At 38.1% G+C, this 288,358-nt stretch overlaps 2 protein-coding genes across 2 annotated transcripts in view; one reads left to right on the top strand and one right to left on the bottom strand.

Annotated features, from left to right (window-relative positions):
* Positions 1–83,697: 83,697 nt before the first annotated feature.
* Positions 83,698–273,017, bottom strand: NBAS (NBAS subunit of NRZ tethering complex). Its single transcript, XM_065631127.1, is given in 53 exon segments — positions 83,698–84,761; positions 92,941–93,069; positions 99,448–99,592; positions 106,305–106,444; positions 122,546–122,741; positions 125,009–125,098; positions 133,821–134,023; positions 134,272–134,490; positions 142,691–143,025; positions 144,798–145,048; positions 148,363–148,473; positions 154,557–154,786; positions 174,251–174,388; positions 174,925–175,001; positions 180,303–180,426; positions 180,676–180,789; positions 181,377–181,544; positions 188,640–188,738; positions 190,869–191,026; positions 192,811–192,924; positions 205,254–205,367; positions 209,153–209,265; positions 213,981–214,204; positions 216,482–216,584; positions 218,101–218,223; positions 218,765–218,827; positions 219,517–219,650; positions 220,670–220,843; positions 221,939–222,124; positions 223,578–223,731; positions 224,345–224,428; positions 239,085–239,221; positions 239,509–239,613; positions 240,729–240,807; positions 241,056–241,190; positions 242,076–242,227; positions 244,583–244,708; positions 245,433–245,690; positions 246,786–246,979; positions 248,416–248,479; positions 249,025–249,153; positions 252,543–252,608; positions 253,512–253,650; positions 262,140–262,238; positions 262,353–262,486; positions 263,258–263,391; positions 263,748–263,791; positions 264,662–264,709; positions 265,789–265,866; positions 267,504–267,546; positions 268,166–268,220; positions 272,650–272,817; positions 272,820–273,017. Coding segments are annotated over 53 exon segments (7,359 nt in total). The 5' UTR covers positions 273,003–273,017; the 3' UTR covers positions 83,698–84,485.
* A 3,668-nt stretch (positions 273,018–276,685) lies between these two features.
* The window catches only part of DDX1 (DEAD-box helicase 1), a 22,077-nt gene continuing 10,404 nt past the window's right edge, over positions 276,686–288,358 (top strand). The window contains exons 1-11 of the mRNA XM_065632442.1: positions 276,686–276,750; positions 278,677–278,728; positions 279,683–279,746; positions 280,393–280,422; positions 280,676–280,772; positions 282,271–282,318; positions 282,453–282,536; positions 283,449–283,532; positions 283,965–284,041; positions 287,940–288,012; positions 288,128–288,204. Of these exons, the coding sequence (XP_065488514.1) occupies positions 276,735–276,750; positions 278,677–278,728; positions 279,683–279,746; positions 280,393–280,422; positions 280,676–280,772; positions 282,271–282,318; positions 282,453–282,536; positions 283,449–283,532; positions 283,965–284,041; positions 287,940–288,012; positions 288,128–288,204 (702 nt within the window). The 5' untranslated portion in view covers positions 276,686–276,734. The remainder of the gene's footprint in view (positions 276,751–278,676; positions 278,729–279,682; positions 279,747–280,392; positions 280,423–280,675; positions 280,773–282,270; positions 282,319–282,452; positions 282,537–283,448; positions 283,533–283,964; positions 284,042–287,939; positions 288,013–288,127; positions 288,205–288,358) is intronic.

The raw sequence follows: 288,358 nt of genomic DNA, 5'->3' as shown, positions 1-288,358 counted from the left end.
ATTGATCTGGTTTTCCTTGGAGTGGTGGGTTTGCAGTTGAAGACTCTCCTCCTTAGCTCTAGGATGTCATCTAAAGAAATTTCCTCAAGGACTAAGACGTCTTGCCTTATTGGTAAGTGATGGTATCTTCTGGGTGCCCTTGAGAATCCTCTTTATTTTTATTAATGAGTAGATGTGCATTTTGACTTATCATTCTGAAGTTTTGGGATCCCCTGAGTCTGAATTGGTTGTGTAGTGTTTGAATTTTCAACCAGTATCTGAACTTGTGTTTTATAATGTTGCCAGAGTAGTGAATGACTTTGGATAAACCCTGTTTCTGGTTGGTTCTCTGCTAAAAAATTCTGGTTAGAACAAAGTATATTTTGAGCTTATCACCTGCCTAAATTGATTTTCGAGGTGCTTCCAGTAGTCATATAACTCACATCCAGGTCTTTTGAGAGGTATATGTAGCTTGGGTAAATGACACAGCTGATTTTCAAGTCATATTGCCAGGCTCCTAAGTCCTTCCATGAAGGAGGTGGTTTGCAGATATTATCTATAGATGTAGGCTGCCAAATTTTACCTCAAATTAGTGGAAAATAAGGCTCCATATTCAGAAATCAGTTCATTTCTTATAGTTGTTATTTTGAATGTATTCTAGCCAGTGCCATATAACAGTCAAGTTATATTTATTAGCTCAATAAATAAATAAGTTACCCAAATTACATCGATTACTATTTAGTGTAAAAAGTTGACAAAGCTAAACGTGATCCTCAGGGTATTCCCCTTTACCCCACTTTGCTAAAAACCCACAGGGACAAGTTTTGTATGAGGGGATTTTTTTCAGTCTGGAGGATTACTTGTCTTACTTGCACGAGAAAAGTGACAAGCTGGTTATATGTATCAGTCGTAGAGGAAAAAAAAAAACAACCCAAAACCAAACCTTTGCCTTGTAACCTCTTCAGCCATCAGTTGTTGCCAGAAACCACTCTCTTTAAAGAGGTTCACTGTTCTGAGACAGTCCTTGAGAATTTGAAGAATCCAAGAGTCTTCTTAACTATCTTCCTCTTCACGGTAAAACATGCACAGGAAGAAGGGGTGGAGGACACTGCTGTTGGTGTTTCACGCAGGACATGCTACTTTCCTGTTCCTGCTACAGTCTGCTAGACAATAATGCTCTGACTGCCATCTGGCCTCTTGATATATACCTGAACTACGCCACAGAACCAAGGAAAAACAGGCAGCATGACATCAGTTCCCTCTCTTCTCTCCTGGAACATTACCCCCAGTAACCTAGATAGCAACGTACGTTTTCCTATGTTGTTCATAACATCTTCCAGTGACAGGGATCCTACAATTTGCCCCAGCAGTCTGTTCCACTGCTCACCTATTTCTGCAACTACAAAAGTTTTTTAAACTAATTCATGTTGAAATAGCCTCTCATTACTTCTTGTACTACGCTGGGTAATTATGAAGACCATTTTGTCCTCTTTCTGACTGCAGCCACCTTTCCTGCACTTGAAGTCCATTGCCATCACTCATTCATGCCTGTCTTCTCTAGGTAACACAGATGTGATAGGTCACGTCTCCTAGAGCTTTGAATATTCCTATTTTTCTCTGGTTTCTCTCCAAGTGTTCTGCAGTCTTCAAAATGGATGCTCCTAAGTTTCAAGTTGTCTTCTAAATTTTACTCTCATGAGACATCAAACAACAACACTCAGAAGCCTGAACCGTTATTGCCAGGGCCTGATCAGCATAGCTGTGTTTAATCTATGATAAAACATATTTTTTATATATAGACAGAACTTTCACTCACACCATGACATGCAAACAATAAGGTTTGAGGATACTGATCCCTAAAAAAAATTCCTAATGGCATTACTCTGTGGACAGCAGTGTCTGAAATTTTTAAGTGCCTTATGCTAATGGATGTAAATTATTGTAATGGATGTGACAAAGTAAATATTCTCTTGTTCTCAAGAAAAGTAAAACGGCCATGCTGTCCTCACACAGCCATCTGGCTGAAGCTCTCTAGATTATTTTATTCTGTGTTAATTCAAATACTTACACCTGATGTGTTTTTGTAAATAATATTTTTTATATAGTTCTTCAACAGCCACAGTCTTTTCTTCATTCTTAGAATTTCAGAGACTACTTCCAAAAGAACTGTGCATGATGTAAGGCTTATCAATCAATCAGTCATGATTATAAACATTAAAGGATATACTTACAGCATCCCAATCAGCTGAAGATCATTCTGCATCTAGCAACATAATGCTTCGTATAATTAATTTATTATTAAAACAAACCATGACTAAATTATTTTTTAAATAATTTATGACAATTTGCAGTTAGATTGGAAGTTACAATAAGAGACTGATTGGTAATGATTTAAACAAACCGTGTAACATTTTAATTAAGTTATGATAAAGATACTATTGTTCAATAATTAAATAATAGTTTTAAGAATAGTAATTGAACTATGTGTGCAGATAAAGGGTTTTCTGTATGATTTAGCCATAATTATACACAAAATAGGGAATTAAAATCTAATTTATGGAAGTATTCATAAAAAGTTTGGACTGTGCAACTGCTAATCTGCAGAAGCTGTACTAGTGTTTATAAACTCATTATGCATAACCTATTAGGATAAAACTGCTTCAACCTCAAGGTTATACTTCTATGTGGCAGGATTTTTTAAGATCAGAGGCAAAGTCAGTAGCACAGGCTTTTTTTCATCACAATGAAAACAAAGACCAAAGGTTTGGCAGTTGAAAAATACATCTGGTTTTATCTTTTTTTAAAGAGCTCTACCAGTGCTCCAGGACTAATAAAATTCCATGCATTTAAAAAGAATCTGAATTAGTAAAATTTTGTTCAGATCACATAAACTAAGCCTATTTCTATGGTGCTGAAATTATTCCTTTGCCACTGGCTACAGGACCTTTTGATACAAGATTATCAACAGGAATGTACTGTAGGCTGAGAACTTGTTATCATTTATACAATTAATGTAGAATTACTTCAAAACATTTTTATGGGGACTCTCCTGTAAGTCCAAAACTAGGGAATTAGTGGAGTTATGCTTTTTCTTTCCCAAAAAAATACAAGAAATGAGGCTGATAATTATACACGGACAAGAAAATTTAAATACAGCCAACACAGATACTTTTAATATCTTTCTTGCATAAGTTGATGTAAATTTTATTTTCTTGAACACTTTTTTTTTTTTTTTTGGTAGCCTGGACTATATATGAAAAAAGTTGCTTTAATTAAAGCAAGACTTCGTTCATTATTTTCTGCTATATTTGTATTATTTCTTGCTGTCAAAGTTCTGGTTTACTATAGACATTAATATAATGTAAAACAGGAAGAGAGACTAAATGCTCTCACTTTTGTTCAGGTGGATTCGTGTGGAAGATGCCTGGCAGTGGAATGTTTCACTAAAGTTACACTATGCAAGAGAGTAATAAAGTTTGTTATTATCTTCCTACAATTTAACTGTATAGACTATAATTTTCTGAGGATGACCTACAGATAGGCAGGCTTTTCTTTTTCATTTTTTTAGCTTACAAAACTTATGGGGGCTTGCATAAATGCAGCCATAAGATAGCAAAAAGGACTTTTTATTAGAATTACAACATTTAAAGAATTCTGCAGAGAGTTGAAATTTGTGAAAAATGTGCAGTGTGTTATGGAACTGGTGCTCTCTATGTTATATTAAGCTGCCTCCCAATTTTGCAAGGTCACTGAGGGATGGCTTAGCACAGCACAGGATGAGGATATTTTCCAGCTTCATCCATGGAGAATCAGGCTAGTATGGGAGTAAGGAAAGTAAGTCTTGAGAATCATAGAAGTCCACCACCCTTCAGTTTGTGACACGCAATGTGGTTTTTCAGTGCATCTGTTACGAGACAATTATATTCCTCACTTATCAGAAGGGGGCAATTTTCCTGTCTAACCACAATAACAAATAGCTGTACCTGGTGACACCTACTCCATTGTCCCCTCTGGTAAGATCCAAGCATGGATGGTGAGAGGATGTGTGTACCCAGCAAGAAAACAACAGTATTTCTTCAGAATATGTTTACAGGCACTGGGGAAATGGGAAACAATAGCCTCTTCAATTGGAAGCAGACACTCCATATCTAATTGCATCTGATGGATTTTTCTTTTTTTGTACTCCTTTGGGCATTAAAAAGTGTTAAAAATGCTAGGCACTTTGAAAAACTTAAATAATTTAAATCTTTTGAAAGAGTTTTGTTTTTTTTTTTTAACATGGATAACGCTTTGGCTTGCAGCTGCTTTTATATCTCCAGGAGGAAATTTCTCTAATGTATTCTTTCTTCTTAATTAATTTAAAAGTCTTCCAGTGTTGGTTACTTGCGCCTTTTCCCTGGAGGCTTTTCCCGAAAGGAAAATCTTCCGGTTGAAGAATTGGAAAAGGAAAATAGAAAAAGAAAAACCTTTAAGCCTTTTGGTCTTATTCAGGAGTAGCTGTCATTAAACTTAATAGGGAGTTATCTTCCCCATCCCAAAATCTGTCTGTCTATAAACTTTTACTGTGCAAATCGTACTCATTGTCATCAGTCAAACACATCGCAGAGCACAGGAAAAGCATGCAGATATTTTACCCAGGACAAATCAGTCAAACTAAGGCAGTCAGACTTCATTAGCATCATTTACAACCCAAATCCACGCAACACTTGTAAAATGGAGGCTTTATGAATGCTAAGTCTGACCAAAGCATGAACATGATGCTGCCAAGATGGGCCCTGTGCCTTTTGGAGCAGCACTCCTGTATCACAGTGCACTGCACATTTTTAACTCTTTTTCCTAACCAAATAGAGTCAGAACAATATAATGAACCATAACCTTTACTACTCCACCATCAGGTGTAGTAGGAGCAGTGCTGGCTGGTACTGCTCCATATTAAATGTGTTTTCACTTTTCAGTCCCCGTGTCTAAGTAAAAGCTTTATATTTTAAAGGTAGGTCTGCCATAGAATCCGAGGGACTGACTCTAGTGAAGTTAGCTATATCTAGCTGTCGTTCATTTAGCTAGCTGTGGTACTGATCAGAGTGCAACAGCAGCAATACAGAGGTTAGATTTTACAGCCCTTTGTGATTCAATAGCCGGACTGTTATTGACATGTGGGATTCTTAGTGTAGATACGTCTATGCAGACTGAAGTCACCGAGTTGCACTGCAGAGGACAAATGTGAGAGGGATCAATTAAGATTAATCAGTTTAACCTATCCATATTTTTGAAAGCTGAAATTTTTCCAGAACGTGATATTATGATCTCTGCCACTTTATTTTAAGCTCTTAGGTTTGTTTTTACTGAGTCTAGCAATCAGGCTGTTTTAAAGATCAGGGTGCCCCAATCCGCAAGACTATCATGTTGATACTAGATGAATGCACTCAGAACTGAGCACAAACTGAAACACAGGAGGCTCCCTCTAACCATCAAGAAACCCTTTTTCACTGTGAGGGTCACTGAGCACTGGCACAGGTTGCCTAGGGAGGTGGTGGAGCCTCCTTCCATGGAGATATTCAAAAACCATCTGGACATAGTCCTGGGCAAGTGGCTGTAAGTCGCCCTGCTTGGGCAAGATGACATCAGGAGGTCCCTTCCAACCTCAACCATTCTGTCATCGTGTTACTGAAAAATCCTTCATCTTCCACCACAAATAATTTTTTGAACATTCTGATCCCTACATCAGCCAGCTCTAACTGCGTTTCCTCAGAAACTGAGCTATACTTCAGCTGCCATTCAGTGATCAGAAACATAACAAGTGCCACAAAATCGGAACTGTTAAGGAAGCCTCGTGTGTAAACTAGCCCTAGTACCGCCCCTCATGAGGATCTTCAAAGTGGTGTCTTTGCCCTGGGAAAGGCACAAGCAGAAAGACCACTTGTCCTATCACTATTAGCACATTCCATTTAGGAGACAACAGTTTGGTCTTCATCTTCGCATAAGAACTGGGGCTTTACAAACTGTTGATAGGAAATCGGACTTGCCCAGTTTGACACAGAGAAAAATGACATAATCTGTCCAAGATTCAGTAGCCTCTCTAGTTATCTTTCTGCTGTGAAATGCAACTTATGTCATTGAGGATCACAAGAACACTGTGTAGCATATTATTCACTTAGACGCACAACCAAAGACTGAATTAATAACTGTACTCTTATTTTCTTTTTTTTTTCCTCCTCAGGCTTACTTTGTTGCCAGATAGAATAAGGATTATTAGAGAATACTGGTTATCCAATGCCAGCTTTCCCTTTGCCACAAAAAGGCCGTTATAAGTCAAGTTTTCTGTTGTTAAAAGAAAGAGGTGTTCCACAAGTAGGTACTCTTTTAGATAATAGTACATTTCATCTTATTAAAAACATTTCTGAAGCAAATTTCATAGGGATATGTATTTTCTTTAACCTAGTAGAACATTTCTATATCCATGTGTATTGGAACTGTGTCACATATATGTACTGATTCCCTGTAATTTATTCAGGTTCATTAAGTTTAAAAGGAAAGAGAGATACAAATATTCTAAATCTCTATAAACAGCCTAAATAATAGTCAATTGATGTGTGCTATGCAGTATCTCCTTTCCTAAGGTGCATTAATGCTTTAAAGCTCTCTGAAATTATAAAATGGGATGGAAAGAACAAACTAGTTAATAAAAAGCAGGCAAAGTGGTACTAGATGGAATTTATTCCTCTGCCCCAGCCCTCAGAAGTTTTTACCATTGCTAAGCAATTACATGAGCCTTAATGGTGAGCAAATTAAATGATAGTTTAAATCCTATATGTGTGGGCGTGCATGGGGTGATATTGACGATTTCTATTCACAGCAGTGACTCATCTCACCTGCTTCTTGAAATACAACTGTGGAAAGTGGACCAGTATTGTGCTTCTCAACTGCAGCACTATTTATTTTCATTCCTTGCATACCAGGGAGATCCTTTAGACTGTTCTCAGGCACTGAGCATAATCAGCCTTGTGGCTAATCAGGATCTACCCCATAACTCTGAATGAAAGCCATAATCTTTTTCTTCATATTTTTCCTGTAGCATCTTTGCAGAAACCTGCTGTCATGATAACCAACTCCAGTCAAAACATTAATAAAATCACGAGATTTCTCTCAGGTTAAAAATAACAAACTTATCACTAACAGAAGACTCTGTGTGTTTACTAGCATTAACCTGAGAGAAATCTCATGATTTTATGTGTGTCTACTAGCATAAATAAAATTCACATCTCAAACATACTGCTTAAATGCAGCCGCCAGAAATTTCTGAAGCCAATAAGGATCTCTCCCACTTAAAGGATCCTTAGTAGAAATCCCAAATCTTCATCTGCAACATTTGGAAAAATGATCGAACAGTATCAGCACAGATACGTTCAATTCCTTTTCACCCTCTTTTGCTGCTCAGGGTACTGACAACTGTAGGACTGCAAGCAATAAAATCAATTAAAGTCTCTAGGACTTATTAACATGCCTGAAAGGGTTTATTGCTATAAAAGGTAGCAAAATTGTACTATCTATTAAAAATAAAAGCATAAATAAGAAACATTAGTGAAGGGATTCAGTAAAGGTCAACAACCGTAGGGTGAATGCAGTCCCTCACAAGATACTTTTCAGCCATGCAGCAACAGATCATCAGAGTTTGGCATGGTTTGTGCAGTCTTTCCTAGAAAAAGAGGAACAGGGAGTACAGAATCTCTGAAGCAATATTTGGTTATGTTATTATGGCTACAGTAGGCTTCTGCAATGTTGTAGTGCGCTTTTTTTTCCTTCTGTCTTGATTAGGGAAGCCACAAAAAATCTCTTAAGAGACTGGCTAACTATTTTGGGTCCCAGAAAGGACCAAGTGAGGTGGCCCAAGCCATGCAGGGAGTGGCAGAATCAAGACCCAATCCAAAGTGATGAGACTTAAAGTGACAGTTGCCCACAGTAACCTTTTCTGATACCTTTCTCTAAAGAAAGTTAATCACAGAATAACTGCCCTGCTTTTCAGAGATGCTAACTAACTGCACTATTTATCAGCTATGTGGGAGATGAGCCTTGCATAACAACAAGAATGTTTGATCTTTTATGTTCAAAACAAAAATAGGAAAAGTCTATTAACCAACCTCACTTGACAACAGGTTTTAAGACTCCCAAAAATATGGAAACTGTGGATCTTCTTTGTAAAAGTGGAAGCTTCCACTGCAACACAAGAAAAAAATATTCTCCGACACTAATGTAAATTTTAAACAGATTTCAAATAACTAAAAAAAATCTGACCTTTTCAGAGTGCTTCAGTGCCAAAGTACATCTAGCTTTATCTGCTCAACATCTTGGTTCTCATTCAGGCTATTTTCTTTCATGGTTCAGAGGGAGCAATATTCTAGTCTCATTTAGGTTTCTCAGATTCTTTCAAAGCATACATTATAGATGTATTAAGTCAGAAATGTGGTCAAAAGCCACTTTCCAAATCTAGTTACTCTTAAAATAATCCAAGAAAGTAAAATAATAATGTTTCATCTGTCATTAATTAAAGAAATGCCTTTCAAAAGATAATCAATGAGAATTTCTACTAAATCTATTCTTAAATATCCTTAAAAGTGTAAACACCAATTTTTGTAATAATTTTTTCTCCTCATTCCTGAAGAAATTATGCCTTGCTACAATGAAAATAAGCATGATATATAATACAGAATCACCAGCATTATCTTTTCTGCATTGTTTTTGAAGATCAAATTTTAATTTTTGTTCTGATTTCAGTCTGAATTAATTGCCATGTAGAAGAAAGTAATAAGAACTGTCAGGTATGAAAATGGTATCTTAGTTATTAAATCTTATCTAATCCAAATACCAAAGAAGAAAGAAGAGAAAATGTTTCAGTGTGATGTGTCTGTCATGATCACGGGTGTGTAATTATTGCGCTTCAGTACTGAAACAACGGCAAGTCATTTTGCTGTACGTGTCTTGCTTTGTGACATTTCACAAGTGCATATGTTTTATTCCTGTACATAATGTTCATATTGAGGCTTCTGTTTAAAAGCTGTGTGTTGACATGCTACATGTGGGAACCGTAGTTCTGCAGTTAGATTGCTCTAGCTTGGATCTCAGAAGACTTTACTTCAATTTGTTGTCTAAAACAGACTTGGTCTGTGCTCTCCAATTTGCCATATACCTATTTTCCTCCACCTCTAGCTAACTCTCAGCATGCCAGTCTGGCTTTCAAGTACAGCTGATATCAGCTGAGATTCAACTCATCTGTGCTCAGAATCTAAAATTGAAGTGAGTACACTCCAGAGAAAAATAAAGTGCAAAGTAGCATTGTAATTGGGTTTTGAATATCATCAAGGATGGAGACTCCAGAGCCTCTCTGTGCAATCTGTGCCAGGGTTTGATCACCCTAACAGTAACAAAGCTTATTTGTCCTCCTGTCTTACCAGCCTCTGAAATGAGTCACAAAGTCACTCTTCAGATCCCTAAGCAGGAGAAATACAACAAAATTTGCTTAGACTTTTTGTCTAGATGTTAAATGTCTAAAGCTATATTAAGTGAAACCTGCCCAAAGTTGCCAACTGCAATCAAATAGATTGGTAGTCAGAAGAATAACCTCCTGGGGTGTATGTGATATACAGGGTGTTTCAAAAAGATGGACCCAATTTCAAAGCAGTCACATCCTTACTCTCAATGAGGAATCTGAAGTCACATTTCCACATCTGAATCATGTAGCCACTAGAATATGAGGCTGTTTTGAAGTAGTGAAGTAGTAGCTCTCAATCTTTTTTTTCTTTAACAAATGAGAATTAGCTGATTAACATTACAAGCAGACTAATGTTTTGGATATAGAAAAGAAGAGAAAATAGTAACTGTTCTGAGTTAGGCCACTATTTAGGCAACACACCAAAATCTTCCCACATTGTTCTTTTTCTGCATGGTTAGGGTAGCTCTCCTCAAAGCTATCTACGGAAAATATGCATCCGTCATGACCTGTTCTTTCTCTTGAGTATTACAGGGGCTGATAACTTCCTGAAGAAGTACATAAGAAGTAAGCACAGCATTTTGGACCTTAGTTCTAAATCTACATGTGAACTGCACAAAATGTTGTGACATTAAATACACTAAAGGCTAGTTTCAGCTGTGCTAGGTGATCTCCATTACTGTGTATATCCACATCCATCACTTACATTCTTTTATGCAAAGTGGAACATCTTCAGCTCTGTCATTTATTACTGCATGAGGGCAATGTGTCTTAACACCTGGTATGCATGGCTCACTTCTCCTCATACCATCCTTGCAGGGGAAAAAAAGGCTGCGTAACATTTCATTTGGTTTGTTTCTTGTTTTCTTTTTTTAATAACGTCTATGTGCATATTCCTGTACTGTTGTATTATAAATGATAAGGTCAAAGAAATGTGCCACAACCTGCAAGCAGTAAGCAATGAGGTTTGAGGCTACCCTCAGTTCCTAGGGGAATTCTTTCTATAGTTTTGGGCTGGAGTCCCCCCAGCTCAGTTCCCCACCTCCTTTTCCCTTTTGTCTCGCTCAGTGACATGATGCCCAAAGGCAGTTGCGTAGTTAGAAGACTTTGCTGTAGCTGCTTGTGTCCATGAGGCACCAGCCATTTTCTGACACAAGTAGCAAAGTCACTGTTCAATTAGTTGGAGTGAAAGAGCCTTAGAGGACTACATAGCTGCTTTGTATATGCAGTGGTGTAAACATAGAATCCCCCTTAGAGTTATTAGAATGGACACGTTGTTTCTGCTCTGGGAATTATTAGAGATGCTGTGAGCACAAGTAATTAATGTGCTCAATTTATACAACACAGGGAACCTTTTTCATTACTGTTGAGACCTCTTTTGAATCCTCTTTTAATTACGCTATACAGTGGTCAGTATTAAGAAGCCAACATGGGCTAAAATTTATTATGGAGAAATATTTGAATATAATACTGCTGTTCCCTCTGTCAAACACAGCTCCAATTTAAGCAATATTTATTCATGTTCTTAACTTGAGAGCACCTGATTAAATCAACAACTTCTGGACGTTACTGGGATTACTGATGTAAGGACACTTAGACTCTTTGTTAGACCGGTACAGTTCTCAAATAATGGAAGGCTGTTTAATGGAAACACCTGTCCTTCTATGGGTATGTTTATAGGCCATTTTCTTATTTAACTTTCACTTGATATGGTGCTGTAACTTGTACCATAAATAATAAATAAATTCATTACATTGGACATTACACAGGAACAACAGCAAAAAAAAAAGACTGTAAATTTAGTAAAATGCTTACTCATTTTCAATGCATAAAAAGAAATGTGGCAGATCAAGGAAAGTGATTCTTCCCCTCTACTGCACCCCAGTTCTGGGGTCCCCAGTACAAAAAGACATGGACCTGTTGGAGAGGGTCCAGAGGAGGGCAATGAAAATGCTCAGAGGGTTGAAGCACCTCTCCTGTGAGGATGGGCTGAGAGAGTTGGGGTTGTTCTTCCTGGAGAAGCGAAGACTCCAGAGCGACCCTATTGCAGCCTTTCAATATCTAAAGTGAGGTTATAAGAAAGATGGAATATGATTTTTTACCAGGGCCTGTAGAGACAGGACAAAGGGTAATGGTTTTAAACTAAAGAAAGAAGGTAGACTTAGATTAGACATAAGGAGGAATTTTTTTTTATGATGAGGGTGATGAGACACTGGAACAGGCTGCCCAGAGGAGTTGTGGATACCCCATCATTGGAAGTATGATTTAGGATTATAATGATTTAGAGTGTCCATATGCCCCTTCAGAAATATGAGAATTCATCACCTTTGTGAAATTGCCAATGTTCATGGTTCAGTTTTTAAAGTTAGCTTTCCCACTTTGGTTAAAAGGATGTAGAAGATCACTTGTATTGAGAGCAAAACATGTACAACCAGCACTGGAGGAATCAAGTAAGTCAACGCTCTGTTAAACTATAAAGGTCAACAGCATATATAATCTGTCCCCCACCTGGGCATGCTTACACTTAACCACTCAGAACAGGGTTAAGCCATAAGTGCAAGCTCGTCAGTCTGTTTTTCCTTATCTCAGATTCATTACAAGCCCTACCTTTTAAAATCCTTTTCAAAACACAAAGCTTACAGAAGGATAACCTAATCTAACTAGTCAGTGTCTTCTATATTGTTTCCCTACAGACATATGTGACAATAAATAAGAAAAAAAAGAATGATGAGACAATATACAACTCCACCGTCTCCACCCTATTGGTTAAAAGCACAGGAAAACAGCTGAACCATACTGAATGTCCATACAACTGAGCTACTGCAGATAGAGGGGAGTCTGCCACAAATTCAAGGACTATGCAGTAAGAAACCTAAACTCCACTAGGGATTCTCATTAAAGCAATAGGAAATGAAACAAAAAATCAAGGCTGCTGAATGAAAGATAACAGCCCACTTCAATACTGCTTCTTAGTTTTCTAAGATTCTGCCCCCCTTATTACGGGGAAAAAAAAGTCACTGTTCTAGGGCACGAAAAATCACAGAAAGAACTCTAGAAAAATAACAAGATTAAGTAGCAACAAGTCTCAATAGTCTTTGATCATATCAATAGCTTTGGGTAGGCAATTTATTGTCCTATACATAGAATTATTCTAGAAACATTTCTCAGCCTCTTATCACATACTATCTTTTTTTTTCAGAAACACTCCATGTAAGAAGACGTTTTATGTAAGTGCTCAAAGGCTTGAAGAACTCTAAGTGGAACAGAGAGGGTGTGTGAAAACGAGCTAAAAATTTTTCTAAGTAATTTTATCCCCAGATTGCTTGGTTTGGCCCAAGTTCTCAGCCATCTATTTTCATCCTGAAAGCACCTCATCTTCGATGCTGGTGGCAAAATTGTTACAAAGAGGGATCTGCTTAGTGCACCTAGTGTTGAGAGCACCTAATGTTCTGAAAAATGAATTTGGAAAACTTCCCAGATTGCACATCTGCCCCTAAAACGTGCAAATAATGGACTGAATAGGAGAAGAGAGGATTAAGTGAACACTCACTCCCTGCCTTCCGTCGCCTAAACCTGTGTAGTACCTCCAGGCGACCTTTACCCTAAACACCCCCTCACAGAATCCTAGCCACCAGCTTACAGAAGCAAAACACCTGTTTGACATGCAGATCTATGGATGTGATACTGCAAATCAGCTGGTTATATGAGCACCATATGTCAGTGGTTGGAAAGAAGGTGCCATTGGAAGAAAACTCACACCTTGATTAATTAGTAACATAAGAATTTTTTTCTTCCTGCCGTTCTTTCTTAATGCTGTTCTTTCTTTTGTGTTAGTGCCTCTCACCTTGCCTTGATAATGCAGAAACTTCTCCATGACACACTAAATGTTCTTTAAATTAAACGAAAGTAATTCACAGAATCACAGCATTTACAGAGTAACTGGATTCTCAGACCATCACCTCCTATTCCTGCTTTACACGGCTATTTACTTAGCAGTATGACCTGAGAAGTTAGGCCTCAGCTATTTACCTTCCGGGACAATCCCAAAGCATAATATATTTCACTGTCAGAAAGCGTTTTCCTGATAATCAACCTAACCATTCTAGGGTTTATATTTCTCTCATTAACCTTTACAGATGACATGATATGAAATTACTTATTTCATCTTTCGTGTTTAAATCTAGGCATAGAAAAATAAATAGTGAATTTAGAACAGATGTCTAGAGGACAAGCACATCCAGTACCTGTTCTAGCTCTACCTAATTATCAAAGCTATGGAAATTATAGCTGCTTACCCCTCACTTCCAATTGCTAATTGATGTTTCCACTTGCTCATCTCCTTTGCTATCACTGCTTACAACCAGTGAGGGTGAAAGCCTGCATTCTGGATGTCTGCCTCAAGCAGGTATTTACTAATGATTTTACATTTCAGTTAGAACAACTAGACTGGGGCTTGAAGGAGAAATACTAGTTTTTAAAGATATTTTAGTACCTCTGGTGTGAATTGGAGAACAGAAAATTTGCAAGTGAATTGAGCCTGGTGTCCAAAATAATTATTTTTAACTACAAAAAAACTGACCAAATTTTGGATCAAAATAAAACCTTATTGGAAATTTCACAGCATCCACTTTGCAAAAAACAGTATCCATCAAAGATGGTATCCTCCTCCAGCTATGTTACCACTTTATTGGGTTACCATTCTGGTGGAAAAAACAGTGTATGTACAGCCTAATCCACTTCACACAAAATCAGCCAAGCAAAGCACAAACAGACAGCGTGGCAAATTTTGAGAGTTCAGACAGTCCTTCCATCGGCAGATGGAAACAGCCAGTCATCTCCAGCCAGCAAGCAATGCCCCAGGGCTAAAACCTCTTCAGCTATTACACTTAGATCTAGAACGGGATGTCTGAATTTGACCTTGATGTCTACGTGCTTTGTAGATGCTTCCTGGAGCTTAGGTACTATGGTTTCAAATGTTTTGTCCGTTCTGTGCATTACCCAGTTCAGAGTTTTGTGCTCTGAACTGGGCTTTCACTATAGCTGTAGGAGCTCTATTGAGTGTGACAGTGAGTGACTTGAAAAGTTGAGACATGGTGCATTGTAACGGAGTGCAGGCATGGGATGATAAGATGGGACCAGGCTCATGAACGACTATAAACAGCTTCCCCATGGTCAGTTAAGGAAATACAGAGCTTGGCAAAATTGTTTTTGAAGTAATATGCAGAGCAAAAGGCAAGTGTCTAGACTGCACAAAACACACAGTACATGGCAAATTGGGGCATGACATGGACTTGTATGGGAGGCATTAGAATTGGTTGGTTGAGTTTTGCTGGAAACATGAGCATATAGAAGAGAGAGACCTGAAGCATGGACACACTGGAGCGACTATGGTGGAACAGGTAGACTTTGTGTGAATGGAGGCAGAAAGAACTGCACCTGCTAGAAACATTTTCCACTGAAATCTGCAAAGGAAATCAAAATATCTGGGCAGATCTATGCAGCTTAACATAGCCTTAATCTGTTCATACATTATGGTACAGTCTTTACTGTAATAAAGCAACAGTGATAACAGAAGTTTGGTGCCATACATGAAGAAAATTGATGATTTTGATTTCTATCCTGGACAAAGGTGAATGCAGTCTACAAAAAACATCATAATCTGATCAGAGAGTCTGATTCCTAAATGAATGTTGATCTTACTCTCTCTTATGCAACCCAATTTAAGAACATGCCCACATCTTTAAGTATCTTCATCATTAATGCAACAGAATTAAGTGTTCAAATATTTAAGTAAAATAAAAACTTTCAAAGGAAATGGGTCCCTAACGAACATTTACAGTTTGTATAAACTCTCCCTGAACAGTTTATAGCCTGAACACATCCTCCCACCTACCTACTGCATCCAGTACAATGCAAGTAGCAGATGGGCACATTTTTATCTGTATAGGCTAAAATGGATGACCTAGTCCCAGAAAAAAAAAAAAAAAAGTGAAAATATTTTACCAGACCATGAATTTCAGTTAATGGCATGTCTTACCTTTTTTTACATGGAAGGTAAATACAGCAGAAATACATAGTGCACTGAAGGCAGGAGTAAAATGGATTCTGTCTGCTAGTATGACCTCATTTAAACTGCAATAACTGACAGTTTCTAGCCTACACCCATTCCCTTTTGAAAGTAAGAAATACATATCTGTTATCTGATATAAATTTTGGTTGGTTCTTTTTTTGTTTCTTTGTTTTTTTAATGGGATCACTATACACAGCCCTAGTACATTGAACCTTAACAGACAACAATTATTAGAAAGTGCTAGTACATTTTCCTTTTAGCAGAAAATATTGAAAAAACACAGGACAAAATGATTTTTAAAGTAAGCACTAAGCAGAATTCACTTCTGAAGTATTTCACTGCAAGCAAACCTAGTGGCAGAAAAAGTCAGGATGAGATGAATAAATAAAGATGTTTTTCTCTTACCTTCTAATTTTCTCCCAGGCCAATTTGCTCTTATGGGATTTTTGATGGTGCTGTTCTTAGCAAAATCTATCATACCTGAAGGACAAAAACATAGCCAGATGTTTGCCTGTAGACTTTGCAGATACCTGCAACCAGTTTTTAGCTTGAGCTTGTTCTACTAGTTCGACTGAGTAATTTAATTCAGTGCCTGGCACGGAATTCTTCCTCTTCATGTAACAGCCATGAAACTGCTCTCTTTTCTCTGTTTAAAACAGAGAAGATGTTGATTACTCTCAGATAAGATGTTAAAGCAGAACTCCGTTTATATTGGGTAAACACGGTGTTGTTACAAGTGGATGGTATGCACAATTGTACTTATAAAACAAAACACCAATTATAATAATTATAATAATTGCTACTACTTTGAATTTAGAGATATACATTAGCTAATGTAAGACACGAGCTGTTTTGACTAACTACTCAGACAGTCATTATTGTGCACACAGTAATTTTTCTGCAGTATAACCTCTAGATTTGTAAATAAACTTTTTTTTTTCATGCAGCATCTAGAGACTTAGGAAAGTAAGTGAAGATATCTGGACAGAGAAGCTTCTACTTAAATGGGATCTATCTATATGTGTATATATATATATGCACAAAAATATAAACAAATAAAGCATTTCATAGCTGTATTAGGATGTGGAATATTTTAGAAGCATTTCCTAGGAATCAGGCACTTTCACAAGTCACACTAAGATATGAGTCAAAATAATTATTACAGCTGTAACCATAGCCCTGTACACTGAACGACCCTGTGCAATCGGACGAATGTCTGTTGCGATACACAAAAAGGCACATGCCTGAATTATAGAGATTTATACACACTCGTGCATGAAGTCTAAGTGTCAAAAAAATTAGGGCAGCATTTGCAGTGAATTTTCACATCAGCCATTTTGTGAGCCACAGGTAGCTCACCAGCTACAGTTTGACAGTCTCTCAAATGTGTTATAAGGCTTACTTACATATAGAAAGTTTACCTGTAAGTTTCCTCATAAGTTTTAAAATGGAAGGATTTTTAAGGCCAGATTTAAAGAAAGTGACTACGGTGAAATGAGCATTAAAATTTAGGATATTGTCCAGCTTTATTGTACAGTCCCAGTTTGTAAAAAGTGGTGCCTGTGTGGTTGGCTGAGCCTGTGGAGGATGCTGTGATAGGAAAGAAGAGGCAAACCCATGGAGTTTGTCTCATCTGCTGGAAGGTATTTAGGGAAACCTCTGTAGACTCTTTGAGACACCCTAATATTCTCTTTTTCTCCTATCACTGTTATAGCTATCAATAATACTCTTACCTTCACAAACTTTCTTAATAGTCCTTCCCACTCATTTTTACATAGTGTTGGAAATGGCATCCAGCCTAGTTATATCCTTTAACTACTAAAATACTATAAACACTACAACCTAAATAAATAAAAATAATTCATCCTCAAAAATCAGAATAAATAAGCAGAAGAAAAATACAGAAAGTATACAGTTTCTACCACTGTTCTACCAAGTTCTGTGCCAAGGCAGTTGTGATAAAAGTATTTGAAGGCTCAGTTCTTTTGTAAAACCATTTTTGTTTTTATTTGGCTTTACCAAAATAACTCATCCACTGAGAAATTTTGGCAGCATTATCCAGACTTTTCATAAAGGTTTCCATGAAACCATTATTTGAATTGCTCCTTCTGGTTCACTCTTCATTTTTGCTCTTCCTTCCCCTCAAAATGTCATTTTGATCCATTATTAAAAAAAAAAAAATCCTAAAGTGTTCTACAGAAAAGCATAAAGTACTTCCATTTAAATATAAAACTTTAAAGAAGCTTCTCTAACTGGAGGAATTTAACTTTTAAATTTGCTCACAATTTGCTACTCTTTATCTTTTCTAGACTTCTTTTTCATGATGTATTGGCATGCTCAGATTGCTCTTTGTCACATGTACTGTTTTCACTCTTGCATGTTTCCAATCTCAGACATGCTGATGGCACTTAACTACTAGTTAATAAGATTGTCTCCTAAAACTAGCTGATATTCAGCACAGCAGTGAAGCAAGCCTATCATTCTGTCCCATCGATAACAGACTTTTAATCAAACAGAAATAGTACAGGCTTAGGTCAATCACTACTTCCTAGAATCAGCACTTTCCTGTTCCAGAGCACTTTTGTTTGACAGGAGTTTCAAATACGTCGTACACCTGGTATTGACACAAATTCACTTAAGAAAGAGCATTTGTTTTCATATTGAGTCCATCACTGGCTCTAGCAGATTGCATTATTTGCTGTGTATCATCAAAATCACTATTCATTCCGCTACGTGTCTTAAAGGCTCCACTGCACTTAGATCTTATAACAAAAATATGTTAATGTAGACACTTGTAGTGTGAGATGATAGCACTATAATGAACCTAGCCCAAAGTCACTCCAAAGACTTAAATATGTCTTCAAGCTAATTGTATGAGTGTAGAATAGAGATTTCCTATTGCTGGCAGAGTATACAATATATCCTCTAGATACAACTAGTTTTGGAACAAAGGAAGAGTCATTCTGTCCTATAGCTTTCCTTGGTAAATAGAACTTAATGATAACAAAGTTCCTAATGGCAAATATAGCCTGTTGGTCAAAAACAATAACAAAAAAAGAGTAAGTTAATGCACTATTAGTCAATGACAATAAATGTGTTAGGGTGCTTGAGTATTTATACAATACTTGAAAAAAACTGATTTGTAGTAGTCATAATGTTTCTTGTTCAGCAGCCAACACACCCAGAGCATTTTATGTGCAATTATCATGAAATAATGCACCAAAATTGACCAACTGTGAAATATTCTTAGACACAGATTTACAATTGATGCTAATTCATTAAAAATATCTTTAATAAGTTGATTTCTAAACCACAGCCTTGTGATTAGTTTATAATTATTAATAGAGAATGCATTAGGACAAAATGTGTTTCTCAATTATTTTTTTTTAATTTACATTTCCACTCTCTGGAAATATTTATGTCCAATTTCCACTTCTGGAACCAATCCTGCTGTGAAATTGAAGCCTTCTGAAGCATTTGGCAAGTGTGAAACCTAGCTGTGAAATTTTGTTCATCATTACATTTTTCTCTTTTCCAATTTTACACTTAATTATAAACCATTAAATCAGTCTCAAGTAAATGTATAAGATTGTCAGTCTTTTGTGGAGCGCTTCTTTATTTACCATCAATGACAGAATATTGGAACACTCAGAAAGAATTCCTTTATACATTTATTTGTCATACTATCTACTGTAGAAAATTCAGAAATCTCTTAAATATCTTTACAGATACAATGCTTGGGATTGATACTTAATCCAAATTTGCCAAGTCACCTGTATTTGATGCAGATTTTCTTCAGCCCTATATAAAGCACTTTTCTAACCCCTTTCTTCACTCCTCTACCCTCCAACTTCTCAACATAAAAAGATCTCCGGATTCATTTTAATACGTTTCTTTTTTTTTTTTTTTTTTCTTTTCAGAAATCTCTCAGATCACTGACCTTGGGATGCTAGAACTACAACCCTTACTGTGGTTTCAGTCAAGGTGAAAAAGAAATGGATGAAAAAAGAAACTTAAGAACGAGATAGTGGAAAAAAAAAATGCTATGTCTATGCAGGACATCTCCTCTATGCAGGAGACTTTAAAACTGCTATTTTGTCTAATGTTCTAATAGTTCTAAAGTAAACATTTCACACACATTCTTCTCCTCTAAACTTTATTGTAACCCAGAGACAATGCAGAAAGCCTTAGCCTGGCAAGCATACTGAGAGCATAATAAATAACACAAACAGCACTAAATCCATTGAGAAGCACAACACCTTGCCCATTACCATTCAGACACAATACAGAGAGGTATCTATTTCTGTGGGTAATCCATTCATCAGCTTGAGGGAATTCAAATCTACATCCCCTCTTTCCCAGGGGAAAGCGGGTCTATGTCAGAGAGCTAGGCAGGACTCTGAACAAAAGTGTCTTTCCTCATCCTATTTAAGCAGGACACCAATAACACATAAACTATTTTATCAGCATAATCTTTTAAATTTAGTGATTAGGATATTCAACAACAGACCAGGGCAAGATGTTTGGACTGTACTCCCAGCTACCACATTTTATGCTTTTGAAATGATACATTGATTGGATAAAACACAGAAATAAGTACAAAGGGACAGAAATCTAGTTCTGCAATAATGAACCGTCTCTATGCTTTTTAATTTTTTTTTTTTTAATGAGACGAGCTTATCCTATGTCACTATCTCAACCAAAATCCATTTATTTCTACAGGAACATATTGTCGTGATCAAAGATTTGAACCCAAGTTCAAGAATGTTTCCGAATACATGTTTAATTTTGAGCGGAGTAGTACCACTGAAGATTATGGTGGCTAAAGTTAACACATACTAACATGTGGTAAACACGACATATACCTTATTTACTGATTTTAAGGGAGAAAACAAACCCGCCCAGTGTAGTACTCAACAGGGACACTGAAGTGGACTTTCTCCCAACTTGACTGTCATTGGTGGGACAGGTGCTCTGCCTAGATCACCACTGTAGACCCAGTATGTGCAACACACTTACAGCACAGGGGGTATATACAGTAAGACAATATGCGAAGATGATGGGATGGCATAAGATTCACCAGAAGTGTTGTCGTAGTTACAGAGATTTGTTATGTGCTAATATGCAAGGACAAAAGACCAGCTTAAACTTCCAGCTCCAACTTCCAATCATATTAAATGCACAGGACAGAGGGAAAAGAGATTTTTTTAATGCATTGAGCATAGTAGAGGCTGTTGAGAGAGTGTACATCTAAAGCTCACAGAAGACCTATTCCCAAGACTTTTATGTAAGAGTAGTGCTTCAGTTAATGATGCAGAATACATGAAGATAAAAGTGACACATTGCAATGGGACAGTAATAGCCTTGCTGCATAATGTGAAGATATCCCTTCGGTACAGGATGGGTGGAATCAGTCACTTGAATCACAGTCTCACCTCCACGGTGCTGAGAAAGCACAATAACACTAAGCTCCTTGTAGCTGAGGAGCATGACTGGTAGAGTCAAGGGGGAAGGAAAAAAAAAAAAAAAGGAACAGGAAATACAGTGGCTGAGGTTTTTTGTATTTCACAGTTAGCAGACCACTGAACGAGAAAGCCAACCCTACAATAGTGATGGTCACGCTTCAGTTTAGGAAATGGTGCTGCTGATAGTGACTCAGAGCCAGAATTCCCACAAAGTACATACCAACTGAGACTGCTAGAGGTTCAGTAACCTGGAGAATGGCAATACTGGATGATACGGGACAGTGCTGGATCATCATTTTCACTAAGTGCTGAGAATGGAGATACTTTATTTAACCAATGATGCCAAAAGACAACTTGTTTTCATTGTCTTGTATTTTGCACATCCATTCTTTTTTTGTCCTTTTCTTCATTTAAATCTATTGTCTTGACATACAGGAAAAAAATTTTTCTCTATATTTTAAATAATTTCTCAACAGGACATTTGAGAGGAGATTACTTAACTGGTGTTTTCTTGCTGTTGTTTCTTTTCTTCTAGTTATGACATTATCTGACTCCTGCTTCCCACAACTGTAGGCTTTAGCTAAATTAACCACTCCATATTTATGATTAGTTGCTCAACAGAAAACCTATATATCTCTGTTCATTAAAACTCTGAGACAATTAACCTGGTTAGTCTTCTTGTGTTTTCTATTTATTTTCATATTACTTTTTTATGAAAAAAATCCTATTTTACATGTTTTCAATTAGAACTAAAATTCTCATAAAATTAAAAAAATTTTCTTCTATAACTACAAAATCTCTTAATGTTACACAATGGAATATAAATCAATAAATTTCAAGGTACATATTGCACATTCTAAGAAAAACAAATCTAAAGATTTCATCCTGATATTTTTCTTCCTATTGTTTCGTTTATTTGAGAGAAAACTTTACTTTCCTGCATTATGACAGTCTTATAATGATTATCAAAGAAACATACAGTACAGCCTTGAAAGTTCAGGCATTGATAGGGGCTTGTAGGCAAGGAATCAGACTGAAAGATTCTGTTCTCAGATATCCATGAAGCATTTCCTGTGATATTGAGCAAGTTTTTGTGCCTTTGTGTTTCATTTGCAAGAAAGGAATTCCTGTCCTACTTTTTTTTTTTTTTCCCCCACATTCCACTTTACCTACACAGCGCTATCCAGTTTGTGGAATAAAAATAACTTCTCCATTCACTTTTTGGTCAAGTTCCTCTCAGGGATCAGAGAGGTAACCTGGCTAATAAGGAGAAGAAATATGTAACTCATTCAACATTTTAATAATCTAAAGTTCCCACCAGAGCATACCCTGTGGATGCAAATTCATAAATATGTATATATAAGTGAAGATACAAATGTCATATTGTAGTGGGACAGTAAAGGCCCACATATATATACACACATACATTCAATAATACCTAATCAATTTTATTCCTACTATCACCATCATCAATGCTGATTACAACAGTAACCTAATAACATTTTCCCGGAATACCTAGTTTTCATGAAAAAGAATTATTGTCACTCAAACAGGAGCGTTTTAGACACAAGCAGACATCCATTGTTGTGGACCCTGATTTTCTAAATTTACAGGGAAGAGAGATATAACTCCAAAAAGTGCTTGTGAAGGTCATGATAGCTCATGACTATCAAAACTAGAGCCAGTGTTTTAACTTAAAGGGAACCAGTCTTAAAGTGAGGGAAGATAACTGATCTGTGAATTACACCTTAATGAGTATCAGGAGCATTGATTAAAATAATCATTTAAAGTAGAAAGATTTCTAAATGAAGACGGTGTAATAGGAACAATCAGGCCAGCCTCTAAAATGAAAAATCCTGCTTCTTTTATAAATCATGATTTTTATAGATACCAAAAAAGGTACAGGAGGAATTGCTTGAACTTTCATTAATTACTACTTCGAACTTTCACTTAATTGTTGGCAATATACCTCATTGTTAAAGAATACGAAAAGGTTAAGAATTCTTGTGTGTAACAAATTGTTTCCAGAACGGAAAGAAAGGACCAGGTCAAATATTAACAGTGAGAGGAAGTAGATAACAAGGTTCTGTCCTTGTTTTTCCTTCCCAATTTTAAGTACTGATAAAATGTTCAACTACTGAATGATATTAAGGTTGGTTGCTTGTCCTTTTTTTGAGGAAGAGCTTTTCCATAGAATTAATATAATAATTTTAAGAAAAAACACAGTTATTGAATCTTTGCATAGTTAATGGTATCTTAGACAAGATAAAGGAAATCCTGTATAGACAATCTAAGATGAATACAAGCAAATGTTACTTTTCGGATTCAGAGAAAAGTTTTACAGATAGTGTCTAACCTTATTTTAGAAATACTGTTTGAAATAAATAACATTTTCTCTAGCATTTTTTATTTTTCCGGGAAAGACTATGTCCCCTCCCTCATAGTCCCCTGTTCCCCACCTTCCCCCAGAAGAAAACATTTAAAGTACTAGAGCACACTTCTCATGTAAGAACAGCTGATCATCAAAGTATAGCACCAGAGCATTTCTAAGAGAAATGTACTGTTTGGTCTAAAAAAAGGGACAATTATTTCAGAAAATAAAAATTGCAAGTATAAGGTTTCTAGGTCTTTTTCTCCCTTGCAAGTAACTTTTTACAAAGGAACTGGTTAGCTAGCTATCAGCATATCACACTGTTTCAAAGTGCTTTTAAGTTAAGTGCCACAGGCATAAGTTTTCTAACTGACCAAATGTAACCTGTGCTATTAAATAAAGGTTCTTTCTATCTTACTTCTATTCAGTGGCTCTGAACGTTTGTTTTTGGTGTTTTTTTTTTTTCTCAGAGATCTCATGAGAAACTGAAGAAGTTTACAGTTTCCTGTGTCCAGAACTGTGATATTAAATAATTCTTACTATTTTTTCTGATATATCAGTCCCACAACACAACCCCAGGGAAGCTGCAGAGTAACATTCAATCCATGTAAGAAGTCACTTGTGATGTGTCTCATGCAGCTAAATAATTTTATGTTAACTTTGGAAAACAAACTAAAAATAAAACCAAAACATTACAGCCACAAAATCTCCAGGTTAAAGAAACCCAAAAAAACCAAACGAAATCCCTCCTTGAAAGTCTGGGAAGAAGAAAGTAATAAATGAAAAACAAGACTGAAATTGTCACACAAATGTTACACAATTGATGGCACATGCAAGTTTGAAGACTTGGTGTCTTCAGAAAAAAATTTCATCAAAACTGAAGTCCCTAAAGTGGAGACTGAGTACATATCACCTGATGTTTCGTTGTCTAGATCTTCTCCTGTACTCACCAGCCAGTCTCCTGCCCACCTTACAGTCCATATACCCAAACTATATCTCACCAGTTTATCAGTAGAGGTGCCATGGGAGGCCACATGAAAAGCACTTCATCAGAAATCAATGACAATGTTCAGACAAATTTGTCCATGGTGAAGATATACTGACCATTCCCAAACATCCTCTTGGGTCACCAGAGATCTCCTCTGATCACTATAGCATTGAATTAAAAAGAAATATAAAAATCAAACACATTAAAATGGTAAAATATATCAATTGGTTCCATTTGGGAGGTATAGAAAATGTCAATTGCAGTGTGTGAGCAGGTGTAAATATTATGTTCAGAATACCTTGGTAGAAACAGCTGGAAACATCTGGAAGGAAACTGAAGAAGTACAAGAAATTAACTGTAAACTGGAAAGCAGAATGAACTTAGTTATCCACGTTTTTCAACAGAGATAACTTGTTACAATTTTCCTAGAAAGCCATTAATGGGGAAGTCACCAACAATAGAACTCCATAATTAATGAAGACAAGAGTGATGTGTAATGACCCTCTTTGTAATGCTTGGCATTCTGGTGACAATTTTTAGCACTGTACTAAAAAGCATGAGAAAGAAACAGCACGTATGCCTATAACTGGATCTCTGGGACTAGGCGGCAGTTAAGAACTGGATAGAAAGAGACCAAACAGACAAACTGAGATTCTGTTCAAGGCCAGAATATCTGCCTGGGGGACACATATAAAGCCAAAGAATCTAAGCACCCATTATAGTTGAAAACTATCTAGTCAATACAGTCAAGGGTACCTAAGAAGCACTCGGCTGATCAGCAACTGGGTACGTACTGGAGGACGAGCTGGTGGCTCTCAGCCCATGGGGTGAGGTGCCGCGAGGTGGCACTGGTGCAGTGCCCAGTGCAGCTGTGTGGCATGGGCTCAGCCTTGCTAAGAAAAAACTGTTGCAAAGGTGTGAGAAAGTATGTGAACTGCAACTCTGCAACATAGGATGAGTGAAAACACAGAGGGTAATTGCTGAGATGATAAAAGCTGTTTTAGAATTTGAGTGGAAAAATACTGATCATAGAATCATAGAATAGTTTGGGTTGGAAGGGACCATCAAAGCTCGTCTAGTCCAACCCCCTGGCAATGAGCAGAGACATCTTCAACTAGATCAGGTTGCTCAGAGCCCCGTTCAGCCTGCCCTTGAATATCTCCAGGAATGGGGCATCTGCCACCTCTCTGGGCAACCTTTTCCAGTATTTTACCATCCTCATTGTAAAAAATTATTCCTCATGTTGAGCCTGAATCTCATAGAATCACAGAATCATTTTGGTTGGAAGAGACCCTCAGGATCATCGAGTCCAACCATAACCTAACTCTAGCACTAAACCATGTTCCTAAGAACCCCGCCTATATGCCTTTTAAACACCTCCAAGGATGGTGACTCCACCACTTCCATGGGCAGCCTGTTCCAATGCCTGACAATGCCTCTTGCCTCTATTAGTTCAAAACCATTACCCCTTGTCTTGTCATAACACGCCCTTCCAAAAAGTCTGTCCCCATCTTTCTTACAGCCCTCTTTTAAGCACTCAAAGGCCACAATAAGGTCTCCCTGGAGCCTTCTCTTCTCCAGGCTGAACAACCCCGACTCTCTCAGCCTGTCCTCCCAGCAGAGCTGTTCCAGCCCTCTGATCATTTTTGTGGCCTCCTCTGGCCCCTCTCCAACAGGTCCATGTCTGTCCTGTGCTGAGGGTCCCAGAGCTGGACACAGGACTCCAGGTGGGGTCTCACCAGAGCAGAGCAGAGGGGCAGAATCACCTCCCTCGGCCTGCGGGCCACGCTCCTTTTGATATGAAGAGGGACACTTTCCTGGGGGAATACAAAAGGCTGAGAAGAGGAAAGCAATCCAGCAGTACCTAATGAACAGAGCCTACCCATCCTTCCCCACTTGGCTGACGACTGCCTGCCCAGCTAAGACCCACCTGGTGCTTTGGGCAGTGAGCACACGACTGCTCAGTCTGGTACAGCACAAGTCCCAGCTACATGTTGCCTCTGCTAGCGAATAAATAACTGCTTTGTATTCTCATGTATGTGCTGCTTCCAAGGTGATTTTGTGCATGCTAAAAGACACCCAGTCACCAGTAACACAGTAAGAAAAGGTTATCAGCCCAATGACTGTAACAGCAGCTTAAATGTTCTGTACATGTCAGCCCCTGAGCAAGATTGAGTTGCCTCAGCATGGTCATCTCTTTCCATGTTAAGAGGTATATGTGACCTGGCCTGGCCTCCAGCTGCCAGACCAGAGGGGCAACTGCATTTGGGTTTTAGTGTGGTAGAACATACCTTTCTCTCCTGATGCCTTCAGTACAACCTTGCTAACTAGCAGTCACAGACTGGGCTGCTCTGGGAGTGAGCTGCTACCATTTGACAAATTAAAAAAATGGTAGAACTGTGAAAACTCTGTTTCGCATCTTCGTATCTTAATTATCTTCTGCCTGTCCTCTCCCTGGCTTCTTTTTCTCAACTTAAACTTTTTCTTAGCTTTGCCAGGTAAGTCAATTACTGTGTTGTCCTTCCTATTGAAAGGGGACTATACAAAGGTATGAACCTCTCTCTATGTGTTTTCTACATTTTTCTATCTGTTGCTCAAATTTAAGAAGTCTGTTTCAAACTGCTAAAATTAGAAACATTAATTGTGAGCAATTATTTTTCTAAAATTATCAAAGTCTTATAGTATATCTTCTGGAATCTCTAGCATTTTCTGTGAAGGATAGGCTGAAACCAGACATTGAGAAATGATTTCTTTGGCTGAAATCCAAGCCAAATAAGTATAGCACTTTCTTAGGTTTGATTAGGTTTCTACTGAATGCAGAAATATTCCTGGCAGCCAAAAATAAAAAAATACATAGTTTCCTTTAAATTGTCTGGCCCCAAAAGAGACCGAATTATTATAATTAAAAGAAAATTAAATGATTGATCCATTAAATAATTTTGGCTCATGAGCAGTCTTGAGCTAAGCAATCCTGAATTGGCATTTGTAGAAATATATCAGTAAATTGATTTGCTTGAGAAGCAAGCAGGAAGAGGGATTGTGAGGATAATGGCATAACTATATAAAATAATTGCTGGCAGCATCTAATGTGAAGAAAGGGGAGAATTAGGAGGAATAAGGTTATCTTATTCATTGCCAACATCTAAGTCCAAGATGACTGCATTTCAGATAAGTACAGGTCAATGAAAAAGCACTCAGAAAAAGAAGAGTTTCTGATTTGATACTGTTTGAAGCAACTTCACCTTAAAAAACAGATGTGGAGGAGCACACTGTTGAAGTCTGAATACTTGCATGAAGAGGAATTTGAATAGGCAGTTGCCAGACATTATTGACTGTATGTTTTGCAGAACCAAATCAGTAGACAAAAAATAAAATCCTAAAAAAAAAAAAATCTGTCCTTGAACACTAGAAACCCAGCACATTGTGTAATGATAGATAATGTCTTAAACAGGCAGCTAGATGAAATACAGCAAGCCTCCTGACAAAATCCTATGTCTGTTCAGCTCACTTTTCTTTGCATGACTAGAAGGGCTGAATCTCATAAGATTCCTGACTGAATCAGTCTTCAAAAGCATCTTTAAACATTTGCTTTACTTCATACACTTCCAGATTTAACTATACTGAGTGACTTAAGCATGTGCTTAAGAGTCTAAATAGGGATTGCTTTAGATATGTGCTGTGTCTGGCTAAAATGGACTGCAAATATATGTGGTGCTTTCCCTGGTGGGACATAGAGAACTTGATAAAATTGTTAATGAAGGTCTAAATTAAACTAGTCATCCATGTTTCCTTGTCAGTGAGGAGATGATTGCTCTTCAGAGGTGATTTTTCTTTCTCTCCACAGAACCATCACGTCCAGATGACAAGTTCAGACAGATACATAACATTTAGATGGCTCCCATGAAGGCAGTGCAGAGCCAAGCCTGCTTTAAATGGGCTACTTCAAGGTCCAGCAGGAGACTGGCAATACCCACACGGCCAATGTCCCTACTTCTCACGTCACGCTGTTCCTGCTTCTTCAAAAAGACTAGGAATGTCTTCCATCTCCTTGAATACACTAAAATCTGAGCATAATATAATCATCACCCCTTCCCGAGTGCATATTCTTAATTGCTTTTTTTTAGTATAGACTTATTCTCTAAAATATTTTTTAAAAAGAAGATGTCAGGCAGCAGCAGTTGATGACTGGAAAGAAGCAAGGACCAAGACATCTAAATGCAAAAAGACCAAGATTTGGGATTCATCTTCATCCTCAGTAGGCTGCCTGCTCAGTCTGCCATTTTTCATGGAACCTGATCCGAAATATAAATTTTCTACCCATCTGTTTTTCAGGAAATGAAACAGTTTGATCCAGGTGTGGAATACAGTGCTGAGAGAAGCAACCTAAAAGTTAGCCACAGCAGTGCCTAAGCAAGGTGTCAGTGTTGCACTCATGAAAAAATTGTGACAGTGGCAGAGCCCAGAACCAGCAAATAGCAGACTGTCTCACAGAAAATACTAAGTTTATATCTTTTGACTGAATCCTGGATTAGAAGAATGTCAAAATCTGCCTTATATTTCTTCAGAATAGAGGGGCAGATAAAGAGATGTCAAGATTAGCAAATTAGCATTTTTCTGAGAGTATATAAACAATTCCGTAGAGATTGGAGCTCACAGCAAGAAAGACAACATGCTTACCTCTCTACTCAGCGCTCGTGACGCCTGACTTGGAATTCTGTGTCCAGTTATGGGCTTCCCAGTAGAAGAGAGACACGGACATACTGGGCAGAGTGCAGTGAAGGGATACTATGGTGATTAAAGGACTGGAGCATCTCTCCTATGAGGAAAGGCTGACAGAGCTGTAAATGTTCAGCCTAGAGAAGGGAAGGCTCAGAGGATCTCATCAATGTATACAAATACCTGAGGGTGCAAAGAGGATGGAGCCAGGCTCTTTTCAGTGGTGGCCAGTGACAGAACAAGAGTCACTGAGGACAAATTGAAATACAGAAGGTTTTGTCTGAACGTCAGGAAACACTTTTTCACTGTGAGGGTGACTGAGCAGTGGGACAGGTGGTGCAGTCTCCCTCCTCAGATATATTCAAAAGCCATCTGGACATGGTCCTGAGCAAATGGCTTTAGGTGGTCCTGCTTGAGCAGAGGGCTTAGCAACGTGAATTCTAGAACATCCAGCCTCAACTATTCTGTGATTTGGTGATTCATGTGGTTTGTATGTTAAAGAGCTCATGGTTGTCTGGGGATGTGACTTTGGCTATATCTGCACTAGTAAATAAAATGCGTGATGGTCTGTTTGCTTGTCGTGAGACCAAGCAGTGTGGTTTAGTTTGTTCTATGCAGCTCAACTCCCTTCTTCCTAAAATAAGGTGACTTCATCTATAGTGTCTTTTAGGAATGGTCCCTGATGTATATTAAGTCCAAAAATGGCATTATTTAGACTATTGGTAATCAGCAAAGAACAACAATGTACCAAGGATTAAACAATATGAGCAATTCCATGCCAATGCTGGGCAAATGTCCTGGCCTTCTGCAGCTTAATAGTACAGATGTAGCTTTTATATTTATAACAAAACAAAGGAATACATAAAATACTGCTTTAATTTGACTGTGTTAATGTTTAGCATCAATTTACTTAACAACACCATTTTCGGCTGTAATGCTTCTAATGATGCCCTGGGTTTGGTATCTAACCAAAATTCCCATTTATGATCTAAGATTGCTGGCTTCCTACACTGTCTTTGGTGTGAGAAGCCTTCAATACAATCAAGGAAAATTAGAAAAAAAATACGGTTCTTGTCATTATAGTCATCAGATTGGCATCTCTAAATGCACATAGGCAGAATTCTCTCAAGTTTTATGTTACTTTTATGGATTTTTTTATACATTAAATTTAAGGATTTAAAAGTTTTCCGTTGTAATTTTGAGGCTCACTATTAAAAATTGAAAATGCTGTTAACAAAGCTATAATATTTTTGGTTTAATTCCATATACATTTGCATAATCAAAGTCTAAGTTGTTTGTTTTATAGGAAAATATTTTCTATGTATTTCAATTAACATGCCTCAAAAGCACATTTCTGACCATGAGAAAACAAATGATGCATCACTGATTAAAGGGAAGTACAGAATATAATTAGGTATGAGTGATATCAGAAATGCTTGGCAAAGAACAAAGATAGAAAGCTTTGTATAGTTTAAGGCAGAGATTTGTAATTTTCACATTTGCCAAAGGAAACTAGTCAGCTCAACTTTATGTTTTAGTCTACAAATGTGTTACAATTCCTTGCTTTCCTTCTGGCTGCACTGCTATGAAGTGTAAATATCCATGTTCTTATGATATTAGTCATGGTTTTGACTAATCTAGTCTCTTGTTTCTCAGTGTCAAGCAATAGTACAAGTTCTTCAAGTACTCTAATACATGGATAATTACAGCTTCCTAAAATTTAATTTTGTATGTGCAGTTCTTGTTTTTTAATATGGACAATGTAGGATATAAAATTATATTCAAAAACATTTTGATTATGCTTTCAATTCAGATAGTCTTTTAGAAAGACTAACACATCATTCTTTGAAGTGCCTCTGTTCTTATACTAACTAATGCATGTAAGCCTTTTCTCAGACATAGCAAATTGTCCTTCAAGACAATAATCATGCTAATGGGAAAGGACATCTTCACTTCAGATGCAGAATAAGAAATCATTTTGTTATTTGTTTTGTTGCATCCTGATTAATTTAAGTTGATGTTGAACAAATGAGCTTAACATGAAGTTACTAATTGTGAACAAGTATCAACAGACCAGAAACATATTACATGCGTGTATCTTAACATAGCAAATAATATTTCATCCTGATAAATATTGAAGTAATTTAAAAATTAGAGTTATCTTTAAATTGAGACTCTTCCACTAACCAGAAAGTTTGAAGTTGTTTAGTCACTAACTGAAACGAAAAAACATTTTCTTTCTAGGTTTTAGGTCACTGTGATGTTTTCATTCTAGCATAGACTTTCTGCTTAAACACCAGACTACTGCAGGCTGGTAGATGTGATGTCATAAGTCACCTTGTTCATCTTATTATGTTCATTACACAAATAATCATTTCAAATGCTGATGTCGAACTTTCTATCTCTTATATTTTAAAACATAGAAAATGAAATGTAGTATGCTTGAAAAATTCACTCCCCAATCTGGGCTCTGTGTACATCAAATGGTCCTTCTAATTCTCCTAGAGATGTTATTGACAGTTGAAGTGACCCTGTCAGAAAGATTCATTAATATCCATTACGAATTATTCATTTAGCCCTGACTTTCATCAGTAACCTTTTACTTCACCACAACATAGATATAATATTGTTTCAATTTGGGTTTGAAGTAATTTGCTGGTGTGGTCCTAAACAAAGTAGACTGGATATTTAGGTATATCACTGGGTAAATGACCACAGATATTTTAAGATACATGCCTTTAACAGTTGACACTCCTTATAAAGACAAATTATACATCACTTTTGAAAGAGATAAAAGCATCAAAGAAAGTATTGATTTCATAGTCATTCAAATTATTTGTGAACAGGTTTTCTTGTACTTCTTGTCCAAAGTTTGTTAGGTACTAAGATGGCATTTGCAAGACATAAAGCTTCCTCTCTGTCATATAATAAAAACTTTACCTTCTCCTAGCTTATAATGGGAAGTCATAGCCTCCTGTTTATAAAATCATAAAGGCAGTTACATGACAAAAATTGCAACCATTAGTAATGATACTGTTTGTTATGAGATTGTAAAACATTCAAGTATATGTGGAATTAACTTTAATTAAATCTTGTCGAGGGAATAAATTTTCAAAGCACAAAGCCCAGAGCATGCAGGACCATGCAGTTGTGCTCTTCTAAACAAAGGCACTTCATGTCAAATTAATTTCCTCTTAAATAGATTAACAACTCTCCCTGCTGTATCTCATTATATTTTCCAAACTAAGCCTAGGAAAAAAAAGGAAAAAAGAACAAAAACAAAAGAAAAACCACTAACTAACAACGACAGGAAAAGAACAAGGCTAACCAACTACTCTCATAAAAATTAATTATTATAAAAGCTGAATGATAAACTCATGCCACAAGATGGATATAATATCACGAGATTAATGGGACACATGAAATCTCTGTTTCAGAGCTGGACCTTCTCAGAAGCAACTAAAAGTCTTTATTAAAAACATCTGATTACTTATGTGAATAGAGTTGGAGCCTCAGTTCACTCCCTAATAGACTTATAATATGTAAAAAATGCATGAAAAAATCAGGTGGAATTCTCTCTCTCATCTGAAAGCATTTCTCATACTTTTCTAAAATTGTGCTTTTTTTTTAGGTGTCGAACCCAAAGCCAGATTGTTTATTAGACACATAAATGTTTATCTTATGATTCACACAAAGTCCCCAATTGCTTCTTTATGCTGTTATTTTACACTGTACATGAGACAGAAGTAAAATCAAGCCCCAGAGCCATGCAATCTAAAGGCAAAGAAAGATCAGACATAAGTATTGTGCAACTTTCTTTATCTCGGGTGCACTATGCAGTTTTCTTTTCTGGGAACAAGGTAAATAAACAAAGAAACAGGAAAGAAAAATATGTTTCACTTTGGGGAACACCTGCACAAGAAGTCCCAGAGAAGTCTACAACAGCTCTCAAAGGTAACACATAAATCTCTTGTACATTAATATGTCCCCTGTACAGACTTCTTACTGTACATAGTTACCTTTTTGCTAATGAGTACATGCTAGTTTATATACCTAAAATTAATGTTAATGAAAATCAATTGTTTGGGTTCTCAAGTGAGTAAAAAGCAAATGTCAGATTTGTGTTAGCCTGCACAACACCAGTATCTCAGTTCTTCCCCTTTACATTTCTGTTCTTTTCATTGAGCGATAAGGCGTACTGTGGGGAAAACAAACAAACAAACAACACACCTTATAACTGTATATTTGGAGTCAATAACACACTGCATACACATGGAGCTTCTGACTTGAAGCTGGTAAATGGCCAAATAGAGACGTTAATTTTCTAATTTTTGACTGATTTTACAACTCACACATCTTCAATCTGTGGGAAGGAGGTTATAAACCTAAACAGAGGATGTGGTTCTGGTTCCAGGTAATAATCAGCAGAATATGATGCAGTTTCCAGGAGTTTCTGCTATGATGAAGAATATTGCTCCCATACAACCTCCAGAAAAAAAGCTGGAGCTGCATAGGAACTTCAAGAACAGATTCAAGAAGGCAGACTGGCCTGCCTGGTTTTCACCTTGTCCCATCCAAACCCATGCTAGTTCTTCTGACAATTCCCGGTGCAGTAATTTTTGTTACTACTGCTTTTGCAGTGGTCTATTTCAGGCCTATACGTCTTCTATTTTCTTCATTATTGTTTCATTGGATTGCTAAAGCTTTCCTAGGAAATGCAACTGAGGACAGAAACATCAATGTCTAAAGATGCATAATTGAAAGTAAAGCAATTAAAATACATATGACAAAAGGTATAGAATAAATCTTGAGAACTTTCTCCCTTACAAATGTCAAAAGTTCAAATAATAACAGATGAAACATTCTAGACAGACACCAAAATATATATAGGAAACATAAATAAAAATTCACAGAAACCTAATGTTAATTGTTAAATAAAAAAGTAGAGGTAAGTATTAAATTTCCTTGTTTCTGCTCTAAAGCTTCAAATTAGATTAAACTTCAAAACACAGTTCAATTTAATTATGAAAATCTGGTTGTTCGTCTTACTTAATGGCTTCACTATACTGCCTGTGGTGAGGTGCTGAGCAGCAATATCTTTCATAGTTACCTGAAAATGAATAAATAATTAAAAAATCTGATCACCATCTAAAAAATCTTTATGGGCATGTAAAGTATATGTAAAGGTACAGAAGAGAACCAGGACTAGAGTGTTCATCCACAGATGGGTCAACATCTTTCTTCATCATGGATCCTTAAAAAAAGAAAACATACTAAAGAAGTCTTGATTTCTCCTTAACAAAAAAACTCAACCATCCTATTGTAACATATATTTAATTCAAATGGGCAGAAAAATAGTCTGTTATTCACAGTTTCGGTTGCAATAGGCAACAGCAGTATCGTATATTGGAACAAAGGTCTGTAGTCATGCTGGGGATCAGTACAAAGGGCTAATGACGATACCTCTGTGAGCAAATGAACATATGATGTCAAATGCTCTACCAAACGTGTCTTAACTCTTTTAACAGATAGATCTTTCCAAACCCATAAAATGTATGCCATTTATTTTTTTTAATTTTGAGATATATTTCTTCCATCCCGCATTCCTCATATTTCATTTTATTTATACTCTGTGCTAGTGAAGCAATAAAAACTTTCTCAAGTCAAAACATTACTGAGTAACAAAATCATTTCCTTTCTCTGAAGATAGTTTTAAACCTGAGGTTATTTCCAGCCTACAAGGAGCTGATAAAAAAAAAAATACTGTATTAGGGAAGATAGTGGGGTATAAGCAATGACCCTGGAATTTAAAGTGAAGGAACAGACTGGTAACAAGTCAACCACCTGCTACCTTGTATGCATAAATGACCATTTTCAAAACCCAGCTTGTTATTCAGCTAATATAAGCCATTGACTTGCACCAAGAAACATATTCCATTAGGAACTATCACATGGGATTTTACCACCACTCTGTAAATTAGTTTTTTTCAGTATTGCTCATCAAAACAATATATTAAAGAAGAAAAAATGAAGAAAGACCATACCCACAGTTATTATTATCTTGCCTTTTCTATAGGCAAATACGAGGAGGAAATTGGCCAGTGCTGAAAGTTATGTTCAGCTAGTAATGAAGCCATGCAATTCATATATGTTCAGCAAATATTCAAGTTATGATTCCCACAGAAAACACAATTCAAAAAATTCACAGATTTCAGCAAAAATAGTGCAAAAATGGATCTCAAAATCTATTCCAAGCTGACAGCTCTCAGATGTTTTCTCTTATTAAAGATACTCAGTGGCAGGGAATCTACAATGTTGCCAGGAGATTTATTCCAGTACTACATTAAACTTACAGTTCAAATATTATTCCAAATGTGTAAACTGAATTTTTCTTGCTGCAATTCAAACAGATTACTTGTTGTCTAATCTGCCCTGAACCTGTAGGAAAGTTCAGTCTTCTTTACAACAAAATTGTGTAACTCTAGGCAGTAACTGTGTCCCTATTAAATATCTCTAAAGTCCAGTAAGCATTACCAGTCTCAATCATGTTTTTATATATAATGTTGTCTCAACCATCTCCTGTTGGTTCACATATTTCCTGAAGTTCACTCAGTGTCCAGAAGATAACACAGCATTCTTGGGAAAAGTTTTCCAGTACTAGACAGTACAGTCATATCACTTTACAGATCCATATCTGCAGTCAGTTGTTCCTGCTAAATTACAATACCTGTGTTGTCTTGAAGAGCTTTCTATTATTTTCATGTCATATCTCCAACCTGTTAAGACCTGCTGAATTCTAATCCTTCCTCCAAAATAATTTGATTCTGTCCTGGTTTCAGGTAGTCTGAAACAGCAATAATTCAAGTGGTTAATAAAAGTTTTTAATAACACAAGATCTCAACGCCTTGCATTTCCATTTTGAAAAAAAAAAAAGAAAAAAAGGGAAAACTACTCTCTCTGTATATTTGTACAACCACTTTTGCACCCATGCTATAGTATTTTTCTCAAGAACATATCTCAATAGCTTGTTTATGAGTTAGCTGTGAGTAACAGTGTCAAAAGCCTTTTTGAAGTTAAGATATATGATATCTACAATTTATTGCTGTAGAAAGACCTCTTACCCACCAGAATTATTGAAGAAATTGAAGATAAGTGTCTGGTTTATAAACCCTTTTTCCTTTTCCTACCTCTTCAAAGATGCATGCCGTATTTGCCTGGTTTTAGCATTCTGGTATTTCACGTAACTTTCAGAAATTAATAATGGGAACTTTTCTGAAATTGCCTCAGCCAGTGCTTTACAAATCCTAAGATGAACGAGTTCTCCAAGGTCCTAATTATTTTGTTATGGTCAACATGAGAAATTATACTTTAAGGATGAAAAAGAAAACAAAAGACAAAAATAAGCCAAACACACAAAACCAATGTAGTATATGCCCCAGTTCTGTATCAGTATTAATACATTCCAGGATAGAAATTTCTATTTTGTTACAGTTAGGTACTGATCATAACAGCATGTCAGGACCACAATGGCTTGTACAGAACTCTCCACTTGCAATTTGGGCTAAGCAAAGAAACATGATGTAAGGCAGGAAATGCTCAAGAAAAAAAATGTGTTAAATGAAATGTTGCATTCATAAAATTGCAATTTGTTCTATTCTAAACCTCATAGCAGAACTGAATAAGCACATTTTAGACCATGGTGTTTGATTTTAAACATTTCATTTTCTGTTCACAGACTTTGCTCTATAAAACGAATAGTTCTGTGATCACAGGAGTTGATGAAGCCTGGTTTGTCTGGATTCATACCTGTTGTTGACTTATGCTGTGATCGTATAATATATTTTCTCAAATTTGGGAATACTTAAAAGAGCTATCTTGCATGTCGATTCTCCACTGCCTACTATCAAAGAAGTCTATGTTGCAGCCTCTGCAGCAGACATTTTTTATGACTTCAGGAATTCTTTCCCTGCAAAAAGTCTAAATCAGATTATCTTGCTCTCAACAACTAAAAAGACAACCCAGAGAGATTGAATCCTGCAATAAAACATCTTAAGTCAGGTGAGATGATCCCACCTTTAGAATATACTTACAATGGACTTACAATAGCTTAATCTTTTTCTGAACCCTCCTTAGTTTTTCTCCCTTAAATCATCAAGTGTAGTTTAATAGGAAAAGTCTTCCTGACACAAAACTTGAAGATGGCTAAAAAGTAAAAATACCATATCCCAGCAGAGATATTTTTCTTGCCCTGGCTTTCACCTTCAGCATCAGGAAACACAGAGAGAGAAAGAAAAGACATGGACACCTGAGGACTTGTCAGCTCAAAGTCTTCAAAGTAAATTCAATCAGTTCCTTCTGTGAGTTAATAACATGAACTGTGGGAAATACCAGGAGCAAAGTTTTGCAGACAGAGGTAACCCTGGGATAACACAGCAGTGAGTTAGCACAGCAAGACAAGATATTCAGCAGTTTTTGTTAGTACTTCAGAAATGCAAGACAGAGGGTTAGAAAATCAGCCAGCAGCTCACAAATGTTTGCAGGATATATTATGTGGAAGGAAAATTCAGATTTGTGTTCATGGGAAATAGGATCTCCACTTGATTATCCTAGAAACTCAGAAGAAATGATAATGAAAACAGGGAACTGACAAGGAATCCACTTTCTGCCGAGTTTAAAAAAAAAAAAAAAAATCACTATTAAGTAGTGAAACACAGAATTTGTGCTGCCTACATGTATAATCTAAAGTGGTTATGGATTATCTCTGCTGAGTGGACCTTCTTATCAAAACATCCCAATTAAAAAGTAAATCATCTCACTCTTTTTAAATGGCTAATAAAACAGCCTTTTTACATTTAGAAAATGATTCTTGGCTTTTACCTGTTAAGGGCTTGCCTTGACCAAACAGTTCTTTTGCAGCAATTTGGAATGAGATTTTTAGAGCACAGTCGCTACACTGCACTACTTGCTCCTGCAAACATGTCCGCTGTCTGAAACTCTTTTTATGAAATACATTAGTTTACTTTAAAAGTGGAGAAGTGAGAAGGTACATGTGCATAAGGAAATTAAAAAAAAAAAAAGTCTCCATTCTTATGGTCTGAGGATGACAGGGTAGAGGTGAACCTGTTTCCACCCAAAATATGGGGGTGCACACAGGCTGTCAATGGGAATCTCCCCCTACCTCTGCAAACTCCTAAATCATGACCACACATTGTTTGGGACGTTTCTGATTGACACTGTCCAAAAACTTCCCAGGGACCACGATGATGGTTTACCAATATGATCACACAGCAGTGGTCAAGGTCTCTCATCATGCCTGTTTTACTGCTACTGAGCCAGTCAGAGCCTGATGGGGAGTTAATGCAGAGTACCTGGATACTGTGATTGCATAGCCTACCTTACTGTACATTAATTTCTTTTTTAAACAAACCTCAGCCAGGGAATGAGGACCAAAATCTGTTTTACAAGAAATAAGTAACACCAGTGAATTTTCTGACTGAGAATCTAATATAAAACTGACTAATGACACAGAACAAAACCTGAGTGCTACATTCAAAACTGACAAAGCTTGAAATCAAAACCTCGCTTTGACATGTCTTTGTTCTGACTTGGTCTGAGTGTTTTAATAATTTACTCGTGTAAAATGGTTTTATTAATATTTAAGCTCAAAGACATGTAGGCATGTAGAAAATAATATCAAAGCCATGGTTTTTTTCTTTATTTCCTTTTTAGTCATGCTTTACAGCTGTAAATGTGGATATAGACATATTACTTTTTATGTTTACATTCTGTTTGGCATAGTGGAGAAAACCTAAATGACATCATTTACATACTATATCACATAAGCAGTTGTTGGTTACTCTTAAAATGTGACTGCTCAAATCCGTGTGCATACACACATGCACAGATACAGGATTGATATTTCCTTATCACACACATATTAATTTTCTCTACATGAAATATGAAGAGAAATTCTACAAATTCCTTAACATTTGAAATGTGTTTATTCTTTAGTTTAATTATAATCCATGGATTATTTTTTTTTTCTTGAGAGGTAATTTAAAACCAAAAGCATTCATGAGTGCTAATCAGTGTTATCTTTCACTTATTTCCGTCTCTTTGTTCAGACACAAATGCAATTCCCAATCACATGCACTCTCTTCGCTTCAGCCTCTGCAGGACTGGATTTCAGTCACACAGACAGCTTAGCAACAGAGATAGGTGGGCTTTTTTCAAAGTCTAATTCGGAAACATACACAGCTGTCCTTCTTCCTGAGAGTCTGAAGGCGGCAGACACACTGAACTTAAATGCCCCTGTTAGTTGAAGTCACTCTGAAGTGGACTAATTGGCAAAGATAACTGTTAAGCAATGTTTTAAATGTATTATTTTTGCAGACTGGTTAGTAACAGGTTGGTTGGGTTTTTGGCAGGGGAAGGACTGTGGGTGTTTGGTGTTCGTTTGGTTTTGGTGGTTTTATTTTCATAAACTACAAGGAAGGAAGACAAATTATGCTGAAAAAAGTAATATTACTGAAACTTTTATGTATTTAATCCTTAATCTAGTACTGAATCAATATGATTTTTATTATGTAACATCTTAAAACAAAAAGGGAGTATTTGGGGTGAGATGGTCTGGTCATCCAAATTGGCCACATCTAGTCCAGGAATTAAAAGGGTGAAGGCACAGGCCCAAGCACCGGCATGCAATTGTCCATACTGTTTGACATTTAGTGAGCTCCATGCCACAACATTAGTGGAGGCTCCCCGCAGTGTCTGGGCATAGTTTGGGGGTAGCTGAGCCCCAACAGACACTTTTTAGGCAGTCATCCTGATTTAGGGGTGTAAGAGAAGCCAGTTGAAAGGATATGACCTCTGTTGTGCCAATTTGCCTCAGGCCAGAGAGAACAGCCCCTGTCACATTTATCAGTCTGTCTATAGCTGTTTATAGAGCAAAACACACGACAAAATGTGATCAATAGGGGGATTCCTCCACGTTTCTTCATAGGGATACAGAAAAGGCTTGATTTCCTCAACAGAGGCAAACAAACCTGGAACTAGACCTAAGATGAACCTCTTTGCTGAAGTCAGGACCACTGAGCCATGTGCTTTATACGTTAGACCTCAACACACAACTAAAATTTTCCTTTTAAATCACTGCATCCCACACACGTTATCACAAGAGCACTTTGTCTTTCTGTTTATTTCACACTCAGGAAATAACCATGAAACTGTATTTCATCTTAAGTCAGTTGAGCATTACCTTGAAAGTTTATTTACTGACATAGTCTGTCAAATCAAAAGAAATTAAAATGTTCATACCACCACAGAAAGCATGGAGAAAATGAAGTCTTTCTTCTGAGCCACTGAACTCACAGGGGTACAAAGGCAATTTGCTGTGTTCTATAAACATGAGAAGACATTACCATAGCAGTTAATATTGTAAAACTACCTTCACCACTTAAAAAACAAAAGACCAACTCATCTACCATGAACAAGGTATTAAGACAACGTTTATAATTACAAAGTAAGATAGCGATTGGCATTTGAAGAAGAAATTGCCACCAAACACAAGAGCTCTGCACCACTCCTAGGCTGGCAGGATCAGGCCCCAGGTCCTGGCAGTCACTGGGCCCATGGACTTGTCCTGCGGCCACTGGGCAATGTCTGCAACTACTGCGAGAGGTATTATATTCAGAGCTCTGCAAAAACATGTGGGAGGTGTATGCACAAGACCAGGACATACTGACATGTGAATGATCCTAGCATTTACTCGGCACAGGAAAAGCACAGGCGATAAAGAGCAGAAACGTCAAGAGCCAGGTTAATCTGGAGATTCATTTTCAGATATGTAAGCTTTTATGTCAAGGTCACTAGCCCAAATCCAGCTAATAGTGGGTCATCAGTCTACAGAGGCTCTTGTAGGTACTTCTGAGACACGAGGCTTCACCCGTTCCAACTGGTGAAATAACTAATACTGATATTCTCAAAGCGAAACACAATTTGCCATCTTCTTACATCTTCTTACATTCAAAAATACCAGACAGAAGTGAAGCTGCTTCTTTACCATCTTCTTCAAAGTGACACAAATTTTTAAAGGTCTTCTCCTAAATACGTGTTCAGCTGCCACTTTGCCGCAGTTATTTATAGTAAAATGTGCTATCTATCTTCATCATCAGTAAAAATAATGTGTTTCTACATGCTACAGCCATCAGTATTTCATACATATCTCTTCATCACCTCTCCTCTCCAGATTAATTCCTCTGGACGGAAAAAAATATGCATCCTATAAACAGAAGAAAGCCTACTGTCTAAAATTTCTTACTTCCTACAGAAGATTTTTGTCAGGATTTAGAGCAATTAAAGTTCCAAACTGATAACAAAAATACAATCGATCTCTTCAGAAGAACTGATGGGTGCTTGTTCTGGTTTATATGTTCATGTGCATATTTTTACATTAAACAGAAAAGATAAATTAAGAGGACTTTTAATGTATCAAGCACTAATAAAAAAATAATAATTCAGTTTCCTTAAATGTTGTTTGCAGTCAGTAAACATTTGGCTAAGTCACTTAGCCTCCAATGATAAATTAAATAATTTTCTGCTAGCATTAGCAAGTATAATGGTTCAAAAATAAATTCATATTGAAAAATATATAATTTCTCAACAGCCTAGCTACTTATTTTAACATTGACACTTTTTAACTTTTGCATGACAGAACAGTTAATGATCCATAATAAAGTTAAAAATAGAGAATCGAGTTTATGGTATTTTATCAGGAAAATGACACCAATAGTGTTTTTTTCCTATTGTTTCCTTTAAAATTGGAATTATACTATTCTAAAGCGAAATCTATCTCTCTTTCTCTTTCCTTCACAATTTACTCATATTCCATTTTCCATTGCTGTATCTGAAAGATAAAACATGAAATGGAGCTTATGGAAAACATTTTTTAAGTCAGAGTATGGAAGGCTTAGTCATCTGTATAATTTTACAGGATTCTCATAAACCTCATTTTGTAACTCTGTTTCCAATATCTTCCTCTGTCTTGTCATCCCTGGCTGACTGCCAAATCCAAATTGTCGTGAACAATATCTGCCTTTTATTTCACTTCCGATTTGCACAGAGGTGCTTAGCTGCACAAATTTCAAGTACCCTCCTTACAGGAACTACAACCTGATGCTGCAGAACTAGTGAAAAACTGTAAGAAACTGGCCAGAAAAAAGTCAAATAGTATCATCTTACGCCTTCAGTGGCACATTTACTTAACACTGCTGCAAGAGGAGGGAGGCACATATCCCATTTTAGTCAAAATATTTGGATTATAATGTGCCATGCTGCATGAAGATTAATATTTCTCAGATTTGGCAGAATCGTAATTTCAAAGTCTCATATTTAAAGAATGTCAATGCTACACTCTTTGTATTTATATTTTAAAATTACCTGACTGCATTTTAAAGCACTTCTCATTTGTTATAGAATGTGCTACAAAAAGTGAAACCATCTGCTTATGAAAGCAAGTATACATCTATTTAATGATTCTCTGTGACAAGAACAAACCACACTCATTTTTCTCCATTTAATCTTCTTTCTAGCATTTTTCCCCAGCTCATTTTCTCCTCGTCACATTCCCCCACCTTCAGCTTTTATAACTTCAGTTTTCATGTGTGTGTACTGCCTGGCTAGCCATTATTTTCTTCACCTTTTACCTCCTCATTTGCTTATAAATCTGGGAACTGATCTCCCTTATATCAAAGCAACAGACAGCCTGAGAACTTTCTTTAGCAAGACGTCTTCATTGCTTACCTCTCTGTTGTGTTCTTTCTTTGGAGGAGAAGATACAGGACCAAATGAGAAGACTTAATTCAGCAGAGAAGATGGCAAAAAAAAGATACATCGGTGGACTGGAAATCTAGAAATAGTCTTTGACAAAGGTAGTTAAAATGTGTATCAGAACAGGCCATAGTCCAGTTATGGGCCCATGTAAACCTCATGAGGTCCAACAAGGCCAAATGCAAGGTCCTGAACCTGGGTCAGGGCAACCCCCGGTATAAATACAGGCCGGGGGATGAAGGGATTGAGAGCAGACCTGCAGAGAAGGACTTGGGGATACTGGGGGATGAAAGATTGGACATGAGCCGGCAACGTCCGATCGTATCCTGGGTTGCATTAGAAGGAGCACTCCCAACAGTTCGAGGGAGGTTATTCTGCCCCTCTGCTCTGCTCTGGTGAGAACCCACCTGGAGTCCTGTGTCCAGCTCTGGGACCCTCAGCGCAGGACAGACATGGACCTGTTGGAGAGGGGCCAGAGGAGGCCACAAAACTGATCAGAGGGCTGGAACAGCTCTGCTGTGAGGACAGGCTGAGAAAGTTCAGGTTGTTCAGCCTGGAGAAGAGAAGGCCCCAGGGAGACTTTATTCCAACCTTTTTGTATTTAAAAGGGGCCTATAAGAAAGACAGGAACAAACTTTTTAGAAGGGTCTGTTGTGATAGGATAAGGGGTAATGGTTTTAAACTAAAAGAGGGGAAATACAGACTAGATACTAGGACAAAATTTTTTGCAATGAGGGTGGTAAAGTACTGGAACAGGTTGCCCAGAGAGGTGGTAGATGCCACATCCCTGGAAACATTCAAGGTCAGGCTGGACAGGGCTCTGAGCAACCTGATCTAGTTGAAGAGGTTGGACCTAGACCTTTAAAGATCCTTTCCAACCCAAACCATTCTATGATCTCTGAGGCATCCTTCAACCTCAACTATAATTCTTGTATACTTGAGCAATGGTTAGGGAAGTGACCACAGGCCGGTCTTTATTCTTCAGCAACAGGGCAAGGAAGATTAAATGAATATTGCAAGGTCATGAATTCTAAGAACCCAGTTTCTAAAATGGACTCAGAACTGCTTTTACTTCATCTGGTAAGAGGCAGGACAATGTGTAACATGAGGCACTGGAGCATGGAAGTGTTTTCCTTCCAGGAAGAGCAGTAAACTAAACCAGAAACTTGATCACTTTTTTTTTTATGAATTGTTTTAGCCACTGAGGACCGTAGGGACTTGGCAGCCTTTTTGTCTGAACTGGAACACACAAACTCTGAAGAGCCCAACCCAAATTATATGCAACACCTCTCACCAAAATATGCAGGTAATTTCATGAAGTCCTAGTTTCATAGCAGATAAAGACCAAGTCAAAAATGGTGTGAAGAACTGAAGCTCTCTGAACAGTAGCTGTATTAGTTTGAGCATTTAGCTCTGGAAGTCAAACTATGGAGCACGGTAGGTGCTTACTTGAAAGTGCATGTAAGATGGTCAATTATAAAAGAGCAAAGTATGTTCTTTTCTGAAGAGTTTTGGTCTTACTCTTGTAAAGTTTGATTTGTAGAAGCCTATATTCAAACATTGCTTGAGAAAAAAGATAGTGAACCCAAGTGTGCACCTTACGAATTAGATTATCAGAGCCTGCTTATTGAGATATCTTTTGTAATTATGGATTATGCTGACAGTTTTAAATTAGAGGGTGCATTTGATTGAAATTAGCTAATTCAATTTAAAAATGCAGACTGCAGAAAAGAAATAGCTTGTTTGAGGTCCAAAATTAATTTTATTCTACCTTAATTAGGAGAATATGTAAAGCATATGTGGGGAAAAGAGCTTCCATTTACCATAAAAAAGTAAAACCAGCAGTTTATAAAATCAGCCATTAAAACAAGAAATGGACAATTTGAGCGTATTGTACATTCTTCAATACATATGTTTCTATATTTATCATGCAAATTCTCTGAAATTACACTCAGAAAGGTCCATTCATTTTCAACTGCTTGAGCAGCAGAAAGAAAATCTAAATTAAGGGCACTGTACACAACATTAGCAGGAATTACTTCTTTACAGTTTAATATTGATCTTCCAGGCAGATATTAATCCTCATGGCAAAAACCAGCTTGGTGGATTATTTCTCAGCAAGTAGCAAAAATCTTGCAAAGAAAAGAAACATTAGATCCCCTTAAGTACTAATAATGACATTGTTTATGGGATGATTTCCTGCTTGGCTGACATAAGAGTCTTTGAAAAGAGAGAACATGAGCAGTTTGAGATAACAAATCAGGTTGTACCTGCAGAATATGTAAAAGATTTATATCCTCTGTGATGGGAAGAAGAAGGACATATTTCACATGTACTAACTTGCAAATTACATCCAGTCATTGCCACGACTGTTATACTAGGTTTAATTTCTATCAACATATCTGTGACCAGATGGAGATCTACATACACTAATAGAAATATAGCCGTCTAGACGATCTTTCGAGGTCCCTTCCAAACCCTAACATTCTGTGATTCTGTGGCTAGAAATAGCAGATTATGTTCTAGAAGTAACATTAAGTTAGACTATATCCTACATTCAATTTCACTGTAGCCCATACAGAGGAATACTATTAAACTGGGCTTAATTCCTTGAAGTCTTATGGGAGTGGAAATTGCACTGTTCTTGAGCTGAATTCTTTGACTGTTGAAGGTTTTTTTAGTAGCAGAGATTTCATTTTATTTCAGTTCAAGTAACATCATCTATACAAAAAAAGGAACTCAACACTGATATCCTAGTTTCAGGAAGAAAATTCTTCACTGAATTTGTAAAGAAACAGAAAGCAATATGGAACAGTCTTGTTCCATGGCAGAGGGTGTTTTTGTTTGGGAAATAATTCCTTTCCCATTCTGTTGTCTGAATTTACTCCTGGATATTTTCAGCCAAGCTGTATTTATTTTTTGTTCTTTTAGTCAAATTGGTTTGCCTTAATATTCTATAGCAAAAGTGTCTTTAAAAGGTGCAAAAGTAATGAAGCCTACTGTTGGTTGCTAAACGTAAAATTTAGCAGCATTTTCCATTCAAAGTTTGCAATTTCCAGGGTTTTTTTCAGAATTTGTCTGACAGACTCCATGTTTAGTTAGTATCTCTGAAAGCTTCTGATGAACAAGAGGGAAGATGATCTAACCAGCTTGTTAGCGTAAGATGAAAATAGAGTTCTGATGTGCATTCAGAAGAAAAACAAACAAACACAAAAAACCACCACACCACTAGACTGTGCTGTAGAGTTCACAGACTAGACAAACTCAGCCAACATAACTTATCAAATGAAAGATCCCTGCATGCACAAAAGGGAGACCCATCTCAACGGCCTTCACAGAGTTTCTCTGTCCTCTAACCACAGAAGACAAATCTCTAAAGTGCAAGCATGAGATGGCAGAGCTATGATTTGAGTTACTGCAAAGTAACCCTTTAAACTGCTTTCTGAGGGAGCTCTTGCCACCCTGATGCAGCATCTATAGAGACCTCACGTTGCATCAGGAGCCTTCCCACCCAGGAAGGAGAGAGCTGCTCCCTTTCATCGGCCTGATGTGGGTGGTACATAGTATTAAACAGTAAAACAGAATTCCCCAAAATAAAAATACCCGTTGTACGAAATTAAGTCTTTGAAGACAATTAAGAAAAGGCAGTGACCCTGAATTGCCGCAGTCAGGTATGGCTATTTCAAGCCATGCCACCTGGAAGCTGGGAGCCCTGCCCCTTCTCCAGTGAGCTGGGTCATCTTTACTGCTTTGGTCCACTTTGCCCCAGTGCTGCTTGAAGTGAGGAGTAGCCAAGCTGAGGCTCGTATGAAAAACTGAATAAATGTGCAAAAACACAGATTCTTGAAATATTCGGCTCTTTCTACCAGAGTTTACACTGAAAACCATACTTTGTGCTGGCATTATCAATGGCTTTGTGACCTCCCTTGAAGTGGTATTTGTGATTTGGTAACTGGAGGCAACTGGAAGGCTATGGCCAAGGAAAGGAAAAAATATAACTGTTCTATTTCACTTCTAAAATGTTTTCATCAGATTTCTTTTTGCATTTAATACTATTTTTTGTTCAAAGCAATAGCAGGAATTCATATCCTGCATACCTCGTTGACAAAGGAAATAGCTTGCTTTCGAAGCCCAAACTTTCTCAATCACATAGAAACTAAGACAGTGAAATGATATTTTAAATAAAATGACAAGAAATGACCACAGCTACTAAAAAATTACGATAGGCAGGTGATACCCATGAGAATAAGGAAGAATTCCAATTATCCTGGCTTGTCGTAGGAAACATAACAATCTCAGAAGTAATATAGAGTACGCTAGATTAAAAATTATGTTGCCTGCCTACCGTAATTATAAAAAAATGCAAGGTGTATAGCATTCCCCAACAGCCAGAGGTTATTAGTAGCCTGTTAAATTATAAAAACCCTCTGGAATTCACACCTACTCCCTCTGCCTGAGAGAAAGCACACAGCATGACAGCAAGACCAGCATTACCTCTTGGTTTCCAGGGCAAGAGGTAAGGCTGGTCTTCTTCCCCCATGGACACTGCGAGGGAAGCTGAAGAGGTGCCAGAGTGAATAGAGCAGGAAAAAGTTGAGAAATTGGGTCATCTACTAAAGGGCCTGGGCTGGATTTGTGGAGCATATTAGGTGAATAACACAATATTGTTTTGTGGCAAGTGCATTTTTTAGCTGCTATGGAGTATAATGCATATAAGTCAGGGTACCTTGCTGGCTTCTGGTCAAATTGGTGTCCACCAGGACTCCCAGGACATATTCTTCCATTGTGCTTTCCAACAGCTTTGCCAAGCTGCTTTGGGTCACAAGTCTGTGTGGATGTGTCCCGGGATGCTTCATGCCTGTACCGGTGCCATCAGCAGTCAGTCCCACCTTCTTTCTGCCAGTTGTCTGGTGTCACTGCCATGAGGAGGAGGAGGGCATGTTTCCTCCAGCCAAAGCAGTGGTGCAGGTGGAAAGGCTCTCTCTTGGTATGGCACAGGGAGAAAGAGGATGCACCCTGGTGACAGTCTAGAGGTGGAGTTTCCATAGAACTCCATCTTTGTCTTTTTTCCCTAACTTTGGCTTTTTTACACCAGCTTTGTTCTTCACATAACATCTGGGTAAAAGGTGGTGGTTCATAGAATCATGGAATCAGAGAATGTCCTCAGTTGGAAGGGACCCACAAGGATCATCGAGTCCAACTCCTGTCCCTGCACAGGACAACCCCACAGTTCACACCATGTGTCTGAGGGCGTTGTCCAGTCTTTTCTTGAACACTGTCAGGCTTGGGGCCGGGACACCTCCCTGGGGAGCCTGTTCCAGTGTCCAGCACCCTCTGGGTGAAGAACCTTTTCCTCATGTCCAACCTAAACCTCCCCTGGCACATCTTCCTGCCATTCCCTTGGGTTCTGTCATTGGTCACTAAAGAGAAGAGTTCAGTGCCTACCCTTCCTCCTCCCCTTGTGAGGAAGCTGTAGACTGCGATGAGGTCTCCCCTCAGTCTCCTCTTCTCCAAGCTGAGCAAAACAAGTGACTTTAGCTGCTCCTCATACGGCTTCCTCTCCAAACCCTTCACCAACTTTGTAGCCCTCTTCTGGACACTCTCTAGCAGCTTGATATCTTTTTTATACTGTGGTGCCCAGCCCTGCACACAGCACTCCAGGTGAGGCCGCACCAGCGCAGAGCAGAGTGGGACAATCACCTCCCTGCCCAGCTGGCAATGCTGTGCTGGATGCACCCAGGACACAGTTGCCCTCTTGGCTGCCAGGGCACACTGTTGGCTCGTGTTCAACTTGCCGTCGACCAGAACCCACAGATTCTTCTTTGCGGAGCTGCTTTCCAGCATCTTGTCCCCCAGTCTGTATGTACAGCCAGGGTTGCCATGTCCCAAGTGCAAATTCTGGCACTTGCCGTTGTTGAACTTCACGTGGTTGGTGACTGTCCAGTTCTCCAGTTTGTTCAGATCCCTCTGCCGGGCCTCTCTGCCCTCGAGAATGTCGACAGCTCCCCCCAATTCTGTGTCATCAGCAAACTTGCTAAGCAATCCCTCAAGTTCTGTGCCCAAGTCATTTATGAAGACATTGAAAAGTGCTGGCCCTAAGATGGATCCCTGCAGAAACCCACTAGTGACTGGTCGCCAGCCTGACATAACCCCATTTACTAGAACCCTTTGAGCCCGGCCCGTCAACCAATCATTCACCCACTGCACTTTGTGTTTACCCAGCTGTATGCTGGACATCTTGTCCAGGAGAATACAGTGAGAGACTGGTTGGTACTCTCTTTTAAACCCCAGCCTCTAAAACACTGAGGAGAAACTCCAAGAAACAGAGCAGATCAGAATAGTGCAACCCAGGGGAATTGCCCACTTCCCACTCTTCCTGGGATGCCTGAGACAGTTGGTAGAGAGAAGAAAGCTGTCCTGCCTCCTTGAGCAAGTCCTGTTGTCTCTTTGGTTCCAAATCTATGAAGCAAAGTCGGGAAAAGCCAAAAACCAAAACCCAAGCAGTTGTATTCTGTTTTGTAGAAGTGGGGGAAGAGAGGGAAAGAAGAAAAGAAGTGTCACAGAGGAGCGATTTAGGGTCCTGCTTGCCACAGAGCAGCATTTCAATGACTTAAAGAAAAGTGCGACTTCACCGAGGTTGATGGTAAGGTTCACTCTATTACTGCATGGAGGTAATGTGCCAAGGAGAACTGGGTGAGTCATTTTAGAATGACTTACACGTGGACAGGAGATGTGAAAGGGTAGAGGGAGGCCCAAGGTTGAGTCAAAAGGTTCAGAATGGACGCCCTTGATGTTTAAACTCCTTCTCAGAGAGGAGTCTAAGTGCAGCTGGATCCAGACTTAGTCCCAGACTTGGTCAACGGTTCATGTCTAAGAGACACAGTGGGTAAGGGAAAAGAGGTAAGGGATTAGATGTGTTTATGGCCAAAGCACTATATGTGCACACCTGATTCTTTATATTGCTAGGCTAGGATGTTGAAGTTTCATCATGCGACATCCCAACCTGCTTACGTCCCCTCTAGGGGTCTAGTGCCAGGTCACTCAAAACTCTGGATCCTAGGTCTCTTGAAGCAAGCTCTCAGGCATCAAAATTCATAGAAATAAATACTTTAATGGAGTAGTACAGCTGCAGGGTCGGCTCAAGCTGAGTAACTTTGAAGAGGGGCCAAACCAAGCACAGAAGCTTCTAAGTAATTAGACACTTAAAGATTATTTACCTGCCCCTCACACAATGAGTCAGTGCAATAGTAATATTTGAGATTGGGGTTTTCTTGCTTTGCATTGGATTCTTTTGCCACCTTCAGACAGGCCCTTATCTTGTTTAGTTGTAGACATTGTTGATAGGGGGAGCATTCTTCACACATTTTTTGGTCACTTGTGCAGTTAGGAGCAAATATACCTGACTAACTAACTCTCTCGCACTATTGGCTGAAAAAACTGTTGTAAATATTTGAAAGTTGAAAACTGGAATCTGAAAAAAATGCATTCAGTGCACAGCAACCTACAGTAGAAACTAACTAACTAACGAACTCTCTCACCTTATTGGCTAAAACACCTATTGTAAATTTATGAAAGTTGCCAACTGGCATGTGAAAACAAATGTGTTAAAAGCTCTCAAGTGCCCTTCCTGCAGCTCTTTCGACTGCTGTAGCATATAACATTCATTAGACTTCTTCATGGGCTGGTGAATGTTCTGCAGAAAGAACGAGTTGTGATCTTGTTTCTCAGAACCTCCACTAGACTGTCCAGCCGAGCCAAAAGGGTGACAACATGAAGGTGATTTCTTCAGTCATCTCTACAACCTGCCTTGAGAAGGATGGGGGGAAAGATAGGCATTAGGCACCAGGCTGAGAGGAGAACAAGCAACTTGTGCTTTGACGTGAAAGGCAATAGCCATCCACAGTTCTCCTCTGCAGGATTCCTTAGAGCTGGGCTTTGGTGTTTTTTCTATTAATTATTTAGATTGCAGAAGTTTGGGGAGGCTTTAGTGAACACAGGGGCTTTTGACTCAAATGCCATACAAATCTATGCTTCAAGGGCCAGGCCTGGGTACAGCTGCAGTAAGAATGGAGAGTAAACCTGAACCTGAGTAAAGCAATAAGGAAGAAAGACCAAGACCAAGACCAAGACCAAGACCAAGAGGAAGAACTTTTTCACAATGAGTATGGTGAAATACTGGAACAGGTTGTGCAGAGAGGTGGTAGATGCCCTGTCCCTGGAAACATTCAAGGCCAAGCTGGACAGGGCTCTGAGCAACCTGATCTAGTCAAAGATGTCCCTGCTCATTGCAGGGGGGTTGGACTAGGTACCTTGTAAGGTCCCTTCCAACCCAAACTATTCTTTGATTCGATGATTCTAAGTGCAAAATGAAAACTGCCAAAGCTGGAGTGCTCTTTACCTCCAGACATCCACCTTCTCCCAAGGACAGGTAAATGCTTCCTCTCTGGGACTGTCTCTGGGCACCACAGAAATATTTCCTGTACTCAGAGCAGCATGAAAATTCACAAGAGGGAGAGCAGGCTCTCTTACACACCTGGGCTCCTTGTTCTTCTTGCCCTGCTTGGGTGGTCTCAGTTGCCTATTCCTGAGCTCTCTGTCTCCAGCTTTCACCTTTGCTTGCTTGGCTGGCCATTGCTCCCCTCTTCACAGCTGAGTTTTCTCTTCCTGGGGGATGGTTTTTCCCCTTCCTGCAAAGAGCTCGGCAACCTTTCCATTCAATAGCATTGTTAGACAGGTAAAGCCATGATAAACATGAATCAATTCTACTCTTAATCACAGCTAGCTCATGTTACCTTCTCTGCCCAGAGGAGCTCTCCTGGAATTCTCTTTCTGGAGCGACTGCAGGCACCCGCAATGGAAACGTAGAAGATGACACCTGTCCACTTTCCACCTCCTCTCTAAAAGGCAGATCCCTTGCATAGGTTTGCTCAGCCCAGCTGTGCCAGTTCTGGTGGGATCACCACACAAAGAGTGATGGCCAACCTGCACCAGCCTCACTCTGCACTTCTGCAAAGCTGCATGTTGGTGGCTGAACTTGCTTGTCCCTATAGCGGCAATCCCACCTTCTGAGGAGGGAGGCACTCTCTCACGCCGTTTGTGGACCTCACATATCTCTGTAGTTTCTGCTTCTGCTCCTGGTGCCGGTGACTCCTCAGCCCGTTCGCTGGCAAGCCCAGCCTCCTCTTCCTCCTCCCCCTCAAATTGTTCCTCATGGTGCTCCTTGAGGAACTGTACCAGCTGTGTCACCTGCACACAGTAAAGCATTGGTTTCCAACCTGCTGGCTGCAAATGGGTCCAACAGCCCTTCCCACTGCTCACCCTTCATTCTGCACAGAAATCTGCAGCTGTGGGGCTGCTCTTCCCAGCAGCTCCCCTGCGAGCATTTGCTGAAGAGAGGAGGGAGCCAGGAACCTCTGAAGAGCAAAGCTCGCGTGGGCCTGGAAGGCTGCAGCAAGCTGAGAAACGCAGCGTACCTTCCCCGTCACTTGCATCAGGACGTCCAGAGGGAGCGTGTCCTCCTTGGGTGGGCTGAGGAGGTTGGGCCCCACGCAGATGGCCAGGTTGCTGGCTGTCATCTTGCTGACAGTGGCATTCCTGCTGATGTTCTGGAGCAGGCTCGGCAAGGTCTTGAGGAGGAGGAGGTTGGCCTCAGGTAACTTGCTGGCCACCCTGAGGGAACAGGAACGCAACGTTAATAGATTAAGTAGGTGTTGTCAAGACAGGTGTCCCATGCTGATATCAGCCAAGCCCACCCTAGGGAAGGCTCCTAGGCCACACCGGCTCTACAGCTGAGAGGCTGCCTTCCCTGAGATATTGCCACCTCCCTCCCTGCCTGCCCTTCTGGTCAGAGTCCCTTTGTGGAGCCACCCCCAATGCCTGCAGGCAGTGCTCCAAGGAAAGAAACGCTTTTCTGTGCCACTTTCCCCCAAAATGCTGAGTCCACAGCAGCAGCAAGAGGTGGGTGACCGAAAACACAGCTTGTTCAGGCAGGCTGTGGCTTTGCAGGCAAGTGATGGGCTGTGCCAGGCCCTGCAGAGCAGCCAGGCTGCTGGCCACACTTACTCTTTCAGCCCTGCCAGCCTCTCCTGCCTGCTGGGATCCAGCTGTTCTGGGGTGTCTCTCAGACATGCATGGGCACTGCCTACCTGGAGCCACAGCAGCAGTTCACCTGGCCCATCCCAATGAGGCCAGGAGAAGCCTCCTGTAAATCACGCTTTTTGGGAACAAGGTAGTGGCCAGACAGCTGGAGAAAGTCTGCCAAGGACGTCCCAGTGCTGAGTTGTGCCGCTGGGCAAGAGCTTGGCTCTCGCCCGTGACACTCCGTGTTGGCACAGAACCATTGCCAGGACAGCACTGGGTCAACACAGCACCCCATTATAACCGCATTGTTTCCCGTGGCACATACCAGCTGAATCCTGGAGATCTAGTCTAGGAACTCTACTAATCATTTTTGACATATGATAGAGTAGTAAATGCTTGTCTTCAAGAGCTAGCTAGAGATGCTGAGGCCACCCACTCAAACATGAGACGCCCAAGATGGGATTCAGCTCTTCCAAATTTACATAGCTATATTGCAGCTTTTTATGTTAAAAAATTGCTAATATCCCATTATACTTAGCAGAGTAAGAAGTTATTCCTGCTGTCCTAAAGCAGACATCTTTAGGACACCTTTAGACTTAACAGAGTGTATTGACTAGGGCCTCGGTTTGAGTTCCTACACATAGGCAACTTCATGCCATTTAAGATGCCGTAAGGAAACCAGCACCTAGAGATCAGCAGATGTGACACAGGACCTATGCGTAGTTTTGCCCTTCCGAGGGGACAGCTGGAGGTCAGAGAACATCACCTGCAGAATCTCAGATCATTCTCAAATGATGCCCAGGGGTAGGCTATGTTGTCAAGCCCTTGCTATCCACTCACTCTAACGGCTTTGTGGAAACTAAGTCCAAACACAGACACCGAATTCAGAGTGAGCCAAATCCCACCCTAGTTGTAGTTCCTTCTTGTGCCAGGGAGGTTTGTGCCCTGTATCCCCACAGCTGATACCTAGTGGGAGCATTCTCGATACTTTTTTTGGTAGCTTGTGCAGTTAAGAGAAAATATTGGGGCTAAGGGACATTTGGGTTTTTTTGGTTGTTGTTGTTGATTTTTTTACTGTTTCTTGTTCTAACCATCTCCATTTGGCAAGCTTCAAGAAACACAATGTACTTATTTCAACAAGTTTTTGGCTTTTGAAGAAAGGATGTGTCTCATGTCTGTTAACTGCAAATAAACGCTTTTTTATTTAAGAAATTTTGTTAATATATAACATATCTAAATAATACAGGACATGCGCCAAAGTGAAGAGACATTTTGAAATTAGTTCTCAAACAGTAAATACACAGCTCCACCTGTTACTCCTGCTTTCCCTTTAATACCTGAATGAGTTTCACAGACAGCGTCTGGTCAATCAACATGCAGAAAGCAACAGGTTGTGCCCACAGCAAAGTGCCTGACTGCAGCTAATTCATTGTGCCCTACCAGTTTCCCACTGAAGTAATGTGAAAAGCACCAAGCAAACGACAGCTCTTTGTGTGCTATCGAGAGCACCAGCACAGCTTAATATGAAGAATCTTACTTTTTCACATCACCTTTTATATGACATATTTTCACTCTATCATAAAGCATGCCTCTCTATATTAAATACATTTTCATACAACAAAACTGCTCATGCAATACAAGGTTTCTCTATGTAACCATCATATTTCTGTAAACTGCATTACAGACAGTTAACAGCCTCCATTTTGCTGTTTCTTGTCTTCCATGAAAATGCGTCTAAGTTTACCTTGGAGGCTCTTCAGGACTTCCACTTTGGTGGCTTTTCTTGGTTTGGTTGGTTTTGGTTTTTATAGGGCTCAAAGCAAGTTGCTTTTAGCAATGTCGGGCTAAGGAATGATATTGTGATACAGTAATAGGTGTATCTTCATTCCAGAACACCTGCCCAGTCAAACAGGGAAAAGCACACTTGCTTGTGTGATGCAGCTCTTTATACACATTCTTTCTAACACAGTAAGAAGGGCACAAAGCCATGAATCATTAGTTTCGTCCTATGATGACATTGGAAAAAAAAAAAAAAAAAAAGAAAAAAATCACGGCTTGGGAAAGTGCATAAATTGGCAATTACAGATTGTACCCAGTCCCAAGGTCATGGCTTCCCGGCTCCTCTTCCAGGGAAATGGTGATGTATTGACAGGGAGAACAGATTCAGTCATCTGAGGAAATTAAACTACATTGCTCTGGACTGTGCTTTTGTAGTAGTTGTAGATTTCTCCTATGGTAACAATCTGTCCCATTTTATTTGTTTTATATCCTTCCATTTAAGATTAAAGTCAGAAATAAACCTACCCAATCTACCTCTGAAACAGGCAAGCCTAAATCATAGCTTCCATTGCCCATGGTTCTTTAACATATGTCCCGGGTCATTGAGGGGGGGCAACAAGAGGAGGTGGTCTGAGTCAGGTGACCATGAATTGACCAATTGGAGTATTCCATCCCATTCACGACTTCCTGGATTTAAAAGGTGGACCTGAAGGACTCTCTCACTCTTCTGCTGGATCTCCTGCTGCTTTGCTTCGTCTCTGCATTTTTCTGCTGTCCCTGCAAGCTGAGGCCTCGTGGCCGTCCCTGCAAGCTGAGGCCTCATGACAAACTGAATCTAGTTCTGGCTGGCTGAAGGATCCTGCCGAAGCAGCTGCGGGAAATTGCAAGACTGGTTCTATAATATTTGTTCTGCTTTATTTTTCTCTATGTTTATTTAGTAGCGTTAGTAAAACGTTTTCAAATTTTCCAGCTTTCTTCTCTCTGGTCTTCTTTTCCTTTCCTCTCAAAATCGCCTGTCCTTAGTGAAAAAGGGGGAGGAGAGGGGGGGCGGAAAACGGGAGGGGGGAAGAGGGTTAAGGAAAATACATCTGCCGCGGTTTTTAATTGTCTCCCCGCGATCAAACCACGACAACATACCCTCACATTATCAGTGAGTTTAGTTTTATTCTTTGATATTATTCTTGCTACAACAAGAATAGAACCAAAATAGAAATAAATATTGCAATAGATACATGAGACAAGAAGATAGCCATTATTCTGTCATCACATTGATTCATTCGGAATGAAATCTTTAATAATATGTGTGTATGAGCTATAATAAAGAACTATTTTAATGCAAGATTACCTAGTACAACACAGGTTTCAGTTTGTACAAGTCTTGCTGTCATAGAGTGATGCCATTATTTGCAGTATAAATAGTTTACTTCTGAAATGCTCAGCATGAAATATTTAAGATTTCTGGCTAGTTAACATTTTAGGAAAACATCTGCTATATTTCGTAGTTTTGCTGGTAACTTTCCTTTATATTAGTAATTGATGACAATATTAGAGATTTAAAATTTATACCTTTTCTTCTCCAGCTGATTCAGATATGAGGAGGTAGCTTTGCTGCATTTCACAGATGAAGTAGAACCCATTTTATTCTAAAAAAGTACAATATACCCACGGGAGGTTCCAGTGGAACATGCTCTGAAAATAAAAACCCACGACAGTATTAAGAGTGTGTGCTTAATAGATCAAAATTCAGTTGAAGTAACCAGGTAAAGGCAAACTGCAATTATAAGACTTTCCTTGAATACTGGCTCCAACTAAAAGGAAAAACAAATTATTGGCTTGATTTGTTATATTCCAGCATCATTGATATTGATTTGGTATGCTAACCTAGCCAGTATCTGTAGCAAGGGCAAGTTTGTAGGAAGAGAACATTTGAGAAAGCAACTTTGTTTCAAAATAAAAGAGAAAATATCCAGTAAGATTCAAAATATTTTTGTCATATTAAGAATAAAAAAACTCACCACTGCCTGCAGAGTCCTTAAACCCAGGGTTTTTTCTGAAATTTGCAGATTAAGAATTATAAACAGAAATTATTGAATACTTATTTGCAAACAAACTGAAATTAACTGCAAAGTGGAATTAATTTGCTACAGTATTTAGTAACTATTTTTTCAGTTCTATCCTAAGGAAAAGTTTAAAGATGAAACATAAATAATTACAATAAAAACACTTAGATCTTACAGTATTTCTCGTCCACATTTCTTGAAAGTATTTGAAAATATGCTTTACAACAGCTTCAATTTACCAAGCAACTTGCTAGAACCAAGACCTTGAATTTAATTTGCTTTAGTCTAAATAATGCCTACACAGATATGCTATCACACATTTGATATAAACTACGTTGATTATTATTGATCCACAAAATTGAGTATATTCATTTTACCAGAGATTCAATATTATTGCTATTAATTAAATGGAACACAACAGTGCTAGACAAGCAAAGGGGAGGAGGACTCCAACTGCTTTTCCTTCCAAACTCTCATGTGCTCTGATGCTGCCTTTTAAACACCAGCTTCTCTGTCATTTTTCAAATACTGCCAAAAATAATTTCTTTAATATGAAAAGACTTTGCTTGAATCCAAATAAAATCATAGTAGTCATATTAACTGGCTTTACTGAAGTGCTTTTCATACAGAAAAAATACATTTTACTTCATTTTCAGGAGGCTTGTACAGATTTGGTTAAGCACATATGCAATGGATAATACAATTTCCTTCCAGCTACAGAATAAGCTTCTAAGAGCAGAATCCTCACGTTTTTATTTCTGTTTTTCTTTAATGCTTCTAAGGTTTTTGAAAGCATAGCACTAGTTTTGTGGGTCCTGTGAAGATGTTTCTTACCTCAAAAATAAACAAGTTACACATACAAGTAACAAAGATCCATCACACAACTAGTTACCCTTAGAGGTTAAAACACAGACCAAGAAGACCAGTCATCTATCCTGCTAGTTCTCTATCCTTCCTCTACTTGAACTCCAATCATTTCCTAGATCTGCTTCAGGTAGAAGGGCACAGCACCATGATCAGGTTAAAATGTCCTGTTAAGAGTCTGATACATTGCCGAAGGTACCGCACCATGCAGAAACAATCAAAGTACTTGCACGCTCAATCTGGAAAGGAGTCTGGACAGCCTGAAGTACAAGATGGTCAATTCAGTGTCCATTTGCACTTGGGTGAGGTGCATGTGTCTGCAGATATGATTGTGATGGCATTGCTCTGCTAGCTGTACAACAGATGAACGGTGTCAGCGAGAGGACAGAAAATTCTTGTGTGTTCCTAGGTCTCACCACCAAATGACAGAATGGTTGAGGTTGGAAGGGACCTCTGGAGGTCATATTGCCCAAGTCCCCTGCAGGGCCACCCACAGCCAGTTGCCCAGGACTGTGTCTAGATGGCTTTTAATATCTCCAAGAAGGGAGGATCCACCACCTCACTGGGCAACCTACGCCAGCACTCAGTCACTCTCACAGTGAAAAAGCGTTTCCTGATGTTCAGATGGATCCTCCTGTGTTTCACTTTGTGCCCCTTGGCTCTTGTTCTATTACTGGTCACCACTGAGAAGAGCCTGGCTCTGTCTTCTTTGTACTCTCACTTCACATGAACAAGATCCCCCCGAGCCTTCTCTTTGTCACCCCTCACCAGACTCTCTACAGTATGTCCATATCTCTCTTGCACTGGGGAGCCCATAACTGGACGCAGTGGCCCAGGTGTATCCTCACCAGTGTTGAGTGGAGGCGAAGGGTCATCTGGCTCAGCCTACTGGCAGCACTCCTCCTAATGCAGCCCGGGATACCTTTTGCCTTTTTTAGCTGCAAGGGCACATTTCTGGCTCATGTTCAACCTGGTGTCCACCAGGACCCTCAAGTTGCTTTCCAGATGGTCAGCTTCCATGCTGGCACACAGCAAGCAGTTCCTACTTTAAAATAAACAAGCAGAAAAAGGAAAGGATTATCTGTACGTGCTGTCTTCTGAATTTTGCAAACAGGTATTTAAATACTTACAGAAGGCAAAGAAGGGAAAATGACAGCACAATACCACAACGAAGTGGAAATCCAAACTAATTCAAGAAGTAAAGATAATTCATGGCTCAGTTTGACCACTTCAGACCACGTCCACCTCCTATTCCTGGTCGTGTTTACTGACATAACGATATGGAATTCATCAGCTCAGTTCGTTACCCTAAAGAACATGTCCCTGTGAAATCTACTCCAGCCTAAATACTCATAATGCTGATCTTTGGTAAGAGGGCCAAACCAGAGGCAGCATGCAAGCCCGCAGACCCTGAGGCAGACAGGTCTGCTGTGCTGTCAGCCATCTTGCTCTGCAGCCATCTCTGTTTCGGTCTGCTGTGCCTCCTCTCACAGAAGCCCAGCAACAGTTTTAATTATTTTAGAGAGCATGAAACCACCTACAAGATTCACACACTGAAAGCCACAAAAAGCAGCTTTCTAGATAGACTCCTCTTTCTCTTGGGACAATCTTTATCTTTCTTGCCTGTGTGCTCTTCCCTCCAATGCTCCTGCCTCGCTGGGCAGGCATGTTTACACAAACTAGCCAGGTTTTAAAAGCTTTTCCCGACATGTTTATAACTATTACAGCTCTCTCACCTTTACAACACAGGTATCTTTGGCAGAAATACAATCAAATATTATAAACTAGACGTGGAAATGAAGTGGTCATGTTTTCTCACTCCCACGTAGATGCCAATATAGTGCTTCTAACCCCTGCAGAGGTCTCAGGAGCAGAGGAAAGGCAGCGCTCCTCCTCTGTCAGGTTTCAGAGCAGGTCAGTCGTTTAATCTCTCCTTGCAATTACACCTTTCTTCTCCTTGCTCTTGTCTACTTAAGCTCTGGATCAATGATTGCTTTTTGTGACTTACAAGACACATGTTACACAATGTGTCTGGACCTCAAGTATATGAAAGCAAAGGAGCCAGGACTTTCATTATTCCTCCCTGCTCACTTTCTCAGGGATGACTTATGATGCTTACAAGTCTTCTCTGCCATTATGGTCACAGCTTTTCCTCCAGGATAGTCTTACTGGGTGACTGCAGCTGTGAAGAACGAAATAGAATTCGGCCTCGAGGGACAGAAAAGCCTTTTCTAAATAGCCCTCCAATATGGAGGGTCTCCACTGCCAGACATAATGGCGTTAGTTTGAAGCTACAGGGTTGCTGCAGTAGTAAAGAGAAGGGATATTTCTACTAAATGTTAACAAACGCATTTCTTGAAGTTATGGTAGTAATAGTATTTTTCTGTGTCTTAGCTCATACCCCAAAGTAAATCTTATACTCTGGACCTCTCATAGTTATAAAACTTCGATAACACAGCCTGATTTTAGTGAGCAGTGAAATCTCTAAATAGAAACAAGTATGTAAATAAATCGCATGAGTACAGGTAATAGGTAACCTGAAAGCGTGATGGGTTTTATTTCGGCTGATAAAATCATAGCAAGTAGACAAAATAGTTCAAAAAGTAGCTTTGAAAACTGTCCATATAAATTAAGATAGGAGAGAGATTGTGCTTGAACACTGAACACCTTCTACCTGACCTTTCATGTCAGTAACGGTGCCTGGTAGTGTTGAATGAAACCTACATGCCTAGATCTACACCTATGCACAGAAAGGCACTGAGTCTAAGATGGCATTAAAGTAGGTTTAGGATCTAGAGGAAATAATTTTTGAAATGAGCTCATCTGACATGAAGTTACTGGTTATTCCTTGCATTTAATGCAGCAATTTGCATCTGAGTTTTACTAAAGGTTTGTCATCTGAGAGAGAGAAGATCAATAAAAAAATATTAAAAGGTTAAGGAAATAACCTTCTTCTAAGTATTTGTTCAAGTTGTTAATTATATATACTGTTGGAAAATAAATCTGCATGACTAAGCCAAATGCTTTGAAGTATTGTTATTTCCACACTTCTCTGCAAAAAGTAAAACCTCTTCGGCACTCCTTGTTCTCTACCTTGAAGAGGCCTATCCCCAACAACCAAATCACCTCATAGTCTTCTTTTACAGAGCCTTCGACTGTTTAAGTCTCTCACCAGAAGATATTTTTATAGGTATGAATCAGTTCTATGTTCTCACAAATTTTACAGTCTTTGTGAAGACCTAAGTGACAAATCCATTGATTTAGCAATGCCAGACAAAAATTACTTTATTATCATACTCACTTACCATCCTTATCCAGCACCCAAGGATCAAGTTCGCCTTGTCTACCACAGCATGTTGCACTGCAACATCCTGCCAATATTCTAACAAATTGCTTTTTAAGAACATCGTATTTTAGTGTCACCTTATAGGTAGGATTTAGCTCTGGGTTATGACACACAGACATTGCTCTCAACATAGAGATTTATATATGTAGGCTAGAATCACGATTCAGTTCCAGATGAAGATATTGACATTTAGATGCCAGTGCACAGATGTGCACAACAGCAGTAGAAAGTTTATTCAGCAAGAATCACATTCACTGAGATATCTAAGTCAGATTCTCAAAAGTCTTTTAAAATTTGAGACAATGTTTTCAAGTACTTTTTGTCAGGAAAGAGAAACGCAGCACTCTACCCAAAAAATCCCTCAAAACAAATGACTGATGGTGGAGATCACTTTGATTTAAAACTTCTTTTAAATATATTATTCAAAGTAGTCTGTGATAAAATATTTTTCACATCCTACAAAGAAAAAGGCATTGATTCCACCAGGTGACTTCACCAGCCAGAGTACTGACACCACTTCACTGTTGGATGAAGGTCAGGGAGAATCTCTGTTTTGTGAATCAAACCCTCCATTTCAATTGTTGCTCTTAGAAGTGCCTGAGGAAAACTGGAAATGCTTCATCTAGCAAAAAAATTGACATTTTATGTGACAAAACATATTATTAGAAACTTGGAAAATGGAAGACTTCTTGACATATTTCAGGTTTGTTATATCCATAGCAAATATATATTCTAACTATGTAGAAGAAAATACTGCTCCCTTGCTTGAGTTTATTGCATGTAATCAAGTCCTTAGCCCTGGAAAGGAGAGCTTCCAGCCAAATGGTTCTTTGTTCAGCTTGTTCATGGAAGACTGAGTTTGTCTAACACTTACTTTGTCTTCTCTCATGCTGCTATTTTAAGACACTTGTGGCTGTCCCAGATAGCTGCTGGCTGATAGAATTAGCGCCCTCAAGGGAAGATGAACAATCCCAATTTTACAACCATTTTTGGCTGAAGCACCAGAACAGGGCACTGGGGTTTTTTTTCAGAAACAAGACTTTGAGTTTTAAATCATTCACGTAACCACTGGCTTGGCTCCAGGGTTTTCTTTTCTTCACTTCCTTTGATCTGTGAGAAAATGGATCACCAAGAGAATCCCCTGGATATTCCTTTTGCAAGATCTCTGAAGTCATGTAATTAGTTCCAGCATAACATTTTTTCTTACTACAGATGGTAACTTGAGCTTACAAAGGTCTGTTGCACAATTTAATTTGCACTACACTTAAGACAAATCTGGAATATAACAGTAAATCAGATACTTCCTGCATACTTTTCCACTCAATTCTCTTTATAGGGAATAGATTTTTCTGCCAAGAGAATTTTTACTTAGATATGTCTATGTCAGGTCCACCTTACAGAAATACCAGGGTTGTTTTTTAGGCAGACTTAACAGTAGTTTGGAATGTTATCAGAGGTTTGGTGTTTTTTATTATTCTGCAGGTACTGTGCATTCAAAATATGAACAGGGCAAAATTTGCTTTCTCATATACCATTTGTGGTAAAGTAATGCTGGCCTTCTATTGAAAAGCAATGTGCTTGGTGGCAACCAAATCAATTTTAAGACTTGAGGCCCGGATTAAATCACTGGATCTTATTATCTTATCTTTAAACGGGCCCATTCCCACCCTGAGTGTGTTTGGGATGTTGTCCCACCCATCTCCTTCTGACTATCAGCCCAGCACACTGGCTGCTATCACTAGTAAATACAAATAAGGAGTAAATGGTACATCTGCCGTGCACATTTCCAACTGCATTTTTTTTTCTCCTGCAAAAGGATCCTTTGGACTGACTTCTCTGTTTATCCTGCCTACCTTGAATTATTTCCTCGTGACACAGACAGCAGCAAATGATGTATTTGTACATAAAGCCAGTAAAATGGACCTTCAGGCTCCACTGGGATCTCCCACCACAGCTACAGTTAGGTAATTAATAACAAGTCCCTGCAAGCCTGTCTTACATGGTAGAACTAAAGGGGAGCTTTTGGGCAGAGTAGCTTCATTTACATGTAGCTTATTCTTCATTTTAAAAGAAATCTGATTCTCCTAAATCTTTGTGAACTGGTAAATTTAAACTGCTGACAGCAAAAGTAATTGCTATATGTAGATTAAACTCAGCTGTTTGTAAAGTTCAAGCCCATTTCCCAGCTCCATTCGCCACAACGTAAGCATTCCTACAGATCTACATTTTGTTGCACAGATGGTCTCTCCAAAAAACACAACAACAAAAACTGCTCATTGTTATACGTTTCTGATGCCAAGACATACAGAAGGTTTATATGCCACTGTGGAAAGGTAAGACTGAAGTAAGGCTGTTTCTCAAGTAATAAAATAATCTTTTATTTCATCTTCTCTTTCACAAGGGTAGCTGTTACCCTGAATCTCACTATGTGTTCAATGGACAATAAAAACAAACTTTCTTTCCAGAAGCATCAGCACTTCTAACTATTTTGTTAAACTAAACATGTTTCTCGTGAGCATTCTTGACTTCCCCAACAACCTGTCCAAATTCATGTAAATCATGGCCACAGCAATCTGACGAGAAATGTAGCTGCTAGCTCTGTATTCAGAGGAGCCGAGACAGGTTATTGCCCTGCAAGGGACATAACCTCGTGCTCAGGGACAAGCAGGCTCCTGTCTCAAATATTAAAAGCTCTGGTTTTAAAAGCATTCCTGTCAAGATAGCACATACTTGTATAAATCTAATCCTCATCCAAGTCTGAAATCAAGATAAGTACCTTCTGCTTAATGCAGCACTCCTATCTATTGGGACAGATGAGTTGTCCCAGTAAGTCTGAAGAGTTTTGGTGAATAAGGATGACCTTGTGTTATAACCAAGGCTGAGGACAGGGTTAAGAGAGCACGTTCTGTGCACTCATAGCTAGGTCATGGAAATCTCTTGTTTCTACCAGGACAGCCTCTGTGACTGTGGACATTCACTACACAGCTATCCTTTTCTTTAATATTTGCACCCCTGCTGGAAGTTTTTGAAAGTGCATACTGTCAAAGAGGCGCGAAGCCAAACTAGCTAGTTTTCTTTAGATTGGATTGACAGTTCTGTCATGGCCTGTTTGTGATGAGACCCATCAGCACATTGGCCACGCGATGTCTCCCTATTGCATGAAGCATGTGCATTGCATAGAAAGTATCATTCCCCGCTTTGCAGATGAGGCCAATGCTCTTTACATACAGCAGGTGGCACTTAAGGTAGCCTCATAAAAACAAAAACAAAGTAGCCACAGAAAGCTTTGTAGTACAAGTGAGTTCAGACTGCAGCAGAGATGCAGTTGATCAGATAATCACGAAGATACCTGAAGATGCCAGTGGCCTTGTTTAGCTGCTTTAACCTCTACCAGCTTTAAGACCAAAGTCCTTCTTGCTACATTTTTCTGTGCTTCCATGGTATTTATAGAGGGTTGATCCACACCAGTCTTCTCTGTCTTCTGTGACTCCTTCCAATCTGATGGCAGATTAAAAAAAAAAAAAAAAATAGCATGTGCCAATGTAATATCTGCTAATATAATGTTTATGGTGTTTGAGGACGGAAAAGGGGATATTCAATACATGTACCATTTTTTCTTGCAAGTGCTGAAGTTTTGAATCCTGTATTTACCACATTGTGTGGAATTGCTTCAGCAGATAAGCCATCACACTTCACATAGGAATACAGACACAAATTGGTACTCTCCATAATTAATAAAGAGGTTCAGCTTGGCTTCAGAAAAGTTCACTAACAATAACTAATGTTTTTCGATACACTCCAGCTATACTGTGCTGTACTGGGGCAGAAATAGAGACAATATCTTTAAGCTTGCAGAGCTTCTCCTGAATTAATTTTAGGGTAATCAATTAATTACTTGTCCAGGTCTTGTGTCCACTCTTCTGGACAATTATTTAAAGAAAAAAAGAAGTTGTTGTTGAACCAGAGGAAGTTCTAGTGGATGCAAGATGACACTGCTTAGCCCTATTGCCAGAGGGGAAGCAAATCACACACCACATCTTTCTGAAAACAAAATTAATTTCCATGAATAAATATTGACTCAAAAAGCAACCAGATAAATCCATCCAGTCAAAATAGCGCACAGCTCTGACTTTCTGCTAAAAATGGAGTTCACAGGAATAGTGAGGGAATCCCAAAAAACACAGATCCAGCAAGGTGTACCTGTGCCTTAAAAATCACACTTTCTCTCCTCCTGTGATCACCCCTCCTTGGGAAACAGCCACCCATCATCAGCTGCAGAGCCCCGTGCACCCTCGGAGTCAGGCTGTGTTCATGTCCTCACCTTGGCTACAGATGTCCAACCTCAGCCATGTCTTCAGCCTTCAGGAAAAACCACATGCTAAACCCACCGACACTCATTTTGCAGCAGAAGCCTCCCATCCAAGATCACTGGCAGGCTTTTGTAGTAGCCTCAGAACACCAAGAAAAGTGTGACTTGCCAAAAATTGTGCTAATGGATGTCTAGTTTTTTTGTAAGTATGTATATATGTATGTATACAAAACACAGAATAAAGATTTCCAATCATTCATGTATCTCAGTTGCGTACCCCAAACCTAGAAAACTCCTACATTGGCCATATTTTGTAGACAGTTTTCATATTTTCCTTTTTAAATTCCTCTCCACAAAAAAGTTCATATGACATCTTTAGTAAGACTTGCTCAGAATATTTTGGTGAGGTGGTTTTTTGTGGGGGGGAGCGGGAGGGGAGTTTGTTGTGTGTTCTTTGGGGATTTTTTTTTTCATGATTTTTGGTTTGGGTTTTTTTGTGGGGGTTTTTTGTTTGTGGGTTTTTTTGTTAGTTTGTTTGGGTGTTTGTTTGTTTTGGTTTTGTGGGGTGTTTGGGTTTGGTTTTTTTGTTTTTTTGGGTTTTTTCTGTTGGGTTACACTGATACACAGATATACCCAAGGATTCATTTGAAGAGGCTGTGACTACAAAGCTGTGTCTGCGGGGCAGGAAACACGCCCAAAACAGTAAAAACAGGCAGTATTGTGTGCTTGAGGTGCTGAATCTTTATACAGTGAGAAGAGAGCAGTAACATTTTTTTCTCTTTGCTTTAGTTAAAACTTCTGAATTGGAAACTGGACATTTGCCCTTGGAGACCTTTACAGCATTTGTAAAAACTGAGTGATGCTGAAGCTGTTACCACCACCTAAATTTCAGCCAGCTCCAGCCTTTTGTTTCAATGTTTGCAGGAATACAGAAGCACACAATACTATAAATAGCAACTACCTACACATTGAGTGTGCAGAAACACCAGAGCTTATCTCTGCAGCAGTCAGTGGATGCAAAGGGTTGTTGTTTTTTTTTTTTTTTTCAACTGAAAGCCCAAGGCATGATGAGTATAAAATGAAATGCATGAGCAATATTAGAGAACAATTTTTAATTATTTTATCTGACCTAATAAAAACCACTTTACTATGTTAAAAGTCATTAAGAATCTCACTAAAAACAAAAAGTGAAAAATCCTTAATCCAAAATCATATCATCATTCCAGCAGGTGGAGAAAAGCAAACCGGAAAATACAACAAGCTTTTTGAAGTCTTACATTCACATTAAGAATTATGGAAATTGATCCTTCAGACTCCCTCACTTTTTTTTTTTTAGAGTACACAGAATATAATTTCTTCACGTAAAAAACAAATTTAATCCATCTATTTTACAGTTTATAAGAAAAAAAAATCTACAAATTCAACTTACTCAAAAACAGGAGACTAGAGTCCTGCCGTATCTCAAATAATTTCATAGAATCATAGAATGTCCTGAGTTGGAAGGACCCACAAGGATCATCGAGTCCAACTCCTGTCCCTGCATGTGACAACCCCACAGTTCACACCATGTGTCTGAGGGCGTTGTCCAGTCTCTTCTTGAACACTGTCAGGCTTGGGGCCGTGACACCTCCCTGGGGAGCCTGTTCCAGTGTCCAGCACCCTCTGGGGGAAGAACCTTTTCCTAATGTCCAACCTAAACCTCCCCTGGTACATCTTCCTGCCATTCCCTCGGGTTCTGTCACTGGTTGCCAGAGAGAAGAATTTTGTGGAGCTGAACAGAAACAAATTTTAACCAAAACAAAACAGTAATTGTAATAAAGTTGGTTGTATCATTGATAATATCTAAATTGGATAATTCTTATAATTTAATGTTATGTAAAAGTAACCAAAACAATTCATTTTGTAAAGTCATTTTGAAATAAAGCTTATATTTATTTTTGAACTATTTTGAAAGATTATTTGAAAGAGCCACCAAAACAACCCTTTTCAATGAGAAGTTTCTATTTCAGTGACTTTGCATTTCATGGTAAGGTAAAAATGTGGTTCAGCTAGCTAGTTTTCTCTGGCATCTGTCTAGATTTCAAAAACCTTCTACCAAGGCATCTTCAAATTCCCAGTTTTCCAGACTGTTCTTCTCTGTTGCTTTCTCTTATAACTTTATTCTTCAAAGTTTGACATGAGGGTTTTTATGATGTGGGATTTTTTTCCTCCTTCTTCTTTGACTGGCAAAAATACTTCTCTTTTAGCTATAAACTAGCTTTCATGTTACTGGTTCTTCAAATTGTGTGTGCATTTGTATGTTTGTTTAGCCACATAATTTTATATATATCATTTCATGAGATTACAAAATTAAGTACAAAGAAAACAGAAGTTATTGATATTCTTAATAGTGTCAGCATTTATTTTGCCTTTGGTTTTGTGGGAATAATAAAACAAATAAGCATAGCCAAATCAAAGCCATTGTCATTACAATACCATAGCTTTTACTGGTAATAATACAATGGGTGTTTATTCACTAGATATTGACCAGTAGAAAGTAGGGAGGGACTAAGTAAAATAAGACTGATTTTCCCCTTGCATCCTCGCTGATCATTTCTATTCATTAGACATTCATATTCCACTGTGATGAGGGGCATAAAACTAAGACAGATTTGCAGACAGAAAGATCACCACGTTATCTCAATACAATCTCTGCTCAAAACCCAATCTCAAAGTAATATGGACTTTACTTTCAAGGACATGATGGAGCTATTTTTTGTGAAAGTACTTCAGAAGTCTGACAGCACAGCTTCTACTTGTCTGCAGTAAGTGGTTTTAAAATTTTATTTAAAGGAATGCTGTTATTTTTTCAGGTTTCCTGAAAGACAGAGGAAGAACCAGAGAAATCTGAATATGCTTAGATCATAAGAAATAATTTGAATGAGTATGAGCTATCAACTTAAGCATGTAATTGCAAAGATAACAAGAAAGCACAGCTAATGAGATGACATTACTAAATAGTCAGAGTTGACTTATGTTCTCATCCCAAGCAAAGGACCTGCACTTGCAAGCAGACAAGCAGTTTCAAAGTACGTAAATGCTTGTGATATCAGCTGCAAGGTTGCCTCTCCAAACCAGCAGCATTTTTACTAGCATCCAGCAAACTGCTAATAAGAATCAGGGATGAAACAGCTGGGGGCTGCAGAATCGTGTTGCCATGGAAACCACTGCAGGTGAGTGGTCCAAGGAATAATAAACACCAGATTTTTAGAGTTTATAAAAAAAAATAAAATAAAGAAGAAAGGAGAAGATGACAGAGTGCAATAAATATCACAAACCAAGGGCATTGCAAACATTTTTGAAAGGAGGACAGAATAGTATTGTTACATGTGATCTGTCAGAAGAAAACATTGCAGGGGACAAAGGGATTTAGCTGAAAGATATCTCAGTGTATAAGGATTCCAGAAAAAGGAAGAAGAAAACAGAACTAAACAAAAGAAAAATACAAACACCAGAGGGCAACGAAACAGAAATAAAATCTATTATGGGTCACTGAGTTCAGAAGAAACAACAGAAGAAAAAGAATAGTTCAGAAACTGATGTGGGAATCGGGACCTCTTGGATTGCCTAACATAGGTCTAGTCCTCTTGTGCCAAAAATCATTTGAACATCAAATCTCCACTCACATAACACATGGACCAGCCTTTCCCAGAATGAAAGCTCATTCATCTATGTACACACACTGTAAGTCTGATGGATTCAACTTTCAAAGATATTTTGAGTCTGAAACTGTAACTGGTAGGATTTGCTCAGCTCCCAAACAGGCTGAGCAATTAATTCACATTCACGTCAGTGGAACTGAGGTACCTCATGCTCATCTTGCTTGTCTAAGGACTACTGACACCCTAAATTTTCTCTGCAGTCAAGTGAGAGGAACGTGTAGCTCTGAGATTGACTGAACCAACCAGGATTTGAATTGATTTCTCTCACTCAAGTGACTCTACAGGACACATTGTCAATGACATTTTTATTAAGACTATATTTATCTATGCAGCTTCCTATTTGTAGAGTTTATGAGTAAAAGGAAGAATGCTGTGCAGAGATGATGTAGAATGGTCTCACTCCAGGCTCACAATACGCGTACAAAAAAGGAGGAGAAGTCTCAGAAGACCATGACATTTGCAAGGAGAGGGAGGTTATAGAGGTGGAAGGTTCAATTATCAAGAACACTGATTACAAGGTTTATGATACCAGAAAGAGCTTTCTGGTGATTTTCTGACTGAGGTGGGGGGCAAAGGGCACTTATATAAAGTATCTTAAGAGGAAATCCAGGGACAAGACAACAGTTATGGTACACTGACATGCCAATGAGCTAAAGAATGGGGTGAGAGAGGTTCTGGAGGCAAAATGCAAGTTGCTACATTGGGCACTGAAGACCAGGAACTCTGTGACAGCATCTCATGATTTTACCTGTTAGTGGATAAGCAGCCAGAAGAAAATCATAATGCAAAGGTGAAAAATTAGATGAAATCATAATACCTTGTGTACATTCAAATAAAGAATAGAACAGAGGAGGAGAAAACTCAAACAAGAAAATATTTGGCCTTTAAACGGCACCTGAAAATGTGGAAAACTGGATGAAGTATACACATATAACTACACAGAGATAAGAAAAAAAAAACCAACCAAAACAAAACAAAACATCAAAACTCAGACCAAAATAACAAAAAAGGCCACCAAAACCACAGCTATATTAGTGAACATTCTTGGTTTTCGTACATGCATTCACCTTATATGCATATTAAAAAATTACAACCTCTTCTTCCCTAAATCTGTTATAAAGTGGTTCATCTCAAAAGGGACACCACATAAAAATAAGAAATATTATTTTCCGATCAGAAATTAAAGCAAAAAGATTAAAATTTTGCAGCTACAGAGATTGCTTGGACACATCATCCTAAAGGCTGAATAGATAAGCAGCTACTCCTCAAACAGAAACTAAGACTAGATGGCTGATAGGGGTGAAGCATAAGGTTAGGGAAGCTGCTAGGAATAAGATGGTGTTTTGAGTCATGTCCAAACAGGGACGTAGAAAAGAACAAACTCTGGAAGAAAAATTGAGGCAAGCAAAAAAAGTGCTGAGGAAAATCTTGCTTAAAGCATGAAAAAAAATAGTAACTACTCTTGAAAACAAAAGGTGGAAAGCCTGACAAGAGCGTCTCTAGGGCTACTAGATGATCGAGATGTAAAAGAAATACCCAGAAAAGACACATTGATAGCAGAAAAGCTAATCAAGGTCTTTGTAACTGTGCTCATCATGAAAGCAATCAGGGAGGAGACTGAGGTTTCAAGAAACATCAGACCAGTAAGGCCAGTGTTTATATCACACAACTCGCACAACCAAAGCTGTTAAAAATAATGTAGTTAATAGACATATAGATAGATATCAAGTATTGGGAGTATTGGGAAAGACTACAGTATCTGATTAAATGCCGGAGTTTTACTTATGCTGTTAAACTGAATTAAACTCCAAGACTGTTTATTTTCCTCTGTGGAAGAACAGGATGATTTCTTCACAGGTAGGTATCTGTGCAATACATGTCTAATGCTGTGTGCCACAAATGTGACACGAAGAGAGGCCGTGCCTCAAAAATCCATTAAAGTTCTTTGCAAGAGTCAAAAAGTGTATGGGCACAGAGATTTGGTTGTTGTGATCAATTCCAATTCCCTAAAAAAAAAAAAAAACTTTAAGAAAACAAATCGTCTGGTTAATTAGCCAGCAAACGGGGAGAGAAATTAAAACAAACAAACACACACAAAACCAAACCAAACCAACAAACAAAAACCCTTCAAGGAAGGAAAACAAAAGGCATGAGAAAGCGGTCACTTATCTCAATGCGGGGACTGATGTTTGCAGTCTAGGAACTTATGCTAGGATCTTTATTGTCATCATAACGTGGCAGAATTTTCAGAGTACTAAAACCTTGAATGTGAACAGCTGCAGGAGAATCTTGTAATACTGAGCAACCAGTGATAAAACGGCAAGTCAAACTGAGTTCTGAGAAATACGAATCAATGTATCCATTCATAGCGATGGACTGTGAATTACATATTACTGATCAGGAAGGAGATTCCATGAGGGAACGAAAGAAACGGCAACTTCTTTCAACAAAGCTGTTGGGGTAATGGAGAGGAAATGTCGTGGTTGAGACGGACAAACGACAAGGAAAGAGGGGAGGCAAAACCAAGTGAGACACATAATAGACAATTAATTTTAAAGATAAAAAACCCCAACAAATATGGCATTCATTGGCAAAGGAAAGTAAATAACAGATGATGAGAAATTTGCTCCAGTTTTCCTAGGAAAAATTAAGCATGACTAGATCAGTCAACACAATTAGCATTTGTAGTTAGCAATAGTAAACCAAACCAAAACAATGAAAGACTTCATTACAGAAAGTGATACAGTCAAGGCAGCTAAGCCTCATGAAAATTTACACTATATATTTAAGAAACAAGGTAAAGCAGCCTCCAAGTCATTAATGATTGCCTTCAGGAGCTCAAGGAAGGTATGAGCTATTCCAGAGGAAAAAAAGTACCTACCTTTAAATGAAAAGAAATAAAAATACATCAGTCAGTAGGGAACTGAAGATCAAACTCTGATATCTGAAAGAAAGTGGAAAAAATATGAAGCAATTATTTTGTAAGCTATTAGACGTTATTAACATGACAAGAATTATAAGAATAGATTGTCTAAAATGCATGGTGTCACACTAATCAAATTTAGTTCTCTGACAGGGCTATCAGACTAATGGGAAAAATGTTTAACAAATGCATCTTGCCCTTAGTAAAGCTTCTGGCATTTGGCATTTACATGGGACAATTAAGGATATATCATTTAGGTGCTGTTAATATTAAATGCCTGCACAACCAATTGAAAATAATAAGAAAATAACATATGAATAGTTACTTTTAGCCTGGAAAGGTGGGAGATGAAATGGAAGATCTGTCATAGGTTTTGAATTATATTCTAAATTCCCAGTAGTGATACAGCTGATAGAGCAGAGACCATTTGTGGCTGCTACAAATACCTTAAAGACTCTCAAGGACATTATTAAAGCCTCATATCAAAGAAATGCCATGAAATTTAACCAAAAAGATGGTACACTTGAGAAAGAAGAATTAAAGATATAAATACAGAAAATGAGATTAATTGTTTACACATCACCACTGCAGAAATGTAGTTGGGGTTACAGTAAACCAGAAACAAAATTAGTTGAGAACATGAGTACAGAGCAAAAGTAATCCTGGACTGAAGGCCATGAAAAGTAGCTATTCCGTTCTGCAAAATATTTGCAAGGCTGTAATTATTGTACAATATTTCAAATGAAAATTGACAAATCAAGGAGAAACTAAAGGAGGTGTCCTAAAAAGTAAAAAAGGAGGGAAAAAAGATTTAAAAAAAAAGAAAATAATTATATTTGTTTAAACTAGGGAAGATTTTTTTAAAAGGTCTTTCAAAATATAAGAGCTCACAATAATGAAGGAGGCAACGCTGAGGTATCCTCCAAGATGCTAACAGTCAATTTGAGAAAAGAACATTTTTCTATTACATTTTTAGGGAAATTAAACAAAAGAAAGCTTTACAACATGATGGCAGTTAAGTTCTAGGACTAATTACCTGTGGAGAATACCTAGCATGGTTTCTAATTTGGCCTCTATTATTGTCAAATCACTGCTTGAAACAGAGCGGAAGGGTAAATAGTCAATAACGCAGAACCCAGTTTCTGTCTGTTGTCACTAGGTTGGCTGTCTCAGTGTTGAAGATGTTTGACCTGGTTTCTCTTGAGGTAATGACTGTGACGGAAAACTCTTGATCTCTGCAGGGAATTTACTTATGCTTTATATTTGCAATTGCTTATTTACAAGAGGCCATGAGGGATATTTTTAAATAATAAACTTTAAGGGCAAGAACTGGCTATTTGCTAAATGCATCAGACTTTGAGTTCTTCTGAAAATAGCCCAGTAGTAGAGTGGTAGTAGATGCAGTGAACCACTTCCTCTGGAGTTAAAAAGGGTATCATTTTTCCAACTTGAAGTCAGAGAAAATAGTATATCAAAGAGCAGGTGTAGCTATGAGGAAAAGGCTCAATTAGCAGAGACGGATGCATCTTAGAGTTCATGATGCATAAGAATAAAGTGATACTTGACTGAGCTATAAGTATTAAAAGACATTAAGTAGGAAAAGGGTTTCCCACATTTTGCAAAAAATAAATGAGGCTTTGCACTGGAAATTGGAATACAGTGTTTCTAGAAAGATAATGATGATGAATATAGGGTGGGAAGGCAGACGAGCTAACAGGAGTACAAAAACAGAACAGTCCACATCTGAAGCAGGGCAAAACCTCAGGAAACTCCCTGCCCACAGGACAAGGGCCTTCACATTCTGCATTGCAGAAATGTGCAGGACTACAATGTGGACTTGTATATTCACTATGAAGGTGTTTTAAGAATTCTCTCCCATGTAAATCTATCCTCTGTTAGGAACAAGCCTTTACATTAGGTGCCTACAAAAACAGAATTGCTAAAAAAAAATGGACATGTTAATTTGGCTTCTATATTGCATAGGAGTTAAGAATATTTTATAATGAGGCACAAGCTGACACTGGATGCCCTTTCTGCCTGCATTTTGGGAAACCAACCAGATTGGAAGCTGTCTAGTCATATTAGTGTGGGGCTGAGCTTGGAAGGGCATTAACCAATAAGCCACATCAGTAGCCCAAAAGAAAAATCTAAACCTCAGGCATGGCCTGATCCTCTGTCCAAGGCGCCTCGACATTGGCCCAGCTGAAAAATCTCAGGGGAGAAATCTCACAGCAGTCAACACGTTCCTTTGAAAGCCCCCTGGAGCCCTGGGCTTTGTCTCTCTCCCAGCTCTGCTCTTGACCACCAGCACACTCAAGGGGCCCGGCCAAGCCTCAGCCACAGATCCTCAGGTGGTCCAAATGAAAAAGTTCTCTGGGAATAACTCTGCTGCCGACCTCTTCCCCAGGCAGCCTCTCCTCGGCTCCCTTCCAGCTGCAGCTCTGAGATCAAGGTGAGAGAGAGGGAAATGGGGCATTTCAATGCTGCACAGCTGTGCACGTGCTTTGGGACCCGCGCCTCTCTCCCTCTTGCTGGGGCTCAGCTCTCTGCCTGGGACCATTCAGACCTGCGCTTCAGAATTACAGAATTCACCAAACATGGGTGGGAAAGGACAAGTCAGGACATCTGCCTATGCACAGGAACAGCAGACACTATGTGCATCCTTTAAAAGATGAACTTTAACTCATGTTTTCATTGGCAACCTACATACAGAAGGTTGGACAAGCCCTATTGCTTCAAACAGGTTACGATTCTATGATTCACCATATGGAGTTAGTTCCAGGCCAGACAGAAATCATTGCCAAATCAAAGCACAGAGCTCATGCATCTGTGTAACATCATCTAATTATTGGCAGATAGATTATTTCACAGTATTCTCTCAGGCCGAGTCGTAAATGATTCACAAACACGCTTTAGGATACAAGCTGTGAATTCATAGCACTGGGATCTGAAGCTCTTTTCATTTTATTCTAAACATCTGTACAGGAGATTTTTGCTGCTATATACAGGGATATCTGTGGAATTTACTTATCAGAGATTCTAATGCACTTCTGTCACCACCTTGTCTTCCTTGTGCAAACAATTAAAAGAGCTTTGGCTAAGTAATCCAGGAGCAAAACAATACCGCGCATTGACCTCTTAAAACCTCTTAGCCAAATAAGCAGATTAATTAAAAATACTAGCAGCTCTAAAAAGTAACAGGTTTTCATAAGCAGTTTGGAGAATAAAACTCTTGTGAAAATAGCCACTGGAATATTCGAAATAAGAAAAATCAGTAAAAATCTAAGCATGTATGGAATTAACTCAAAGAGGAAAACCAGGCTACATTTGTCCATTTAATTTTCTATCAAAAAAGGCTGGCATAGCTCTAAAGAAGACCTACTTACTTCCATTCTTTCAGGGTCATAGTGTAGTCTTAGCAAAAACAATATTGATAAAGTATCCTATAGAGTCACCAGGAAGACAGAACATGATTCAGATCTTGGTTGGTTTAGTCAGTCTTAGAGCTACATATGCTCTTTACTAGGCTGTAGGATTAAGTACCTCCTAAGAAGATGCTTCCAAAAGTGACTACCAAAAGTACATTAATCAATTTACAGGTTTGGTACAAAGACTTTGGCTCACTTCTTAATTTTTGGTGATTTCAGAAGCAGTGACTGTACATCCCTGGGGCTACAGGAGTAGTCACAACTGCTACAGTTCTCCAGGCCAATGAGAAAAAACCCTGGCAGACTGCAAGAGAACAAGCAGCCGTGAAGCCTTCCTTCCTCTGCCTCACAGTTTGCTTTTAGTAGCTCACCATGCAAACCAGTAACTGCAAAGAACAGGCAAGAGAAATTTCATCCTGTAAGGTCAAAGTCTCAGAGTTACAAATGTATTCAGCAATGCAAACTGCTCTGCAGCTCTTAGGAGCTGGAAAAGCTGCCAGCTCCAAGAACTGAAAGTTAACACTCTTGACATCAAACACCCCTGAAATGCTATTTTCCACAGCAATGCTAAATACTGGTCTTTCACAGAGGAGAGAGCTCTGAGGCCTAGGGTTAAGCCCATCTCATCAGTAAAGTGAGGCTTTGAGATGTTGCTGTCAACCACCATCTCCCACGCACGGTCGTGTGATGCTTCTCAGTAATCTTCAGCGGCAGCTCTGTAAACACTGGAAGTTGTGTTATTCAAACTTATCCTAAGGATGCCAGGAATTATATAATACCACACTCTTCCCCACAATTATGATGCTGGTTTTTTGTATAGATATTCCTCTAGTTAAGCCTTCGTAGACGTGAAATTTGCTCGATAACAAAATACAAACTGCTGGTTTCTGTTCACCTGCAGATTTAATCCTTAATTATTGAACTGTGATTAAAACCAGAAACTGAAACTAGCAGCTGCGATAAGTACATGGTAATGAAAGGAGATCTTCGCAATTAAGTTAGCTCTTGGTACCAAGAGGGTACCAACTTCTTGGGTCAGATTATATCTATTGAACAATAGATCGGACTGGTATTGTAAGTCAGGAAGAATATTTACTCTGTGCTGTCAGAGGCCTCTCCCACCAACACAGAACAGCATTAAATCCTTGCTAAAAACCTCAAACGCCACAAAATGTCCTGAAAAAACAAACACAAAAGGTGAAGAACATTGCCAGTGTCTTCAGTCACAGCATTAGAAGGGAATTTAACACAGAGAGGTGATTCTGCTCCTCGTTTGGTTCCACTGTTGGTAATCCTGAGGACCTTGAGCCTTTTCCAGTAGGTGTTGGATCCATTGAGACCAGTGAGCACCTCACAGAACAAGGAAACACTTTACAAGGTGCTCCCTGCATCTCAGGTCTTTCAGTTTTCAGGGATGTTACTCCTCAATAAAGCCAAAACCAAGACATTGGCGTAAGCACCACCTGTGCCCTCTGTCCTTACTTCTCTGACTTTTCAGTTTACAGGATGGAAAAAGCAATTTTTTAAGCTAATAATATTCACCACATTTAAAGTAGGATCTTGCAGTACAGAGAAGTGTTATCAAAAGTACAAACTATTTTTAAAGGCCTCATGTGGGCAAGTGAAAAGTATTTTATTGGCATTTCATGAAATTAGATGTAAATGTGTTAAAAAGCTCCTGCAGCTCGTAAAGTGCTAAGTGCAAAAGTTATTTTTCCTTTACCCTTTTTTCAATACTGCCAGTTTTATACATAAATATGATTATGGAATGATAAGAAAAAGAAGGAACTACTGTTTCCAGCTCCAGAGAGGACTGATGGCTTTACTATGACTGCTGCAAACTAATCTTATGAGCCTGTAGTATTTTTCTCTGCCAATTGGCACGTAAGATCAAACTTTCGTTTGAGCTAAGAATCATTAGATAAAGGTGGTGAAAGAAACAAACCCAATTTGGTGAATGAAATGCAAAAAAAAAAAAAAAAGACATCTTCAACCTGGTATGGTTCATGTTGGTAAAGCCAAGCAATTGTTGAGCAGAATGTAAGGAAAAATCATGCACGTTATTGCCATGTCTTCAACTGCTTATGTTCTCTAACCACATCGCATTTAACACACAGTGTAAATATTCTGTTGCAGGGTCATACAGGTGCTGTGCTTTCACAGTCTGTCTCTTTACCGGGGCCCCTAGGGACTACCACTGTAATAAATACTGCTCTCTAAAAGCAAGATGATATTACGGAATCAACAGCTAATTAAAAATCTAGGGGTCTAATTAAAAATGGTGGCTTGCAGTCCTCTTCACTCTGGATTATACCTGGATATGAAGCTAACAACCACCCAAAACTTAAATCTTTAATTATCTAGAATCTTGAACCATGTCAGACTGGATTTTTCTTCTTATAGGAAGCCATATCTGACAGTCACTTTTACGTTTTTTTCCACTTACGTCCAGTGATTTTCAACGGTTTAAGGAAGTGCCAAAGACTTTAAAAATGCATCTTGGGAACATCTTTGTTACAGAACAGCTGTAGCATTCACAGCTCCAAAGTACAAATGGCTTAGGCTGGTTTTTACTCCACTTTTCTCTGCAATGTCTTTACCAGAAATAACATTTAAAGCAGCACTATGACAATCATTCATTAAATACTTAAATTAATGCAATAGGTAAAAAAAAAAGAAACATTTCCAGCACTGGACCTTAAATTCCACTACCATTCCCTTTTTGAGATGATACAGTACATGGCTTATACATATTTCACATACATACTATTGAAAGTTGCATTCAGATACCGTTGTGTATTTTTTCCTCTAAAGCCAGAACCAGCACAGATGGTACTACCAGATTAATTAAAATCACCCCCCAGTTTCATTCGCAGTTTATGTTCTGTATTGTTCTCCCATTTAAACTCCTTCTGCTTATTTGTTTTCTAGCATTACTTTTTATTTTTAAACTGCATACATCTGCTTTTTTCATTAGAATAAATATTTTACACACACATTATGTAAAGATCCTCACAGAAGAAGGCTGCCATGCAGTTTTCTGTATTTGGGTTGCAAAGACATTGGACGATAAATCAGAACTCTGTGTGAAGGTGGATCCCCTGTTACCATGGCCTGTAAGCAAAGGGAGCCTCGGAGGGTGGACTAAGACGACATTCAGTGCCAGGGTGTCAGCACAGCTTCACAGAAAATGCTGAGAAATATGCTTTAAGTAGACAATTCAGTTTTAACGGTAATCACATTTTTCAGGTTAAGGTTTCACCATTAAGTCTTATTTCCTTCAGAGGTTACTACTAACTTTCCCTCTTTTTCCTTATAAATAGTGCACCAGTTCTAGTATTTTATTACCTTTGTGCCTTGAGAAAAGGGGCTGGTTTGCAGCAACCGCTATCAGGAAACATCTTAGCATTTAATATCTTCAGAAGAATGAACCTCAGTTTAATACTCAGCCTTGCTGGAGTTAGGCATTTAGTTAGACTAAATCAGGTATTTCAGCTTCTACAGCTATTTCAGTAACCACCACATACAAATTGATTATACATAAAAAATTTCCACTAACTGTCATGTCTCTGGTATTGCTAAGGGACACATGAAGCTGAGGTTTGGAAACTACACGGTTGTGCAACAGGGAGGCTGTTGTGGTCTCTGCCATCGGCTCCAGGCAGCAGAGTCTCTATTTTCAGACAGAAATGCTGACCAGGTTGCCAGATCTAGCTATGACTGAGCTGAACAGAACCTCGGACTTTATCTTCTGCTTGCACAGCTTAGTGTGTCCTATGAAGTCAACATGATAAAATACCCCGCTTTGTTCAATCAGCTCAGCCATTAGCATGAGCGCTGAGCCATCCCGTTTGTTGGCCAATTTCAAAGCAAGTGAAGAAAAATGACAGATGGAATTTGTCACTATAAGAATAAATCAAAGTAAATAAGATTTTCATGTTTCTGAATGTCAAAGTAGACAGGGGGAGATTTGTTTTCCTATAAAGTCTTTGCTGTTATAATTACCTGTTGAAGATACCGTCCGGAGTTAAACCCCAACTCCCCTAAGCACTAAGGAAAGATGAGGCTCTGTACTTGTGTTGCTAGAGTCCTCCTGCTCTATGATGGGATGCTCATTCACCCTGGAAGCTCAGTATTCCATCTCCACCTAGTGCAAGAGCATCGCTGAGGACAAACATACCCAAGTTTAAGGCACTGAGCTCTTGTGGAGAATGGAATCGTGTCAGCAGATGATTTAATGAAGATAAAAGAGTGAGCCTGTTTCTAACCATCCATAGGATGTTAATCTACTCTTCTGGTTTTATGTATGTGCCTCATCTTCAGCAAAATGAGCCAGGTGTTTTCAAATGCAGGCAGATGCTAAAGAGACCCAAGTTTACTGTTTTCTCTGTCTACAAAAGGGGACCAATAGTAGAGGTGTCAGAGTGCTGATGAAGACAAGTTTTTGAGTAAGAGCGAGAGCTGGATGAAAAACTGTTGTAAGTCTTCATGAAATGTACTGTCTGGGTGATCAACTGGCAAATGGATTTCAATCTGTAACTATGACGATGTCTATGCAAAAAATAATCTTAAAATAAACAATAAAACCATATCGTCTAATCTCAGATGATTTCTACAAACATGAAAAGAAAACTCAGGGTCAAACCAAATCATTCTATGCAAACACTACCTCAAGTGCTCAGTAACAGTTAAATTATCAAACTGAAAAACATTTTTATGCCACCCGATGAACCTTTAGTGTGTCTGCAACATTTGATACAAGGCATGGCTCTGCTCCTTCCTTCCACGTCTCAAAAAATATACTGAAAAAGATACAGAGCTAATTCAAAAGGATGACCAAAGGGTACAGAGAAATACCTAAGTATGCTAGGACTCAACAGGTGAGAGAAGAGAGACTTAATTTTTCAGTATTTTTTGATATAAGGACATAATTTGAAACAAATGAAAAATGAAAACACATAAATAATGGATGTGGCTCTTCTAGTTGGGCATACAGATCAAGTCATACAACCTTGGAAGCGAGGCAAGTCTCAAGGCTTTACTAAAAACGTACTCTCCTGTACTCTCTGCTACAAATACTACAATTTAAGAAGCTGGAAATTTTTAAGTGGGAAATGTGGCAGCATGGTGGGCAAGGCTACAATAATAAATCCATTTTGAAGGTGGAACACTTCTGGTTTTGTGTTCATTCCCTTGCTTCAGAATCTCTCAGTCTATCATCAATCAGTAGGATAAACCAGCAAGGTGTCCGATGTTACTTGCTGCGTGTCGCGCAGTGAAATGTAACGCCAGAAAAATCCTTGCCTTGCCCCCCTCTTTCACTGACTTCAATTGCGGTGGCTGTTGTTTTCATGTTGCTGTGCCCTTGATTTGCTCTCCAGTCAGAGTCTTCTTGTTCAGTACTCAGCTGCTGACAGATGAAAGCAGGTAAAATCTTCAGTTCCTACACAAGCAACAGAGCCTTTGGGAGAAGAGCTGGCTGGGTGGGAACCCACCATCGTTCTCGGGAGCAAATGGCCCAAGGTTTCACCTGGCACCCCCCATTTTACGGGTAACAGCGGCACAGTGACAGTCGGCGCTGTTTTGTGAGATCTGACTTTGCACCGAATACTTGCCTCATTTGCTGGGTTTTGAAGGGAAAGCAGCAGAGGTTAAAAAAAAAAAAAACGAACTTGAAAAATGATTGTGTTTTTGCAAAGGTAGGAATTCTTACCCATGTGATCAAGGCATCCATATGCTATGGCCATCCTCTCAAAGCATCTTTTTACAGAGTAGAATGTCAAAAACAATGTACCACAGAAAGAATCATTATACAAGTAAATCTGAATCATATGTACCCTCCCCACTCATTGAATTGCACTTTTCAAAAAGTTTATAAATTCAATAGTGTCTACTCCGCATCTGTTGCAATGATGTAATATCTCCACTTACTATTTCCAGCAGTGAAAGAAATTGAGAGTTATGATCTTTTTCCTCTCATCTCTGGTTCTACTTATCCAAAGAAAAGTGATATATTTCACTGCTTTGGTACATCCACCAGGCAGCAAAAAGCTCCTCAAAGATGCAAACACTTTCTCAGGCAAAAGATTAAAAGCACTAGGAAGTTCTGCTCCTCGAGACACAGCTGAACCCTTCATTCACCCAGGTTTGGAAGCACAAGCATCTCCAGAGCATGGACTTGTTTGGGGTAAAACCCCCATCAGCTCATGCTTTATTCTGAACAGATCCCAGTTGCAAACCAAATGAACTGACAAAACTGAACTGTCTCAAGTGCCAGTTCCGCTCTTTTGTGATTTTAAAAGTAACACCAAGGTGAATTTCTTAACCTTTTAAAAACAACAAAACAAAAAAAAAAAAAACCAAAGCCCCCACAGAACCCCAAAACAAACAAAACACACCAACCAACTAACATACACCAGCGTATCCTGATCACTCCCAGACCCTCGATGTTATTCCACCCTACAGAAGATGCCAGAAGACTGGCACTGGGATACACGAGTCCTTGTTATGTGCCTCTTCTTCCACTTTTATTTTTTTAAACTTTATGTTATTTGGAACATACACTAACATAGGCTGACCATTTTGGATGCATATAATAAAAACTGTTCCTTATAGATAAAAGCTCTGAATACAGAATAAAACAGGAGTAGTCCTGGCTGCAAGGAAAACATTTATCATGGATTTGTAATGCCAGCAAAACAGAAAATGGCCAGAAGATCAATAACACTCATTAGAGCTTTATCTACAGCTCAGCTCTGCAGTGACACTAAACACAGACTTTTCATGATCCTGAATGAGAATGGTCGGAAAATCTAGCACTGAGCTTACTGACCTGAGAACGAAACATGCAGAGAGACCAAAAAGCTCCATTGTAAAGTACAGAAGTATCTTCTACAGAATAATCCAATGTTTTCTTGCTGGAGGTTTGCCTTGTGTTTTGCTTGCATCTACTGATTTCCAGTTATGTTACCTTTTTTAAGTCTGTCCTCTCTTTAGTCTGCAATTCCAATATACTTTGCTTTACTAGGCTGAAGCTCTTGGGACTGCTAGCATCGGAGAAAAGAATTAAGGCAATATACCTGAATGATGGAAATCTGAATTTGATATGTCTGTCAGATACACAGATGAGATAACCTTCCTTAAAACACAAGGACAGCTGGGACCAGTAAGTACAAAAACAAGATTAACATTCTGAAGAATTAAAGCACTGCTAAAAATCTTAAGAATCCTGCATAAGGCTAACATCTGAACAATTTTCATCGTCAGTAAAAGCTGATAAAACAAAGAAGATCCCAAGTCAAAGACGATGCTAGTAGGAGTCAGTTTTGGTTCCACAAACACCATCTCCCATTTCTAAATCCTGAAGCCTAGGAAAGAACTCAGCAATACAAATTTCTAATTAAATAGCCACTTCAAGCTCTTAAGCCGCTCTTCTTCCTTCTTTATGATTTAAGCTGACATTTAGGAAAAAGGGGGATTTTACAAACTACTGTCTCAATAACAGTCAGCTTGATACTATATCACATAACGAAGTGTCTGGCTGTCCCAAACAGCAGAAAGCTCTGATAAGAGAGTTATTACTGAAGCACAGAGCAACTGCACCCAGACTGGATGCCTCTGTTGCCAATTTTTGACTGAGTATTACCAGTGTTAATGAAATCCATCACCAGTGTCTGTACTGTAGGCATGGTACAGCCAGCTAAATCACCTATGAACTGCAATTACTGCACTATAATTATTTTTTTCTTCTTCTTTTGGGTTTTGTTTCTTTTCAGGAAAGAAGGCTACGGTGGACTCAATACCTACAAGAAGGTTATTGAGATTATGGAGCCAGGTTCTTCACAGCATTCATGGTGGGAGGATGAGAGACAACTGGCAGAAGCTGCAATGAGACAGGTTTGACCAAGAGGATATAGGTAAAAAGCTTTTCATCATGGGTACAGTCAAGCAGAGGGACACCCCTCCTTGGAGGTTTCCGAGACCCAATTGACTACAGCCCTCAGCAACCTGCTCCAACATCAAAGGAACTCTGCCTTGAGGAAGAGGTTGGACCACATTACCTCTGCAGATTGCTTCAAACCTGTATTATCCTATGATCCTATCGTGTATACTATTTCTTCACATTATTTAATCAAAATTAGATCTGAACACAAGATTAGGCAAAAGATTTATAGGAATTTGTTCTTAAAATTAATCTATAGGCACACAGAACCATCAAAACCTTCTGGTAATGCAGTGTAATAAACAGTCCCCTTGTTAAAAACCCTCAGCAAACAATCAAATTCTTTGCCTTATTTAGACAGAGAGGCATTTGGAAATAAACACACCTATTTATTTTTTCAGAGCTCAGGAAAAGTACAATACTTTGAAAGTGCATTCACAAAAGGTATCAACGAACGCTTAGGATTTGAGATGAAGCATCCCAGACTGCAGAGAAAAATAACTCAAAGACTGGAACTGTCTCCAAGTACAAAAAAGTTCAACTTGTCCTTATGAATAAACAACACTGAGGAGAGACAGGAAAAAAAATAAGAGCAGCTGAAGAAGGAAAATATTTGTCTTATCTATCTAATAGGAGGAAAAAAGAAACTACACTAAATGCAAAATATTTTACTTATTGCAAACAAAAGCTGTGCTAATAACATTGCACAATATCAAATTTTAAGGTTTTGAAGTTTGCAGAAATTACTCTTCATGGTGTTTTTTTAATATATCTTTATAATTATATTTTTACATTAGTTTTACATTATGACAAGAGTAAATTACTTACAGAAATTAGGACAAATGGTATATAACCAGCCAGCTTACTAATGTTTCATTTATATGTCACAGAGTGTAACCATTTAACATTTTTCTCTGATTTGAAAAGCATTATTAGATTCAATGCTTTCCTAGTCACATAACAGAATGATACAGTCCACACCAATAATTTTTAAATGATTAGAAGTATAAGGGAATTCACTATAAATGTGCCGTTCGTATTTTCAACAAAACATAGTTAATAACTAACTTTGTTACTTCACTAGAATGACAATTTCTCCCTTTTGTGTAAGATCTCCAGAAAAAAAAAGGCAGACAAATGAAGAAATCCAGCATTTTTAGATCCAATGCTGAATAGCCTGGAGGGCAGTAGTAAAAGTCCTGAGTGCAGGATGAGTCCCTCGATGGGACATCAAGAGAGACCCGGCCTCTGCGTTGAACCCGGCTTCTTTAAGTTGTTTTGCTATTTCCTCCACATCCCAGCCTCCTCCTCCCTGGTCAGCCAGCAAGTGCTCAATAAGGCGAGGGTAGAAGGCAGTAGATACGCACTTCACCACTAACTTGGCATCGAGGAGCAAGGAAAGTATTTCAGCGTCACAACTGGAATCATCGACCTATGAAGAAAGAAAAATCCAAAGTAATTCAAAATTAATTACCAGATACACCCATGTACTAAAACATGTCATGACTGTTCTGGCTGCACAGCGTGACCTTAAAAGCCAGATGAGAATTCTATACGGATTAACAGGGATATACGCTTTGCATATGTCAGAATATTTAAAGGTATGTCTTTAACAGTCTCTATCACATTAATATAAATACTTGACCTGCACGATGTTAAGGAATAAAGATGCTTAACAACTTGCCTAGGATTACAAACAACTTTACAGACTTTTCACAGGTTCTTGGCCCCAGTACAGGTGAAACTATTCACCAAATAACTCTTTTTATTGCCTTCAAATTTAGAATTAATAACACATGATCATTACCTTCCATTTACTATTTTCACTTCCTTTGGAACATCAGAAGCTTTCTAGAAAAACAGAACGGTTTTACCACCTTAATAAGGAAAAGAGCTTGCTGTTCCATTCTTATGCTACTTCTCCCATTGCTTCATTTAGATATTTGTATTTTTCTTTCCATTGAAAGCTTAAAAGTAAACTTGATTCCCTCCAAGTTTTCAACATTTTCAGACTTAGTTACATAAACTTCTTATGGTTTACAAATCTAATGCAATAGTGCGTAGCAGTTCTAGGTCCAGTTACTAAGTGACATGTTTTCTCGTTGAAGGCAAGTTGATGATTAAACAAAATTCCTAGTGTTGGCATCTTGTAGTATACCATGCTTCATAATAAGCCATTATCCAAAGCACTCTCATCTTTTCTGAAACAGGAGGCTGGAGGGATATTCTGCCCCATCGCTGAGCTCCCTGTGCTCTGTGCTTCACCTGTGTGTAGGATGCAACTTTACACAGGGCTTCAGTGTTTGATTTTAATGAACATAAAACATAAACAGTAATTACAGTCATGAGAACAGCAGCAGACGGGAGGTCTGATTTAAATTAGTTTTCTAGGCTATTATTCAGTTAATGAAAAGTCCTACAGATAAGTGCAGTTACATAAGTCAAAAACCTACACAGTGTAGAGAGACAAGTCTGAAAGTAAAAGACCCTTTCTAGCATAAAACCACTAAACATCTTAGCTATACCATGGCAACGAAGACGCCCGCATGTAACACAGAAGCAGAGCAACCTGTCTGTACTCATGCATAAATGAGATCATTGTGTCTTTACACATAACATTGATAAAAGGGGACATAAGAGGCTCTTGGTTGTTGTCGGAGAGCTCATCCTTAAGCTCAAATAGTCCAGTAGGTCTAAATTGATTAATGTTTCCCATTTTCCGTCTTCAAGTCTGTCTGAAGACCTGGTCAGAAAGAGGAAACCGTTGCAATGTAATTGTCTCCAGGCAACTGGATAGAGACACAAGATGGCAACCAGACCCTGTCAATGCTTTTCATCCAGCTGAGGCCACTGTCTATTCTGCAAATTTTTGGTCACCCTAAGCAGAGTCTGACAGGTGTGTGTGGGAAGAACACAGAGAAGCCAAGGTTTAATGAGGAATCTGTATAAAAATGGGCAGCTGAGAAAGTTTGATTAACCATTTACCAGTTTTGCAGCTCCAGAATATGCCAATGTTTTGGGTATCAGTTGCATATGAAGAGACAGTCACAGTCATTAGTTTAAATGAAAACAAATGCACACACCAAAATTCCTTACCAACACCTTTATAGATTGTCAATAAATTAATGTACACTTAACAACCTTAATTAAGATAGCTTATACACTGAGCAGCGATGCTTAGATAAAACTGTAAGACGTTTTTAAATTAAATCAATTTAAATATAAGACATCTAAAATTAATTTTAAATTAGAACAAGCATTGAAGCAACAAAAAAAAACAAAACAAAAAATGCCTAAAATAATATAAATACACACAGCATATACTTAAAAGTAAAAATACACCACAGAGAATAATATGGTGTCTGTGCAAGAAATGACTAAGCAAAACTAGGACTCCTCAATTTAGAAAAGAGGCAGCTTAGAGGGTATAGAGCAGATAACAACATCATTAGAGTGTACAGGAATTGATTAAATGCATTGTCTCATTTAAAAAAATCATCATGAAGCATCAAATGAATCTAGTAGGATCAGATTCAGAGTAAGTGAAAGGAAATAGTCAGGTTTTTTTGCACTGTTGAACTCTTTGGCAAATGATACCGCAGAACATAAAAGTTTGTCCAAGTTTAAGGAAAAATAAGACAAAACTGAGGAATAAACCCACTGGCAGTTACTTAGTACACAAATACAGCTGGAAACACCTGGAAGTTAGGAGAGTAGTATCTCAGAAAAAGAGCCTATACATTTGCCCTATTTTCACTCTTTGCTAGACTTGTAATTCTTCCCTCTGTTGGAGCCAGGATACTCTTCCAACGGACCTCAAAATATTACCTTTTAAAAAATATTAATTCAAAACAACCTTAAGGGTTATTTTTGTCAATGACTTAAATCATATTTGCAATGTTTAAATTAACACAGATTGGCTGCAAGTATATGTTTTTAGCATGCATACCAAATATTTGCCTATCGTAGACAGATTCTCGGAATCGCACTATATTTTATTTAAAAAAAAAAAATCTTTTGACAAGACTTATTAAAAAAAAAAAAAAAAAAAGAGTAAAACCCAATTAAGGCAATTACTGAAAAGCAATCTTACCATTCCATTGTTAAAAAGCTGCTGCTTCTGGGCCGACAGCAGAAGCAGAATCTTATTAACAAGTCACTTCTGATCTGCCCGCACACACAGAGCCTTGACTATCCCAAGATCCGAACTAAGTTTTAAAACCCTGGTTCCAGCAAAGTTTACAGCTGATCCCAGAAACACTGTTCCAGTGATATGGCATGCAGCTGACTGCAGTTTAAGCAAGTCTCAGAGGTGCTGGTATCTTCTGCACAATGGAATACACAACCACTTTCCATACTGTGCAAACATGTGAATACACTATGAACCACAATCATGATAAACTGAGAGTATATACAATGGAGAAAAATCATTATGCCTATCTAGACTCTCATGCTGAGGGTGTTAAATTTTTAACTAGTGTAAAATCTGTTACTTCTGGAAGGTTTAAATGGGCGAATCCTTTTCCTATTTATCTCTCCTTCAGTAGGATTTGACAGTGCAGATTTAGCACGGTGCTCACACACAATGAAGATGTGTACACTTAAAAGAACTAATGAGGATAGTTACGCTAAGAAGAGGAAATCCTGAGTTTTCTTCCTTGACTTACATACCTACTGAGGTATTTGCTGAAATCTACATTCAAGATGTAGGTATTCAAGTGGTGTCTCTGATGACTAGCTCTCTCCTTTACACTGTGATAATCAATACCTTTCCCTGCTAGGGACATGCATATTCATCTGCAAAGCGAGAGAGAATAGAAACAGAACCACAACAGATGCACTCATCATTTCCACTGAAGCAGCGCTACAGCACTCTGCTTCAAACAGGGCTTGTGCATTTTATCAAATGTCTCTTTAATGTGGGATTTATAAATGGATCTGCATCTATAGAAAGAAAACCACGGCTCAGCAAGGTTTCCATCAGCAGAAGTAAGGACTCAGTTGTGCTCTGTCTCCACGAGTCTTAAACTCTTTCCGCACATCTTCAGCAGGATGGGGAGGAACCTTATCCCAGATCACCAAGTGCTGCTCTCAGAGAGGCCGTGAGATTCCAGCTGTTCCTCTAACAGCCCAACAAATGATCCAAACACAAAGCTGTTGCACAACCTGTATTCCCGCCTCGGCTGACTGCCGTATTTCTGAATCAGAATGGCAGTCTGTGCCTTAACGCTGAACTCAGTGCTGTCAGTGCATAATCAGCAAGGGTTGAGCATGCCTGCCTGGGGCTTTGCCATCAGCACATTAATGTTACGAGTGGTAAATGGGCTCAGGCTGGAGGTGCTCAGCTCTCCCGCGGCAGCAGAGACAGGGAGCCTGCAAGTTTTAAGCAAGCTCGTGTGTGAAAAAGGTGGGTGAATACTGGCTCTGCCACAGGTGGCACCTTTGCTGATGTACTCAGAAGAGGAACTTGAGACATCTAGAAGGCTTTACTAATAAATCATTGAGGCCTCCGCAGATTCTTGCAACCACAAATGCAACAGGCAATATTTCATCCATAAGTTATGCATTATAAAATACATGCATTATGAAATATGGGCAATAACAGAAAGATAAGAGCTGCTGCTGATGTAGCAGCAGAAAAGAACTGAACCTGCTGTTTCCCAGAGTATTAGGTCTCCACTACTACTGAAGGTAAAAATGCTTTTTATTTTATTCCTGAATGGAGACTATAGCTATAGGGCAAATAAGGGGAGAAGAAAACAAAGAGAAATTAAAATCCCTAGAAAACTAAGCTGGAGAAAGAGATTTTACCATAATCACTTTTAGCTTAAACACATATAATTTAACAAGGTATCTTTTAAAAGATAAGCCACACCAAGCGAATAGCCATAAATGGCATAAGACATTGTAGAAAACTGGAAATTCCATTATTTCACACATTCTTTATGATTTTCCATATTACATTTTTCAGAAATTATGTTGTAAAGGTAATCTCTGTACTTTCAATACTGAAGTACTGTATGCAAACTGAGCTACAGTATTATTTCGGATTAACTAAAAGCATTTCCTAGTTTCTATTAAAGCCCCGGTTGAAGAAGTATATGCACTGTTTACATTAATTCTCATTTATTAGTTGTTTTAACAGTATAACTACCAACAGGTAACAGAATATCGCTCTGCCAGAAGTATAAAAATCAGTCTTAATCTTTGAAAGACAACCAAGGAACAGCCAACACTGAAACCCTTCTCAAAAACAATCTGACTCTTAAGGGCAAAGTCTGGGCCCTATTGGCAGTAATATGCTTATTTAAGTAAACGGATTTTTAAAATTATTCACACAGTACAGAATGCAGAGGAAGAATAGTTATTTCTGTTATCCAGAAGAGACAAGTGGCAGTTTATAAAAAGATACACAATAAAAAGAGAGGTCTGCAATTTCCAAAAAAGCTTACACAAAATCTTGGTTGTTTTATTACAGGCAAAAGCTATACAATTCCTAGTATCAGCATTTCAGCATCATCCTTAACTGTAAACATCCATAAAGCTGTCAGGAACACAGAACAAATGGCTAACTAATACATCGTATCAGCAAGCAAGTGCTGTATTTTTCTCACAGCCACGTTTGTGAGCTGTGTTAGCACTATGTCAGGGAATCAATAGCTATGACTTCCCTTTGCAGATGTTATTTGTCCTTTTCCTGTTTGATGCAAGCAGAAATGGGCTTCCTATGAAAATTCATTAAGAATACAACAAAACACATCAACAGTCTGAACATTATTTTTAAAAAGTAAATAATACGCATGTAAAATTATACTGAATAAACAACATTGACATAGCTAAGCCATAAATGCACTTTTAGTACCATACCAACTAATGTAATTATGACAGATGCGTATGAAGCAAGGAGTAAGAGCTACTTTTCTAAAGAATATAACAGCTTTTAAATGTAGTATGTAACTCTTTTGTACTTGTTACTTTTCTAATACTGGCAGGTGCATGTCACATTCAAGGTACTGGACAAACTCTATGCCTAAACGTACTGAAGTCAACAGTTAAATTTTCATTGACTTAAGATGAAACATTAGACGAAAGCTAAATGCTTTGAAAATTCTAGGCTATGCAGCACTCTTACTGAACTACATGCTCAAATGATTGCTCAAATGATTACTGAATTTAGAAGGAAAAATTAGAAACAGCATATCAAGCTGCCTCCTGCATAAAAAGGCCAAAAATAATATTATTTTAGGCATGCGCAGGTGTACAAAGTGCTTTATATTAGTAAGAGGTTCCTGGCTGTAAAACTTCAAGATAATGTTATCAACCTAAGAGTGCAGAAAATGGAAAGCTGTAGCACACTAGAAAAAAAAGGGCAGTTAAGAGAGCAATACAATTAGCAGCTATTCAGAAAGTGCTATTGCACAGCATTGTGCTTTAAAAATAGTTAAATAAAATGTACTCGGACATGAATTCCTGCTGGCAAGCTTCAGAGCTAGTCACACAGCAGCTTTCATCTGTTAACAAAAAAGTCAATTTTAAAAGGTTAACAAAAACATATAGATGAGAAAGTGCATGCATATATCAGATCCCCGACTGCTTTCCTATGAGATCATCTTGTTTAAAAACAGTTACAAAAAACCCTTGCTTGGCAGACATAAAATCTGAAATTGCAAAGGGCAAAAGAAAACTATGAATATACTAAAGAGAATCTACTATTGTTTTGGTGGTTAATAGTCATAAAATTACATTTTGTGAAAAATTTACAAAATTTGTAGTTTACTTGTAGAAGGAAAAGAGAATAGGAACACCTTCATAAAAACCTGTGGTTCTTTGCTTAAAATGCCAAACTCAACCAGGAAATGCTCCAAATTCATAGTGGATGCTAATTATGACATTGGAATTTTGATACAAGCAGGTATGTATGATAGACCAATTTTGGTACAAGCATGTATGTACTAGATATCATATGCCCTGCTGCCTTCCATGCAACCATTTTAAATGTTCATAGAGAACAGGTTAAAAAAGCTGGTGCTTCATCCATTTTGGTAACTAAGCCCTTCTGAAGGAAAATTAGCAACATCTCAGGTGGACCCTCTGCTTCTGGATCTATTATTCCTCTGACTGGTCTCCACCGCTGTGTTCTGGAGTCCTCCTGACAGGGAAGGAGACAAATCCTTTCTCAAGCCACCCAACAGATGCAAAAGGAGAAAGCTTCTGGAATACAATGTGCAGCGTAAGAAGGAAAGACACAGCACATGAGGAGGAATAAGCAAGGACGAGAAACATAGGGGAAGAGCAGGATGTACAACATTTTTCCTAGGGAATAGAGGATGGTGTGAAAGTACGGGGTAGGATTGCACCATTTGCTGCAACCAAGGAATCTGAAAAATTTGTTATAATTAATATAACTAGAGCACAGGGCCTGCCCTAGGAAGCTCCTGCAGAAATGGGGCGTTTGCCTACCTTGTGTCTCGCAGAAAAAAAAAGTTATAATTTCAACCTGAATTCCCGCAGATCACATTTTTAATGCTTTTGTGTTTTGGCGATGCTTATTTTAAAAAGATACACAGTTCGATTCCTGTTTCCACATGGGTAGTTTCATTTTGAAGTAGCACCCAGGAAATTTACCATCAGTTATTATTTTGTATTGTAAATACACAACCAAGAGCTCCCTAAGATATGGTTCAGAACTTGGAAATATGTGGTTTTCCTACTTAAGTATTACAATTCTGGAAATGTTCAATGCAATTCATTCAGCCAGATGAGAAAGCCATTGCCTTTCATATAAAGGTCTGAGACAATACCTCCCTTCTCTTTTGTGGTAGAGTGCTAGATCGTAGACCACAGCTAACAAAAATCCAAGAAACTCAGGTTGTATGTGATCAATAAAGAGCTTTAAGAAGTTTTAAAGCCACCTCAGTTTTTAGAAAAATGGATAAAAGATAATATAATGCTCTTGTCTAGGAGACTAGCTTTCATCTTTTTAGGTGTTCCTTCTTAACTGAAAAGCAAATACCCAGGAAAAAAAAGAGTAATGTAACTTTATGCAACAATTGAAAAATATAAAGTAATCTCTTGTCTAAAGAAAAAAAAGACAGTATTTATTTTTTTCTTTAGAAACTTTGCTGCAGTATCGAATAAAACCTGTTCAGAATTCCATGAAAGTTCCCAAACACACCACCTTGCATATTAACCATTCTACAACAAAACCAGTGATGTAACAGCTCTCCACGTGTATATGAACAGACTGCCAAGTTTGTCAGAACCAAACTAACTCATTTGCTGTACTGTTATCACCAAAAAAAACCAAACCAAAGTGCTAGAATATGAACACAGAGATAACAATCTACTCTATATAACAGAATAGTTCCTGTTCCACCACACTGACTTAAAATAGCATACTAGATATTTCAATGTAAATGCTGTGAGTTTTAATCACCTCAAGTACATATAAAAGATCTTACTAGCCCTGTGTTACTGCTTACTGTGGACACAATAGCTGTGGAAAAATCTTAATAATGATAAGTCTCAATAGTCTCTGCTTACTATAGGAAGATAAAAGAGCTAATGTATTACCTCGAATTCTGAAAGGTGGTTAATTCAACAGCTCATACCTTAGCAACAGCTGTAATCTGCTCCAGTGCCACAGCATGAAGATCTTGATCTTTGCTTTCTACCAGCAGTTTCAGGGATGGCAGCAGGAGGGACTGGTTAAGCAGCAGCAAACATAATTCCTTTATACACTGAAAATAAAAGTAAATTCATTCAATGAGATCTCTGGAGATACTAACATCATCATTACCACTAAAATTTATGAAAATTCTATGTGAAATGCAAAATGAAAATCAAACTTTTAAAGCAATGAACTCCCTGTTGGAAATAAGTCTGGAAACTTGAAAGGACAAATTTGAAAAAAAAATGTGGAATACAGGGTTGTAAGTGCAACATTTGTTACATTAAGACAAGGCAGGTACTGAATCACCGTTACAACCTGGAGTGTTACTGAAAGAACAACAGAGCAATCACAGCTCTCTGTGCGACTAATATATTTGTGCTTACTGAAATATGGCAAAGCACGGGAAGAAACTTAAACACCTGTGACATTTCTGTAACTCAATTACGCAATTATAAAAGATGAACAAAATAAAGAGCAAATAACAGTACGGATCAGAGCTCAGCAGTATAAAGCTCTGTCACAAAATCTTTTCAAATTTTATACAAATTTTTATACATACCTAAAGCTTAGCAAATTAATTTTCCATACAGCACAAATTTAGCATCATAAATCATCTGCAAGAAGAAACTAGGCAGTGAAATACCTTTAAAACAAACAACAAACCTACTGTGCATTTCCAAAACTTTACCTTGGCCTTTTGTTAAAAATAAATAAATAGAAATCTCCTACATGTAACTTGTGGTTTTGTTTTTCCCCCAACGTTGCAGTGATTTATTCTTTGATACATCTAAAAATATTTCAACTAACAAATTACGTTATAAATCAAATTATAATTTCCCTTTTCCCTTTTTAGTCATTGTTAAGAATTTTGGTCATTTGTCACAACCACCTCCCAATGAGCACCAGAGGTGTCCCATATTCCAGGGCAACTTACACCAAGTGCTCTGAGTATGTATGACAGTCACCTTGAAAATAGTATCCAACTCTTAGAGGGTCTCTCTGTTTCACTCCAACATTTAAAGAGCAATTGTGGAAGGAGCTCATCAGCCAATTATTAAGTTGGGAGAATACAAGTCCTATGTATTTTTTTTACATCTTTTACACTTTAACGACAAGTGTAACAATTTGATGACCATAATGCAACTGTACTTTTAGCAGCAGCACAGTTTTAGTAGCTGTGAGCCTAAAAGCCTGAAATTATTTGAAGACGAAGAGATGTTAAATGCTTCAACTGTAACACACTGCAGGGACACCTGGCCTTGCCCAGCACAGAGAGCAATCTGGCTACACGTTGTTCAATCTTTTCTAAATTTATGCCTTCAAGAAACGCTACCTGGAAGGACAAATTCTGTCACACTGAGCGCTGAGTCACTGAGGCAAGGCTTGTTCTCTTAACCAGACTTGCTCCTCTCAACTTGCATTCTGTTCTGCTACTGATGATGTTTTAAGTGAAGGATATGATATAGGACCGGGGTGCCAAACTCATTTTCACCAGGGGCCACAGCAGCCTTGTGGGCCGAATGTAATTTTAAGACTATATAACTGTAACTACTCCTACACTTATACAGTCCTAAAATTATATTCAGCCTTTGAAGGCAACCGCGAGGCTGATGTGACCCCTGGGGAAAATGAGTTTGACACCTCAGATATAGGATCAGGGAATAAGAAGATTAAATAAATATGTTAAGCTTTGTCTGATCAGTTGTATGCTTATTTAAACCTCTGATAATTTCATATTCAGTTGTATTTCTTTTGCAGTAGTATGCCTGCCATACCAGCAAACTTACCCAACGCAAAGTTAGAGATTCACACTACATGTCTCCTTTTCGTGAAAAGGTGTATCCACGGCAATAAATGTAGCTTATGTTCAGGAAAAAAAAAAATTCTGAGAGCCATAAAATACACAACCTGAACAAAACAGCAATTTTACCACGCTTGCTTTTTCTCTCTGAAAGCCTCTCAAAACTAAACGGAGCAGCTGTGCCATGAGAAATAATCCATAACTATAAAAAGGGTCTCTCAAAGAACCTCAGAACATAGTTTGGGGTTGTGAAAGGAAGAAAAGGAAACTAAGCAAATTGCAAAATGTAACTAGGTACTGTACGTCTTTAAAGCAACAGGGCAAGGAGAGAAAAGATGCAGATGTTGAATCCAAGTTTGCTGACTCAATGAGCCGCTTTAAAATAAAGAAAAATTTTATCTCTCAGCAAGCAAATGTAGTAATACAGATATTAACACTGCTATTTTCAAAGCAATAACATTTAACTCAGATGATATGCCAGCATTTTGTTTTCTTCTTAGATGCTTCTCAATTACACTCTAGTACTGGTTACACATTCTAATGAGACGTGTTCTAACACAATCTGCTTTGTTCATCACAGAGGCGTAAAGGCCTTTATGTAAGAAAACAGGCTTCGTTATCCAATTAACTTCTGTTTATCTTACACTAGCAGATTTTGAAGCTAAATTTCATTAGATTTCAGGTAGGTACCAGTCAGATGACTTGCCTAACTTTGTGCCTGATTATAACATGTCTAGCAGACATATCCACTCTTACCTACAAAATACATTCCAACAATTAATTTTACTTACTGGCAAAATATCACATCTTATGTTAAAAACTGAAATAGTGTAAATTAAACTCAACTAGTTCTTGTTACGCCTTTGCAAATCAAGACAGTTTTATTAGCTTCTGTTCCATCTAAAAATATCTGCAGAATGAAATCAATCACCTGTCGGTCTCCGATAAGCAAATACGCTGCACTCCTTCAGCCTTCTACTTCAAGGTATTTTTATTGTGCACTAATTTTTGCAGGTTGTCTCTTTTGCCTCTCAGTTTTCAGTGTCCTCTTAAAATGCAGCTATCCTAACATGGTATTTTATTCTAATGCCAGTCTTACTAGTGGTTTATGGAGAAGGGTACTTATCTACTGTTCTTCACTTGATATCTCTTATAAGATAAGACTACACTGCCTCTGTTTTCCTCGTACACTTATGATACTGACTTCTGCGTATCAGTGTGTCATTAATCATGATGTCGTAACAAAAAGCCAAAGTGTTAAATATCTTTTTAGCTTCTATTCTTATTAAAAGATCTCAGGCAAATGAACAATTAACAGCTGACAATAGTAATGGGTGAGACTTCAGTATTGCGAATTCAGTCTAAAAAAAAAAAATGTTTCTGGGGCTGAAAAATTCACTCCAAAATGCATAAATAAATGATAATTCAAGTTAAGAGACATCACGCTTGACAGTGAGACACATTATATAAGACTGGAAAAGAGAAATGCAGTCTGTCTTTCAGAGGTGGAAGAAAGCAGGCACTCAAGGAGAAAAGTATTATGGACCTACCAACACTCCCAATGCAGAAAAACCATCAGAACATACAATGAAAAAACAAAAACATTGTACAGAAACATGCTCCTAAAGGCCCCTGCACCAGGTACTGTAGTTTAGAAAAAGGCCATCACTATGGCATATTTTAAATTTAGCAACACTTGAAAAATGTGACATGAAACACTGTCCTCTGCACCAGGGAAATAAGGCTTAGAATAGTGCGGTCCAACTTGCAAACGCCTGGAGTGGCCTCCATCGCTTTTTCCACAGGACAGTTTGCCAAGCACAGATTGTCCAAATACCAAAAAACACCTCCTCATACGTCTGCAACAAATAACTGCACTGCTGCTCCGGACAGCAGCTGGAAATCCAACCCTGGGCTGCAAGGCAGCGCTCCCAGCACTGCTCACAGCAGCACAAGTGCCTTTCAGTCTGCAAGACGCAGCTGGAAGCATTTCAGTGTCTGTCTGCAGCACAATGGTACCTTGAGAGGGACAAATCAATCCTAAATCAAAATCTGGAACACCACGATTTAGCTGAAACCCTTGTAAGATAACTCTAGTCATCTATCTATGGTTCACTGTAAGACTAGTGAGGCATATAAAACGGATTTCATAGGAGTCTGTTTTGGGTCCGGTATTATTCAGTATTTTCAAGGATAGTTTTAAGGGCCGCATAATGCTTTCAAATATTGTGTCTGGAGAGGCTGCAAGCAGACCGAAGGGCAGCATTTAAATTATCTGAACAAAGTGATCAGAGACAACTGTGAACAAAGAAAAACATACAATGTGTACTCATATGTAAAAACCAGGAACAACTACCTAAAAATAGAAAAAAGGACTGCAAGCAGTGCAGTTGTCAGACAGTCCAAACACATGTGCCTTCCAAGCAAATAGGACAATGCTTATTTCAACTAAGAGGAATGGAAAAATCTATCCACTGTATAATGCAAATTAACAAACAAACACACACCAGCCAAACACCCACAGATACAAAGATTAAAGCTACGCAACTCCTCAAAAGACAGTAAAAAAAGTACTTGGTTATAAAAAAGTAGAAAGACCAACAGGAGGTAAAATAAAGAGAGAAACCTTTCTCATTAAATCTAAAGAAACATCTTTCCTAACTTCTACACCATCATGACTTGAAGCTAAACCGTTTTTTCCATCACAATCTTTGGACTTCAGAATGGTAAATGTTATGGTGATAAACTGATCCCTCAGATTTTAGAATTTGTCATTCTAGGTCTGTCTTTTTCATCAGTGTATTTATTGAAATGTGAAGTAATCTAAACAGGTTAATTATCAGTAATCAGATTTTCATCTTATTCAGCCACACGATCTCAACTCTCTAATTTGTGCACTAAGTACCGTAGCTGTGCATACAAATAAGTTACTTTAAATTTATCCATGTCATTCCCCTCTCCTCTCAAATAGAGACATAAAGCAATACAGCCTGTGTTTGCAGGTAACTGTACATTTACACATTTCAGTGCAACGTGTATTGCTGCCCAGCATTCTAATAATAAAAAAGTTATTTTACATTGGTAAAGCTATTTTATGCTTGAGGATCAGAGCACTTTCATGTTGTATCTGTATATTCACACCTATACAGAGAGCTCTTCCAACCTCCTGTACCATTAAAAAAGGCAGGTACCTCTAAGCAAAGCTGCTAACCAAGACCAAATTTGTGTATAAATAAGAACTTGTTACGGAATACAAGAAAAAAGTTTACTCAATAAAGAGAACTGAGTGAACCATGACCCATTCTTGAGCAGAACGCTTGGTGAACTGACTGCTGTAAGACAAAGACCCTCGGTGGGATTTGTCTCCCTGGTTCACTGAGGTGAGTTAGAAAATTCTAATTTGACTAAGTTTGTCTACTCTTGTGCATGAGGAAGGTTATAAGTGTACAAGCTATGGGGCACCACTCAACGCCTTGTAAAGAAAAGCTATGTATACTTAGGCCAGTCCCAGGGATAGTGACACCTGCCTTCCACGAAAATTTTTGGTGGAATGAATTAATAAATGTATTTATCATTTCAGCTTTCTGACACCTTCTGGAATCATGTTTTATACAGATTTCAAACTTGACTCAAATCTGTCTGACTATTAAAAAAAAAAAAAAAAACCACAACACACTCCACCTGCCTGTATTTTAAGCAGAACGTGTTGTTTCTATTCTGCTTCTAGTCTTAACATCAGCTGTTTTCTATAACAGACCGTGATTGTGTGAAGATGATTATAAGGCATTAATCAGCCTACTAAAAATATACACATGACTACTCTAAAGTTGTGTGAAGTTTATTAAGCATTTCTCAAATCTGTCTTCATTAGTATACAATATTTACGTTCAAAACACTTCAGTAATTTTATGCTTAAGAGATGCTTGTATTGAAGTATGCATACATAGTTAAGACAGAACACCATGATTACTACAAAGCAATTACTTGTATATTAGTTTTTTCATCACCAACACATTTTTCAAGGATTTCTCACTAAATCTTTATGCATTTATTAGCAAGAAAATTACTGATTATATAATTAACAGCTTTTCCACACTAACGCCTATGGCAATGCACTATTTAAGACTTTTTATAAATACTTCAAAGAATAATTTATACTAGAACAGACACCTAAAGGTCAGTTAATCCAACCAGCCCCCACCCAAAGCAAATCCAACAAGATAAAATTGCCTATGACCTGATCCAGTCAAGTTCTGAATACCTCCAAGGATGGAGACTGCATGTCTCTTCTAAGCATCCACCTCATCTAATATTTCACCACTTTAATGGTGAAAAAGGTTCTCCTTGCATGTAATGAGAGTCGTCTCTATTGTCTCTTGTCCTGCCACTGCGCATCTCTGTGAAGAGGCTGGCTCCATCTCCGCTATGTGTTTCCTCATCTGGATATTTAAAGACAGCTGTACGATCTCCCTCAGCCACCTCTTCTTCAGACAGAATGAACCCGATTCTCTCAGTCTCTCTGCATTTATTGTGCTCCAGTCCCCTAACCACCTTGTTAGCTCTCCATTGGTATGGCAACATCTTTCTTGTAGTTAGGACCCCAAAACATTACTCAATTCCATGGTACCCAAAGTTAAAACTTACCTCAACAGGGAGCATGTGCTTTGTTTCATACAGAGAACGGCAGATTTTCAAAATTTCATTTCCTGTGTTCTCCTTTTCCTCAGGTGGGCATCTCTGTAGCATAACAGTTCCCAGTTTCACCCAGGGATTATCATCTGTGCGTGATCTGCCCAGAAAAAAAACAGAAATGTGTTTAGCATATAAATATATACCCCCACCTCCATTTTCTGTAGGTGTTTTTCGTTCATTTGACTGTTTTGTGATGTAAGGTACAATCTCATGAAAGAAAAAGAAAAAAGTTTTGAGGCAAGTTACTATCCTGACGCCATCATTCTTTCAATACAACAAAGAAGCTTAAAGTATTTTGAATTATGACACACTGCTATAATTCTTGAGGAATCACACACCGGATAAAGATTGATCAAATGGGAATAGCATAGGAACCGCTTCTCCTGGCTTTATACCAGCTAATTTCCCAAGCAGAATGTTATTGAGGGAGGGGAGACAAATCCAGCATTCCTAATTTTGTTTGCTTTGATCACATTCTAACAGCACCTTCCTCTCACGTATCTGTCTCTTGCTTCTGAGCAAAGAAAATACTTTCAAGATTTACATTTTAATTTTCAGGTTCAATAAGTACAAACAAAAATAAACTTTTTTTATAGCCCAACCAAACAGCGCAGAAGAGTGAAAGTACATGTGTCTGTACTTGTTCATTAGCAGATACGATGCAGATACATTTGTTTCACATATTTAAAATATTCTTTTCGTTCTACACAGAACTTCATGCCACGTCGCTATTACACAGTCAGACTTACACCAATGGCAGACAGTAGATCCAAGTAATATTTATCACACATGATGGCAAGGCAATGTTTGCTATAAAGCAGGGGTGCCGAATCCATTTTCACTGGGGGCCACATCGGCCTCACAGTTGCCTTCAAAGGGCCAAATGTGATTTTAGGACTGTGTAAATGTAGGAGTAGTTACATTTATACAGTCCTAAAATGACATTCATCCCTTTGAAGGCAACCGCGAGGCCGATGTGGCCCCTGGCAAAAATGAGTTTGACACCCCTGCCATAAAGTTTTGTTGCTGGGATATTTCTTGTTCTACAGGTGCTATTCATTAGATCATGGAGATACTTGGCTACTTTTGTTAGGTGTCCTTGCTAGGACCAGATGTATTGACAGAAACGGGGAGTAGAGCAGAGCTTTTAAATGACAGCATGAAGCCTAACACTGGAACACATCCACACTGTCATTTTCCTAATGTGATTTAAGTTAATGCATTGCAGTTTCCATCTACAATGGGCTAAAATCATGCACAATCACAGTTTAGATCATGATCGTATTAAGCCACAGTAACGCAACCACAATGTTCATCTGTGCATGAACTTAGGAAGGCAGAAAGCGTGTTTTAAAAATCATCTCATCATCTCTTTTGCTATTAATCAGCCTCCCAAAGACACAGGAAACTTTTCATTTTAGCTTGAAAGAAAAAAAAAAAATCCAAGCAAGACCAAATCTGGCAGGTTGGTTTTACAATGTAGTGCAAATTAAGATACTAATACAGCACATGTGGGAAGGAGTAGTGAAGCGCTGCTTTTCAAAGATATTATTTGGCAGCATTGGGAGCAACACATTAATATCACTGTAAATGGAGTCTGTTAAGAGAGTCTGCAGGACTGACATACATCAAGGAATAGGTCTGACAACTCTGGAGAGGACAACTACCAGTACATACTATTTCATATATTAAAGCTCTCTCCCGCTCATCTTTCAAAAGTACATGTTGTAATCAAACAAAACCAGCTCCACATGAAGCTGACATTATATCCCAACATGAACACCAGATACAGAGGTGGCTAGGAGCACGTAACTTGGAATGCAAACTAAATAGAAGTCATTATCTTTATTCCTTCTGACAACTTACTTGAACTTTTCCATCAGTCACAGTCACTGAGCTCAGAGCTGCCACAAGCCTGGCTGGAAACAGCCGAGATCCTCCTCTCCTCTCCTTCCAACCCGATGGGTCGAACCCAAAGACACCAGCTTATTCAACAAGCAGAACGTGATGCACTTAATCTGTGAACCCCCAGTAAGGTTAGGAGAAGAAAAAAACCCCTACAGCTCCATCTTTGCCACTGGTTGAATTGACAGCTCCTGCTATGTGATCCATCTCTTGCTTAGAGGCACAGACAGTCATAATTAGTTTCTATTTTTATAGCTGCTACCTCCAGAGTACATTAAGAAAACCTATAAGAATTTCCCATTAGAAGACGAACACAGAAATCACACTACAAAACAAAGAAGTTAGAAATAACCAGAAAGATGCAAGACCACAAGGCTTGCCATGCGCAGCTTTATTTATTTAAAGTATCAGAGATATAATTTACATATACAAAGCTTTTCTCAACACAACTCCTTAAAATTATTTCAAATATTTATGAGATCGATTAACAAATATCTGTTACTTGCCACCTCTAAATAAAAATAAGATTCAGTTACCAAAACTCTGGCACCTACAGGCAGAATTCAGTTTTCTTCTCTCCTGAATTTTACCTTAGCTCAACTATGATTAAAAAAAAAAAAAGTTACTTTTCAACATGAAAAAAGTAATTATTCCAAAAATACAGCATGAACCTTTTTTTCCCCCCAATACTAAAAGACAGAAAATTTGGATTAAGTTAAAAAAAGAAAAGTGAACTAAGCTAGTGAGTCCTTAAAAGCTAGTCTTTCTGAGTTCCCAAACATCCTACCAATATTTGAAATAAATTTTGAATGTAGGCTGTAAGTTCCAAAGAACTGCAGAGCTTCAGGTACTGTCAATCATAAAAAAACCCCACCACACACACAACTTTATGAAGTGCTTAAAATGACATCTAAATATAAGACATCTAGACAGAAAAGCATGTATGCACAACACGGGTATGAAAATAAAATTTTAAAAAGTATATGGCTTTGAGTGCTGACTGAACCAACCAAGCTCTCTCTTCTGTTTCCTCACAGTCAATGTGCCATATTATGATATGAAGAGAATCACATTTGCAGGTGAATAATGAGCATTAGTCTAGGCGGAATATTTTAAAATACAAGAACTCAAACACAAAAAAGCACAGACTTACCATTCACAGAGACATCACAAAAATTCTTAAAAACCAAAAATGGCTACTAAAAAATCCCTGAACTTCAGTTGTTTTACTTCTCTTTCCTTTTGAGGCTTTACAGAATGTAAATTGTATTTTCCAGCTTGATATTCAGTTCTAAGTATTAGATATTTACAGTCAGGTTGAAAACCAAAATTCTAAATATTTGGATGACTTAGACTTAAATTCCCCAGATCCTGCACATATCATTACACTGGCAGCAAACAATCAGTTAGTAAGAACAACCCTTTCCTGAAGCAGAGGAAAGAATAAGTAAAGATTTTTTAAAAAATCTGAATACATATGGATAAACAACTGGCTCACAGTTTTCCTCTTCACGCAAGAATTTCTTAATTCAACTTGCTTTAAAATGAAATTGTTGCAAACCTCACTAGCCAAACAGTTCCTGCTCCTTATTCCAACCCAGCCATCAGGGCAGGTTTTTCAGTAATACAATTTCAGGAAGATGTATACAACAACACCACCACCACATAAACAAAACAAAACAAACTCCAAATAAACACAACCAAACAAAACCAAAAACACACCACACACACACAAAAAACCCCAAAACCCCTCAAAAAACAAAAAAAACCCCAACCCACCAAAAAAACCACACCACCAGGCTGGTAAGCAGAATTGAATGCAACAGCGGTAGGAGAGGGAAGAACAAGCAAGAATAAAAGGAGACCCCAGAGCCGAGGACATTTGCAGCAGCCTTACCAAAGATGCAGAGACAGGCATATGACAGCAACCATCAATGACAATGGAGAGAGGGAGGAGAGAAGGTTCAGATAAAGGAGGCAGAAAGGACCAGAAAGGATTGCTGCTGGGCCTCCTCCTTACAGCACAGCCTCTGCTTCCTGGCTGGCACGGATAATGCCAGGATTTACAAGCTCAAACAATACAAAATAATAAAATCCAAAATGACAGAAATGTAAGCTGTTCCCAGCACACTTTTACAAGAGGCAGTTGAAAAAAATCTACTTGACAAGAGTTTATGAAATTAATCCTGTCACATATCAAGGAATCCTGAAGAGAGCTGTATCTGACTTTTTAAAACCAATCATACTTGAGGTGGTAGGATGGAGGTTGGAATGAGGACAAAACTTCACTTCAGAAGCGCTATTAGTTGTTAAGACAGGTGTCTCTAGTTCACTCAAATTCATGTTAATGACAGCACACTGATTCTAAAAATCAAAATTTGAGAACATTTCTGCACACCAAATATATTATCTCTGTAGATAAGAGAGCGCCAACCAGCTGGAAAGGAATTTGGTGGAGAAGGACTTGGAGTCTTGATAGACACCACAGTGACCACGAGTGAGCAATGTACCCCTGCAGCAAAGAAAGGCAACAGCATCCTGGCTTGAATCAGGACAAATGTTGCCAGCAGGTTCTTCCCCTCTGCTCAGCACTGGTGAGACATCTGGAGTGCTGAGACTGGTTTTGGGCTTCCCAGTACAAAAGTGACATGGACATACTGAAGTGAGCCCAGGGAAGTGCCACAAAGATGAAGAGATTGGTGTATCTGTCCCATGCACAGAGGCTGAGGGAGATGATAGAATTGGGACAAGTTCAGTGTGGAAAAGAGAAGGATTGGGGAAATTTTATTAATTGTATAAATACCTGATGGGGAAAGTACAGAAGAGGGAGTGTGACTCATCTCAGTGATGCTCAATGACAGCACAAGAGCCAATGGGCACAAACAGAAACACATTTTACTAAAATGTAAGAGAAAACTCTTCGTTGTAGTTGTTTTGGAATTTCCAGTCTTGGAGCCCTTCAAAACCCAAGGCAATGGCCTTGAGCGGCCTGCTCCGGCCTACTCTGCTTTGAGCAGAGCAAGTGGAGTAGACATGTCCAGAGATCCTTTCTGATGTCAGCCATTGCTAAATACATTAAAATCACACAATGACATATAAGGTCGTGAAATAATTTACCCTGTTCTCTTGGCCTCTTAGCCAAATTGATTTCTTTAAGTCAGAATTGTGACTACTAAATGCCTAGGAGCTATACTAACTACTTTAGACCCTATATGAATTATGAGACAGGTGATCCAAGTATTTCGTGCAGATTTTCAGACTGCACCACTCTTGGTAGTAAGAGGTATCCCACCTCTGAAATGTAATCCGCTGTTATTTATGACTACGAATCACATGTACTTCTTGTTTTTTCTTCTTTTCTTTAGGAAGTCAGCCTGAAGGAAGAGAACACCAAGTGGGAGATAAAATTAAATTATTTTAATTTCCTCTCCTGCAGAGTAGTAGACAAGAACTGTCTATATATGAGAAGGGTTTGCACCTTTCACAAAATTCTTAGTGTTTCTGTTCAACCCAAGGAAAAACAATTTTGCTAATTGCAGCAATATTTAACTTGACCTTTTGTTCCATAACTTTAAAACTTTTTTTTTTTTTAATCTAAGCACTACATTAAAGTTTGACAGCTCCCACACACTGTGAGGATCCAATTTTCAATTATGATTAAAACAAAACTAAAGAGAAAAGTTGAATATGAATTTGTGACAGATTACATAGCAGTCCTTGTACTTCTTTAAGCACTGAAGACAATTTCTGTCTCATAAAACTGTCATAAAGAATTCAGGTTAATGCTTATGCAGAAATTGCAAACAAGCTGCAGGCTTGAAGGTGAATAACCCTTACAAATTACCTTCGAATGGGCCAGTTCTCTCCAAGTCCACAAAAGAGTTACTTTTCATAAATAGCCACTTTTCTGACAAATCAATGCACATCAACACTTTGGGGAGCATAGTCCTCAACTTAAAACAGGTTGTAATCAATATTCCAAAGTAATTCAATGGAAACATTGTTTAATGTGTCTAACCTCGCTACCATCAGATAAAACATGGCACATTGTAATCACTACCCAAAAATTAATATTAGTGCTGTGCTTGAAATATATCTGACTTTTGCCTCATAACATAATCTTACAAATCCTTACATCTCAGAAGTGATCATCAGTTATAGAATAGAAAAGCTAAATTTTTTACCTTTAAATATGTTCAGTAAGTCACACACAAAAACCAAAGAACTGGTAAAAAAATAATGTAGTTAAGATGTTCCAAACTAACACTTTCAGTAAATACACATTCTGACAGGTGCAATGCTGAAGTTTCAAATAGTTATTCTCATTTTAAATTGGTGGTTTAGGATATGTCTCCCCTAATATATATTCTTTACTTTTGGATACTTTATTCAGAGACAGAAGTAATAGGTACTGGATCTAGAAAAGAGAAGCACCATTGCTTGGTACCATTACCCTCATAGACCTCCTGCAGACTGTCTGCCGCAGCCTTCTGAACATTGACTTTCAAAGGTTTTTCTATACAGTATAACTTTGAATGGAAAAAAAACAGTCAGAACTTTGTATTCCTTTTTATAGATTTTTTACATGCTGCCAAAAATAAGAGCAAAACACGTAACTTTAAATTTAAGTAGATATTAATAGTAAAACCTCCTCTGCAACAGTTCAGGCAATAAAATGGTTTTCTGCCTCCTCCACGATGCATACTACCTATGCATAGATAGTTTTTACAAGAAACTGATTATTCAATTCTGCTTTAAATAAATGATTTATTTTTCCCCACTATGAGCCCTTCCAAAGGTCATACTCCTTTTAGCCATGTTTGAATTCACTGACTTAAAACAACATGATATTATCAAGCAAGACTTAGAACTCTAGTTACAGGACTGTTTGAAGAAATGTTTACCTATTGCTCATGTCCATTGGTGGCCAAGCTTGAAGGAGTAAAACCAAATGCTGAAACTCCGATGGACTGTGACTGGACTCAAGAAGTCCAAGGAAGAGAGCATATCTTTTTTCTTCATTTTCAACATCTGTTATCTCTACCTGGGTGGGGGGAAGAAAAAGTTGTGATTTTTTTTTTTTTTAAGAAATCAATGATTTAAAAATTAAACTATCTGTGAAGGATATCACTGTTGTAAAACAATGCAGGACCACAGTGATCGTAATTTTCCCACAAACCCATTTTCTTACCTCTCATTTTCAACTACAAGCAAATAAAACAGGAGAACACACAATGATGGCAAATGACTTAGCTGTACATTCCTAACACAATGTAACCCCACACAAGTACCTCCACTGATGAGTTCAGGGGATCTTATGTCTGTGCTCTTCAACCAACCAAAAATTCCTTTTGTTTCCTTTTCTTGATATATAGACATATACACACACAAATATATGTCTTTTTAAACAATAGGTATATCTAGTGCTTCCCTAATATATATTACTCACTCACCTATGAAAATTCAATAGTTTTATCTCAATTTACAGCACCTAATCTTTTCTCCCACAGGAAAGAGCCTGAAAGATGATTCTAAATTAATTTACCCAGTGATGAACATTTACTGACAGGTACTGTAAGATTTCTCAATATAGGTGTTCGAACCTAAGAAAAACAAAACCCCAGCCACCAGATGACTATCTCAGGAAAAATGTCCACCTAAGTTCAAAACCTGCAGCTTCTTCCAGGACTGGAATTCACTTCAGTTGATGACAGGTTGTTTTATAGATAATTACTGCTTGCAGTTCACATGGTAAAAAAGTACAAGGTAAAAGGTCTGACTGTTGAAGGAAAGCTGCTGTAAATGAGAACCAATTCGCCACTAAGTGAGAAGCAGCTTCTATTTAAAAGTTTGGCTATCACACTAGGAGGGCTTTCACAAAACGGAATTCACTGTCTACCTGATATACGAAAGTTCTTGGAGTTTAAAAAAAATTTCTTACAATAACAAGGTAGCTTCCTCTGTGTTATTAACACATTCTAAAATTGAATTTTTCCTCCAAACTTTGAGAAGTTCCAGGATATCAAGCACTTCAGTTCCATCTGTAATTCCGCTGAAGATACACAGCATTAACTGTTAACTTTTCCGTTTCAGCCCAAGCAGTTCTAAGACATCAAAGATGGACAAAGTTTTCCTTAGTTCCACAGCTACTCTAAAAGATTAAAGATTGTGCTCCCATCTTTTCAAAGCAACTCTGATACATCAAGGGCAAATTTTTCAAGAGGTTGGAAAACAAAGACTACTGATGCATTTATTGAGTTGCCTACATAATTTGTGACTTTAAAATACTTAGTGTTGAAAAACTGTTTACTTCTGTCTCCAGGGTACATCTGAAAGCTCTGTAGACTAAAACATTTTACACAGTGAAGAAATGTTTCTGAAATCTGTCTATCTAATATACCTTTCTGTACTGTAAATGTCACATAGCAGGCATCAGTTACCCACTTCCAGTATTCTGAAATTCCATCTATATTTGTTAATACAAAATATTATCTTCAATATTTAAATCACCAGGCTGAGAAGAAAAGGGAGAACAGGAAAGGGTAAAAGGGACATAAGCCATGCTAACCTCTAAGGAGCAAATATATTTAGCAAATTATGTAATATCTAGACAACAGAAATTCTCACATTGCTTCATCTATCCCCAAACTCCTTTTTCAGACAACTAACTCTTTAAATATTTAAACCAAGTAAGTAGCATTCTGGATGGTCCACTGAGTACATTTAGTATATTTGCACAAATAGCATGTTACTTCAAAACATAGACTAAATGTTCATATCTCTCTAATGAGAACCGTAAAAATGGAAGAAACAGCACAGATGAGAAAAGCTGTCACAGAAATTGAGCCATTAGTAGCAGAAAATAGATGAGAATAGATCAGACATCCTATTTAACATGAGCTGAATTCCAATAATTCTGCCTAATAATGCACCTTTTTTACAGTTTTACAGGTTTACAGGTTTTTTTATGAGGTTAATTAATCTAGCATTATAATCCTGTGTTTTGGACAGCTGGACCCTTGCAACATTATTGCTCATAACAACACACATTAATATGACTAAAGAAAATCAGAAGTAACTTTCTGTTCTTAAACATCGTGTGCATTTCTGCAACACTTCTTTCCACAATGGCCTTTTTCAAGTCACCTACAACGAACTTTCTACGGTGTTAGTTATTTATAGATTTTTAAGAAAATTATTGGAAAGTCACTTTTTATACAGCATTTTAAGTGCATGTCACTTCCATTTACTGTGAAACAGGTGAGATTAGAAAGTAGTGACATAGCGCCTAAGTATGCCTATCTTTTAAGAGTGCATGTGGTGATCTAAAATTGCAGCACTAAGGACAGATGAAATGGAAGGTTAATGAAAGAGGAATAAATGGAAAATATGTCAGTGCTGATGGGTAGATGACAAGTATGATTACTTAAAAAAAAAAAAAAATCAAATTACAATTGTTATCCTACCTTCAAGTCCCCACCCCTCCATCTTTTAATTCTTAGCTACCTTCCCCTTCCTCAATGTATCTTATGCTTCTGCTGCATCTATCAGTTGTCCCTATATTCCACATACATCTGTGTTTCACTCCTGTGGTAACGTGGCTGTTAAAGTAACTGTTTTTGAAAAGAAAAGCTGAATTTCAGATGTAAACCCAGGCTTAGACACTGAGAATGCCTGTGTCACAATGGTCACACAGTCAAATGCATCAGGAATATTTTTCAGAAGTATTCCGGAGTGGAAAACATCGTCAAATACACGCCAACTCTGCAAAGACTAGGTCCACACTTCACATTGCACTTTAATAAGTAGTCCTGCTCGTTCAAATGAGATTGCCTAATGTCCCAAACTGTACCTTCTGAGAAGCTGCTGTATTTAATTTGTGTGTGTGTGCCTTTGCACAATCAAGATGATTGAAATCTATGCACGATTTGCTCACTAGCATCACTAGAAAAATCCTAATGAGCAGAAGATCAACACTATGTACCAGAAACACATTTAAAATCTTCATTTCAAGGTACTGTTGTTCTTATAAAACAAATATACACTTTAAAGTTAAATAGCAGTAAAGTAGCAATATTACCTGTTATGAAGTAAATCAAGGCACTTGGCTTAAACATCTTGTGCACTGCTTTATAGTTTGAATGACAAGATACCTTGCCTTCTCTCTAGTTCTTTCCTCACAATTCTCCAGAAATAGGAGTTACAATCAAACCATGAAAAAAAGTGATAGTTCCTTGCTACAAGAAAGCAATACCTTTTAAGCAGCACATTAGAATTAAGGGTTTTTTAATTTATATTTGCTATGCATATATATATGTGTGTGTATATATATATGCACATAGAACATAGGTTTTCCTCTGTATTGTCTCCTCTTTGCAAGGCTGAGGGAGAACATGGTGAGGAAGCAGACACCTCACACAGCACAAACAGAGCACGTTCTGTGTTAAAAGGAAAAAAATTCATCTTAACAGAGGTGAAATTTAGCTAAGATGAAGTTACCATGGTTAGATAAGTCTGTTGTTTTGTGGTAATAATGCAGGAAAAAGAGTAAAAATTCCACTTTTAACTGAACACCCTCTGCAGCGACTCAGAATGATTCATTTAGATTACTCTGAATGTTGTAACGCAACAGTGCTGCATTTTTACCAGTGTGATCATCTTTAAATCATGGTAATGGGATAGTGTAACTCAGCTTTCCTGGTTTTTATTTTAAACAAAACCCCCAAACATCCTTCTGAACTACTCAAAGGCTATGCAAGGATAACCTGCCATGAACAGCTCAGAGCCTTAATAGCACAAGTGCCTGTTAAGAAGAATCTGGCACTAAACAGAATCATGAGGAAGGTAGCAAGGAGTATGCTTGAATTTCAGATGATTCCAAAGAAATATGAAAAAAGAAGAAAAAAAAAAAAAAGGAAACAGAAAGCAAGGACTTTCACTTTTAACAAGGGATTTGCTCAATTCTGTCTTGTTTTTCCCTAGTTTCATGCCTTCTCTTCGGCAGTACAACACAGCCGGCTTCATGTTTTTCATTAAAATAATAGGCTGCACAAATATTTACCACAATGGGAAAGTCAACTAAGGGAATTAATTTTAGAAATTATACTCACGATAGATTATAAAATGAAATACAAATTAAGTAAAACCAAACCTTACGTTAAACTGTTAAAATACACAATTTCATTATCAACGAGGGACTACATCTGTTTAAAATCCAGACCGCACAAACACCTGCCTATGTTAATGTTCCTTAAAAAAATATATAGGAAATGAACAAAGCAAAATATAGGCTACACAAACAGCACTGGGTGTTGCTTAAAACTGCATTAGATACTACCAGCTGTCTGAATCAGTGCAAACTCCTCTTATGCGTATGTTCTCCTCCTGAGCACTTTGCTTTTACATCTATTCCCAGTTTCTCCTGTTATTTTATTATTATTCATCCTAAGTGGTTAGGATGGCCCATAAAGGAATTCTGACTCATCCTATATTATCATTGCTTAATAAAGGGAAAAATCAGTCCATTCCAAATACTGAACAAGACAGTAAATTAAAAACATTTCTGAATGGGAGTGTGAACTGCAGCTACAGCGTGCAGCAGCTACGGTTCACTAGAACACAAAAGCCAGATTTTATTTTTATCCAAGATACATTATTTTGCATGTCTCAAGTAGACGACTCACCAGTAGCAGAGACCTGACATAGCATATGTTCAATAACCCATTCTCTTACAGGGAGAGTTCTGAACTTGGCTGTAACTTGCAAATCTTAAGAAAACTAAAACACTGCTGAAAAAAATAGTGCTGGAATACACTTATTTATCAAACAATCGGCCAAAATGTCTTAGTTCCTACATCATTTTGCTAGTAGGAAGTTACAGCAGACAGAATTCCTACAAGCTTTTAAAAATATTTGGTGTTATATAAAAAACATGTGAACTATATGGGCACAGGTGCTTTACTGCTAAAGTCTAAACGATAAGAGGAATCTGGCAGTTGGTTGAGATGCTTGTAATCTCTTCAACTGTACAGTACCTGAGGACAAACATAGCCTTTGTCTGACTTCAGCCATCCTGAGCAAACTTGGAAGGCATGTTCTTTATATCCAGTGCTGAAATAAAAACTTAACACACTTACAATCCCTCCCCAAACTGTTCTGCCTGATAATAAAATATTTCGAAGATTTATATAGTCCTCTTCCCTCTATTAGATGCCCAAAATGTTGAAACCGCTCAACACATTTTATCCACTTTCAATGTGCAAAGTTTTGACTCATCATCTTGTTCCACAGATTTGTTGCTGCTTTACAGATACTTATCACACGTGACACACATGAAGGAGTCCCAGTATGAAAATTTCCCTCAAAAGTTTGGTCTGTAGTATTTTATAAACACTGTACGATGACACACTTGAAGAATGATAAGGTTAAATAAAGTTGTGGACATAATACATGACTGATAAAGAAAACCTTTGGCATGGCAGTCCACAGGATTTAGTTCAGTACATTATGTCAATCTTGAAAGTGAAGTTAGTTTAAAATCATTACTGACAGCAACAGTGGAATATATATGTATCCTAATTGTGTCCTTGAGGCATACATATCTACTATATAATATTCTCACAATCGTAAATGACAGACACACCTGATAGAGTTATAAATGTTTTATTGCTAAAGCTATATAATTTGAGAATCTGTCACTGATCAATATGGCTGATAACCTAGAGAGGGTTTTGTTGAAGAAATAGAAATGCCAATAAAAAGATCCAGCCAATCCAAACCTTTGTTTCCCCGAGATAAAATACAAAAAGCTGCTTAGTTACATATGAGAATGGTGAGCAAGGAAAGTAATCTAGACAGACCTCTGCCTCCTTCTGCCCAATGAAATCTGTTCTGCAAATTACATTTTTACTCCCTGTGAACATGGCAAAGCCATGATTTTCATCAACAGACCTTGCTCACTATTAAAACTAATGTTCTAAGGACATGCATAAAATTGATAAGGGTGTGTTTGTAGCCAAAGAATTGAGATGTAGAAATCAGAAAAAAATATCTTCTTTCATTATAATCATTTGTTTACTGAGAAAAGCTGCATCCATGCTTAAAACCAACTCTCTGTATTAAAGCAGAGACATTTGCGGTTTCTAAGAGCTGCAACCAAAACCCTACTGATTTACGGGATTATAAAATTCATTTTATTACATCCACCAGATTGTAAATGTAAATATTTCAAAATATGTTCATGTTCCTCACTGCAGCATAAATTTGAATTAATACGGCATTGAAAACAGAAACACTAAGCAGGCACTTGAGTAGTCCCTTATTGCTACGGCACATTTTCAATTCATCAGGAGTCCCTTGTAAAATGCACTATGTTTCTATTTATTTTCCCCACCTCCCCACCTGACATCCAAGCTCTAGTGGTAGAGAATTCATCTGTGCTTCATTCTAAATTGATAGGTAGATCTGACATGAAAGATTTTCTTCAGATTTGAGATGGGGAATGCTGATGCTAAAACTTGCTTCCACTCATTAGGCAGGGATTAGCTAGGCTTACAAGCAATGACTGAAAGCATTGATAACAATTTGATAGAATTTCTCTAATTGCCATCCTGGTGTGCTGTTCATGGCACAAAAATACAAAAGTCTTGTCTTAAGGAGTTTACAATCTAATGAGGCAAATCAGCAAAGAAAATACTGTCCTTCTTATACAAACAGGCCAGACAGGGCTGGTCACTGAAGAATTTAATCTTCCCATTCTGGGTCAACCTGTGGTCCATCATTCCCTATTCTGCTGGTATTTATGCGGCTACTGAAAAGTCTGCACAAACTGAAAATGAACACGAATGTGAAAAATCACCAGTAAAAACAAACTGCAAGATTACCTTTGAACCGAGTTACATTAAAAAAAAAGTGGTATGCCAATGGGTGTCATTTGAGAAGTCCATCTTTCCTTTAGCACAGATGAGTTTTACCTCCTAGAAATATATTCCAAATATACTCCCCTCGTGGCAGAGAAACCTGTCAGTTTTAAATAAGACTTTTTCATCTTACTTCTTCCATCTGCCCGAGTTCACATGTGGATAATCTGACTTTCAATTCAATTTGGATCTTGGTAAATGGAAATATATTACATGGTACTAAGTCAAAGCTGAGAGATGGTAACTTTTAAAAACTGTTCTATTGGGCTCACAAATGCCCCCACAGCATGATGGAATATAGTCCTATTTTATGAAAAAACACTGTAGTGGTTTTGAGCCTGGACCAATGTTGCAGATTAAATTCCCTTGCTTGAAAGAAGCATTTTTGAAGCTATGCCTACGGAGTTATCCTAAATAATAAACCGCAACAACTTTATTGAGGAAAATCAGTAAATCTGTATGCCATGATGCAGTTCAGCCCATGTTTTCCACTTAAAAAAAAAAAAAAAACCAACAAAACAAAACAAAACCAACAAAAACAAACAAAACTCCAGCACATTCAGAATGCTGTTGATTTCCATTACTAGGGGGAATATAACCTGAGACAGCAACGCAAACGCCTGTTTCGCATCTCCCCTCCATCCCAGTTTAAGACCACCAATCAGACAGGAGTTCTTGGTGGACAATATTCCAAGTCCTGAACTCACAAATGGAACGTTGGCTGCTATGACCCAGATTTTGGAAAAACAGCCACTGCCTGATAGACCAGAAAGAAGTGTCTGCTATCGAAACACCAATCTTAGAGCAATCAGTACAAAATTAAAACTGAGGTCAAGACTTTTGCATGACAAAGTGTGTTCAGAACCCATACCTTCTGCCTTAAAGGAGGGAGAATTCTGAGGTCAGGCTTTCTTGCACTTTCCCCCAAAGCCAGGCGTCACATATTAAAATTATTATGAATATAAGTGCTGACGACACATAGAAGCCTGCTGCACACAGGTACTAGAGGGATGTGCATAATCTCACAGGTCAAATCCTGCTCAGACTCAAGCCAGTGAACAGCATAAGCAAGTTATGGGAACCAAGCATAAAAACAAATCAACCAGAAGTCTACTGGTGATGAATTAAACAAAGACTCAGACACATGTTAAGTTGCTTGTTGAGTAGAAATATCCAAGAACTTTTTTCTTCCAAACTGATTTATATATTGTTTAATTTCTTATCTGCTTGATATGCAGCTCACTAAGAAATGCATATAGAGTCAGTAAACACAAATGTGTTGCCTAATGCATAAAAATGTGTAACTCGTGCAGAAAATAAAATCCATTCATTTGTATTCTGCAGACTATCTCCTAATATGCAAATACATTTCAGCACAGAGAAAACCTCTGAAGAGTTTACATAGATATTGATAGAGAGATAAGGACAAATAAAGAAAAAATTATGCCTTTGAAAGATTTATATAACTAGCTAGCTAAAGCTGAGACAGGATTAACATACATGTAATTTAAAATGTATATTGACTAGGTGTCAGATAATAGGTAATAATTTGGATCTATGTAAATCATGGCTAAAACTAACATCTGTGCAACACAAGGGACTTAAAAACATCTAAGCCATTTTACTTGTATGTGCCAGCTACTAATAACTGTTTCATATCACATGGTCTATGTATAATATAGATACTCTACATCTAGAACAGAAAAGGGTGTTGGAAGATGCAGCCTGGGAATGACAAGATTTTAATCCTTAAATATTACTTTAAACTGTTAAATTACCATCAGCCATTTTGCCTCATACCTTGTACAAGTGGCTCTTCAATTTACCTTTTCTGATCATCACTACCATCAAGAAGCAATGTGTATTCAACTGTATGTATAACTGCTGTCTTGATAATCAAAGTCTGCAATTCTTGCTAATAGAGGAAAAATGAATTTAAAAGCCATTTTCATGTAAATGAAAACTTGTCAAAATTAACCTTTCCAAAATGTCATCCTGCAGACAGGCTAAACTGACAAAATTAAAGATGCATTTTTAAACAGAACAACCCACAATAAACTAAGATACCTTCTTTTAGGAACACCATGTTGTTGATGTTGACTCCTACGTGAAGTAATATCTATTTAAGCTGTAAAAATTGAAATAAATGAGTAGCTCTGTCACAGCCATAAAAATAATCAGAAGGCGGCAGGCAGCGTCATGCAACAGTCATACTAAATGGCATTATGTAAGTATTGCAAATGGAGGTTTTCTTTTTGATTTGATGTAGTCACAAGTCCTAGCAGGCACAGCAATTATAGGTGAGTCTCTGTAGTCAAAGCAACAGTGTGGGGAAAAAACCCTGACTTTCTCAATCAAAATGAACTATCAGAAACTATTATGAAGTAAGAACTACTTTTAATACCTGAGAGGGGCTCCTCAGATGATACAGAGTTTATAGACCTCTAAATAAAAAGTTTCAGCTAGCAAAATGGTTGATGGATAAGATAAAACTGTTTCAAAAAAAGCATAGCATCAACTGAACATCACAGTTCTTAATATAAAAAACTCATTTAAGTTATTAACAAAATAATGTCTAAAGAAAAACAATTTTATAATTTACTTATAATTTCAAAAGGCTTTTAACAACATGCCTGACTAGAAACCACTGAAAAACTTGATCCACTAACAGGAACAAAAACAAAAAATGCAAACAAATAACAGTTTATGATCAAACAGTAGAGGTAAAAAGCAGAATTTCTCATGATTTCATGACTGCTTCAATGCTTATATACATTAAGTGATGTTTTTGGAGGACTGAAAGCATTGAATAGTTAATACTGCACACAAAAAGCTTACATTTCCCAATGACACTGTAGAAAGCAAGCTTCAATTGACTCCAAAAGAAAAAAAAAATCTATGCAAAGTAAATGACCATATGATGGCAAATAAAACATAACAATGGTAAAGCCACCACATTTTCTAGTATGCTAAATTATCTTCATTGAGTCAAAACAGGAACCTGAACCTCACTGAATGCAAAACAAAGACCTCTGGTTGATGTACAGCCGAAGTCAAGAGAGCAATCCAGGCGGTGGGATGTCTGTGCATGGACTGCTCGTTTCCACAAGGACATTGCATTCACTTCTGCAGTTATCTCCTTTCAGGAGGTATAATGCATATCAGAGTGGGCTCTGAGATAGAGGGAGAATAGTTACAGGCATCGATAACACTGCGGATGAGGTTACATGACTGGAATTGTTTACGTAGATCCAGTAAACAACAGAATAAGGAAAAAAGTGATGAAATACATAAAACAGAGCAGAGACTTTGATTTTCTGGATTTTGCTACCCTATTAAAAAAACCCCAAACAAACAAAAAAAACCACCCCACACACAAAAAACACACACCACCACCACATACCAAATCACATAAAGAGGCAAAAAAATAAAAAATAAAAAAAAAAATTCTTCTACAAAATTTTACAGTCAATGCTGTAAGTGCACCAATGCCAAACATTTAGCGAGAGACACGCGAGGTTCCACCAATTTCTTTGCAACATAATCACAGAACTCTGAATACATCACCAAAGAGCTCTTAATTTTTCTGAAACTGAGATAGACGCAGAATGTGCAAGACTTAAATCATTCTCCACTTATACCTTCATTACAGAAGACCTCTGACAGAAAGTGGATTATCACCCGTGAATCCACTCCAGAGCATTCTTATCTCCCTTTGAAGCAACTGCTGCCTGCCAGAGAATACGGAGCACCCAGGGCTCACATTCAAAACCATCATGTTCACTCAAGCTGTACTGTTTTTCTCTCCACTCTGTCTTATCTGTTTTACTTGCATAGTTAATGGAAAATATTTAATTTGCATCTTAAAGTATTTAATTAATCATACACGCTACAATTTATATTCCTAGAAAAAAATACATTTCACATGTTCGCATATGGATAAATTGCATCTTCAAGGAACGGAAATTACTGTTTCAAAATATTAATTAAAATTTAAATTAAATTTCTTAAACTTGATTTTTATGCATTACCAGTAGAGAAACAATGTCTCTAGAATTACAAACAATGTTGTAACAAATTTACTCAAAGCTGATAGGACCATAAATCTTTCTTCTAATTAAGCATATTTCACAAATAAAAGATGGCTGAGGATTAAACATGTATAGCTCCTTCACCTATATTTTGCCAGGTGAAGCTAAATACAGGTCATTGTTACCTGATAAATTACTTCAGCAAAACAACATAAGAATTCTTAAATCTCATTCTGATTTCCAAATACTTAGGTTTAAGTGCAGCTGACACAAGCAAAGGCAATGGGAAAAAGTTGAAAAACACAAGACACCGAATTGAGGCCTTTCTTTATGAAGTCATATGAAGAAATACCATGTAAACAGATATAAATTCTTCATATACTGGGGGAAGAGGGAAAAAGAGCAATGGACATTTGACCGCCATACTCAAGTTATCAGAAAGTCATTATGTTAATGTAGACATTACTAAGGTTGCTAAGACACGTAAAACTTGCATATGGTACTTATAAATTGTCTATACGAAACAAGAGCAGATGTGTGGGGAATGTACACAACACAAATACAAATTAATCTGGGAATTTTTCAAAGCTAAACTTTAGGGGGGCGGGGGGGGAAACAACCAAACAGATAAAATTAAAAAGCTGCCTAAAGTTACAGTCTTAAATTCATATTAGAAATCCCTTCCAGTTTTCAAAAATGCTTAGCCCTCAGCAGCTCTGTATACCCCAAGATCATGAAAAAAACATAATATAACAATGTGAGGGGAAAGCCTAATGACATTACCTTCTCTAAATGGCAAAGCTATTTGCATTTAAGTGGCACGCCAAGAGTAGTTACATTTTGCATTTGCATAATAATTAAACAACCCTTTTAGGACAAGGTGTGTCTTATAGAAGCTTCACAATTATTCTTATCTTAAAGTAACCCTTGGTTTACGTGCAGAGGCTTTGTTAGTGCTGTTGTAACTTACTGGGGCAAAACTCTCAGTCTTATTACTGTAACTTATGTCTTGTAACTGGTCACTGAACTGAATGACTATGTACGCACACATAACCTGTTAGTTGATACCTTACACATGTTAGACAGTGTGGTGAGTCATTACAGAGTATATTTTTACATATTATATGCAAACAAATGGATTTCCTTTCTTACCTGGATAAAGCAAAAATTTGATAGGAACATTCTAAACCACTTTTTTCTACCCCCCCCCCCCCCATTTTTTTAATATACAAAGTCAGTATTTTGACCCATATTTTTCATGCACCAGTTAACTAGAAAATTACAAAACCTGAAGAGCTCAGATAACAGTTCATCAAGGGCATTAAAACAACACATGCCCCCTCCGTCCAGTAGCATGGGATGGTACTGGAATGCAAATTAGAGACTCTCAAGCCTTTAAAAAATGAGGACCCCTGAATTTTTAATTTTGTTAACTAATCATTAGAAAATGGGAAATTGCTGTGTTTCTGACTGTTTGACAGATAGCTGCTTTCATGAAGTACATTTTTAATTTTCTAAGAGCTGGCCTGTTTCCCAGCAGCACATTGATTTGTAGGACCACTACTTACAACACCTAGAGCATAATTAAATATTAAGTCCCTCCCTGATATATGTGAAGTCTGACTAAGAGGATTAGTAGACACACTGAGGGTGGCTTTCACACATTTTCTGCTAACTGAACACTGCAATATCATTAAACTTATCTTTACTCAATAGAAATCCACATTCATCCTTTACAGTGTCAGCTGACCCCTTCTGTACCAAGGAATGGTAAAGGAAAAGAGTGATCCCCTAAAAGCATGTAAGAAATGTCAAGCAAGTAAGGATAAAACAATCTGGAAGCAAGACAATGAATATTTTTTTGATATATTTACAATTTCAAGTTCATTAAAACAAAACGAGCCTTTAAATGCATTCATCTACAAGCCAAAATAGCATTTGATCCACCCACACCCTTCTTTTTTTTTTTTTTTTTTTTTTTTTTTAAAAAAAAAAAAAAAAACGCGATCAAGGGTTTTAGTAGTTCACTGCATGGGAAAGGATGACCAAATTAATAAAAGTGTAGTGATGTTAGAGAAATTAATACCTACAGACAAGGCAGACAGACATAGCAGCCTGAACATGTCTGAAAGATTTAATTCCTTATGTCTACTTGTCAACCCTGCTTCACCCAGGACTACCCAGCAACCTGGTAAAACTGTTCAATTGCGTTTCAACATCCCCTTCTGCAGAACTGGGTTGCTTTTGAAGGTCTTTGCACCTGAAGTATTAATTCGCAAAAGAAAATTGCTTAATTAATGTTTTGCCAAAAGCTCATCTACAAACCTCTCCATTTTTCAGCAGTTGTGTAACTGCTGAATTCTGCAGTGTTCTTGTTCCACTAACATACTGTGAATGATTGTGAAATATACCTAGCAAAAATACAGTGAACAGTTTTCAATATGCTATTTTATTATGCTATTATCTCTATTAATTCATAAAATAACAAACTTAATTATCAAATAAGGTCATCACTTGCTTTTCTGATATCAACTTGTAGATTAGCATTTGACATCAGCTGACTAGAAGAGAAAAAACAGAAAACAAAACCATAAGATAGCCTAAGTAGTGGATCACTCGTTTGTTTTCTTGGACATTTGTGAAGAACTCTGAATTTCAATGACTGGTACTTAACAGATAAACTGACTCTTCTGTCTAAATCCCACATTAGTTACCTAGCACAAAATATTCAATGACAACAAAGTGTTCTCATCTATCACATTTGGCTTGAATTGACATGAAAATTAGAATAATTTTTAAATATGTTCCAACAGGACTCTATAATTGCACTCTGTGGCAGGAAGTGGGGTGAAAACCAGTTATTTTTATATATGTACATATAAGCACAGCTTTCACTATTGCTAAGTACAAAAATATTTCTGAGCTGAGCTAACTCATAAATACTAGATGTAGAGAATTTTATATTGCAGTATTCAATACACATCTTTGTACGACCAGCTCTGAAAGGTTTGAGCTTATCTAGCACAGTACTTAAGCTTTTTACTACATGGCTTCTTGCACTACTTGCTTACTCATCAGGAAAAAAGCAGAGCATTGAACTGATCAGCAACTCTGTGTTACGAGCGAATGCGCTGCTGCTGACAGTCAGTGCGAACTTCTTCCCTCACAAAAAACAGGTGTGTTTTCCTGCTTGAAATCTGGAGTATTCTAAAAGCCTACCACTTCAGGAAACATAAATTATTAACATATGATATGGACAGACCTAAACGGGCTAGAAGCTTGGGCCAACACAAATTGCAGGGGGTTTAAGGACCATGCTGCCCCCAGGACGGGGCCGGTGGTGACCGCCGGGCTGGGAGCAGCTCTGCCCAGGGCCTGCAGGCCCTGCTGGGCCCTGAGCTACGCCTGGGCCAGGGGTACGCGTAATGCAGCCCGTTAATTCCTTAAACATCACCACACAAAAAGGAAACGGATGCAAGTTTAATGCTGTAAAGTTGTATTTTGACTTACCAGACTATGGGAGAAAATAAAAGTGATCTGATCTTATATATTTCTCAAAACAGTGTAATGGGTCTCATAAGGTTTCTGTCAAATACAGGTTCTTTTTCTGTCTTGTACAGACATGGCAGAAAGCTATTATCTATCTGTAACTTTTTTTTTTTTAATGTACTCTAGTTAAATCTTTTAGACTTGAAATGCTTTTGGATGGGAAAGTGGGTCACAGGCAACACAAATATTGACAAAGGACTAAACTGAAGATGAAGAATCCAATCACAGTCATCTGAAGAGCAGTTGAGGAGTTAAGTGCTGGTATTATTGTGAAAACAAGAGAAAAAGTAATTTCTAAAGAAGGCAACAGATAAGTACTTTCTTTTTCTTTTAAGATTTTTATTATGATTATTCCCTTGGATGATCTTCGCACAGTGAGTCAAAAGTGCTTTTGTTTCATATGAATATAAAATGGTTTTGTGCATAGATTTTTTGAGGAACTATCAGAAATATTCTATTTTAGTTCCATAAGGTCTTGGCATATGGGGATGGCATTCAGAAAATGGATGGAAAGTAACTCTGCTTCTGAATAATTCTACATGCAGCAAGTGATACATATATGATTTGAAAATGGCAAAAGCTTCAAAGACAGGACTACTTCTTTCTGTTAAGCCTTTACTGTATTTTCACTGTACTTAGAAATGTAGAATCTCTAAAAATACATATGTTGATATTATGCACTTCATCAAAATGAGTCATGAAATAAAGCAGTTAAAATGTTAATGAATAACCAACAAGAGCCCTTTTGTATATATGGAATTTTTAATATTCTACCTGACAAACTCGAGCATTTTCACTCCTAAGAATATTGACCAGATGATCCTTATTGATCTTAGATCAACTTTTACATATACTTAAAAAATGAAAGTTAAGCATTTTGTTTTCCTTTAATTCCGAAGGAAAGTTAATCTGGTTTAGACTTGACGACTTGAACTAGAACCACTTTGTTTCTCTTAGTTAGAAACAAATAAAAAGTTAAGAGCAACTTCTTTCGCCAATGGTTTTACCATTTTTTTCTTTCCCTGACTTTACACTGAAAAAGATTTAAAATTATCACTTGGGCAGATAAAGCTGTGAACTGTTTTTAAGCAATCACTGTCTTTCAATTGTTAGGTGCTGCCTCTTATGAGACAAGAGCAGACTAACTATGACTGAATGCATTCACTACCAAGTCTTTCCATTTGAGATGGTTCGTATGTTCCTACATGGAATAATACTTGAAGACACCCAGAAAAAAAAAAAACGGAGAGTTGCCAGTAATTCTCATTTTAATCCTGACTACAATGTCACACCAAGTAGAAGATAAAGAGAGAAGGTAAAATTGATAGAAAAAAAATGGTCAAAAAAGAAAGAATATACAAAAACTTCAAAGTCAATGCTTGACGTGGAGGAAAATTATTAGTATCTAATCAAGTTCAGTATTATACACTCCTGATCCCAAACAAAAGCTGAGGAATCCATTAACTTTACTAATTTTGTTTTTCAAAGAATCATAATGTATTAGAAACCTGATTCAAAAGGAAGGTTGAATTAGTTCCCACACCAACAGGATACACCGCAACTACATATTGCCAACTAGCATTTCATCATATAATCCTTGTATAAAACCAGTCTTACGCTAGAATTTACAGCAATCAGTATTAATACCTTTGTTTCAGGCCAGCAAGCTCTGAGAACAGCTTGCGTCCTGAAGTACACGAGTAGCTTGCTATCCTCATCACTGAGATGGAAGGCTTGCTCCAGAATTTGCAAGACTCTGATGCGAGGCTTCACTGCTAAAGAGTCGTCACCACAGAAAGGTCTCAACCACTCCAGAAGGTCATCTGAAGAAACTACTTTCTCCCTGTAATTAAACAATACCGTGTTAAACAGTCTTTGGTAATCCTAATGAAAGTACTACATGTAATTTCAAAGCTTTAACAGGTACGCTCAACACATAACAAACATGTAACACTGGGAATGGAAAAGCTCACCTCTGTGAGGCTGCAGAAAAAGCAGCCTTTGTAAATCAGGTGTCTAAAGCTAAGTGGTGTAAGAACTGTTTTCTAACTTGAAATAACCATGTAATACTGCTGAAATCCATCTATACAGTTACATTTCTCCACATGCTACCATGACTGTAGATTGTATTGTAATGGTGCTGGATTTCAGCACCTGGAAATCCAGGCTTTTCTATGGTGCCTGGTCCTGACCGATGCCTATACTTCCATGCCATCTGACTTTATGGAAGACCAGCTTGACTGCATTTTAAGTATGACATTTTTATATCTGGTGTTTATTCACATTGCCCTATATTCTCTTTCCTTCCTTATTCTATTATGCTCCACATACACAAATTAGCTTTTCCTGATTGCAGCTCTAGCCATTTATTTTTTTTTTCTGGACCATCTCTAGTCACCTTGATTATTGTATTTTCTACTATGTTAACGATTGCAGAATGTCCATAATCCCTATAAAGAAAAAAAGAAATGTTAAAAACCCTAAGTTTGGGGGTTTTCCTGACTTAGCAATTAGAAAAAACTCTTAATTAAATAATTTGATTCAAAAAGTGTATTACGTTGAGTACATTCTAACTGTTTGAAAGCATTAACATTAGACAGATTACCATGAACTCACCAAACAGCTAGTAGCAGTAGATAATCTCTTGTGTTGCTTAAAGGATATAAACTAGCATATAATAAATTAGTAAATGGTATTCTGCTATCTTTCAGTAGTATTTTAAACTAACTTTCTCTTAAATAATAAAAAAAAAAAAAAAAAAAAAAAAAAAAATCAAGAAAGTGGTGCCAGCTGGAGTGTGATTTATAACTAATGCTCCCTTATTTATCTTAACAAGACAGACGGGAAAGTAATATCAGACAGAAAACACCAATTTAACCTGTCTTGCAGCACTGAAATAATAAACATTGACAGCTTAGGTTTTCATATTATAAAGATTTCAAATTTACTTAGGCTTTATATTGTCTGAATGATGCTGTTAGCTCACAACTTGAGCTAAATTAGACATGCCTCTGCTGAACAGGTGGCATTCCAACTGTAAATTAAAAGTTTGGGAATAAGAGGACCTGCTGGAATATTTCAAGACTTTTGTAGAGCTCACACCTGATGTTCATATGCGTTTTCCTGAGGGAAAGATTTACATTTTGTAAATTGAACAGCTGAGATTTAAGGTGATAAATAAGAACAAGTATTTAAATAAATGTAAACAATCTCTTGTAATCACGACTTTCACTCCAGCTTATTGTTGCAACAGTTACATGTTGATGAAGTACACAAATAAAAGACTCCAGAAAGTGTACTAACTCTCCCTTTTTACCTTACAATATTGCAAATGCGATTTACTGTAGATTTTGACATCTGTTCAGTCCAAGATTTAACTAACTTAACGTCAGTGGAGACACCTCCACACAATAGTATAACTCTTCTTGTTGGCTACCAGAGAGTATGGGCTTTATTACCACTATCATACATGAGTTTATCATACGTGAATTCTTAGTTTGTACATCTGGAAAGAAAACTGATTTTTTTTTTCTTCCTTGTCTTTATTAGAAATGCAAGGGAAAATGTCCGTGAGACATACAGACCATTATGTGACCTGAAATAAGGGCCTCCCCAAAAGAGGAGAAAAAAAAAGTGTGGTGAAGCATCACACAGCATTTGTAAAACTGTTTCCGCACTATATCCTACAAAAATTGATACATGTAGATATCTAAACTCAGATATCTGAAAATGAGTTGTTACTATTTTTTGCAGTTTATCTACTAAACAAAAGAAGTGAAATACTCCTGGTAGATATACAATCTGCAGTAGTCACAGCAGGAAAAAAAAAAAAAACGTTTTCTCAAAGCACCATAATACATAGTTATCTAAATTTTAGGTTCAGTGACTTGCTTTCTTCCAAACAATCAAGTACAGGTTTCTGTCAGGGCTAAGAGTTTGAACCTGATAAATAATAGCCTGTTCCAGACTAAAGTCTTCGAAAATTAAGTGCAAACCCATTATGCATATCAATGAAGAAAAATTGTCCCTACTCAGTATCGTACCTTCGATGCTTCCGTGAGAAGTATCTGTCTAAGTCTTAACCAAAGAACCCATACAGTAAGTTCTTACCCTTTCTCAACACTTGCATGCACAGCAGAAACGATGCCTTCTAGGATTCCAAGTGGATCTTTCACTGATGGAGATGAGCCACAACTTCCACTGTTAAGAGAAGACACAAAATTACCATAAAAATGGTCCTTAATATCATATCTAATTCCATCTCCTTCTAGGACTTACATTAATTGTTCAATATTTATACCTATTTTCCATTTTCCCTGCTTAACTAGTACCTTTATTTTTATGTCAAAGTAATGCAAGGAGCAACAAGAGTGGGAAACAGAAATACTACAATACTTAAGTGAAACTTGAAAGAAAAAGAATAGTTTGCCTTTAGCACATCTAACACAGATTAGGTCAGCAAAATATACATATGTAATCTCATTACCTGAAAGATCTCATCAATATAGACTAAACAGACTAGAAGTTACATCTAAACGTCACCGTCTTTTTAAATATCATCTTGAAGTATCGCTATTGGTTTAAATCAATTTGACTGTGACCTGATTCAAAACAATACTATCTGATGATTCAGCAGATTTATTTTGCCACTCCCTCTGAGATTTATTTTTGCTTGGATCAATGAGGACAATGCTTACCAGAATGAACAAAACTAAAAATGAGGGAACATGTGGTCAAGAACAGCATGTAAGAAAGGGGAAGATTAAGCTGCCCATCAAGTGGCATCCACTGTGCATGTGTAGGAAAAGAAAAAGTTGAATCACGTTGCCCATTACACATTCCAGTTACACAACTATGTTCTTCTGCAGGTCAAAAGTTAGCAAATATTGGGAAATAAAAATTAAAAAAAAACCCCAAAAAAACCAAAAACAACAACCAAAAAACCAACACGCCAGTAAGAAAAAAAAGCTTCACTCCTAATCCATTGCAAGTGACATTTTCTGCTAAGATTTTCAGCAAAACAAACCCACTATGTAACTTAGTGCTGAAAGAGGGAGGGATATTACACTGTGTCTCTTCTTGGGAACCATTCCAGCAGCAACACCTGGATCAATTAGAAAAATAACAGTTTTGCCTATCTTAAAGTTTGTCAGTGCTGCACTGAAGAAAGAGAAACAAAGGCAAATAATTCCCAAGTTAGCCTACTAAACACTGAGGTAAAGTGTATTCTCTCTACAGTTCATCAGCATATCAAAGCTCTTCTGCTACTAAAAACGTCAGCCTCTTCCTATATGATCTTAATAAAAATGAATATATGTCCAGACTACCCTGACTGTTCTGTCTAAAGCCAAAATGTGCTGTAGAGCTGATTATCATGTGTAAAAATCCTGCAATATTCCTCATTTTTTGTCAAGAATCATGAGCGCTTATAATTTTGCCAGTTATTACTTCAGTAAGGTAAATCTATTATCTAAAAAATGATTATATTATATCGCATAGAGACCTGAATTTTTATAGCCTTTAATGTCTTCCTGCATTCAGAGCTTTCTGGTTTTGTTTTTATCTTAATAGGTAACCAGCACTTCAGTGAACAAGACTAGATTTAAAATCAACGTGACTCCATTCAGAACAGATGCAAGACAATGTGTTGCATGACAAAATCTCAAAGCAGGAGCAGAAAGCTTGTAACACCAGCCTTCTTTTCCTCAAAAAATAATCTTACATATGACTATGATAGAAATGTGATTGTTAACACCCATACCACCATATGGCATCTAAATAGATTTTAGAAGAGTGAAGTTTAAAGCTCAGATATTTTCCTAACCATCTTCACAATAACTGGTAATGATGAAATTACAGTTGTTATAATTTATGGTACAGAAATATCGAGGATTTCAGATTCCCAAAGAGAGATGATACCTGTACAAAAGATCACATCTATTTTCACAAAAACAAACAAACAAAAACCCAACACATCAAAAAGTTTCAGTCTCAGAGTGGGGGGGAAGTGTATTTTTCACAGAAACTGAGAAACAACAGAACTGAATCCTGCACTAAAAAAACAAACAGAAAACAGAAACAAAAAACCCCACCAAAATGACAACAACAAAAACACAGCAAAACACCCCATCAGAACACCCTCCTCCTTAAGATGACACCAATACTGCAGAAATATGGAAATGGTAAATAAAAAGCAGTATTAAAGTAATCTTTTTACACAAGCAGCTACATGCATTAGGAGATGGTTTCAAGTTGTTTTAAAAATACAAAAAGCTAAGCAAACTTAAGATACCAGAGTGAAGGTAGATATAAGCCACTTCATTAATGTTCTGTTTACAGGCCAAATTTAATTTTTCTTTTATTATACTTTTTGGGGTTTTTTTTTTTTCAATTAACTTTGTAATAAAAAGACAAAGGCCATTAACATGGCATATCTAAGAAACCTAGAAGGATACTTATAAAGCTGACATACTAAGAGAATGATGATTGTCTGAAATGGAAAAGGACATGAACTACAGAAAAGATCTTACTAGCTCTACTTACCTTAAATCATCTTTAGTGTACATAAGCAACTTTCATATCAAAGGAAAATGACCAGCAAACCTTATATTTTAGGTGCTATCAATTTTGAAGATTGGTTCTGAACAGCCCTAGCACTTGCTCTTCAAAAGCCCTTCATCTCTCTAATTAGAAATGAAAGTCTTTAGCTTCCATTGCAACCAGGCTCTGAGCACCTCAAAAAACTTGGCACAAAAGAAACACATACCGAACAGTTAATGGGCATTTCTGAGAACAGAAAAACACTGTTTCATAAAATACACCTATGAAGCCAGTTCTCAAGTACAATAGATGTACAAACATTTACAAAACTTCAAGTTTGTCATACACAGACAGGTACTACTCTATTAAGCAAGAGGAAAGCAGAATCTAAACACTAAGTTGCAGTTAGCTAGAATAAGGAAGTATTTTAAAAAGAAATCTAGAAAGATTGAAAGCTGGCATTCTTTTAACCTGAATATTGCCTTCACTGCCTAAAGGTCAGAGAAACTAAAAAGAGATTACAGCCCATGAGACAAATAATCGTGTCAAGTTTCCACAGATTGTTGCCTTATTCTTTTCTTAATAATTAATGATTAAAAATAAGCAGCTACTAACAGAAACAAATCTAATTAATGATGGATTAGTCTTCCACACAGATCATATGCATGTTTTAAACAACCAAAGAGGATTCAGTGTTCACATCAAAACTCCTAGTTATGAGCCTTATGTAATTACACTGATAAAGGCTTATTTTGATTTCAGTTCAGCTTCAGAAAAAGTGATGCATATTTAATCAAGTTCCTCAAACACAGTAAAGTACAAGGAATGCTTGAGAGGAGAATAAATTAACTTCATCTAATTGTTTTAACCTGATTATGGTATTCATTGAAAATACTTCATATTACCTTATTTCTCCAGCCTTATTTTCCTCTTTTTGTTTGGGTTTCCTCTAAATATCAGGAAAATGAGAAAACAATATATTGTTGGTGTGATCATTCAAAGCTGGGGAAAAAGGTCATAACACCAAACCACTGTTTCCATCAGAAATGCCATGAAGTTATGATATTCAAGTTACAAAACTACTCTGCATGACCCCTGCTCAAGTGAGATTAGATAGTAAAAAATGTGGTTGGTTTGTTTGTTTCCCTTCTAAGTTAGCTACCTAGTCTAATAAAGCTGGTTTTACCTTCTTCATGAAACACTGGCCATTAAACAAGAACGCAAAACTTCACCAAACTTCTCTTTCTTCCAAAATTTAATTAAATGCTATGCCCATCTGGACACCTAAGATAAGAAATTTGGGAGCTGCAGATGAGGGAGACCATCATGCCTTCCACTGACAAACTGTCTTCCCTGACTATCCATCCATGAACATGCCTCCAGCCAAGTACCATGGAAAATTTCCAGTGTATCATCTGAGTGATCTTAGGCAACGGATTAAATTGAATATTAGATAAGTCTAATCAAACTACTATAATTACTTTTTTTTTTTTCCAGAAGTTTACAATTTCTACTGAAAAGGAAAAATTATTTTTGTTGATAGTAGCTGTTGCCATAGCCAAACAAGGACGTGCCCAACACATATGTCATACAAAGTATGCAGATATGCTCTGCTGGAGAGATTTTACACATACCAGTGTAAGAGTTTCTACTTTGAATTTCGTGTGCCAAAACTAGAAAGTCAAAGGAGACAGAAGTAATTAACAGAACTGGAAAATACTGCTCTTTACGTTACAATTATAGGTACCTAATATTAGGCAAATAACTACGTTATATTTAACAAAAGGTCTGTTTCCGAGAAGGCCTGGTAGTTTTTAAGTCTGTGATATTTTACGCTGTTGAAAAATGAAGCTAAAAATAACTTAATCTTTCATAAAGGTAATACTTTCAAGAAGGTTACTCTGCAATAGCCAGTAAATGTATTAACAACAAAAGATATTTTAATGTGTTTGAAGGGGAGTTGTACTTATGAAACTGAAAGAATCACTGAAGCAGTGAATTTCTGCTTAACTTCCAGGTAAATCACCGACAACTACCATAATTTTTCATACCCACAGGCCTGTTTCACTTATGGTTACAATACGTTAATTAGAATCCCTGTCACCATAGCTACAGAAAATCCAAGTTCAGTGTTATAACCTTACAACTGCTACTTTGGAGGTTAATTGTTAAAGAAGGAATTTTCCAACATGATCTCCTTTGAAGTTATTGTATAAAATAACGACACTGTATAACTTATCACAGCTCCACTAAATAAACCTGAAGAGTTTTCCCTTGAAATGTTGCATTTATTGAGTAGTAGTTTGTCATTCCAGGTACACAAGCAAGATTACTTCTTTAATTGTAGTTTTTGCCCATTAACACTGAAATGCAAGTATTGCACATTGTAAGTTTTAATTTGTGTTCTGGTCTAGCTTGAAAGGTAACATCTAAGCGCAGGATAGAGATGCATCCATTTTTATTCAGAGTAACAACATGAATACCAGCAGGCTTAAGAGATGCCTAGCAACAACCTTTCTTTTAATTGCTCCCTATATTTACAGTGATGCTACTTCATAATATTATCTTCTTACTGAATTTCAGAATAGGGAGTGTCTTCTATTTTATTTTATGCTAGATTTTCACTTCATGTTCTTTACCATTGTAGCAGACAAACTTTCCATAGGTCACTATCTGTTCATTTATTATGAATGACACGATCTTCCCTTTCCCCCTGAAAGAAGAGGGGAAGAAAAAAAAAAATATATTGATCACATTAGGTCACATCACACACCAAAGCTGTTTATCTGAAGCCTCCAACTAACTCTCCCACCTTTGCCTCTACCATTTTCTCTGCATTCCCTTCTTTACTGGGAAGTGCTGTGTAGGAGTTACTGGTCATGGTCTCTGCCCCAGAACTTCAAACCAACTTGCAGATATTCCAGCCTTGCAATGCATATAAAGAATAATTCCGTTCACAGAAAAAGTGTTGATAAGAAGCAGAGTAGAAAGGAGAATTTTGATAGGCTTCTCATACTCTGCATGTTAATGAGACTCATTACAGTTGAAATAATTGGACTTTGTGGGCTCTATATCCAGATGCATCACATGACTATATTCGAGTCAGAAACAGCAGGACAGTGATTATCTAAAGCCAAAATATTCTTCATCAAATGGACAAACTCAGACAAGACAGACAACATTACTTGTGTTGCTGTGCAAAAGCTCTACCATCATTGAGGATACTATGAAAACTCTTAAACTGAATCACAGGAAAAATCAATTTTCCGCCAAAGAACATTGCAGGCACTTTGACAGGCCACCTTCTTTTCATCTGTGGCACTTCAATCTGCTGCAGTACACACATACATGCTGAAGAAAAGGTAGAACCATAGATTATTTTCCATGCTTGACTTGTTTCTCTGTTTCTGGTATGTCCATTCAGATCTTACTGCCCACGTAATTTTTCTACATGTAGAACAAGAAGATAAATTCTCAAAGTTTTATCTATCTGAACTGGTACTGAAAGTGATAAACAGCGCGTAGCAACCCTCTAACAATGGAATACTCTCTTATTGCGTGTATCCCTTTGGAACAGAAATACTTCAGAAGAGAGTTTTATGAATAGTTAAATGAGAAGTATCTGTTCATTTATCATGGATGATATAAAATTATCTTCTCTCTCTGCCTCTCCCTCCTCACCCCCAAAAAGGGGAGGAGGAAATAAAATATTTCTATTGAAACCACTAGGTTAGAGAATCGGTGGTATTTCACTTGGAATATTCAGTACATCAGAGAACTAGCCAGTAGGAAGCAACAGGTAGCACTCAGCAACATTAAAACCGAGAGCTTCCTCAAATGAAAAAAAAAAATTCCTGAGGAATTAATTTCACCTGGCTGCAGGAGGAAAACAACAAAAACCAAAAAAACAACAACAAAACCAAACCCCAAACCTAAAATGAATACTTTTATGCTGCTCTGAAGGAGAAAGCACCACGGACAGAAGGATTCTTAAGAGCCCATTGATATTCTGTCAACGATGACGGGAGAAGAAAAAAAAAAAAAAAAAGAAAAAAATAAAAACAAAAACCCCACACCTCAGGCTCTCTTCATCCTGGGAACACAAATACTGACAGGGACGTAGATGTAAAAATCCCAGAACTTCATTCTCTGCTTGCTGTCTCGAGAACTTAACATGTCAGCTCCAGTCCAACTGCAATGGGGACTGCGTGCGCTCTTCAGTTAAGTTGTTCTGACAGGGAACATCAAGACAGACACACAGATTCCATCGTACTAAGGCAGGGTCAGAGCACGGCTACTTCCTTGGTAGGAAAAAGGACAGGTTGCTCTTGTCCAGCTACAAAACCTTGTGGGCTTCCACATATCCTACACCTTGTTAAAGAACAACAGCACGTTCACAGACTCATACATTTTCAATGTACGCTTGCCTTGTGGATTGACATGTGAGCCCCCAGACCACAACCCCGATCTCTTCACCACCCTAATAAATATCTTCAGTTTTGCTGTGGCAGGAAAAAGGTCGAACCTTAAAGGACACGCTGAAGTCTCACATTACATGCCAAAGGAATTTTAGAATCACTATGGCTACAAAAGCTGTCAAATCTTATAAAATCTTAAAAGAGGGTGTTACAAATGGGAAACTGAGTTAGAACTGAGCAGAAACAAAAAAAAATATCAAGGAATAGCATCTTATTTCACTGAAATGCTTTTGAAACAGCGTGCTTAGCTTTCTCTCACCTCTGTTCAGATCCTCACCATTTCTGCAAACATGTCCATAAGCAGGTATGTTTAACAGTTCTGTATTCCCAGATATGACTAAATTCACCCAAATGCCAGACAAATTAAAACAGTTTCAGCCTCAAACTTATGATGAGAAGCCATGTCCCGTCAGGGCTACACCCATGAAGTTCAGAGGCTGCAGGTAACCAAACAGGCAGAACTTGTACGCAGAACTATTCTCTCCTCCCTGGCTACGACACAACTAGTACTGATGACATACACCATGGCCACAGTAGGTTTAGACTGTTTCTCACAATTGTTAGGACTCTAATTTGGAAGGAAGACTTTAAAGAATGTATTCAACTAAAAGGTCATTGTATGGAAGTTAAGACAAACCTTAAACTCACTGCTAAAAAGATTCAGATGGTCAGCATCAACTGTATTTCATGTTCTTCGGGTCATCCATGTCTTGCTCAGATTTCAACAGGATGTGTAAGTATAAACGGTGTGGAAGCTACTTGTTTTGCACTTTCTGTAATCCTACCCTATTTCTCCGTAATTTTAGAATAAGACATGACTGAGTTCACTGGGGTTGCATGAACAGGTTGGTTATTTGTTGTGTGTCATGCCATGGAAAAGACAATCCATGAGGTTTGGGGCTGTGAATCCCAGAAAAAGAAGGAGACAAAGCCTTGTTTCTGATACAGTGTGTAGGATGGCTCACAGTATGATGACACTAATAACAGCTAGAAACAATAACAATGACAACACTGATAGAGTTGAGCAAAACAATCCCCTTCATCACGTTAGAAATCTGTTCCTTTCCAAGAAATTAGCAGGTTGGGGGGGTTAGGGTATAATTTTAAGTGCTGTAGGAAGCATAAAGCACTCACACTTGCTGTTTAATTTGGAGGTAGGGTGTGACACAAAGGAAGACAAAAGAAAAAGAGCAAAAGCTCCAAGAAACATTCTTTACAAGAGCAAAGAAGAAAAATGTATAGTTTGTATTTTAATGAGAGATAAACATATTTTTCAAAACCTTGTAAATAAAAACCAAGCAAACAATCAAACCAATCCAAAAAAACAACTCCCAGAAATACCCCAGAAAGTTATTCCAAAGACGAAAATTGTATTCTTCCTGTAGGACCAGCTGTTGTGGCAGCAGCCACTGCTCGGCCTCTACTGCCCAGACACCTGCGTGAGAGACCCTCCATTTCCAGCAAACATGCCTTTTGACTCTGTTTAAGAGGGAATAATTACATGCAATTGTAAATTTGCCAAAAATTCACAAGTGCACACACATAATGGAAAAATATTGTAAAGCCAACATTTTTAACTGAAAAGCACTCTCCAGTGAATAGGATCAGTTCTGTGGCTTGCTTTGTTCATACTGCTCAGGCTTCCCAAACTCAGAAAAATATAACTGTCTTATCTGAATATCAAATTATAGATAGACAGGAGCATAAATGATCCAAGAACTCGTTTCCTGTTACTGTCCAATTTTCTGCAAAATCCAGACATTAAAGGCAAACAAGTACTCACTACAAAAAAACCCAACCAGCCACACAAGCCCAACCCAACCAATTAAGAAAAAAAAAAAAAAAAAAAAATCAAACAAACCCAGAAGAAATGTTTTGAGCTTATTTTGTAGCAATGTACTCACCTTAATATACATATAATATTTTTAATTGCACATTGGACAATATCCTTGGGAGAAAGACCCAGATCTCCAACAGCTACTTGTAACAACTGTTGTATCATGTCCAGGGGCTGACCATCTATACACATAGCTACTGCTTGGTCACGGATTTTTTCTTTCTCTGACCTTGACAGATCATATAAATAGCCATACTTCTGTAGTGTATCCTGTGAACAGAGAATTTTTGAACACAAATCAGTGTACTCTATATTTACAAGGCTGTATCATTCAGTCTTTCTTTCTACAAAGATTTAACATACACTACAAAAAGAAAAGATTGATTGAAGTGAATTTTTAAAAACCAGATCAACAAAAACAGAGGTACAAAACATGAATAAAATCTGACAGAAGACTGATGTCCATCACTGCTAGTCATGGTAATACTCAAAAGAAGCATTTGATCAGTAATCATTACCTGTTTGCTGTTTTTCAAGGAAGTGATAAAACTATGAGTGAGTGTTTCCAGATGAGCAAGAGATTGCTGCAAGTGATTTAGAGTTTCTTCATAAGCAACAGATGGATTTTCAGCACCTTCCACGTCATTCTCAGAAGGTTTTTTTCTTGATTTCTCAGAAAGATGCTTGACTGTCTTAATAGCCTTCTTAGTCACTTCTATCCTGGCTTCAACTGGCAGCTGAAAAAGATTACTCCATATTTAATCAATCATCATCTGTACACCACTAGTTGTATTACAGCTGTGCCTAGAGGTCAGATGGCTCCACGGCTCTACAGCACAGCAGAAAAGTAAATGAAGTATTTTATGAGAAACAAATTTATTTCTTAATAGTCATTTATTTAAAAAGGATACGTATTCCATTACTTTCTTCTGCTGCCCTTCCTTTTATTGATGTTGATTCCTGCTCATTTTAAACTATACGAAAGTTCTTTTCCCTAATAATACTTACAGTTTTTATAGACTGCCACCTTATAATCTTTGGGTTTTTTGGTTTTGTTTGTTTTTTTGTTTGTTTGGTTTGTTGTTGTTGTTTGTTTTTTTGGGGTTTTTTTGGTCTGTTTGTTTGTTTTATTCTGCACGGAGAGATGTCTGGGGATTGTTTTACACGATTAACTGAAAAAATCAGATGCTGAAAGTTATCTTCAGGTTAGTTTTGTCAGATTTAGATCAATGTTAAAAATATCTCCTTAAGACCATAGTAAAACAAAAAAAATAGAAAACAAATCTTAAATCTGTATGACACATTGAAAAGGAAAGAGGCTGAATTACCACAGAAAGATGAAAATTAAACTGCTATAGCATTGGTCATATGAAAGTCAAACTGGTGTTTACATCATGAATTAAACTATCTACTTATAAAGCCATAGAATGCTTGATAATTATTACTTAGCAGAAAGTTTTATGGTCTGTATGCTTCTCCCCTCCCTGCTCCCCCTAAAAACACTCAGTGAAAGATGCTGGGTTTACTCCTCTGTTTTTGTGCTGTTGCTGTGAACCACAGTATGGTCTACTGGACGTTTTTAATGATAAAAGCAAAATAGATGGACATTCATGTAAGAGCTAAGAAAACTTGCCAGTATTAACAGGGTAAATACAAAGGGTATTTTATCATTAAGTTCCAAACACCACTCAGTTCCATTCCCACCAAAAGCAATTAATTGTGATTTTGTTACTTTGAACAAGGTCTCCGTATCAGGTTTTGCTCTAAGTGAGGAAAAGGTGATACTCTCCTCATCACCTTAAAATTTAACAGCCACAAATGGATTTATGTATCTATTTTATAAACATAATAGAAGATGAAAACAGCAACATATTTCATTTTTCCCCTTCTACTGTACATTCTAATGTTCAAAATGCAATTAAGAGATGCAAAAGGCAAACGATTTTAGTACTCTATCTCACTGTTATATGCTAGAGAACAGCGTGAATATACTGCCGGTTTAGACATCATGATGCCATAAGCGCATACAGAATAAAGCATTAGGAAAAAAAAAATACGGGTTCTTCGCAAGACTAATTTAATTTTTCATTCATATTTGCATATTGCAAAATGCAGCACTAACAACATATCATTTCTCTGGTTATTTTATTACAGAACATGAATGGCTAACCTCCATACTTCTAGTCAGCTTCAGTAATGAGATTGGGTATCATGCCCAATGATAAAAAAGAGTAGCTTAGGGGCCAGTTCAATCTTTGTTTGCATGTGGAGACTTATTTTCAAAAAGCTTTTACAGTTTAAAAAGATTTTTAATTCTATAGGCTATAATGTGGAATGAAAAATCCTAAAAATCTGTTTTCTTTCATTTTCAAATCAAGAAACATCACATACTATTTCAGCTCAACAGATTTCACTCCTCAGGGTAAGAACTCATTTCAGGAGCCAGTTTCCTTCAGAATACGTAAGTATTTCTTAATAAAGTATTGTACAAGTAATATTCACTTGCACATGGAGATGTTGACCCTGCCACTCTCATTGCCAGTGACTGGCATGCAACTTGGAGACGAAAGAAACAGGTCCCCTCCTTTTACTGCCACAGGAACCTGGGATCCCAGTAACACTGAAACACAGAACAGCTGAGCTTGGAAGGGACCTCTGGAGGGCACCTGGTCCAAAGCACCTGCTCAAACAGGACCACCTACAGCCAGTTGCCAAGGACCATGCCCATGTGGCTTTTGAATATCTCCAGAGTGGGAGACTCCACAACCTTTCTGTGCAACCTGTGCCAGTGATCAGTCACCCTCATAACAAAAAATGTTTCCTGATGTTCAGATGGAACAGTTTGGCCCAGCTCCCATCTCTGCCACTAAATCCCAGCTTTATATACTCCATCAACCAAATGTCATGTAGCCACAAGCCAGCCAGATATTATAGAATGAAAAGTGAATTACATTAGTTAATTCAGAAGTAGGTTAAACAGTTATGGAATAACAAAAGCTGGTTCCCAGTTTCCACAGGGCAGGGGAAGGGAAAAAGAGCAGCAAAATCAAGAAAACTTGTTGATTGAGATTAAGATAGTTTAATACATTAAGGAGAGAGGTAAAAAAATATTAACAAACCAAAACTAAGCGATGCAAAGGCAATCACTGACCACCTCCCCAAGCAGACCAATGCCCAGCCAATCTCCAAGCAACAACCATCTTGGAGGACACGCACCAACCCATTTGTTATTGCTAAACATGATGTTACAAGGCATGGAACGCACTTTTGGCCAGCCCAGGTCAGCTGTCCTGGCTGTGTCCCCTCCCCAGTGTTTGCCCACCTGCAGCCTACTCAGGGCTGGGGTGTTGAGATAAAGAGAAAGCCTACATACCGTGCAAGCAACAGCCAGAACACCGGGTGTTATCAACACTGTGTTAGTCACAAATCCAAAGCACTGCCCCGTAAAGGCTGCTATGAAGAAACTCCATCCCTGCCAGACCCAGTACAGTTCATGTGGAGATCACTGTAAAAGGTCTAATGCATGTAAGGAACCAGCTAAAGAAAAGACAGTATTCATGAAGTTTCCTATTATGCAGTCCTGAAGTCCTATATTAATGGCAAGGCACAATGAAGTATCTAAAAATGTACTGATATTGGAAAAGGAGGTACTGTCAATACTAAAGCAGAAAACAAGGTCAGACAAAATAAACCAACTGAACTGGGGCACAGTGATACAAAAGTGATAAAAAGAAGCCAAGTAATTCAAAAGGTAATATCTGAATGCAGTCATGCTATGCAAGAACACTATTAACACATTTCTTGTACGTCTTCAGGCAATATCATGTCCTGTCTCTTTCATTAGCATTTTATACAGCATTAAGAAATCAATCAGCCTGACAAGAGATACTGAACGTTACTTCGGGCTTTTTTTTTTTAAACTGGGCTTTTTTACACGACTATTTCAAATGCCATTTAAAGTCATTAAAATTGAAAGAGAAAATTATGCAGGTTAATATCCAGCTGTAACAGCTCCCCATTCCACACCCATTTGGTGTGTGGTCAAAATGTGGACATTGTGTTCCTGCTTAAGCAAGAAGAAAATGGTTAAAAAAGCATTACTGACACAGAGAAGAGTCAACCTTTCCACTAAAAACATTAAGGTGAAAGCTAAGTTCTTTCTTTGCATCAGAAGTTGGAAAATTAGTTTGATGGAACAGTAAACAAAAAATGTCATCAGCCACAGTTTGAACAAATGTGGCCAAGTCTATGGAAGGCTACAAGGAAGAGCCTGTGTACAGAAAATTTCAACTTCTCTTTCTCTATAGAAGACCTGGCTGACGATACTGCTGCTTTTTATTTTACTTTTGCTGTCTAAAGCTATAGTCCTTTCTTCCTAATCAATATATTGTGCCCATCCCCATTTGTGGTGTGTGCTCAATAACGAAAACACAGCAATTAAAAAAGTAATTGTTTTCAGCTGTGGTTTTGTTTTTTGGTTTTGTTGTGCTGGGATGTTTTTTCAGAGTACTGTTAATCAACAAAGATCAGGGCAATGGCCTATGAGCTCTGAAACAGATGGTTCTTTGTAGACGTAACTATAGCACAAGGAACAAAATGCTGGCAACAAAGGAATAAAAAAAAAACCAACCCCAAATTACCTAAAATGCTTCACACAGATCGCACAAAAGCGAATAAATGGGAAATCATCAAGATAAAAAAGTTGATACAATCATCACTATCAAGTAATTAAGAATCTATGAAGTCGGCATTATTTAAAAGCAAACAGGGCTGCTGGAAGAAAACATGACCAACTCAAAATGCATGCAAAAATATATGCAGAAGTTCCACTGAAGGTTTGGACTATCTCCCTTTTAGGGAGAAATCTGTTACATACATGCAAATAGCTTTTGCTTGCCACTATGGAGGTGGACTGAATTATTATTTACTCAGAAAAACCTGAAGAGCTATTCGGAAATAAAAACGTTTCTAAGTAGAAGTGCCACCCTCCTACTGCTTGCAGCCGGGAGCTGCTGTGGTCAGAAGATCAATACCTCAGGCCTTCAGTGTGTGAGGAGGGTACTGATGAGCAAAGGACTTCACCTGTTTCATTTACCACACACAACAGGAATATTGCATCAGTCTCTACTTTCTTCAACTTAAGAGGGATGCTGGATCCAAAGAAAAGCTGTGATAATAACGGAAGAACTGGGAAAAACAGAAAAAAAAAAAAAGAAAGAAAAAAAAAAAAGAGAGCAGAAAACTTCCCAAGGTCGGTCTATTCAGTTTATCAAAGCCAAGTTTAAGCGGCCTCTGCTGAATGTCTGACTGTGGAAGTAAATTTTGATGAATACCTCTTTAACATAGCAGACAAAAGGTCTATAGGTGGAATTCCAAAACTAGAAAAATTCAGCTCAGCAAAAAAAGGCATTTTTTAAAAATAAGCTGTGACTAATTAGCCACTAGAACAATCAAGGATTACTCTGGATTCACAGGTTACCCTGAACTCCTCAAAAAATGTAAAACACATCCTAAAGGATATGCTGCAGATCAACAAATATTAGAAGCAGTCTGATTTGTCTCATACAGAATATACAGTACATTAACCACATTACTTCGGGTCTATGATTTACTGAAGTCCCACTATGATGCATTTCTGCTCACACAGTTCCCACCACCCAATGTCACAGCTTCTCTGAACCCTTAGGGTTGGGGAACTGAATCTCACCTTCCAGATAGTAACTATTTTCTAATGACTGCAAGAAACATGGGAGAAAAGAATCTCTGAGCTCTGAGAGCCAAGAGCATCTGAAATCTCATCACACTCTAAACCACAAGTACGTGCTACAATGTTAGTTGCCCTTTCACAAGCGCAAATTCCTCATCCATTTCTCCATTTTAGACATTTCTTCAATTTAGACATTCTCTCAAGTCCTTTGCCCAGTCAAGCACTGCTCATTCATCCACCTTTTCATTCAGTCACTGCTGGCCCAACTCATCAGAAAGTTAATTATCCTGCAATTTTTAATACTACCTCTTTCCTCTCAGACATGATTTACTAGTAGCACAGAAGCAGCAACAATGCACTTAACAGCTACAGCATCCTCACACCATGTAAATGCCAACTATTTCTCTATGTGACCAGGAAGAAGATTCTGTAATATTAAGACATCAGACCTCCAGTTGCCCTCTCTTCTTTACCAACCTGTGCTCCATGCTGTAATTATTGACATTATTACACACAAATGCAGTGTCTCATACTGAAATATATTTTTTAAAAGATAAAAAGAGCAAATGGAAAGAGATAGGTGAAGAAAAGGGCCTCCTGCAAAAGCCCAGAACGTTCCTGTCTTTCTCACTGAGAATGAGAAGTTGCTGAAGTCAGCATTAAATCCCTGTGCTTTCATTACCTTTTGTACAATTACACATTGTGCTCGCAGGTTCTCTGTCATATCAAGGGACACACAAGCAGAAGCAGCTTCCTATTGCTTTGCTGGCCTGTCACCTGCCTCTGCTTACTAGTGCCGATATATTGAAACGGTGGGGGATATTCTGACATCTGCTTCCTAAATTCCCACGTCATGACAACAGCACTGGTACACTTGAAGTTCAACTCATGTAGCCTCCCCTGCTACTTAGTGTTAGCACTACCCCTCATCACTTGAGACTTTTCTTGATCATTTCTGACCAAGAGGGGCTTTTACATGGAAATGATGTTCCACAAGGATAACGATGGAGTGTGTTTCATCACCTGCCTGGATGACTCCATCTCTCCTTCCCCTCTCTCCTTTTGTAATTTTGAGTGGGTGGGAAGGGGATGGTGTGTGTGCAGCAGTTGCTTTTTTATCTTTTTTTGCAAATGGGGAAGGAGACAATTCACCTCTCAGCACTCCCAAAAATCCTGCTTACACTATCTCACTTTAAGCTTCCTCTCAAGGTCCACTTAAGCTTACCACAAATTTTCTGTGTGTGAGAAAACTCAGCTGTCTTAGTGACAACACAGATTATTTGATCGTAACTACCACATTTTTTTGCAGCATTTCCATGAAATACAGAAATGTGCATCTGTTGTGGGAATGGGAAACCGATATAATAAAGTACTTGGCCATAGAACTGGGCTGGGAAGAAAGTGATGAATTAGTGATTGTAAGAGTGATCACATGACGAGTGTAGTCTCAGGGTAAAATTTTAAGTAAAAAGTGCAAGCCAAAAGGCAGTTTTTATATATGAAACATTTTTCAGATCAAACTTTGAGGAAAGAGATGTCTGAGAAATGTTTCCAGGCTCTATAACCATAATTTTTCATTGTACACTTCCCCTTGAAAATTGGATGGGATCCTGAGGCAAAACTAGCTGCAAACTGGTGAAATCGCTGTTTCATTCCCAAACTCAGTGCAGGAGACACACTAAATCAGCTGATTTGACCAACTGTTTCAAACACTTCTTGAGTATTTTTCATGGCCAAAAAGCTAACAGATTTCTGCTATAAAAGTTCTGCTTGGCCACCAACCACAATAATCCTGACATCAATATTTCCTACTCATCTTAAGAGAGCAGAGAAAACTGTATTAGGATCCTGAACAGAAAGAAAGAAAAATAAAGAGTGTGTTTCAAAACAGATCCAACAGTGGAGGCTAGCCATCCCCTCCCTGCACCATGCATCTGGAATAAATGAGAAATCATCTTGAAATGCTCAAGATATATGAATAGCAAGAGTTTCAAGTATTTGCTAGCGGCAATCATACGCGAGGACAGTATTTCCTTCTCATCAGATGACAGGCAACCCCTGGCTGCCCCAGTCCAGGGTCAGGTCTGGCAACTGAGAGCTCAGGATGAGTGTCAGGACTTCCCGATAATCATCAAACAGTCAGTACCACCATGGGATTAAAAGGATCAAAACACCTAAACAAGACAGTGGTTCTGCTGAACAGGCTTACGAGGCAGCTGATGGAATTAGTGATAAAACATGTTGGTTTAGCGTCAGAGAGATCAAAGCATAAATTTGGAGCTGGCACAGCTTTTCATTTTCCAAGGATTTCAAAGAACTATTTTTCCACCAAATTCTGGTATAGATACAGGCTAGATGGGCTCTAATAAATTTATACTGATATTGTGGGAACACTGAAACAGTATCCAAAGAGGGTACAAATTGAAATTCACATCACTGAACATGGTGAATAAACACGTCTGGAAAATGAGCACAATCCAGAATAGAGAAGATAATGACACAAAAAACCACACAAAACACCTCCTCTTTATCAGTTTTTTGTTTCAGATGAAGTTAGTGAAGACATCTCAAGATCTTTTAATAAGGAAATATCTAATAAACCTCATCTCTTTTTTTTTTTGTGCTTGGCAGTAAAGGTATGTAAGAAAGCACAGGTAAAACCTTATGTTAGAAATATCCTTATAAGTAGGTTTCATTGGGCAAAAAGAAACTGCAGATGTGGGAATATATGTTACAGACATGAAAGCACGCTCTTTCAATAACAGGCTTTCAGCCAGATGGAGATTATGACAGAGTTTATCATTTATATTATTACACTGCCTAGAAACCATATGCATTGCCCAGAACACTTCTCTGTGGAGTATCCTACTCAGAATGCAAAAACCTGCTGCTAAACACAAGCCTGCGGCACAATGAATTTTAGGATGAGCGCAAGTAAAATAAATAAATACACAAGAAGAATATCTTATTCTCTGCTGAACCAGAATAGAGAGACTTCAGGATTCCACCAAAAGCTCTTATCCAGAGAGCTAACTCCTCTAACTGAATAAAAATCTTTTTTTATACTCGCAGGTATAAAAAGAAAGGGTAGGCAGAGGAAGACAGGTTTATGAATTTATCTTTAAAAAATGTAAAATGAAAAATGTAAACTTTGTTGAGACTTTCTCCTTCATGCTACATTCAACTATGCTTCACCTGAGGCCTGAAATTCTTTAAATGTATCTGCTTACCTTCGTGACAGCTCTTGAGGAAAAGGTAATTTCATCAATAAAAGTGACAATATCGTCTGGATCAAGTCTATCAAAGTACTTCAAACACATATCATATGCATGTAGCCACTCATCCATGGTCTCTGGTATTTTTTTAATGAGATGGTGATCACCATTCCAGAAAAGTTTTTGTAACCAGACAGTATAAACAGAGCTTGGTGACAGCATGCTGCCATCATTTTTCGGAATTTTGTGAGCCAGTTTGGAAATAGATAAGATATTTTGACTTGTAAGGATGGGCTCCAGTGTTTCCAGAGGGTTTTCATTTTCATCTGTTAGCTTTTTGTAATTAAGACCTATTGACAGAAGGAGAAAGAGGCAAAGAAAATAAACGTTATTCATAGTTAAATCTACTAAAACTCTACATTTTTGTGTAAAACAATCAGTACCAAGCAGTATCTGCAGAACCAGAAAGATTCCCCTCCCTCTCCTCTTACAATCATACATATTGACAGACTGGAGAGGAAGACAGGTTTGTGTACAGGTAATGCTGGGATTTTATGATGTCCTGATGTATGTGAAATCTCTCAGTCCCTGGAACATATTTTAACAGTACATATCAATACAAACTAAAAAAGTAATTCTCAAAGAAAAAATAATATATATATATAAAATATACAGAACTGTGCTACTATTTTTTTAATATAAAGCCAAGAAAAGCCCATGCACCTCAAGACATAAGTCTTTAATAATTAAACAAGATGAATTCTGGTCAGGTAACAATCGGTACTTGGCAAAAATGCAAGGCACTAACCACAAGTAAACTAAATGAGGTCAACTAGAGACAGAACACAAATACATTTACGTGAATATCTATACAGTACAAGAGTTCTGTTACTACTTCGGTTCCCACAGGAAAACTCTTGCAAATTATTCTAGCAACAACAAAATATTTCTAGGAACAATACTATTTTATTCTCTAAGCATATAATTCCTAACACAGTCAACTTCTATTGCCATGGTTTTTTTCATATGCTTAGGGCCTGCAACCTCTACAAACACTTCGATGTTGTTCCTTGCCTATGATCTATGAATATGCTCAACACTGAAAATTTTAATTGTGTGATGCAATAGATTTAATTTTTCAATGTACAAAGTGACTAATTTATGTCTGATATATGGTTCTAGGACTTTTTTGGGAGGGTGGGCGGGCAACTTTTAAAAATAGCTTTGAAGGGAAACAATAACTTCTTGACAGATTTTTCTTTGACAAGCATCACAGAACTCGAGTGTTTAAACACATCAATAAGAACTAAAGGTAATCTCTCCTCCTCCAAAAAGTACTGCCTTTTTTTTCTTCCTGCAATACATGAATTCATACGCACAATCTCTCAAACTTCTGCAGCAAAGTTAGTGTCTGATACACATGAGGTTCCAGTATTGAACAATTAATTCAGTCCCACAGCAGGTCATTCCATAAAGTGTGTATTTTTCATTTTGAAACTGGATTTGGAGTTATTCAACTGAAATTCAAGATACTGCTGACACTTGACTAACAAGCAAATTGAAACTAGTGTTCAAAATTTCAGAGTGCTTTCCAGCAGTTCACTTTTATAGGCATTGGTGATAATGTAGGAGGACAAATAATGTTGTAGTTCTGCCAAAGTAAAAGGTAACATCAAGGATAAAACAGAAAATAAAACTACCCTCTTTAATACAAACAAGCAGAACACTTAAAGTTCCTAATATACTACGTAATTCAGACTTTTCAAAGGTAAACTGTCTTAAATTCTTTGAGAATATTCATGTTAAACTTGCAGTGTTAAAAAGCATGCTCTAGGAGGTCTGTATTGATGAATCACTGCCAATAATTTTAACTTGTATCACCAACTCTGTTTTAAAATATTTTTTGCTTGCTGTGATAAACCAAATTTCCAGTAGTACAAAGAGAAGGAACTTACTCCTAGAAGGTATGACTAACCTACTAAATCACTTCATTCATCTGATATGCTCACTGAAAAAAAAAAATTACCTGGAGACTATCAACTAGATAAGCATAACCATGTCAACACTCACATAAAAGAATAATAAACACAGCTATGAAGAAAAGAAATAGGAACTGTCCTACCTGGTGCAACTGCTTTGAATTTTTTCAGGAGTCGGACGTGAGTTTCAGGTTTAAGAGAATGCTTCACCACTTCTGAGCAACCACAGTTTTCAAGGAGTGTAAAATAATAAAGCAACCGCTGGTGATCTCTGCCTTCAATACTCGGGTAAACGTATTTAGCCATGTGTTCATGTAGGGTTTCAGGACAGGTTTTCAAAGTCTCAAACAGACCAAGCCTTTGTGCTCTCTCTTCTATTTCCACTGTCGATAACCTGCGTTTAGAAATAATTTTGGCTTTAGAGGCCTGGACAAGCCATGAAAGACTCTTCAGCTGTCTGGGAGACAGGACAATACTTTGTTTAAGGTTCAACTTTGTAAGACATTTTGAAAGAGTAAATACTCATTCATAGATATTTAGATGGTAGTTATTCTCCAAACCCAAAATCTAAGGAGCACTTTTATTTCCTGATCTGTTGACTTGAACATGCAGATTAAGGTGCGTGAACACTGATGTGGGATTCAAAGCAGCATCCCACATCTCTAAGTATACCTACATGTAAAAGTAGACATATGTCCCGAGTATGTGTACAGGAAGCCTTTCAGAACAAAACAACAAAAACCTCACAAACAAAGCAATTTGTGGTTGAATGATGCTAGAAATTCCTATTGCTCAATTTTAAGTTCGCTCAATCTATTACGTTCTATTTTCTGTAGTCAATGAGCACCTATGCATGCTTTGAGATATTATCACTGAAAACTGGCTCTTGTCCACTGGTTAATCTATTTGACACTATTATTCATGCTTAGCATATTTCATTTGACAGTTTTATCAAGTTGCTTCTCAAACTGTCATTCATGAAAGCTTATGAAAATACCAGCATGTCTTGGGTTGACCTCAGCCAGTCTCCCAGTCTCACTGCTTCAGGAAATTTTTTTCCTGAGCCTTTTGAAAAGAATACATTAGCTCTTTCACAGCACGCGTCCAGACACCTCCAGCTGACTACAGAAATGACAGCTGAATGCAATCACTCCTTTTTTCCTCAGCTGGGAGAAAAACGGGCGCATATCAGGGAAGTCTCATCTCAAGTTTATACCTTTCTCAACTGAAAGTTTTATCTAAAATCTGAGGAAAGAAGTAAGCTACAGATGACTACCACCTTGACTCTCCCCAGAGTCCAATCATATGCCACATCAGGTAGTACATTTCATTTGGAAATTTGATGTCTTCTAAATCCATTTGATTTTCTTCTGCCTTTAAATTGATTAAATTAGAATTTCAACATCACTTTTTCCTGAGTATAAATGCCACATGTAAGTTAGTGTTTCTCTTTGATATCCAAGTAAAATAGGTTCCAGTTTCATTCCTAAAGATGATTTTCTTACAGCAAATACTACAAACACAACCTTCTCTCAGCTTAAAAATGTTTCTCTGATTTCTGAGGGAGAGTAAGTTATTTTTGAACTATTTTTACATCTAGAATTTAACCTAGTTAGTTCTCTAAATTCTTGTTATTTGTTAGGTGTTCTACCTTATTAATGGAAATAAGTGCGATATTAATGGAAATAAAGCATCATTTGCTCTTAGCATCAGACAAAACAGACACTTTGACTTGATGTATTTCAAGAGTGTGATCTGAATACATTTTTCTGTCCACACCCAAAGTTCAAACTAAAGGCTAGATGGACATGAAATCATACTAACAGGATCTACAGAAGTTTGCCATGGTTTTGGAGTGGGGCTGGTGGTGGATATGAAGGGTTCATTACACTGTTCAGAAAGATTCTTGAATAATAGATTCTGTGACAGGCAAACATTAAATTTCCTGTTGCTGAAATCATAAAATGCATTTTATAGATTTCTGGTAATCAAATGTGATCAGATTCTTCAAAAGAATCAACTTAATTTCTATCAAATAAAAAAATGCAATTCTAAACAACTTTCATGACTTAAATTCACAGCATAACAGAAAAAAAGATGTGCTGTTTATTTGTCAACAAGTAATCAAAGAAATAGTTAATACAAACTATGCAAGTGCTTCTCTTGAGCTTCTCCCTACATAAAGTGGCTTATAGAAATACTGCATATTTGGTTAAAGAGATTAAGTCTTAGAATAAACTTCTTTGCAGTTCAGAATGAATGCATAACAAGACATGCATTATTAATGCCATAATCCCAAGACTAAAATAGACTGTAATGGCCATATGCTGTCAATCAACTTTAAAATGAGATTATGATACAACAAAAACATACTCAGCAGCATATTATGCTATTACACATCAATTTTCAAGAGTTTTTTTGAATTTCATTAGGGAAAAGGTTGTTACTTTGTACGTCAGTGATTTCAGAATTCTATGAATACTAACTCATGGAGGACAAGAACAAAGGAAATGATAGAAATCTGTTGCAAAATACCTTAGGTAATATTGCAGTCCCAGAGAAGTCAGCTGGCTCTCTCACATTCACCCCAGTGTTGCCATGTTTATATCCTGACTGTCTATTTTGTTTAAAGCACTAAATAATTTAGCAGCATCAAAATTTAGAGGGTATGACTCCTCTGTTTTCTGGAGGAAGCAAAGAAAATCTTAGAATGCTATTTCATCTTCTCAGATCTTGCATCAGCATCTATCAGAGGTTTTTTTATGCCTCATGTTTTAGAAAACGTTTTAATGCTTTTTAATTAATAGTTAATGTTAAGAGAGGTACAAATGCTGCTGCAAGCTAGAGCTGCTTTCACAATTTAAAATTTGAAACAAACTAGACTAATTTGATCATGTCTGTCAGAACAGTAGATAAGAGCTGCTGTATTACACAGGGGGCTCTACATCACTGTCATCTGAATGCATTATTCAGGCAAGTAACTCAGTCTTTCATCAAATGGCTTTATTCATCTTTCAGTGGGCAAAAAGTACTTGTCTTACTGACAAGATTTCAAAGTTAAAAAAAGAAAAGACGAAAAAGGGCCTGGAACCAACTATGGAACAGAAACAAAAAGCATCCCTCTCCTTATGCCCCCACCAATGCCCAGTCTGCTCTACCAGAATCTTGTAGGCTGGAACAGTTCCAAAGAAACAGTGTAAAAAAAGTGCTTCTATAAAGAACGGAAACCAAGATGAATAGATGATAATATGAATGAAAAGCTCCAATATATTAATTTCCTTTGCTATTATGTAGAAGAGAGATCAAGAAACAGCTAAGTTTTGGGGTTTTTTTTCAAAATCATTGTATAAAAACTATCAAGCTTCAGGACATATTCCAAGAGGCTGTAAAAATAAGATAAGTTGTTACTGGAGAAGAGCACTAAGCATTCAAAGCCATCGAGACCTAAACACTGAAACAAAAGTCTGTGGATACTCAGAAGAACCGTAAGACACCTATGGACTTTATCCTTGCTTGTAACACCTATTTTCATGGCTAGTTACAAAAGCATCACATGGAAGAGACAAAAATTCCCAAACCATCACAACACAAGAAATACGGAAACACAAACCAAACTCTACCCCCCAATATACTTGAATTTTCTCATAGGTTAGCACATATTTCTATGTAAAAAAAATTGTACGTGTATTTGCAGGGGAGACAACTTACTCACTGTCAGTGAACAAAAATTCCAGATGGGTCATATAAACCTCCCAAAGTGGAACACTGTATCGCTGAGCCAAAGAAACAGCAATCTTGTAGACATTTTCTTCAAGTGTTCTTACAGAGGAGAGACATGAAAGGAAAGAAGGAAAAGTTACACTAAGCCCCTAGAGACACCACAGGAAAATAAATATTTACATTAGAAAATTATTTCTTTTTACTTTTTTTTTTTCCCCATAAACCAAGAAACTAGAATCACTATTAAATAAAAATACACAAAGCATTTTGGTTCTCAATGCGAGTTTCAGCTTCACCTTTGTGCCAAAGAAAAACCCTCTGTTTTCATTTCGTTTCCATTACAAAGTGATAAAGGATGTAATGTGTCACAGTTGGCACCTACAGTGTTCTGACACAACCGGCACATAGGTCAAGAAAGCTATTCCTAAAAGTTCACAGCCAGAAACACTCTGCATGTTTGCAGACTAAAAGGTTTGAACATGTCCAGCTCCACTCCGTACATGTCTTAAAAATATTAAAATCTATCTTTTATATTATTGTATATTCTTTTAACAAAACAACAGATGCAGAATCTGTTAAGTAATCAAAGCCTGAAGATAACTTTATATTAATTTCTACTAATCCACTGAAGTTCATATGGTTCAAACAGACACAGGTGGTTCTTGTTTTTAGGCTGGTATAGGAGCAATACTATTAAGGCTGATGCTGTGGTGTTTGTTTGTTTTTTCATCAGAATAATTCCAAGAAAAATACTATGAGTTTGTAATTACACCCTAATAGACCTGTCATGAACAACTTTTTAAAAATTGCATTTAACGTGAATCCTGCTGACGTTATTTGTTTAGATTCTGTAACTAAAAAGTCATTTGGGACTAAGGAAAAAAGCCTTACGGAACATGAACTATCACAATATACAACAGCAACTGTCAGTAAAATAGTTTACAAAATTATATTAATATAGGACACATGTTAACTCCATAAACTTGAGTAACTTTATCATATTATGTTTTAGGTTCTTTACACTGTTCTCTGCAACCCTGAGGGGGTAGGGCACAGGCAACAATAACTTCTAGTACATTTTAGTACAGCATGATCCATGCATGTCACTAAAAAGAAAGCAGAAAACCCTACAGAGATTAGGGAACAAATCCTCCCTGTTCTTTTTTTTTTTTGTCGTTTACAAACATAGATCTATATCGTATCTTGATCTATGCTAAACAAGGCTGACAGCTGGAGTCTGACTTTCTCGCCACTGTAGGTGCACAGCTGACATATCCATACACCTTAATTCTGATTTTTAGACACTCAATCCAACAGTCCATTGTGATAGTTGCTACAGATATTGTAAAATTAAAATAAGATATACGATGCAGAATAGAAAAGCAAAATGCCAAGAAAGAACATAATGCTGAAAAAACTTCACAACCAGCTATCAGAATAGCCTTTGCATTATAACTATTGCTATAGTAGTTAAAAACACACACGCGCGTAAAAACAAACCAACCAACCAAATGATAAAAACAACGACAAAATCCACAAGCCTCCTGTAGTGATATGGCAACCTCTGAAAAATATGAGGCACTTTACACAAAAAGACATGTAGGCAAAGTAAAGGGGGCAGAAGACAAGCATTACAATTAAGAGAAAGAAACCTATTTTAAGATAAATGAAAGTATGTATTGAAATACATTGAAGAAGAAGATAAATTCCGCACACTATCCTGTCTCTTCTGTTCCAATGGCCGCAGCACCTTCCCTCTGATTTTCCAGCATAGCAAGGCTGCCTGAACCCACCCTCGTGAAACTAGACTCAACCTTCAACACAAACAGATGCTTTTAAGGCAGCAAGCAATGGCTTATGTGCAAGAGGATGATGATCTAAACTTTTTCAAAAATACTCAGTAAGACTCACTTGATCTTTTAGAACAAGATGTTCTATTCTATTTTTTGACATTAAGAAGTACCATGACAAAATGGCATTGTAAATTCCAGATTAGTAGCCACAGTTTGTGCAGGCTGTCACTCAGTACATAAAATCAGATCTCTTTTTAACCAAGGATATACAACACCTGTTGTCAAATCACAATAGATGTAAACTTACATTCCTTTGCATTTTTGAGAAATCATTTGATGTGCTGTCAACGCAAGGATTACTAGTTAAAGTGAAGATTGATGCAAGAACTGCACAGTGAGTAAGCCACTGGCTAAGGGGAAGATAACAGGATATTTAGGAAAAAATACACTGGAGGTGACAAGCTTAACAGCAGTATTCACAGAATCACAGAATGGTTTGGGTTGGAAGGGACCTTCGAAGCTCATCTAGTCCAACCCCCCTGCAATGAGCAGGGACATCTTCAGCTAGATCAGGTTGCTCAGAGCCTCATACAGCCTGGCCTTGAATGAAATGAGATGATGCATCTACGACCTCTGTGAGCTATCTGTGCCAGTGTTTCACCACTCTCATTGTAAAAAAATTTTTTCCTCAGGCTAGTCCTCAACACTGATCTCAATACTTTAATTAATTAAAAAAACAAACACAACCAAAACAATGGCACAAACCCTACAATATATTACTTTCTTTGTATCATCAATTGAGATACAGAATATCTTGACAGAAGGAAACGGTGATCTTTAGGAATGATCTAATAACCCTTTGCTTTGCTTAAAAAGTAAATACTACAACAACTTCTAGAATGAACTGAGCAGTTCTAAAATGAACAATGGAGCTACTGGAGAGAGTCCACTGAAGGAATTAAGGGACTGGAACATCTCTCCTACGAGGAAAGGTTGAGAGAGCTGGGACTGTTCAGCCTGAAGAAGGCTCAAGGGGATCTCATCAATCTATGTAAATACCTGAACGGAGGGTACAAAGAGGATGGAGCCAGGCTCTTTTCAGTGGTGCCCAGTGACACAACACGAGATAATGGGCACAAACTGAAACACAGGAGGTTCTATCTGAATATCAGGAAATACTTTTACACCATGAGGGTGAATGAGAACTGGCACAGGTTGCTCAGAGAGGCTCTGAAGTCTTCATCCTTGGAAATATTCAAAAGCCAGCTCGACATGGTCCTTGGCAATTGGCACTGGGCATCCCTGCTTGAGCAGGAGGGTTGGGCAAGATGATCTCCTGAGGTCCCTTCCAACCTCAACCATTCTGTGATCTGGTGATTGAGGGAAAGAGGAAGATGATATGAATGCTTTAGTTGCACAAGAACTCAGTCAACCATACAAATCCGGAGTGGCACTTGGAGCTAGTGGGGTCCATTCCCCTTAGCACTTTATGAACTTAGTAAAATCTTGTCTTTCTGTCTTAACAGCATCATGCAGTGGCAGCATAAGTCAATGGAGGTTTAAGGAAATTATATTGTATAAATGAAGAAGAGTAACAAGTTATTCATTGTCAAGATAACACTGACAAGACAAGAACAAGTAGTTGTGACACAATGAAAAGCTGAAAAAAAATGGCTATTACCTTGTAAAGGACATTTTAAGTTTATTTTACAGACCCCTTTACATGCCCAGCCCTTGCTGCCCATCTCTGTGAGCCCCAGGGCTGCCAGAGAAATCCCCACCAAAGGCTCCAGTGCAGGCACAGGTTGGATGTGCTGCTGAGACTCGTACAAAAACAAAGTCAGAGGCAGTTCTTGTGGATGGTTCTTGGCCACCTTGCCCATGTGCTAGCATGCACTTCCAAAGTACCAAAAACCATGCCTGTGAAAGTATCAAAAAATACACCTGTGCAGTGGCATTCAGCTGGGATTTTGCTGACAATCTTCAAGCTCACAGAAATAAACCTTTGGAAGCCTCTTTGTATCATACATGTGCATGTCTTTGCTCACAATCACTGTCTTCAACGCTTTCTGTTGACATCAGTTAGCTACAAAGCATTAGAACCACCACTGGATTTGCACATTATATTCATTAGAAAATGCAGATTAAATGTGAACTGAGAAAATTACAGCAAGAAAGCTGCAAGCCGAACAAGTAATTAACAGAGAGAAATGAGATCTACTTTTCCAGTTGCCTATCTTCAAAAAAAAAAAAAAAAAAATCCAACTTGGAGAAGTGAAATGAAGATTTAAGCTGAGAACCTTTAGCTTCTTCTCATGCTTCAAGCAGGAAAATGAGATGGAAGGCTATGGCTGTTGGTTAAGCTCTGCAGCAGCAATGCATCCAGGAGAAGAGGCTGCGCCTACATTGGCAACAGTGCAGAGCAGCATTGCAAAAGCACACACAACGGTTCGGAACACGGCACTAATAAGAGGTGAAGTACATTCCAATGGTTCTATACAGGAGCTTCTGCTTTACTCTTCTGGAAAGGGACATATGCACCAAAATCATTCCCAGTTTGTGCTTATTGAATGTTCATATATGCAATGGAGATTGCTTGAGAATTGCACAATTTTTCTAAAAATCTAAAATAAGTATTTCAGATTAGTGACATAAGACAAAGAAGAAACTGGTATTAAAACATTAAAATAACTTCTCATTTCAATGTTTTAAGAGAAGTAGTGAAGGGCTGAAGAACTCGGAGAAAGTGAACGAAAAAAAAAAAAGCCACCCAAAAGCTGGACTCAAGTAAAAGAATAATTTAGAGACCTTGTACACCATAGTTGGCCTGAAGCTAGATGCGATTTCACCTGATTACTCAAGAATTCCCATTCAGTCTAATTCCTTTCCAGACACATTCTGTCCCTATTTTGTCCAAATAAATTGTTAACTGCTTGAGAACTAAACTTGAATAAGATTGTGAGGCACCCAGACCTTTAAACATTTGATAATTAAGGCACAATAAGCTCTAATAGCAGTACGCCAAATATGGAAGATAAAACTAACAACTATTTGTTAAGTAGTTGTGGTGAAGTGCTCATTCTAGTACAAAGCTGTTTTGTAAATAAGATACCATCTCTTCCAGGTATTGTTCCTGCAAACAGCACTTCATAAAATATTAAAAACATGAGGCACTTAACAGTAATTCAAAAGTAATAAAAAATATGCTACATAATTATACTGAATTTGCACATAATCTGCATTTTCTAATGAATATAAAGTGTGAACTGAGAAGATTACAGCAAGAAAGCTGCAAGCCGAGCAAGTAATTAATTGGATCTTTGCAACTGCCTAATCTGGAACTACCACTCTCACCCACATGGTATGAAGCCTTATTTTTACTAACCCTTGCATATTGTGTTTCAATCTCTGCTTACTGTAAGGAACTTTCTCTTCACATGCAGGTATAGATTTTATAGATACAGAGCAGCAGCTTAGTATTCAAAACCTGAGGTTATAGTACTATTATTCAGCATTTCATATCAGTGGTTTTTTTACTAACAGATTTCTATCGGAATTGTAGCTATAAGTAGGTACATAGGTGGAAGGCTGTAAACACGTAAATAGGTTCTTCAAAAGCTTTATGCACAGAATAGTTTAAAATTAGGTTAAAAACTATATTAAAAGCTTCTTATTGCACAGACCTCTTCCACTGACAGTCTAGCACTAATCAACTGTGATTGTCTTCAAAACATATCGAGCTCAAGTACATTCATGACTTGTTCACAGCTTAAAGTACCTGTATGCAGATGTTAATGGTACTTTTTAAATGACAATAAAGTAAAATCCAGTATCTTTCTTTTTTTTCTATTCTGGATAACTGAAAGGTGAGAGAAAAGCATTCTAAATATCAGAACATGTGAAGCTAAGGCTTCATTACTTCCAAATGACTACAGGGGAAAAATATTTTAATACACAGTAGCTTTATCTAAATTATTAAAAATAAAATAGTTTATTAATCTCTTTAAAAATTGAGTTCATTACAAAGTTTGATGCTTGGCCATACTCTAATAGATTGCTAGGGCAGGTTGACTGGAGATGAAAAGATCAGACCTTCACCTATGCTCTGATTTAATTAATCCCTGATCAACTTTAATATTAGTAGTTAATAAAGAGTTATAGCTTCCATTAAAAGTTATCGACCCATTTATTTGAGCAACATTTCATTTAAGTGGAGTTGTTAAATAGAAAAGGCTTCAATTGTAGCAGCATTACAGTGTAAATATCTAAAGCAACTGGTAATTTATCCCTTGTAAAGGTCAGCACTACTTCCAATTTACTTTCCTGATTTAAAGCTTAAAGTAATTCCATTGTAAAATAAAGAAAATAAACATAATAGACATTACTTACTCTGCCAATCCTAGTATTGTTTCTCTCTTGTACTGTCCATCTGCTGTAAACCTCTGCACATCCACTCCTTTGCCAAGTCCTTGCAGAATCTGAGCTTGAGTGAAATCCAGCAGCCGTTCATTGTAGTAATGCAGCTGATTTATCAAAGTTGCCATTTCTTCAGGCCAGTCTGTATAACCATATTGAGTAACATGCTTTGTGACCACCTGAATCAACTCTGTTGGATCAGCCTGTGAAAATAATTGACAAGGAACTAAAAAAAGCCCTGTAAATTTCTGGGGAAAAACAAAACAAACAAACAAACAAAACCCCCCCAAAAATAAACCAAGAAACAACCAACATATATATATACATATATATACACATATATATATATATATGTATATATATACACACACACACACACACACATCTCTCTCTCTCTATCTCACAGAATCACAGAACATTAGGGATTGGAAGGGACCTCAAAAGATCATCAAGTCCAATCCCCTTGCCGGAGCAGGAACACCCAGATGAGGTTACACAGGAAGGCGTCCAGGCGGGTTTTGAATGTCTCCAGAGAAGGAGACTCCACAACCTCCCTGGGCAGCCCGTTCCAGTGTTCCGTCACCCTCACTGAGAAGTTTCTTCTCAAATTTAAGTGGAACCTCTTGTGTTCCAGCTTGAACCCATTACCCCTTGTCTTATCATTGGTTGTCACCGAGAAGAGCCTGGCTCCATCCTCGTGACACTCACCCTTTACATATTTATAAACATTAATGAGGTCACCCCTCAGTCTCCTCTTCTCCAAGCTAAAGAGACCCAGCTCCCTCAGCCTTTCCTCATAAGGGAGATGCTCCACTCCCTTAATCATCTTTGTGGCCCTGCGCTGGACTCTCTCCAGCAGTTCCCTGTCCTTCTTGAACTGAGGGGCCCAAAACTGGACACAATATTCCAGATGAGGTCTCGCCAGGGCAGAGTAGAGGGGAAGGGGAACCTCTCTCGACCTACTAGCCACCCCCCTTCTAATACACCCCAGGATGCCATTGGCCTTCTTGGCCACAAGGGCACAGTGCTGGCTCATGGTCATCCTGCTGTTCACCAGGACCCCCGGGTCCCTTTCCCCTACACTGCTCACTAACAGGTCATTCCCCAACCTATACTGGAACCTGGGGTTGTTCCTGCCCAGACGCAAGACTCTGCACTTTCTCTTATTATATTTCATTAAATTTTTCCCCGCCCAACTCTCCAGCCTGTCCAGATCTCGCTGGATGGCAGCACAGCCTTCTGGCGTGTCAGCCACTCCTCCCAGCTTGGTGTCATCAGTAAACTTGGTGATAGTACACTCGATTCCCTCATCCAACTCGTTGATGAATATACTGAATAGTACTGGCCCCAGTACTGACCCTTGAGGCACTCCACTAGATACAGGCCTCCAACCAGACTCTGCCCCATTGACCACGACTCTCTGGCTTCTTCCCTTCAGCCAGTTCGCAGTCCACCTCACTACCCGATCATCCAGTCCACACTTCTTCAGTTTAGCTGTGAGGATGCTGTGGGAGACTGTGTCAAATGCTTTACTGAAGTCAACGTAGACCACATCCACCGCTCTGCCATCATCTATCTACCTGTTTATGTCCTCATAAAAAGCTATGAGGTTGGTCAAACATGACTTCCCCTTGGTGAAGCCATGTTGACTGCCCCTAATGACCCTCTTATTCTTGATAAGCCTTGAGATGGCACCAAGGATAAGGTGTTCCATCACTTTCCCAGGGATGGAGGTGAGGCTGACTGGTCTATAGTTACCCAGGTCCTCCTTCTTGCCCTTTTTGAAGACTGGAGTGACATTTGCTTTCCTCCAGTCCTCAGGCACCTCTCCCGTTTCCCAAGACTTAGCAAAGATGATGGAGAGTGGTCCAGCAATGACTTCAGCCAGCTCCCTCAGCACCCGTGGGTGCATCCCATCTGGACCCATCTGGGATTTATGGATGTCCAGATTGCTTAACTGGTCCCTAACCCAGTCCTCATCAACTAAGGCAAACTCCTCCATTGTCCTGCCTTCCTCTGGGGCCTCAGGGGTACGGGGCTCCTCAGGACAGCCTTCGGCAGAGCAGACAGAGACAAATAAGGCATTTTATATATATATCTTTGTTTCCATTTCTCAGAAGTTTTAAGTACAACAAGATTCCGATTTTTCTGTAAGGGCTATTTGCTATGATGTTAAAATTTATCCTTTCGGAATGTTTTAAACTATTCCATATGCAACAAAAATCCAAATAAACATGCCTAACCAAATTAATAGTAACAAGTACTGAATATATTTGTGTTTAAAACACTCGTTTTTATTAACATTGAACTAGGCAACTGATAGGTAAAACCTTTCAAAGAAAACTTACCAAAGTTCTCCATTACAAACACTGTGAGTTTACTCTAAAGCAGAGAGACAATATCTCAAAAATAAGAACAGAAGTAATATTGCAAGCTGGTGTTTCTGTTATTGAATTTCTGATACACTTTATTACAGAGAATTCATAAAAGGAACAGTGTTGAGTACTGATACTTTCAAAGAATGAGAAGTGTTGCACGAATAGCAAATTACACACAATGCATCGCCTACACCTTGAAACCTTCAAATAATTAAATCTTGATCAGCCATTGATTAGAACAACATTGGTTTTCAAAATACCTTCATCACAAATAAAACTTTGCTGCATTAGAAATTATGCATCAAGTGCATATTTAATCAGCCACTAACTTCTGTAGTCAAAACACCACATAGCAAAGAAACAATTTGGAAAACAAAAAAAATGTATTCTGCATGTCTGCAAGGAAAAAGGGGCGCAGGTACTGTAGAGAGTTCCAAATTAACTCCAGATCTGGACAGTGGCACCTCCACCTGAACACGGCTGTATGTGATATGTACCCAGCACAACCAATATCTTCAATTTCTCTCTTCCATGAAAAACGAGGCCTCCAGCAGCACCGTGCCCTACAGAAGCACCACGACTTCTGCGTAGCACCCACTGAGGAAGGAGCGCTGCCAAAAGAGCCTCAAACAATACCTGGGGATGCCAACCGTAGCTGATATATTTTCTAAACGAAACGGCTGATTTAACCCTTATGCTCTCAAAAATGTTGAGTGTACTGGACAAATCTACTTTGTTTATATTGCAGAATGACTTTGCTAAATTAGAAGCTAAACTTATGCACATTAACTAGAGTGCACAACAGGGTAAAACATGCACCAAACACTTCAACTTTGAGGTATGGTTGAATTTTTCTATCACTTGCTGTTTGTTTTTTTTCCCCCAAGTCTTAGCTGATGGGCTGCTCATCAAGTCATATTAAATGCTACAGGGCATCCTTTTTCCTCTCCACATGATATTTTTCTGAAGCCCTCTAAACATTCCAAACTCATTGATTTTATAAACAACATCAGTAGTTCTTTCAAGGTTGCTTAGGAGATTGGTAACAGAATAATAAAACCTCAGAAAAGAGATAGGCATGCAGAGCAGTGCCTCTACAATACAATTATATCAGCTGGAAACCAATCCACTGCTTATTATGTACCCTGGTATCTCATTTTAGGTGATACACTAGAAAGAGAGCATGGAGACAGCGAATGTCAGAGCAAGATGAGGAAACCTGTTTAACATAATTGCCTAAATTCTCTGTACAGTCTGCTGAGAGAGGCAAGTCCCTCTGACAGCCCATAAAGGTAAATTTGCTCTTTTGCAAGGTTTCCCCTCTGTCAAGAAGAGTAGAATCCAATGCCAGCACTCTCCTTCCAGTGCACAGCCCACCAGATTGTTCATAAAGTACACAAAGACAATCTTGAAAGTATTTTCAAACAAATGTGCTAGAACTCTTCCTCGAGAAATGGCTTCTGAAGACGAAAAGGTAACATATTTAATGTTTCCTGAATAGCACAATTTTTCACCATGAGGCAGAACTGAACTTGAGTATTTACAAAACCAAAATAATACTAAGACAGCTAGATTGAAACCATTTTATTTTTGGTCCACTGTTGTCTTCACTACATTGGGCAATCATCACCTTTAAATGTGAAATTCCTAAAAAAATTCCTAAAAAATGATCTGCCAATCATTATATTCTGACCAAGCTGTCACCCTCTCAAATGACATCACTACTGCCAACTTTTATTCCCCAATTGTTACATTTTCCTAAAAGCATTTGTGTGCAATCTTCCATGCTGCCTGTTTATGCTTCAAAGGAACACCCTAAGTCTATGTGATCAGCTTAATCATTTTCCTGCTAATACTTTTGCCAAATAATACCTACAAAGATGCAACGACGAGTGTGCGGTTCCACTAGAACTGCTCTCTATCAAATTAGTCAGTACTATTTCCCTGTTTTTCTCATGTGAACCTCTTCTGCATCTTGTTTCACCATCAGACTATAATAAAAATAAAATTACAAAAAAGCCTGCAACAAGGACCACTATGTGGTACAGAAGTACCACAGCATATAATGATAAAAAATTGTTACAAGGAGGGACAGAGAAGGAAGTGGAAGATAAACTGATGTACATGTTGTTTAAAGGATCAGTGTGGTCCTTGGACGTACATATGAGGAACGAAAAACAAATTATATTGATGTTTGTCATCAAGATAATTAATTTCCAGTACTAGATTATTTTCGGGTTTTGAAGTTCCAAAATATATTATAAAAGGGATGGCTTTGAAAAGTATCACGATAATTATTTAAAGGATTTAAGCAACCTACCTTATGGTAATATACAAATAACATATTTGCAAATATCATCTTAGGGTCTACTGAGGTTATTAATGACAGAGTTGGAAAAACAGAATCACACTGTGTATGAATACTCATGTATGTAAATCCATACATAAGACAAGAAAGTGCAGAAAACTCTTCAATCCAGGAGATAAAAGTATGAGATCTGATAGCTGGTAAATTAACAGACACACATTCAGATTAAAGAAAACACACGGTGGTGGGGTTTTTTGTAGTTTGGTTTTGTTTGGTTGGGGTTTTTTTGGAAGGGGTAGGGGGTTGTTGCTGTTGTTTTTATATTATTGCAAGAAGTTGCCAAGGATTGCGTTGAACTCTTCACCACCAAAAATCTTTCGATCAAGTGTTGTCCTCTTTTATCCCTTCCAAGACCTATGTTCCAAACTATCAGAGCATGTGAAATTTAAAATTAATTTAGAGAAATCCCACAGCCTGCTTCCTGCATGAGACTATACTGATACCTCAAGTGAGACTTTCTAGGCTTCTTTAATCTATAAAAAACAATTTCTCCCAAGTTGCAGCTGTTTGCAAAATTAATTTACTGGAATGATACACAGTTTTCTATCACTCAGATTTGGCATGCTTCTATAGATTTAAAATGTTTTCTTAAATAACAGTGCTGCTTACGCAGTATTTATTGGGCATTCAACAGAAGCTCAACTGAAAAATATAAAAAGCTAAAGTGTTTGGTATCAAGCTGTGTAGAACTTGTATTTCATATTTTAAGTATTCATTCTTTAACACCTTCACATTTTTAATAATACATGTTTTTTTAAAAGTAAGCACAAATATTTCTATACCCATTGGATACCTACTACAATTAGACGGTTGTTGTAACAAACACTAATACAGAGAGATCGTTATAGCTGTAGTGCCAGTACTCAAAAATTCTTAACTGTTTTTAAATGAAAACACCATAATAACTAGCTAGTAATAGTAGCTGGCCATAAGTAAAATTAACATCAGTAAAGGCTGCCTCTTACTGCAGCATCCAGAGTTTACAAATTCTTTGACTTTCTTAAAATTGTAAGAGGTACTTAAATAAAAATCTATACAGTAATTGGTGTAAATACAAAGGAACTTTGACAGGTAAGACCAGTAAGAAGTCACATTCAACTTGTTCTCTTGAGCAACATGATCTAGTTGAAGATGACCCTGCTCATTGCAGAGGGGTTGGACTAGATGAGCTTTGAAGGTCCCTTCCAACCCAAACTATTCTATGATTCTATCTGTCAAAACACAAAAAACCCCAAATTGCTCCTATACTATTATCTCTGTTAGCTCTTCAGTCTTTCAGATACTTAGAAATCGTGCCTAGGTGTCCAACTCCCTGCTTTGCCAGATAAAACTCCTCCTGTACTCCAGACATGTTTGAGCAGGGCTTTACCTCCCTGCTCAGTTGGGAAGGGGATTTCACACAGGAATAACACAGCAAAGATTGGGTAAAATTCCAGGGAAGCCACAAGCACTGACCCAAAGGTATCAAACCTTTCACTTGTGAGCCTCCTTGGCATTGCCAAGGGAAATCCCTCATGAACTACCCACCCTTGCATCTTACTCATCTGTTGGACTAGCACTATGTTTCGTGCTGTAATAGTGTTGTCTTACCAATGGTGAGACGATCTGGCATAGGCTTCACTTGGGAATTACGGAACAAAACAAACAAACAAACAAACAAAAAACCCCAAACGAACAAAACAAAAAGCTAAAAAAAACCCAAAACCAAACCAAAACCAAAACACCACCACCACCAAAAAAAAAACCACCACCAAAAACCACCTTAAAAAAAAAAAAGAGAAAAGCAAAAAGCACTTATCACATCAGCATAAAGTTATTTAATTTCATGCCATTAGATGTGATCCCTAAAATAATCTGACTTTTTTTCCCTGGTGGGTTGCTATTTCTTTTTTTTCTTTCAAATCTCTTTAAAAGACTTAAATCTACCATACACATCGGGAGGAAAAAAAAAAATTAATCTGAGTTGGTTTTTCTCTTGTTCCTGCTCAAGAAATGGCAACAATTTTACAGCTAAATCCAGAGAGAGAAATAATAAAAAGTGCTACTGTAAACACATCATACAGATAATATTAGATCACTGTTAAGGCTATTTAGCTTGTTTACTTCTTTTAAGACCAAAAATCTTTTAGTTGCTCTAAAAAGGGAATATTGTTCTTTTGGTTTTGTTTTTAATGTAATGATCTTTAGACCATAACACAGAAATGACTAGGAACACTGATGAGAAAAGCTGCTCACATCATTGCAGCTAATCCACTCATAATCAACCCAGATACATAACTGATCTTCTGAACCTTTCTGGATTTAAGTTGCAAAGCAATTCCATCACCTTTTGCACTGTAATTTTTTTGGTAATGGTCAAAAGCTGCAACTGCAGTGAGCCACAGGAATCCCACTGGGAAGGCAGAGGACATATTAAGTTGTGCCCAGATCCCTGTAACACCAGATTTGTTCTAAACCATTTTAAGTGATCTTAAGAAAGAGATCATGCTGCAGAGGAAGACACATACACCAAGCAAAACTCTAATGGTTAGCAAAACTAGGAGATGACCGCAAATGAGCGAAGCAAGAGACACCAGGGCGCAGGGTGCAGAATTCCTGCTGCAGACACGGTCACATCTTGGTCACTGTCCTGCCTCTTGGCACTGCCCATCTCCAGCACTTCTAAGACGAACCAAACTACACCTCTGGAAAGCACTTCCACTTGAGAGAGGAGGGGAGAGCTCTCTCTAATCATTGCAGCAACTGCTACAATCCTTGCAGCAAGACATTCAACGTGCTATAAATCTGACGGAGGGGGGGCAAGAAAAAAAAGAATGAAGAGAAGCATGCACAGGCAACACTTTTCCTCACATAGCAAAGCAGGAAAAAAGATTTACGGGAAAGAAACAGTTCACTGAAGTAAGATCCTGAATGTGGTTATTCACTCAAGAAGTAAAATCCATCCCTCCACAGGACAGCTTTTCATTAATTAAATGAATGACACTTGTCCTCACCTGAGTCTGTTGTCACACTGTGAATCAAGAGTACATTAACTTAGAACAGTGCCACATGAATTTGGGGTGGCCAACCTTTCAGACCACAACTGTCTCATGTCTCACCTGCTCTCAGCAAAAGATAAAGCATATGGCTGAGATGGAAGACCAGAACATCTCAGAAATAAAAGCCGAACAGTCACATCACTCAAGTGAAAGGATACCTCAACTTTCTTTATCCTCTCACTGCTGCAACTACATATACTGTTCAGTGACAACACTGATTTGTTCAGGATCAGCTTTCAGAACCATTTTTTAAATGGATAAAGGAACAAATTCCATCACCCATCAGTGAAACCACACCAAGTCAACACAGAAGGATCTCTACTAGAATACCTTTTATAAGCCATAAGATGTGTCATAATAAAGTCACACGAACTAACAAAAAAGTGAAGTAGAGATGAGCTGTGCAATAAATCCTCAATTATCAAACCTATAGGTAGGTCTTACACTTTCAGACAATATGAAAACAATTTTCTGTTTCAGATTTATAATCTTAAATGATCCATTGGAAGTTTTTGTAACATACTCTAACACAGATGTAACATAGATGTAACTACTCCTACATTTATACAGTCCTAAAATGACATTCGGCCCTTGGAAGGCAACCGCGAGGCTGATGTGGTCCCCGGTGAAAATGAGTTTGACACTCCTGCTCTAATGTCTCAGATATATTTAAGTGTAATAATTTTAAAGCCTGTTCATACTCTTCAAAAAATTCTTGTCACCACAGTACTATACACATGTGATGCCAAGAAGCAATTTTATACTGTACTCAAAAAGGTAGAGCTGGATTTTGTAGATCCAGGAATGCAGCTGTGGAGTCCAATTCTCTAGCATGCCTTCTCATTGTTATCAAAGATTTCATCCAGATTGCTCTTTTTTCCAAGAACTAAAACTGGATGTTTTAAAACTTCATTCCAGATGAGTGGCTGTATAAAATAAATGTTCCTGGATCACCGTTTAAAAGACAATACCATTAGTTTTCACTTAAAGCAGCCAAGTTTCAAACACTCACAAACTTACACATTGTACAGACACAACTTACAACATGTTATACAGAATGAAGATTACACAGGTGACTGAGGGCTTCACAGTCCTAGTCTGCTTAGGGGTTTAAGGCTAGTACTAACTTTAAAAGGTTATTTGAATTTCCAGGGAAAGTAGCGAAAAGCAAATACATACATTTGCAGTGAAATTAGAACAAATCAATTCATGAAGAAAACAAGCCAAAACCAAAAGAGTGGGTGAATTATGAGAGAAAAAACAGGTAAACAGTTTTTCTATAACCACTTGGAACTTCAGCAAAATTTGAACTAGTTAATTTTATTTCCGAAGTCCTGCTTTCCTCCACTATCAGGCAATAAAGACCTAGAACAGCAATTTAAACTGAAAACATATAATCATAAATGACATTTCATGCAAATAGGCTTTGTTGCTGTAAGAGACTGAAAGGGTCATGTCTCAGACCTTGTGGCAAAACCAGCTCTGCAACATCCAGTCGCAGGGGCACGGAGCAGGAGACGGGGCACTCACGATAAGGTGAATTGTAATTCACATGTTAATGACAAGCTAATGGGCACGTAGCCCCTTGTCCTGGGCGCAGCATGGCACTAAGGGAGAAGGCCCCAGACTGCCAAGACCCTTCAAGGTGGCCCGAGATCCTTCAGGACTTTTCCATCTTTTGCTGTCACCCCCGAGAAACGCCTGTGCAAAAGACCAAAGATTACGCAAGCAGGCAATCCAGAGGACTATAAAAAAGCCCAGCTATACCAGCACTGGCACGGCGCCCACCATCCTGAGGACCACTCTGCCCACCAGTCTCATCGCAGGAACTGAATCACATATCGCTGGATGCTGCACTTTGCTGGATCCAAACTACAAACCCCATCATCCTCATTGCGGGAACTTGACCAGACACTGGAGGCCACACATCACTGGATCCAGACTACAAGTCCCATCATACACATGGTGGGACTGGAAGGGTGGCAGAATCCCTCTCTTTTTTTCTTTTGTTCTTCCTTTCCTTCTCTTTTTCTTTCCTATATCCCTATTTCTTTGCTTTTCCTGCTATGAGTAATACAATAAAATAAGGCTTACAGCCCCACATGTGCTGCAACACTCTTATGTAAATCCTTTTGCTGTTAAACTGCTGATCAATTAGGCTTAAGTGACATAAATCTTTCTGCCACTGAATAATCTGCTAATGGGGACAAGCTGCAAAATACAAGGTGTTTTTCTATTTGTTTGTTTACAGACCTTGAGTATTGCATATGCGCTTTTCTAACTACAGGGACCAACGAATTTGAGTCACCTCTACTTCCCATACCTCTGTGTGGGATGTGACAGCTGCTTTACGAACAGAAATACTGTTATAATATTTCAAAACTGGAGTCTAAAAAGAAAAAAAAAACATCTCTTTGTGTTGTATTTTTTCGGTGGTGGTGGTTTTTTTGCTTTTTTCTTGTTGTTTTGTTTTGTTTTTTTTAAAATAGAAGGAAGGTTATATGTTTTAAATAAGCAATGCTGAAACATAATGGTTGAGAACGAAACACTTGGATAGGAAGGCAGCATACGCCACTGCCGCTGCAAGATCATTATGTTGGAAACCAACTGAATCTTATAAGGACAAAAAGTTTCCCAAGATGCTGGTACAATTAAAGATACGATGTAAGTGGAATCTCAGGAATATTTTCTGCCAACAAAGCCCCCAGAAGAGATTGAATAAGAAGGATTGAGAGTTAAGCTGTTAGTTTTGAATTATGAATCAGATGTTGCTAGTACACAATCTTAAAATAATATTACCTGTTGGTTTTATTTCTGCTTCAGAAATTACACTAAAGATGGGATTAGAATTGGGCTCAGCCGTGTACAGCATCTATTATACAAAATTATGTTCTGCAGGATTTTTTTTAACTCTATATCCAGAGGTATCACAATCACTGGCTAGAATTATCAGAATATTCATAACTGGGAAGAAAATGCAGTTAACCAATTTGATTTCATCTATACATTTTGTTTTAAGGTCAAAGAGCCACTCATCTCAAAATTAAACCATATAGTCAGCCAGGACATTTGCAGTATTTATATACTACTGAATGTTAATATCTGCATGTTAGTCTAGAAATTGCCTTGAATTTTTACTGAAGACATTTTAAGAAAAATTCCTAACAGATGAAACTTCATTACAAAAGTAACACATTATCTTTTCATAGCCAGCAGCAGAAAAAACAACAAAGTGACTTTAAGCCCCAACAAAACTAGCAGGTATAAGTTAAATCAACATAGCTTCCAATACAGAAACCAGTACTGCTGCAGGAAAAAAAAATAATGCAAGAGGCTGCTGTTAAGTAATAAAACATAAAAATAATTTGAAAACTTGTCCAGGCAGTTGTTTCTACAGTTACATTAAATGACTTGTGTCTGAAGAGCTGAACAAAATGCTCTAGTGCTCTGTTTTAAATGCTTTTTTGCTTTGTTTTCAATCAGCTATTCCAGCAAGAGTGAGGAATAATTTGTCCCAAGAGAAAATGTTTTTATAGTTTCTTTTCTACTTCATGTTCTCTTACAGTCTTTTCTCTTATTGAAGAACATATTGACAAGTCAGGTTTAAGTAGAAAAATCTCATCTCATCATTTCACCTGAAAGCTGTTTTAATGGAACTAACACATGATATATAAAAGGTTACAATGTCAACTGAAAGCACACCTCTGAGAACAGAAAATTACTACATAGTTTTGAGTGAAGTGCCTACTAAATTCATAGTACATAATTCATTTCCCATTTGCGGTCAGCATTACTCTCAGTAAATAATGTCACAGCATAGGTAATTATCCTGCCCTTCTGTCTGTTTCTCTTTTCTCTGAAAAAAACATTGTGCTTCCTTTTTGAATAAATAATGCTATCGTACATTTTTTTTAGAATGTGTCTTTAATCTTGATCTCTGTGGAAACAGCTGTAGTCATATACGGACTTTGGAACAAGCATACACTCCTGCTGTAAAACTTCATTTCAACATGATACGGTCTAAGTACAATATGGTATCTTTTTAATGTGTACGGTTACTTGACTGGATACATGCAAATACTTTTATGTCTTACTAATTTAAAGCTTGAAAACTAAATATTCCATGAGCTCCATGACAAAAAAAACCCCCACATAATTTCCTCTTCTCTGACAGTTATTAAAATGCCAGAGTGAAATATTTTTTTCATCCTACTACAGGAGCACTGCTAGCATTTCTGATTAGAAGCATGAATTTCTCAGTTACTACTTTCTCTTACTGTGATGTAAATTTCCATGAATTTTCTTAGGCTAAATTTAAAGAGGCCCACCTAGCATTTATCCTCAGCTCTTCAAGATGAGGGGAAAGAAAAAAAAGAAAAGAAACAAAACAAACAAAAACCCCCACACACCGACCAACCCACACATAAAGAAACAAAAAAACCCCACCACCAAACAACCAAACCACCCAAACCCAAAGAGATGAAGGAGCCCCTTCTCTCACTTGACGAAAACTCAGCATTTTCTCAAAAGTTACCTATATTGCCAAGCCAGACAAATAAAACTTTGCTAAAATACTTTGTGTTCTAAGATGAACAGAAAATTTCAGCTAGGTTTCTTGCAAAGTTAACGACGCTCACTGACTGGAGAAAATAGTTACAGAAACAGAAAAGGAAAGGTAAAGAAGATAAAGGCAATTGAGTGGGGGAAGACTGTTCCACAAAGCTGTCGGTCGCCTTTATTCAGAGAACAAAATCCCTTGCAAGAACGAAAGCATTAGTACTTATCCCAACCACCTCCCTTGCATGAAAAGCCACAAATATGTCTCCAGAGGAACACACACAAGTCAGATCTCAAACCTCTGCTGAAATAAAAGGTTGGTTTGAAGATCCTCGTTTCTAAAAGAATATTTCTGAACAGCCGGCTCCAGAACACCACTCACTCTGCTTCCAAAAATAGGATTTAACAGAATAGCTTGTACAACCCTTGAGAAATAAAAATAAACAATACTGTAACCATTTTTTAATTAGTCACAATTAATTTTGAAGAAATAAAACCAGAGGGGAAAGAAAAAAAACACAAAACAAAACTATTTAACAACAGCTCTTTCCTGAGTCACCTAAATATTATTTGGTCCCAACTAAGAACGACAATGCTTTGTAGTGTTATGTGCTTAACAAAAAAGTATGAGGATCTGTGAAACACTGGCTTATTGATATCAAACACACCTCAACCAAAGGAATACAGCTGTCACAATCTGACTGCAGTGTCACTAATTGCTGGATTACTGTTCCAAGGATCATACTGGAAGATGTTCGAAAATGTCCACAAAGACTGCTAGTTCAGGAGGGCTTACTTGAGCTTTAAGCCTTCGAACAGTGTTGTCAGTGAGCTCCCCATTTTTCTTCGCTTAGATATTCATTCATTTTTTTTTTAAAAAGTGTATTTGTTGAGACATCACTGGGGAATAAGCAAGTCAAGGAGGAAAACCCACAAAATGCGTAAGGCCAAAGAGGAAATTAAAAGGCCTAAAAAACTACCTGGCAAGTGCCTTATAAAGAGTGCTAAAGTTGAGAGCAAAAAGTTCTGAAATGTTGCTCGAAATCGGGAAGCCAGCTAGAGAAGCTGTAGGATCTCTTGGTGACAGAGTGTGACTCATGGGCAAGTCCAGAGCAGAGCAAATCAATGAGATCTTTGTGTCAGCCCTCACTGCTGAAGATGTGGGGAAGAGAGCTCAGAAGAGCCAGATGAAAACATCTGGGAAGTGTCAGGCGATCAGGTAAATTACATGCTTGCACAACACCATGACCAGTTGGCTTTCACCCCTCAGTCCTCAAAGAATGCAAAGGTGAAATTACATTAAATGGCAGGCTAAGGTGCATCAATGAGCATTATAAAAAAACCACTGTGTCAGAGTGCAAGTCCCACCTAAAAAATGGATTGAGAGGATCCTAATAACGATCACAGACCAGCAAGTCTGATTTCCATCCCTGATAAAGAGGGCAGCCTCTGAAACAAATAATAAGACCACTGAGCACATGCATTAAAAGACATTTGTGGAAAAAGATCAGCATGGCCTTTGTAGAGGGAAATCCACTTTTTTAGCTTGCTGGAAGGCCATGAGGGTGTCAATGAGTACATGGACAAAGGGAATCCTATAGCAAAATACACGGATTTTCCAAAAAAGTTACCAAGGGACTGGAAGAAAGGTTCTTTTATGAACTTAAACCTGGTGAAAGGAGAGGTGAAAGCTTAGTGATCACTTTTCAGATAGGGGAGACCCAGCAGCAAGGCCTCTAGGGGCAGGTTTTGAGATCACTATTATTCAAAAACTCCTATCAATGACCTGGAGAAGGGATGAGCAACACATATTTTTCTGATGACACTGAGCTCTTTGAATTATTCAAATATACTACATAACAAAACCACAGTGTTCGGCCTACTTTAGTATTTTTAAAAAAAGGAAAAAAAAAAAATCAACAACAAACTTCTCCTAAGATGTCAGTTCTTAGTTTCCCTGTTAAGATCCCATTCATGGTGCCTTTCCCCACTGCCAGCCCTCTCCCTGGTTCTCTTCTCCATCACAGACTCCACACATGTGCAAGAAGGTCAATGAGAGAAAGAATAGTTCAGATTCAAAGAGTTATGTTCTCATCTCTCCCAATTTTGCTTTTGGAGCCACCACATATGTACTGGACTCAGAAACAGAAGCATACACCAAATGAGATAGATTTTTTTTTTTCCCCAAAGTATTAATGAGTAATAGTATCTGAACATGTACAAGCAAGCAGCCTGGTATATAAGAGGATAAGAAGTGGCAGGCATAAACAGCAGCATGATAAAGAAGTGGAGCGACCAAAGAAACTTCATACAGAACATACAACAGAAAATTCAAACAGGGAAGCAAATGAGAGAAATTACGCTGCCAAAGGAAAGGTACTGATTTTCAGGATCACTAACCAAATAGAAAGGGGGCCAAAAAGGAAACAAGGGCTTGAATCAGGAGTTAAAATAGTAATAAAAGTAAAGAAGGTTATGTTTTAAGTCCATCATACACAAACAAGAAAGAGAGCTAACGTTTTACCATCTACAATAGACTTGGTGCTAGCCATTGTGATTATCGATAAAAAGCTGAACGTGAAGACAGAATGAAACAAGACTGTCTGACACAATCTGTCAGTTTTGCATGTCAGTGTTTACAGACTCCAGTAAAACTTCATGTACACAAGTCCAATTTGAGATTAAAAAATATGTATATTTTTTCTAGTGAGTTAAGTTCATGATTTAGGAATGTGACAGAATATTATTAATTAACACAAACGAACATCCAACGAACATTTGATTCCCAGTGAGAGATTACCTCATGTATAGACTTAACTTCTAGCTGCACTACAGTGCCATGTAACAAGGTTAAAGCCATTAGACCTCATTCAACATGGGTAATGCACCTGGTAGCCCATAAGATCTGCCTCTCTCCTGCTGCCTGTATACAGCCTTCTTATACAAGATTTATTTCCATTTCAAATCAAGTCTTTATTGTCAACATCCTACATTCAGAATATTACCTAAAGCTGTAGCATAAGGACCATGGCTGGGAGTTCTGCTTCTCTGGTTTAACATAACTGTATAATCAAGGCCAACCTTACACAAATAAGCAACAGAACTGCCTTGGGAGCCAAGGCAAGCCTGCAGAATGAAATCCCGTAAGATCAACACAAATTTCTACATATTCAGACCCAAGATCTTCTTTTGACCTTGCTTTCATTAATGCAACAAAAGAGAAACACATATCAGCATGTAACAATTTAAAACCTGTTCCACAAGCTGGTTTTCCCCTATGGGAAAGGCGATGAAAAAGAATAAGATATATATGACATAACTGTCACAGACACTTAACGCACTTAAAACCTACAGATGCCGTTGTGGTGAGAGTAGTAGAGAGTCTAAATACAATCCTGAGAAGGACGATGTGAATAGACAGAAATAATGGTCTAGCAAGGACAGGAATAAAGAGAAACAGCACAGGAACTAAAATATAAAACAGCTGTGATATAAACAGAGAGGGAAAACAAAAACAAAACTAGAAAAAAAAAAGTTACTTCGTAGACAGTCAATTTCTGCAAGGTGAAAGCAAACCTAATTCTGCCTCTTACAGAGAGATTGATGGAGGCTTCCCTAAGCAGCAAGCAACAGAAAAGAGAAGCAGGTTAAGTGCACAGAGCACAAGTTCACTGTGTAAATGAACTCTGTCACACAGTGACTCAAAAGCCAGTTTTATCAGGCTACTTAACCTGTGGAGCTGAACTCCCAGCTTCTTCACCAACTCTTAAGCTGCATCAAAAGCATCACTAAGGAGAAGGTCTGAGGTTACTATTCCAACATATTGCCAGCTGCAATGCACGGAAGTATAGCAATCATTTTTTGAATAAAAATAACAAGTAATAAAATAAAAAACTAAGAATTTTCTGCTAACAGCAACTTTCCTTATCTGCTATTAGTTGCAAAATTCCTATTCCTCTCTGCAACTTAGTATTTGTTAGAACTGTATTTGTTAGAGCTGTTGTTTGATGTTCCCAGAAAAAGCTTGCCCCCCAGCTACAGGCAGTAAAATACTCCTCTCTAAAACCACTGTAAGACCTCGGCATTAGATTATTAGCATAAAGACAGGAATATAACATATCCACCTTATGGTAATCAAACTTTTTCACTCCTTTCTAGGGTAAACAACCCCCCAGACATATTTATTCTGGTCACTTATCAGATCGCCATGATAGGACGAATGAGGAGATAAACCGTTAACAGCAAAAACTATGCAGCGGATTTCTTGCTCAGCTGTTCAGCATTTCTTCTTATTCATCAAGACTGGGAAGCGGTGAGCAGTGGGGAGACAGCCTGGATGCTGAGCAAGGTTTAGCAGCAGCCCAAACGCTGGTGTGTTATCAAGGTTTCCAGCCACAAATGCAAAGCACAGCACCATAGGGGCTGCTATGAAGAAAGTTAACCCCACCCCTGCCAGGCCCGCCACAGACCTAAACCAAAAATAAATACAGATTCTCAAAGGGTAATGAGTCACCTCACACCAATGCTTTCCACAGCCAGACCATTTCTGGAAATTGTGTTCTCTTCTTCTATCTGGAATTATGTTTACAGACTTTTATCTGTGGTTTTATTTGGTTGTAAAGCTTCTTTAGCATCTTCCTCAGAATAAGAAATATAGCTCAGATGCCCTAAACTATATTTAGGTTTATATTATTATAACAGCTAAAATTCAAAATTGTCTTGGGTACAGAACTAAAGCAGTACTTCACAAACAAATCTCTTTGTTTCTCCTTAAAGCAAAGTAACAACTTAATTGGAAACAGAAATTATCAAGCTGATTTCCTTTTGGACATCAACAGTCCAAAAAATTTAATGAGAATTTATGACGATGTATGATTCTGTTTTGATGTGCAGATGTCAGCTGTCAGTATTTCACGTCACAGTAAAAACAATAGACCAAATCATTCCTTCAAAGTGTCTTTCTTGACTGACTAGCAAGTCCTAAAAGCCCCTCTTAGCCAGTGGAAGAGGACCTCTACCACCCTGCTCCACATGATCCTTGTAACACATCTGTCATTTTCACTCTGAGAACATTTCTCGCATTATGCCAGAGGTACTCATACACTGTTTTGAAAGATTTATACAATGATATTTTAAAATAAAAATAGGAAGTGTAGACTTCTCCAGGCTTTATAAAGCTTCTTATAAATTCAGCTAGAGTTTTCAGACAGGATACTTGATTCAACGGACTAAAGAAATCACACTTATTGTGACCCAGATGCTCTTAAACAAAAATATACGCTCTATTATCTTGAGGATCCACCTTCTAAGCACGTGGCTGAAGCGACAGATTTAGATCTTTACCGAGTATATAAATGTTTAGAGCAGGGGGCAAAAAAATCATTGGTTACACACCTTCATCCAAAAAAAACGCACTCAGTTATCTTCTAAGAGTAATGTACAGCTTTGAATTATACAGTTGAAGGACCTAGGGATGCATTTCTGGTTTGGGAAAGAGTCAGAAGGTAAAGGTGATGCAAGACACCAGTGGCATGAGCTGGAATACAATCTACTATGGAATGACATCTGCAATGGAGTTTATCGTCTTCTACTATAAAAGTTTATGAACAATATCCCTCCTGCTGCCCTGAGCTCTTAGGAAACATGAAAAAATAAACCATGGCTAGATCTATTCCCATGGACAGCAACTGGTATGACATTGAGGAAAGCAACTTGCAAACAGAGCCATTCTTTATTACCAGCATCTAACACATACATTTAAACAAATGGCTGTTTTGCAGTGGAAACGGCATCTAAGTCTGGGTTTTTTTTTTTGTGGGGGGGAAAAAAAAGCTACTTATTTTGCTCAAAAGTACCTGTTTCTATGCCTCCTTTTCTACTTCAGTGACAGTCTCACACTGGGTACCTTTGGAATTATTTGACAACAACCGTATTTTCCTGTTTTGTTTTCTTACTGGGCATTCAGGCCTTTTTTTTTCCCCCCTTTCTCTTGGTGTGTTGTTCACTCAGGATCTTCTCGCCCAGCACATACATTTTTAACAAGCAACTTAGAATACACCGCTTATCACAGTAACATACAGTATTTTACCAAGATGGAAAAGATTTAGCCAAAGATCATATCAGTAAGAGATAAACTACATGGTGCTATTGATAAGACTTTGCTTATCAAATAGCAATTGGAGTAGAAATAGTTTGGTCTTTAACATCTCTGTCTTCAGAGCTTCATAGCTCTTTCCGTAAAATAAGACTGTTTAAAAAAGCTAAACTAAAAAACCCCATAGTTTTCATCAAAAGTGTTTTGCAGCAGGTGGACCTAGGCTCAAAGAAAGCTATTTAACAAACATGAATGAATTCCACACAACCAATATATTTTGCAAGCCACACAAATTTCAATTATGGGCTAAGTTTTCCTTTAGCTGCTAAACAGAAGATAGTAGAATGCAAATCTCAATAGGAACATGAAAGGCTGCTGCGTGAATATCAAAACAGGCTTTCCTCTGTAAATCAGGAGTCATTCTGAAGATGGAGGAGGAAAAAAAAAAATCTCCTCTCATGCCACAGTGGTGATTAGTGGTCTCTCTTTTCAGAAAACGTGTGACCAGAAGTGTTCTTTTAGCTGTAAAGCAAAGCCAGGCTGAAAACCAAGCGGTCCAGTGAGCTTCTTTACAGGAGAAAAGAACTAGTATAAATTCAGAAAGGCTCTCTCGGAGTGGCAAAGGAGAGACTTTACTCAGGCATCTTAGTAAGAATGGCAATTGGTGCTTAACGAACTTTGGTTTGGAGTTACCACGTAACTGCTTTAATCACAGTCTGTGAATAAGCAGCAAAACTGTGCAATTTCAAAAAAAGACACTTGTCAAAGGAAATGAACAAATTCATCAATGAATGAGTTTTCAAAACAACCTAAGTAAAATGAAATACGGAACAGTATACCTCAAGGAAGGCTATGGAAACTTTTTGACTAGCACCATTCTTGTTGAAATGGACACTTGACTCTTCCTAGGAAGTACTATATTGTATCAGTTTTGCAAGATGACAGTATTGGCTATGCTCATTAGTGCTTGGTGTTTATAAGCTACTGTGAAGACTGATAGTGGTATTAGCTATAAGTGATACTTGGTATTGTGCTTCAAAAAGTCTTCCACAAACTGTGAGGTACTTGCCTGTTTATAGCAATCCAGAAGAATGATTATGCGTAACTTAACAGGCTGCTCACAGTGTAAGTCAGATCAGCTCCTTAACAGGCTTAACTCATGTACTGGCTTTTTAGAATAGCTTTAATGCTGCACATTAATTAATATGATTTTAAAAAGCAAGAGTACTAACCCTGTAGAGAGGGTGGCATTCGTCCTTGAAACATGGTGCCAAACGAGCATAGATCTGCAGGCTATAGTAATAACTTGCCAGCTGGAGAGATAACGCAGAATGTAATTGCTTTTCAAAGCATTTGTTGGCATCCACCACCTAGGAGAAAGAGAGCATTAATTTAGATGAAAGAATTAGCAAGCATGCAACATTAAGTGCACAAACTTTCTCAAAAGCTACTTGCTGTGATTTAGAAGTAGCTCTGACACTGTTTTTCTGGCACAAAAGTAAATCAGTAACCTACACACAAAGATAATTCTACATTATGATGTTTTCCCCCCCTTGCACAAACACCTAACCAAAATGATTTTCCAACTACAGTTTTGCTGCTTCTACACCACAAACTTATTATCCATATTTCTGATCTACCTTAGAAATACCTGACAGGTGGCCCAACTACTATTTTAAGTAAGAAAACGTGCCTTTTCACCAGTGCCATGAGCATAAGCCAGTCCAACCGCATTTGTTCAGTTTCCTTTAAATGCACCAGCCGAATCTATAAAAATGCGTACTTGAATGAATTCAAAGACTTAGATTTTAAAACTCTCAGGAAATTCCATTTCTTATGGATTTCCGAAATGCTATGAATAGTCTTTCTTGGCAAAAACTTCCAAAGAAAACCACTATCAACATACCTGTGGCAGTGCAAGCAGATATGCAAGAGACAAGGTCATATCCTTTGGTAAAGCATCACTTGCCAGTTGTAGCAGAACTGCAACATATAGGGAGCAGAAATCAAGCTTTGATTACTGACCCATCGAGCCTTGACAGTTAGCAAGTGAAATGTTTTTAGTGTAACAGTATTTTATTAGACACCAGCTTGAAGCACTCTATACATACTTAATTAAACACTTATCAGTGCAATCCAGAAACAGATAATATGTAATTAAACTGCAGCACAGCTTTACCTTGACTTCCAGGCAAAGTGTTTGATGCATGAACCAAACGAGAATGACACTATGGAGTAACAGATGCTAAACAAAGCCACTAAAATATCACCAGTGCTGATTTACAGCAAGTAAATCTTTTGCTTGTAAAATCAAGGCAGTAATGCAATGTCATAAGTGTTCGAAGATACCAACCAGACAACAGTACAAAATGTCTTCTCTTCAAGCCTGAGCTCTGATTCACTTATCACTGAACACAAACTATATTAAAAACTTTTGTCTTAATAAAAAACTAGAAAAAAAAAACCTGCAAGTGTCTTATGGATTTTAAATAAGATCAGTGAAGCGCCAAAACTAGGTCCTGCCACATATTTCCAACAGAAATATCAGCACAATGACGTAGTTGAAATTAATGCATAGAAGAATAATTATTCTGATTATAAAAAGATATATTTCTGGTAAAACTGGCACAAAAATTACCTGCTTTGCCTACATTACATATACTAAATTTGTGTTTAAAATAAGATCACTTGTTCTTATTTTTGTTTAAAAACCCCACAATATTTTACATTATACAAATAGGAGAGTCAATAGACAGACACAATGTGAGCGTCCACGATTTGTTAATAGGATCTCTCCGTCATGCAGTTGTCTCCTGTACTAAAGTCAAGCATCACCGCGGTTGCTAGGAAAGTTCCAACAAACAATTACAGAATAACAATTCTCGTGATACATTTAATATTCAGTTTTGGGGCTAGAGAATATAATTTATTACTTCCAGGGACAACTTCAAAAATCTTATGAAACCTGGACCAGAAATTGCATAAGGAATTGTAAGTATACCAGGAAAATAACATTATGTTTTCCTTTTTCTATAGATGATATTATTATTATCATTATTATTGTTATAATTATTATTATCATTATTCCAAAGAGTAGAAGCCATCTTCCAGCAACCTAGCTCCTTGCTTATTTTAAAGAAGTCTCAAATACATATATTCCCACATTATAAAAAACTGCTCGAGGGCATGCTGGCAAGAAACCCAATTACTCAACATGCACAGTCCTCCAGTGAATTCTTTGTTCCAAAGAATGATTTATAAAAGGCTTGAACGACCGATTTCAATTTTCAGATTATCATTAATTTACCATCAGCCTGAAGTGGATTTACATGCTGGCCGTCAGCCAGATAAATAAATTCCTATGTGACAAGTCATCACTGAGGCTGTCTACATGGCATACGTCACAGTTACTACAAGTACAAGCCTGTCCAACAGCACTTGTGATCCATGCTTCAAATAGCTTTTACCAACAGTTTCTTGCTGCTGACAGCTTGTTTCTGCTGCATTCAGAATAATCGGTGTGCTGCCCAAACTAAGATAATAGTACTCTAGAAATATCTAACAGTAAAATCTTGATGAATTAGTTTGCAAAATTGGTATTTCCTACTCTGAGCACAAAGTTACTTTACATATTCTTACAACTACCTCTATTTGAACAGAAAAAAATGGGAAGAGGGAAAGAAGAATTTGGGCTCTGCCCTTTTCTCCTTTTCTCTGGAAAATTAATGATTGTAAAGCCTTGCGAATACATAATAAATTGTGGGCTCTCTTCCAACTTAACATCCCCAACATGACAACCTCCACACCAGCAAAAACTTATCTTCATCCTTCAGATAGCCATCATGACAAAGAACACAGCACCAAGACACGGCCAGAAAACAATATGATTTTATTCATACCCTAGCGCTCAACGCAGAGGCATCCCAGTTGCCAGAATGTACTTAAAACTGACCTGCCTCCATTGTCCTCCCTTCTGAGAAAAACACATCCCCTGTACTGATTCAGTAAATATAAATTTTCCGTGTGCTTGTGCACAGATATGTGTTTGTGCATCCACATACAGATGCCAACTTTACATACGCACAAACACATGCGTTTACACGAAGATTGATTTCATAGTTTTCTGTCTTCCAGTGAAGCTCTACGGGAATTCGCTGATGTCTAAAAGGGCTGAGTTCAAATTGCAGGCTATGGACATCAGCAGGATGCCATTCTGTCCTCTCATGCCTCGTAACAAAATTTACAGGAACTTAGTATCATTTCAGACCACTGCCAAATTTGAAATTTGCCAAAGGGATTAAATGTTACAGGGTTGGCAAACCAGGGAGGACAGGCAGTGACATGCAAAGAGCCAACACTGCTGTCCCACAAATAACACTTCCTTAAGAAAACACATATAAAAAATGATTTTATGAATAATATTTATTCACTGTGCAGGTCTTTATGCCACAAGCTCATTTGAAAGACAAAGCAGGGAAGAAAACAGTTTATTTGTGAACACTGGAATTTATCAATACTTAGGGAGTTTTGACTCTTTTCTCCATGTTTTTTTCTCTGAAAAATAAATGCAAAAACTACTCCAAGCCCTCAATTTTTCATTTAGCATGTAATAAAATCTCAATAAACTTAAAAGTATATATTGCAGTTAAACAGCCACATCTCTAAGCAATTACAAAATCATAGAAAATATTAAGCTATTCTTTCTTCTAAAACTCCTGAGGATTAAAAGGTATGATCAAGTTTCTTGGGTTTACTTTGAGTTTAGTAGCTAACCTGGTTATAACGAAATGCAGCTATCAGTTGTAGTTACCTTCCCATTCAGATCTCATCTTCAACCTCCCCATCAAACCCCTAAGGGCTATGGAGAAAGACAACCACAATTAAACAGAGATGCACAACACTGCCTTGGTCACACCAAGTCTGGATGCAGTTTAATGGCACAACTGAGGAAAGAATATTTTGCTGGGCCCAAACTGATGGGTGCTACCACTTCACTCAAAAATGCTCAGTGTACCACCTACATCCAGACAGAAAGTATAAGAAAGTCAAAGTCCAAGACTTGTGACCATATCAAATCCACAAAAGCAGCAGCAAGCGTTATATTGAGTTTTGTTACGCACGCTGTTGCCTCTGGGGAAGGTGTTGAGCTGTTCCCTCACACCTGGAGCACGATGCTGCTACCGTAATAGAAACAAAGGCTGATACATCAACTTCTCCCAAGACAATGTGCTAAGTACAACTGGGGTTTCTTTACTAAACCGCATCTTCTTCCAGGTTCGTCGGTTCTTCAAACAGAGCTGAAACCTGTTGCTGCAGCTGTCCTACAAGACAACTAGAAGTAAACAAATGGGACGCAATCTTAGCACATTTGATTTTGCTGACATGTTTTTTAGTTACTAGTATAGTAGCTAATAACTCCTAGGAGCATTCAAGTTTCATAGGGCAAAATTCTCCCAAAACCTTAAAGTAGGCCTGAAAAGACAGGAAAAACACTGAATTATAAATGGGGTTCATATCTATGTAATTTTATTTAAAATTTTGGCAGTGTGCTATTAATATGCACATTTTCAAGCCTCAGAATCCTGAAAGTGATAACTCAGCATAAGGACTTTCATGGGAATTGATAAAGCAAAGAATTAAAAAGAGGGAATAAGTGGGATCCAATACTGTTAATCCAGGGCTAAATGCCTTCCAATTAGCAAATTACCAATCCATTCATTTACAGAAAGCTATGCTAGACTCATGTATAAGAACACTGACTATTGATTACCTAAAGGTGCAATACAGCAGGACTGCTCAGCTTTCCAGAGGAAAAGACAGAACTCTCATAGTTCCATAGCACAGTTGAAAGGAACTTGTAAGTGAAATTCAGATTGAGCATAGAATATGAGCGGTGGAAGAGAACAGAAGTATCAAAATTGTAAAAACAGTCCACACACTTGTGAAGAAGAAGATAGAGGCTTTAAAACTAAAGCTGGAATCTAAAATTTCTTCTTCAAGCAAAAGTCCTCAAAACTGCAATTTCCATCTCAAACGCAGCCACTGAATTGTAAACAACCAGTTCCAATTACCCAGGTTGGAATAGGAAGTGTTGCCAAAGATCTGCCAGCTAACACCATTTGCCCTAAGAAAGCAAGGAATACTTTTTAATCTTTGCCTCCCTCTCCTTTAAGACACAAGCAGCCCTAGAGCTTGTGGACTTCCAGCATGCAAGGAAAGAGATTTTAAGTGCCAATTTAAAACTATTTTTGCATTAAGAGAGCAGGAAAGGAACAAAATGTTAATACGTCTCCATTTATACAAGCTTTACTGACCTTTTCTGATTCACAATGTTATTGTATTACAACTGTACAGTTAGCTGTAGAAGTACCATGTATCTCAAACTACTGAATCATATACTTGTAGGACAAATACGCTGCTTTTCATGAAACAGTTGAAATAAAACTGTGTGGCTTATGAAGAAAATCTCACTTGAAACTCTTCTCATTCTGTAACTGATTTAATACATTCATTTTTCACAGCAGAACTTACCGCAGAGTGAAATATACAGATATCTTCTTTCGAAAGACACTAAGAGCATGTAAATATTTAAACAGTTCATTTCTTAAACCAGCAGGAGACAGCCAAAAGGAAAGACAGTCATAGGTGGTTTTGTGTGGCTTGGTTTTTTGTCTTGTTTTTAAAAAAGTGAAACTTCCAGATAACAAATTATTAAGTATAACCAATAAAATGTAGACATTTCAGAACATCACAAAAAGTTCTAATGATTCCAGAAGCTGCAATTAAGCATTAAGTAGCAAATAGAATACTGTAATGAAATCGCAATACTGAAAGCTGTATACACAGTGGCAGAGAATCTGAAGAAGTGAATACACAGGCATACATACAAAGGACATTAACAATCGATTGCAAATTTCTATTTGAGTATCATACACGGTACAATTCAGGAAACGTTCAACAATTCTTTCCCCCACTATGATCTTATCTTTGTCAGCCCCCAAATACCAGTTTCTGCTTATTTAAAGACAACTGTCAGATTTCAGATTTCTAGTCTTTACTGAGCAACTTCTTTTAAAAATACCACTTCTCTTCAAAACTCTGCAGCTACTTCCATCAAGACAATTTACCAACGTTAAGATGTTGAACCAGATCACAGTTCATACAAAATGACCAGAAAATACTTCAAATCACTTTTTGCGGTTCTCCATATTTAAATCCATGCATAGATTATCTTATATTTACTACATATAGTAAATACAGCAGTGAATATCCATGTACCCATACCTTCTGTAGTTGGAAGTAGGTCTTTTCCTTTGCTCTTTGTTTCTGTTAGTTTCTCTGTTCTCAGCAATATTTCTGCAAAGCTTTCCAAAGAATTGTTCTCGTACGTGCCATAGTTCATTTCAGACTAGAAGTAAAATAAGATAATTGACACACGCGCACTACACCCTACAGCTATACTTAGCTCACTTGCATCAGATGCAATTATCTACCTTGGTTACTGCATTTGCTCTCTCTTCTGTTTAATTCTGGATTTTTTTTTCCTACTATCGCATAAAATTTCAGGTCACACAAATTATCCAAAATCCCTATTATTACTTAATTATAAGATCTCAACAAAAAACTCACACTTCAGAATTCTGTAACAGAAACTTACTTCTGCAACATATGGATCAGCAATTAGAGACTCATAAAACGGATGACAGCCTTGTTTTTCCACAGTGGCATTTTCTCCAGGCCCACTTTTTAATACATCTCCAAATCCTTGGCCCTGGGAAAAATAAGTATAGTTGAGCCTAGCTGTAAAAAAGCTCATTAAAAAGCCTGTAAATGCTGTTCAGAAGGGAAACAACTGTAAATGAAAATATCACTGAATTCAGTGGGGAGCAAGACAGGAGTCATCTTATATAAACCAGTGCTGAATGAGGTCTGGTATTCTTAAAAAAAGAAAGAAAATCATGGTCAAAAGCAGTATCAGAAAAACTAGCCTCATAAACATTATAGAAAATCCACTGAAATAGAGAAGGTAGAAAAGAGAAACTGAAAAGAAGCAACTCTGAATATCAAATGCCGGTATTTAGAGAGTGGGCTTCATTGTGCCTTCTTCCTCAAAGTTCTGAGGTTCTGCCAAATTTCAACTATGTCTTCTCACATTATGCTAAAAAAGGGAGAAAACAGATTAAAACCAGAAAACAGCTTCAGTCCCCTTCTTTCATCGGGATTTGCTTGCAAACAATCCTGTGATGTCACTAGTTCATTTATTGATTTGCGGTCTTCAGTTATCAGATACCTACAAAGAGGCCTACTAAGGTATCAGTAAATGTGCAAACATCTGCAGACACATCAGCAATCCCTTACATGTGATGGCCGAAGGTAAGTTAATGATCTCTTCCACCACTGTCCATCACTGACAGCATGCAGCATGGCTTTTGTAGTCATAGTTGTGTTAGACAACACCTTCATAGTTTTTGATGTCGTCCAGTACAACAAATCGGCAGACTGGCTAGAGGAGACGTTGGTTTCATCCTGTGAGCATATCCAACACACAACAGCAAGCATTAGATTCATGCTTTAATTAGGCTAATGACCTAAAGCCAAATGTATTAGAGATCAGGCACACTATATTAATAACATATTTTAATGATCATTAATTTAAGCAACAGCTGTCATAAAAACATACAAAAGACAAGTTAAAAGTGATTTAGAAGTTTCAATCCGAAGTGAACAGCACGATCAGTAGAACATTTTGCCCCTTATTCAACTATAATCTAATTTCCACAGACACAAGTTCGTTTTAATTCTGAAGTTTATAATGGTACTATTTTACATAATTCTGAAATGCTTCTGTTAAAATAACCATCTTTCTACAAATGAGGAGATGAAGCATGCTAAAATTAATCTTCAATAATTAAAGAAAGCTGATAGTAGAGACAATCTTGTGTTTGTACAGAGGTAGCATTAATGAAGTTGAATTCTCAGTAGGGGAAATGGTGAAGAGATGTAAACATTCATCTCCACACCAACTGAAAAATGCAACATTGAGATTTGAAATTCTGCAGTTGGCACATATAAGGTACCTAATATAGCAAAGACCGCAAAAATGAATCGAGACCCCACCCTGTTCTCAGTTCCAAACTGCTTCTGCAATACACGCACGTATGCATTGACAGGTTACCCTGTTAAACATCTCCAGTCTCAGTAAACTTGTACCTAATTCATTTCTTAAAAAAAGAAGGCACGTCCCACACATGGTGCTTTTCGTACCAGCCCTTCCTCATGTAAAGCATTTAAATAATACCCAGGAAATCCATGTTGGTTGATCTGTGCTATGCCAATCCTGAGAGGTTTGTGTTAATTGCACGCTTTGCAAAGCCTACACATTAGACATAAACATGTAATTAGCATGATAATTTATATTTTTTGTCGCTAAAGACAGCATCTTCTTCCATAGAGCGAACTTCAACAGCTTTATATCCAATGTTTCTCCCTAACAACTCTGTTATTCATTTCCCCATACACCAAAGTGTATTGAAATAGAAAAATTCTACCTGTGTAACTGAATGTGAGGTATTAGAATTACAAAATTTCAGACATCACAGCAAAAGGGCACAAGTTACGCTCAAGTGAATTATGTCCTACCTTAACTTCAATGACAAAACATGTCAGCTTCAGTAAGGCAGAACTTCAATGCAGACAGACTTTTATTTAGTACCTGTTAATGTATTCTGCGGTAAATCACTGCCTCGAGCTGACCACTGAACTAGTAGATCCATCTTAAGTCTTCCTTTCCATTAAGGTTTCAGCATTTTTTTTCCAATCTTTCCTGAAATTATATTGTGCATTTCACCGATGCACCACCAAGGAACTGACTGGCAAAACGGGAAATTTCGGCTCTTACCTCTCCAAATGAATAGCGAGCATGCCAAGTACAACATGCCAGAATTCCTACTCCTCTGAAAAGTAAAAAGTGACAGAAAATCCTAGGTCTGGTGGCTTGGGGGGTAGGGGCGAATTTCTTGTTTGTGTTTTTTTTAAATAAATCACTCTTGGTACTTAGTATGAACGCTTTTTGTAATATATTTTAAATGTCATATAGAGAATACTAGTTTCTCCTTCTGTCTCCATTTTCAAGCAAATGCTGCGGGACACCTAAGTGATTCTTTATAGGGAAAAAATAAAACCAAACAACCAAAACCCAAACAAAAAACCAAAAAACAAAAAACCAAAACCAAACAAACCAACCAACCACACAGAACCATGAAAAAAAGTCCCCTTCCCCAAGATCTCAACTGCATTTGAGCAAAACACTATTTTAAAAATAAAGTTCCTTCAGCAGTGTGAAAACTAATTGGCTACCTTGTATGCTGGTGTGTGCTGCTATAACTCTACTGCTTTCAGATAAATTATATTGATTTTTTTCTAAAAAGATTTTCAACTCTTACAAGTAATTACAGTCTTCTCTGCACAAACACGAATTCTGTTTTCTGAAAAGCCATTCCTCTGTGTACCTGAAACTGCAACACTTGCAGGCTATAACTTTTTGCTATCCTGAATCAACCTCTTGTAAAAGAAATTAATTTTAAAGACAGTTGGAAATCACATTTTAAGAAGACTAATTGTATCCTTTAATTGTATCTTCAGAAGGAAGTTATAGTTTCAAAGATTTGAAGGGTAGCCTGGAAGAAAATTATTTACTTATATTATTGCTTCCTGATATCCTTTATAAAAGTAAGCACTTCCGATTTAAAACAAAATAACAAGTTATTAATCCTAAATTGTCAGCTTTAAAATTGTATGAATCTAAGTCGATGTAAAAAAATCAAATTCTGAATTATCAAGATACTCCAAAATAACAGCTGAAATATATATATTTTTTCACATATACAATATATATATAATTCCAAATAGTCTAATACAAGGACAAATGAGAAAGTTGACTATTTTTATACAAGGCAGAGAAGAGAAAGTAATAAATTAATACACCTGCAACAGGGATTTTTTGTCTTCAATGGCAATTAGTCAAGGTGCAAGGATCAAAACATGCAAAACCCATACACTGTATACACGTTATGCATTAAGAGTCAATATGAATTAAGATTATGAAGGAAACAAAACGAGGTGGAATAGATTCTGTTCAGAAGACACAACATCAAGTATTAGCTTTCTGTATTCTTTTTCCCTTTTTGGTAACCCCATTGGAAAATAGGAATTTAAAACAGTCTCTTTTATAGAAGTATTCATGTTCATTTTATGTTGATGTTTCGTGCCTTGGAGGGTTTTGTTTTGGGGTTGGTTTGTTCTTTCTTTTCATAATGTACGTTGCAGCTAATGAACCAGTCTAATTGAAAACTCCAGTCCTGCAGACCCAAGGTGAGAGACCACAGAAACAATTCAGTTCAGAATTCAAGTGTCACTGGATGTCTAATTCTTATTAGGTCTGTAACTTCACTAGTGCTGAAAAAGCTATCCAGCCTTAAGCATACACAATGCATTTGATTCAACTGCTTAAACACAGGCTTTGATGACTGTCTGAGATCCATGGCAGTAATTAAGAAATCTGCTTAACACTTGTAAGTCTGACAGAGGACATAGACTTTTTGGGTCAGTAGCTAAAGGACAGGAAGATAATTTAGGGCATCTCAAATTGTTGGTATCTATGATTAAGTAACTAAATCAAGCACCTAATGGCTGATTAACTGTACTATTCTCTATGCACCATTGACTGGATCTCCATTGACTACAAGAGGAGTTTAAATATCACATATCCAGAGTTACACGTTGAGATTTTTCTCCTTATCTGAACAAGAGTTCAGTGACACTGTAAATGAACATGATTCCTTCAGGAATTACAGCGACCTCTTCCTATGAGAAGAATTCTAATTTTGGTATCACAGAATTAAGACCAATACATTTATTAAACCACAAAACACAGCTCCTGTTGATCTCAAGACAAAAATAATTAAAAAAAAGTAGTCACAACTATCTGAAATAGCAGCTAGAGCATTATTTTTGCCCTGAGGTTCCAAAGCCTCCAGGTGTAAGAATTCCCAGTGCATGCTACATAAATAGAACATTCCCTAATTACTTCTAACCAGTGGTGATAAAAATGCATGACATACCAATTTAATGTACAGAAATGTTTTAAAAGATCCTGTACTTTTCCAGATTTAGTACTTGGAGAAAATCCAAAAGCAAAGAAGTTGCTAATGCTCTATTAATCAGAAATCTTATTTTCTATAAGCAACGTTTAAGAAAATCATTCCTATAATTTGATGATGCTCTTCTCTAGAAATTAGGTCTGCTTCCCTGTCAAAGGGGTTGTTTTCAAGGGAACTTGAAACTATACATTTCTCTTGTGCTGATGTGCCACTTTGCAGTAATTAAGTCTTCATGTTCAAATATGTAAGAGAATTATTTTATTCATAACAGATAATGCATGTTTTAAGTATTACGCAGATTTAACAAAGTCAGAGCTCATTTATGAGGCAACTGATGGTTATTGTTTCTGCTGCTTATACACAACACAGCATCTCATGACCAAGCATTACATTTTAATCTAACGATGTTAGCAATACTATTGTGAAATGCTTTTCATGAATGAAGATCTTAATTTTCTCACTGAGATATTTTGTTTGAGAAGCACAAGATTAGTTGTTGAGGCATCTGCAGCACGCAAAGAGAAAAAAAAAACAACACGGTGAAACAGAATATTTTGCTTAAAAAATAATCTATTATGTTGTAATCATTGTAGCTTGCAGAGGATAATTTCTCCACCGGATCCCATGAGCTGAATCAACAGTGACAAGCTGGCACTATAAGGTAATGAAATACATCCTTCTGCAAATGTATTAGCTCCTACAGAATAATTACATGCATCTTTACCATGGCAATCGCGAATTTCCTTCTGAGCAGGACCACCAAAAACTTTGAGAAAAGTTATATGGAAGTCAATATGACAGCAATATTAAATGACACATTTCTATACAATTTGTGAAGATATGTAGCCAGCTGCTATCAAGATTTCTGCAAGTTTCATTGGAAAAATAGTTTCAGAAGAAAAGGTTAAGACAATAAAAATGAAATTAGTTGAGACGTTTCTAAAGAGGAGTTCATCAAGAGAACAATGATTGACAAGTATGAACAGCTGGTAATGTACGTTGGTATAATTAAAAAAAAAGGTAGTGGCAACTAATGATTCAATACTAGATAAAGGTAAGGAGAAGTTGAAAAAGATCAGTAAAGCTTTGACAGAGAAAGTTGATTTACTTACAGATCAATATTTTTAATGCAACAGGGATAGAGATGCCCCAACACATCAGCTAGAAGAAGCTGAGTCAAGCCAAGATATGGAAAATTACATTTAGAGCACCAATTTGAAAAGCTATCAGTAAGTAAGAAACTCTTTGAGAAAAGGATGTTATAAGTTAATCAGGACATAAGTGAAAAGAAGTAAAAAGAAAGGGAAAAAATATTATTTGTTTTTTTCTTTGAAGAAACTGAAATTCTGTGCAAGACAACGAAGGTGAAGCGTGAGGAATTAGCTGAAGTGGAACTATGGGGATTGCAGTTACGGGACTCAGTTAAGTCAGAGAAACCAGGTTATTGAATATATTGCTTTTCTAACATTTCAGATGTCTGTAACAAAGAAAGGGTTACACAGTGACTAAATTATTGGCTATGTTTCCTCCTGTGGCATTGCAAGAAATGAAAGAAGCTACAAATCTTTATTAAGTCAACTGGGAGAGAACAAAGACAGAATTAGCCAATATACTGAACTCATTTCATAGCGTAACAGTCTAAAATATGACATGCCAAGAAGCTGTATTAAAACAGAAAGAAAAAAAACCTCAATGCAGCAACATACAAACTTGCCAGGTCAACTCTCTGCCCACTTCCAATTCTAAACAGACAACCAGCCACAACTAAGGGGCGGGGGTGGGGGGGCGGTTTGGAAATGAAAGATATACTGGAGAAAATAAGAGTGGATAATTTTCTGAATGTAAATTCCCCAGCATAATGCAAATTGCTTCAGATATCCGAACTGAACTGGTAATGTAGTTAATTAGTGAGTTTATTCAACTCTGATACACCTTGAATAACTTCTGAATCATTTATATGTGTAATTGTTCTGTCACAACATAGTCAATAGTACTACAGCATATGAAAGGTGATGCATGACAAATTTGTTATATACATTAAAATATTGTAAACATACCTATCCACACCCACATCAGAAGGTTCCACAATTTTATTAACATCTACTTAATAGTCTTCCTCTCAGAGATATTCATTTACCAATTTCCAGAAAATAAAAAAACATTTGTGCCAGTGAACAGACTTGCTTTTCACATCACTGATTCTACCAGATACATAGCATGTTAAGCTCTCTTCTTCTGCACACTGTTTTCAGGGCTTTTTTACTTCCCTGCTCATTTATTTTCCGCACGTGCAAACACGTACATGTATGTTTACATATGCATATATGTACACAAAGTATGCACATATACCTATATAGATATAAAAAACTTACACAAAATATCGGCATATATATAGAAGTTATCTGTTCCCATTCCAATAACATGAAAGAGAGGTGTCGTTTAAGCCACATGGTGTTACATTTACCAAAGGCAAAGAGCAGTGTATTCCATCTACAGCTGTCTTCGGCAAAAATTCCTCAAGGGTATAATGACATTAAGGATGCTACCACTCAGATACTGTTCTCAAAATGCCAGACTATGCAACATGAACTATCATTTTCCTTTCTCTCTTCTTTCCTGTACTTCTTTAAGGTTCCCCCTTCCAGCCCCCCAAGATCTGTTTATCGTCTACAGAAAAACATCATTAAACAGAACACGGAGAAAAAAATAAATTAAACTTAGAATTTTCCACTCTGAAGAGGATGAAAAAAACCATTCTTTCATAAATAGGTAATTACGTCGTCTTTAAAGAGAGAAATATGCTTGTAATAGTACATGTACAAAACTTGTTTAAATAATAAACATGAAAAGTAGAAAGAACAGACTATTTTCCTGCTGCCCTGCCTCTATTTCCCACAAAAGTCAATGTTCCTTTTAATCTTACACATAAAAATAATTTCCTATGCAATATATTAATATGAAAGTTATAAAACTGCTAAGTCATAAACTTCATGATGCACAGAACAAAGGGGAAAAATAAGTTTAATTCAAGACAGTTTTAAATTAAATATGTAGCTCAGGTTTCTTTTCAAATGTTTTGCTTTGCAGTTTGGACATAAAAAAGAAAATCAAACCAACATTAATGTATGTTATTGGTTTAAGTTTTGTTGCACTTTCTCCTGACTCTGAGTTTATGGTGTGTTTGTCTGTTTGGTTTGTTGTTTTTGTTTGTTTTGTTTTTTAATATGGTGCTAAGACTGTGTAGAAAGAAGCAATAAAAAATCAGCATGGACTAAGTATCAAGTAAGTATAAGACTAAGCAAAACCTTCAGCTTAAAAGTCTAAAACCAGAAATTAGTAGATGTCTTTAATATTGTGCATTTTATCTAGTAATCAGGTAGTTATTGCTAAAAACTCAAATTCCACTCTTCAGCATAATGCAGAACAAAATCATTATTACTTTAAAAATTCTCTCTAAGCTTACCTCTGTATCCTTACTGTTCAGTGAAGAATGTCCTGATATATTTATATTCTCAGCTCCTTCTGAAGGAAGAAATTGGTAATTCACAGCCTGATAAAGAATCTATAAACACAAAATAAATATCATCTCTTACCAAACAAATAATAATGAAATGTAAGAATCATGACTGACATAATAGGAAACCCACGGAATTTTGGTGTATAAGCTTCCATGATATAAAAATAACAGTGTAGGGGAAGACAGAAGGAAGAACATAAAGGTATCTTTGACATCTTCTCACTGTTGTAGTCCCTAAACAAAAGGGCCTTCCCTTCTGTGTGATTTTTGTGCAATATTTTTCGCACAATGTAAGAATATTTTTTTTAATATATTAAATTACTTTTTTAAATTATATGTGACCTGCTGTGCTACAGAACTTCCATGAAAAACATCCATTATCTGAATGGATATACCATTATCTGAGGTACTGGGCAACTCCACAGAGGCAAGTGTTACCTGAGATAATAGTTCTGTAGGCAGAATTTCTACAGGCCATAGAACTGATGAAGGTCCACAAAACATTCCTATAGCTGTTTAGAGTAATCTGGTCAGCATGACCTTCTGATAAAGGTTTTTTGCATACATCTATCTGTGTACATACAGAGTGCTTGGACAGAACATATAGGACCATTAATGAACTGAGCCGAAAAGTTTACACTTAGTTTAAAGAGAATGTAACTGCAGAAGAAACTGGTTAAACATCCTCTGACAGAAATCACAATTTGAGCTTGGCTTTTTGGGCCAAATACTGAATTAATCATCACTGCACTTTTACTACACATGATATTGCACTAACAAAGAAACCTGAGCAACAAATTCAGTCTCAAGTTTTGTGAATGGAGAAGACAGAAAACTTCTGCCCTTGGAGAAGTCAGATCCAAGAGGGTAAGAACCAGTTACACTACAACTAATAGGACACGAAGCCTTGAGTAGGAATGAGACACGGATACAGTGGCAGTGAACTGACAGAAAGTCTAACAAATTTTCGTTTATGCAGTGTCAAAAATTTGTTTGACTTCAAATTCTAATTCTAGGTAGAGGTACATAAAGGGAGAAACAAACTTTTACTTCTATATTGTACAGGTTATCAGTTCTGCTAAGATTCCACTTGTGTTTACACTCATAACTGAACCCACCTCTCTCAAATTTGAGTGCTTTCATGGTGAAAAAAATAAAGTCTAGCTCCTTCAAGCTATTCTCCATTTCAAATCCTTTGTAGCATTTTATTCTACTATCCCACAACTGAAGCAGCACAGAGTGCCTCCATACGTTGCCTGTTATTTCTCATACACGTTGCTATACAAGCAATTTTGTAAAGAAAAAGGCTACACGCTTGCAGCTGCCTTAATTAGACCGTGTATGTACTGCAGCCATTGCTCCTTTCTCCCCCATTCTTCAGACACAGAATGCAAGCCTCTAAGATGTTTCCACGAACACTGTAAACTCGGTAGACAACTAAGACAAATATGAACTTTTAAACAAGTAATAGTACAAGAGCCAAGTCACAGTTACACTGAACAGAAATTTAACCTTCTGACAATCCAAACTACCTCACTGCAGTTTTAAACAAAAGGTCAAAAGGTCTGCTATGTCATCCTGACATAACTTGCATTTAAATGACACAATTATGTGTCCTCATATATAGAATATGATCAGCTGAACACCTAAGACCTGATTCTATTAAGACAGTCATTGCAGAGTTAATAAAGATGGCTCAGACACGAAGCCCGCTGCAGCTGTTAAAACCATTACATGGCTGAAATCAGTGAGAAAAGAACTTCATTGTATATTGGGTAGAGATCATAAAAATGTAAGAATAAACATTTAATCAGCATTTACGTGGGCATTTAACGAAGTCCTATTATAAGGCATAAACAGGTAAAAGAACCTGGAAAACATTGGAAAAAAGTATTTAACTGCATTTGTAAATAAAATGTTTAAATTGGGCAATACATTCAGAAATCAAAAGTACTGAAGATAGACAATACAACTGTACTTCTCCTTGAGAAGATAACTCATCATATAAAATGCTTATAAAGAGACTTTATTTGTTGAAATACAACTGTGAAAGCAGACAAATACAGTACAACAAATATAAACTTCTTGAGGGGGAGAACTTCAGGGAACAAACTTAAGCCTCCTTTACTTTGGAAAGCATCGAACTTGTATGAAAGAAAGTTCAGAAACACCCACCTGGGTTTGCAACGAGCTGCTCACTCCCAGCAAGGCCTCTATAGCACTTGGGGGACAGTGTGTCAGCGCAAAAGCCATGAGCTCCTGCCGCATCCCCAGATCATGAAAGCCTTCCGATTGCCCAAGCTGGCTGCAGACTTCCCAGCTTTTAGAATAACCTACAAGGGAACATAAAACATTCTCCTGAGGTCTGTAAGCTTCACAAGTGATAGGAGGATGCTGCATAGTTCTTACCAGATGAGATAAAGGAGGGCACGTGGCATTCCTGCCGACGCTTAACACCCTCTGAGAAAAAGGAACCATAAAGGCTCCATCAAACAGAGATGTAACGCAACTTTAGACTGACAAAATACATAGGAAATTTGTTATTATCATGTTGTAGATATCAGTACAACAGGTATGGGGAGGACTGCACACTAACTCTATTTTTACATTATTGCAATAAGAAAAACATATTTTACTTCAGAGCATGTTATTGAACACCTTACTGGAATGGCTGTAAAAAATTAAATGTAAAATATATCACTTGATATTTTAAGAGAACCTCAATTCATTTGAGTTTTTTTTCTCCCTCAATCTCAAGGCAGAAAAGAAACCAAAGAAACAAATTGCATATTCCTTAGTATCTTGATAAATATGTCCCTTACCTTCATTCATACCCTGGCATATACAAATTACATAAATAGCACAAGTATTTAAGGGTTTTGATAGAAAAATAGACATCTAAAAGACCTACATGTTGCTGCTACCTGAAGTCACATATTTTTACCTGTTTGAGAGGGGTACAGTGTAGAAGGAATGAGAAACTGTGGTCCCCAGAGGCATATAAAAAAGCTCTCTAAGGTTACAGGTCTAATAGTTCAGTAACCGCCTTATTACATACAGTATTCGCTGTATACATCTCTACTCCATGTATTTAAGTATTACATATAGCAAAAATATTAGCATGTTTTTATCTTGCAAAAGAAATATCACAGATAGGATCCATTTTTCCTGCATGAGGAGGAGATTACAGGAATCTGGCTGTCACCTCATCTCATCAGCTCCTATACATCACACACATGTTTTGTCAGTAAGCCCAGTTTAAAGATATCTGTACTGTATTTTATAATGTGCACACAAGTTAGCTGGAAACCAAAGTCAGCACTTATTACAACAGTCTAGAATACAGATTGAAAACTAAATATAAGACCCCCTACCCAAATGGCTAACAAAACTAAACATGAACAAATGGGATAGCAACTGTAGAAAAAGATTTTACACTATGTGAATGAACTTTTGCGAACTGAAACACAGCTTAAGAAAGATATTGAAATATATTTCCATAAAGAATTTTATTGAGAAGAAACATGACTGCATACAAATGATAATGAGCATGTATGGACCAACATACATGTTTAATCTGAATAGTGTTGCATATGAACATGCATTAACAAAAACATAATACTAAAACACAGCAAACCCAATTTAAACAACATGACAATGTAAACAACATGACAAATTACAACTATTTCTTTTGATTTCTTGCAATAAAAAGTACTGAAGAGAAAAATGGAATCCTCACTGGGATATATTTTTGAGCTTCTGATGCAAAAAATAAAGGATTATCTAAATGGCAGTATGCAACTTCAGTTGAGAGATATCAGTGAACTAAACTGATTTAGAAAAAGACAGCATTGCTCCAGAAGTTACTGTGGCTCAAGCATTTTGTAGTTCCATGCCTACATGGAGTTCCTCCTCCATGACAATAGGATTTCTCCTATTTCATACCACCTGCCTTCTACAGTTGACATGCTGATGTCAGCTGATTTCCATAAACAAAATGTAATTGATTTTTGAATGAAATGGACCAATCGACATATCATACTTCACCGTAAGCCAAGAGTCAAAACTCAGGTTTCTACCACCATCATCCCATACCACCCCCATTTATTCACTTCACCTGTGGCCATGAGCTCTTGGCAATGCATACTGGCTGCTTTGTAGTCTTGGAAACTGAGAGCTTGCTGCACTAAAAGGATTAAAACTTGACCTTTTCTCTCCATCTGATCATCTCCTGTAAGAAAAATACAACACACTAATTAGTTAGTTAATCAGAATTAATGGTTGACTTAAGCTGCCTACTCTATTTCTTAAGAAAACTATATGCAAAAACATGAAAAGCTTGTCTTAAAATTGAAGCAAATACAAAATTATCTACTTTTTCCTGAAGGAAACAATCAAAACAGTAATGTATTTTAAAAGTGATTGGTATCATAGCCTGCTAAAAAGAGCTACACAGCATAAAAAGTCCAGATTTAAAAAAAAAAAAAAAAAAAAAAAAAAAAAAAAAAAAAAGGAGTTTTGAAAATGATGGCCAAGACACAGATTAAAACTGATATTTGAGGTAAGGGAAATATAAATTGAAATCCTGACACTGAAAAAGCTTCTGTAAACTGTAATAGAAGAATTTTGAAATTTTGAATTGTTTTGTTATGGTATACAAATCAGTTTAAACTCCCACTTCACAGAGCCAAATAATTCAGGAGGCCTGGTAGACACGGGTACCTGAAAGTACCTACCCTCATAAACTTAGCGAGCAGAACTGAAACTATTTTTTCACAGAATCACAGAATCACAGAATGTTAGGGATTGGAAGGGACCTCAAAAGATCATCTAGTCCAATCCCCCTGCCAGAGCAGGAACACCTAGGTGAGGTTACACAGGAAGGCGTCCAGGCGGGTTTTGAATGTCTCCAGAGAAGGAGAATCCACAACCCCCCTGGGCAGCCTGTTCCAGTGTTCTGTCACCCTCACTGAGAAGAAGTTTCTTCTCAAATTTAAGTGGAACCTCTTGTGTTCCAGCTTGAACCCATTACCCCTTGTCTTACTGTTGGTTGTCACCGAGAAGAGCCTGGCTCCATCCTCGTGACACCCACCCTTTATATATTTATAAACATTAATGAGGTCACCCCTCAGTCTCCTCTTCTCCAAGCTAAAGAGCCCCAGCTCCCTCAGCCTTTCCTCATAAGGGAGATGCTCCACTCCCTTAGTCATCTTTGTGGCCCTGCGCTGGGCTCTCTCCAGCAGTTCCCTGTCCTTCTGGAACTGAGGGGCCCAGAACTGGACACAATATTCCAGATGAGGTCTCACCAGGGCAGAGGAGAGGGGAAGGAGAACCTCTCTGGACCTACTAACCACCCCCCTTCTAATACACCCCAGGATGCCATTGGCCTTCTTGGCCACAAGGGCACAGTGCTGGCTCATGGTCATCCTGCTGTCCACCAGGACCCTTTCCCCTACACTGCTCTCTAATAGGTCATTCCCCAACCTGTACTGGAACCTGGGGTTGTTCCTGCCCAGATGCAAGACTCTGCACTTTCTCTTATTATATTTCATTAAATTTTTCCCCGCCCAACTCTCTAGCCTGTCCAGATCTCGCTGGATGGCAGCACAGCCTTCTGGCGTGTCAGCCACTCCCTCCCAGCTTGGTGTCATCAGCAAACTTACTGATAGTACACTCAATTCCCTCATCCAAGTCATTGATGAATATATTGAACAGTATTGGTCCCAGAACTGACCCTTGAGGCACTCCACTAGATACAGGCCTCCAACCAGACTCCGCCCCATTGATCACGACTCTCTGGCTTCTCTCCTTCAGCCAGTTTGCAGTCCACCTCACTACCCGATCATCCAGTCCACACTTCCTCAGTTTTGCCGTGAGGATGCTGTGGGAGACGGTGTCAAATGCTTTGCTGAAGTCAAGGTAGACCACATCCACTGCTCTGCCATCGTCAATCCACCTTGTTACGTCTTCATAAAAGGCTATGAGGTTGGTCAAACACGACTTCCCCTTGGTGAAGCCATGTTGACTGTCCCTGATGACCCTCTTATCCTTGATATGTCTTAAGATGGCACCAAGGATAAGGTGTTCCATCACTTTCCCAGGGATGGAGGTGAGGCTGACCTGTCTATAGTTGCCCGGGTCCTCCTTCTTGCCCTTTTTGAAGACCGGAGTGACATTTGCTTTCCTCCAGTCCTCAGGCACCTCTCCCGTTTCCCAAGACTTGGCAAAGATGATGGAGAGCGGTCCAGCAATGACTTCAGCCAGCTCCCTCAGCACCCGCGGGTGCATCCCATCTGGACCCATGGATTTATGGATGTCTAGATTGCTTAATTGCTCCCTAACCCAGTCCTCATCAACTGAGGCAGACTCCTCCATTGCCCTGCCTTCCTCTGGGGCCTCAGGGGTACAGGGCTCCTCAGGACAGCCTCCGGCAGAGTAGACAGAGACAAAGAAGGCATTCAGTAATTCTGCCTTATCTGTATCTTCTGTCACCAGGGCACCCACCCCGTTCATCAGTGGGCCTACATTGCCTCTGGTGTTAGTTTTATCTGCCATGTATTTGAAGAACCTCTTCCTGTTGTCCTTGACCCCTCTCGCCAGGTTTAACTCTAAGGAGGCCTTAGCTTTCCTAGTTGCCTCCCCACATCCTCTGACAACAGCCTTATATTCTTCCCAAGTGGCCAGCCCCTCCTTCCATGATTTGTAAACCCTCCTCTTCCACTTGAGTTTGCCCAGCAGTTCCCTGTTTAACCAAGCAGGTCTCCTGGCTCCCTTCCTTGACTTCTTGCACGTCGGGATGCACTGATCTTGAGCTTGGTAGAAGCAGTCCCTGAAAGTTAACCAACTATCTTGGGCGCCTTTACCTTCAAGTAGCCTTGCCCACGGGATTTCCTCCAGCAATTGTTTGAAAAGGCCAAAGTCGGCCCTGCTGAAGTCCAGGGTTGCAATTCTGCTCGGTATTCTGCTCCCACCACAGGAGATTCTGAACTCCACCATCTCATGGTCACTGCAACCAAGACAGCCCCCCACCTTTACTGCTTCGACCAGACCCTCCTTGTTAGCAAGGACGAGATCCAGCAGCGCACCTCTTCTAGTCGGCTCCTCCACCATTTGCATCAGGAAGTTATCGTCAATGCACTGGAGGAACCTCCTAGACTGAGGCTGACTGGCTGAGTAGTCCTTCCAGCAAACATCAGGGTAGTTAAAATCCCCCATAACAACCAGAGCCTGTGACTGTGAGGCCGCTCTCAGCTGCCCATAGAAGGCCTCATCAACTTCCTCACCCTGATCTGGTGGCCTGTAATAGACTCCCACAACAGTGTCACCCCTGCCAGCCTGCCCCTTAATTCTCACCCACAGACTCTCAACTCGCTCCTCAACCGCACCTGGACAGTACTCTATACATTGTAGTTGCTCTCTCACGTAAAGAGCAACTCCACCACCTCGCCTGGCTGGCCTGTCTTTCCTGAAAAGGGCATAGCCATCCATGACCACATTTCAGTCATGTGAGCTGTCCCACCATGTCTCTGTAATTGCCACCAGATCATAATCTCCTGACCGAACGCAGGTTTCTAACTCCTCCTGCTTATTCCCCATGCTGCGCGCATTGGTGTACAGGCACTTCAGGGAGCGACCCGAGTACACCGATTGCACCCTAGGGGCCTGGGGGGCCTCCCGGTCTTCATGTATTCCAGCATGCTGCCCCACTGATGCAAGCCCAGCTACAACCCCATCCCCCTTCGAATCTAGTTTAAAGCCCTGCAAATGAGCCCTGCTAATTCCTGTCCCAGCATCTTTTTACCCCTGTGGGATAAACCTTTCCCACATATCACTGACCGGACTGGTGTCTTATAAAACCAGCCATTATCAAAGAACCCAAAGCCCTGCCTGTAGCACCAGTCCCGAAGCCAATCATTTACGGACTCAATTTTTCTATTCCGTCCCACATCATCATCCGAAAATGGAAGGAGGGAAGAGAAGATAACTTGAGCCCCAGACTCTTTCACCATTTGTCCCAAGGCCTTGAAGTCTCTCTTCATTCCCCTCAGACTACGGGATGCCGCTTCCTCCCCATCTGTCTGGAAGATCAGTAGGGGGTAATAGTCCGTTGGGCGCACCAGTTTGGTGAGTGCCCTGGCGATGTCCCTGATCCGAGCTCCAGGTAGGCTACAAACTTCCCGATGCTGAGGGTCAGCTCTGCATATCGGGCCCTCTGTCCCTCTCAGAAGGGAATTACCTACCACAATTACCCTTCTTTCTTTTTTATCGGAGGCAGTCTTGAGGCGTGGAGTCGATCGCCTCTTCCTATGTGACATCGTAGGTGGCCCTTGCACCACGTCCCCACCTACATCTTCTTCAATATCCAGGGCCTCAAACCTATTACGGAGGGGCACCCGGGGAAGCAAAGCAGGTAGGGAGGGGGGTTGCCCGCGACGCCTAACTGAACTCGCTTCCAACCCTCCTCAGCTGTTTGGCCCCCTACTTCTGCCCGACAGCGACAGGGCAGGGGCTCTCTCAAATCCTCCCTCTCTGCCCGACAGGGCAGGGGGTCCATCACCTTTTGGGGGGTTCCCCCTTGGGGCCTTTCTGCCTGGCACGCCAGGGAGTTACTCCACCAGTCGATCTCCCTTTCACACTCCCTGATGGACCTCAGTGTCTCAATCTCCTCCTTAAGCTTTGCAACCATGACGAGCAGATCTTGCACCTGCTCGCACCTCACACAGGCTGAATGCTCATCTCCCTCTCCCGGCAGCAGCAGGCTCTGGCACTCCCTGCAGCCGGACACCTGGACAGCCACGGTTCGAGGCAGTAGCTCCGTCTGAGTCGACACAGTCTTCTTTAAGCAAGCTCTCTTCCTGGAGGAGACCATGGTTGGCAACAGTCAGGGACACTGACTGATCATTTCAGATCATACATGCATCTTGGTCACCAGAGCTTCTGGACAAGGCCTCTTCCCCCAGTTATGAATCAAAAGAAACACTTCAGATACTATCAATCCCTTCTGACTAAAAGTTTCATCAAGTATCACTGTAGCAAAATGTTCTGACCTTAATTTTAATACATCAGCATTCACAGAAGAAAGTCTAATGAGACAACTCATCTCCTTCTAAAAGCCAGTTATAGTCAATACAAATAACATTTATACCTATCACCCTTTACCAGTCATCTCTTTTTTTAAGCTTTTTTCCAATTTAGAATGAACACAGGAGAATGAAAGTTATTTACTTTACTGAAACCAGTTCGTCCAGGCTTCTGCTCAAAATAGTGTGCATGTCCACGTACAATATGAGAAGGTGACTAAACATGCACAGGAAAAATAATCTCATGGTGTTCATTTTAATTTAGGAAAGAAGGATGGCAAAAAGCTAATAAAAATGAGTGGATTTTTTTTGATGCAAGCTTCTTGTTCATGTTTCCCCCTATTATTAAAAGCAATTTTATGCAGTCACTGCTGTTACAGTCATTTGAAAAGGGCACTGGTTTATGAAAGTGTATTACTACAACTTGTGAAATGCAAATATTTCAGAAGGTTAAACAGATCCGGTTCCAAAAACCATTTAAAGAGTACATGTTCTTAAATTGCACAGCTGTTATTTTTAACTCTACATTGCAGATACATCAACGCAAGCATAGCAAACTTCTTTTTAAAGCTTTCTCAAAAGAAAAGATCTAGCAATTGCGCTAGAATGACATTCAGAGAAGCAAAGTTACCTTAATTATTGAACTCAATCAAGATTCCCCTAATCCCAGCACATCATAACTCTAGTCAGCTGGGAAAACAGGTTGGCTTCCCATCACTGTATCTTTTGGCTTCTTGCTCTATATAGTGCCAACACATGATGTTGCAAATTAATCACAGCAAAGGCTCCGCTGCTGCAAAATTTTGCCCTCTGGAACCTGAGAGCTTCTCATCTGGGCAAAAGCAATTACAGATGACAAAGACGTGCTTCTGTCTACTCAAGCTAAATGTGAACTGTCATTTCTATAAGCAAGAGATCCGTACTTGCCACTCACCTTCTGATGCCCACTTCATCCTGACAGCTTTAGTACTTACAGAGATGTGACTAAGTAGCAGACACAAATAAAAGGCAAGAGAAATAACCAAACTATTGTCCCTCAGATTTCAGCTAGACAAAATAATCACTGCTATCTATTACTACTTAAAAATCAGTGGGAATGGAGGGAAGAGAAAAGGAACACTTATAGAATCATAGAATCATTTTGTTGGAAAAAACCTTTAAGGTCGAGTTTAACCGTCAACCCAACACTGTCACTAAACTATATCCTGAAGAACCTCATCTGTACACGTTTTAAACACCTCCAGGGATGGTGATTCAACCACTTCCCTGGGCAGCCTGTTCCAATGCCTGACAATCCCTTCCGTGAAGAATTTTTTCCTAATATCCAATCTAAACCTGCCCTGGTGCAACTTGAGGCCATTTCCTCTCATCCCGTCACTTGTTACTTGGAAGAAGAGAACAAACCCCACCTCACTACAACCTCCCTTCAGGTAGTTGTAGCAAGGAATGCTTTTCTTCTTAACCACACTTGAGCAGTCGTATCCTGCTAAGTTCCCCATCCCCAATGTTTTAGCTGATTAGCTTTGATGTATTAGGATACATCTCCGCAAGTTTTACAAAAGCGCAAGCATAAAATATAAGGACTGTTCTCCTTTCAGTCCACAGCAATTCTTCCTCGTCTTATCTCCACTGTTCACTCATTTAAACTTCATTATTTTGACACACGTTGTTACACCACAGAAAACACATCAGCTCCAATACAACTAGTGAATCCCCCCATGCACAGCCCGAGTCCTTTTTCACGCGGCTTTCATTGCCTCAACAGTGCAGCCACTTAAAATACCACTTATCGCAGACCAGCCGCACAGTCTCACTCTTCTGTTCAAACATGACAAAATTCACGGCTTCAGCTTTGTGACACCTCACTTGAAGGCATTTTTAATAATAAAGCCTTATGAAAGCGAAAGTTTTGAATCCTAAATTGTTCCCCTTGCCATTTCAACAGACATCTAAGATTTAAAAGCAAGAAAGGTTCAGTGAGAAAAAAAATAAAACACATTAAAATGGTGACCTTATTATATTACATAGTAATTCTGCACTAAGCCATTACATTAACGTCTGACATCCAGACTCAAACAAATCAAGTTCAGAAACTGGAAAAGACACCTTAGTAAAAGGGGGAAAAAAAACCCCTATTTGTGAAAGTTTGTGTGTGTTCAGCTACTTCAGACAACTGCCTACTTATGTCACAAGGGAAATGCATTTATATTCTAAGGGTTACTCCACTCAGTAAGATTTAAGTCTTCAAGGTTCCTTCCATATCGTTATGATGTTTAGCATTCAGATAGAAGTTAAAACAAGCAGATATGGTATTATACCTGAAAGGAGGTTCTAGCAAGGTGGGAGTGAGTCTCTCTTCCCAAGTAACAAGTGATAGGACAAGAGGGAAAACCCTCAAGTTGCACGAGGGGAGGTTTGTGTCGAATATTAGGGAAAAATTTCTTCACAGAAAGGGTTCTCAGGCATTGGAACAGGCTGCCCAGGGCAGTGGCTGAGTCACCATCCCTGGAGGGGTTTAAAAGACCTGTATATGAGGTTCTTAGGGACACGGTTTAGTGGTGGACTTGACAGAGTGGACTCAATTATCTTAAAGGTCTTTTCCAACCTCAATGATTCTACAATTCTATGATGACAAACAATGAGAGGAAAAACACAGAAGTTCAGAAATAATAGAAAATCTTTTTTTTCTTGAGGAATAAAGGATGTTTCAATATCATTTAAAAGTTTGGATCCAATTTGGGTCATATAAAGGAAAAGCTTATTGAAACACTTCGAGTAAGATGCAAGTTGTATTTGTGAGTGGATGAAACAACATTATCCTGAGTGAAACCATGTGATAAAAATTTAAAAGTCAAATCGTATTGAAATTGTATCTATACTCCACAAATTCCATATCACCTACATTTAGGAGACCGGAAACCATCCTTATGGTTACTTCCATGTGTTAAGCAAGAAAATCAGTGTTGAGGAAAGTGAATTTCAAAAATAAGCTTTGACTTAAGAATGTGAACAAAGCTTAAAGTTACTAGGATCAACTTGTAGATATTAAAATCAACTAAAGCACTATATAAAGCTGTGAGAAAAGAGAATAATGAACAGAAAACTTTTATAGAGAACCTGACTCAAGAAATAAAGAGCAATGCTCACTAGATCCTTTTGATACACGGTAACAGTAAATAATATCACAGAATCACAGAATGTTAGGGATTGGAAGGGACCTCAAAAGATCATCTAGTCCAATCCCCCTGCCAGAGCAGGAACGCCTAGGTGAGGTTACACAGGAAGGCGTCCAGGCGGGTTTTGAATGTCTCCAGAGAAGAAGACTCCACAACCTCCCTGGGCAGCCTGTTCCAGTGTCTGTCACCCTCACTGAGAAGAAGTTTCTTCTCAAATTTAAGTGGAACCTCTTGTGTTCCAGCTTGAACCCATTACCCCTTGTCTTACTGTTGGTTGTCACCGAGAAGAGCCTGGCTCCATCCTCGTGACACCCACCCCTTATATATTTATAAACATTAATGAGATCACCCCGCAGTCTCCCCTTCTCCAAGCTAAAGAGCCCCAGCTCCCTCAGCCTTTCCTCATAAGGGAGATGCTCCACTCCCTTCATCATCTTTGTTGCCCTGCGCTGGACTCTCTCCAGCAGTTCCCTATAAGATGCTCTTAATTTCTGATACATAAGTATTTTTTTTTTACTCTTTTTTGCTCCTCTATTTTGTAAGCAGGTAATCACAAAAAGTGAATTCTTTCACGCCCTTTCTTAAATGAGAGTGTGGATTAAGTGAGGATCACAAGACATAGAACAGCTCCAGCTCCCTGAGCAGGTGCAGATTTTCCGGCTGTCATGCTGAGCACGTTCTCCCTCACTTGCTTTGCCCTTCTGTAAAATTAAGATAATACTTGTGTGCTTACTTTACAGAGGTAGCGACGTGAGGCTTGAGTAGAGTTTACTGTTATTAATCAAATAGTTTAAAGCAATTAAGAAGCTAGCTGATACATCATTACATAAGCAATATTTTAGTATGAATATAAATTCTATCACTCACTTTCAGTGCTGCTCTCTAAACAAATTGTATTCAGAGAACACAGCTCCCAAAGCTCTGTGAGGATGACCATGTGCACTCTTCCCTTGTATGCATAGTAAATGCATTCTTTTAGAATTGGAATTAAAATATATATGCTCATAGGATTTTATAGGCTATATATTATATATAGTATAGCACAGTATATACTATATACACTATATATACACACGCATAAAATTTTTGTAGGTATGGCTAGATGTAGCAAGCAGGTCTTTCACAATCAGTGATCACATGGAGTGCGGTGGCGGGGGCAGCAAAGAGGGGAAAATGCTGAAACAAATGCCTGCAGCTAACAGACAAAGCACAAGAAATCACTCTGCTGGAACATACACATGGTGAATTGGGAACAGAAAGGACTGCAAATTTGAACACGCGTAACCAATACCAGTAAATATGTTCCACAACACAAAATCAGAACTTCTTTTAAAGCAAAGGTGGCTCATAAATCAGGATAATTGTATAAGTAGTGAAAACCAATTAGGGACAAAAACCAATTCTTTCTTCCAGCGGGGCTTTATCTAATTCTTCATTAAGCAAGTCCAAAAAGTTCAATCCCTAGATTCTTTTTCAATATCTATAACCATCTCAATGTATCTCCATAAAACCATTCCCTTTCATCATAAGCTGACAGAAATCAAGTTACCCTTTGCCAGCAGTTTTAAACCTGCTAACAAAGACTATCTGTGATAAAACTGGGGGTTTTTTTAAAGGTTTTCCTTTTCTAATATTCAGTTTAAATAATGAATGAAACTTCATATGAACTTGAATGAAACTTAAAATCTGTATGCACGAGCTGCCCTTTTGGCTATAAACTAATTTGTACAACGATATTAATGTTTGTTATCATTCTTATGGCTACCAAGTCCTAAAATAACTCTTCATCCTATTAATAATTAATTGTAACTCAATAACTTAAATTTTGAGTCAATAGATATAGAAATACAATTTCTACATGTCTTGCTTTCAGGGTTTTTTTATACCTAATAAATTTTACGAGACTCTTCATTTACTGACTATGATTAAGGCAATGTCAGCATTCCACTTTAAATCTGGTTTTAAAGGTATTATTAACCTAGCTATTAAAATCATATGCAACTTTAAATTCAGTGTAAGGTTACCTATTCCAGCACTCACTAGAAATACATACAGCAGTAATTCAGGAATAAATAGTGAAGCTCTATAGACTTTCTTTAATCTATTAGAAAAAATATTGCATTTGCACGCATGACTTAAAACAGTGATGACAATTGTGTTTTCTTTGTATGCTTTTGGCTACTCTTCTGGATACTCAAAGGCATGGAAGTGATATGCTGTTTATAGCTTTCAAGTCCAGAAAAACTAAAAAAGATTAAAGAAATACTGAGTTTCTTAAAATGAAAGAAACCAGGTTTCCACAGCACATCTCCTAAGAGTTCAGATAAAATTCATATAAGTACAGATAAAATTCAGAACTATGGCATTTTCATACTGAATCCATATGTTCCTTGTAAATTAATAACCTGTACAGAAAATAGTATTTCTATATAAATGACTAGTCATCCCTCAGTGACAGTTAAATGCTTTTTTATCACAAAAGCTTAAAACCACTTATTTAAAAGAAAAAAAAAACCCACACACCACATCCACCACCATAGAAAGTCACTACTGTAAATGGGGTTTTTTTTGCTATTTTTTCCTTTCCAATAGATGTTAATTTATAACCAAAAGATAACTTTGAAAGTGATTATTTGTTTATTTACCATAAGAGAAAAGAAAAGCAAGTGCCAGAGAAGTGTATTCCTTACCAAGATTCACTCTTGAAATATACTTGTACTACTAAAATTCCACACTTACCACAGGAACAATCATTAGCTTTATTCCCAAGGTTAACCACTGAAGTCAGAGCGCCCAACACCCTTCGAATATTTAATTTGTAATATAAATAGAAGTTTTTAAATTGTTCACCTGCTTAAAAATTAACCACCTTGCACATTCATCTTCTGTTTTTCTCCAGATCAGTAACCATATGGAAGAGAAAACCAGGAGGCCATGTCATTGACTGGCTCTAAATCTCTGTTTTCACTGGTGTCTCAATAAGTACCACTGTGATCACAGCACTAGCACACAGACATTACCACATCAATGAGCTCTACAGGAATTCCCTGAAGTTCTCTACCTAATATATGTTGGCTCATGCTTTAGTCTCTGGAGGCAGGAGACATGAGTTTGTTGCCTCTTCACGGGTACATATCAGGGTACTGGAGATGCTGATCTACAACTAAAGCACTGGGATAACACTACTGGACAAAATATTTTGTGGTTTTAAACTTCATAGAATCACTGTGGATTTTGATTTTCCTTCTCTCATACGAAGAGAATCATTTAGGTGCAAAAAGAAAGTAAACCAAATATCAGCAGCATTAGCCTAAAGAACCCAGAATATTAAGAAGAAGAATTGTCAGATTTTAACTTTGTGTGGGAGGAAGCAAAGAGGAGAGCGAAAGCACTGTACAGCAATCTTGTCTTATGAACTGTAATTGAGACAGTTTTTTCCAAAAGTCTTGTAAGCAAAGAAAAGTTATGACTCTTTCTAGTTCCTCTAGAGAAGAGAGGTGACATGTAAAATGAACATATACAGAGACTGAATCCAGCTCCACTAAAACGGTACCATCTCCTTCCCCTCTGCCACTTTTCACTGTATGAAATACAAATTTGTATTTTATATTTCTATATTCTATTTCTATATCATTAAAATACAGCATTTGCATTGTATTTGCATACGCACTGATGAAGTATTTTCCAAAAATCAAAAGGTTTGCCAGACACTTTTGGTAGGCTATTCAAAAAAAAAAAAAAAAGCAAAAACAAACACAAACTAATAACCTTAGAATTAAATTCATGAAGATGTTCAGCTCCTCAAATTTATTCTCAAGATAATGTATCATTTTTAGTGCACAGAGGAGATATATGAAGCATAGACAAAAGTCTAGCACCTAAAGTTTATGCATTACAGGTGATTTTTCCCTCTAACTTAAATGGGACTATTATTAAATCAATCTTATTTGACAGAGACAATAAGATTTACTAGAATTTTAGTACTACAAATTAACTGTAAGACACAATATTCTCAGTCACAACTCCTCCAACCTGAAACGAGCTTTTAGTCAAAATCCAGATTAGACAAGGCTGGTTTTATTTTACATATTAGTGAAAAGTCAGAGCAGCTGACCATATCAGCTGTTTTACTGGCAAAATATTTCATTTGGGTGAAATATTTCATTCCTCCCCAATGACTGCTCTTCCAGATGACTTTTCAGTGACATCCTTGAACACACATTCTAATAATCAACTCAAATGTCCTAAAGCATAACACAACTGCATGTTGCCTTGCAATTTGGTGTCTTATTAACACAGCTTACCTGCAACCCTGAGCAAATTTGCAAGTCCCAGGAGCTTAGCAGACTGCTTATAGCTCGTTGACAACTGAGCAAGACAGTCCTTGATGAGACTAAGTCGATCTGAACACAATCGCACTGTTGAAAGAAGAGCTGGTGTTAGAGACTGTGCAGATTAACCTTCCTGCTGTATTTTTGGTTACACAATGTAGACGCAGAAAGAGCGTTAGAGAATACAAGAATGAAAAAAAAAAAAAATCTGAAAAGCAGCCCAAAGTTACTTGCATGCACATCCCCAAATACACCTATAAACAAAGTTAAAATAACACTACAATATATCTAGCCTCAAACCCTAGCAAGTCAGCCTGGGAAGGGAGGAAGAAGAGGGAGACTGACCTGAATGAAAACTTATTTTTGTTTCAGGTTTTCAGACTTAATGTTTTTAAATTAATGTGGCTAACCTTTATACTTTTTCTTTTAAATAACATTTTTGCAACATTCTCAGAAAGACTGCTAAAACAGACATTAACTTTCATTCAGAAAGTTGTAAATAACTAATATTTTATGCTACATTTTATTTTAGGGTGAATATGATACATCACACAGACTGGAAGAACTATCACAGGCAAAATGTTCATGCTGTTTTAATTGAAACAAATATTTTCCAAGCAAGTGGAAGGATAGCCTCCAAATCACCAGGTTGTGTTAACCATATCATGAGCAGCTTATAATTAGTACTGTGTTTCAAAAAGACTTCACCAAGAATTAAACAGTTACCTTACTTGTATAATTTAATATCATGAACTGATTTCAGTGCTCTTTTTAGCTAGTTAGTGGGTGGCTAACTTCAGGCTGCTGATTTAAAATGGTAACATTTTCATACCATGCAAGTTCTGAGAACACAGAGGAACAGCCTGCAGATCTTCCACTTCACATTCAGTAAGACATCACTGTGTGCATGGGGACAAACTCTGCATTGGCATATTGGGCTCAAAATATATGATATTAGGCAGATTGAAAACTCTATCAATAAGTTCTGGAAATCAAATTAGACTAAACATAAGAATGGAGGAGTGGGAAAAGGTTACACTTTTAGTTTCATTTTTAATATTCTATCACACACATATATTAGCACGCAGCAATAAAATGTTTTCACTCACAGACTGTATAAGCAAGATTTTTTGAAATATCTAAGATAACTAAAAGTAATTTGAAATAATAGCATGGGTCAAACACTTTCATTAAAGATGGACTTTTCTTCACCTTTTATGTTAACAATGAATTTCCAAACCAGATTTTATTAAAATACATCATAATAGTAGTTCGCAACCTTAGCTGTTGAGTCTGCTGAAAATACAAGTAGGGGGGAAAGCTCTACAGAAAACTAAATATAAAAAAGCAAATAAAATTCCATTGCTAATTCTTACTGTGGGGATAAATGATCTCTAGTAATATTTTAATATCACTCTGTCAAAGTAACTTACCATTTAAAAGCTTTCCTTTAAATTTTTTAACCATTTTAATCTTAGTAAATTAATTTGATTTACATGAAAGATAACAAAGGATAAGCCAGGATCATTAATGAAATTGCAGGAATTTCACACACTCTAATTAATCTAGATCAGTAGTATTAAACATACTGACAATGCATTACTACATTGCCACTTTTTTTAAACTATACTTTTATGCCCACACTGAAAAAGATGAAGAAACTATATGTGTACTTTTCTACAGAATGAACAAACTGACTAAAAATAATTCTGCTCTGGAAGTCAACAATGCAATATTGCAAGATTTAGAAACCAGACTTATTCTCAGTCCAGAGAAGGTAAGATTGCTGAATGTCACATATGGAGCATCAGCTCACTTTGAAGGAATACTTGGAAAAAAAAAAGAGAACAAAAAGAGAACACCACAGTAAATTCACAACAGCCACTAAAAGCATCTACTTCGTTTTCCGTAGACCCACAAGTGCTTTCCATAAATCCCAATATTTCTCTGCACAATGCCAGAAGTAAAACACAACCATCAGCACATTTCATCAGTACTCAGCGCTCTTCTCAGCCAGCTCTTTTCAAGTGCTTTCAGCACTCATGTTCATGTGGTTTGACGTAGTTGCCCACACAGCACACATTCAAGCTTCACTGGAAGCCAGGTAGATGAGCTCTCCTGTATCGCTTTCACTTAGAAAAGTGGGGGGTTTTGTTAATAAAGCATATCAGGTTTGCATGGCAATGTTTCAGTAGCAGAGGGGCTACACGGGTGGCTTCTCTAAGAAGCTTCCAGAAGCTTCCCCCATGTCCACCACAGCCAATGCCAGCTGGCTCCAAGATGGACCTACCACTGGCCAAGGCCAAGCCCATCAGTGGCGGTGATAGCACCTCTGGGATAACATAGGTAAGAAGGGAGGAAAAAAACCAGCACAACTGCAGCAGGATAGAGGAGTGAGAATATGTGTGAGAAACAATTCTGCAGACACCAAGGCCAGTTGAAGGAAGGTGACAAGTTGCTCCGGGCACCAGAGCAAAGATTCCCCTGCGGCTGATGGTGCAGATCACAGTGGGGTCAGCTGTGCCCCTGCAGCCCATGGAGGCCCACGGTGGAGCGGAGATCCACCTGCAGCCCATGGAGGACCCCACACCAGAGCAGGTGGATGCCCGAAGGAGGCTGTGACTCCATGGGAAGCCTGTGCTGGAGCAGGCTCCTGGCAGGACCTGTGGCCCCACGGAAGGGACTCATGTTGGAGAAGTTCATAAAGAACTACAGCCTGTGAGAAGGCCTCACATTGGAGAAGTTCATGGAGGACGGTCTCCCGCAGGAGGGACCCCATGCTGGAGCAGGAGAAGAGTGTGAGGAGTCCTCCCCATGAGGAGGAAGGAGCAGCAGAGACAACATGTGATGAACTGACCACAACTCAAGTTCCCTGTCCCCCCGCACTGCTGGGGGGAGGAGGTAGAAAAATCAGGAGTGAAGTTGAGCCTGGGAAGAAGGGAGGGGTGGGGGGAAGGTGTTTTCAGATGTAGTTTTTATTTTCTCATTATCCTACTCTGATTTGATTGGTAATGAATTAAATCAGTTTCCCTGAGTCGAGTCTGTTTTGCCCACGTCAGTGATTGGTGAGTGATCTCTCCCTGCCCTTGTCTTGACCCATGAACATTTAGTTATATTTTATCTCCCCTGTCCAGATGAGGAGGGGAGTGACAGAGTGACAGCTTTAGTGGGCACCTGGTGTCCAGCCAGGGTCAACTCAGCACATAAAGCAATTATAATAATTTTGTTAGTTTGGCACAATCCATAAGCAATAAAATATATTGCAATATATTCCATTTTCCCCTTTATCTCATTGTCTATAATCATCCTTTCTTTCCAACTTCTGTCCAACAACTTTCCACACCATTGAAGTCAGAGCTCCAAAACAGATTTAAACTTTTAAACAAGTCATCAGTATATCTTGTAAAAGTTCACTTCCATTGTCATAGGGTTTTATATACTTCAAAATGAAACAGCCCAGTGGAGACATGAAAACTGCCTATGCATGAAGTACCACTGTCTCACCTATTATTTTAAAGCTCATCAGCACATGAGTAAGTGCAGATTATCTTGTAAATAAAAGGTGAGCTCAAACTATTTCTGCTGAAGTCACCAGGAGCTTCAGATACTCAGTACTCTAACTACTAAAAAGTCTTGCTATAATAAAAATAAGTCCCAAAACACATATACCAAATGCAGACATCTTTCTTATTTCATGTCAACTGAAAAATGTTTTTTTTAAAAATAATTTTTTGGTATGTGCTTGTAAGCTGTTTGGAGGCAGAGAAGGGACCCTTTAGTTTACTCGTGCAACACTCATACAATTACCATTTCTCATACATATTTATACCTGCAATTCAAGTAGTCATACAAAGAATAAAAACATACAGTACCTTGTAACGGTAATATTTTCACACCAAATTCTTCAAGGTAGCCAAGAGCACGAATGAGATCCAGTTCCTCCTGAATAGCACTCGGACAGTCTACAATAAGTTGCAGACAACACCTAAATAGGAAGGAAGCAAATTTTTCTAAAATATGTTGAATACATTCAAAGTTAAATTAAATTGGTGGGGAAAGCTCATCTGCGAGTTAAAAAACAAAACAAAAAAACCCCACCAAACAAAAAAACACACAACAATAATTTACTGTGCTTATGAAATGTTGAAATACCAACTAGTCCTGCAGGACGCATTGAAAGTGTTTGGCACTTTTTCCCTGTTACAGCTGGCTAAACATTGTAACAAAATTCTATTATTGGATTCCCACAATCTTCTTCACCTATGTGCAATAGAACATTTAAATGCCTAAACACTCTTGAATTTAACACATAACTTTATTAAAGATGATTTTTTTTAAAAGTTCATTTAATATTAAATGGACATAATCAGCCTTTAGGTTTTGTGCATGGGTTTTTTTTTTTGGTTTTGTTGTTGTTGTTGTGTTGTTGTTGTTTTGGAGGGGGGGTTGGTTTTTTTTGGTTTTGTTTGTTTGGTTGGTTTTGTGGGGTTTTTTTGGGGGGGGTGGTTGGTTTGGTTTGTGGTTTTTTTGGTTTTTGTTTTTGTAGAACCTGCGTTCTGGTAGAGTGTGTTCATATATGATTTTATTAATACATGCTTCACAAGAATTCACGTGCAAAACAGTCTCAATGATTTAAAATGGCTCAATTCATCATGCACATTAAATCAGGAAATTATTTCATTTGTGCATTTTGTCATATGATTTTTATCTCTACATGTTAATTAAAAAATAGACATGTTTACATCAAAACTAAAATTGTATGTTAGCTACATTCCCATCTGAACCTGTCACATTTTTTCAGGATCACTGACAAACATTTCAGGGTGAAGCGGAGATTAAAACAGGAGTAGAAGGAAAGATAACAAGCTAAAGAGACAATAAATACGTTCCGCCTAAAACAACTCATACAGGAAGGTTACTAGGAGACCTACACACTGTGATAATCACTCATGGAAATAAGTTACCGTGAAATAACTAGTTGAAGGAAAGTCTGAGAAGGACCAAAACATCTTGCTAAACAGAATAAACACATGGTCACACATTCATAACAAGTATTCGAGCTACACAGTGCATATTTTGAAATATCACCATGAAATCATAAGATAAAAATTGATCATGGGGCCTTTATAAGATATCAAAACCAATGATAACTTTGTATCTCCAGAGCCTGCTAATGGAAAAGATGCTCAAAGACTGGGAGGGAATTAAAAAAAAAAAAAAAAAAAAAACCCACACACAACAAACACACAAGAGGGGAAAAAAAAACCAAAACACCAAACAACAGTAACAAACCCACCACACAACAAACAAACTAGTAAATAAACCCTGATTTTATGACATTAAATGAGTTTTTCATAGTGATTACAGAATCATAGAATGGTTTGAATTGGAAAGGATCTTTCAAGGCCATCTAGTCCAACTTCCTGCAATGAGCAGGGACATCTTCAACTAGATCAGGTTGCTCAGAGCCCCGTCCTACCTGGCCTTGGATGTTTCCAGAGATGAGGCATCTACCACCTCTCTTTCTTTAATCTAAATCTCCCCTCTTTCAGTTTAAAGCCATTACTCCTTGTCCTATCACAACAGGCCCATGTAAAAAGTCCCTTTCCAGCTTTCTTGTAGATCCCATTTTGGTACTGAAAGGCCACTATAAGGTCTCCCCAGAGCCTTCTCTTCTCCAGGCTGGACAACCGCAGCTCTCTGAGCACTTTATCCCAGCAGAGCTGTTCCAGCCCTCTGATCATGTTTGTGGCCTCCTCTGGCCCCTCTCCAACAGGTCCATGTCTGTCCTGGGCTGAGGGTCCCAGAGCTGGACACAGGACTCCAGGTGGGGTCTCACCAGAGCAGAGCAGAGGGGCAGAATGACCTCAACCTGCTGGCCACGTTTCTTTTGATGCAGCTCAAGGTACGATTGGCCTTCTGGGCTGCAAGCACACATTGCTGGCTCATGTCCAATCTTTCCTCCAGCAGTACTCCCAAGTCCTTCTCCACAGGGCTGTTCTCCATCCCTTCATCCCTCAGCCTGTATTGATACCAGAGGTCGCCCCAACCCAGGTGCAGGACCTTGCACTTGGCCTTGTTGAACCTCATGAGGTTCTCATGGGCCCACTTCTCGAGCCTGTCCAGGTCCCTCTGGATGGTATCCCATCCCTCAGGCATGTCACCTGAACCACTCAGCTTGGTGTCATCTGCAAACTTGCTGAGAATGCACTCAATCCCACTATGTCATTGATGAAGGTAGTAAGCAGCACTGGTCCCTGTACAGACTCCTGAGACATACCACTTGTCACTGACCTCCATCTGGACATGGAGACCTTAACCACTACCCTGTGGATGCAACCATCCGGCCAATTCCTCATCCACCAAACAGTCCACCCATCAAATCCATATCTCTCCAATTTAGAGAAAAGGATGTCATGGAGGACTGTGTCGAGGGCTTTACAGAAGTCCAGATAGACATCCACAGCCCTTCCCTTGTCCACTGATACAGTCACTCCATCACACTAGGTTGGTCAGGCAGGACATGCCCTTGGTGAAGCCATGCTGGCTATCTCGAATCACCTCCCTGTCCTCCATGTACCTCAGCACAGCTTCTAGGAGGATCTGTTCTGTGATCTTCCCAGGCACAGAGGTGAGACTACGTTACACTACAGGGTCACACAACAGCAAAGGACTGGACTGCTGACCCAAAAATCTGTTTCAAATAACAGCGTATTTTGTTCTTGCTGCCCTGAAGTGAAGCTACTCACCTGCAAAAACCAACCAAGCTCTGCCTCCTCCCTCAGCCCAGAGGAGGGCTCCTCTCCTACACACAGAGGAAATCCCACCACTACAGCACCCTCTCCCCATAAAAGTAAGTAGCTAATAGAGAGATTTAACTGCGGCAATTATATGCATACAGATAAAATTCAGTTGTAATTTGGATATTATAACATTCTTGCACTTGCTTCATTGCGATCACAGCTTTTGCATGGTATATCTAGTAGCCCTGGTGTCCAAAATGTAAAAGTGCTCAACTGATTTAAAAATGATAACTATATCTATCTAAATATTCAAATATTTGAAAAGAAAAATAAATTTTAAAAAGCCAGTGACTCCTGGGCCTTTTAGGCCATCAACGCAATTATTTACCTAAAGCAATTATAAGCAGTAATGACAGTCAATAAACTTTATTTTCAATAAAAAGGTAGAAATAGATCTAGCATTATAAAATTAATACTGTAAAAGCGACTGTTTTCTGACTTTGATCTAATGCAACAATGCCTCTACAAAAAAGCAAACAAAAAAACCCCACAAAAATTAAAAAAAACCCTCATCCTCATCATACATATTTATGTGTGTGCATTTGGGATGGGAGAGAGGAAGCAGTTGTGACTGATTAGGGAGAATAAAATGCTTTTTCAGTCATTTTCCAGTTAAGTTATGGAGAATGTAACCATCACTCAAGGCAAATTGCAAAAGTATTCTTCCTTTAATCCCTAACAGAAAATATATGATTTGTCAATCAATAAAACTTTATAGTGGCAATATTTCACTGAGGAAAACTACTTAATTTTAAAGAGGATAATTAATTACAAACAGTTCGACTGTATTACTGTAGTCAGTACTGAAAAACACCCGGTAACATGTATGTACCTACCATTATGGCTCAAGATGAATTTGTATCCTGAGGGGAAGAAAAATTTAATCTTTTTCTTGTAATTAGTAGGTAAGTGTACTCATGTCTAGATGAAAGTAGTACTTTATAAAGACATGTCTTCCTTTGCAGTTGAGACATAAATAGTTTTGTTTTGTTATGGGATTTTGGTTTGGTTTTGTGGGTTTGTTTTTGTTTTTTGTTTTTTTGGTTTTTTTTTTAGTAAACACCTTAAGGAAAAAGTAAAACTCATTTGGATTAATGCATAACAACAACGAAACAGCACATTCTTAGAGTAAAAGGGAAAGGCTGGAAATATTAAGACATGCCTCTATTTTACATATTTAGGGTAAGCCAAGGCAATCAATCAATCTCCTACAGGGGCAATAGCCAATTATTTTATCTATCTGCATCTAAACTGTAAAAGAAAATATTTCCATATCTAAATCTATATAAGAATGAACACCCACACTGCAACCTCACAAGGCTGCTCTATGCTTGAACTCCTTTCTAAAGAATATTTTGTTTTGTTTTACATTAAGAAATAAGCCAAATAAAAGACAGCCTCAAATGATCTCTCAGAACTAGGAAAGACCAAAGCAAGAAAAGAAATGAAAGAATCAGCAAAATGCTATTTTCTCTTATGATAGTAACTGGGGGCCTCATTTGTGGTTCAATGCTGTAAAAGGTTAATTTGACACATACAAAAAGCTTCTTATCCACAGAGAAAGACTTGCACATTTCTTCTTCTTCAACCTGAATTCTGTAACAGATCATTCCAGTAACCAGGGACAGCAATGGTGTATGCACACACAAGACAAGGAAGAGAAGAAACCAAAACACCAAACCAAATCACCAAACCACAAAAACCACAACAAAAGACAAATTAAAAAAAAATCAACAACAACCAAAAAAATCTTACAGAAGCCAAAGATATTGTTTCCATTTACCATGTAATTTTACATGAAGATAAACCCACATAAGATTCACTCCCTTTTATAGAAAAGCAAAGGTTTCAATTAAAACAGCGATATATGTATTTACATATATAATTGTAAACATACCTAGCCAAATCCATACAGCTATCAGTCAAACTTGTTGAAGAATTAAAATATTCTCTGCCAGCAGCCAAAACTAGTTCGACACTTTTCGCATAGCTGACTCGGTACTGCGGCTTCCCTTTGGATGAATTTGGTAGATCCACAGACCCAATACTGCAGTGCATCATTTGCCCAGCCAAGTGGATATTATCTATACTGCTTGAGCATAAAAGACTTTCTGTGAATATCTAAAAGAAAGAACAATAATTGAACGATCTGCAGCAGCAGCTTCAAGTAAGCTTATCTGCATTGTATGGAATCAACCCCTTTGAATAAAAGGATCTTTGAAATCAAAAGAATATATTTGGTCCAAGCAGAAAATGTAATTGTGCCAAGGAGAGTATTTCCACAATTCATTTAAATAAAGCTAAAGTTAACTAGTAGCGAGTTATTTCTACTTCCTGCAGGAAAAAAAAAAAAGCTTATTAACTGCCTTTTTACAGTATGACTTAGAGATCAGAAATTATTTATACCTACATTCTGAGGTGTTAAAAGGATGTTAGAATCTGAAAAGGCAGCTCAGTAATAAGACCTTAAAACCAACGACATGAGAAGAAATTTTGTATCCCCAAAGAAACTAAAAATATTTAGAACTGAGCATAAAAGATTTTTTTTTAAGTTTCAATCAAGACTATCTTCAAAGAATACATACAAATATAATGCTGCATCTGCCACAAAACACCTGTTACTTTCAGGTCAAAATTTTGGCCACTTTAAGACACCAAAAATCTCAATTCCTTACTTTTTTTTTTTAATTACAGTCAGCATTATCCTAATGAAGAGCAACACATGCATTTAATCACTTCAGAAAATATCACGGTTGCAACAACATCGCCTTTATCAAAGGTTTTAAATTTCATAATAAATTCAATTGAACCACTGAATCATAGAAGAGCCAGGTTCAAAGAGACCTTGAAAGATCATCTGGTGCAACCTTTTGTGGGAAAGGGAGCACTGATGAGACCATCCAGCACCCTGTCCAATTGCATCTTGAAATTAAAATGTTTCTTCACTAGGAAGAACCTCTCCAAACCATCTTATGCTCTGGAAAGGAATCCAGTTTAGTGCTTCTTAAAACACATCATACAATTTGATCATATTCCATTTCACAGTAGATAAATCCTCAATGAACAGTGAAAGATGCAAAGAATGACAGCTGGTCCTTCTTCCTTAAAGATCACATACATACAATTTACTTCTCTCAAAATCCATGGACACGAAGTCCTTCTTACAGAGGACAAGATTTGCTTTCTATGCAAGCAGACTAGAATAAGCACCATGCTAAAAAAGATCCCAATACAAACCTCACATGATTGTAAATCCTTACCGCCTCATCCCTTTCTCAAAGTATAATTGCATGACAGCTCTACATTTCAAAGCATTTTCAGCATTTCTAGATCATTTTTAAAAAACCCTTTGTTGTGTTTTTTTAAATGACATAATTGAGGTTAAAATAATTTAATATTAATAAAAAACCTTACATTAAGATCAGAGTAGAGCTAATGCTATTATTTTCAGAATACTCTAGTACTGTAATTTTTTAAAATGCACTTAAGAAAAAATTCTAAGTACACTAAGCCTTAGCCTATCACAAAACCACGAACTTTAAATACATCCCAGTTCTCTTCAAGCAACTTCAAATTGTACAACTACAGAGTGTGATTTTTTTATATATAAGCGCATTGTTTTTATCCTACTTTTTTTTTCTAGTTTTCTTTCTAAACTTCTCCCAAGATCTAATCAGATTGGTAGCCCTAAGCAATTAAATCTGCTGGCTGTAATAATAAATACTCTTAAAAGAAAATGTGACTATTTAAACACTAGTTATAGTGGACAGAGCACTGTTTCTGTAATAAACTGCAGTATTTTAAAGTGAAAAAGTAGATAATACATGTCACAGCAAATTCTACATCAGTTTAATAGCAGCCCTTTGCAAATATTAATGACATAGGTTTGGAGTTTATGCACATGCTAGGTTTTGTTTTGTTTTGTTTTCCTTCAATGAAACTGGATTTCTCATCTCACGTTATTTTACTTCAAGTACAAGCAGTAGAAAGTCCATAGTCCTACAATGATATTGGACAATATTATCAAACCAGGACTTCATGTTAAAGAAACGCTTGGCTGAAGATAATATTTAGCTAAAAGATTGTTTATTTTCAGTAGGTTTAAGTGTTTGTAATTCTATGCACAAATGTGTTTATTAACAACGTCTCAAGAAACTGACTCAATTTTTAAAGTGTTGAATTCTACTAAAAGATATAGAGGATATTTATTAGAATAGCTTTTCTTTTTTTGAATTAACACCGGAAGTTTCTAATTTGAATGAAAATACTATAAAAGGGCCAACAGACAACAAAGCAGCATAACACATGAAAACGTATTTACATTTATGTGCAACAATATGAAATGAGAATTTGTAGCTTACTTAGGACATAAATTAGTAAGAAAAAAATAAAACTCACCTCATAGCAAGTATCTGGATGCAAGCATGTATATACTTTCTGTTGCATGTCTAACATATCCTGGAGCAACTCCTTCCAGTGTGTCTCACTGACTGGTGGTTGCCTACAAACATTTTAAAAATTAAATATTCTCTTCCTCAACAAATTGAAGAAAAGCAGTAGATAACACTACAGTTCCATCAGCAAAAATATGAGTTCTCTTAAATGCTATTTTAATGTTTAATTGGACTTTTAACCAAAAGCCATTTAGAGACAGAATGCTTTTAATATTAACATTAAAACAATGTCTGTGGGATAAAGTTGTTTGATGACAACAATGCAGTACCCCAAATGTTTTTTCTGTTTGTTTTCTGTGGGATAAGACAGAGATTTAAGCAATCTTTATCAAGATCCCCCAAACAGGTTTTGATAACCCCCAGTAGTACATCAGAGCATTGGAAGTGCTGTCTTCCTGCTGATCCAGGAACAACTGGCTAAAAACAATTGGTAACAGCAACTGAGGATCATTAAAATGCTGTTTCTTGTAGGAAATTCTCAAAGGAGTAATCGATTGCATGCAATCACTGGCAAATAGAGCTGCAAGTTTATATTGTTCCTTAAATCAGAATGGTATTCAGATTCTTGACCCTCTGGATCCACAGATCTCTGTTTACCCACAAAGCTTCCTATAAAACTTCATTTGTTCTAGCAAACCTTTTACTAGTAAAAACACTATGAAAGTTTTTTGATGTTATCTTGAGCCTTTCAGATTAAGAGACTTTAAGCTACAAAAGCTTGTCCAATTAAGTGATTTTCTCATGTGGCATTAGCTTTCAATTTGGTAAAGCAAAGGGTCCCTACAAAAAGTGAAAAAAAAAAAAAAAAAAAAAATCAACATTTTTGCTACAGAGGCATTGACTTGATCTTTCTAAAGAAAAGTTCTTAGAAGCCAAAAAGCTTTCAGCATGTCCAAGTTAAATACTCCCCTACCATCACCAGTAAACTGTTGTGCATGTGTTCTCTAAATAAGAAAAAAAAAAAAACAAAAGCACAACCCACAGTGATGGCTGTTTTTCCCAGGGCCAAATCTTTTTAGCTGCTTATGCCAAGAGCTGTGTAATAATTCATCTACACCTGGAAGACGAGTTAAATGAAATAGTTCTTAAAGAGCAAAATTGAAAAATTATACTGGAAATATAAGAGGTAGAATCAATATGTAAAAATCAATAAATTACCCTATTACAAGAGCTCCTAAGAAAACACGACAAAAAAAAAAAATAGTGTTATTCCGCAAATCCTACACTCTCAATAAAATTAAACAGGTCTTAAAGGACCTCATTTACAATGTTAACTTTTACTGTTCGTCATCTTGCAGTATTTTACAGCCAGTGTGCCTTTGAGGCTTGTTTACTTGAACACAAACATATTGAAACAGGTTTAAAGCAAGACAAGAGTTTTTGAATGTGGAAAATGCAGCTAAAACACTAATCATGTTAATCACCAGTTTAACAAATGTGTTATATGTATATCATGTGCAGTTTGAACACTACGGTTCCCCAATGCAGCAAAACATGTACACTCTCTGACTGCAAGTACTTATCTCACTGTCCTTTCCCTCTTATCTCCCTTTGAATACTAACTTGCGACCTGTGTGCCTCGTCAACCTAACCATCAGCTTCCGGGCCTCCTCCGCATTGTCCTTGGTGTCTTTCACAAAGGAAACAGGTTTCTGAAGTCCATGTTTCTCCAACAGCTCTGACACACTGTAAATGGACAGACAATGGGTTTTAGTCCTGTGTAGTTTTAAAACTACCTCTGCTGCAGCCATCTTAAAGCTGTCTCAGATAAGGCATTGCACATGCAAACAGTCTCCATAAAGTCCGTAACAGCATGGATGAGCCACAGTAACATTATTTACTCAAAAAAAGTTAATACTTTAGGGTAAATGCACATCACCAACGACCTGATGACATATCTCCATGGCTTTTAGGTTTTGATTATTGAACGCATTACAGAATATCAAGAGCAAAACCAAATTCCCAGGACATCTCAGAAGTAATCTTCCTTCTCCTTCAAAATGAAGGCTTTTATTTCAAGGAAAAAATATCTGTGCAGTTTTATTATATTCCAGTAGCATTTTAGCTCAAAATTTCTAAGTTGTTAATATAAAACACTTATAGATTATCTTCTCAACAGCACTAAAAACAAGATAAATATTCTTGCTGCTTTCTTGTCATAGAAGTTCTTGGCTATGCTTAGTGACTTCTGTAAGAATACATTACTTATTTTAGCAAAATTAAGTACCTCAGAATTTGTTCCAGTTCATCTACTTCATCATGAAGAGTGTTAGTTTTATCTGTTTCAAACCTGCAAAGATATTATACAATTAATATTAAATAAAGATATCTCCATACTTCTTGTAATTTCTTCATATAATTCACATTACATAACGACAAGCAGTTTGAAACATTCCTTGATGAAAATCAAATTATGTTTGCTTGAAAAGATTAAAACAGTTGGCTTCACGTTGGAAGAAAGCTAAAACTGAGGGTCCCTCAGTCTCCCAAGAACAGAGCTTTACACTTCTCTCAAGCTGTCTCCTTCCCACATTTAAAAGAAACTGGGAGAATAATTTACATCTTCTCCTCATGCTTTCACTTTCTTGAGAATTACTTGTCCTTCATCTAGGTCTTCCCTATAGAGAGCTCTCTCACAAGGCCATGTTGCTGCTAACAAGCTAAGTGCAAGATGCCACTAACTGGAACAAGACCAGTAAGATGGACCTAACACTTGGTCTTAATTCACCAAGATATAAAAGTCTACGAGACTAACACAGAAGCCTTGGTCCAGGCTGCTATTTTAAACCATGTTTTGTTCCATTATTTGATGGAGTACACATACAGCACAAGCATACGTATGACCACAGCAACTCAGAAAGGAACAGAAAATTCCGGTAACATTACCTACCCTCTAGTGACTTACCAACTAACGTATTAATTCACAACTATATTTAACTTATCTAAAATATTTAGAAATAACTTGCTGAAAATGTTTACCCATATCCTCTTTGTGGAAGGCATTCCAAAATATCGTAGCACAGAGAGAGCTGGTCATCTCGTTCACAACTATAAATACATTCCAATGCTGTAATCATAAGCTGGTCTTGATCAGGAATAATTTTTTGCTGACACTAATAAGAAAAGAAAGCACATTATTTTTAGTTTTCTGTTTCTAATTTACCAGTGAAGTTTCTTCTATAAAAAGATGTGTACTCCAAGTAAATAAATTGTCTTCAGTTGTAATCAGAAGGTCTCTTGCCAGCAACTTAGTGAAGTACCTGTTGCAATTATAACCTGAAACACAACTCGGCTGGTTTCCTACAGTGCAGATGTTGGAAAGAACAGTGGTTCGTCATTATGCCCTTTTTGAATCTGAGAGGTGGAGAGGGTGCAGGGCAGAGGAAGGTGACTACCGCAAACATTTGTCAGATTTATTTAATATGTACAACAGTATCAATACATATAAAATAGCTGCGTTTTTCCTTCACTGGTTGATTTCTGTCCATACACTTGGAACATTCAGTAATGTGCAAAAATGTGCTTAAGGGCCCTGGAATCATTATTTAAACTGCAGAGGCAGCATGAAATACTCACATGGAAAGTAACTTCAACCCTTACTCATTGAATTCTTGGCTCCATCCTAATGGCCCTCATTTTATTCTTTACATTGGTTGTGGAAAGAGAGGGGTAGGGGCAGGGCAGGGAGAAATAGCTGCAAATCTACTGCTAGTAAATTCCTCAGGAAAAAATAGTAGTGAGATCAAACCCTTTCATAATTACTTTTTAAAAACCAGATATGCCAGGACGTTACTTCAAACGCATCACCATAAAATTACTACAAAGAAGAATCTTTACAATAATTTTTGTTCTACTAGGTCAAGATCATACTTACATTGGTTTGACAATCTCATCAAGGAAAGTTTAGTTGAATCATACTTTTTTAATATATATATACACACACTTTTTATATATACACACACACTTTTAAATTAATATTTTATAAAACATAACAAATCCTGGCTGCAAGAAGAAGGGAGAGATCAGACAGACAATCTGATTTAGAAGACAAATAAAACCTATTTATTAAATCACTTCTTCAGGACAAGAATTTCCAAATAAACCAGTAGAATCAATAGGGCTCTGTACTTACAGCAGGTTTTGAATTCTGAAATATCTTCAGCGGTAGAGTCAGGTCTTCCTTTGCTAACGTTACTAAATATTCTTTAAAAAGTGAATTTGCAAGACCAGGGGACTGGTTTTCACAGCGATGGAGAAAAGGGATCATCCACTGATAAACATTTTTCACATATTTTTCATCAGAGGACTGGCAAGCACAATGAGTTACAGACAGGAAAAAAAGAATTAGTTCAGCTTCATTGTCCAAAACCAACAAGAAAACAAAACAAAACCCAAACAAAACAAAAACACACAAACAAAAAAAACCAACCACACACACACACATAAACACAAAAAAACCACAGAACATATTTTGATCAATGTAACTGAAACGGTATCTTCTCCTATCACAACCAAGAGCTGAAGCCTGACTTTCCCCACTGCTGCACAGATCACTACATCACAAAGCACTGAAACAATCCACCATCTTTCTGCTACCCAATGGCTTGGGGAAACTAAGCCGTACAGGCATAAAGCCTCTTCCATGAGGAAAGCCTTGCTATCTTCCTCCTGCAGTTTCAGGATGAGTGAAGGATCGGCTTGCATTCATGTCAGAGTAGCATTACTTTCAGTATGCAAGAATCCAAGACAGAAAAATAAATTCTGAGTAGTTACACAACTCCTACCAGAATTTTGAAAACTCTGAGGAGCTTCAAGTGCATGAATACTCTCCTCTGGTGCTTACATATTCTTTGATTGAATTTCAGAGTCCTGTTCAATCTCCAGGTATTTTTCAACTTTTCCAAGAGGCCTTTTTCCTATTCTGAAATGCCATGCACAGGCTGAACACAGAGAAGATTAAAACACACATGTGCTGCAGAGGCAAATATTAAGATTTTTTTTTTTTTTGCCAATATTTAAAGACACCAAAAAACATCCAAGGAAAACAATGTTGTTGTATCTTCACCATCAACGGCTACCCTGAAGATCCTTTAGAAAGGCTCAATGAAAAAGCAATTCACATCTTTCAAAATACTGGATTTATTTAACATTTAGTCCTGTGCCTAGGATTAAGAAACAGGTCTTTGAGAAAACTAAGCCATTTTAGGTTTTTGTTAAAAACAAATAAACAAAGGAAAAAACCCACCACAACAAAAAAGGAACAGTAAAAGTGTTGCATTCTTGCTGAATTAAAGATGGTGGTTCATCAGAAAAATAACAACATCTTCATATACATCGGATCTCGTGTAACCTGGACTAGTGGACATCAAGCTATACTTACTGATTTGTTCAAAATACTTACATTCTTCATCAACAGTCTCAGCTTTTCGATGTCCTTCATCTCTACAAGTTCCTTCAAAGTTAAGGTTCGATCACCATCAGTTTCATAAACTACTGTCTCAAGAGTGATCAGATTATTACAAAGCACCTGCAGACCAGGAATATTCCTCTCCATACCGAGACGAACAAGGGACAGAGCACAGTCCACCTGAAAAATAATAAAACCACCATGTAACTGTTTCAAAAAAACCACAAGTTCAAGTCCAGTCTGTGTCCTGCTTGTGTGTCTATTTTCTTTCCTTCTTCCTTTTGCTTAGTAGGCAATTCTAAGTTCCTACAAGTTTTTGTGGCCTATATATTCTTAAACAGATTGCTCTTCTCAGCATTATAAAGACCAAATAAAATGCTTAATCCTAGTGGATGATGTCATTACAGGTCTTTTGACCCAGATGTGCCCTATTGATGCATGTAAATTAGGAGAAAACTGGTTTTTATTCTTTCTTGAGATCACACACAGAGATACATCACCTCATCTCACTGCAAGGAATTGAAAGGATTGCTTTAAACTAAAATAATCAGTTAACTGACTGAAGTTATGCATACCTCTGCATGTAACATGACTTTTGTAGCTGTCCATGAGTTAATAATTTTAATTATTGCATTTTATTTCGCAGAAGATAATGACAGTCTTTTTCCCTGGTGACTGAAAATAACTTTATATGAAAGATTCTGTTTTGATTTCAAACAGCGCAATATTGGCTGCATGTATTCAGTGAGGCAGACATAAGTCTGGAAGAGTAGCACGCAATTTCATTTATGTGTTAGTAATTTAATTGATCCTTGGAAGCTGCTTTTATTTCCATATCTACTGATAGATTGTTAAGATCACAGGGAACTATGATTAAAGAACCTTGGAGAACTGCAAACTTGAAGAATAAAAGAGTTCATCCATCAGAACTAACTGATAGTGATACTTCCAGTCAGCCTCCTTTTCACGCAGCTAATTTGGCTTAAGAAGCAATAAAATACCAGTGCACATCAGTGATGAGCTCTATTCTTACTTGCAGTGCTTATCTCTACCACACAGAGATTCAAACATTTTTAAAATACGAAGTAAATAAGGCAAAAATAAGCTGCATGGTAGTCCCACAGACTCAAAATAAACCTGCCAGGAAGAAATAATGACAGTACCACACACTGGCATGAGTGACAAGTGCAGCTGTCACACAGGGACATATATATGGCACAGTATCACGTGACAGATAATAAAACATGTTACAAACATAAAACGTAATGGTAAACATTTTTCATGGACTATGGAAGTGCTACAGTCTGCTATGGTAGAGCCAAGCGAAAGGGAATCTACTGGCTTCCTATTAATTCCTATGGATCAATTATTTGGCTGACTAAACTTTAGAGCAAGCGTGAGTATGCTGCAAAGGCAAAAAAAAAGAAAAAACAAAACCACAAAACAAAACAAACCCCTGCCCACACACATGCAAAAAAAAAAAAACAAACTTCAAAAGCCACAATGAAGATTGAGACGTGGTGTATATTACTGAGGGAAAAGCATCCCATCAAAACACATTACAACAGGATCCTGTTGAAGAAAGCTGATCAGCCCGAGTCACCCGTCATCATTTCTTCACTGCTGTTCTCACCTGCATCGAGTATTTTTCAATCTCCTGTGCTCTGCTCAAATACCAATCAGTAACAAGATCGACTGAAAGGTCAGTTGTCCTGTACTTCAGTAACTCAGGTTGTGTTTCATATAGAAATTCACCTTCATCTTGTAAAGTTGGTTCAACCACCATCCTTTTTTTAAGAAAAAAGAGTGTATGTTTAAGAATACATTTGCTCACATTTTTTCACATCAGCCTTTTTCCTAAAACTTCTGTTTGTTCTGAAACAAAATGATATAAAATCGGCCTACAATTACACCAATAATTTGATGATATTCAAATGCCAATCACAGTAACTGTTCTTTTTTGTCAGCAAAGTAACTAGTAAGAGATTCCAAACGTGAAGAAAAAAAATCCTTTCTGCTGAAGACACAGGTATGCTCCATCTGTTCGTCGCACAGTAAAAGGCAGTTTTGTGATCCATTAATGCTCTATTACAATGTTATGGTTGATAAGTAACACAGCAGGATGAAAAATAAATGAATAAATCTGGATTTCCAACATTAACCTCCCCCGGCTCACATACAAAAGTTACTCATCACATAATCACACAGAACATAAGGCTATAACAGGAGAGAGAGTTTGCTCAGTCTCACTATGAAAGCTGAAAAGTCTAGTTAGTGTGCACAAAAATAAGAAGTGAGTCTTACTGGGTATTTCCCACATTTTAAGAATCAGTAACTAAATTCTTTTTCTGAAATGTACATTAATATAGAAAAAACCTTTTGCCTTTTCAATATACTTACCTGCATTCTGCTTTTTCACACCAGTCTTGTTCACGATGTTTCTGCTCATTCCAAGGAAGAATTTTTAATGTCCTCTGCTTGTAACTAGTGTAACAGAAAAGGAAAACTTTACACAATGTTTGAAGTTTTTTTAAAATTGTGATGGCATTCAATTAATGGAATACAAAGCATAAGCAAGTATTTCAGTGAATTCATAAGCATGTAATTCAATTACAGTACCAGTTCTTTAAGATTCATCACTTCTTAATGCAGCTATACAGGTGTGATTTTGCCTGTATGATATTATCTGTACAAACACATATTCTACCTATACTTCTATACTACCTATATTTCTTACTGACAGTACATTTAAAAAAAAAGGGAAAAAAACATGACATGCTTTAAGAATTTTTACTGCTTCACAGTAAATCTCCTGACTTCATGTGCTGCCATGGAAGACTGAAATAAGCAAAAAAAATCTATGATCTTCACAGCCTTAAAACACCCATATAATTCTTCAAATTTTAGCACAAATCCTTGTACTGAACTGAAACAAGATAAGCCCTGCTGTACTGATCTTCTCAATTAAGTTTAATGTGTTTTTTTCACTACAAACTTCCACAGTGAAACATTCTCTAAATATTGAGGTTGAAGAAAAATAAAAATCTGTTTAAAATGCAGATTAAGAACACCATGGGTTATTACTAGAATGATTAGTTATGCCTTGTTGTTGCAGGCTCGTTGTTTAAGCAGCATAAAACCCGAGGAAACCATGTCAAGCTCTGTAGAACATAAACTAAGGGGGGAGAGGAGAGCTATATATGTTCTGGCATTTGTAGAAATAAGAAAGAAACCATGCACAAAGACATTAAAGTTTCAGCATACCACAGCAATAAGCTATTTTAAATCTCATTCATTTTCTCCTGATCCTGATAATGAACAGCAATGGCAACACTACATGGACAATCCCTATTTATAAATTAACAACTGATACAATCTTTTCACCCCTTGAAGAGCAGCACTATAACTTAGTAGCCTAAAAAGAAACCCAATTCCAACACACAAATTGATTTCACAATATAGTAAGAGCCAAAACAAACTAAAAATCAGTAAGTCCATCTCGTTTAGCAAGAGCCATCAAACACATTTAAGAAACTGAGGCATGTCCATCCCAGCTGCCCTGCCCTGGACACACACGTTTCTCCCAGGTCAGCCGCCCATCCTTTCCCCGCTTCTGTGCGCTAACAATAAGATCCCATGTTTTACCACAGGAATTCCAACCCTCCAAATGAAACATGCAGTAGAAAACCAGTGATAAATTGGCAGAGACAGATTTGCAGGCTATAAAAGTCAAAAGAAAGGAGGGGAGAAGACAGAAAACTGCTAATTGCTGAGTCTCAGCTCCAGTAACATCTGCATTCAATTCCAGTTCAGCTGGGCAAAACACTCGACAATTATCTTTATAATTAGGCACCATGTAGTAACATCACTGAAAAATACTTGATAAAGAAAACTCCAAATTAACATTTATGGTATAAGCACCAGGAATAAAGTCACCTTCTGACTTTGGGAACATTCAGGCCATGTATTTTGGGAATTAGGGGGTTGTTTAAGTCTTAATTTATCAATTAATTTTAAAAATAAGTATTTAAAACTGGGTTCATAAGGTCATGTTTCATATATCATACACAAGAATGTAACTATGGAAGTGTTCACTTTATCAGTTGAAATGTCAAATAAAAGCCAAAGTGTGATTAACTATCCCTTCCAAAATAAAAATAAAATTTAAAAAAATATAAAAATCAAGACAGTATGAACAGTATGCTCCCTTTTTCAATGTTCTGTTAAACATAACAGGAAATCAGACAAAATTTTATTGCCCAATACAGTATCTTACCAGGGGGGGGGGGGCGGGGGGGAGGGGGAATTAAAAAAAAGAAAAAAAAAAAAAAGGTAAAACTAGAGGTTTGGGTTTTTTGGTTTTTTGTTTGGTTTTTTGGGGTTTTTTGTTTGTTTGTTTTTACAGCAGAGGACAAGGGTTTCATTCTAGAAGCTATTTTAAATCATGTCTGCAAAACTGAAGCAGAACTACCAGAAGAGAATAACAGCAAGAGAAGATTTTCAGGTAACAACTCCAATTTACATTACAGCTTTTTCCTCCAATATTAGCTACACATACTAATATGTTAACTATCATTCTGCCTCCAGGAATTGTAGTGCTAGGATTTTGTTATTTTACTGTATTTAAAAAAAAAAAAAAATCTCAGATACAGTATGGGCCTGTAAGACTTGACTACATCAAATCAAATCATTTTAACAAGCTTTTATACACAAATATCAGGGATAAAAGCAGATTCAGTCACTGGCAAGGACCAGTTGGCAGTGGAAGCTCTCATAACAGAGCTTGAGGGCTTGCGCAGTTTCAGAAGCTGAAGCATCACGGAGCTGAGCTGGGAGGAGCACTCATAGCACATCCTGCCTTTCGCTTAGTCTCCTTCCCACAGCTCTGGGAAGAAGAGCAGGAATACGACTGGGGAACCTGCAAAACTGTGTCAGCCCCTCTCTGCAAGTCGCTCTCCCACCCAGCCCCTTAAGACAACACAAACCGTGCCCCTACTCCTCTCTTCCCAACTCAGGTGTTTCAGAGACTCAAGCAAAAGCCAAACTGATGGAGGAGAGACAGAGGGGACACATGACAAGTAGACATTTACATCAAGCTCCATTAGAAAGTTGCAGCAGGTACCATTTATTGTATTTACTCTGAAGGCAAATTCCTGTTCCAAGCAGTCACTTGCAGAGTGCCTATGGCTCTGTCAAGTCAGAGCATCCCATGTGAACAAGTATTCTCACGTAATCTCAGGGACCCAGGAGGAACTTCTGGGAAAGTTGCTTTGGTTTGGCTGTTCTTTCACAGGCTTTGTTGTTAGTGACAGAAGGAAATCATGCAAAATAGTAAGGAAAGAGGTGCACAGATTTAATAGATATTTAAGCTTCCAAATTTTCCTCTTTTGGCTAACAAATTATTAAAAGAATAAATACAGCAGAAGTTTAAATCACAAAATTAAAGCCACAGAAGCATGAATGTGATACCCGAATGACAAGACATTCCGAAACTCATACACACTCTCCTAATGCTACTAGCCCTCAGCTTGAGACCTGAAAAAATAAAAAGGAAAAAGAAGAAAAAAGTCTACCAATCCAAGCCTATACTGCCAAATACTACATTTAACATGTTCTTCTTAATTAAGCTGCTACATCCTGCATAATTGCCATAATAACCATAGACAATGGCAAAGTTACATTCTGGGATTACAACTCCAGTTAAGAAACTGTTTCTCAACAGATGCAGTAACACAAAGGGCTTATAATTAAAGTGGGCTAAACTTGCAAAATTTCTTAACTGACCTGAATACAATGATGAATTACATGTTTCTTCCCTTCGATTATTCTAAACTTAGTTGAGTCCCTTTCCTGACTCTTGTAAACAATATTAGAAACTAAATAGTTTAATTTTTATGCAAGCAATCCACCCAGCCTAAAATCAAAAGTTGCTAGAAAACACTTCTTTTTGCAGACTGATGCAATCGCCTATCCAGCCCTTCAGAAAATAATTTATACTTCCCTCTCCCCATCTAAAAGTAGGTATTTTCCTCCCTATTCCAGTAACACAAAACACACTTAGGTTTGCCTATAAATTGCAACTGCTTCAATTATTTTTTCAAAATACATTTTAAAATAGAATCCTTTCAAATTAACAGAAGCCATGAATTAAGTACAGACTCCATTCAAAATAACTTCTCCATCACCATACTATGGCTTATAGTTTCAACTAAAGTTGACAGTTTAATGCTTTAAAAAAATGCTTACTGAGGAAGATCTCACTCAACTCAAGCTCCCAGGCTTTGCCCTCTTTGTATGACAGATGATTTGCTTCACCCTTTCCCCTCACCTCCAAAATCCATCAAGTGAGGAAGCAACGTGCAGCTCTGCCTCCCTCTGCCTGCCTTCCTCAACGGAAAAAAGTTGCAGAGATAAGCAATGTGAATGCAAAAGGTAAGAAGTACGTGATCATCCCTCCTGTGAGAGTCAGAGCAGATTGAAAAAACCCCTGAAGAAAACAATTAATATGTTAAGACTGATAAAAAGTTGTTCATTTTTTGTTTCAGTTAAATAGGAAATGACATTTCACTAGTTTTACTTCCTACAACACTGTAAGCACTGAGACGACCAGCGAGGCCTCATTTCAAACAAACAGCAGCAGATACTGTTTTACACCATATGCAGCTAAGCTGTTAGCTACTCGCTGCATGACACAGAAGATTAAAAAAAAAGGTGTATTTGGGTTCAAAAACATTAAGAATTCTTCTAATAAAGTGTCACGGAAGTCTACTACATCTAGAAAGTATCTAGTGGAATATTTGAGCCACATATTATAGACACCCGAGAAACTCCAGGTAAATGTTGCGCTGCGGTTGCCTGTACCTATATCCTATTCCCTTGGCAACTGCTGTTGGCCATTTGCATTCTGGCCAAAGCTACCAAGACCAATCTCATGTTTCAGCACAAGATTTTGCAGGAACGAAACCTACAGTTGTCCAGACACATCAATTGAAGAAGTACTATAAGCATACTTCAAAAGTTTTTCATAAAAGCTTATTAACAGACCTCAACACGAAATACTAAAGTGGAAAAGAACCATCATGAATTGCTATCTTGACTGGGAAGTGTCTACTTCATCTTTTTTCCCTTCTCACAGCAGAAAAAAGTTAAATATTTTAAGTCAGGTGTATGGATAAGCCACGGAAAACTCTTTTAAAAGTACTTTCTGCTCTGGCTTGATTTCTCATTTTAAAAGTATTCAGGTTCAGCTGAGGAATAAGTTGAGAGAGGAACTTTAGATTTTTGAAGCTCTCACCAAGAGTCAAGCAACACTCAGTAACTATCTCCTCCAAATGCTTAAAGAAAACACCACCAAAAAAATACAAGTGTAAAATACCTCATTGTAGCAGAAATCAGCAGTAATGCAAAGTCAGTCTTAAGAGACATTTCTTGCTAAGTTCAGGAAAAAAAAAAACAAAAAACAAAAAAACCAAAAACCACCACACACACACCAAAAAAACCCCACACACACACCACACACAAAAACCACACAGCTAAACCCACATCAATTAAAACTGGTTAACTTCATTCACCTCCTCAACAAGGCTAACATAAAAAAAATCCATAACTCCCTCCTGCCCCCTACATGACTGTATCCAACTGTCCTTACTTTCTCTCCTCATTCTGAAGACTTTAGAAAAACTCTTCATATTTGAATTCAAATACAAGAACTGGAATAAACAGGTCTCGATGCCAGCAAAGGATGGGAGATCCCTGTACCTGGGGCCTTTATAAAGCCAAAGAAATTACTAAACACTGTATTAATCTCAATGTTTTATCACGAGATTTTTCTTAATCGATAGTTAAGTTTTAGCACAGATTTTTTTTTCCCCTCAAATTTCCACTATCAGTGACTCCTATGACTCACGCAGAAGAAGTAGCTGGTAAAATGGAAACAAGAGAGTTGAGAAAAATTTCAGGCATCGAAACACACTTGCAGTCTGCAACCTCGAAAACATAAATGCAGATGAGACAGAAAAGAACAAGAGATACAGACATGAACACACACATGAAGAGGTAAGGCTTCCATTTTTCTACCACGCTTTTGTTTACAACACACGTGCAGCAAATCCAGCTGCACATGGCAAGCAGCGCATAGGCCCTGCGCACACAGCGTGCATCTCACCGGGCTGCATGCAGTGAATTCAGCACGCACAGGCAGCTTGTCAGATGGGCACAGACTCTGTTCTGTGGCATCCAGAACTCGGTCTCTGTCCTTATCCTGCCCAACTTTGCAGTTTTGTTCTGGAAACTGAAACCCCCCAGAGGTCAGAGGCACAGGCAGGGTAAGTCTGCATCACTGTGCGCTGGGCTCTCACTTGAAATTCCAGATACAGGGACAGATCACAGCAGTCACTGAGGCAGGAGGACACCTTTTCCAATTAAAAGAAACAATCGGCTGTGCCCTAATACAACTCTACAAAAATATTAGCACAGGGTTGTTTTGGTTTTTGTTTGGTTGGTTTTTTGTTTTCCTGAGCCACTGCTTGCCCCATCCTTTCCTCTCCTCTCTTTTCAACAGTAGAATAAATATGATTGAATCCCAGTAAATCAACAGATTAGAGAGGTATTCAACTCTATTTCTTCAAAAAGAGCTGACTTTTCCTGTATTGCTATTTTCACTGTTGTTTATGTTGGCTTGGCAATTCTTCCCATTCTTTGCTTTGACAAAAGAGGTCCATGCTATTGTAGTTTCTGTATCTTACCAACTGCATTTATTCAAACCTGCAGATTATTTTTTCTCTCCAAGGACAGGCTTTAAAAAGAGGAAGGTCTAATTCAGTTTTAAGGTCAGAATCCAATTCTTTCTATTACCGATGGCAACTCTGAGGTTTTTTTCTCCTTCAAGCATTTCAAACAGCAGCTCTGTCTCTGAAACTCATCTAGTTGAGGATTAGGTGATTTTTAAAAAAATCTTCCCCTGTAAACTTGTGCACATTGAATACAGACTCCAAGCAAAAGGACAATTTACCCCAACACATTTAGGAAACATTATTTTTTTGCTGAAAGACATGCACAATTTTAAGAGTAGGTCTGGGTTTTTTCCAAAAAAAATTTGGGAGTAGATGAAACGTTATTTTTTTTTTTTTTTAAATCATCTCTCATTGTCTGAAAAAAAGTTATAAACACTAATTCTGCATTTGAAAGCTGGTGTGTTACATACTAGAATACTTCTGAACATAACTCATTTCAGTAAGACACTGAGTATTGATCTGTTAAAGGTAAGAAAGCTATACGTGAAGATTCTGAACTATAAAATAAGGTAGTGTTTCCATCAAATGGTTTTCTTATCCGCTCAAAGTGTTTTTGAAGAATGCGCTTGATTCCAATTTCATGACACTTATGTTTTAAATTATCTCAAATGTATGTTTTGTGATAAGAGGAATACCAAATCCTGAACCTTCAAATATTCTTTTCCCCCCGCTGACACTTACACACTTATCAGAATTTATGATTTCCATATTTTACTGTAGGCACACTGTAAAGTGTTTTAGACTTCACATTCAAATTAGCACTTCTGTAATCCCACTACATAGAGATGGAGGCATTGAAAGTAGGCTATATATATAATACATGTAGCTGTATATAATACAGGATCTGCAAGGGAAGTTTTATAAAATATTCTTTTTTAATTTAATCCAGAAACTCATTTGGCCAAAATCTGTATCTTCTCAGACAGCAATGGGGAAGTCTGTGCCAGTTTCTGTTGCTCTGCAATTCTAATGGCTCTGAAACAGCTTCATTATGCCACAATTATTCTATAACTGAGGATGAAATACAATAGAAATACAATAACAAATGCATCCCAGATATGTAGTCTTTAACAGCTATGATATGTATTGCATTTTCTATATTGTGTGAAAACATTCTTTTCTACAATTATAGTGGTTTAGTAGTGAATTAATAAATGTAACTATATAACTGATTACATATATTTTTAGGTTTCCAATTATTCAATATACTATGTGATCCAAAAGTGGTGGGCAGAGAGAGCAGATCTTCATTTCCCAAGAATATCCATAGGACATGCATCAAATTCATCAAGACTGAAGTACAGCTGGTGCCCAAACCAGTGTGCCAGAAACACCACACATTTGGGGAAAACTGATCCACATAAATTAGTGGAAAAGATATCTCAGGTGCTTTTGGCTGCCACAGTTAACAACCCTTCAGAATTCCTGCTGCACACATTGTGATGGCAGGTCTTTTGAAGCAACTCTGCCACTAGAGGAGAAAAGTTATACCTAATTTCACATAAACAAATCAAGCTATGTTTTAGCTATGTGGTTAACCTTTAACAGAACTTTGGGAGAAGGGAACTTTCCTTTTCCTCCTAAAACAACCTCGACTGAATGATCTAAACCTCGGAAAAATCAAACAACACTGCAGAATCGCAGTTCAGAAGCTCACTGTGGTTTTTTTTTCTTGATGCATACAACTAAAAATTGTGAGGCAATAGTTTTCACAAAATCAAAATGGGTTATTTTAAAGACACAGCTGAATTCTAAGTAAGATCAAAGCTGTCTGCCACCATAAAGTGAAAATGGTCCTTCAGAATTGTATATGTATAAAACATAATGGAGGTTCAGCGAAGAAATTTTGTTCTAAACCCTGTAAAAAGGTGCCAGACAAATAAGAGAATGGCAGCAATACACTTCCATGTGAAGACCGTGAAAGGTAAGCCGAGGTACAGGTCAGGACAATACAGGCAGCAGACACACATGGTAGATGAAGACAGGACAACTCAGGCATGAACGTGCCAGAAATATAAAGGAAACCTTGTTAATGCTCTGTGGATAAACAGCACAAGCACTGTTCAGCTCACACACCACAGGAATGTATGCAAAGGCTGTTACTGGCCCACAAGAAACCTTCTCCAGGAACCTCCTCTGAACACAAGCAGCTCTCTCAGCCTTTAAGTGCTCCAGTCCTCACAGTCACCCCCGTGGCCTCTTGCTGAGCTCTCTCCAGTTTACTGATGTCTTTCCACCAGGGGCCAGTATTCTAGATGTGGCTGAACAAGTGCGGCAGCCTGACTGCTCAGTCTCCTGGCTGTGCTTCTGTTCTTGCAGGACAACATGCTGCTGGCCTTCCCTGCCAGCTCATGTCCTGCTTGTGCCCAGGACCTCCAGGTCCTTTTCAGAAGAGCTGCTTCCCAGCCAGTCATTCTCCAGCCTTTATAGTAGCAAGAGTTTCTTCAGTTGCAGGAGAAGGACTTCACATTTGTCCTTCTTGAACTTCCCAAGGCTCTTGCTGGCCCATTTCTCCAGCCTATCTAGGTCCCTCTGAATGGCAGCTCGGCTCCAGCATAGCAGCTTCTGTGAAACTTCCCTCCTTCCTTGGTGCCAGCTCATGTTCGCCTTGGTTCCTTCATAGCTTCAAGCTCTCACTCTCCTCTTCAAAAATTCCCCACGACTAGTACCTACAGTACTTTTGCCAGCTGCTCCTGCTGCTTTCCCAGATCCCCACACAGGCCAGTTTGCAGAAGAGCTTCTCTTTCTCCAAACCACTGCTTTAACTTTCACATGGACCACAAGAACCTTTCCCATTCCTACCTGAAGTCAGTCTAGACAGGAACACAAGTACTATCATGACAAGTTAATCTTTCCCTCAGAAGTTATTTTTCCTACTTCACAGTAGAAGGTAAGATCTGAGATTTTATTTCCTCAAACACATCCTTGAAATAATATTAACTACATTGATCCCTCCTACCTCTAAACTGTTTTTCTTCTTTCCCTTAGTGCAAAGGAAAAGAAGCACACATTAAACTTATGCTCATCTTGTTTATTTCACTCTAGCACTATACAAATGAATTCGAACAAACTACCAAAAAGGTCTGATCAGGGGATTAATTCTTTTAACATGAACTCTTCTGAACTACACTAAAAACAAAAGCAATTCAACTTCAGAAGAGAAGAAGAAAAACTAACAGGAAAAAGTGAGGACTATATATTAAACAGTTCTGCAGACGTTCAGTCATCAAACCTATTTACATACACATACTAAGAAGTGAAGAGATGAAGCTATAAGAGCTTTATCGAAACTGCATTGCCACAGGCAATAACTAAAAACCTAGTTCAGGAGAAGATATCATTATGGAAAGGCAAAGTTAACTGCTTATGAACCTCCAAGTTTAATTGTGTAGTATTTATCTATTCATAGATGAGAGCCTGCTATGTGGAAATTTTCAGGTTTTAAAAGTTTCAGTAAGTTTTCAGAAGATACTTCACTCCCTTCCCAGTCCACCTGGCAAATATAGTTCACAACTCTCCAGTAAAAAAAAAAAAACAAAAAACAAAAAACACCAAAAAAAACCAACACAACACACCACACACTTTAAGCCATGACTGAAATCCAAAATTTGAGAAAGTTAGGGAGTAAAAAAGCAGAAACATATAAAAAGTTGCTATCTCAGAGGGAAGATTTTTACTACTAGTGTAATGTGCAATATAGTAGACTTACGGCTATTGAGGGAACCATACATTTGAATTTCTCAACTTCTATGAGTTTGAAATGTGAGCAGTAATGTTGTAATATAGCATTAAATGTAGTAAAAAGGATAAGAAAATTAAAACAAAAGGAAAAAGACTCTGGTTATGTATTTATAACAGTGGTAAAGCATTATTTTCCTCCAAGATCACCTTTAAAAACCTGAGGGCAACAGTCTTAAATATAGACTGAGAATGCTAGCTGTAGCTATTAAAATGAGATTAGAAAGAGCCATCACTCTAGTTATCTTAACAGATGGCGTCTGTGCATCTGATGGATCCTTGGGAATGAGCATGAATCCCAAAGACTAAGAGACAGCAGAGATTCAGGAGCTATCATCATAAAAGCAGCTGAGAAATAATACAAAAAAGTAGGAAAACATTACAATCACAATTCTGCAAAAACACATTATGAGTAATGTCAGTCTATCACAACACAAATTTGAAGCTGACAAGCATGTATGGCCATCTATGCATCTTAGTATTTCAGATTCCTTCTCAGCTCCGGGAGCTGTTGAGCTTATGTAACTTACTGCTTTCCAGGAGTCTCATGAATATATAAATCTTCTGCTCAGACATCACAGACCTCCTCCTGAACAGTTCTGAGAGAATCATAGACATCATCAGGGACATCTTCACCAGAGCAGGTTGCTCAGAGCCCCGTCCAGCCTGGCCTTGAGTGTCTCCAGGGATGGGGCATCAACCACCTCTCTGGGCAACCTGGGCCAGTGTTTCACCACCCTCATTGTAAAATAATTTCTTCCTTATATCTAGCCTGAATCTCAATTCCTTCAGTTTAAAGCCATCAGCCCTTGTCCTATCACTACATGCCCTTCTAAAAGGTCTCTTCCCATCCTTCTTACAGGCCCTTTTTAAGTAATAAAAGGCCACAGTAAGATCTCCCTGGAGCCTGCTCTTCTCCAGGCTGAATGACCCCAACTCTCTCAGCCTGTCCTCACAACACAGCTCTTACAGCCCTCTGATCATTTCTGTGGCTCCTCTGGCCCCTCTCCAACAGGTCCATGTCTGTCCTGTGCTGAGGGCTCCAGAGCTGGACACAGGACTCCAGGTGGGGTCTCATCAGAGCAGAGCAGAGGGGCAGAATCACCTTCCTCCACCTGCTGGCCACGCTCCTTGTGATGCAGCTCAAGATACAATTGGCTGCAAGCGCACATTGCCAGCTCAGTGAGAGTGACCTCTAAAGATGCTAAGCTACAAAACACATGCCAAAAACAAGAAACAAAAGGTTATCTACCACTTGAGACTTTTTACAAGCAAATACAGAGAAAAAAATGTGTCTATTTCCTAACAATGTGGCCTAGAAGACTGAAAAAAAAATAAATTCTTCTACCTTTATTTCCCCCCCATTTGTTATGCAAACTCTTCCTTGACTGATAAGACCTTAAAATTTTTGTGACACTGGCCTCTAAATGCCATCCTAATGTACATGACATGTGCCAGTAACAAGAAAAACAACTGCTTTATGCTTATAGAATGCACTAGCAAAACAAGCCTTTCACTAGGCACTTAGAATTTACCATCTGCAGCTGAACTGGAGGTTCCAGATGAAAGGAAATTGCAGTTATAATGCAACCTTTACAAAGACATTTCTCACAGGTAATGAAATTCTTCAGATATAGCACTTCCGTGTGCATTCATGTTGCTGGCGGTGTACAGCAAGCAATTGTGTTGCAATGCTTTTGCCTTGGCAATAGCTGCAGGTGCTTATTTGTCCCACCTCAGCTGTTTCATGTATAAAAAAAGGCAGCTCCTGGTATACCATCTCAAGTTTCTCCTCAGCCAGATTCCCCTATAGATGGAGGAACTAAGAACACAGCCATGTCGTGAATTTCCATAAGGACCAACGCCACCTCAGGGTGCTCCAGCTGGCAACCAACCCTCTTATTGTTTAAAGTGCTCCATATACACAGGCACAATATGGTCAATTCCCAGCACTATTTCATCCTACACACACACACACACGACCATATACGAAGACCTAGAAGACAAACTACGGTATATTTTTCCTCCATCAAAATCTTTTTCTACCTCCAGAGCTGCACAGTGCTCAGCAGCAGGTCTGAGCTGCAGGAGGCCGAGCAGCCACAGCATCAACAGCGCATGAACAAGGCAGCTTAACGTGGGCGCTGTCGTGCACTTGGTCCCTGTTAGTGGTCTCATCACATGCACCACAGCACCTATCGGAATCTCCTGGTACAGACAATTACGGCGTTGAATTTCCAGAAAAGCAGCGAGCTAAAAGGAATCACAGGAAAGATCTGCCTTTTTTTTGCAGCTGAAAGTAGAAAATACGATTTCTTAACTGCAACAGTGTGAAATTTAGAAAGGAAAACCAGACTAAATCCTTTCCTGACTCAGATTCCTTTATAAGACTTGTCTAGAGTCAAAGATCATGAGGACAGATTAAATCACTCACTCCTTTCCTAAGACCACTGTAATTACAAGCTGCATAAGCTGAAAAGTCATAATGCTAATTTCTACCTATTAAAACATTGGGGTTTATATTTTTGCAAAGTTTTCCTTTTTTTCAGAATTGTATTAATTACAGTCAGCACTTGCAACTTTCTAATATTATGTGGTAATGAAATACTACAACTCACAAAACCAGAACCTTGTTCAGTCAGTTAATTTAAAGCAAACTACACCTACATTCTGTGTTCTATAGAGAAGTAAACTAAATAGCACACTGATTTAAACCATATTTCATAACAACTTCATATCTACAGAATGACAGTAATTCTATTCATACTAATATCCCATTAAAAAATAAATGCTAGAATTAAAAGGCCCACTCCCTTAAAATGAGCAAGAACTTCCTTTTGCTTTGATTCACATGGATTCACTTTGATTCACATGAAACAAGAATGGCCAGAAGCTAAAGCTATTTGGACTAAGGGAGGAGACTCATCCCACTTCAAAACAAAAAATCTTTTTTAAATTAATAAGAAAACTTTACATTGTACAACTTAAGTCTATTTCCTTAGTTATTATTCTCATTAATGGATTATAATGGATCTTGTAAGTATATGGGATCTGCATATACAGGATTTTCTCTCATCCCCATTTTGTTGTTGTCCAAAGACAAACATTTCAAGGACAAACAGCATTATCTGTTCTGCAATCAGAGGAAAAAAAAAAGTGTGAACCTGCACATATCTGATCCTAGCACTGAGAAGTTTGTCTGCCACACGAATAAAGATTCAAACTACATATTTCATTTTTTCAAGAGCAGAAAAAATGAAGTTCTTGACCCACAACTTCACATCTTCACTAGTAGAACACTGGTGAAAGATTTTAACTGTCATTTTGCCTCTTGGCCCATAAGTCAGTTTCTCAACCAAATTAAACAAAAACAACTAAATAAAAATCCAAAAATCAAGAATAAACAACCCTTCAGAAGGAAGGGAACCCATTTTTGAACACCAACAAAATATAATAACCACATTTAAGACCCTTCTTCCCTTCCTCTCACATTATAAATTTTATTAAAACAAAAGAGAAAAATTGGAATATATTTTACCAATTTTATAATTACTGCAATAATTTCTCTCCATGGTCCTAACTGCTACCTTACAGAAAATGATAAAATAAGTGTTTTCACACCGTAACTGAATAACTACATGTGTTCCTGATACTACAAACATAATAAAAAGTGCAGTAGTAAGCATTAGATATCATAAAATAAATACCAACTTCTGCTCAGAAAGGACAATCGTTTTTATAAGTAGGAAAAATGTCAGAGGAATTACTTCATGAATAAAAAAACCTCTTCTACATGGAGAATTATCCAAATGAGACTGTTAAAACTTTGAAGTGAAAAACTTAACTATAATGCTGGAAGACTACAAAAAAATTCTATTAGTTACTCCAAACACTACCCCTCTGAAGTAAAGCTTCAAAGTCCTATTGTAAAATATTAAATAATTAAATCTTCCCAATTTCTCATGGACACTGAACAGTATGCTTCAAAACTAATTTAATAATTGAAGTATTTGAAAGAAACAATCTAGAATTAAAAAATTATTTTAATTAACACACGGAACATAAGACTCTCTTACGAAAATTTATATTAAATTGACAGTAAACTAATATTGTACGCTGAAAGGAAAGAGTAGAAAAGTCTGGATTTAAAGCCTCTACCTCAGCAAGCTGCATAAGAATCAGTAACAGGAAGATTAATGATTTTGAAGTTACTGACTACTTGAGTGTTAAATTGCATTTCAAAACAAATCCAGAAAAAAGTAATTGCTTCCAAGGAGCTAAACACGTGCATTATTAATTTCCTAATGCTGACTTATTACAAACTAGTTACAGACTTGTACTTGCGCTTGTGAAAATCTGGGCAGTTTCAGGTCAGAAAAGGCCGTGCTTCCTCTTGGTGTAATGGAGGCAACAACATTTAAAGTCCCTATTTTCCTGATAATAACCAAAAGAGAGCAAAAAGCTTCCATGAATGGCACAAAGTACAGCAGAAAATGAAGACTGGTCAAGTACATCAAGACAAAGCCGCTCTCTTGATTCCAGGTAATAACCAACTGCAGATTGCCATACATGGAAACTAATTTACGTACCTAAAAAAAGAAATTACTTACAAAGCTTCAGGCAACAGGAAAGCATATTCATGTGGTGAAGTAGTCTCTGGAAAATTGGAAAGAATTGCCTGTCTGTGTGGAAGTAACGCTGCTCCATGGAAAGTGAACAAAATTTCCAAAGCTCTGACATTGCTTTCCTAAAAAACAAAACGTTAAGTTGCAGAGCTGGCTTAAGACTGATTTACCCTGAAAAGGTGCAGGAAATATAAGCTTAGGTTATGCAACAAACATTTAGTTTTAAAATTTTCTTTAGCAATAATTAGCTCCCAGTCACTGCATTTATTTACAATCAAACCAATACACCCCTCCACTTCTTAAATTCCCATTGAGAACCAACCAAGTTCTAAAGGGGTAAAAAAATGCACTTAAGTGAAAACAGCAATATCAAAACAAAACTACACTCTAGCAAAATAAATATTAATACCCGAGCATAAGTTCTTGCTGAAAGTACAATATTCTGATTTCTGAACTTCTTGAAGAATTCTGCATCATAGTGCTGTTCAGCTGCATGAGGCCCTCCAAGGATTTCCTTTAACAAAAAAAAAAAAAAAAGGGCACTTTTAAAAGATTGTTTTTCATGCAAGATTTACAAATGCACCAAAAAGCCTACACATTTGAATAAGTATGAGATATATGTGGAAAAGTATGCTGTTGTTTTTTATTTGTTTCAGTATGAAAAAAAAGATGCATTTTTAATTTATAAGCTAAGAGAATTTTCTGCTTTACTTTAATTAGGGTTTAGACAACATTAGTTACAAAGAGATGCGGTAAAAAGTCATGAAGCGACTAGTAACAACTGCAAAGTTGAAAAACTAACCAAAATACAGCTTGACATTCCAAAAACTTCCACTTTGGTAAGTTCATGGAAGAAAGACATTCATTAGAGAATCTGAGTAGACTTGCTAATTCGACTGACAGAGGGAAATAATAATAATCCTGCATTAACTCCACATCCCACGCTGTTACAAAACCTAATCCCCTTCAGTCACGATATGTTCAGAGGAGGCTTCTGCCCAACTAGACCTGTCAACATGAGAAGCGGCCATTTGCCACAGAGAAGCAGGAAAAACGGTAACTTGAACAGAAAACAGCTTAATTTCTCAAGTGAGAGACTGTAACATTTCAAGAATACTGTAAATATTAATACTACAATATATATCAAAAATGATATGATCATAGAATCATTTTGGTTGGAAGAGACCCTCAGGATCATCAAGTCCAACCATAACCTAACTCTAGCACTAAACCATGACCATAGGAACCTCATCTAAATGCCTTTTAAACACCTCCAGGGATGGTGACCCCACCACCTCCCTGGGCAGCCTGTTCCAACGCCTGACAACCCTTTCTGTGAAGAGTTTTTTCCTAATATCCAACCTAAATTTCCCCTGGTTCAACTTGAGGCCATTTCCTCCCATCCTATCACTTGCTACCTGGGAGAAGAGACCAACCCCCTGCATGCTACAACCTCCTTTCAGGCAGTTGCAGACAGCGATAAGGTCTCCCCTCAGCCTCCTTTTCTCCAGGCTAAACAGCCCCAATTCCCTCAACCGCTCCTCATATGCAGCTCATCGTGTGAAATTACAGAAATACCTATGAAATGAGAACACAAGAGAACTGTAGCGAGTTACTGAGTTTCCTCACCTCATAGGTTTCAAGGCGATCAAGGTAAGTTAACAGCTTCAGCCTGGACCGGCAGAGCTCTTTTTGTTCCAGTGTCAGCCTATGTGCAAAACAGGAATTTCATGCTTGGAATTGATAGTGTACATCATGTGCACATGAAGACAATGGTTACACATTTTAATGACTTTGTGCACTGGAATATATCAAGAAAGTAAGTAAACTGAGAATTTCAACACAGTATAATGCCAACTAAAATTTAAACCACTTTCCTTTTAGGAATAACATACGTGAGAGTAACTGCTTTCTTGCAACTGTGTAGTTATAATAAAACTATAACATTTCATTTACTTTGAGAAGTTTACTGATAATAGCAGTTCTTGATGCTTCTTGGCCTCTTTTTCCTTTCTAGTATCCATTTCTTCATCTGGTGACAAAAAGTCTTCATAGGGAATTTCAGTGTCCACCTCTCCTGGTAAGATAAATCTGGAGGACAAAACCAGCAATGTAATTAATGTTGATACAAACAAACAGATATGACCTACTAATTACTGAATAAACATACTAACACAGCTTTTTGTTTATGCCTTGACTAAAAATCTAAACTTGTATAGAAAATTATAATGGTGAGTTTTGCTGTTGTAAAGCAGCAGGTCACAAGTCAACAAGAGACATCACCTCTTGCTTCTACCCCCTTCCTAAAACAAAATTAAAACACCAACCACACAGCTCTGATGCTTGTGAAAAGTTTTAAATTCCACAGGTACCACTGGGATTGGCAGCAGTTCTACAGCACACAATGGTAACAGGTAACTGCACAAAGGAACAGTGTGTTCTATTCCCACCACCAATAACGGGATACTGAAGAGAATTGTCTCTGCATGTATTTCCCCACAGACTCACTGTGTTTTGCTTTGCTCCCCTCCCCACTTCAGCAACAGAAGACCATTATAACAATTAAGAATTACAAAAAAATGCCTTTAGAGCTGCAGCTTCCAAAAGAGGCAGCAGAAACAGATCCTCATAGAAAAATCATGACATCGGAAGTTTTATATAATAGAGAAGCTAAAGGAGATCCAGAGAAGAGGGCAAATGCAGTACAAAATAAATAGCAATTTTACTTTTACAAAAGTAAAATGAGAACAGGTACTCTATAGAAATCTTTAGAATAGTTTGATTCTGAAGCATTACTTTTCTACATCCTTCAAAAGCATCTTAACATTTTCATTGAATAAAAAAAAAAATTAAAATGAAAACAAACAACCAAAAAAACCCAAAACAAACACAGAAAACTTTACCAAACTGTTATAAAATACTTAATCCATCATTCTTTTTTAAAGAAAACAAACAAAAAAAATACTCTTCCCAAACCTGCCACCATCTTCTCCTTTTCCTATGGCCACAAGAGCCTCCAAGTCTGTGCCCTTCAAGCCATACTGAAGCAGCTTCTTAGCAGCATCTACATTTTCTGGAACTCTTTCCAAGCACTCGTGAAGAACCCATGCACGCTTCTTAATTTTGCTCTGTCCAGGAACAAGAGCACAGGCACAATGTTACATGCTTCAATCCAAAGCAGTGAAATCACAGAAGTTAAAGTCTTCTAATGTGTTTCTTCCACTTCAGAAAATATCAAGTTAATCTGATGACTGGCAATGTCAACCAACTAAAGAGGTGAGAAAACTACCCTGCAAACAGTAAGCCTACAGTTCTGTTTATCAGTACATGGACTTAATTTTATTTGGTTAATGTAATGGAACTAAGTCTCTTTACAGTGCTCTGCTAATGACTGTTTGTTCATTAGCAGAAGTCTGATTCTCACCTGCAGAAAGTTAAGCTGCATCCTGAAAGTAATAAACACTCACAGTATAAAGCCCATGAATCAAAAGAGAACCAAAGTATGCAAAGCACGTAATTCCCTCAGAGTATATGTGGCAGAAAAGGGCACAGAAATGCCAAGTGATTTAGCAGAACTTCCGCAACAACAGGAACAGAAGTTATTATTTGTATTCCCTAATTAGTATCACTCCTCCTTACTCTAAACAAAATGTGATGGTTTGGGGCTAAAATGTATATTATAGACTGAGTATATTCCACAATAGCACTCAAGTCATTTTCAGTATCAACCTCAACATGCCAATAGAATTTAGTGATAGGAAGGACACACCAGGGTAACAAAATATTATTGGCCTCATTTGCTAATCTTCAGTTGAGATTGCATAGCACATGGAGAATGGCTACTTGTAAAAATAAGATTTTACATTAAAATCTCACAGAAACCTCTAGAAATTTTTCCTCAAGAAAAAGCAAGAAGTTATTTAGGTAACTGGCATTATATCAACAGTCCCCAGAAACTCTAATAGCTATAGACTGGGCTGGTTCACCATCAGAACAATTGAAATGGCCTAGAGAAAGTACTCCGTAGAAGAAGTCTCTGTGGCTATGCTGCCATCCAGCGAGATCTGGACAGGCTAGAGAGTTGGGCGGGGAAAAATTTAATGAAATATAACAAGGGAAAATGTAGAGTCTTACATCTGGGCAGGAACAACCCCAGGTTCCAGTATAGGTTGGGGAATGACCTGTTAGAGAGCAGTGTAGGGGAAAGGGACCTGGGGGTCCTGGTGGACAGCAGGATGACCATGAGCCAGCACTGTGCCCTTGTGGCCAGGAAGGCCAATGGCATCCTGGGGTGTATTAGAAGGGGGGTGGTTAGTAGGTCGAGAGAGGTTCTCCTTCCCCTCTACTCTGCCCTGGCAAGACCTCATCTGGAATACTGTGTCCAGTTCCCTGTCCTTCTTGAACTGAGAGGCCCGGAACTGCGTGAGAGAGTCCAGCGCAGGGCAACGAAGATGATGAAGGGAGTGGAGCATCTCCCGTGTGAGGAAAGGCTGAGGGAGCTGGGCCTCTTTAGCTTGGAGGAGACTGAGGGGTGACCTCATTAATGTTTATAAATATATAAAAGGTGGGTGTCACGAGGATGGAGCCAGGCTCTTCTCAGTAACAACCAACAGTAAGACAAGGGGTAATGGGTTCAAGCTGGAACACAAGAGGTTCCACTTAAATTTGAGAAGAAACTTCTTCTCAGTGAGGGTGACGGAACACTGGAACAGGCTGCCCAGGGAGGTTGTGGAGTCTCCTTCTCTGGAGACATTCAAAACCCGCCTGGACGCCTTCCTGTGTAACTTCATCTGGGTGTTCCTGCTCTGGCAGGGGGATTGGACTGGATGATCTTTTGAGGTCCCTTCCAATCCCTAACATTCTGTGATTAAATTATTATCTGGCTTGGAAAAAAAAATAAAATAAAGATTAGATTTCCCTTGATCTTTTGAAGGCTTTACACTATAGTAACATTAGGTCGGGCATTGTTGCCAATGCTTGTCTGCTGAATTTGAGGTCTTTCATCTAAGCCAGAAAATCCCGTTTCATTCTACTGAAAAACTCTGGTTACGGGTAGCAGAGTTTACTATAAACTTAGTTATTCAAACTTTCCTATAGCTATTGATACCAACTACACTTTCCCATTTAATTTTCTAAAATACTTTGAAGTTATTTAAATACTTTATATTTTCAATTATTATTACTAATCATTTGCCATACAACAATACACTGCTGCATGTGGGGGAGAGATTACACTACAGAAAGCAAGCTGCTATATCAGAAATTAGAAGATAATCCAAAGGAAAGATTTCTATTAACTTCCAAGGTCTCCAGATCAGGCCTTCAGTTAATTTAACAAGATCGTTCTCTTCCAGATGACATGAAGTGAAATTTGCCACCAACTTATGTTGCATAAATTAGAACGCAACTGAGAATTCAATTTCTGTGAAGATAATGCAGACATTCTGATAAGAAAGCCTGCAAGTCACAAAAAACAAACTCACCAAATAGTCTTGAATTGAAGCGACATTAACAGCTGACTTCCTCCACTGTCTTTGATACACAAGATCAGAATCAAGGCCATATGCTTGAGCCAAAGACAAAGCTTCCCCATAGTCTTCATTATCAATCTAAAACGCAAACACATGAAAGTCATCCAATTTCCGTATTAAAAAATCAGTTAATTAATTCTGCATGTTGAAACAGGTAGAGGGAAAATTACTGTGGGTATGCTCAAGCAGGTAGGAAAGATAACCACTCAAGATACAGGTAAGTCTTAAATCTCACAGAAACCTCTAGAAATTTTTCCTCAAGAAAAAGCAAGAAGTTATTTAGGTAACTGGCATTATATCAACAGTCCCCGGAAACTCTGATAGCTATAGACTGGGCTGGTTCACCATCAGAACAATTGAAATGGCCTAGAGAAAGTACTCCATAGAAGAAGTCTCTGTTCTTCAGTGAGAGGGAGTCAAAGGATTAATTTGTATGTACGTCTGAAAAAACATGCAAGTAAACTATATTAACATCAGAGTAGAAGTTAACCCATTCCCTGGTCAAAAACAAGCTAAACTTATTACATTCAATATATTTGTCAGGTCTTCCATTATTTGTAAATGCTCACTTGAGTAGACTTCCAGATCTGGCCAAACTCACGATGCTCAGTGTCTCCTCAGTCACCTGCAAACATCATCCCATCTGAATTTTTATAATGCTGGTTTTAAACAATAATCCTTTGTCAACTAAGAGACCCTTAGAATTATGTGCCTAAATTCTTCTGCTAATAAAGAAATAATTTAAAAAATAAATTTCTAAATAAAGCTCATTAGCAGATACAACCTTTGCTTCTATACACACCTTTCTCTGGTACAGTTCCTCTGGAGTCGTAGATCTCAAACTGACAAGGCGGAAATTCTTTGTAATAGTTCGTGGACGTTTCCGTGGAGGAGCAAATCGTTCCATTTCTGTCACAAAGTACAGGCCTTGCTTTAGGTAGCTGAAGTATCTGTCCTTAGCAGAAGTTTCATCATCTGAGTCAGAGTCATCTTCTCCCTCATCTTCATCACTAGGCCTGCTCTCCAATCGTAATCTTTTTGGAAAGAGTTTTATCTCACACTGCACAGAAAACAATTTAAAGGAGTAGAATATGAAGCATCCACCTACTACATCTTAACTGGTTTGGTGAGAACTGAATACATCTCCACTTCCAGTACTACAAATTTCAGAATCAACATCCTTCCTCCCCTTCTCCTCCTTTAAACCCTTTATTTATCTGCTTACTTAATATATTCCACAAACCCTGATAGGGTCAGTCTCCTAGATCTGATGCTTCATCCCTTATCTATTGAAGCAAGGGTGAAGGCTTCGTAATAGTAACACACTACGACACTGAAAGTCCTACACCCTCTGGACAACACCAAACTATGGAGACATCTTACTACATCATTATAGAGCTTACTGAAGTTTACGGCAATGTTTTCAACTCTGAGCTATCCAAAGCCAGATCTTCTGTGTGTTGGTCACTGGCTAGATCTGATATCCGGAATAATACAAATCATTCAAAAAATACACATGTAAGCTTCGGTATGTATTAAGATATTCTGATAAATATTATGGTAAACACTTAAGATATTTAAGACGTATTTCAGTATAAGCCTTAAGAAATAGTCATTCTCTTGGTTTCAAAGCAAATTCCTGGCTAATTTCTTAACCAAAATTATGTTCTACTTCCTCCTGGAATCCTACTACAGACGAACTAAAATAGATCCCTTACATGGCTTGGCCTGAATTTAAATGTGCTCTTCATTTTTTCTTAAATATACTCCCTCTGTAAGAGGCATCTGTTTCAAAATGGCAGAAGGATGCTTGCAGTATTCTTCAAATGCACTAACATACAAAGCAGTGAAAACTCTCAACACAAACTTTCCTGCAGCAAGATTCCTCTCATTAAGATTCAACCTTCTAGGAGTCTTGCATCTACCCTCTAGAAGTTATTCAGCAATTAAGTTTTTATTAAGACAGTTAACTGGCAGCAACTTCAGAAATTTCCTGCAATACCTACCCAGAGATAAGGAAACAATCATTTTTCCAATAATAATTTCTATTTTTTTAAACCATAGCACACACATGTAACACCCTTAGGTTACGCATAGAAAAGCAAACTGTTTCTACTGTATTCTAAAAATACATCTGCCTGTGCACATTCCTCACCTCCAGACTTAGAAATCCTCCATCATGAGCTGAAGTGACCTGAGGAGAACTCTCAAACCATTCACACGACTTGCCCAGCAAGTTTCTTAACGTCCTGACTGATGAAACAGTCAATGCACCAGAGCAGCGAGCCAGGATGACAGAATTATCTGCCCACCAATTTACATCTATCAGTGGGTAATAGGATTCTTTATCTAGAATTAAAAAAAATAAGAACATACCGTACAAAGAATATAACTTTAAACATCTGCTAAGAACAGGAGTGACTTCAATTATTGAAAGATTTCATCTGATGGCCCAATTTAACAAACATTTATTACTGTATATGCATTCTTGTATTTTAGATCAATTATATTTTACTACATCAGTTCTGCATTAACTAAAGCTGACTGTTGAGAAGAAAAAAAAAATCCTTAATTTTGGACTTATTTGTTTTCAATATTATTTGGTAAAAAAATAGTTAACTGATTTATTTGCACAAAACATGACAAATTTTAGATATTTTATAAAGATCTGCTTCAATACTTTCTGGGCCATCCTTAACCAAACCTCCCTGGCAACAAACATAACACTGATGAAAATCAGAAAAGGTTACACTGCTTTTGAGGACAAGTGACAACTATGAACAAGGCTTCTGAAACAGCCAAAAAAATAACATTGTTAAGAAATTAAACCAAAAAAACAAACGAACAAAAAATCACCATGACTGAGGATGGAAGCTGTGTAATTTCTAAGATTGTTTTGATTATGGTACCTGGATTTTGGGACAAAATGTTCACCAGAGAGTTACCTCAATTTGTTCACTACCGTGCCATTTCTCACCTCTCTGATGAGCCTTTCCCCAAAGAGCACTGAGAAACAGAAGAGTTTATCACCTGTCTGCCACTTCAGTGCTTAGTCACAGCCTAGCTGTGAAGGTCAGGCGAGTTAAGCCAAAGACAGAATCACCAAGAAAAAGAGTACAAAGAAACAGGAATCTTTTAATAAAATAGATGTGTATAAGCAATAGGGAATAGATGATGGAATAGCTATTGATCTCTGCACTCTTGGAAGAGCCGTGCAATAACCAGGTGATAAATGGCTGTACGCGGTGGCCTGAATTTTGAGAAAAGAATGGAGAGATTGACATGAGGCAAATCCAGTTGGAGGAAACAAAGCCTTTTTGTTTCAGAATTTTAAAACAATTTTTTTAAATTACGTTAGCTTTCAAGATTTAGAAGACATTCACAGAAATAAAAGGTAAAGTGTAGGTTTTAAACTGTGGGCTCTAATAATGTGTTACCTACAATATTATGATCTAGTGGCCTCTGATACAAGCTGAGATGTTTGCTGAATGTTAAGCATTCTACAGAGTCATAATCGCATGATTAATAATAAATGAAGTCCTGCACTAACCAAAATATCCTCTTATTTATGGTTGTGGCTGCAAAAGCATTCCTAAGAGAGGATTTTAATACAACCTATTGTGACACTCATTTAGCTATGCCATGCTACAAATTCAAATAATACATACAATTTTGGCAACTATTCTAACTGAGATTTAATTAAGCCATTTCAGATCTCTGTACATTTGTGTAAATAGTTTTAACTACACAGTGGTATAAAATAATGATCTAACTGTACCACATACCTTTTATTTTCTTTCTTTTTTCACTAGAGAGTATCCAGTCTGGGTTGATCTCATCATAACCTGGCTAAAAAAAAGTGCAAGAGGAAAAAAGATTATATGCAAGTAAGTCTTTGTAACATAGACAATTTGTGTATTTAATCTATTCCTGTAGAAAGCATGTGACTTACTAACACCAATCTGATGAACAAACTATTCTTGAGTGTTACCTGGCAAATAGTATGGTAAATTTTGAGAAACCAATAGATGAACACACTAGGCATACAGCAGAATTTGGTTTCAGCCAAAGTTACTGATGCTGGACTCCACTATCATTTTAAAAATATCATTTCAGTCGACCTCTACCAGTGTTACCTATTTGGCATCAAAATGCCTCATTAAATTTCCATTCCAACACAATTGGTTCTTTTTCTTAATTTTTAAAGTTTAAGATTTATCATTAAAACAGATTATTGAGAAGCAAACACAGCACTCTTGAAAAGTATGCAGTTGACTGGAAAGACAGTATGCAGCTAAAACACAGTTACATGAACTACTCTCTTCTCCTAGGAAAACATACCTCTAGAGGATTAAAACACAGTGTAAATTTCTAAAAATCTGCATCCTTTTTACCTGATCAGTTTGGTCCCATTCTCCTTGTTGTCTGAGAGATGGAATAGACCAGATTGTCAGTTTTCCTGAGAAATGAATAGCTGCCAGAAGAGCTCCATCAGGGGAAAGACTCATCTTGAAAACTCCATCCTGCCAAACATTATGTCAGCAAAGTAAAAAAACAAGCAAACAAAAATACTCAAGGAATACACCCCCACCACCCCTAAAAAAAAAAACAAAACCAAAAACACCACACACCACACACAAAAAACCCCCCACAAAACTATGTTTAAAGTTAGAATAAAGGTAAAATACCAGTTGTGCCATGGAAGGGTAAAAACAATCTGTATAAAGGAAGAACACCACCATAACACCAACAAATCTTTAGGAACATGAACTTCTGTATCACACTGTCATACATCAAACAAAATCTGGAAGCGTGACATCCCCAGGAGAACAGTGCAGAGAGCAATGCAGCTACTTGGAGGAGAAACTGCAGGTTGTTCTCCAATCATCTGTTCAGAAAAAACATTCAGCAACCTTAGTTTTCTACTGTCCTGCCTCTCAGATCCACCCAGGGTGACTGCCGCCCAAACACAGCTTAGTACAGCTCTTCCTCCCTGGAAACAAACTTTTGGGTGGGCATTAATACAATTAAAAATGAAGAGGATGTAAGAGATACATAGATGAGAAGATCTTGAAGGAGCACATTGTTCACTACAGGCCACTGAATCTGAATTTAAGAATATCTTGGGTAACAAGAAACTAAACAGCAGTATAGCAAACATCAAATTAAGTCCATGCCGAAGAAATAATTCAACATCTATAAGTAAAGTTTTTCAAGGCTACAAAAATTCTGGCTGAAGTTTTCCTTGAGCTCTGTATATCTTAAGAGGTAAAACATACTTCAAACAAAATATTTCCTTAAGGATTCACAAAGTCCCACATAATTGCAGCTGAATCTAGACACTATTTCCACAAGACAAACACCTCTAAATATACACTCAAATTTGAAAGTCAAACTTAGTGTCACCGGCAATGCATAACAATTTCTGAAAATATAGTTTATTTATTCCCCCCTTCCTCAACACAACTTCTGTTTTCAGAAAGGTCATTAGGTTCTCAGAGTCTAGTCTTGACTGAAAGACAATAGGACATAGATTCCCAAAATTTATATTGTTTTTAAAATCCCACTATGTTAGTGCAATTCACTTTAAAAATTGTTCTAATAAGATTCAACCTAGTAATGTTAGAACTATCCAAGCCTGCAGCTAATCGATTTTTAAGCCAGTGCCTCCCCTCTTTGAAAACACTACCACATGAAAGAAGTACAGAAAAGTTACTAGACATCCATATGACTAAGTTTGAATAGAGTTTCTACAACACATAAGAGGTAGGTATCATTTGAGGTTTGTTCGCGTTTGTGGGGTTTCTTTTTATTATTTTTACTTTATTTCTTAGGCTGTTTAAGTTCTGGCTATGGCACAGAAATGATGATCAAGTGATCAGCTCACTGTTGTACCATGGTTTGCAGCTACTGAAAGCACTGCTTAAATTCAACCTTTAAATGTGGTGTTAATTGAAAAGGAGAGCATTACTAAGGCATTTTTTTAAAACTAATTATGATTTTTTTTTTCTAATATAAATAATTATCAAGTATTTACCAATTATATTCTTAGGCAGCCAGAGTACTGCAATCTCTATTACAGCTTGCCAAGGAATTGTATGCGCCTACTAATGGCAATTCATTCTTTACAAATCAAGTCCCATGCACAAAGGGCAAAGTAGAAGAGATACATAACCCACTCAGATAAATGGTCAGTGGTATATATCACAGATCTTATCAAGGATTAAACATTTACTCAGTAGTCAGTAATAATTCTGTTGCTGTTAAATTTAGATGATGGGTGGCCATTAACATATTCAAATTTACCACCCAAGCATTGTCATCTATAGAGATTAATCAGTTGTTTGGCAAAGCAGGCAATGCTGCCTCAGTAAACAGCTCGTCAGCATAAGGGAACTACAGAATAAGACACTGAACACCTCTGCAGGTTGGCACTTCACATTTTACAAGTGTCATTTAAGTTAGCAATGCTAAGAATCAAGTCCCAGTATAGCCAGTTCTAATATACAAGTTCTCTAGCTGCTGTGCCTGTTAACACCTGCCAATTTCCCACTAAGAATATAAACTATACTTCACATATTTAATCTGTAATCTCAGAAATCTGATTGAAACACTCAAGAATGAATAACAATATCTGCTTTTCCTTGTAAATTTAGTACTGGCAAGCACAGTGAAGTTGAACACAGCAACGCTCAGTACTAGCCTTCCAGTAAAAAAACAAAGTTTACTTCAGCCTTCTCTTTTGTATTTTCAGTGAAGGTAATAAAATCTCTCCCCATTCCATCCTTGAGAGAGATTCAGAAAGGTATGTTCTCCCCTAATCAAGCATGCAATTTCTTCTTATAACAAGTCACCTAAATATCTCAAAAAATCTATTAAGGTCATTTCCAAAGTCCATGTAACTTCGGACCAGCCATTTTTCCTCTCAGGAGGATACAGTGAGGGTGGCAGACAGATTCTTTGCTGTTCTTTCCTTGTAAAGCAAAAGAAGGGAAAACAATTTTTTTACAAGGAGGGAAAAAGGGACACAACTACTAGACAAGACAGAAGGCAGTGCAGTACTGCATGAGTAGCTCCTAAGGCATGTAGAAGCAAACCATGAGCACTGTGTGCTAACCCTTAGAAATACAGAAAGCAAACACCTACACCTCAGCATGACACTCAAAACGTAACACTCTCTCATTCAGGGGAGAGGAGAACACAAGGCCCATACCCAGGGTTTGTTAAGAACAAGCCAATTCTGATACGCAGTTTCGTTAAGTTTGCATGTATCCTGGTCGTAGAAGTTTGATCGATAACAAAGCTTTGAAGCAACTTAGCAAAATGTTTCCATAGTATGTCATAACAGACTGTAAAAATTCGTGTCTTTGTATCTGCCCCATTTAAGTAATGAATTATTAGTATGAATCCACACATTTTTTCTTCCCCACGTTTCATGAAAATTTTGGCCTGTGAGAGGGTTTTTGTTTGTTTTCCAGTGGGAGTGGGGAGTGGGTTTTGGAGTTCCTCTTATTTCTCTGTTGGGTATATACTTGAGAAACATCACCACAATCTACTCTCTTCTTGTAGATCTATAACACACCTAACATGCTATGATCATTACATTCATTAACAAATAACTAGATGGCTCTTTACACCTTCCTCTACATCTCTGGACTTATTCTGCCAGCATGCTGAAAATCCAAGATTCAGGCTTCTGCACATGAACTAATTGGATTTTTTTTAAAAGCCAAATAAATGGCAAGCTACTCCATTTACCACTAAAAGTGTATTATTTTTTATAAGTTTTATCAACATGTTAATTCTTAAGTTGCATAAATTAAAAACTACTTTCAAACAGTCTCTCAGACAGTCATTAATGGACAATTATGTTAGTAAAATACATTTCTGAGGTACCCCTAGACCTTAATACCTGTTCTGTTCCCCGCCTGCTGTAAAATCTTAAATTCATAATCCTTAATAATCCTCTTCTCTGTGCCTGTAAGAACAGAAACATATCATATAATGAAAGACAATCTCATACAGTGTTTTATGCACCAAAAACTAAGTCATATCTAAAGTACTAAAATAACTCTGCAGGAGTCTTTAAACTTACATAAGACTGCCTATTTTAAAATAAGGTACAGATAATAAAATGTGGGTTGTATAACTTCGCCCATTTAATTAGGTATGTCTCATGGCGCAGAAAAGCGCCACCCATTTGCAACAAAATTAACAGCTCGCTTTTAATACTAAGCAATACCCATGTAAGAGAAAATACTGGGGTTTATCCCAGTATACTGCAAATAGATTTCAGTATACCTACATGGTACTTGTTACCAGATCAAACATTTACCTCTACTAGAAGGAAAAGAAATCACGAGCCAGACAAACCATGTGCTGCCTTCTGTTATGAAGTTATAAAAAGACAAAAATAACAGGACTTTTTTCCAAACAAAGACAGGTAACATATCCCAGTCCACAACTAAAGAGTTTGTATATTTCAGCACTACAATTTTTTGTTGTTTCTTGGTGGTGGTGGGATTTGTTTGTGTGGTGGGGCTCTTTTTGTTGTTTTGTTTGTTTGGGGTTTTTGTTTGTTTGTTTGGGTTTTGTGTGGTTTTGTTTCTTTGTGGTTTTTGTTGCTGTTGTTTAAAAAAAAAAAAATAAACACACACACAAGCAATAATCAAGAACTTAAAAGCTCAAATCCAGCTACAGAAATAACAAAAATAGATGCTGCAGGAGAAGATACAACTTATTAGATGTTCACATCATAACTTACAAAATAGCAAAACTCTGCATTAAATTCTTCTTTCAACAAGAGATTCACATTGAACTTCCAGTTAAATAATTCTGCCAGTGACTATATTCATCCAGTAAAATAAAAAAACATACTTACTGTTCTAATATCATCTTCATAACTAGTGACCTGTTTATAATGGGGAGAGCCTGACAGAACTCTCCAAGCAGATATCCCACAACCAGCTGCTTTACACACTCCATCTTCATCTGTTTCACACCCTCCTACAAGCAGAAGTCTGTAAAATATATAAAGGCATATTATGGTTTCATATAGTGTCATGTGATTTTTTTTTTTAATTGTCTTAAGTCAGAACTATAGTAGTTTGCTTGCAGTAACAAAAAGACTAACTATATTAAGATACCTAACAGCAACAATAAACTTCAAACTTCAGGACATTTATTCACAGACAAAACGACTGAAATATTACTTGAGTAACACTCATTATTTGTGGCATTTATCCCTATCCATTTTCATCTCTAGCTTTGCAAATAAGGCATAATTCCCAACACTTAAAATATGTCTGGCTACAAATCTGAGTTCCTCTCTTACCCTCAAAGAATAAGAACAGCTACAGCTTAAGCTTATGAAAAGTTCTGATCATTCTGTTTAAGCATTAGGCTTCCATTTATTCAGATGTGGTACAAAGGCTACTTCTCTTTTATCGAGTAACTGAATGTATTATGGTTTTTCAACTTCATTTTCTAAGGCCACTCTACCAATTGAAAACGTGCATGCAAAAATTTCATTGCACACAGTAGATGGATATTTTAAAAACTTTGAGGAAACTTCAGTTATTGCCAATTACCACTAAAATGTATTGAGATGTCTTCCCTTTAAGTTCTTTCACCTTATCAGCAAGCAGTTTTATATTTAACTAATGATTATTTTGACAAAAAAAAACACCAACTTTGAAACAGATGCCTACATTTGTCTGGAACCATCGTTGTAGTGAACAACCCATCAAAAAGTAAAGTATCTGCAAAAAATGTACAGGTTGGAAGAGCCAGAAGTCCAGCCCTGAGAACTCTCCTTTATCAACTTTCAAAGTCTGCATTACTCTTGAAATGCTCTACCACCTAGTGGCTGATGCTCATACAGCTCTCAGCTGTGATCTGGATGCATTTCAAAACATTTCGTGCAAGGGTCAGTTGAAAGAAAAAAAAAATCCTTCAACATTTAATCCCCTTTAAGAGGTGAGTAAAACTTATGTAACATTCCCGGGTCTCATGCTGTTCACAGCAACATGACTTATACCACGGATGCTTACAGTCCAGTGAAGTTTTTAAGAGTTTTAGTTATTTTGTGGTGTAAAGCGGGGGGTGTCAAACCCATTTTCACCTCGTGGTTGCCTTCAAAGGGCCAGAGGTAATCTTAGGACTGTATTGTGGGAAAGCAAAGACATGGGAAAGCAAGATGTGCGGTTCCAGCCACCTGGATGATAAAGGAAGATTAATACTAACATGACCATCTGGACGGTCAAAGAAATAGTACTAACATAATTAGACCATAGCAAAATACAAAGGCCCTTGAACAGATTGTGCTGAAGTATGTTTCTCATAACTGTAAAGAGTTATAGCCCAGACTCATGAGAATGGTATCTCGGGCTGGATGACCACCCCCAAGTACATGGGATGTGTGAATGTCCTTGGGCCTCATCTGTGAATGAGTGGGAACATAACTGAAACAAACATAACATGAGTGTGGTATGTTTTTAATAACAACTATTGGAAAAACATCTTATGTAACATCTTAGTCCAGGCCCATATCTGTAAATCCTATAAATTGTCAATGGCTAATAAAGAGCCTGGCTCAGCTCTCTGCTCTGCGCTCCTTCCTGAACAAGATCTCTGCCTGTGTGTGCGTCTTTGTCTGCGTCCCGGTGTGCGTCCTTCCTCGTCGCCGCACAGTATAACTGTAGGAGTCGTTACATTTAGACAGTTCTAAAACTACGTTCAGCCCTTTGAAGGCAACCACGAGGCTGATGCGGCCCCTGGTGAAAATGGGTTTGACACCCCTGGTGTAAAGAGTTGCGTAAGACAGAAGAACAGAAACACCTTTCACTATTCTCCAAGACTCCCCACTTACCACCGTAATTAACAGGAAAATGGGTAATTTTGCATTGTTCTTATGATCAGAAAGTAAAGCATAGCACAGCTAAGACTAACTACTTCTCCCTTAAGGAGATGCTGTTTAACTTCAGCATATGTAAAGATTCTGGCTGAGCACCCATGACGCAATGGTTTCTGGCTGTAGTATACCACGAAGAAACCACGTTATCATTTAAGGAACAAACAGATTCCTATCAGACCTAAAGAAATTTACCATGAGTAGCACAGATCATATTTCAAACTCCTTAAAACCAGTAACCTCAACAGTATGTGGAAGCAAACATATCTTGAGTAATTAGAACACATTTTTTGTAGCAGTAACATCAGAAAAAAAGGAGACACAAAATTCACCTATTATAGATTTCCAGTAGATACTCAAAGTAATTGGGTTTATGAAGACAACAACAATTAGCAAAACATGGTGTTAGACAGTCCGTGAGAGGACTCCAACACAGACGCAGCTGCAAGGGAGGACTATACTTCAGCATTATGTAGATTGCAAAAGAAACTTCACCATACATACTACTTGTTAAACAGAGAATCCAACTGTTGCTCAGTGAGCACAGCAATCCCAGTGTTAAAATACCAACGAACTCCTACAGTGCAGATCTCTTATCTGAACAAGCTAATAATATAAGACTGTATCAAGGCTTTTACGTGCAAAACTTTACATTGAGGATTTACGTTTAAGATGAAACCAAGTTGGTTTACATTTTAATTGTTTCCAATCAACAGCAACCGTTTGGGTTTGATACTGGTTGTCCATTCTGGTCAACCTGAGAATAGAACAACTCTCAAGTACGTATTTGGACAGGAACTCGGAGGAACTTACCAAGACACCACTTTAACCCAAAATACTTGTAAGAGTACTTTGTTCCTCAAGTCATATTAAACTCAAGCTCAATCTGAGGATGTCTCTGGTACCAGGACTCTTAAAGACTACAGGGTTGGTTAAAAGTAACAATAACGGAAAGGCAGACATTGAAAACCAGAATATTTAAGCAATTCCGTACTCAAGCAACTGAGGAAATCGGAAGCAATAAGCAGGACAACACAGCAAGTTTAATTTTCCTTCAACTTTGGAACATCAACAAATAACTAGAAACTACTTGAACAGTTTGTTTTTCTTTCATGAAGAAAGTAACTTTAACTGAGGGAAGCTCAAAGAGAACACCACCAATTCTTCAGGAACACGGAAAACAGTAACACATGAGGTACAGCCAGCACTAAATAACACAGTTCTTAGAACCACACAAAATATTTCAATATCAAACTTTCTGCTGATTACTGGGGAAATGTGCACCTTGGAGGAGAAAAATTTCACAGATCAAATGTCATACACTTAATAATACATTTGGTTGTTTCTCTTCTGCATATTCTAATTTTCCTTCTCCCAGATGTTTCTGTTCTGCAACTTTCCTTTGCCTACGATCGTACAGAGAAGCTTGACACATCACCACTGATCAAAGAACATGAGAGTTGCCCCCAACTCATACTAAAGCCATCTTTTAGACATGCTACATAGTTCTTTTGAGGAACTTCACCTAAGAACAAGGAAGTAACAAGTTTTCAAATATCTTGCAGGACATACCTCCACCAAACAAATCAAGTTTCAGCACACCACATGAAATTCCTTGTAACAGCTTAAATCGATTTTAGAACAAAATATTTATGTACCCTATTGTACATGATGCAGTCTATGTATGTTTCAGCTAGTCAGGAATAAACATGTAAGGGTACTCACATCTGAGCACACAGTCTAGTATCAATGAACTGAGATCAGAACTTAAAACTCTGAAAAATGTTGGCAAGGTCAATCATCACATACGAAGTGATGGACTTCCTACCATTTTTTTAGCACAGAAAGCAAGTTTCACGTCTCTTTCACAGCCTCACCATGAGGAAAGCTTTAAAAAATAAAATTAAAAATCAGTACACAAGAATTTCATGAAATCATGAAAACACAGCTGTCAGTTCCTAATAACCAAGAGACAGTGGGCATAACCTTCCGAAAGATTAACTTATCTATAATCTTGTCCATTCCCAGGCACCTAAATTCTTCCATAAGCTCTTGCTTCTATCGCAGCATGCCACTGAATTAAAAGTTTCAACAACAGCAGTGACCAGAACTCAACTACAATTGACCACACTGTGCTAGAAGTGACTTAAGAGACAAACAGTAGCACAAAGACCAAGAGAAGAATTGTCAATAATGGTGACAGCAGTAGCTCCAAAACTGCCTGAACGAGCTCTCAAAAGCTCCATCAAGATAAATCTTTTCAAAGAAATTTTGGAAAAACTGTCACATACAGTGCAACATATTTATAATTCAGAAGTATCTTTTCAGATAAATGAAATTCAATGACAGCTGGAATGAAGATGTCGTATCAGTTTAGACACACAAAAAACACACAACTTCAAGACAAAAAGCCTTTTTCTCAGGACTGCAGAGAAATTCATCATGGCACCAAATACTTAAAATTTTAAAAAGCTTTTCAGAGAGCAAAATGCAACAGCAGGGGCAGAAACTATTAAGATGAATAACACAACTGGCATCAAAAGAAAATGAAAGGTACTCCTGAGAGCCTCAGCAAATATCTGGCCTTGTTTATCAATTACTTTTTTTTGGGACTAGACATGAAATGACTCCAAAATAACAAGTTGACAGGCAGACCGGGAGCAGCAACAGGAGAGGGGTTTTTTCCCTGTTTACTATATCATTTTTTAAAGTCAGTCTTAGTCTGAAGAAGAAGATACCATGCCAACAACTTCTTTGGTCCCAGTGATGTGAAAAACTACTTTTCCTGTCCAAACATTTGGGTTCTCAAATCACACCATATCAGCTGTAGCTTTATACCACCCCAGGAGGGGTCACAAAGCAACATTAACTCAATATATGACACCTTTACCCTATTAGGTAAAGTTTTGTTTGGCATGCTGCTATGGACAGTGAGATCAATGCAACACTCTTTAGTACTTAAGATGTTAAAATGTTAAATAATTTTTATTTTTGCATGTTTTCTACAGAGAATAACTAGCATGCAGCAGCTTGTGGACTCTGCTTCTAGAAACTCTTCTAAATGCTTCTGGGACCATCAGAAGTCTCTTGGGAAGTCTTTGAGGAACTTTACGATGCCCGCCATTGCCAGGAACAGCTAGCTAGTAAGTTCTAGAAGCTTTTAACAAGGTCTTTCAGCTGTTCCTAATCAAAGGGTGCTTCAAGTTTTGTTCCAGCAAAGTCCTGATTAGTATGGGTCAAGACCTATGGAAGTGCCAGGCCTAGAGCACAGCCAATGGATTCAGCATGTTGTGCAGCAAATTTGCAGAAAATGATAGCCAGAAACTCTCTCCGTAGATGTTCTCATTGATTGTTGTGATGAGCCACCAGGCTCAGTCCCCAGCACCCACTGGAGCAGCCACCCCAGCACATCAGAGGCCTTGATGATCACAGCCCACGCTCCTCAGGGAGGACACAGATGTGCAGGTCTTGGGCTGCAGGGACGTGGCTCCAAGCACCTGCTCCAGTTGACCCTGCTGTGAAGGGGAATGGATTAGATGATCTCCAGAGGTTTTTTTTCCAGTCTCAAAAAAAATGGCTGCCCTTGCAGCACCTCAACTGTACTCCATTTCAAAAGTTTCTGCAAAGCTGGGCTGAAGATAACTAGTATAATACAGCAGACCAGCAAGTTCAATTGAGGCGTCCACAAAAAACTCAAGACTCTATACAACTCTTCACACATCAGTTTTGGTACAACAAGCAAATTCCAACTGAATCTAAAACCCTTCACCTCCAATAATCATCACAAGTTTTAGGCTCCAATATAAAACATTTTCTGTAGCTAGTGCAGAGAACCCTGAAGTAAGGCATTCACCTCCAGATTAAGATACTCAAAATAAGCAGGTATCAACCTTCCATTAGAACCTACAGAGAGCTCACACTGAAGCAGACATTACTGAAGTGCACCATAAATTCCATCACAGATGAATGCCAGATCACATGAGAACACCAACAATACACATCTAAAGAAAGGTATATAAAGCTTTTCAACTGCAGTGAAATTCATTATTAGACTTTTTCCCAAAGATATTGTTTCAAGTTTTCCTACAGATTCAGATACATTCCCTACTGACATATTCTTTTTGCAATTATCATACACCTAGTGGAAAAATTTAAGCTTATTAATTTCTCAGGTGCTGTTTTATTGCACTGTAATAGATAATGAGCAAATACATAGCAATATAGAGTGCAGTAAGTCAAGGCTTACAAGCAGTGGAGATAGACCAGTGTAACTTTAACATCTGAAACTGAATGAAACACAAGAAAGCACAAAGTGACAAAGCTGTACTTAAGTGATCAAAGTTCACATTATTCAAAATGAAAACTTTGAAGTATTCATATGTATCTACAATTTTCTTTATTGTGCAACTTAAAAAAACCTGCCTCCTTCAACTCCTTCTGTTTTGTTCTGGGTTTTTTTGATAACAAGACAATTTCAGCAAGAGACTCTGCTCATTAATTTAGACTTCTTTAATGTCAAATTTAGAAGTTTCTACCACCAAGTAAATTCAAAACAGGAAAGACTTGTCTACATGAAGGGCAAAACATCAGTTCTTTCGCTTCCCTTCCATTCCAAGCAATTTTACATTGTTTCAAGTATCAATTTTTCAACTTTACTAATCAAGATAACTGGCAGCACATATCAGGAAATACTATGATCACAGGGGATTTCACAAGACTCTTTCCATTTTCATGGAATGAGTCATGATATTTCCTGGTAAAAACAATAATTCCTGAATGTGTATGCCACACACATTACACAAACTCATCATTAGATATAACCACATATTTTGATGTAAGGAAAGGGCGTCTCCCTAGAAAATATGAAACATAAACAACAACAAAAAAGCCAACCATAAGCTTCCATAAAAAGATAACTTTAATTCCTAATATTGTGAATAAAGTGTTCTAGGCACAAAGCCAGTATCGTCTCCTGCTCTTTTACTTCATGCTAAGATCAAGTTTTAAAAACGTTAACCTCAGATCTTATAAGAATAGTAGGAAAACCAAAGGTATTACTTCTCTTGGAGATGAGAGGAAATAAGGAAAAAAAAATCCTAAGTTTTTACCTTTTTTTTTTCCTTTCCTCTTTAAAACCTCTATGGCAAAAAGTTGCCATTAGCACACACAAAGCAATGCCCGTACTATTTGGCTGACAACTATGCCAGCTGATTTTCCATGTATTTACTTGTTAATGGGTTCATCTATTATAAGAATGTAAACGTTCTGACACCATTTACTCAGAAACGCACCAAAAACAAAAAAGCAAGCACATCCATCTATTATAACTGTCAGAATGATTATTTTATCATATTCTGAATATTAACGATATTCTTTGCAACACTCACTGTTACAATCAATCTACTTCCTAATATTAGGAGCAGAAAGTACAACTTTGGAAACAAGTGTCGAGAACCATTAACCCTGGTCTGATCAAAGGAAAGAAGTTCTGTTGTCCAGTCAGATAGCGCTACCAAAGCTCCATAACCCACACCTATTACCTCAGAAGTCTAGATTTCTTAGAGTGAGTATTAATCATGTGGAATTACTAGATATGAACTAGGTAGAAAGAAGAAACCATACTCAAAATTAATCTCTCAAAGCTAGAAGACCATTACTTTTCATTAATAACCATTTTTTGTTTGTGGGGTTTTTTTCTTAAGTAACACTGACAAATGAGAACAAGTTTTAAACTCTGAGTTTCTTCTGGTATTCTATAGCTAACCCTAATTTCCATTTAATACAATACAGTGATATAAGATATTGCACTGACAAATTCAATCCTACTAGATCTAATACAAGAAAAATATCTGGAAGGAAATATAGTTCCCACAACTGCAGAGAAATAGAAAAATAAGTTGCTGAGTTTATCTTGCTGTATAACAAGTAGATATTAAAAAGGTAGACACATTTTTAGCATAGGTAATTGGCTAACCAAGACCTATTCCAACTACATCTGGTTCAAGAGCAGACAGTCAATTCATCCATCTTTCAAGTCTGGTATCTGTACCAAACACACTATCAACAGAGAACACACATCACAAGACAATGCCAATCACCAAAGCCTGGCAGTTCCTGTCAGAACACCATGGAAAATGAGCTGGCCAACATGTCAAGCTATCAAATCCAGACAGGGAAAAAAAAAACAACCAAACAAAAAAAACCACAACAACAACAACCAGACACCACAAAAAAAACCACCACACACACGAAAAACAAACACAGAACCAAACAAACTTATATCAGCCTTTACACCCACAAATTCAGAAATGTCTTTTGAAGCTATTCCTGACACTATAAAAAACGCTGCTTACGTATTCAAACAGTAAAGGACGCAACTCAATTTTCACTATTCCCTTAGCAAAGTGAGATCAACTAGGGCTTCTTTCATAGGTACAATGATACATGACTTGTTATTACTGATTCACTAAATACCAATATTAAAATACTTTTTTTTTTCCCCCCCCCACCCTCCTTATCCAACACATTTCAATGTTTATTTTGCCACCTTCATTCACCATGTCCATATTATTGGCAGGAAGCAAACAGAACACTTACCTGTGACCAGGATGATAAATGACAGTAGTTATTCCATGGGCATAGTGGCTGCTAAAGCTGAAACTATGACTTTCTTGAAAGCTTTGATTGGTTCCAACACTAAGTATGGGGGAAAAAAACCACATTATTTCAGATATATTTTCTTTAATCAGTGGAAAGAATTCCCTTGAAGTTCACCATGCCTTCTCAAAGCAAGTAAAAATCTATGCTTGCCTTACAAGATAACTTCTCAGTTCTCCACGATAATTAACGACAAGGAGTTCAGCTGACCATTGGGCACTTGCTTTGTATTCTAGAAAGATCAATCCAGCAATAGCATAACTCAGATCTCCTGGAAAACTTGCTGTCTTCACCCAAAAATACAGACAAACATTGAGAGAGAAAGGGGATTTAAAAAAAAAAAAAAAAAAGAAGTCATTACTGAAAGAACTAGGAGTCAAATATACTATACTGTACAAAAATTCATTACAAGAAATAAAGTTTCATAGTTTGTATTAGTAAAAAATACACTTGCTTTTATCTTGATTTTACAGAAATCTTATTACTATAAAGTCTGCAAAGACAATATACTAGAGAAATACACTTGAGCCACCTTCCCAAATTAGTTTAATGCAACTTTTGAATATGCAAAATATAACATATGTTGTGTGGAGCAAGCCAACAATAATTATCTATTCTAATATGAAGAAAAAAATAAAATCTTAATATTGCTTTATCACCAATATTTCTTGATTTATAAGTGACTCTGCATAAAAACTGTAGATTTGTAATCTAGTAGTACAAATTTTAATTACGTCCACATATACTAATTTGGTGATTCTATACTTTCACAATCTGATGTACTTGCAGATCTACCACAATTCTAAGAAAAACAAAAATGAAGACTCTGACTAGATACAACAGCACAAAGAATGTGCTTTGTAAGCACTACACATGACTTAACTATCACATATCCATCATATGATAAACACTTCATGGTATGATTGTGCACAGTATTCATACTGTAAGCCTTTTTACCAAACTAAGCCATGATTAAAAAAAGGCCAAAGAGTGGAAGCTATCCTGTATCCTTACAAGAAATTATACTATATTCATATTTAAACTAAGTGAGCACTTACTGGTGAAATGACCAAAAGCTCACTGCCCATTAGGTCAAACACTCTCACTGTGCCGGTGCTTTCAGCATAAGCAAGTAACGTACAATCATGACTCCATGCCACTCGCCTCCACTGAGGGTTGGGATCCTTTGGCACTATGAAAAAGGAAAAAAGTTATTAAAAAGTGAAATATAAATATAATCCCTTAAACAGAACAAAAAGTCAACTGCATCAAAAAATGTAAGGTGACAACCATCATTACAAGCTTATCTCAAAGAAAGAAAAAAAAGTATCCAACACCCGCTACGTCTCCCAAACCCACTAATTTTAACTATCATTTCATTTCAGATTCAGGTTTTATACGTTAACCATCATGAAAAGAAAAGGGGGAGGGAGGGTAATGTAGCTAGTCACAAGCAAAATCATTAAGAGATTCTTCACAAGGCTTTTAAGAAGTTACGACATTATCTTTAAAGTAAACTGACACCACCACTTCTGCCATATTGTATACCTTGACATTTTCCAACTATGGATCCAAAGTCATCTTTTGCAGACCTGCAGAAAAATACTCATATGGATTTAAATCAGAAGAAAAAACACTATTCAATTTTCTACAATAAACAGAACACCATAAAAATACCTTAAGTGCACAATTCAAAGGCGTTCATGTATTTAACTACTTGTTCCAAAAGGTCTTCACCCTTAGGCAGCTACAGCAACTAATAATAGTATTTTAGAAACCCTCCTCCCAATGCGTAAATATTAATAACCCTCATTTAGTAGTAATGCTGTTCAAAATAGGAAAGCAGCCTTTCAGAACTTCAGCATGTAACTTTAGAAAAAAAGAGTAGTCAGTATTCTCTAGGTTACAATTTTAGAAACAATGCAAGAATATAGTTACATTAATACAGTTGAAACACAAGATTTATTTTATAGTCTATAAGCTGACATTTATGGTGTTCATACCACTTCTGATTGAACAATTTTCATACACTTGCTTCTTTTACATATAAATAGAAGGTCTGACCTTCTGGCAAATGGATTTTTGTGAAGCAAGTAAACACACTCAATCAAGATTCGTTCTACAGCTAGATGTGTTCTTGAACCAGCAAAGGAGAGCTTGTTTTTAGAGAGCTGAAGGAAAAGGGAAAGCATTGGTCCTTTCAGCAATCCACACCACTTGTAAAATAAGGTGAAGTATTACACATGCCAGCAACTCTACAGAGAGAGTAGAGGAGAATTTCAAGAGGGAACAGAAAGGCAAAGGTTAGGAAGACTATGATTTGGGGTTTGCATTTTGAAGTATCTTGATTGTTTTTCTTTCACATCTTGAAAAAAGGAGGAGAGAGATACAGATAGATACTTATAAATGACTAGAAACACTTTCTGAGAACTCCACAACTGTGGTCACGAAGCAACAGTTACCTGATTTCTACACACTGGTCTTGAACAACTGCCAACAATTTACCATTGCTGAAAGAGAAAAATACAGGGGTAAAAGTTCATTTCAAGTACAGCCCTTTCAAAACGTGCATGAGAGCTCTAGGTGCTTTTCTGCAAGGTTAGATATAAATTTCCTGTTTCGTAAATCAAAACAAATTGGGAAATATCAATTTGTATACCAGAAAAATCAGTGGTATAATAAGATTCCCTTCATGTCACTAAAATGCATCTGTCACTCTTTCCTAGTAGCAGTAAAGAAAACAGAAATAATGTCTAAAATCTTGCTGCAGGGGAGGTCAGAGTCAGATGTTTCTTATAGATAATTTTATAACAGCCATATCTAAAAATACATATTGCTTTATCATACTTCATTAAGTTATATTATCTCCTCAGGTCTCCAGTCTTTATACCTCACACACAACATTGCATCTGGCATGTTGTGCACCAAAAGGCATCATCGCTTCCCTCAAAGAATCACCATCTCTCTCAACAGTACAGAGCTCTTGATGAACCACTTACCATATTCAGGGATCATACACAATGAACTAAACCATTCCATATTACCTTCATGTCATTGAACCATTTTTCTGTACATACTTATGCTTATTTTTAAAAGCCAGTGATCTCACTGATGCTGCTAAAACGACTGCAGAACAGCTGGTTCTAGCCTTGGAATTCTCACTTCTTGTCCATACACACAGTAGCAGACAAGTCTTGAGGTTATGCACTCACTTTCCAAGCATTTTAAAATAAGCAGTTTTTATTACACATCCTGCCAAGTTATAGGTCTTTAACTGATCAAATTCAAGACTTGAGCTCAAGAACGATTGCGCTGCAAGCCACTCTGCCTCAAAAGCAAGAAGGACTTTCAGACCTGAGTGAGAGATACATTAAATGAAGGGAAGCAGCACGGAAGCCACTATGTAGCAGACTGACCTTCCTTTCCCAAGGCTACCTGTGAAAGCCTCCAGTATTTCTCTTGACCGAAAACAATAACGTGACTTTAGCACAATATTAACTCAGCATTGTTACCAATGGGGACGGGGGGAGGAGAGGAAGCATTAATACATTCACTGCTACCAAAATGGAAAAGCGTGTAAGCTGGTTACCTTGCAAGCACTAGGTGCCAGTTGATCTGCTTACTAACTAGACGAATCAGTCCAGTGGGCAGAGAAAACTTTGCAGGGCTGAAATAACAAAAACATTAGGATAAATCAGAACCTACACCTAACAAAAGCAGTACCTGAGATACCCATGCGAGGTGACTTAGGTTTAAGGCAACCATCAATCACCTGGGAGGTTTGAGCAACTAAACACGAATGAACACTGCACCCTGCCAACAATGAAGGCTGACAACGTCCTCGGTTGTATTAACAGAACAAAGCCACATACTGAGGGAACTGATTCTTTAGTCATCATTCTTCATACTCTTGTCAGCAGCCAGTTTTGGGCCCCACCATTACTCCACCAACAAACTGGAGGGCCACTAAGATGGTCAGAGGACTGGAGCACCTGCCCTACAAGGAGATGCTGAGGGAATTGTACTTGTTTAGCCTGGAGAAGGGAAGGCTTCAGGGGGACCAAACTGCAGCTCTTTGAAACGTAGGAGGTTACCATAAAGATGGGAGCTGCTGAGGTCCATGGCAGGAGCACAAGAAACCACAATCAATCCTTTGGTGGACTTGGCAGTGTTAGCTTAATGGTTGGACCTGATGATCTTAAAAGTCCTTTCCAACCTAAATGATTCTATGACTCTAAAACAGAGGAGGTTCCAAGCTGACATATGGAAGAGAATTCTTCACCATGAAGACAGTCTGGCTGCCCAGAGAGTCTTTGAGATCTCCAGCCTTCAAGCTTTTCAAGACCACGCTGGACAGAGCCCTAAGGAACCCAGTCTGAACTCAGTGTTCTCCCTGCTTTTAGCAGGGCTTTGAACCAGAGGCTTCCTGAGCTCTCTTACAAACATTTTATCAAATACATAAAAGTAGCAACTAGAATCAATTAGAAAAGCTAGAAATCAGACTTTAAATATGACTCAGGGGGGTGGGAGGGGAGAAAAATAAATTAACTCTGTCTGCAACTGAATCCTTAAAACTATGGAGCCCATAAACACTACACCCCACCCACTCAAAAAGGGGGGGGGCAAAAAATAAAGTAGAACGCCAGTAATAGAGTAAAACAGCATTGCCTGCTGAATTCTACTATAGTATTGTTTCACAGGGAGAAATATTATGTCCCTTTCCATATATCTCAAAACCAACAGAATACCTCTAAAAAGGGAGAACTGATATCTTCAAACCTGCCAAGTTCATCAACAGAGTGGTATAATCATAGAGCTGAAATTCTCCAGGAACGTTGTATTTACCCCAATATGTTTCTGGGACCATTTAAGTGCCTTTTGAATTAGAAGTTAAACTAATAAATGGCATGAATGTCGTTCAACTAGTTACAAAGCTTTTTGTACGACAGTTTGAAATGTCAAAAAAAAAAAAAATCCAAATTATTACTCCAAAAGCAGCAAACCCTGCCATGCCATCATACCTGTCATTGAGGCTTATTAAAATCTCAGCTGGGAGGGAGAAGGACAATAGTAAGTTTATTGAGGCTTTTGATAAAAGCAAAAAGTCAAACTAGTATATACTAGCCCTTTTCTAGATAGGCTTCAGCTGTGACTCAAGTAGCTACAACTTAAACTCATGAATAGAGAATAATCTAAGCATTGCTCGGACAAAATTCTAATCAAGTGTTCAATTCAAATAGCCTTCCATCAAATCAAAAAAGCTATAACAGTATTAACAAATAAAAAGATTTTCATCAAATCTACCTGTATCTGTACCAGATGTACCGAAGCAAAAACAATGCAGGACCTACAATGGAAAAAGAGGCAAAAATTACACCTCTAGCAGTTTTAAAACACTCTCCAGCTTCCTACACACAATCTCAGAACACATTTTTCTTTTGTGAGAATTTAAGGGAAAACACCCTCTATCCTTGGTCAATGAATTGTTACATTAGATTAAATGCAAAAAACAGATCAAAAAAATAATGACCCATATCTGGAAATTCTAAGAGGAATTCCTACTGGATGAAAAAGTGATTCAGTTACTGCATGAACCCAGCGTTGAACGGCAATGTAATATAATCAGAATGTAAAGCTTCCTTATAGAACTACCTAACTAGCAAACAGCCCGATGTGGGAGCTGGTAAAGGAAAAAACCTCAACAACATTTCGCAAAATATAACAGAGCTTCTAAACTTTTTAGATGTATGGTTTATTAGTTTGTCCCAATAAGATAGTACAGACAAGAAAGCTCACAGAAATGACATAAAGAGTGATACTGATAATTAGAAAACATCTTCCTGAAAACACATCCTGCACTCTATTTCCATTACACCAGCCACCCTAGAGTGCAGAAACTTTAAATTTTACAAGCAATCCACACAATATTCTTATGAGTCATGAACATAAGAACAAGTCATCTTTACCTGTAATTGCTCTAGTGATGATAAATGATGCACCATGTTTTCTGTTGCCTCTTGGCTGCAATTACAACAGTAATGGTCAAATACTATGCTATACATTTTAACTTAAATACAACATTTATACATATATTCATTGATTAAATTTAAGTTGCCTGCTAGCCTACAAGTTTCTTACATATTTTCTATTACTTGCAACTTAATATAGTAATTTAACTGCATAAGCTAAAACAGGCTATAAAGCCAAATATTTTAAATTACATGATGAAATAAACAAAATGTACTACAGATTGTCTATTGATTCTGCTTTGCCTTGATCTTTGGGTAGTAACAAAAGACACCGACTTCTGATGATGTTCTCCTATAAGGTATATAAATCATTCTTCCTATGCCAAATGAATGCCAGATTGATCTGTAATGCCCAGAAGTCAAAGGTGTACAACATTATGCTAATATATAACTGCTCAGTTACATAAAGATCACTCATGAAAGTTTCAGAAATATTAAGAAAAACAAAGACCTTCTGAGGAAAAACTCTTTTCATGTCAATTTGTACTAGGTGACACAGCCATGCAGATCACCACCTGTGCTCCACACCATCCCACAGAGCCTTTCCAGCAGACCTGCTCTGCTTAAGGCAGAGCGGAACAACTACACTCACTCTATAAATGAAAGCACTCTCCAAACATAGGACAAAGAAATGCAAAGCAACGTAGGATGTATATTCTTAGCTATAAGAAGATGTAAAATTATTTGCCAATAGGAAAGCAGGAAAAAGGGATTAAAGTCTGAAGACAGGAAAGATAACCAATAAGGAACGCATCACAAACAAATCTTCAAAATAAGCAATCACGCTTATCTTTTCTAGTGAAAATAATTAAGCACCACAAACTGAGCATTAGTATAGGTAATGCATGAATTTCCTCTTCCCTTCACTACAGAATACATAGAGCAGATCATTACTTGCTAACTGAAATATTCAGACCTCTCCACTCCAAGTTACAGAGTAGCAAACACTGAAAGACCCATAAATTCATCAAAATTCCAGAGTATGTCCATGTTTAAAAAAAAAAAGAAAAGAAAAGAAAAATTGGGCTCCCAAATTGAAGTTAGTTATTGAAGTAAAGCTAGTTATTGAAGTAAAGATTAGCAGTTTTCTATGAAAAGTTTGCAATCCAGAAATAGTCTTTCAAATAGTCAAGCTGTCATCTCACAGTATGTAAGAAACCAACACAGCTGCACTAACTGATAATGTTCCAAATTCAGGTTGATCAACCAGGAAATAACAAGGCATTACTGTAAAATAAATGCAAGTATAAACTATTTCTTACAGGTATCATAGTACCTTGGGGAGATCTACATTTCCCTAAGGAGGTTAAAAGCAGAGCTTCTTAAAGTTTCTGGATTAAGAAAAGTTCCCAGTAAAAACATTTCCAAAAATTTCTTCTACCTTTTTAGAATTTTTTTTGAAATAATCTTAGTGTCCACTCCAAAGTCTAAACTACAGGCTCCTATTCCTCACATCTTAAATCCTTCACAAAGCTTATTTACTATTATACTCTGAACACCTTTTATAATGTATTCCTATCACCTCAGTAACAGCAGTGGCTACTGGATCTGCTATATTTCTTTTTTAATTCATTCTCATTTGGGAAAACAACTTCAAGTTCTCCTTCACTACAGCATTCCAGAAATAAAACCTGAAGTAACTTCCTTGCTGACAAAACACCCACTTCATTTTGGATTTTGCTGCACACCCAGGAAGCTCTTGGGGCGGGGGGAAGGAAAGGTGTTCGGGAAATCTCAAAATATTAGATGGTAATGAAAAAAAAACCAAAACAACACAGAATCAAGTGATACATTCAATACATTTCAGGAGATAGACAGTACTTGTCTACTGGAGAAACGGGAAAGTTCAGTCTGTCTCTATTTACACAAATGATTCCACAAGTCCTCCTCTGCAACCTCCTCCATACCCATCGCCTCGTTCACTATTTTCACTGATCAGCTACTCTGTAATTATTTTATTCTCATTATATATTTCAGAGTTCCCAAACAATGTGTTACATACAATCACATCAGTAAAGTGAATACAGGCTGCTTGATTTCCACATCACACTCTTCTCTGGCATTGTCAGTGCCTTGCACATTCCTTTACAAATATCTGTTGTTTCCCCCCCAGCCAAAAAAAAAAAAAAATATATATATATATAAAATTGGGAAATTCAACACAGGTATACTAACAGAAACTAAAATCAAAGCTATTTTGGGCTCCAATTGAAGAAATCCATGCTAGTTTTATCAGTGTCTTGAGTTTAACACGACTTTACGTGTGCATCACAGGTCAAAATTACAGCTGTAAGTGCTCAGCACTCTGCAATTAAAAATGAGTCATCTCAAATGAGATAACAGAAGAATAAAACTAAGTCAATAGAGACCTGAGAAAATGTGTCTTAAAGCCTTGCATTGTATCCTAGATGACGGCATAAGACGACATTTAATTTCATTTCCCAGTGCAGCATCCAACTTCCTTTCCTTTTCTGCTGTCCCTCACCTCACTCATTCCAAACCATTCAGTTCTACCAGAAGTAAGGCAGAGAGTGTTTTGTGACTTTTCCAAAGAGCATGAATAAACCAGGATTAAAAGAGGCAGGTCTTCCAAAGGGGAAGTCACGATCACCTAAATATCACTGTTAAGGCACCCTAAGGCAAAAACTGAATCGTGCTGACAAAATAATCCATTTGCCTATCTACATCAGTGTAAAATCAATTTCCTACTAAAACTGTAAAAAAAGTCTCAGAAGTGTCCTTGGCTACTGACAGTCTTCAAGGAGGATGTAAGTCCAAATTATATAGCATATTATTTTCAAGTCTTCCTATTTCTGCCATCCAAAAGGCAAATTGTCTTGAAAATAAACAGGCATGAAGTATCAAGTTTAAAAGAGTCTGCACCATTTGCTGAAGCTGGCAAGCAGAATTCTATGATGCTTAGAAATTCTGACTATGTGGGCAGATGAGGACCCTGAGACTGCGGTTCCATGATCACTTTAAACTGGCATACCGACACGCTGCCGCTAAAGAGAGGTCTCACACTTCACTCGGCTTTGACCGATACGTTATTCACCACCCTTGGTACCTACACTCAACAAAAGGAAATGAAACAACACAATTGTTTCTCAGGCTAATAAGTTCTTTAATCAACTTACCATACAACTTAAAGAATACTAATGGCAGCAGAAGAGAAGGGTTACTTCTCAGTAACGTGCCCCCTTAATGGAGTTGTAGAATCACACTCTTGTGCCACCACACCTACGTCCTCCTCATGGTTCGCAGACATGTAAATCACTTTCCTATGTTACTAGAAACAAACACTACTTACCATCTCTCAAAACACAGTTAAATAAAAATAGGTACAACTGTCTACTCACCTATACAAACAATCTATAAGGGTAGTAATTGGTAATACTGCAATCATATTTTCCAAACATTCGTACCTGCTGCTGCAACTGGGGATTTACAGATCAAGAGAAACAAAAACAGAAGTATTTCTGATAAATAAAAAGATATATTTATGAGAATGGCTTTAGTAATTATGAATAGGTAAATTCTTCCACCTGTGATGTATTTACATCTTCTCTGTTCAGATGTTCTCAGTAGGTATAAAACTTTGTAAAAATACTTCCATAAACTACTTTTAATAGGAAATACATTAACAACTGCAGTAGACTTGAAAGCCACTAAAGAAAGAAATAAAACCACATAGCTTGAATCCTCTATGTCCAAATCAGACAGGAGTATACATAAAGCTCAGCACACTGCAGGGGAAGAGATGAAAAAGCAAAGATGAAAGAGCTTATCTGCTTTTCCACTAATCCATGAAGAAGAATACACAGAAGCAAGCAAAACCTTGTAATACAATAACAACGTTTTCCCATCTTTTACACTTCAGTATCCATTTGTGTGCCTTGCAAACACAAAGCAATATACTTCTGTTTTTTAACGCACTCCTGAAAATAGAGACATGCCCATTCTGATGTACAAGCTGGACAGATCTCGTTTTCCTCATGCTCGATGGAGACCTTGTTTTCCTCAGGACAGCTGCTCTGCTCTCAGAACAGCCGCTTCTGGAGCCGAGACCTGGACTTCGTGACAGCTTCCCTTGTATGAGCTCGACAGTAGAACCGGGTACACACTGTTCACAGGTAACGCGCGAGAGGACTTCAAGGCATCCCAGGCGGCACAAACGAGGGTGACAACGCGGGAACGGAGTGACACGGGAGCATGACAGGGACAGAGGGACCGCACAGACCTCCTGCGCTTGTCCGTGTCACCCTCCGGCTCTTGTGCCCGTCAGGAACGGGGCGGGCAGCCCGGCGAGCCTCCCTGGAGGAAACACCCCGTCCCTCCGGCCCGGCCCGGGCCCCCGCGGCGCACCCCGGCCCGCGCCTACGTGGCCAGTCCCCGCACCCCGGCCGTGCCGCGACACGCACCTGCACCTCCGTCTCCGGAGGCCACTCGGTGTTAACCAGCAGGTCGTACAGGATATTCTCCTCCCCGTCCTCCTCCTCTCCGGCGCCGGGCATCCCCTCCTCTCTCGGCGCCGCTCCGCCGCGCTCCCCGCCGGCGGCGGCCATGCTGGCCCGGGCCCACCCACCGACTCAGCGCGGCAGCGACGACGGCGCCCGGCAGAGGCCAAACTAGTAACGCCCAGCGGCTCCGCGGAGCCGGTGCTTTTAACTTTTTCAGCGCTGCTGCCAGCTGAGCGCCGCGCTCCGGGGCTGGCCGCGGGGAGAGAGGCCCTTGTCTTCCCTGCCCGAGGGGCTTTGGAGCCCTGAAAGGGCATCTGCTCCGGGGGAAGCACGAAGCCGAGGGCAAGGGAGCGAGGCCGAGGAGCCGTCCCCGCCTCAGCGGTTCCTCTGCCGGGCAGCGGCTGCAGGTTCAGAAACCTCAACCTTGCCGCTGAGCTACGAGGGGCGGGATGCACTTTTGGGGCAAGAAACGAGGAGACAGCTACCGAATATGACATCTGATGTACACCTAGAGAGAGCATGTACGTGAGCCTTTATATCCACAGCTTGTCTGTGGATCCCTGGAGGCCTTTTATCCCGCGCCCACCGCTGCTCTGCAGTGAGGTGACACTGGCATGGCCACCCCACAGACAGGGCCACCCCACAGACAGGGACACCCCATTGACAGGGACACCCCACAGACAGGGCCATCCCATTGACAGGGACATCCCACTGGCTGGGACACCCCACAGACAGGGCCACCGCACAGTCAGGGACGCTCCACAGACAGGGCCACCCCACAGACAGGGACACCCCATTGACAGGGACACCCCACAGACAGGGCCACCCCATTGACAGGGACGTCCCACTGGCTGGGACACCCCACAGACAGGGACACCCCACAGACAGGGACACCACATTGACAGGGACACCCCGCCGACACGGACACCCCACAGTCAGGGACGCTCCACAGACAGGGACACCCCATTGACAGGGCCACCCCACCCCACCAGCATGGACACCCCACTGACAGGGACACCCCGCTAGTGCAGCCCCTTCTCAATAGGGCTGCCCAGGGGAAATTCCTGCAGCTGCAGCCTGGTGCTTGCTGTCCAGAAAGCTGGTAGTGGGGAAATTTAGGGCAAGGAGCACCTGACGTAGTCGAGGCCTGAGCATGTTAAAAAAATCCTCACCAAAAGGCTGGGGGCGGGGGGAGAGGAGAAGGGTGGAAGGAGAAAAAAAGAAAAAAAACCATGTATTTCTCACAAACTATTCCTCTAAGTTTAATGATAGGCACAACTCTGCTATGTAGAACTTCTAAATATTGCAGTCCTGCGTATGTTTCCACTCATAGAGTTCAGCTATCTCAAGCAGACAAAAATGAGCTATTTATAAATCATTATGGAAGATCTAAGGTTTTAGTCCCTATCCTGTGACTTTATTATAACGCGTTCATAGAACTAAAAGAAAATTACCTCACACTCTGCCACTTCTGCTCCTGCACTCAATTTTAGCTTCTGTTTAGTAGCCTCTTAGTCTTGTAGGCAACTGTGCAGCCTAAAATTAGATTAAACTAAAAATTAAATTCTGAAACTGGGGATTCAAGGCAACAGGAAAGCTGTATTGGATATCTGGAAGATGCTTCAGGAAGAAACAACTACTGAGAAAAAAATGCTTTCTGGCTGTCTCTGAAACATTTCTTTAGCTGCATACAACAACATAGTTTGTAAAGCAATGACAAATAGTATAACATCACATGCATGAGTTTTCAAGAATTATGGGAGTTTTATAGTAAATGACATTCTGGGTTCTGTGCCAACAAGCAGCACTACGTCTTGATATCGAGGCCTGCTTACAGTTTCTCAGAATCATGTTGACTCTGTAGATTATTCTGTGCCTTTAAAAATTATTAGATTTGTCATTTATCCGAAAGCAAGCAAAATAATGATTGATGGATGTAGCAAGTAATAGTGAAAGAAAGGAAGCATATCAAATGATGATACTCCCAAAGGAATTATTAATAGATGAGAAGCTGTCATGATGCAAACGGCCTAGTACTAAAGAAACAGAATACCTGCTCAGCGAGTGTTTTAAAAAAAGGCTTGAAATAAGCCCCAGGACAAAACCAGTGCTCAAACTGCAACACAGTAGTCAAAAGAGCTGTGTTGTCAGAGATGTCATCATTTATTTGGCCTCTGAACTAGGTGTGTCTGTCTGAGGGCTGCCTCAGAAAAGTTGTGTTTCATGTCAGAAAACAGTAGGTAATATTTTATGCTGTGTCTTCCACTTAGCAGACAAATGTACCATTGATTCTTGGTGTTACTGTAGAGGCTACATTTTTTTCATTTGCAATCTAATTTTACTTCTATAATAACACCTCGGAGATTCTTGCCTGCAACTTCACTAGAAGTTATCCTTAAAAAAAGATGAGGCAGAATTTGGGGAAACATCTGTAAAAAGTGGGGAAGAATGTATCCTCATAAACATATGTACAAAAAAATAAATTGGTGTGTTATCTATGTGTGAAGGTACTTCTACTCATATAAAACCCTGAATATTTTCTGCCAAACATGCTTATTGTAGAAAGCTATGCAAATGCAAATTACAGCTATGAAATGGAAAGATGACAGTGCTGTACACAAATGTAAAGCAGATACTCATTGTAATCACACGCTTCGTGTTTAAAATATAAACGCCCCCAGGTAACTTCTGGGTGTAAACTGGGATATATGTTCTCTTGACTTTGCTGTCCTTACGAACCTGCCACCACAGGGCCCGGCGCCACATACTTGAGCTTTGATTTGCAGGGAAAAAAACAAACAAACAAACAAACAACATGCTGGGCTTTCAGACAAAAATGGTGAAATCATGAGGAGGTGACCAGAGTGTCCTCTAAAAATGAGGAGAGCCTGAGAGAGCTGGGTCTGTTCAGCCTGGAGAAGAGAAGCTGAGAGGGGATCTTATCAATGTTTATAAATATCTCAATGGTGGGTGTCAAGAGGATGGGACCAGACTCTTTTCAGCGGTGTCCAATGACAGGATAAGAGGCAACGGTCTCGGACTGAAGCACAGGAGGTTCCATCTGAACATTTTGAGGGTGCCAGAGCACTGGAATAGGCTGCCCAGAGAGGTTGTGGAGACAAAAATAAAAAAGCACTGTTTTTGGCAACAGCACATATAGCTTTCTCTATAGAACTCAAGTTTTCAAATAACAGAAAAAACCCCTGTGTGATAATGATTCGAATTGGAGAAAGCCTTCTCTGGAGACATTAAAAACCCGCCTGGACACATTCCTGTGTGATCTACTCTGGCGAACCTGCTTTAGCAGGTGGGTTGGACTAGATCATAGAATCACAGAATCACAGAATGTCAGGGATTGGAAGGGACCTCAAAAGATCATCCAGTCCAATCCCCCTGCCAGAGCAGGAACACCCAGATGAGGTTACACAGGAAGGCGTCCAGGCGGGTTTTGAATGTCTCCAGAGAAGGAGACTCCACAACCTCCCTGGGCAGCCTGTTCCAGTGCTCTGTCACCCTCACTGAGAAGAAGTTTCTTCTCAAATTTAAGTGGAACCTCTTGTGTTTCAGCTTGAACCCATTGCCCCTTGTCCTATCATTGGTTGTCACCGAGAAGAGCCTGGCTCCATCCTCGTGACACCCACCCTTTATATATTTATAAACATTAATGAGGTCACCCCTCAGTCTCCTCTTCTCCAAGCTAAAGAGCCCCAGCTCCCTCAACCTTTCCTCACACGGGAGATGCTCCACTCCCTTCATCATCTTCGTTGCCCTGCGCTGGACTGTCTCCAGCAGTTCCCTGTCCTTCTTGAACTGAGGGGCCCAGAACTGGACACAATATTCCAGATCCGCAAACAGAACAAATATAATTCCTCCTTCGATGTCGCCCGCGGTTTACGAGCCCCGGGGCGCCCGCCGGCTGCGCACCCGGGCCGGGCCCGGAACGCTCGGCGCGGCGCCTCCTGCCTCCCACCCGGCGCCATTAAGCCGCGGACGGGCTCGGCGCTTGCGCCCTGCGGGCGGTGGTTGGCGGCGTTCGTGGTGCGAAGATGGCGGCGTTTTCGGGTACGTGGTGGCGGGGCAGCTGGGGGGTGTCGGCTGTGCCGCCGATAGCAAAGCACCGGCGTCGCCTCCCGCATGCAGGCCCGGCGGCGCCGCGTGGGGGTGGCGGCTCCCGGTGTCCCCGCGGCGGACGGGCCCCGGTTCCGTGATTTACCACGTAGCAGGATTACGGTCGAGAGGCCTGTGGGGCTGTCGTTGCTCTTGCTGGCGCCTCGGGCTTTTGCAGGCCTTCGGCAGTGGTTATCGAAATGGATTTGCAGGTTTTAGCGAATATGTGGTGTGCTGGCATCCGGCAAACGGGGCTGCTTGGGAGTCAGGATGGTTCCTCAGGCCAACCGCTTTGTGCTGTGTGTTGCAGTGGGTAGCAAAGGGATTTTGTAGGAGCGGCTGCGTTCTGTGATATGGCTTGAAATGCAAGTCTTAACCGTAATCTAAAAGTTCACTGCCGAAGGATTCTGAGGAGGAAACATCACCGTTTGACCGTCCCCCCATGCACCCCTGTGCACACATGACAATCAGTCAACATTAGGGTAAAGTTTTAATGTATAGAAGTTTTTAATTTGCTTATTTTAACTGATTCTTTTTAACATCTAATCACGAGGGAAAATGCTAAAGCTTCTTCCATTGAGCTGCAGTTTAGATGCTAGACAGTGGAATTAATTTGGTTGTAGTTGAGGAAAATGTCATAGTGCTGTTGTTTGATTAAACCCTTGTACTTTCTGTTGACTTAATCTGTTTGAAATTCAAGTATATTAAAAAAGGGAAAAATGTAGGAATTTACGTATAATTTGGAATCAATAGCTATTTTTAATGCTATGAAGAAAAGGTTTTTTGCTTATGTAGATTGTCTGATTTTCTAGGAGTACAGGCTAAAGCCTGGAAATATTAAAGCTTTCTGCAGTCATGTTGGAAATAAAAGTGTTTCTTTTAGCATTTGTGTTACAGCAAACGGAAGAATATTTTTTGGCTGCATAAGTCAATAATGTCAGCCTAGCCCTCTGTCCGTACATGTGTATGGGATATGTGAAACCCAGCATGTGACAGTGTAAAGGCTAGCACGTAAAAGTTCCCTTTAGAAAGGTGTATATTCATATCTAAAGAAATTGATTTATTAGACTAACCCTATGCACCTGAAAATACCAACAGCAGCTAAATTGTTGTTTTGATGGTATAATACCATTGTTGGAGTTGGTTAAGACTTGCTTTCCTCTTGCCATATTGAATAGCTGCAGGTTTCTCATTTTTTTTAAGTAGAATTTGTTTATCAATGTACAAACATTATTATGTGGCTTCATATTTAACTTGTGTCTGCGGAACAACTATCAGACCTTGGTGTGTATTTGCCAGAAGGGGCATCTAAGGAAAAAACCTTTCAGAGATGGATGTGATTAGTCACTGTATGGAAATCAAAGCATTGTCTAGTTAATATATCCGCTGTAAGTGTGTAAGGCAAGATTGGGTGAAAAGAAACTTGGCTTTCTCAAATTTGAATCCTTATATGATGCAGGGTTTTTTCTGTTATTTGAAAACTCTTAGCTGTAGAGAGAGTCAGGATATTTATGATTAACAAAGTCTTCCCTGTTGTTTGTGGAGGCAGTTTCCTTCAATGTGCAAAGATAAGTGCCTTGCCCTTGAAATGGTACTCAGTTCCCAGTATGTTTGATTTGCTGCTGTATCAACACCTGCTCCTGTGCCTAGTATATGCTTGACTTACTCCACTATAAGTGGAGACAGCTGTCAAAACTCTATGTGGGGAAGGGAGAACGTTTCTTATTTATCACTTGAGTTCTATGGAGAAGGCTGCGTGTGCTGTTGCCAAAAACAATGCTTTTTTATTTTTATCTGTAGTTAGAAGTGTTGATACGTGAAAATCTTTTGCGCTATGTTGAGGTAAATAACACTGCTTGTTCCTTTTTTCTTGTGTTGCAGAGATGGGTGTTATGCCTGAGATAGCTCAAGCAGTGGAGGAGATGGACTGGCTGTAAGTAGGAATGCATTTGGACCCGGCAAAAACTAATTTGCCTTTCAGCGATATATGACATGCTTCTTAAAATACCTCTGCCGTCACATTAAAAAAAGCAGATGTGTGTTTTCCTTTGACTGTCGTTGCATCTCATGCACTTCTTTTTAGTGTGAATGACCAAAGAACACAAACTGTGACTACAATGGTAAACTTGGACAAGCAAAGCATGACCACTTATACTTCAGTGTCATTTATTTCATAAAAGCCTCTGTGCTTCTGTTTGGGTTTTTTTTGTTGTTGTGGGATTATTGGATGAAATACTGTCACATGATTGCTGCTAGTTTAGTAAATGTTTTCCAGACTGTGGTCTGAATTTGTGTTCTTCAAAGTTGATACTTGTGTGTTAGTCTTCTACAAAAGTTATTCTTCCTGGTTTTAGTTACTTGTTTGGCTAAAATATTTGACTTCAGAGCTTGTTTTGAATTGTCATTCCGAATGTTATCAGTATGGACAATCTTAGTTTATGTAGTTCTTTTCTCATATGCATGGTATTATTTAGCTGTGGCTGTCTGAAAATGGTGGTTACTTTTAGCTATCTTGACTTTCTTTTCCAGTTTTAAATAGCCACTGTGCAAGTGGCTTTAAAAATGGAACTCATTTGAAGAAAGTAGGACACGAAATAGATAACTGATCTGTTTCTTTTATAGTTTAACGTAGCGATATGAGATGTAACCCTCTTGTCAGGGTGCAGCTGAATCCACTAGTCACTTCCTGTCAAGATACAGCTCTTGGTCCACATTCTCTTTACATATGGAATCCTTTTCACTGCCTTAGCTGCAAGCCAGGAAGAATAACATTTACCTGTTATTTCCCATCTTGCAGATGACGGCGGTTTTTGTGGGTTGCTATATAAACAAAAATCCTTTCTTTTACTGGTATCATCAATTTGTGTTAATGTGTTCTTTCCTGTAGTCTGCCTACGGATATCCAATCGGAATCTATCCCGCTGATCCTGGGAGGTGGTGATGTACTTATGGTATGTGTGCAGGATAGCCCTATTCCTAGAAAGCTTGTGTCTTAATTCTTGTTTGTGTGTCAGTTCCCTCTTTCCAGAAGGGCCCATAGTTAGACTAGGTCTCTTGTCTTTCTTCGATAGGAAAGTATATTTTTCAGCTAAAAACCTCTTTGATTACCTGGTGTGTTTCCACCTGTTCTTGCAGATGGGATTCATTCTTTCTAGGCTACTCTCCTTTTTGTTATAAGCACCTGACGTGGTACATGACTGATACTGCCTAAACAAATGCTTCAGTGTCAGTAACCTTGAAGATACTAGATAGTATGCCTTGTTCATCACATCTTTTGTAGATCTCAGTGTTTTTGATTCTGTAACCAAAGTAATGCTTCCTGTAATCTTCTGTAGTGCCTCCAGAAATACAGATAGTTTTTCTGGGGGACTCTGGGAGCTTTTTTTTTGTTGTTTTTTTTTTTAAGTACTGTCAAAGTTTTCTGTGTTTGTATTCGCATCTAATTTGTGTGAAGCAATTGCATTACTCTCTAAGATTTTCTGTATTATGCAGAAGTAAAAGCAAACTTAGTTTATAGTGATTAAATAAGAACTGTAGAACAGTCCTTACAGTGTAAGTTGCAACCCTGATTAAACTCTTAATTTTTTCTTCCTACAGGCTGCTGAAACAGGGAGTGGAAAAACCGGTGTAAGTAATCCAACTTATATTAGCAGAAAGTAAATGTTTTTAAGTGGTGAGAGGGTGTGCGTGTGCTTGTGTGTACATGTATATACATGTATATGTTCTATATATATATATTTAAGCAGTACTATTAATAGTCTTTATAAATGTGTGTAGTCATGTTTTAAAGTGTCTCTGCTGAGTATTGCAACTGAAAACTAGGCTGTGTATCTGGAAATATCTGTATAAATTGTGGAATGAAAATAACTTTCCATTTTAGGCTTTTAGCATTCCAGTTATCCAGATTGTTTATGAAACGCTGAAGGACCAGATGGAAGGCAAGAAAGGGAAAGCAACGATTAAAACTGGTGGGGCAGGTAAGTTTTCATGTGTCACACTTCTCAAGCTTGGAACACTGTTAATTCATGTCAGTTCCATCACCTCCCGAAGTAAAGTTAACTTAACTTGCTATTAGATAGGTATTTTTTCCTTATTTTGGGATAGTGTAAATGAAATATCATCACCCCAGATTTTATAAAACACTGAATATAAATTTACTGGTGTAGTCATGGAAAGAACTGGGATGCATTTGAACTCAGTCTCTTTGTAATGCTCAAGGCTGGCTGATCTACACCATACTCTTCAGCGTTCTTCTGAAAGCCATACTGGTTTAGTGCATTGCAAGATGTGGAGAGGTAGTAGTGTCCATCTTAAAAAAAAGTTTTAAAAAGTCTTTCAGTTGCAGGGATAGATGAGACATCAGCAGTGACTCCACACAGTTGGTTTGGGCCTCTTAGAGGAGCTTGAGCAGAAAGCTCTTCTAGGCTCAAACTTATTTTTGTGTGGCTGGGGTAGCACTGGAGTGTGTCTTTCAATCCTGCTGTGCTGAATAAAGCTGTTACATTCCTTTTGGCGCCTAGCTAGGTTTGGAAGCTGAATAACAACATCTTGAGTTGCTGCAGATTTGAACTAGTAAACATTGAACTGAGCAAGAAATGCACAGGGCCAGAATCCACTGATATAAAATGGATTGTAACCATGATACTATCGTCACCGTTTTTGAGGGTCTATTATACATCCATTGGAATAAGCTTCCAACTTGAAAGCTGGTAACCAGGTCCAGTCTATGGTATTTATAGGTTGAGGTTTAGGTAAGTGACTGTAGCTGCCCAAACACCACTTTGAAGATGTTACAGAAGTTCTTCTCTTTCAGCTTCATTATAACTACTGATAAAGTGGTGACAGTACAGTAAAAAAAAAAAAATCTCCTTGAAATAGTGTCATGTAAATACAGTCAGTAATCCTAACTGAAATGGCATATAATTTTATAAAAAAATCCTCATGTTGCGGAACTTCTGGTTTTTACTGCAACATGTTATTTGGCATATGAAAAATGAAGTAAAATTTTACATGCTATACATGCATGTATCTTACCTCTTCAGTAATGACATTTTAACTGATACCCTGAAAAATTCCTTAATCTAAACTTGGAACAGAAATAGGAAATACATTTCAAATTTATTGCTCTTATTGTAGCTTTGGATATTTTCTAGCCGAATTTGATTGTGATTATGTGGAACTTTGGCTTATTTTATAAATGTCTTCATTGATTCAGTTGTATTTTTAAGTAACTTAATCTGTGCTCTCCTTAATGGAATAATCCAAACTTTCATAGAATACCTTTGCTAATGCATCTGTACCTCTCCTTCAAGTTGTAGGCCTTCATTTTGACCATGTATGTATTGCTTTGGAACAAAGCTGGTTCCCCAGAAAATTAAGCCAAACGCTATAGAGCCAATATGAATTTCTGATGTGAGTTTTCCAGGCTTATCATGTTGGTTTAATGCTTTTTTTGTTGCTTTCTTCCAAACCTAGTTCTCAATAAATGGCAAATGAACCCGTATGATAGAGGATCAGCTTTTGGTGAGTAGTCCTGATGGCACTTAAAATGTTTGTTTGATGAAAAAAAATAATTAACTAGAAGAAAGTATGCATGAAAATTTCTTTTAAAAGCAGTTAAAGAGGGACTTTAACTAAAATTGTCTTGTAATTTTCAGCAATTGGATCAGATGGTTTGTGTTGTCAAAGTAGAGAGGTAAAAGAATGGCATGGATGCAGAGCAACTAGAGGCGTGACTAAAGGTAATTACAAAATTATGCATTTTAGAGATTTCTAGAAGTTTCAAGTGAAATGCCCGCTTCTCACCCATTGTTAATATAGATGGTTGCATTTAAAGCTTATTAACCATCTGGGCAGGTGTGTCATTACTCAATTTATTGCTAGCTGAAGACTGGAATGACAAATACCTCTGTTTTACTGTCCTTGGGTTGTAAATTACCTTTTCCCTTATAGGGGATCGAGTCAGAGGAGACAGAATCATAGCTAGTATTAATTAGAACACATTTTATTAAGGTGTTAGTAAGAGGAAATAGCTACTCACACGGTACTTCCAGTTGTTTCCTTACACACTTCACACAGACACATGCACAATTTTCATGGTTACGTGGTTGAAGCAAGAATTGAGAGGCCAGCCATAGCTGCTTACTCGAAAGCAGAGTCACACTGATACCCCAGTGGTTCTAGATGGGTGTTCAGAAAGACCCTCAAATGGTCTAATTTCATCAGATGTGCAGATAATCCCCTAATCTGTCTGTACACAGCAGCCAGTTGGATGTGGTTCAAGTTACACAGGCAGTTGTTGGCACTAGTGCGTGCTGGTGGTCGTGTACTGATTTGGCAGAGCTTATCAGTTCTTGTGGATTCAATAGAACCACTGATCTCTCTAGCTTATCACTCATTTGGAGCCTCTCACACATGACCTCTGAGCGTGTACTTTTTCTCTCTTTTGCCTGCTGTTCTCTGATAATTGGTTTCTTCATTACTTATATAGGTACTTACACAACCTTTTCACACTAATGCAAGGGGGGATTTTGTGACACTCTTCAGTTGGGGTGGAGGTTAGATTTGCATGGTCATGGAAGTAACCAAACTGAATCACCTTGATGAAACTGAAATTTAGGTGTTGATTTAGATCCTTTCTTTGTCTTTTAAAGGGAAATACTACTATGAAGTTTCCTGTCATGACCAAGGCTTGTGCAGAGTTGGTTGGTCGACTATGCAGGCTTCACTGGATTTGGGTGAGTTTCCTTCAAAAGAAGAATCCCATAGACAGTTTTGTATTTGCATGGAATGGCTGGAGTCCTGTTGTAGTCTTGCAGAGAATGGGCCCCTTGGGAAGGATAGCAATATCAGGGAGTTTAAAACTTGTACAAGTGTTGCTCTTCCTCTAATAGGAAATCTGCTTAGGTGGTGGCAAAGTTTCTTGTCTCTTGGGACTTTCTCCCTTTTATTTCGAATTTTTAATTAAGATGACTGGAGACGAGTAAAAGCAATAAATGTACTGGTACAAAAATACTAGTTTAGGGTATATCAAAGCTAGAAGTCTTTAGTTAGCACTGTATATTATTTTTTTATGTGGTACCATTAGAGGTTTCAGTTGCTGATACAATGAGGAAGAAACGTAACTTGTCATCCAAAAGACAAAAAGCTGTGCTTTGTCTTGTCTTTAGGCACTGATAAGTTTGGCTTTGGCTTTGGTGGCACTGGTAAGAAATCTCACAACAAGCAATTTGACAGCTATGGTGAGGTAAGGTTCAATTGCTTATTGGTAGAAATCTTATGAAAAGTTTTGCGTGTTGGTTCTGTGCTGTAACAATCGTCTTGTAATAGTGCTAATTTTTAAGGGGAAGTCACTGGACAAAATTACCGTGAAATATTGAAGGATTTTTGGATTAGAGCACATTAACAGGTTTAACAAAAGCTATTGTCAGCTTGAGGCATGTGATTGTGGCTAGACCGCAAATATATTGACACTTGTTTAAAAGATAAACCTTTGCTGTGTGTTACAGCTTGGAGGTTAACTAATCTCTTAGATTTATTTCTTGACTTAATTTCAGCGTTAGCTCAAACAATGCCAGGCAGCCTTGTATACCTTGGTGATTGTCTAAGTGAGTGCATTGTATCCTGTTTACTGGTAGTTAAAGTAGAAGTAAACACACAACTCTCCAGTACATCAAAACACAAATGTTAATAAGATGTAATTAGTAATGCTCTGTTTCACAAAATCACAGAATGTTAGGGATTGGAAGGAACCTCGAAAGATCATCTAGTCCAATCCCCCTGCCAGAGCAGGAACACCCAGATGAGGTTACACAGGAAGGCGTCCAGGCAGGTTTTGAATGTCTCCGGAGAAGGAGACTCCACAACCTCCCTGGGCAGCCTGTTCCAGTGTTCTGGGCTGCAAGGCGAGGTGGTGGAGTTTCTCTTTACGTGAGAGAGCAACTACAGTGTATTGAGTACTGTCCAGGGGCAGATGAGGAGCGAATTGAGAGTCCGTGGGTAAGAATTAAGGCGCAGGCTGGCAGGGGTGATACTGTTGTTACAGGCCACCAGATCAGGGTGAGGAAGTTGATGAGGCCTTCTACGGGCAGCTGAGAGCAGCCTCACAGTCACAGGCTCTGGTTGTTATGGGGATTTTAACTTCCCTGATGTTTGCTGGAAGGACTACTCAGCCAGCCAGCCACAGTCCAGGAGGTTCCTCCAGTGCATTGATGACAACTTTCTGATGCAAATGGTGGAAGAGCCGACTAGGAGAGGTGCACAGCTGGATCTCATCCTTACTAACAAGGAGGGTCTGGTTGAAGCAGTAAAGGTTGAGGGCTGCCTTGGCTGCAGCGACCAAGAGATGGTGGAGTTCAGGATCTCGTGTGGCGGGAACAGAATACCAAGCAGAATTGCAACCCTGGACTTCAGCAGGGTGAACTTTGGCCGTTTCAAACAATTGCTGGAGGAAATCCCATGGACAAGGCCGCTTGAAGGCAAAGGGGCCCAAGATAGTTGGTTAGCATTCAGGGACTGCTTCTACCAAGCTCAAGATCAGAGCATCCCGACATGTCGGAAGTCAAGGAAGGGAGCCAGGAGACCTGCTTGGTTAAACAGGGAACTGCTGTGCAAGCTCAAGTGGAAGAGGAGAGTTTACAGATCATGGAAGGAGGGGCTGGCCACTTGGGAAGAATATAAGGCTGTTGTCAGAGGATGTAGGGAGGCAACTAGGAAAGCTAAGGCCTCCTTAGAAGTAAACCTGGCGAGAGGGGTCAAGGACAACAGGAAGAGCTTCTTCAAATACATGGCAGATAAAACTAGCACCAGAGGCAATGTAGGCCCACTGATGAATGGGCTGGGTGCTCAGGTGACAGAAGATACAGAGAAGGCAGAGTTACTGAATGCCTCCTTTGTCTCTGTCTACTCTGCCGAAGGCTGTCCTGAGGAGCCCTGTATCCCTGAGGCCCCAGAGGAAGTCAGAACAATGGAGGAGTTTGCCTTAGTTGATGAGGACTGGGTTAGGGAGCAATTAAGCAATCTGGACATCCATAAATCCCAGATGGGTCCAGATGGAATGCACCCACGGGTGCTGAGGGAGCTGGCTGAAGTCATTGCTGGACCGCTCTCCATCATCTTTGCTAAGTCTTGGGAAACAGGAGAGGTGCCTGAGGACTGGAGGAAAGCAAATGTCACTCCAGTCTTCAAAAAGGGCAAGAAGGAGGACCTGGGTAACTATAGACCGGTCAGCCTCACCTCCATCCCTGGAAAGGTGATGGAACAACTTATCCTTGGTGCCATCTCAAGGCACATGAAGGATAAGAGGGTCATTAGGGGCAGTCAGCATGGGTTCACCAAGGGGAAGTCATGCTTGACCAACCTCATAGCCTTTTATGAGGACATAACCAGGTGGCTAGATGATGGCAAAGCAGTGGATGTGGTCTATCTTGATTTCAGTAAAGCATTTGACACAGTTTCCCACAGCATCCTTGCTGCTAAATTGAGGAAGTGTGGACTGAATGATTGGGTAGTGAGGTGGGCTGTGAACTGGCTGACGGAAAGAAGCCAGAGAGTCGTGGTCAATGGGGCAGAGTCTAGTTGGAGGCCTGTATCTAGTGGAGTACTAGACCATAACTATTCAATATATTCATCAGCAACTTGGATGAGGGACTGGAGTGCACTGTCAGCAAGTTTGCTGATGACACCAAGCTTGGACAAGTGGCTGACACGCCAGAAGGCTGTGCTGCCATCCAGCGAGACCTGGACAGGCTGGAGAGTTGGGCGGGGAAAAATTTAATGAAATATAACCAGGTCAAGAGTAGAGTCTTACATCTGGGTAGGAACAACCCCAGGTTCCAGTATAAGTTGGGGAACGACCTATTAGATAGCAGTGTAGAGGAAAGGGATGTGGGGGTCCTGGTGGACAGCAGGATGGCCATGAGCCAGCACTGTGCCCTTGTGGTCAAGAAGGCCAGTGGCATCCTGGGGTGTATTAGAAGGGGGGTGGTTAGTAGGTCGAGAGAGGTTCTCCTTCCCCTCTACTCTGCCCTGGCGAGACCTCATCTGGAATATTGTGTCCAGTTCTGGGCCCCTCAGTTCAAGAAGGATAGGGAACTGCTGGAGAGAGTCCAGCACAGGGCAACGAAGATGATGAAGGGAGTGGAGCATCTCCCTTACGAGGAAAGGCTGAGGGAGCTGGGTCTCTTTAGCTTGGAGAAGAGGAGACTAAGGGGTGACCTCATTAATGCTTGTAAATATATAAAGGGTGGGTGTCATGAGGATGGAGCCAGGCTCTTTTTGGTGACAACCAATGGTAGGACAAGGGGCAATGGGTACAAACTGGAACACAGGAGGTTCCGCTTAAATTTGAGAAGAAACTTCTTCTGGCTGTTGAGTTGCGTTTGCCATTAGAACTGTTACTTTAACGTACGCTTCTGAAAACATCTACTAGGAATACCTCTGGTGGTTTTTGTGTAGTGTGCCAGTCGAGAGTTCAGATGTTTAAGCAGAATTTGTATAAATATGAATAATACAGCAGAAACTCAAATGTGTTTGTGGTATTAATGAACTCTCAATGCCACAAAACTCAACAACTTTTATGACTATTGTATATTTTTTTTTATAGTAGTGACTTCTGAGCTGTTGAATTAGATGCACTTTGCAATAAAATCTGTATATTATATACCTTTACAATCAACCGATTTCAACATATTTGAATGAAGTACTTAAGTATGCATAACATGCATATGGTTGGTCTTTTGGTATAGCCAAAATGTAGGTTTCTGTTACCATGTTTGGTGCTCTAAGCTTAGATTACGTTGGCTAATAAATGCATGATTAATGCACTTTTCCATAATACAGAGTACTTCCACGTAAATTACTTAAATTTATCATTGTCAAAGTGTTTGGCTTTAAAGTAAATTTAAAACAGCAGTAAATGTTTAAATATCAAAGATAAATTGGGCAGTTCACTGAAGATTTCTAATCAAATAAAAATATGCATGATATTTACAGCAGTATTATTGGAATAAATTGAACTTGCTTCTCTCAAAAAATAGCATTTAGCAGGGAGAAGTGGTAAAACTGTAAAAGTTGACAGAATGTAAGTTTTCTCAGTTCACTGAACACTTAAATCTCTCAGCCTCACAAATTTCTTTTTGTTACAGGAATTCACTATGCATGATACAATTGGGTGTTATCTAGACATAGATAAAGGACAAATAAAATTTTCCAAAAATGGTAAGTTTTATTCACTTTTTTCTTTGGAATTTTATTGGGATGCTTGTATTGGGGGAGAGGCAGGGAGAAGGATGCACACACATGCAGAGTCTCACTGAACTAATGCTGCTTTCAGGGAAGGACCTTGGCCTTGCATTTGAAATCCCACCACACATAAGGAACCAGGCACTTTTTGCAGCTTGTGTACTGAAGGTAACTTAGGAGTATCACAGATGTGTAAGATCATGAAAATTGTTCTAGTTTTGGTAACTAATACTTAAGTATAAAACTTGCATAGTGACCCACAGTTACTGTGGTTGTGCTTGTGCACTCTCTGTTTCCTTTGGTCTCCCAGTATTTCACTACT

This window comes from Caloenas nicobarica, chromosome 3 (assembly GCF_036013445.1).
Source record: "Caloenas nicobarica isolate bCalNic1 chromosome 3, bCalNic1.hap1, whole genome shotgun sequence".
Lineage (NCBI taxonomy): Eukaryota > Metazoa > Chordata > Aves > Columbiformes > Columbidae > Caloenas > Caloenas nicobarica.
This window is presented reverse-complemented; position numbering and strand designations above follow the sequence as displayed.